Source organism: Schistocerca serialis, chromosome 5 (assembly GCF_023864345.2).
Source record: "Schistocerca serialis cubense isolate TAMUIC-IGC-003099 chromosome 5, iqSchSeri2.2, whole genome shotgun sequence".
Taxonomy (NCBI): domain Eukaryota; kingdom Metazoa; phylum Arthropoda; class Insecta; order Orthoptera; family Acrididae; genus Schistocerca; species Schistocerca serialis.
In genome coordinates, this window is record NC_064642.1 from 343,159,985 (window position 1) to 343,448,342 (window position 288,358).

The 288,358-nt window shown below is 42.6% G+C and overlaps 1 protein-coding gene across 1 annotated transcript; it reads right to left on the minus strand.

Annotated features, from left to right (window-relative positions):
• Positions 1-32,305: 32,305 nt before the first annotated feature.
• On the minus strand, positions 32,306-207,062 carry LOC126481160 (G-protein coupled receptor 52-like). Its single transcript, XM_050104729.1, has 3 exons — positions 206,912-207,062; positions 67,667-68,070; positions 32,306-37,638 (listed from the first exon to the last, which is right to left on the minus strand). Exons 1-3 carry the CDS (start codon positions 207,033-207,035, stop codon positions 37,207-37,209), a joined length of 960 nt encoding a protein of 319 aa, XP_049960686.1. The 5' UTR covers positions 207,036-207,062; the 3' UTR covers positions 32,306-37,206.
• Positions 207,063-288,358: the final 81,296 nt, after the last annotated feature.

Genomic DNA, 288,358 nt, shown 5'->3' on the forward strand with positions numbered 1-288,358 from the left:
TTTGTTGACTGAACCTGCAATGACGCATTATTCAAGGCATTGAAATAATGAAAAAAAACGAGTTTTGTTACCTTCATATATATTGACGAAAAGCACTTTAATCATTACAATATCTCCATTGGAACACCGTCTGCTGTTTAGCCCATCAAACAACTGCATAAAACATGGAACAAGCACTCACTACTACAACATCTCCACAAGCACTCCCTACTACGACCTCTCGACAAGAACTCTTCACTACGACATCTCAGCAAGCACTGCCTACTACGAGTTCTCGACAAGCACTGCCCTCCGCTACTTCTCAATAATCACTGCCAGTGGAGGCGGCCGAACAAAACTCTCTGGCGCGATCTCTGGCGCTGTGGCTCAGTGTAGCCACCTTTCATATGCCCTTCCTCCACGGGCTAGAATTTGATGGTATTTTTGCCAGCATTGGTGGTGAAAATACCACCAAATTCGTCCAAAAAAAAGTACAGACAAAAATAAAGGATAAAATTAATACATAAATATCACATAACTTGATAAAATTTTGGCTTTGCACTGACCTTTCAATAACCTAACATATAAAATACAGTAAGCAATACAAATTCTTTCATACATGTGATTTTACATAATAGTTTACACAATACACAAAAAATCAGTTTATACAAATGTTCACATAAAATGCTTTTAATTATCCAAAAAAAAGCAAGTAGTTGATAGTTCCAGCAGCAGCACCCAGCAATGGTCAAAAGGTGCAAACACCAACAAGTGACATCATTTTAGTAAAAGCAGTTCCATTAGTAGCACCCAGCAATGTTGAACAGATACGCACAGCAACAAGTCACATTATTTCAGTAGAAACAGTCCACCAGTGGCACCCAGTAATGTTGAGCAGGCGCAGACACCAACAAGTGACATCTTCTCAGTTGAAGCAATTCCATTAGTGGCATCCAGCAATGTTGAGTAGGTGCAGACACAAACAAGTGACATTATGTCAGTAGAAGCGGTTCCATTAGTGGCACCCAGCAATGTTGAACAAGTGCAGGTACCAACAAGTGACATTATGTCAATCGAAACAGTTTCATCAGTGGCACCCAGCAATGTTGAGCAGGTGCAGACAACAGTCCATAATATTCACTATCACTAATCACACTGTTCATCAGAGTTTATAAGCAGACATTAAACATGTCCTAGTGGCACCAATCATGTAGAAAAAGTACAAGTAACAGTCCATAATATTCACTTTCACTGATCACACAGTTCATCAGCAGAAATTAAACATTTCTAAGTGGCATGCATTATGTTGAACAAGTGCAGGTAACAGTCCATAATATTCACCATCACTAATCAGACAGTTCAGGCATGAACAATGGTTTGAATGCACACACAATTGCTTTTACAAAATTATTCTCAATGCTCTTACACTAAACATACAAATTATAACAAACACACAAATGATGTCAGATAATTGTCATATTAACTAATACAATACACAAATATCAGTAAACCTATAATATTTATGGGTGTCAGTGCAAGCCACAACAAACAAGTAAAATAATATTTAGGAGATAGGTTGGGACCAATTTGGGATTGTGAAAGGAAAACACACAAAACACACTCACTCATCTTTCATCCACATTAAGTACTACTGTGTAATTGAATAGTGTTAACTGTGTAAATGCAATTCTGTCAAAGGTTTGATGTTCGACATGTGTATCAAGTAGTAGTGGCAGCAATGTATAACAGTCAATAATAGTTAGTCAACGTCATAGTCATCATGTCAAGACCAATGTTTGCCAAGCCAAATCAAAATGTGCCAGTGTGCCAAGATATGCAAATACTTCCTCCCTCCAAAAAAAAGTATATACTGCTTAGTGATTTAACAAAGTGTGTGTATAGACTATCTTCCTTCTACTTGAGTGTTCTAGTCTACCAACTTCATCTTCCTTGTTCCATAAAACCAACAAAAAAAATATGCTCCTCACTTACTTTACCTCTTATCCACCAAAACTCCAATAATCATCAGCATCACATAATCTCAATACTTCAATAATACCTCTTACGTCGATACATATAAACCTTCATCAATATCATTTACCTTACCTCTTGTCCACCAAAACTCCAATAATCATCAACTTCACACAATCTCAATACCTCAATAATACCTCTTCAATACGTCGATACATATAAACCTTATTACCAATATCATTTCACTTCAATAACAACTCTTTCCTCTAGTCAGTCTCCTCGAACAAGTACAGATAAAATTCTAGTGCAAACTTCAGTTCATCATCCCAGACCGAGCGAGGTGGCGCAGTGGTTAGACACTGGACTCGCATTCGGGAGGACGACGGTTCAATCCCGCGTCCGGCCATCCTGATTTAGGTTTTCCGTGATTTCCCTAAATCGCTCCAGGCAAATGCCGGGATGGTTCCTTTCAAAGGGCACGGCCGACTTCCTTCCCCGTCCTTCCCTAATCCGATGAGACCGATGACCTCGCTGTCTGGTCTCCTTCCTCAAACCAACCAACCAACCATCATCCCATACAATCCGAAGACACAATGTCCACACACAACCTCTGTGTAGTCCACCTGAGCCAAATCTTCTACTCATTATGAATTATAAAATACATTTTGATTACCTTGTCCATCATAAAACAAAAGAAATGCATACATGACCTCTAACAGCCTTTAGTTCGAATAACTCTCAGTAATTAAGTACGATTACGTAGTGTGAAAGCAAACATGTGGCAGAAGCAAACATGTGGAGTATTTTTTGTGTCAAGTGTCACTTGCTATTTCAATTGCTCACGAAAATGCAGTGTAATAACTGTCAATGGTCTAACCCTCGTGTTGGTATGTCATGTCGTTAGCTTCCTTCCTATTAGCATAAATTTATACAGCTTCCATAAAACCTCCAGCTCATGTGACTTCTATGAATTTTCTTGTACTAATGTCGTTTATGTCGAATTATAGCAGTTCATTTCCCTATCTTAAAAATATAAGGCACTGAGCGCAAGCAAAACATGCAATAGCGAGTAAATATACCAGTAGAGAACAGAATGTCAACAAATGGATGCAGCACAATTCTTACAACGAGGCTCTGCGAAGCGAACAATCTATAATTAATACCATAGTGTGACCTAAACTCTATGTTCGTACACTGTACATCAGCATTGCTATATTCTAAATTGAAGAGTAGTTATGACAACAAAACAGAAACGTGTAAATGTGCAATCCATACGCACAGCAGCAAACATATATCTTACGTAATAAACAGGTCATTAGCATCATATCAGCATAAGCAAATAAATGTTAATAAGTAATCTTAATAAGTACACATAAAGGCGCAAGCAGATAAATCACAAAGTGTAACCTACATACGTAATCATAGTCAGCACAATTAATCAGGTGACAATTATAATTTAAATAAATAAGCACAGCAGGCACATAATAAAAAAATAATGTGACATCAGTGTACAAGCATAGCAGCCAAGCGATGCATAATATACACAAGTAACAACCCTGTTCATTAATCAATCATTGTCAAAATCAGATAACACAAAGTATAAATCACGTAATCGCGAGCAGCAAATTACGTCTAAAGTACGTACCTAAGTGGAAATATGTTACCTGAAAAATAAACTCAATTAATAGTTACCTTTTTAGTTTATTAGTTTCTTCTTCGAAATTACATTCTTCCTGAAAATTTCTCGATAGCAAGTCCTCTTAACGTCGGACACACACAGAATTTACCTGAAGGTCTTAAAGATTTTATACAACCGTATCCTGAAAAATACTGAACGTTAATAACATAATTTATCAAGTCACTATAGCTTTATACTGAATTTAATCAGAGAAATTAGACTGTGTATTTGTTTACGACTGTCAGTGCATTCGCACTGAGCGCTCGATCAGCTGTAGGCGCGTGACGTAGGAAGTAATTGTTTGCGGTCAACGACTGCCTTGTGCGGGGCGCAGACTTGACTGTTGCTTTGAGTATGTGCCGCCGCCAAAACACAGCGTGGTATCCTTGTATTCTCTGCATGTTTACATGTAGCTGTTAGTTTCTCTAAAGTATGTCATTCCACAAAAATTTTAACGTTAGATATATGATGTATTCCCTTAGAGCGCCGAGATTTAAGAGTTTCTACTTCGACAGTGTTATCATGAATAATTTTGCGAACCCTATATGGACCGTTATAAAGCAGAAAAAAATTTGCGACACAAGCCTTTTCCTTTGTGAGACAAACGATGAGACTTAATTAACACCTTTTGACCAACTGACAAGATTTTTAAACGACCAGGATGTATAGCTGATTTCTCTCTTCTAGCAGCCGCAGATGCAATATTTTGCAGAGCCAGGTTGACAACTTCAGAATGCCGCAGTTTCCGTGTAGGCGGAAAAGAAACGATTTCAGAAATGCGATTTGTCGGTACTTTATTTTTTAATATCAGTGAAGGTGGTAAAGAAGTTGAGTCATTAGGAAGTTCATTCAGAATGTTTTGAAAAATATGAAGATACTGATCCCACGTTCTGTGATTCTGATGACAATAAAGACGACACAATTTATTGATTTCCTTCATCCATCTCTCTGAAGCATTAGATTGAGGGTGGAAAAGTGAAATGAAAATTGGTTTAATCTTACGACACCGTAGAGTACGAAGCCAAATTTTAGAACGAAACTGGTATCCATTATCTGATATAACCTTATCAACATGACCCACTTCTTTAAGAAAATGTTTGATGAAAGGATTAGATACTGAACGAGCTGTTGCTTTGCGTAAAGGTGTAAAACACACATAATTTGATGTCAATTCCACCGCTATCAAAATGTACGCAAAACCATTAGTAGAACGAACCACTGGACCGAACAAATCGACTGCAGCCATCTCCTTTAATTTCTCTGGAATGATAGGAAACAACGGTGCTCTGTGAGAAATAGTTGGCGGCTTAGCCTTTTGACATAATTTGCATTTGGCAAGAACAGGTCGAATACGTTTTTCCATATTACTGAAGTAGCAATTTTCTCGTGATTTATGAAAGCATTTTCTGGGACCAAAGTGTGCATAACTGAAATGTGTGTACCAAATCAATTTATTGACCCACTCATCAGGAATACAAACTAACCAAACAGAGTTGTCAACCGATTTTCGTTTAAAAACAACTTTCCAGATAGTTCGCAAAAACGAGGTGTGGCCAAATCGTCCAATCTAACAAAGCATCTAAGAAAATTACAGACACCGAGGAAACTACGAACATCACGTTTTGTGGTAGGAACAGCATAATTACGAATAGCGTCTAGTTTCTGTGGATCAGGAAGAATACCTTCTGTAGAAATAATGTGACCGAGAAATTTCGCCTGAGAACGACCAAATTCAGATTTTTCTAAGTTCACAGTAATGCCAACTCTTGCAAAGATACGTAATAATGAATCCAAAATTTTGTTGTGCTCACTCCAACAATGTTTAGCAATAAGAATATCGTCAACATATGAAGTAATATTGTCACGAAGATAAACAGGTAAAATTTCGTTTAAACTACGAATGAATGCTGCTGAAGATACAGTATAAAGTCCAAACGGCAATTTCCGAAATCTGTTTTGGGTAAATTAGTCATATCCGGTTATTCTTTAGCGATTCTCTAGATAGATTGATAGTCGAAGAGTTGTTTTGACAGATGCAAAGAATAGTAAAAGAGTAGGCAGCGGTGCAGAAAACTAAAAGGGAAATAGCACCACTACAGCTCGGGCCCTATGCACACTACGGCACATATTCACTTAGTGTAGTGGATCCCCTGAGGACTTTAATAGCCGCACATAATTTCCAGTTTGTGACTTGGTGGCCAATTTGGTGGAAGTGCGTACATAAATTGAACTAACCATGAACATGGATGTATGTCATTCTTAGAATTGCGAAAGATCTTAAATTTCAGAACAGTTAAGAAGTGTTTATAGTCAAAGTTTTCTCCTCGTGGCGACAAAGACCTACCGCGTCTGTCCCAGTCCGAATGTCGATTATTGTCAAGTTCGCGCGCCTGGCGCTCTCTTGTTGCATCCCGCAAATGAAATAAATTATGTTCTTCAAAGCCCTCTGCTATCTGTGATTCTAAATTTCTTCTGTTGTCTTTTTCAACGATTTCACCTTCAATTTGTTTGACTTGCTTTCGTAATGCCTGAAATTCCCTTTTGACGCGTTCATTAAATTTTCCTTGATTTTCAACATGCTTATTTACGTTCTGGTACTCTTCGGTTTCTGCAAATGGCAATGGTGCTGTATCATCTGAATCTCTGTCCCCATTTAAACTAAGACTTGTCAGTTTATCTGAAATCTCCTCAACTCTTTCCGATAAGGCACCTAATTGTTCTTTCTGTTTATTTACGTCTTCTGTAAATGTCGCGACTCGGGTTTCAGTATTGACACATTTAGTAGTTAACTGTTCATACTGTTGTGTTAGGTTATTTAATCTGTCATTTGGTACGGATTCCTCGATTCTCTCAAATATTTCTTCCTTATCGTTTGCACGTTGTAAATTTAACTCTGAAAATTTCTGTACTATCACGCGATCTCTTTCTTCCTGTTCTCTATCCTGTTCCCTTTATCTAATCTCTACTGCAACTAATCTGTTATTGTGAGAATTCAAAATCGGTTGTACTTCTTCTCTGATTTCTTTCTTTAACTCATCTTTCATATTTTTGAAACATGTCCCTATTCGTGAGTCTAACCGTGTTTCCATTGTTCCCATCTCAGCTCTGATTGTTCCTATTTGTGAATCCAACCGTGTTTCCATTGTTCCCATATCATTTTTTAGTTCAGATCTCAAAGTTGCCATCTCTGTTTTAAATTTAGATCCCAACTGGGATTCCATTGTTCCCATATCAATTTTAATTTCAGATCGTAAGTGTGATCCCAGTGAGTCTAACTGTGATCCCAAGTTTAATATTGCACCCATCAACTGCTCCGTATGAACTAGTTCAAAATTCCTTTCGCCCCTAACATTTCCCACAAAACCAGCTTCCTTAGTCATGGCTATAAGGCTATCTATGTTTGATACTATTACAGAATCTTCTGTCGTTAATCTCGGATTCTGAAAATTTTTTGATTCAGAAAAATTTTGAAATGGTTCCGGACTATTTTCCCGACTTATTAAATTGTTTTCCACTTCATTATTCATCATACTGTTCTCCTGTGTTGGCGAGTTCGCCATGTCCACAATTTCGTCATTCTGACTATCCATCATTTTTGCCTTTTTAATCGATCGCGTAATCATTTACAAAACATACAAAACTCGTCACTGTACGAAAATTACGCACAATGACTCTTTATCCCCAACAATACCATTCACATGAAATGTTTCCCACTAACACGATTAATCGAACAATTGAAATAATTGCACTAAATTGTCAAACCCATAGACAAGACAACAGAAATTAAATTTTGCAAAATACCATTAGAAGAATCCCAATTACCAAATCTACACATGCAATATAGACTACAATTACTAAACTACAAATTACTACAACAATACTACTGTCTACTATTTTTACAATCAGAAGAATTCCGAGGGACGATCCGAAACAGCGGTCGCCACGTGCATGGGGGCTTAATTAAATAAATATGAAATGCAAATACTTTTTTAATTTTTTTAAATGGTATGTCCGATTACGTTGTCTCGTAAACGGTTGGCCCTAGTTTTAGTACGCAATCTGACTGCATAGAATAACGACAAAGAATGAAAGAAATTTTTCGTTAACACAATTAATTAATTAAGTCCCCAGCAACTATAAAACCTACGAAACCAAAACACAAGTGTAATTGTTCTGTGTGTGGAAGTGTGATTCAGCGTACACATCTGGCACGGTTCTTCTTCAATAAGACAAGAAATTTTAAATACCATTCATACAGAAGTAATTAAAAAAATAGAAATACTATAATTGCGCAAGAAAACCAGAATTACACTCTAATACAAGAACACAAGCCAGATGCTTTGTTGACTGAACCTGTAATGACGCATTATTCAAGACATTGAAATAATGAAAAAAAACGAGTTTTGTTACCTTCATATATATTGACGAAAAGCACTCTAATCATTGCAATATCTCCATTGGAACACCGTCTGCTCTCTAGCCCATCAAACAACTGCATAAAACATGGAACAAGAACTCACTACTACAGCATCTCCACAAGCACTCCCTACTACGACCTCTCGACAAGAACTCTTCACTACGACATCTCAGCAAGCACTGCCTACTACGAGTTCTCGACAAGCACTGCCCTCCGCTACTTCTCAATAATCACTGCCAGTGGAGGCGGCCGAACAAAACTCTCTGGCGCGATCTCTGGCGCTGTGGCTCAGTGTAGCCACCTTTCACTTCTCCCCGATGTTATTCAGTCTGTATACTGAGCAAGCAGTAAAGGAAACAAAAGAAAAATTCGGAGTAGGTATTAAGATCTGTGGAGAAGAAGTAAAAACTATAACGTTCGCCGATGACATTGTAATTCTGTCAGAGATAGCAAAGGACTTGGAAGAGCAGTTGAACGGAATGGACAGTGTCTTGAAATGAGGGTATAAGATGAACATCAACAAAAGGAAAACGAGGATAATGGAATGTAGTCAAGTTAACTCGGGTGATGCTGAGGGAATTAGATTAAGGAATGAGACATTTAAAGTAGTAAACGATTTCTGCCATTTGGGGAGCAAAATAACTGATGATGGTCGAAGTAGAGAGGATATAAAATGTCGACTGGCAATGGCAAGGAAAGCGTTTCTGAAGAAGAGGAATTTGTTAACATCGCGTATGGATTTAAGTGTCAGGAAGTCGTTCCTGAGAGTATTTGAATTAAGTGTAGCCATGTATGGAAGTGAAACATGGACGATAAATAGTTCGCACAAGAAGAGAATAGAAGCTTTCGAAATGTGGTGCTACAGAAGAATGCCAAAGATTAGACGGGTAGATCACATAACGAATGAGGCGTTATTGAGAGAATTGGGGAGAAGAGAAGTTTGTGACACAACTTGACTAGAAGAAGGGATCGGCTGGTAGGACACGTTCTGAGGCTTTAAGGGATCACCAATTTACTATTGGAGGGCAGCGTGGAGGGTAAAAATCGTAGAGGGAGACCAATAGGTGAATACACTAAACAGATTTAGAAGGATGTAGGCTGCAGTACGTACTTGGGGATGAAGCAGCTTGCACAGGATGGAGTAGCATGGAGAGCTGCATCAAACCAGTCTCAGGACTGAAGACCACAACAACAACAGTGAACAAAGGCAGTGACTTGGAAGTATCTCAAATAGCCAAAGAAAGCGACAACAAATCAGAAACGATGAGATCATCATGTACCAAATGGGAAGATACATCAATAGTAACGATACAGCGTTGCGGATTTTCTGTTTTCCCTTACCGAAAAGCGAACCAACTGTGGATCATCCAGAAGTACATTTGGAGAATGTACAGAGAGTTTACTTCACAAAAGACACCGCCAGAAAATTTCCGAGCAAGCCACCTCAGAAAACAACATTAACAGCTTTTAACGAAATGTGCCAAACGGATCCATTCACGAAAACATTACTATATGTCGACGTCCCTACCTATTACATGTGGAACAAAATAAGAAAAATCTTTCAACGACAAAAACAAGGAATTCCAGTAGAAGGAACTGGCACTTTAGGCCGAGTATACACGATACATCCGAACAACATCGAATGTTTCTGTTTCCGGATGTTATTACACGAAATACGGGTATCAACAAGTTTCACAGATCTCGAGAATGTTGACGGTTACTTATGCCTGCCGTACAGAGAAGCATGCCAACGCCTAGGGCTGCTGGAAAACGACAACCACTGGGAATTAACAATACTAGAAGCCTCACTCGCTCCCTCAGCTGATCAAATGAGAGACTTATTCACCATAGTTTTGTGAATATGTAAACCATCTGTCCAAAACAGTTATGCGAGTCCTTCAAAGTGCTGTACCAAATCCTATAAGCTCATGCTGAACTGACCGTCTAATTCAACGACATCTTCAGTGAAACATTCATTCGTCTAGAAGATAAATGTTTAGCAAGAAACAACCACACCTTAATACAACTTGTGATGGAAGCACCACAGAAAGATGCTGTGAGTGGGCTAAACTTCGAAATTACAAAGGAAAAAAGCTACAGCATCAACCTACTACTTCTTCAGTACATTGCTCACAACAAACCTCTCCTCAATGACAATCAAAAGGAAATTTACGACGTTATCCTTGACCGGACCGACAACAACACTGCCAGAATTTTTTTCTTGGACGCACCAGACGGCACTGGTAAACGTTTCTAATAAATCAATTGCTGACGGAAATACGTGGTAAGCAACACATCGCACTTGCACTGGCATCATCCTACACTGCAACCGCACTTACGGTAAGAAGACGAACTGCCCATTCTGCTCTACAACTATCGTTGAATATAGCCGAAAAAAAATTCGTGATGTAAAATCTCAAGAGCATCTGGACGGAGTGAAGTTCTAAAGCAACTAAAATTATCTTCTTGAACGAGTGCGCAATGGCACATAAAAAAATCACTGATAGCTATGGACACAACGTTATAAGAGTTGCGAGGAAACTCTGAAGTGATGGGAGGAGCTCGACTCATACTCTCAGAAGATTTTTCGATAAACCCTCCAGTTTTCCCCAAGTCAACGCCACGAGACGAGTTCAGTGTATACTTAAAAAAGAAATCACATCTCTGACCACACATACAAAAACTTCGACTAACAAACAATATTAGAATTGGACTGTCGGAAGACGAAACAGCAGCACATTTTGTTTAACAACTTTTACAAATAGGCGAAGGTATATATTTTGCTGACCAGGCGACCAGACTTGTTAAACTCAACACTGATTTCTGCAACACAGCTGCTGCTGAAAATGCATTCATCGGCCAAATTATCCAAACATCGTTCATAACTATACCAATCCGGGCTGGCAATTAAAAATAATATTCTCGACGATATCAACTTTAACAGTCAAAAGAAAACTTTTGGTGATGAGAACATATACAAATCGATCAACACGACGGTAAATGTTGAAGAAAGTGTGAACTTCCCTACAGAATTTCTAAGCTCTTTCCAAGTACCAGGAATGCCATTACACTGCCTTCGACTTATAATTGGATCTCCGATCATATACTCAGAAATCTCAACTCACCAAAACTACGTAATGGGACAAACATAATCGTCAAACAACTATCGAATAACGTCATCGAAGCCGAACTTATGACAGGAAAGTACAAAGAACACACACTATTTATCCGCCGAATACTACTGATCTCTTCTGAACTGCCATTCTAATTTAAAAGATTGCAATCACCAATCAAATTAGTCTACTACTTTATAATTAACAAAGCACAAGGACAAATTTTAAAATATTACTGCATCAACCTCAAAAGTCTCCCTCTCTCAAGATCAACTATAAGTACCTGCTTTCGAGAAGAAATTCTAAAAACCACTGATAACCAAATGAAAAATGTTGCTTATAAAAAGGAATTGTAAATAGGTAGAATATGCCTTTAAAAAGTTTTTTTGCCTCTTATACTTTAAAGTTTATCATTTTATTCCAACTATCACACAATCTCACATAAACTCTCTGAGCAAAGCTAGGAGTCCCAGCTAGGATACTTATAATGTATTTCATAGTTAAAGTATTTTTGTTTGAATTTTTGCTTTTCCGTACTCTCTGTAGTGTATTACAAAGACAAAGACAAAATGTACTTGTAATTAGGCAGTATAGAGACACGTGAACTGTAATGATGATGAGGTACAACATATTTTGACATAAACATTAGTGGAGTAGTAAAACAGAGAAAGGGATGAAATTTGCTGCCTAGGCCGTATAGCATTTGAAACATTAAGTAAGATTTTGTGTGTGTGTGCGTGGGGTGGGGGGGGGGGGGGGGGAGGGGAGTTAGATTAAGAAAACTGATTGATAAATAATCGAATCCCGTGATCTTGCAGTGTTATTGGCTAAGTCTGCTATTATCAAATTTTTCACCATCTGTCATTTTAATTTTTAAATTCACCATCATCTTTAAATTTTAAATTCACCACCATGTGTCATCTTTGATTTGTAAAATTTCCTGCCATCTGCCATTTTTAATTTTTAAATTTACGATCATCTTTAGTTTTTAAATTTCTAGTCAATCACCGAACTGATGGTGTCATGAGATCAAAGTCATTGGTGATGTCATATGCAGCGCATGTGTCAAGCAAATTGATGACGTCATGCGTTCAAAGCCAGTGACCTAATGTATCGCCATAATGGGTCAACAGAGTTAAAAAAGGCCTGGAGACACCGTAGCATACCCGCTTAAACGAAACATAGCATATACTGCCACACTACCCACCATCGTAACGATACGCCTAGTATTTTCTACTAAGTACCCTTATAAACCATTTACTAATATAGTCTATCATTTAAGCTGACTTCACTGGCAATATTTTGGCCCAAACTTCAGGAAGTAGCTTCATGAGATCAATTATATTTACTATATGAATCCTTTTAATGCAGAATCATGAGATATTACACTAGTGTCTTCAGATTTATTGGATTGTTGTATAGGAAGTACACTGTAGGATTCATATCACTACGCTTAGTATCATTATCTTATTGGATAAAATTATTTTATTCTACGTCTATGCTACAGCACATCGATACTCACCCGAGCATAACACAGGTACTAATTTGTCAAACAATACCGCACTCCTAGACGCTAACGAGTCCGTATATGTAGCCAGTGTTGGATATAGAGTCGTTTGTGTGCAACAGTGCGGTTTTGGCCGACAGATTAGTAGCTGCATTGCGATGTAGATTTCTTTTCTTTTTTCTCGAGAGTGTGCTATAATCATTTGTTCGACGAAGTCAACTTTACAGCTTTGTCTGACCCATGAATTTCGAGCATGTGTATTATTAAACGATTAACCTGCGGCACTGTCACCCAGACCAAAGAGCAAGCTTCCACGAGCAACAAAAATTTTATTTTGAATATTTTTTAAAATTATTGACCAAATTAAAAAAAAAATTAAAATGCTGCTATAATCTCTCCCTTAAGAGGTGTGATTTTATGTTGAAGTTTTAACATAGTATGACAAGTGCTACAATTATAAACTGTGTATTTGTCTTGAGGTAGCGTAATGTAGGGGACCAAACTTCCCAGAAAATAACCATCCAGTGTTTGAGAGTGAGAGCACTTAGCGACTTCCAACAAACTTTACACGTAATTTCAAATCATTAAGAAAGTTTATATCAGAGACAATTCCACAATTCGATGCATGTCAAAATGGTTATCACTTAGTACATTTCCGCTGGTAATGGAATAAAACTTCAGTGTTGATTTATTATTTCTTTAATACTAACGCATTTTGCTGACAGTATCTACATACATCACTGAAAATACTTGCGAAACTACACTCCTGGAAATGGAAAAAAGAACACATTGACACCGGTGTGTCAGACCCACCATACTTGCTCCGGACACTGCGAGAGGGCTGTACAAGCAATGATCACACGCATGGCACAGCGGACACACCAGGAACCGCGGTGTTGGCCGTCGAATGGCGCTAGCTGCGCAGCATTTGTGCACCGCCGCCGTCAGTGTCAGCCAGTTTGCCGTGGCATACGGAGCTCCATCGCAGTCTTTAACACTGGTAGCATGCCGCGACAGCGTGGACATGAACCGTATGTGCAGTTGACGGACTTTGAGCGAGGGCGTATAGTGGGCATGCGGGAGGCCGGGTGGACGTACCGCCGAATTGGTCAACACGTGGGGCGTGAGGTCTCCACAGTACATCGATGTTGTCGCCAGTGGTCGGCGGAAGGTGCACGTGCCCGTCGACCTGGGGCCGGACCGCAGCGACGCACGGATGCACGCCAAGACCGTAGGATCCTACGCAGTGCCGTAGGGGACCGCATCGCCACTTCCCAGCAAATTAGGGGCACTGTTGCTCCTGGGGTATCGGCGAGGACCATTCGCAACCGTCTCCATGAAGCTGGGCTACGGTCCCGCACACCGTTAGGCCGTCTTCCGCTCACGCCCCAACATCGTGCAGCCCGCCTCCAGTGGTGTCGCGACAGGCGTGAATGGAGGGACGAATGGAGACGTGTCGTCTTCAGCGATGAGAGTCGCTTCTGCCTTGGTGCCAATGATGGTCGTATGCGTGTTTGGCGCCGTGCAGGTGAGCGCCACAATCAGGACTGCATACGACCGAGGCACACAGGGCCAACACCCGGCATCATGGTGTGGGGAGCGATCTCCTACACTGGCCGTATACCACTGGTGATCGTCGAGGGGACACTGAATAGTGCACGGTACATCCAAACCGTCATCGAACCCATCGTTCTACCATCCCTAGACCAGCAAGGGAACTTGCTGTTCCAACAGGACAATGCACGCCCGCATGTATCCCGTGCCACCCAACGTGCTCTAGAAGGTGTAAGTCAACTACCCTGGCCAGCAAGATCTCCGGATCTGTCCCCCATTGAGCATGTTTGGGACTGGATGAAGCGTCGTCTCACGCGGTCTGCACGTCCAGCACGAACGCTGGTCCAACTGAGGCGCCAGGTGGAAATGGCATGGCAAGCCGTTCCACAGGACTACATCCAGCATCTCTACGATCGTCTCCATGGGAGAATAGCAGCCTGCATTGCTGCGAAAGGTGGATATACACTGTACTAGTGCCGACATTGTGCATGCTCTGTTGCCTGTGTCTATGTGCCTGTGGTTCTGTCAGTGTGATCATGTGATGTATCTGACCCCAGGAATGTGTCAATAAAGTTTCCCCTTCCTGGGACAATGAATTCACGGTGTTCTTATTTCAATTTCCAGGAGTGTACGTCACTGTACGACACCTACTTCAGGAGATATAACGTCATCAACATTCACATGCGTGAAAAAGTAGAGTTTGCATAAAACGGAGCCCAAATTACCCACGCTATACTCATCCAGTCGGTAATAATGAGAGCATTTAACGACTTGCAACAACCTTTAAACATAATTTCAAATCTTTTCTAAACGTTTTCTCATTTAATTGTTTATCATCAAACATTTAACACATTGACTCATCTGTAAAGTAATATACGTTTCAAGCTGTTTTACATATGGAAGTTCGATTCTTTATCTAATCAGAGATTTATTGGTTTATTTTAAAAAAAATGGAATTTAAAAAAAGTGTATTTAAAATTTAATTCCTGTTTTCTTTTTTACCAATGTCTTACTTCACACGTACTTATCCCTGTAGTTTTTACAATTCTCTCTGTACATTAACAAAAATTAAAGCATGTGACCTTTAGATTTCATTATAGATAACACCGCATCTGACAATACCAAATGTCAGCAATATTATTGCAGTGTTATTTCTACAGTATAGCTTATTATGCTAACAAGTTAACGGCATTACAGTACTTTTAGCACAGCTGATTTAGTAGTCAAGCTTTACCCATTGAACACCACAGAAAATTTGTTCCTACCATAACCGGATATGAATATGAATTTAAAGGTTCTGTCACTCTGACTATTCAGGTTGAACCATTATCTTATGTTAATTTATTTAGAAACTACACTCTTTAGCATGACTCATCTTAGCTGAGCAAGTTAATTGAAACGCACGCTCTCCTGCTTGCTCATCGCTGATTAGCTGTCATTTTGCAGTCGTGGCTCCACGGTGGAACCGTTGCAAGTTACAGGTATCTGGAAAATTTGTTCGATTAGACGTTCCGAACACTGCTTTGACCTTATATTCAGTTTTCGTGTCCACCCTTTTGTTCTGCCTTTGAATGTCATACTGTTGGGAATAGTTCAGTTAGTATCATTAAGCAGTATCTACATCTTCATCTACATCTACATACACTCCGTAAGCCACTATATAGTGCGTGGCGGAAGGTAGTCGTTTTGCGAGTAGAACGAGGGAAATCAAATGGTTCAAATGGCTCTGAGCACTATGGGACTCAACTTCTGAGGTCATTAGTCCCCTAGAACTTAGAACTAGTTAAACCTAACTAACCTAAGGACATCACACACATCCATGCCCGAGGCAGGATTCGAATCTGCGACCGTAGTGGTCTCACGGTTCAAGACTGCAGCGCCTAGAACCGCACGGCCACTTCGGCCGGCGAGGGAAATCCTACTAATGTTACCTTCATAGTTTATCTTCACAGTCCTTAGACGAAGTGTGCTTTGGAGGCAGCAGAACTGGTCTACAGTTAGCTCAAATGCCGATTCTCTAACTTTTCTAAGTAGTGTTCCTCGAAAATAACGTCGCCTTCCCTCCAGTGACGCCGATTTGAGTTCCACATGGGTCCCCGTAATATTTGCGTGTTGTTCGAACCTACCGGTAACAAAACTAGCAGCCCACCTCTGAATTGCTTAGATGTCTTCCTTTAATTACACCTGGTGTGGATCCCAAACTCTCAAACAGCGCTGCACAGTGAGTCGCTCTAGTGTCATATATGCGGTCTCCTTTAGAGATGAACCATACTTTCCCAAAATTCTCCAATAAATCGAAATCGACTATTCTCCTTCCCTACTGCAGTCCCTCTATGCTGATTCCATTCCATACTGCTTTGCAACGTTATGTCTATACAGGGTGGAAAAAATTGTGTTACGAAATTTTAGCCCTAGATAGCTGATGCCAGTAGGAACCAATATACTAATGTGTGTAGGTCGACAAAGCAAAATTTTTAAACTACGGAAACTTGGCGCCACGTGCTCCGATTGGCTGTGGGATTTCTCTGTTGCTGGATGCTCTAGCGAACGCATGACCGCGAATGGTTTGCCTGCCGGAGATGGCGATGTATCCAAGGCGGCCCGCATGCTCGGTGGTAGCGCGCCAGCCTTCCACTCTGGTGGCCTGGGGGCGAGTCTACCGGAGTCCCGGCATATACATTGTAGTTTCATGATAAGACGTACCGGGAACAAACCCGTCAACAGCTGCTGGTTCGCGTACATTAAATCTTTTACAAACTGTATCGGCCCTGAAAAGGACATTTTTTTGTAGGTAGGGCATTGTTTACTTTAAGCAGGTGCGTCATCTCCGGTAAGCAAAGTATTCGCGGTCGTTGTCCAGAGCATCCAGCAACAGGGCAATCCCGAGGCCAATTGGAGCGCGTGGCGCCAGGATTCTGTAGTTCAAAAATGGTGCCATGTCGACCTACACAACATTAGTAATTTTGGTTCCTGCTGGCATCAGCTATACATGGTCAAAATTTCGTGACACAAATTTTCTCCACCTTGTATATTTAATCGTCCGCCCCAATATCTGACTGGTCAGCGCGGCGGTCTGTCACGCCAAGGGGCCCAGGCTCGATTCCCGGCTGGGTCGGAGATTTTCTCCATTTAAGGGGGGTAGGACGTCAAACGGGCCGACTTGGAGCAAGAGAGGCACCACAGGATATTTTATTTTCTGCTGTCTATACTTTTAAAAATAAATTCATAAAACTTTGTCAGCATGACCAAGAAGGATTCAGGATTCACGCTCATAGCAGTGGAAGTGCAAAAAGATAGCAAAATAATTTTTTTAACGTATGAAATTTCATCATTTTTTCGATTACTGTTGGCTGCATTTGTTGCTATAGGTACATTTTTCTTCACAAGTAAGAGAGATTCTTTGATGAATTTTGCCACAGCATACAATCAATACTTACAGGTGTATGAAACTCTAGAATTTTCCAAATCTATTAAAAACTGTGGCAAAAATTAAGATAATTAACTAGGAAATTTGATGTTTTTCAAAACATAAAGTTTAAAACGTAACAGCTCATTCATTTTTCATAAATTAAACAGATTCTAGAGTTTCAGACACCTGTAAGTATGGTTTGTATGCTGTGAAAAATTCATCGAACAGTCTCTCTTACTTATGAAGAAAAGTGTACCTATAGCAGCAAACGCAGCCAATAGTAAGTGAAAAAATGATGAAATTTCACATTTAAAAAAATTATGTTGTTATGATTTTGAACTTCCCCTGCTACGAGTGTGAATTCTGAATCCTTCCTGGTCATGCTGACAAAGTCTTATGAATTTACTTGTAAAAGTATAGACAGTGGAAATTAAAATGTCCTGTGGTGCCTCTCCTGCTCCAAGTCGGCCCGTTTGACGTCCTACCCCCCTTAAGGACTGGGTGTTGCGTTGTTCTCATTATCATTTCATCAGCATCAGTGGAAGGAAACAGGAAGCCACCACTGTAATCACATCCCTAGACGCTCATGCGGTGGACCTCTCTGACGAGGCTTCCCCCATGACAAGACCTGCCGTAAGGCAGAACAAGAAAACTTTTTTCTTATATTTAATAGATGTGACTGCGTCAAGCAATTCACTACTAACACTGTATCACAAGACTACTCTGCAATTCACAATTAAGTACCTGGCAGAAAGTTCATCGAACCATTGTCAGACTATTTCTCTAACATTCCACTCTCGAACAGTACTCGGGAAAAACCGAACATTTTCATCTTTTCGTGTGAGCTCTGATTTCTTTTAATTTATTACAATGGTCATTTCTGCCTATATAGGCTGACGTCAACAAACTATTTTTACATTAGTAGAATCAAGTTGGTGATTGAAACTTTGTGGAGAGATACTGCCACAATGAAAAACGCCTTTGTTTAAAGGATTGCCACCACAACTCACGTATCATATCCGTGACACTCTCTCCCCTATTTCACAACGTCGCAAAACGTGCTGCCCTTCTTTGAACCTTCTCTATTTCCCCCGACACTGCCATATGATCACAAACAGTGCAGCAGTACTCCAGAAAAGGGCAGACAATAGTAGTGTAGGCAGTCTCTATAGTAGACCAGTTGCATCTTCTAAGTGTTCTGCCAAAAAATCATAGTCTTTCGTTAGCTTTCCTCATAACATTATATGTATGATCATTCCAGTTTCAGTTTTTCGTTTCTGTAATCACTAAGTATTTAATCGAATTCACAGCCTATAGATTTGTGAGATTTATCGTGTAACCTTAATTTAGCGGATTGCAGTTAATACTCATATGGATGACTTCACACTTTTCGCTATTTAGTGTCAATTGACACTTTTCGCACGATACAGATATCTTGTCTAAACCATCTCGCAATTGGTTTTGATCTTCTGATATCTCTATTAGACGCTAAACGACAGCTCTATTTGCAGACAATCTAAGGGGACTGCTCAGACCATCTCTTAATCGGTTCATCTAGAGCAGAAACAGCAGAGGCCGAGCAAAGGATCTATAACGTTTCCTTACGGAATGCCAGATACCACTTCTCGTTTACTCGACGACCTATCGTCAGTTAATATGCACTGTATCCTGCACCTTTTCATTCCATGATAACATGGAGTTGTGCGACATAAACGAAAATTAGTAGGCCTGTGTCTACGTCTGAAAGGTAGTGTCTTTTCAGATTTCTGCGTCAGTTGCGTAAGAGTGGCGCTGTGAGTATATTATTGCGTTGAATAAACGCGGTAACGGTCGTCGGCGTTAGTTACCTTTGAGATTGAATGTGGTGTGTCTATGTTAGTCAAGAATGCTTTTGAGGCGACAAAGACGCCATTAGCAACAGCTCAGTGAGTTTAAACGAGGTCGTGTTATAAGGCTCCGAGAAACTGGACGATCCTTCTCCGATACTGCGGAAAGACTTGGAAGGAATGTAGCTACTGTGCGTAATTGCTGACGGTAGTGGTCAGGAGAATGTACCGTCGCAAGAAGACCGGGCTTCCGGCGGCCACGTGGCACTACCGAGAGGAAAGCTATCGTACGCGTAATATGGTTCTGGAGCATCTGCAGCAGCAATAGGAGCAGCAGTTCGCACCACAGTGAGGCAACGAGCAGTTACAAATCGATTAGCTCAAGGACAGCTCAAGGACACTGACCCAAACCACCGCCCTTTGAGACCTCAGTGGTACCAAGCGAGAGGTAACCGAAGGGCAGAGTGGAGATCTGATTTCTTTTCTGATGAAAGCTGATTCTGTATCGGTGCCAGCTGAGAGCTTGCAACCAAGCGTTTTACATACACTGGATATACACATGGAGCTTTGATCTAGGGTGCTTTTTCGTATGACAGCAGGAGCGCTATCGTGGTTATCCCACGAACCCCGACTGCACATTTGTACGTCAGTCTGGTGTTTCATCCTGTTGTGCTGCCACTCAAAAACATCATTCTAAGGGGTGTTTTCAAAGAAGATAACGCTCACCCAACATGCTCTGCAGAGTGTTGACACGTTGCCTTAGCTCGATCGATTTCTAGATCTGTCTCCAATTGAGTATACATGGGAGTTCATTCGATCATTACTCCAGCGTCATCCACAGGAAGCATTAACAGTCATAACTGACATTCGACACCTGCCTAACACAGTGCATGCACGTTTGCATGCTTGCAATCAACATTTGTCGGTGAAATCGATTATTAATCTATCAGAATTTGACCTTTGCAACGGCTTATCTCGCGCTTGTATTAACCTGTGATTTTACAATGTCATCACTTTAAATATGTAACCTATACAAATGTACTCCAGAAATTTCATTAATAATTTTTTATTTTTGCTTTTCTTTTAAGTCAACATATTTTTATTAAGAGCTCAGTAAATTATCTTCTTACGTGTTTTACATAGTATTACTGATGATATACCTAAAACTGTCCTGTTTATTTTTATGTTTTTCTGACAAAGAATCTATGCTTTTTAATATAAATGTTAGAACGAAATAAAGAAGATAGGCTAATACAGTGGAAAATAAAATACAACTTTACTCGATGGAGAACAATGAAATGCGTTAGTTTGTGAAGACCATCCAACAGGCGACTGTTGGTTTGTCGCGTACAGCAGCTGCAATTGAGACCGCGACAGCAGCGCCGAATTCGTACACGGTATTAAAGTAATGACGTATGTCTATTGTTAGTAGAGGCTGTCTTAAACGAAATTATTCACGAACAATCCCTCTTTTCACAGGAGGAATAACAGGTAATCTACAACACGAGATATTAGTTATACATAAGTAAACTTCAATAGCGAAAAACGTAATTAACTCAAAGAAATGTTTGATACTGCACTGAAGGCCCTATACGAGTATCTTCTAGTTTTATTTACAAATGGTCAATATGGCTACATGTTGTAACAAGACAAATGTCCCATATGGAATTAGTTTCTTGCCAAATCCTGTGAAGCAAGTCTTGATGTATGGTAACAACAGCTTTTGTTAGCTTTTGCAGCAGCTCGTCAACGTTTCCCGCATGCAGAGGAACAGACACTTTGTGTTTAACGTATCACCATATACAGAACATCATAGCGGTTAAATCAGGCGATCATCGTGGCCAGGATACTGTTCCACCACGTCCCGTCCATATCGCGACGTTTCTACAGAGATATGCGACAACTTCACTATTCACACTTCCAGTTTGTAGGGTTTGAACGGCACGTGTTTCCGTAATACCTCCCACACTGTAAGTCAGTAGTAAGTTGGCCCGTCTCGTTGATTTACCCAGACTACGAATGTAATAACTGCCGAACTCGTTTAGTCACTGTGACAGAGGATGCTGGCCAACCTGTCCCGACATTCTACGCTACTGGCCATAACAATTGCTACACTAAGAAGATGACGTGCTACGGACGCGAAATTTCACCGACAGGAAGAAGATGCTGTGATATGCAAATCATTAACATTTCAGAACGTTCAGACAAAGTTGGCGCCGGTGGCGACACCTACAACGTACTGACATGAGGAATGTTTCCAACCGATTTCTCTTACACAAACAGCAGTTGACCGGCGTTGCCTGGAGAAACGTTGTTGTGATGCCTCGTGTAAGGAGGAGAAATGCGTGCCATCGCATTTCCAACTTTGATAAAGGTCGTATTGTAGCCCCAACTTTGATAAAGGTCGGATTGTAGCCAATCGCGATTGCGGCTTATCGCATCGCGACATTGCTGCTCGCGTTGGTCGAGATAAAATGACTGTTCGCAGAATATGGAATCGGTGGGTTTAGGAGGGTAATACGTAACGCCGTGCTGGATCCCAAAGGCCTCGTATCACTAGCAGTCGAGATGACAGGCATCTTACCCGCATGGCTGTAACGGATCGTGCAGCCACGTCTCGATCCCTGAGTCAACAGATGGGGACGTTTGCAAGACAACAACCATCTGCACGAACAGTTCGACGACGTTTGCAGCAGCTAGGACTATCAGCTCGGAGACCATGGCTGCGGTTGCCCTTGAAGCTGCATCACAAACAGGAGCGCCTGCGATGGGGTACTCAACGACGAACCTGGGTGCACGAATGGCAAAAAGTCATTTTTTCGGATAAATCCAAGGTTCTGCTTACAGCATCATGATGGTCGCATCCGTGTTTGGCGACATCGCGGTGAACCCACATTGGAAGCGTGTATTCGTCATCGCCATACCGGCGTATCACCCGGCGTGATGGTATGGGGTGCCATTGGTTACACGCCTCGGTCACCTTTTGTTCCCATTGACGGCACTTTGAACAGTGGACGTTACATATCAGATGTGTTACGACCCGTGGCTCTAGCCTTCATTCGATCCCTGCGAAACCCTACATTTCAGCAGGTTAATGCACGGCTGCATGTTGCAGGTCCTGTACGGACCTTTCTGGATACAGAAAATATTCGACTGCTGCCCTGGCCAGCACATTTCCAAGATCTCTCACCAATTGAAAACGTCTGGTCATTGGTGATCGAGCAACTGGCTCGTCACAATACGCCAGTCACTACTCTTAATGAACTGTGGTGTCGTGTTGAAGCTGTATGGGCAGCTGTACCTGTACACGCCATCCAAGCTCTGTTTGACTCAATGCCCAGGCGTATCAATGCCGTTATTACGGCCAGAGGTGGTTGTTATGGGTACTCATTTCTCAGGATGTATGCACCCAAATTGCGTGAAAATGTAATCACATGTCAGTTCTAGTATAATATATTTGTTCAATGATTACGCGTTTATCATCTGCATTTCTTCTTGGTGTAGCAATTTTAATGGCCAGTAGTTTATGTGATATACAGACAGTTTACCAATTAATAACAGTTTTATTTGAGGTGGTATCTTGCGATATTTAGTCTGAAGTATGTGTGAACTGTAGTTGCGGATTTGGACTCATGAAACCATACACAGCGTTGCGCACACTATCCACCTTTATATGAAGCGATGACAATTGTTGGAATAATTCATTCACGCATGCCACCGAGCGGGAACGTCGGGAACTAAATGTGTTAGGCAGGAATAAAAGCTGATGATATACTGCATACTGTACTGTATTAAATATTTTTGTAAGCTGTTTACCCTTTTCACAACTAGAGGCTACTTTTGTATAACTAATTTATGAACACCCTGTAGTTAAATTCATCATAATTAAATGTCCTTCCAGGTACTGCTACGGTACAGCATCCAGAAATTCTACAAAATATTGACACCAAAACTGCTCAAGATAAACTACTTGTTACAATTGATAATTAATAAAAATAATGACGTACTTGGAGCGAATATAGTAAGACCTAGGAACTTCAGAAAGATTTTGAAATCTTCTGCCAGATTATAGATACGTGGTGGACCTATAGTTGAACCAAGGCTCTTTCCTTCAGGAATCTGCGGGTACATAGTCCGAAACATATTCATCTTGTAGCTACTTAACTAAAACTGCTGATTTTACGAGTGTATTAGCTATAAAGTCACCAGTTTGGCTCATTACAGCCTGCTATCTGCTCTCCCAATGAAGTGATCAAGTGAGCCAATCCAATGCACAAATCACGTTACGTTATTGTAGGGCGTAACACGCTCCGTCTTCATCAGACGCGGTCTAGTGGAAGAAAATTTCTGTGCTGTGGCCAGAGTATATGGCGTCTTCATGATCTATGATAACTAAAATCGTCTGACATCTTTTGCCTACCTACCTTCCGCCTGCAATATTGTGCCACCTCTTCCATCACGCTACACTTGGAAATCTTACTGAAATTTAAACGTGTCACAATCCCTCTCTACTCCTTCCAAACTATGCAAAAACTCTATCATGGTGCTGTGTGTGCAGCACCTCCGGTAACTGAATAGGAGAGATGGTCACAAAGTTTTAATTACCGCTTCGAAGAATAAAGTAATGCTTGCAATTTATTTTTCGTTTGTTTGCCAGTACTTATCTGCGTTCGAAGCTGCAGTGCAGCAATCTATGCTAAGTTCGTGGAAGTGTACGGTAAGAGTTCACCTTCATCTGACATAGTGGCTTGGTGATATTGACGGATCTATTGTGGTCAACGGGTCTGAACGTCGAAGAACCATCTCTCTGTGTGACTAGCGTAGTTAACATGTAGAGTTAACATAGAAAAAGGTGGAGTAGCACTACGTGTAAAAGTTGGACACGAAGTCAATCATGTTGGAACCATTACTTTCTGTTTAGATCAGAACCTAAAAAGATATGCTTGTGATTTGTTGCTGCAAGCTACTTCTCTTACAACTGCAACAGTCAACAAATCTCCTCTAAGAACCTTTCAGCTATTTATGAGAAATCTAAATGCGTTATTGAGCTACCTGTTAGACAAGAAGAAACAATTAGCAGTTTGCGAAGATTTCAGTGTAAATTTCTTCAAAGATAAGGGCGGGAAACGTGATTTGGAATCAGTAGTTGGCTGTTACAGTCTGATTTAATGAAGACCAAACTGTTAATAGAGTATCTGATCATGAGGCACAATTAGTGGAAACAAATGATGTACATAGAAAGTAGTAAAGCTTGATAGTGAGAACAGGGTACAATGTTTTAAGGACAAGCTAAGAAAGGTAGTATGGTATGAGGTACGAATGGAAAGAGATGCTAATGTGCCATTCAGTATATTCCACAGTGAATTTGTTACAATATTTGAAAACATCTTTCCTAAAAATTGTCGTGTAAATACTCTAAACAAATTAAAAAGAAAAATAGGCCATGAGTAACTGAGGAGATTAAAATTTCTTGTAAGAGGTAAAGGGAAATTTATGTAATGACCAGTATAAGTGAAGATCCGACATTACTTGCATTACAAAGGAAAGTACTGTAATATTTTGAGGAAAGTCATTATAATGTACAGAAATATGCACAGTCTGACAGAAATTAATAATGCAGGAAATAAGCTTGAAACTGTATGGGATTTCGTGAACCAGAAGACAGTACAACCAGACAGTGTACAAACCGCTGCAATAATTAGGCTGAATGGTACTGTTGTGACTGATAAGTCACAAGTATTTATAGCAGTCACTTTCTAAATGTAACAGCAAAAACAGGTTTAAATGGTTCAGTTGAAAATGCAAGGTAATATATTAAAAATTTCATTTCACAAAACTTGCCGCAACTGGTTGTAGCACCAGTACCACGCCTAAGGTAACAGAATTACAAAAAATTTTAAAAATCAATGTTCATATGGTGTTGATAGAATTTCAAAAGGAATTCTGAAAAGCTGTTCTCGCTTAGTAAGTAATATCCATAGTGATGTACGTAACCCAGCACTGCAACAGGGAATATTTCCAGATGGGTTTGTCAACATCATTGTAGGAAAAGCGAGAAGAAACGGTTACATAACTATTACATAATTTCCATACTTACGTCTTTTTTCGAAATATTTGGAAAATTATTGTGTTCATATCACATTTAAGCAGAAACAGTTTACTTAGCACATCACAGTATAGATTCCATTGGGCTTGTTCGACTGAGAATTCTATTTATCAAGCTCAATAATGAAATATTCCCATTTAGTATTGTTTGTGATCTTTCCAAGTCGTTTGGTTGTGTACATAATGTTACTCTCTTAGAAAAAAAAGAGTTTTATGATTTTGAAGGCTATACACACAGCTGGTATGAATCACTCTTAACAAACATATAGCAAAAAGTCGTGCTGAATACTTCAAAGGATATCCGAAGGAGATATGATTTTAGTCACTGGGCACAACTCACGAATACAGTCCCATAAGGTTCTATTTAGGGTTCACTCCAGTTCTGCTGTATATGTGTATATGATGTTCCACTTAACGTTCTTCATCCAGAGTTGATTATTTTTGCAGACGATACTAATGTTATAATAAATACCATTAGAGAGAAATGGACAGATTGATAATGACGTTTTTCGTAGAAATGTTAAGTGGTTCTCTGAAAATTGAGTGGACATAAATTTGGAGAAAACATAATCTATTCACTTCTATACAACAAATAGTCATAACAGCAACTGATATAGTACTTGAATGGCAATAAGTAAAGAGGCTAGAATGCTCCAAATATCTGGGTGTACACACTGATGAAAACTTAAACTGGGAGAAGCCTGTTACTGAGCTTCTCAGACAGTTAACTTCAGCTACTTTTGCTCTTCGTGTAACTGCTAGTCTGGGAGTCAAACGAATTAACCTGCTAACATATATTAGATATTTCCACTAAATAATATCTTACGGAGCAACGTTCATAGGTAATTCATCACTTACAAAGACTGTATTGACTGCACAAAGGCGAGCAATAAGAATAGTATTGTGGCCATCACCGGCGGTCGTCATGTAGGTACCTCTTGGAGAAAATAGGCATTTAAACTGGACTACCATAATACATGTGTTAACTAATGAAATTAGTCAAAAGTAATCCATTATAACATGAGAAGACTACTGATGTCCATAACTACAGTTGCCTTTATTACCCCTTATTAAAGCTGCGAGTGGGTCAGAAATAAGTTAAATATGGAATAGCAAAAATTTTTGATCGTTTGCCCCAGTACATAAAATGTCTGACAGTAGCAAAGCAAGCGATAAATCTAACGTAATATCGTTTCTCGTGGACAACTCTTTCTACCCCATGCACGGACTTTAAAAAAATAAAGTAACATAAAATTAAAAAAATTAAAAAGTGGTAGCGTGTAATTACATGACTAGGACTAAAAGTTAGAGTGTCTATTAATGTTAACACTAATCATGTACGCGTACGCGGTAAATTGATTCGTGTCAAATCATTTCGATGAAGGAATCGTTCAAATGATCCATGGGACATTCACTGAAGAGCCAAAGAAACTGGTGCATCTTCCTAATATCGTGTAGGGGGCCCGTGTGCACGCCGCATCACGACGTGGCAAGGATTCGACAAATGTCTGAAGTAGTGCTGGAAGGAACTGACGCCATTAGTCCATAAATCCATAAGAGTTCGAGGGGGTGTAGATCTCTTCTGAACAGCACGTTGCAAGTCATCCCAGATATTCTCAATGATGTTCATGTCTGGAGAGTTTTGTGGCCAGCGGAAGTTTTTAAGTTCAGAAGAATGTTCCTGGAGCCACTCTGCAGCAATTCTGGACGTATGGGGTGTAGCTTGTCCTTCTGGAACTGCCCAAGTCTTTGGAATGCACAATGGACATGAATGGCTGCAGGTGATCAGACAGGATGCTTACGTGCGTGTCACCCGTCAGAGTCTTATCTAGACGTATCAGGGGTCCCATATCACTCCAACTGCACACCCCACACACCATTACAGAGTCTCCACCAACTTGAACAGTCCCCTGCTGAAATGCAGGATCCTTGGACTCTTGAGGTTGTCTCCACACACGCACACGTCCATCCACTCGACACAATTTGAAACGAGAATCGTCCGACCAGACAGCATGATTCCTGTCATCAACAGTCCAATATCGGTGTTGACGGATCCTGTCGGGAGTAAAGCTTTGTGTCGTGCAGTCACCAAGACAACATGAGTAGGCCTTTGGCTCCGAAAGCCCATATCGATGGTGTTTCGTTGAATGGTTCGCACGCTGGCTGACACTTGTTGATGGCCGGCATTGAAATCTGCAGCAATTTGCGGAAGGGTTACACTTCTGCCACGTTTAGTCGTCGTTGGTCCCGTTGTTACAGTATATTTTTTCCAGTCGCAGCGATGTCCGAGATTTAATGTTTTACCCGATTCCTGATATTCAAGGTACACTCGTGAAATTGTCTAAAATACCCAGTTCATCGCTACCTTGGAGATGGGCCGACTAAAACACCGTGTCCAAATTCTCTTAAATCTTGATAACGTGTCATTGTAGCAGCAGTAACCGACCTAACAACTGCGCCAGACACTTGTTATCTTATATAGGCTTTGCGACCGCAACACCGTGTTCTGCCTGCTTACATATATATATCTGTACTTGAATACCCATACCTGTACCAGTTTGTTTGGAACTTCAGTGCACAACCAACTAACAGGTTATGGTGATCGAAGGTCAGTGTCCACAATTGATAGTGGAAATTGTGAAGATCAGTCATGGACCAGCTTTCATAATCCCGCAAGACGTTTTTTGCAAGACAAATGTCCCCACCCGTTGGTTTCCATGACTCCTCATATCCATTGAAAAGCCCCACAAACCGAAGCAGCGACTGGAATGTTGCAGATTTGTCACACCAGTTCTTATGACTTATGCATAATCTCCGTGTGCTGTTTGTCACTCTGACCCAGAGGTAAAGAGGAAAGAAAACAGTGAAAACATGACCTGGCCGGATAGCCGCGAGTGGAGGCCGCGTGGGATTAACCGAGCGGTCAGAGGCGCTACAATCATGGACTGTGCGGCTGGTCCCGGCGGAGGTTCGAGTCCTCCCTCGCACATGGATGTGTGTGTTTGTCGTTAGGATAATTTAGGTTAAGTAATGTGTAAACTTAGGGACTGATGACTTTAGTAGTTAAGTCCCATAAGATTTCACACACGTTTGAACATTAGAACCGCGAGTGTTAACACGCCGCTTCTAGGAATTGGGCGGTCGCGCTGGCCCCAGACCGAATCCGCCCGATGGGTTAAGGACGAGGGCAGGTGTGGCGGCCAACCTGGATGTGCTTTCAGGCCGTTCTCCTCATCCGAGAAGGAGAATGCTGGAGTGTTATCCGAATCCCGTTTCAAATACACAATTCACAAATATTTAGGAAACGTTCGCACACCTTCAAACGCATAACATTACACGCAGTCAGGTAGTGTACACATTTTTGAATACGAAATAACAGTACTTGTATTTTTAAGGGGGTAGGACGTCAAACGGTCGGACTAGGAGCAGGAGAGGCACCACAGGACATTTTAATTTCCCCTATCTATACTTTTACAAATAAATTCATAAGATTTTCTCAGCATGACCAAGAATGATTCAGGATTCACACTCATAGCAATGGAAGTTCAAAAAATAAAAAAGTAAAGTATTTTACCTGTGAAATTTCATCATTTTTTAACTTACTATTTGTTGCATTTGTTGCTGTAGGTAGATTTTTCTTCATAAGTAAGAGAGATCTTTCGATGAATTTTTCAGAGCGTACAAACCATACTTAGAGGTGTATGAAACTATAGAATTTATTTAATTTATAAAAAACGAATGAGCTGTTACATTTTAAACTTCATATTTATAAAAAGCTCAAATTTTATGGCTAATCATCTCAGTTTTTACCACAGATTTGGAAAATTTTAGAGTTTTGCATTAAGGAGTTTGTGCTTAGTAAGCAGTGCAAAATTCATCGAAGAATCTCTCTTATTTATGAAAAAAAAGTCTACCTACAACAACAAATGTAACCAATAGTAAGTGAAAAACGATGAAATTTCAGATGTAAAAAAAAATTATTTTTTTATGTTTTTGAATTTTCAATGTTGTGAGTGTGAATCCTGAATACTTCCTGGTCGTGCAGACAAGGTCTTACGAATTTATTTGTAAAAGTATAGACTGTGGAAATTAAAATATCCTGTATTGCCCTTCCTACTCCAAGCCGGCCCGTTTGATGCCCTACATCCCTTAAGAAGCACGATGTATTGTTCCGAGGGACATGTATGAATGTCCGAAGTAACAAGCACTGCAACGTCTACAGTCGTCAAGAAATACAGAAAATGTACTCGCAACTGCAAATATGAAACCCATCGGCTGTTTATTGGAATGACGAAAATGAAAATTTGTGCCGGACTGGAACTCGAAACTGCATTTTCCACGTCATGCAAGCGGTCGTCCTAACCGCTGCGGCAATAAGTGCACGCGTCACTGTCACACCCAGACTCTCGTATGTCGTCGTCCATGAGTCATAACCTGCACTCGTACGGTACTTATATTCCCGTCCAGGAAGAACATATTTAATCAGAATCTAGGGCCTGTTAGTGGCGAATAAATGTGAAATAGCAGTGCCTGTAGAATTAACAAGTACGTTGCAATGTTCCTGAGTAAGTATGTCCTACGTGGACTATAGTATGCGTAACGTGCGCCGCCCGGTGTGGCCGTGCGTTTCTAAGCGCTTCAGTTTGGAACCGCGTGACCGCTACGGTCGCAGGTTCGAATCCTGCCTCGGGCATGGAAGTGTGTGATGTCCTTAGGTTAGTTAGGTTTAAGTAGTTCTAAGTTCTAGGGGACTGATGACCACAGAAGTTAAGTCCCATAGTGCTCAGAGCCATTTGAATCGTAACGTGCACGTGCAAGTTGTGATACATGGTTAACGACATGTGGAAGTTTGGGCTGGCCGTGATCCGTTCGCGGATAACGGAAGCCGTTAAGGCAACTGGTCGCGTATAGTGGGAAATCCGGGCTTGAGACCCGGTCTAGCACAAATTGTTATTGTTGTCATTTCAATATATAGACATTAGTGACTCATATTCACAGTTGGGAATATGTTTCCCTTCCACAAATTACGTCACAGTGGGTAAAAGCGTGGTGACAGGAAGGGTATCAAATGGTTCAAATGGCTCAGAGCACTATGGAACTTAACATCTGAAGTCATCAGTCCCCTAGAGCTTAGAACTTCTTAAACCTAACTAACCTACGGACATCACACACATCCATGCCCGAGGCAGGATTCGAACCTGCGACCGTGGCGGTCGGAAGGATATCAGGTCACCATCTACAATGTATGTTCGATAACAACCCCATTGACCTCGCGTGAGTACGAAATAATAGGAAGCACAAAAGAAGAATGAGAGATGCAGTGAACACATGTTGATTCATCGCTGCCGAAGAAGACAAAGACTCAGTCATCATCGGGTACGGATTTGCTGAATGTCTTTTGAAACCGGCGTAGGGCGGTGCTCACAGACTGAACTCGTAAGGGCAAACCGTCACTGGAACATACTACCCAGATCTATTGACGTTTCTACGGGAGAACGCCAAGACGAAACGTCGCGGGAACCCATCGAAAGGGCTATTTTTACTCCACAACAGCGCCCCATTCTCGTTCCGCACGGAAGTGTCGCATTGGCTGTCTCTTTCTGTTATCAGATTTTCATTGAATTCTCTCATTTTAAGAAGACCAAAAGAGCTATCTGCTTACATGCTTAAAACATTCAACAGACTAGATCACATACGTATTGCTGTGTTCAAGAAAACCGGTTTCGACGGACTTTGGTGCTATCTTCAGGTCTTAAAAAATCTTTTTGTTATGAAACATGTTCATTTTACTTAGGACTTCACGCCAAGTTGTGATGTGGATAAAAACCAGTACATTATAGAAAGTTTGTCAAACTAAAATATTTGAAAGCCTAAAGCACCATGTGCAAATGACCATTTCCATATATATGTATAGATCGTTCACAGATGCTTGCTACACCACAGAAAAACAGTATACAGTAGCACATCTGTCAACATCTAGTTGGAGATCGTGATTTGCACAAGACGCTTTATGTTTTCTGATATTTTATTACGACAAACTTTTTATATTGCGCTGATTTTTAACCATATGAAAACTTGGGGTGAGATACAACGTAAAATGAACACGTTTCACAACAAAATGATTTTTTAAGACCTGAAGATTACAGCAAATCCCTTCGGAACCGATTGTCCTAAATTCAGAAATATTTATGGGATCTGCGCTGTTGAAGATTTTTATCAGATTTTGCTCACTCTCGTATTCTCTTTACATGGCACCAATTTAGTTCTTACTCTTGCTTCAGATTAACAAACCATTGCTTGGGAGGCATTTACAGAACGACTAGAAGGGTTAACATCGTGACCAGGTTTCAGTATTGCAATTTACATTTTGTTAGAGATGAATAATTAAAACCTTATGACTACCGTTCTTATGATGGACATAGTTGGTTCTGTGCTCCGTGTTGTAACTGGTGATGACATATTTTACCCTAGATTGAGTACGCTGTAGTAATTGAGTGTAAAAAACAATATATCGAAGAGGAACTCAAATCTACATATCGTCTAGTTGTTGCTTTGAGAGTGTCTGTGATGGTCACTGAGTAAGGTGTTGAGAGAGTCCGCCGGACACCATGCGCATGGGGTACACCGTCATATGATCAAAGTCGCATAATCTATGAGATACAGTTAAAGCATAGGAGGGGACATATGTGAAAAGTTTCAGGAAGACACACATTCCCAAATAAAATTATGAGTACAGTGCATTAATGATCTGTTAAACTAAAGGCTTTTATTTCCATCAGACATGTATATACGGCATTTACATCATAAAATATTACAGAAAATCACATAAATGATCAATTTTTATTAAGGTCTGGAAGCTCATATCTTGTCAGTCTGTTGGTCATTGAAAATATGTGTTTCATTTCAAACGTCCTTTGAGAAAATCTCTACTTTCCGTGCTCGTTTCCTAGTCCCTGGGACGCACGAAGGTGTTTATAATTTCAATGCCTAACAGAACGGAGTTTTTGTACACAGCAGGAGCGTTCTGATATGTTGACGAGACTAACTTAGGCACGGATCCGAACACTCGTCGGACAAGTCGTGTGAAGAATTGGCTGCTACTGTTGGGGAGCGAAGAATGCTAGCGGACTATAAAGAAGTAAGCAGTAGTTTCTCAGCTACATCTACCAACTCTTGTACGGAATACTTTTACGCTACATTTAATGAATGGCATTTTTAAGCACTGAGACAGAGAAAATATCCTAAAATATAACCTAATAATTCAAGACTCTAGCTGATGGAGTTTTATGAAGGTAATTTTTTTCTATGAAACAGTACAAACTAACCGAAGTACCTTTTGGTCTGATTGACTAAGTAGTGAACAAAACGAAGCGCGGAAAACGATAATTTTATTGCACTAGCTACGTGTCGCCTGTAATTTTTCACCAAACGTTGTCTCTTATTCTGCTCCAACTTTCGTCTGTCTTCCAGGATGTTTCAAAAGCAGAGAAATTCTGCGGTTCGTGTAACACGCAGACCTTGTGATATCCCTCTCTGAAGAAACAAAATATTTAGGATTTGTTTAGTTAAGCGTTGGTTATGTCATAGGAACATTTCTGTTTGAAAAATGATAATGCCGTGACGTCCTTCCTCAGAGTTGAATTAACTGCTAGTAGAGCATTCATTCGTAAATAAAGATAACTGTATTTCGAGAGAACATTGTTCCAAGTGAAGGTATTTTACAAAATTATCGAGAGATCAGCATCATTACGCAAAGAGCATAAAAGGAAATAGCAAAAGAACATGTTCGTATGTCACTAGTCAAATACTAAAGTAAGAAGTCACAGTGTAAAACAGCAAGAATTAATGATTGTCTTTTAAAGAACAGCATTAGCACCGGTTGAAGGTAAGGAAAAAATCCAGAATAATTTTCTACTTATATATTGATTTTCATGATTAAATGTCGTCCTTAACTATTTGTTTCAGCCGATAAGTGAGTTTGCACACAAAATTATTGCCTTCACAAAGGTTGTTATTGTTTTTACATTACTGTAAGTTTCACCGGAAAGACGGTCAATGTTTCTTACAAGCATACAACCGTAACTGTACGAAAATAACAATCTGGACACAAGTAAAACGTAATTCGAGCATCTTAGTTTCGCAAATGTGATACAAACGTGAAAGACAGGTACCTCCCTTTCAGCAGCAATGTAGTCTATGTCTGTATATTTACTTCTCGTTCACGATAAAATTACAAGAATTTAAAATATCAAGCGCCACTGTAAGTACTTTTTTAAAAATAATTAGCCTTTGATAAAGTGCCAGCAGATAAGATTTTAAAAAGTTTATAAAGTAGGCATTTAAGAATAGTGCGTTATTAAAAATAGAATCTTAGTATTGAGCAAACACCGAAATATGATAGCCATAGGAAAAAGATAAGACGTGTTAAGAGTGGGCGGACAGTTAATGAGATTAAAAACGAGATACAAGCTTCCCATTGTTCTTAACAAGTTAGTTAAATATATCATTATTGCTTTTTGTAAAAACAGGCCGTAAGTAATACTTGTCTGTACAAAGTGAGCTCATTCAGTACGTGCAAGATGTTAAACACAGATTAGCATAATGCGTGTAACAGAACACTGAGTCATACACTATGTCTAACATGGAATAAAATGTCTAAGAATCACAGTTGCAAGTATTAGAGTTATTTTTGTTAAATTATCTCATTATTGCGTAGGATTAAATATTGATTGCTGGTTGTTTTTTGCACAGTTCTATCAGTGTTACGTGTCAGAAACTACAATCCTACAAAGTGACGACACACAGTTTCAGCACTGTCAATAGAAAATGGTTTTAAACTGTAATTTAACTACCATGAATTGAATGAAAGACATTGAATTACAAAATCAGAATGTCTTGGAATGATGAATACATACTCTTTCGTAAAGGGTTAACTTTACAGAGATAGCTACAAAAAAACAGACGAATGTATTTTGATCGACACATATTTTCTTATAAAACCTCCCAACAATTTCTTTGGAAAAAATTATTGTATTTAAAAATCAGCTCACTAATTTTATGCAGTAATATCGAACAACTTCTTAAGACAAAATTGTAGTCTGAACATTCCAGAATGTACAAGACTGTATGATCTTAAATTTACAATTTAATTAAATTGACGTAGATCTCATAAAAATTTCAGGAAATTTCTAAATTACTGAAAGCGCATTACGTTATCAATAAGATGACATTGCACGTGACTGTCGAATTCGATTAGAAAAAAAATCCACCCCTCTTTGTGTAGATGTAATGCGATAAATGTAAGATGTCATATTTCCTTATGGTACAGGGTGATCCAGAAGACGCTTCACTTCGAATAAATAAATTAACTACCTTATGGTAATTTCAGTTTCATGAACGTAAGTTGTTAAACTTAAACAGATATTTGTAACTGGTATAATCTGTGACCAAAACTTATAACCGTTTGAGAACTCATTTCTGTTCTAGAAACATTGTGGCCATTATCTCGCAAGTTGACAGTTTGGATGTTGTAGCATGTGTTACGTACCAAATCACTTTTCGTCAGAACTATTTACTTATTCAACTGTAATTCAAGTTTCCGCAGCAAAGTAGTGAATGTGGAGTCAGTAACTAACGACGGGTGGTGGATTTCAAAAATGCCGAAGGAAACAGGACCAGGAATGGACGCCGTAATTTGCTCATCTGTTGCAAAACATAATTACGGATCTTCATATTCTTATGTTAAACACTGCTGTCTGTGCATAATCTGGCATCTCACTGATTCGACTAACCTAAAATCGTTACCTCGAACACTGTGATGTCAGCCTCTTCCTTGAAATTGTCATTTGTAGGAATAATAGCTGTGTGCATATGCGTGTTCCACTGATTTTATACACAAAATTTCGACGACCCTCCCAAGTTGCGAGCAAGGTTAGTCGTCGAATTATTGTGTATAAAAAGGGATTCAACAACACGGCTGAGCAAGCAGAAATACACCGTTAATCGATGACGACGATGTAAGGATAATATTCTTTCTGTTTACAGTAAGATGATTGACGTTGCAGTTGGCTATAACTGAAGTGGTAAATTTCGATTCGTATTTGTATTTTTTTTTACAGGACGAAACATAAGATTTTATGTTATTTTGATTATTTTCGGGGTAGGTCTACCAATTTTCCTTTACGAATACCATTCGTAGTTTGAAATGAGTTTTGAGTCTCTTCGTCTAGTATGACTTCTGGGAATTTTGACCAAAACTTGGTACGAGCTTCATAACTCGCAATTCGAATACTGATTACTTCAATGTGCTGCGGCTTTTGAATCACCTTGTGTACATAATTCTTCAGTATTGCTTAATCTCTGTGCAGTCTGGTATGTTAAACCAATGTTGTTATCTTCTGCAGATCTATGCACGGATGTGTCATCTTTCAAGAAAATATTATCTGCAGTCATGAAAAAATACCGGATAGTCACCAAAGCATTGTAAATAATGGTTGTCCAATCAGGTCAACTTCACCAGTCACACAAATCTAGTGCTGCGTTACCCATGGGGTGCACATTCAGTACGGATGAATAAATACATCGAACCAGTGGACAGGAACCTATAAAGATTAACGTGTTCTGCATACAGTAATTATTCCACGTAGGACCTCGTGTGATGAAGTCGCGTTATAACTTTGGAGTCTGAGATGTCGAATTTTGACATTAGAATCTTGGGATAATTTATGACCTGAGATACTGATGGTAAGTAATATATGTGAGACGCCGAGGTATCAGTATTCTGAAAATTCAGAAAGAAAAAGACGTTGGCACAGATTATTATTATAACAGGAGGCCTCGTTTAGTATGACAAATAATTATGACATGGCTTTCGTTAGGCCAGTTGCTGAAAAATAGGCTTATAATGGTGGCATGAATTGTACTTCACAAAACTTACACAAAAGACGTGTATAAACTGTTTTAAGCAGTATCAACAATCACAGTAGTTTTACTGCATTGGTTTTATATTTTTAACAAAAACTATAATAAATTGCGACATATGACGTAATACCATAATTTCCATACTAGTAGGAGTGCGAGCAGTGACTTATGTCTGTGAATACCAGACATTAACAAAATAATAGGCCGAAATAGAGAGTGTAGAAATGGATAACATCTTAATTAGGAAAGAAAAATGTTAGAATAGAAGGAAATTATATAATATGGGAAATAATAAGGATATGTGGAAAAAATTACTGAAACCACAAAAGACATTACCATAATAAAAAAGAAAACATGGGAAATCAGCAGTGGATGACTCAACAAAGCAGGATTCCACCAGGAAAAAATACGTTATGCTTTAACATTTTATGCAGATAGTGGTGTCAAGGCCGTGGTCTCCGTTTCACTAGCTTTATACGCCGCTTTCGCCGAATATTTTCTGTCACGAGTGTATTTTAGGTTGTATACGGATTAAGCTTTGTGGGGGTGCAAAGAAAGTGGAATTCCAGTTTATTTTTCTTATTTGGAGGTTTATCACAGCTTCTGGTTAGCAAAGTCTGGTAGACAAGTGACTTGTCGTAAAAAGCGCGAGGGATCGCGGGTGGGATGGTGTTCAGCGTTGGTGATGTCGAGTGGTGTGTGCAGGGTTGCCGCGGCAGCAGGCGCCTCAGTCGTCTTCCTCCATGCTGATGAGCTCGCTCTGCAGCCGGCCCTTGTAGCGGCGGCACAGCTTGATGCAGACGATGCGCGCAGCCAGCCGGAACTGCGGACTCAGCGTCACCAGGATGACCGACTTGAAGAACGAGTTGAGGATGCCCAGCCATACGATGCCGAAGTGCAGGTACGGGATCTGGAACTTGGTGTTGGCGAAGTACTCGTACAGCTTGACGGCGGCGTACGGCGTCCACGAGACCCAGAAGGAGACGACCAGCACGAACGACATGACGTGGTTGGGGTTGGACAGGTTCTCGGACAGCGCCGACGCATACTCCTTGTCGTGCATGGGTGCGCCGCTACGCAGGCGGCTCATCATCGTGAAGATGTACGAGTAGGCGTACACTATCGTGATCAGGCTCGGCCCCAGCACCAGGAACGCCACCTGTGGTGCAGAGAGTCACGGCTCAGTCACTACCAGGTAGAGGCTTCCCGAAAACATAAGACGCTAGTGGTACTAATGCAGCAGCTGATACTTTAGGTTTAATGAAGAACACGATTCACAATGTGAAATGGTATGTAAGTATGGTGCTGTCTATCATTGATGTTAAACATTTTGCACATGAAACATCAAATGCATTATCACCTAGCGTACAAAATGATGTATTTATCAGTAATACTTTCAAATGTGCATTATTATCATTTCTTACAGTTCTGAACATGACTGTTATTCAGCAACCGTATATTAGTTTAAATATAACATTAAACACCCATCCGGTTGGACGTAAACGTAAGTTTCGACACCTACTAGTGGCGTGTTCATTTGAATGAACAGTTGCTAAACCGTATAAAATAATACATACAAAATCAGGTTGGTTGTGGGATTAAAGGGACCAGACTACAAATCAGGTATAACAAAAAAACACATTAATCAAGGTGATAATTTTTCGTCACGCACAAAGGTTACTTACGTAAAATTACATAGTTAAGTAGCAATAGCCAGCATTTTTAGCAGCTGCTCTCAGTTCAAAAGTAAAACAAAACGTTGTAGCCTTTACCACGTGTACTCAGCTGGGAACAACATCAGACCAATCGGCGTTGTTGCTTACACTGCCGCCACGACAACATACGAGCTGCGCCGCCTATCTGGTGTGGACAGTAACGCGTGCCCTTTTGAAACATTATAGCAAAAATAATTGAAAAAACGATAGTTAACTAAAAAAACAAAATATAAAGAGATATTAGTGTCTTTTTGAAATTATACAGAAGTGAAGCAGATTAAGTATCATAGTGGCATCTGTTAGATTTTACAGAAATTACTATTACGTAAAGGGCAGAGAGAGAAAGAAATTTCATTTTAAGAACAGCTGTAAGATGCAGAATGAATTTGCATGAACGTAACTTTAGCAGCACATAGCTATGAGATTAGAAGCAAATAATGCTTCGAAATCAGAAGCAGGAAAAATATACACTCATGCTCATAAATTAAGGATAATGCTGATACATGGTGAAACAACGCTCTGGTGGAGGGTTTGCGGGCTTAAATCAGAAAATATAGGTTCGAAACCAGAAGCAGGAAAAATATACACTCATGCTCATAAATTAAGGATAATGCTGATACATGGTGAAACAACGTTCTGGTGGAGGGTTTGTGGGTTTAAATCACCTCGGGGTATTACCATGCTGTGCATTTGACCTGCGGTCGTCGCACCGTGACGCTGGCAGCAGTCAACCTACGCAGAGGTGTGTTGGTGCATGTCAGAGTACGGTGCAGCGAGTAAGTGTGCAGACGTGCTCAGATGTGCTAATGGTGACTGCGTGCTGAAAATGGCTCAAAGAACACATATTGATGGCGTTATGAGGTGTAGAATATTAGGGCGACTGGAGGCTGGTCAGACACAGCACGGGCCCTCCTTGTGCCACAAAGTGTGATCTCAAGATTATGGCAACGATTCCAGCAGACAGGAAACGTGTTCAGGCGCTACAGTACTAGACGTCCACGGTGTACAGCACCACAAGAAGACCGATATCTCACCATCAGTGCCCGCAGATGGCCACAGAGTACTGCAGGTAGCCTTGCTCGGGAACCTACCACAGCCACTGGAACAGTTGTCTCCAGACACACAGTCGACTGAATAGACGACTGAACAGACATGGTTTATTCGCCCGGAGGCCTGCAAGGTTCATATCACTGACTCTGGTCACAGGAGAGCCCGTAAAGCATGGTGTCAAGAACAAAGTACATGGTCATTGGAACAGTGGTCCCAGGTTATGTTCATGGACGAGTCCAGGTATCACTGAACAGTGATTTAGGTATCACTGAACAGTGATTCTCGCCGGGTTTTCATCTGGCATGAACCAGATACCAACCCCTTAATGTCCTTGAAAGGGACTTGTAAGGAGGTCGCGGTTTGATGGCATGCGGTGGGATTATGATTGGTGCACTTACACCCCTGCATGTCTTTGACAGAGAAACTGTGAAAGGTCAGGTGTATCGGGACGTCATTTTGCACCACTGTGTCCGTTTTTTTCAGGGATGCAGTGGGTCCCACCTTCCTCCATATGGATGATAACGCACGGCCCCACCGGGCTGCCATCGTGGAGGAGTGCCTTGAAACAGAAGATATCAGGCGAATGGAGTGGCCTGCCTGTTCTCCAGACCTAAACCCCATCGATGTACGTCTGGGGTGCTCTCGGTCGACGTATTGCTGCAAGTCTTCAAACCCCTCGACACTTCAAGAGCTCCGACAGGCACTGGTGCAAGAATGGGCGGCTATATCTCAGTAGCTGTTCGACCAACTAATCCAGAGTATGCCAACCCGTTGTGCGGGCTGTGTACGTGTCCATGGTGATCATATCCCATACTGATGTCGGGGTACATGCGCAGGAAACAGTGGTGTTTTGTAGCACATGTGTTTCGGGACGGTTTTGTCAACTTATCACCAATACCGTGGACATACAGATCTGTGTCGTGTGTGTTCACTATGTGCCTATGCTATTAGGGCCAGTTTTGTATAGTGCCACGTTGTGTGGCACCACACTCTGCACTTATCCTTAATTTATGAGCATGAGTGTAGTAAAAAATAAAGGAATCAAACTTCAGCGAGCAGTGGATTGAAATCATCGGAAAATTTTTTTGTGACGTTGTTGTAACTGTTCATTGAGGACGCGGTCATCGTTCTTAGAAATATGTTTGAAAATCTCTAGCTCTTCGAGTACATTGAGCCTATGACCTTCCCTTTCTCTACACAGAATGGAAATTTCTTCAATGTGTTCAACGTGTCTGGAAATTAGCAGCTGATCAGCAAAAGTGGAATTGTGTACATCAGTGCCTCCTTTCGCCAATAAATGTTCTTTGTACCTGGCACTAATAGATCTTCCAGTTTGTCCTGCATAATAAACGGGACACGTATCACAAGTGATTTTATAAACTCCTGAATTATGTATCGGATCAACTGTGAAACTGAGATTGTGGATGAGACTTTTTTGTAAGTTGCTGTTCGTGGAAAAGACAACTTCGAATCCAAATTTCTTAATCAGAAGACGACGAATTTTATACAAAAGAGGGTCTGAAAATGGAACCGAGAAAACATTTTTATACTCGCTACTGTCTGGAATAGCACTCCTGCCTAAAGTGGTCACTTTAGCGTCAGTTTGAACTTTGAAGATTTTGTCAACTAACGTGGGATCGTAGCCAAGATTGACTGTAATAGTTTTTATTGTGTTCATCTCTTTATTAAGCTTGTCAGGTTACGAAGGTACGGAGACTGCACGATGAATGGCTGAATGGAAAAATGCTTTCTTATGGGTATGAGGATGCACTGAACTAGTGGGCACAATTTGATCTGTAGCAGAGGTTTTACGAAAAATACTGAAGGAAAGCTTGTCGTCGTCAATAGCAATACTGAGGTCCAAGTAATGTTTTGTAAAATTGCAGTACAGAATATTTCAGGATAAATAATGAGAATATATAGATTTTTAATAATATGTGTGCTATGAACACAAGACTACATCAATCTGTTCAACATTAAACCTTGATTCTTAGCAAATATTAACTGCAAAAGGGATTTTGAAATTAGAACTTAAATCACAACCCTGTATTAAATGTTTACGAAACTTATTTATTCCATTTCCGATCTGAAAATGTATTTCTACCTAAATTCTATTTATGTAAAACGAAAAACCGTATTTTACAGCGATAGATTCTGTATACAATCTCTCACCGTTCTAAAAATTTTAACTGTAGCACTAATAACGTTTCTCTTTAAAACAATAAAATATATAACGATTATTATTGCACATTAAACAGAAAACGCCGACAAGCTTTAGTAACATGTTCCTTATACCAAAACAAGAAAAGAAGTCTAATAAACACGATCTCTAAAACGCCTACCTTAAGAGGTATGAGCACTTATTCATCTTAGATACTGTAAACAAATCTCTTCCACTGTAAGCTCTTTCCTTTTCGTATCTTGTAAGTGGTAGTATGAAACAAAACAAGAAAAAAAAGTCCTATACACATGGGGTCTAAAATCGGTACTTTAAGTGCTGTGAGCACTTGTTCATCTTCGCTAGTGCGAAACACACTTCTTCTACTGAACGAGTACTCATCCTCTTAAGGTATGTGTTTTAGAGCACATGTTTGCCAAACATTTATTCTAGTTTTGGTGTAAGAAAACTGCCCCTAAAACTTGTCGGTGTGTTTTGGGACACCCTGTATATATCCAGCAGAACTGACTGCTAAATAGAGAGAGAGAGAGAGTAGTACTAGCTCAGTTATAGTAGTTGTTGTTTGCGATATGACTCAGACACTACTAAATGGTGAATTCGATTATCAGATGTATGAGATTCGTTAGTGTACAAGACGTTGTGTAGTACTGTATCGTATTGCATTGAACTGGGGACCTAGAAACGACGGAGAGGCTTCGTCCACGCCGTAGCCCTCAGTGGTTCACAAACCCACAACAGGCTGCAGAAGTCCACTCACCCCACCGCCGCCCCACACCGAACCCAGGGTTATTGCGGGGTTCGGCCACCAGCAGACCCCCGGGAACGTCTCACACCAGACGAGTGTAACCCCAAATGTTTGCGTGGTAGAGTAAGTATGGTGCACGCGTACGTGGAGACAGTGTTTGCGCAGCAATCGCCGACATAGCGTAACAGATCCGGAATAAGCGGAACCAGCCCGCATTCGCCGAAGCAAATGGAAACCGCCCTAAGGACCATCCACAGACTGGCCGGTACATCGGCCCTCGACGCTAATCCGCCGGGCGAAATTGAAGCGTCACCCATCCACCAGTGTCAGCCCAGTTTGCAGGTGAATATAAGTTTAATTTAGTTTTCTTTATGTATTTTTTTTGTAATATTTGTAATGGGTGTGAATTGCCTAAGGTTTTTGTATTTATTTTTTATGTTTCATGTACGGAGAGGGCGGCGCAACGAACGGAGACAGCATCTTCGCTGCCGGGACTAGAGAGAAAATTGCTGGCCACTATACGTCGCGGGTCGACAGCCAAAGAGCAACAGAAGATTCTGAAACCGATTTGTTGCGTCGTGCTTCTAAAAATTGAATATGCATAATTTGTAATGTTTTGCACAACAATGACGTCATAGAGAGTTTAATCTCATTGAAAATGTTAGTCCTATCCTGTCAAGGCTCAGGTTCACGTCTGTATGTAGGAAGATAATAAACTAGTGGATGCTACTAAAGTTGAAATACGTGTTCCGAGGATTTATTTATGAAGAATTATGTGAATGAATCAATAATATATTTGACAAGATTATTGAATTTTGACAGCGTTCATCGCGACTTTGAAACTCAAAAACTTATTCAATGTGGTTCTAATATCGATTAAATCAGATAACGTGTATCAATATAATTTCTGAGGAGAAACAAACGACATCTAAAATTGAAAAAGTTTACGCAAACCAATTGGCCCGAGTGACGTAATTCTGCGCATACGACTCAAATGATGTTTTACAGTTTCGTTCAAGAACCATTCTGAGTCAATTTAAAAAGAATATAAATAATTTTGAAGTGGGTTGTAACTGGCGTAGGTGGCGAAGTCTACACATGGTCATATGTCGAAAGAAAATCATTTATAAGAAACTTACGTCGTTACACTACACCGTGGCGACCTTAAAAACAGGACTTGTGTGCAAGTAAGACACACAGGAACTAAACAATTAAAACATAAAGAGTCCTTCGGAAGTCAACGCGAGTTTGGTGGAGCCTTCACCAGCCAGCGGCGACTTCGCGGGTGTGGGCATCTGACGGAGCGCAGCCAAGCAGTACGGTCATGCAGTTATTCCACGAGAAGGCGCATCTGCTGGGCAGCAGCTGAACGCTGCAAACCCCGACAGCCTTTTTCTCCCTAAACTAACAGGCCCAGTACGTCAGCTGGAGGGGGGGGGGGGGGGGGCGTTCCTCCGGCTGGTATTAGAGGTGTTGCTGAGGGCTTCGCCTGTCTACGGTGCGGCCGGGCGTGGTTGCAGCCAGTGACGTCTCCGGTGTTCGACTCAGCGTCCTGCCGGTTGCGGAAGCGGGATCGCAGCATCTCAGCGGCTGCATCGACGGTTGTTACTTCTGCAACCCATAGCAGTACACTGATCATCGAGAACTATAAACTAAAATATTAGTGTCCGGTGAGTCTGTTTTAAGTTGGAAGTGGAGTGTTGTACATAGGGAGTGTGCTTTTAATAGGATTGTTGATTACAAGTCTGCGTGTGTAACTAGTTAATATCTTACAATAATGTCGGGAAGTGAAATGTCAGACGAAGAGCAATCCATGTCCGATAGGAGCATGAGATCCCTTTTTAGGGCGATCGCTAAACTGAAACAATCTAACGAAGAATCTAGTGATAGATTAGAAGAGGAATTAAAACAGTCTAACGAAGAATCTACTGCTAGATTAAAACAGTCTAACGAAGAATCTACGGCTAGATTAAAAGAGGAACTTAATAGGGAGCTAACAAAATCGACAGACAGGTTACAGGAACATCTTAATGAAACCAGTCGAGAATTGATAAAATAGAGGCTTCTAAAGTTGAAATGCAGGAAAAACTAGTAGGACTTAGTAATAAGATTGCTGATAATTGTAAAAGGTTAGAAGAACATATCCAGGAATCGCGCGAGGAAAAAGCTCGCATGCGAAATGATATTACTGACTTAACCAAGAGACTAGATAATGTCAATGTCTTAGTTGTAAATGAAATAGAGAAAAATAACGATAAGTTACGAGATGAATTTTCTATGCAAACAGAAACTGTTCGTAGAGAATTATTAGAATCTATTAAAGAGGTTTCTACGAAACCTGTAGAGATTTCTTCAATAGATAATGTAGAATTAGATATATTAACTCATCGAGTAGAAAAAGATCATATCGAAATAGAAAACATGAAATTTTTAATTACTGAAATATGTAGTAACCTTGAAACTGCCAAAGATAATAACATTGACGAAGGTACAGAGCGTTCACATCGTGAACACAGTGAAGAATAGATATTAGCTAACCGCGTATTCAATACAGAAATGAGAATACACGAAATTACTAAACGGTTATCGGAATTAGATAATAATGAAAACAATTCAAGTAGTAGAAGTAATAACGTAATCAGAGACAACAGTCGCATCGTGTTTGCTAGCTCGGATGACAACAATACGAATAAAGAAATCATGGCAAGCAAATCCGATGCAACTCCGTCTCTGCAATCTAAACAAAGTCCAACTATGTCTCTCGCAGAATGTTGGGATGATATAACGACAAATTCAAATGTAGCAAGTCGATTTCCTGTATTCAAACCCGGAGGCGAACTTCACCCTATAATCTTTATAAAAGCTTTTGAAACTTCATTATCTCCTAAATGGAGTAATGAAAAACGGATTCAATTTGTAATAGGACAGTTAGAAGCAGAAGCTGCGGAATGGGCATTACTGCATAGAACTGAATTTAGGGACTGGGATGATTTTGTTAAGCAGTTTAAACAAAATTATTGGTCAAGAGGAAAACAACAACACTTAACTTTAGAGTTGTTAGACCCTCCTCCATATTCTAAATGGTGGGGAGGTTATAGGAATTATTTTGAATGGCATTTAAACTGTGCTAAATTAATTGAAGAACCAATTATTGAAAGTCATCTACTACGAGTCCTAATTAGTAGATTACCGTATTATGTAAAGGAAAGAAAAATGTTATTTTACGAATTGTCCAGCCGAACAGGAAAAGGAAGATCTTGTGTTAGTACGATCTCATCCTAAAAGTTCGAAGATCAATAAGGAATATAGAAAATTCTTCTTTACCTTTGAAGGTCCATATGTTGTACATAAGATTGTACATCCCAAAGCGTTACTTCTTATGGAACCTTCATCAGGTTTAATTAAAGGATTATATAGTGTTGATCAAATGAAACCCTTCATTCCCAAATAAGTTAATATTTAGTATATGTTACATACGGAAGAGCGTTCATAGTTTATTCATGTGAAGTTTTTCGTGATAGTTACGTGTTATTTTAAAGAAATAACAGAAAGTTTAAACAAGTGATCTACAATAATCTACCGTTACTTCAAAAGGAGAAAGGTAACTAAAAGGGGATTTATATGGAAGAAATTTTGTTATTAGGTCAGAAGGAATTTTGTATATTTCTATATTTACTCGGATAGTAGGAACCAAAGGGGATAGTTAATAATTTTAGGGACCATGGGCGTCCAGAGCTATATGGCTCACGAGAAAATAGCAGAGTGCCTTTAATAGAGATTTGTAATAGTGTTAATATAGAACACACCAAACGGGGCTCTCTCGCTTGGTTCTCCTAAATAAATTGCCATTGCCCAACAGGGTGTCCGGAGGTAAAGAAAGCCGTGCCGAGATTCTCAAGAAAGTTTTGCTTGATTTCTTCTTGACCTCAGGCATAAATAGGGCAATAGGGAAAAGAATGACGTAAAGTAAATAGTACTATTAGTTATTGTGAGAAACTTATTAGTAATATACATTTTTGGAAAGAATAACTCTAGTAAATGAATAAAACTGAAACTAATCTATCACTGTCCTAATGTAACAACGTTAAAGAACGTACTAAATTAGTATTTACTAGCAACTATTAAATGAAAAGGAGTAATCTCCATATATTCGGTTATGAATTACCATAATAGCACAATTAAGAGTAAATGACAAATAGTCACAACAATATCGTAGTAAAAGGATTAAATCTGTCTAAGAGCAAGAACTCCAGATTACGTAAAATGTGAGGAAAATGTATTAACGTTTAAATATTGTATATAGAAAAAGTTTTATTTTCGGTTAAAACCTGACAAACTGAGCTTGTGGGCGGGGTATGTAGTGGGACGCGAAATTGAAGCGTCACCCATCCACCAGTGTCAGCCCAGTTTGCAGGTGAATATAAGTTTAGTTTTGTTAATGTATTTTTTTTGTAATATTTATAATGGGTGTGAATTGTCTAAAGTTTTTGTATTTATTTTTTATGTTTCATGTACGGAGATGGCGGCGCAACGAACGGAGACAGCATCTTCGCTGCCGGGACCAGAGAGAAAATTGCTGGCCACTATACGTCGCGGGTCGACAGCCAAAGAGCAACAGAAGATTCTGAAACCGATTTGTTGCGTCGTGCTTCTAAAAATTGAATATGCATAATTTGTAATGTTTTGCACAACAATGACGTCATAGAGAGTTTAATCTCATTGAAAATGTTAGTCCTATCTTGTCAAGGCTCAGGTTCACGTCTGTATGTAGGAAGATAATAAACTAGTGGATGCTACTAAAGTTGAAATACGTGTTCCGAGGATTTATTTATGAAGAATTATGTGAATGAATCAATAATATATTTGACAAGATTATTGAATTTTGACAGCGTTCATCGCGACTTTGAAACTCAAAAACTTATTCAATGTGGTTCTAATATCGATTAAATCAGATAACGTGTATCAATATAATTTCTGAGGAGAAACAAACGACATCTAAAATTGAAAAAGTTTACGCAAACCAATTGGCCCGAGTGACGTAATTCTGCGCATACGACTCAAATGATGTTTTACAGTTTCGTTCAAGAACCATTCTGAGACAATTTAAAAAGAATATAAATAATTTTGAAGTGGGTTGTAACTGACGTAGGTGACGAAGTCTACACATGGTCACATGTCGAAAGAAAATCATTTATAAGAAACTTACGTCGTTACACTACAGGATTCGTGGCGGGGACGGGCACACCTTCCCCTCCCGGAAAGCAGTGCGTTAGACTGCACGACTAACCCGGCGGGCAGACGTTGTGTTAACTGTGACCGAACGTTTATAATAAGTTACTAAGTGAAACGATGTTTAATGGTCAAGGCTATAAACATACAACAAAGCAGGACCTTGTCTTTCATCAACCAAAGCTAATAACAGCTAAGAATTCACGTTATTCTAAGATCATCATTCGATATTTGCCTCCTAATGATGTATATTGGTTCATTTTACCTATAAAACCACTCACAAATTATTTTAAAGTCAAACCCTCATGTTAAGGACGGTCGTGAATTTTAGTATCGCTTTATAATCAAATGGTAACCGTTACGACACACGACACGTGATGTGTAATTCTGCAGTACTGCAACAAAGCATCTCGGTACTGAAGAAAGTCGACCTAGAAATGAACTGCTACAGTCGTATTGGATTTGGAACAGCAAGTGCTAGCCATATCTATTGCTTTTCCTGACTCGTCCTCCTTCACCCACCCGTAATATGGCGGTTTCTCCTGACAGGGAACACTATAATACAAAGTAACCGGACAGGTGATGTATTTGAACTTGAGTCCACAATTTCCAAGAAATGTCTAAGTGATTCCAACTTAGCTGCGACGGTCAAATTTTAAAAAATGGTTCAAATGGCTCTGAGCACTATGGGACTCAACTGCTGAGGTCATTAGTCCCCTAGAACTTAGAACTAGTTAAACCTAACTAACCTAAGGACATCACAAACATCCATGCCCGAGGCAGGATTCGAACCTGCGACCGTAGCGGTCTTGCGGTTCCAGACTGCAGCGCCTTTAACCGCACGGCCACTTCGGCCGGCGTCAAATTTTAGTTTATTTTCTGTACCTATATACAGTTTCGACCATACGCCATTTTAAGTGCCTACATACATTTGTTGACAATACGATGAAAAATTCTGCAATGGAAAATGTTGCCACTCTGTTCTCTGGCTTGTTGTTATTTCAATCTCTTGCCCACGAGAGCGAGGGTGCTCTGGCAGCGATTAATTGCAACTCTGCGACCGTGAGCATTTATAAGATACAAAGACACAGCTTCTATAAATTAAAAATGTAAAACATGTACATTGATTTAAAGTTGCTAAATCAGGCTTTGATAAACGGTAGAATTTAAGTAAACTAGGGTGATAGTTCTTTTTAAACACAGCCAATTAATAACATGGAATTTACAGGAAATAATCAATAGGTGAAGCAGGATTGCAGAGCGGCGGAAGGAGATGAAGAGGAGCTCTGTCATGGAGCCGAAGTGAAATGTTCCGTCGAAGCCGGAAGGATGGGTAAATCTGGGAACGTACGTATGTGTACTTGCAGCACTACAGTAACGTTGCTCTCCTGCACTTGTATATGAATCGTGTTTATACCGTTGTACTTCTGAGTGCTGCTGTCACATGTATATTAGAAATTGTACAAGGACCACCAACAGTATGGCAGCACGCGACGATGTTAAAATCACATATGCAGGGTGGTCAGAAATAGTCTCGAAAGTTTGTAAGGATGTTACATAGTTGGTTGCACTCAGAAATAATTATAATGGAAAGAATTCGATACGATGCGCCTGTTTCAAGTTAATTAACATTGAAGTTAACCAATCAGGCCACTGTGCGAGAAAATTCCGGAAGCAAACTATGGGCAGTCTCGTGCGCTATCATTTACGCCATGAGTACAACTGACACTAATTGTATCTGGCGGACCGTTGCAATTTTCGCTCACAGTGGCCTGATTGGCTAACGTCAATGCTATTTAACTAGGGGATGGGGCAACGAATCGAATTTTTTTCTTAACAGTTATTTTGCAACACAGCCTACTTTGCAACACCTTGACAGGCTCTTCCGACTGATGCTGACCATCCTGTATTATTAAACCACATAACCACACATGACGTGCGGGCTGCAATTTAAACGCTTTCAAAGGCTCTGAGCACTATGGGACTTAACATCTATGGTCATCAGTCCCCTATAACTTAGAACAACTTAAACCTAACTAACCTAAGGACATCACACAACACCCAGCCATCACGAGGCAGAGAAAATCCCTGACCCCGCCGGGAATCGAACCCGGGACGCTTTCAAGAGATCAACGTAACAACATTTGTCAGCGCAGATTTTGATGATCATACAGTGAACACATGTAGGTAGTAAATATGACCTAAAGTTGTAATTGTAGGATAGTATAAAAAAAGAGATAGCTACAGGCAGAATGGAATCATTAAGAAAAAATAAAAGCATATGAGTGACAAACCAAATATTCATACTCACACAAGTGACTGAAATGATGAAGGATCATCGTATGAAAGTATATTGCCTATTCAAACTACGAGAGAGCCAGTCATAATGTCAGCACGGAAAGAAAATGGAAGACTATGGAATAAATAGGAGTACTCGTGAAACTGACCAGACGTATTTGGGGTTTTGATGAGAAAACTAAACCAATGAGTGAAAATATTATGACCACCCGTTTAACAGCGTATTGGTACACTTATGGAAGGCAGTACAGGAGGGAGTCAGGGTAACATGAATTCGAGAAGTCCATGATAGGTTCTTTGGGGTATGTGTCTTGATATATCTACCCCCAGGTCTCGTAATTCACCTAAATAACACTCCTGCGGTTTGTGAGCGTTACGATGTAATCCGAGAGAGTCCAAAATGTGCTACATCGGGTTCAGATAAGGCGAAATCAATGACCAAGACGTCAACGTGACTTTTGTATCATGCTGCTCTAACCACTGTAGTCACAGTCTGGTTTTGTGACTGGAGTAATAATCCTGCTCTAAGAAGCAATCGCCTTCGGGGAAGACATCAGCCGGCCGGAGTGGCCGAGCGGTTCTAGGCGCTACAATCTGGAGCCGCGCGACCGTTGCGGTCGCAGGTTCGAATCCTGCCTCGGGCATGGATGTGTGTGCTGTCCTTAGGTTAGTTAGGTTTAAGTAGTTCTAAGTTCTAGGGTACTGATGACCTCAGAAATTAAGTCCCATAGTGTTCAGAGCCATTTTTTGGAAGACATCAGACATGAAGGGATGTAGACGGCCTCTAAGAATGTTAACATAATCCACAGGTCCCAGGGAAGCTCACGTATACGTACATAACAGAAGAATACTGCTCGTGTTGTCCTGTGTCCGCGGAGAGGGAGATGTTTCAGGCAACGTGGATGAGGCGTATCCAGTCACTACCACGGACATGACGTAACAAGAAATGTGATTCGTTCGATTAGCAGATATGTTGCCATCGATACACGGCCCTGTCTCGATGATTCTGTGCCCAGTGCAATCGTAACTGACGATGAAGGTCCGCGATATGAGAATAATTAGCGATTGTTTGTTGTGGAGTCCCATATTAACGGTGTGCGCTGAACGGTGTGTTCCGAAACACTTGTGCCTATACCAGTACTGTGCTCTATTGTCGTATCTGTCACAAATTGCCGCCTTTACAAAGCAGATAAGCTTCCGTACGCTACTTCTTGTAATTAAGCCTGGACGTCCAACAGCTTGTCGCCTAGTTAAGTTCCACCGTCCATCAATCACTTTCCACAGATGTTCAAATGACTCAAATGGTTCAAATGGCTCTGAGCACTATGGACTTAACGTCTGAGGTCATCAGTCCCATAGAACTGGGAACTACTTAAACCTAACTAACCTAAGGACATCACACACATCCATCCCCGAGGCAGGATTCGAACCTGCGACCGTAGCGGTCGCGCGGTTCCAGACTGAAGCGCCTAGAACCGCTCGGCCACAACGGCCGGCTACAAATGCTCACTCCAGTTGCACACGAACAAGCGATGAGTTTCGCCGTTTCGATATGTTGATTCCCTACACATTGTTCAAGTCGCTCATGTCAGTGGATTTCCCCTCTTTTGTCTCGTGTCGTCAATACAACGATTTGCTATTCGTCTCTGCTCTGTCTACGTTCTTTATTTACAGCGCTACCAAGTAGCTTCTATATCGCAATGCCCTATGGTCATAATGGTATGACTCATCAGGGTAAATGAATAAGGGCCAGCCGGAGTGGACGTGCGGTTCTAGGCGCTACAGTTTGGAACTGAGCGACCGCTACGGTCGCAGGTTCGAATCCTGCCTCAGGAATGGATGTGTGTGATGTCCGTAGGTTAGTTAGGTTTAATTAGTTCTAAGTTCTAGGTGACTGATGACCTCAGAAGTTAAGTCGCTTAGTGTTCAGAGCCTTTTGAACCCTTCTTTGTAAAAGGAATCACTATCGGCTTCGTGGTTCATGGCGAAGTAATTCTTAAGCGATGAAATTAGTGAAACTTTCAAGTTCTTCTTTCGTGAAAATGTTATGTGTGTGGACCCATTACTCGCATTGTGGAAAAGCATTTCTATGCGCAGTTGCCTGAGGTGCAGATCAGACCCGCTGCTACCAGTACTGTAAGTCTGATGGAACTCAAGACGGAAAAATGTTGAAATGTGTGTGAAATCTTATGGGACTTAACTGCTAAAGTTATCAGTCCCTAAGCTTACACACTACTTAGCCTAAATTATCCTAAGGACAAACACACACACCCATGCCAAAGGGAGGACTCGAACCTCCGCCGGGACCAGCCGTACAGTCCATGACTGCGGCGCCCTAGACCGTTCGGCTAATCCCACGATGCCAAGACGGGAAGGGGAGTTGGTTTAGGTTCTATGGAATTCGCTGGAACAATTACTCTTTTGAGATCTCACTTTTCGTCGTGGTGGTTAAGAATCAGTCCCTTGAGATCCCATTCATTTGTGCAAGGTTATCGTCTTCCCTGGGAACTAAATTCACTTTCAGCACGATAAAGTGCCTTGTCAGTAGCTGAAAGAGACACCATGTGGCTCAGAGAGAACATTAATACCTATATCCCATATCCTTAACCCAACTGAACGTCTGTGGAACATCAATCGTCGGATGCCTGCCCCCGTTATGCGAAAATTCTCCCTTGTATGCTACAGCAGCTGTGGGAATAATTACAGATACTTCGGTTCTGCATACTTCTGGAGACCTAGAAAAAATAGACACCTTCACCCCATCTAGCCGATGAGAGTCTAGAAATGAATATTGGTCGAAGGGAATATGTGGCACTTCTAGCAGGCTGACGTAATAACGTACCTCGCCAATGTGTACGTGATAAGCAAAATAAAATCTCACTTTTTAACGTAGTACCGTCTCCCGTCGTAACATGCGCGTCCGAAAATTGTACGTTAGGAACATAACTTCTTGTGTCCTTGGTTATTTTTGGCATACTGTGGTACACGCACTAGTCATCAATAACTTTGTGGATAAAGTTCTTAGCTAAACGATCGCACTACACGGTTCACGTACTTCGTCACTACTGACACGAGAGGAGCGTAGGTTTGTACTTGTGAAATATAATAGGCAATGCGATTAGTTCACATTTATGTACTAAAACAAACAAACTCTTTAACGAATTTGTTAATTAAATTGTGGTTAAATTTTGGAATGAGATTAAGTGTGACTAACAAATGAATCTTCTATCAGACAAAGACGGTTTATCGCACGCAGATGTATTATCCCAAAAATTCTCAGCATAATCTGGACGCTACAGACTACCCATTTTTAAGGACTTACAGATTACGTTTTCTATAAATCAAAGATCATAGTTCCCTCCCAATGTCCTTGTTCATGTATGTTGTCTATTCGGCGACTGAAAAATTGCTAATACTTCTGCATTTCTCCTACAAATGGTAGTCATTGGAGAAACTTTGCTAATCTGATGTTTGCGCTTCACAACAATGGCGGGTACAAAAACTGAAAGCGTGATGCAACCAGTGAAACTGACTCTGAACTGTGCAAGAGGAACAGGCTACATGACAGACCCAGTTTTCGCCTCGGACCAAACATTGACAACTTGCGTGGGGAAGGTACTGCGTGAGATACGAATGAACGAATTTTTCCATATAGGCAGCAGAATCCTAGTAGGATTTCCACCCTTAAGTTCCTCATGATTTTAATGTTGTGTAGTTGTGTTACAGCAGTTCAGCAGCTATAGCATCTCCAGAATGAGATTTTCACTCCGCAGCGGAGTGTGCGCTGATATGAAACTTCCTGACAGATTAAAACTGTGTGCCGGATCGAGACTCGAACTCGGGACCTTTGCCTTTCGCGGGCACGAGCTCTACCAACAGAGCTGCCCAAGCACGACTCACGCCCGTCCTGACAGCTTTACTTCTGCCAGTACCTCGTCTCGTACCCGAGTTCGAGTCTCAATCCGGTACACGGTTTTAATGTCAGGAAGTTTCATATCAGTGCACACTCAGCTGCAGAGTGAAAATTTAATTCTGTAAACATCCCCCAGGCTGTGGCTAAACCATGTCTCCGCAATATCCTTTCTTCCAGGAGTGCTAGTTCTTCAAGTTTCGCAGGAGAGCTTCTGTGAAGTTTGGAAGGTAGGAGTCGAGGTACTGGAAGAAGTAAAGCTGTGAGGACGGGGCGTGAGCCGTGCTTGGGTAGCTCAGATGTTATAGCACTTGCCCGCGAAAGGTCCCGAGTTCGAGTCTCGATCCGACACACAGTTTTATTCTGTCAGGAAGTTTCAGCTATAGCATCTGTTATACGTAACTGCGTACCGTAATAAAAGAAGGGAAGGGACCATTTACGTCTGTAGGGATAACTATGAATGAATAAAAATGGTAGTATCGTTACTCGAAGTAAATCAAACACTGGAGAACCTATTTCATCCTATTCCTATACTTCAGTAACGCCACTAGCGATTAACCATAAATGTTGGTAGAACTCGATAGGAAAAAATGTTGACCAGTTTACTCTGAAAGGGCGATTCATTATACCAATTTATAATTATATCTTAGATTTTTGTATTACTGTTACTGCCTTTCTCGATGTCGACGATTTATCACACTGATTTGAAATTAATTACACAGGTCATTCGTCTTCCATAAACAGGGTCATTGAAATTGGACATTAAGCCAACACCGAACTGGCAATAAAATAAACAGTTATACACTACTGTTTTGTCCAATATATTATTGAAATTGCTCTTTCAATGACCATAGATCTCCACCTGTCTCCTACGGCTAAGTGAACGAAAATGACGGACAGAGGGTTCTTACTATCTGAGAGTTTGTTGAGCAGTTACGCAACAAAAAATGCTCTACTACAAGTTTGAAAATATGTACAATTGGAGTTAACGAATATGATAAACAGCTGCTTATTTTGCGCTTCTATTCAATGCTATTCCAGTCGCACAGCAGTATTGGAATTTACAGCGAATTATGTTAAACTGTTGAGGATGACCCTATAAATTATACTGCAGTTAACTTCAGTGCGCCCTTCGCTACTGACCGCAGGCATTCTCCTCCTGAAAGTGGCAGCAATTTTCGTGTCTTCGTGATACCATCAGTGGCAGGATAATGGGAGGGCATTACCTGTAATCCGTGAGTGAAGCGATTCTGACAGCGAACCTCACGTAACGCTGCACCGGGAGAGAGCCAAGAATAAAGTAGCATCACGCTACCAGCCAAGGTTAATTACAGGCTAGCTCTGCTTTCAAATACGTTACCTAGGTATTATTGACAGACTTGCAATAGGAAAGCCGGTCTGTGTAACAGCACGGTGTTACGTGACCATTTGAAGAGAACCATACGCGATAGGTATCACTGCGTCAGCAGCAGTACGTAGGGAAGCTTCAGTTGCCTGAGATGAAGTTTTTGTATCCGGGTTGCGTTGGTCGGTTATCACGTAACATATTTTCAATTTCTGTTAAATGGCGCCACGGTACTGGCAAAACAAAATTACTGAACGTAAGAAATATCACTAGAGAGGTAACGCACAACTAATAGTGCAATTTTTGTGATACGTCTACTGATGTAATCCGCGTTTCAGTTTTTCGTACGTCTTGTTTTTCTTTCTTGCAAGGTACTCCACCCAACAATAGACCGGTTTGCTTACAGTAAACCTTGTAATGAGCGAAGTGGATCAGTAGATAACACATTCAGGAGGTTAGAGATCCAAACCTTCGCCAGAACATCCGCGCCAAGCATTTCCGTGATTTCTCTATGAGCTTGTGGTCCATCTCTAATAACCTCAACGTCAATGTGACGTTAAACCTTGATCTTCTTTCCGTTTCCAGTCTTTGTAAGCTTCTATTATACGTCTCCTGTATTTGTCCGTCGAATGCCAAGACAGCTATCTATTTGTGAATGCTGTACCACATAGGCTGCTATATTATGTTCATCTGATAAACATATACTGACTTGGCAGCAATAAATTGCGTTTCTTCAAATCAAAACTACTCGTCAAAGACTTTTTGGTTAATTGTTTCCATACCTGTTGTGCAATCGTAGAAGCGCTTATAAAAAACTCATCTACCGCTCTTGATAATATTTTTATTGTACCGGTACGTAAGGTTTTCCAGTTTCAAATGCCTTTGAAAATGGATGTACATAGATAACAAGATTGGGCCATATCTGGTATATAAAATGAAGATTCCAACAATTCGTGCTTAACATTCTTCAGTTTTCCAATTTCCGAAACATATTTGTGGACAAGTGCATTGTCTTACTTTTTTTTTATTTCGTGATCAAAACCTGTAAGTATCTGTTTTTTATTTAGTTACTCATGAAGACTTGAGTTCTATTTGACGGTTATAAATTTACTCATTAAGATCAATCTCGTTAGCATTCTGGGAGACACTGACCATTGTCTTTCCTGGAAACGAAATTTAATGCGAGGCCTCAATTGGTGCTTTGTCCTTGGTCTGAAGAGGAGGATCCATGTCTCCTACGTCAGCAGCTCGTGGTATAGTGGCTATCGTTTCTGCCTCCGGATCCCGGCCGCGTTCGGGATTTTTCTCTGCCAGGGGACTGAGTCTTTGTGTTGTCCTCATCATTTCATCATCACCATCATCATTCGTGCAATGACTATATTGGACTGTGTAAAAAATTTGACTGTGTAACAATTGGGACATTGTAAGGGCCGTGATGACCACGCATTTGATCGCCCCCAAACCAGACATCATGTCTCATCTATAATGTAAATGTCGCACAGAATCGGTTGGATTCTTTTCTGAATAGTGAACTTCCCTCAACTTTTAACAAATGGGGCTCCCTTCACTCACAAAAACTACTAATACCTAACGTAAAAGAGACGGTGATTGCCCTTCTGATCGGTTTATGGAGTGAGCCGTTTTTAATATATCGTTCATCAATGGACATCCAGTACTGTACTGTGCTCTTTCTCTGTCATTCTATCTTTCGATTTCCTTCATGAGGATAATATTCGAGAGCAAATACATCCACCTTTAACCTCAACCACCTATTGCTACTGCAAATAAAGGGGCAGATATCTTACTAGCGTTCGTCGGCTTAGGATCAGTTTCCATTTATGACGGTTCGTCTAAGGCAAAGAATTTTGTAAGCGTCACGGAATGACATTTTCTCCTGTTTAAGTTAAGATCACAATACGGCTACTTTAAAGAGCGTCAGGAAAATGGCGTTCATGAAGATTTTTTATGCCGGTATTTAACAACAGAGCAAAACCAAAATATTATTGTAACAAACTGCTTTACTATGGTACTTACTAAACGTGGCACTGCCATGCTATTATTATTCAGCAACTATCGTGTATTTATATAAAAAATCTTTTGTACCTGATTATATGTGTGACATCGCTCTATTTTCTCTCGCTTTCGTTCCTTACACTTTCAGGCACACATTAATAACGTTTGCGTTATACGCTTCTCTTTCCCCGTATACCACATGCGTTACTTTAGGATGCCCCGAACTTTACACATATAAATGTGTAATCTTCTCCCTCATTTTCCTTTTTATTTCTAGTAGTTGCTGATATGCCACGATTATAGGTCATTATGTCGACCTTGGGTGGTTCATATTTCGTATAAGCTTTATTTTTATACCCTAACTTATGTAACCTTCTTCTTCTTCCATTATAAGGAGAGGGTATTGCCAAAAGAATCTGGCAAAACAGTTATTTCCATCCGTACACTGGTCGTTCTATACCCATCCTTTAGCTTTTCAAAAAATGTAATACTCGCCAAGGCAGGAACTCAGGTGGCACTCTTTTGATGTGATCAGACCTTCCTTTTTATTTTGGTGTTGCCTAATCGCTTACGTCATTGTTGTTTTTACATCTAGTTGTTGTCTCATGTCTTTACTCCACATTCTGTCTCTCAACGTTAGTCCAAGAAGTGACCTCAGAGACCTCGTCTCAGCTGTTTCGATTCTTCGTTCCTCTCCTTTTCTTAGAGTTCAGTTTTTACCACCATTCTTAAGAGCAGGCCTAACCACCACGGTATGTAGTCTTAGTATTATCTTTTTTCTCATAGTTCTGCCAAGATACCTCCTTATACAACCATTTATAGCATTATAGTTCTGTATATTTTGAACAATTAGTTTTGTGTCTTGACATCTCTGCCCTCTATTATTTTATTGTTTATCACATTTTTGTCCTTCTTACGAGTTTCCTCTTCGAGAGCCATTAGTTGTGCTTCATTTACAGATTCTGTAAGTCAGTAAATTCAGTTTAAACACAGATTCTAGTAATGCTCTTCACTGTTTACTAGGAGAGCCAGGTCGTCTGCAAATAAACTGTACCTTTTTTATGTAGAACACTTTGATATCTATTGGACTTCACTTCGTTAAACATAAAATTAGCCACTGTTGATTATAGAAATCACTGTGATACGCTCCCTTACCTTGTATGAAGTTACAAGTACTTAGGAACTGTATATCCTAAGATCTGTCTGTAGACTGTTTGGCAGACAGTTTTAAACTTCCCCGCGCATACAGAGCGGTCAGAAACAGTCTGGAAAGCTTGTAAGGGTGTTGCAGGGTAGGTTGTGCTGAGGAACAATCGTTAAGAAAAAATTTCGATATGGTGCGCCGTTTCCGAGTTAATTAGCACTGAAGTTAGCCAATCAGGCCATTGTGCGTGAGAATTCAAGCGGACCGCCATAAACGGTGTCGCCAAATGTGTACTTTGGTTTCATAAAACCGAATAAGATAACGATACAAAATTTGGACATTAGACGGTAATAAAGATCGAAGTCGAGCCAAAGTTTGTGCAGTCTCGTTCGCTATCATCTGCGCTATGAGAACAACTGACATTAATTGTGTCTGGCAGCAGACAGTTGTTTGTCATAAAACATAAGAAATTTGCAAACACTCAAATACATAACTTGTATCATTAATTCAGTAATACGTAATGCTGGAAAAATACGTTTCTGGCAATTGGTTCCTTAATTTTATTCATAATAATCAATGATTTTATGTAAGCTGCAATTGACATACATGATTTAAATAATAAAACACTGCATCAGTTACTTTTTTCATGCATAACGCAACGCGTTCCAAGAATTTATACTCTTTATCAAGTTCAAACATTGTACTAATGTTTTATGTGACGTTTACATATGTGTTGTTCTGTCTCTCTTTCCCTGCAGTCGTCTCTTCGCGGCGTTACTGTAACTGGAAAATCTGGAAATATAAACCCTATGATTTTTAAGATGCTGATGTTAGAATATCGTAAAACATTTGTAGGATACTTCGATTTCACATAAACAAACAGCGTGTGCTGTTATGAAGCTTCCTGGCAGATCAAAACTGTGTGTCGGATCGGGACTCGAACGCACTATTTTCAAGTTTCGTGGACAAATGGTCTACCAACACAGCATGACTTACGATCCGTCTTAACAGTTTTACTTCCGCCAGTACCTCATTTCCTACCTTCCAGGCATCACAGTTCTCCCGTGTAACTTACGAGAGTAGCACTCTCGGAATAATAGACATTGCGGAGACATTGCTTAGCCACAGCCTGTGGGATTGTTTCCAGAATGTTAGATTGTGGTTAAGGCATATCCTTGCAATATCCATTCTTCCAGGAATGCTAGTCTCGCACGTTGCACGGAATTACTGCCAAGTTTGGAAGATAGGAGACGAGATACTGGCGGAAGCAAAGTTGTGAGTAAGGGTTGCGAGCCGTGTTCGGGTAGCTCAGTTTCCAGAGACTTTGTCCACCGAAGGCAAAGATCGTGGGTTCGGGTCCGTGTCCGGCACAGGAAGTATCATATCAGAGCACAATCCGCTGCAGAGTGAAAATTCATTCTGGCAGTGTGAATGATGTTTTGCGTATGTTTGACTATCTGCACTACGAAAGACACACTGTACACGGTAGCAGAAAATGAAAATAAGCGTACGGCATTGTGGGCCGGGAGTCCCCCATTTGGAGAAGTTTGACCGCCGAGGGCAAGTACTTATTGCATTCGACGCCACACTGGGCGACTGGTACGTCGTAGATGGGGATGAAATGATGATGAGGACAACACAACACCCAGTCCCTGAGCGGAGAAAATCTCCTGCCTCAGCTGGGAATCGAATCCGGGTCCCTTGGCCTGGAATTCCGCTGCGCTAACTACTCAGCTAACGGGGCTGGACTAGCAAAATTAGAAAAAGGCGATGACATGGCAAGAGAGGCAGAACAACACACATGGAAACATCATATAAAATGTAGACGTACACATTTGCACTTGATAATGATAATAAATTCATCGAAACGCATGGTACTGTACATTGAAAAAAGTAGCCTTTTTTATTATATAAACCATACTGGTTCCTTATTCGAACACAGTGAGTTGTAGATCCTTTATCTTCTTTTGCCCCTACTGTTTTGAAAAACCCTGCAAACGCACACATCTCGCAGTCAATCCAGATACAGAGATTTAGCACGTCGCCGTTAATTTCTTACTACAGTTTGTTACATTTATCTCTGCTTTCGTTATTCTTAACTTGAAGTTTGTCGTACACAGATTCTACGGTTCTAAATTTCCTTACTTGCTACGAGTAGTATTGCATCATCAGCCCTGTTATCCTACTATCTTACACTTTATGTTTTAAATTTTATTTTACCGTCGTGATTGGTAGTGAGCTCTAACATACTACAGCGAAACAATCAGACTGAATTGTTTGTCAACAGATAACGCGTACCCCCTTCTGGAGCACAGAACTGAGGTTACAGCCTAAAATGGCGATGATGGTGACACTATTAGAGAAGTGGCTCAAATTCAGCGAAAGAAGGAAATGCTGAAGGAATCTGAGGTAGTATATTCAGAGAGTCATTGTTGTCACCAATCTCATACCATATAAGACTATCGATTTTATGTGTACAGACTGAAGCGGCTAAGGAGAACTTGTAGAAAGGCCGGGAATCGACGCCGGGTCTCCTACTTATTAGGCAGGTGCCCTAGACACTAAGCCGCCTGCAAGAATTACCATGGCACGTCTCCCCTCTCGATCCAGTTGTGCGAACCACTGTGTCAAGGTGACTTACGGCCTAGTGCATCTGTCGAGTAAGCAAGCGACCTAGGTTCGATTCCGGGCTTTGATACAGGATTTCACTCGCCGCTTCTGTTTATGTACACAAAATCACATCTGTGTGAGATTAGTAATTGTGTCACTTCATTTTTATGACTATACAACCTATATTTGCAAGGACATACTGCAACATTTGAAGGGTTAAAAAAGCCAGTAAAATGATTTTAAGATATGGACTAGTGTGTGTTGAACCAAGCAACATGAACACTGATCTCTAACACTTCGCGTTTATTTCAAATCGATGTTTGAAGTTAACGAATGAAAAGGTTGCAGAAGTACGAATCCCTGAAGAAAGAATGTCGAATAGCAAAAATTACGAACAGTGCAATAAATAATTATTTGTCAAAGAAGCTAAGCATTTACATGAGATAATATATGTTAATTCTTACAGTTCGCGTGACCGCTACGGTCGCAGGTTCGAATCCTGCCTCGGGCATGGATGTGTGTGATGTCCTTAGGTTAGTTATGTTTAAGTAGTTCTAAGTTCTAGGGGACTGATGACCTCAGTAGTTAAGTCCCATGGTGCTCAGAGCCATTTGAACCAATACTTACATTTCTCACAGAGTCAAACTACCCAAAATAAAAGTTAGTGTGAGGTACGTAGGTCTTCCTCTATTCGTACCGCGCGAGGTAGCGCAATGGTAAGCACGATGGACTCGTATTCGTGAGGATGAAGGTGCAAACTCGCGTCCGGTCATCCTAATATAGGTTTTCCTTGAGATCACTACATCGCTTAAGACCAATACTGGGACCCGCTCCGGATGATCGTCTTGGCGAAGGCATGTTAAACACTAATGTTCCTGCCTTCTTCCCTTATTCGTCATCGAAGGTTCATATGGAGTTTCAGTGAAGTGGTTAAAATACAGCAGAATGCAACGGCATATACACTTCACTTGGGCCAACATGCGGACGTGCTACATAATTCTGGGTGCACCTAGAATACAACAGTCAATTACCAAAAGCCACCGTGATCGCATTATCAAATAATAAAACGTCGTAACCGGGATTGACTTAACGTAGTTCGGTATCTCGGTGTAGAAGTTCGTTTTAGATAACAAAGTGAGGAAAAACGATATAATATCGATCACATAATTTTGTAACGTGGCCTGCAGTTTGTCACCGAGTGCGAAAATATAATTTCCATTATACGGTATTCTTGCTGTAGTGCCTTGTTATTTCATACTTATTAGATTAGTTAACCTTCAGTCATTGATTGTGTGCAGATATAGTGCTCTACAGTTAGATGACCTCGATGGGTCGCGGGAAAGACACTTTCGTACTTAAAATAATTGTAACAGGTTTCATTTGCCCAAGATGGAACAACTCTTATTAGGAATCGTAAATAATCACCTTCCCTTCTTCTGACAGCGTAAACAACCATTTTGTATTATTTCTTACGCGAAGTTTGTTTTAGGGTCACCTTAATTAAAGGAACTAATGAACTATATTGCAACCTACCGATAGAGTGAAAGTTTCCTCGTCATCTGTGGGATTCGGTAGTTTTTGGAACAGATATGTTGTTTGAAACCAGGTGAAGGAAGAAATAGAGTGAATAGAGTGTCATGTGTGACTGGAAACGACACACAGTTTACTAACGGAATAAGTAAATAAATAGATGAAAACCATTTACTGAAATGACATGTCCCTAAGGAGCTTTTTGGCTGTAAAATTTTCTGCTGTGAAAAATAAGAACCGGTCTCTCTCCCTTGAGACTACAAAGCCACGTTTCAAAAATTCTACTCAGTATTACTAAAGATACATTACGAGTAAAAGGTAAGATTACCCAAATAATAGGAGAAAATCAGTTTGGAATTAAGAAGGAAAAAGGAACCCGGTAAACTATCATGCCATTACGAATGATTTTTGAAAGAAGAGCCGAGATGAACAGGAAGACGTATGTGTGCCGCGTTCATTGGTCCAGGCAATCCGCTTGATGTAGTGGATTGGACGATACTGCTTGAATAACTGAATAACTTGGAATGAATTGGAGAGATAGAAGGTTAATCCTCAACCCATACAAAAATCAGAGTACAGAAATAGATGTCAATGGCATTAAGGAGGAGGCTAGAATAATAAGAGACGTACGATAAGGCTGTGCTATCTCTCCGTATTCATTTTATTTATTTATAGAATGTGCGATATTAATCATGCAAAGCGGCACCACGGGGATCAAAATTGACGACAAATAAATGGATTGTTCTCGGCTTGCTGACGTATCCACAAAACGTTTGGTATGGTGCCTTCGACAACCACAAACTGAAAAAACGAGATTAAGATAATGGTGAGAAATAAATCGAACAGACTGTTGAAAGCAAATACCAATACAACAAATACAATGCAAATTCAACATTCCTTGGCCAGTTCTTGGGTATTGCTCCTCAGTCTTGAATCCATAGCAGGTAGTATTATAGAAGAGACAGAGAAGATCGAGAAGGGGAGCAGCGCGTTTCGTTACAGGTTCATTTAGTAACCGCGAGAAGCCACGGAGATGCTCACTCAACTCCAGTGGTAGACTCCGCAAGAGAGCCGTTCTGTGTCGCGGTATGGTTCAATGTAAAAATTCCGAGAGCGTACGTTCCTAGATGATTCAATCAGTGCGTTGCTTCCTCCTATGTACATCTCGCGAGAAGAATATGAAAATAAAATTAGAGAGATTTGAGCTTAACGGAGGCCTAAAAGCAATCGTTCTTCCGCGAACATTTTCTCTGGTACCTTCCATCACACACCATAAGGTGGCTTGCCGGGCGTAGATTTAAATGTAAATGAAATCTGGTACTTGGGGAATACAATAACAGATGGCAACAGAAGTACATGAAGCGCCAAAGAAACTGGTATAGGCATGCATATTCAATTACAGAGATATGTAGACAGGTAGAATACGGCGCTGCGGTCGGCAACGCCTATATAAGGCAATAAGGGTCTCACGCAGTTGTTAGATCGGCTACTGCTGCTACAACGGCAGGTTATCAAGATTTAAGTGAGTTTGAATGTGGTGTTATAGTCTGCGCGCGAGCGACGGGACACAGCATCTCCGACGTAGTGATGAAACGGGGATCTTCCCGTACAAACAGGAATCCAGCGAAACATCAAATCTGCCTGCAGCCGGAAAAAAATCCTGCAAGAATGGAACCAACGACGATTGACGACAATCGTTCAACGTGACCGAAGTGCAACCGTTCCGTAAATTGCTGCAAATTTCAATGCTGGGCCATCAAAAAGTGTGAGCTTGCGAACCATTCAGAGATACATCATCGATATGGGCTTTCGGAACCGAAGGCCCAGTTGTGTACTCTTGATGATTCTACCACACAAAGCTTTACGCCTCGTCTTGGCTTGCCAACACCGACATTGGACTGTAGATGACTGGAAACATGTTGCCTGGTCGGACGAGTCTCGTTTCAAATTGTATCGAGCGGATGGACGTGGACGGGTACGGAGGCAACCTCATGAATCCATTGACCCTACATGTCAACAGGGGAATCTTCCGGCTAGTGGCTTCAGGCTGGTGGAGGCTATGTAATGGTATGGGGCGCGTGCAGATGGAGTGATATGGGACACAGGATACGTCTAGATACGACTCTGACAGGTGACACGTACGCAAGCATCCTGTCTGATCACCTGCATCCATTCATGTCCATTGTGGGTTCCAAGGGACTTTGACAATTGCGTCGGAGGTACTGTGTTCCATAGCTCGTTCGCCGACGTTCAGACTCACTTAAATCTTGATGACCTGCCAGTATAGCAGCAATGACCGATCTAACAACTGCGCCAGACATTTGTTGTCTTCTATAGGCGTTGTCGACCGCAGCGCCGTAATCTGCCAGTTTACAAATTTGGGATGCCTTGCAACGTGCTTTTCACAAGAGATGTCTACGCCCTCGTACTGTTACTGATTTATGGAAGCCCTCCAGGATTCATGGCGTCAATTCTCTCGAGCACTAATTGAGACATTGGTCGAGTCCAGGCCACGTCATGCTGCTGCACTTCTACATGCTCGAGCGGGCCCTGCACGATATTAGGCAGGTGTACCAACTTCTTCTGCGTATAATGAATATTAGAAGAAGAACTACAATTTCCAAAGAAGTTTTCCGGAATAAGAATAATTTCTTAAAGTACAACTACCTTAATACAGAAACAAGGAATTCGTCAAGACATGTATTTGGAACATTTTATGCAGAGACCCGCAGAGTTTGGACTCTGGGGAAACAAGAAAAGAAAAACATAGAAGAAATAAAGATGTGGATTTAGAGAAGGATGAAGAACACATCCCAGACCAAACGAAAGATGTGAACACATCCCAAAAGAACTTAAAGAGAAAAGGGTAATGATTAATTAGATACAGAGAAGGAAATTAACTGGACACCTAAATCGATATATTGGGTAGGTACATAAGTTCGTAGCGTTTTTTCACAAGTTCAATAAACACAACAGGCACACGTAAAATAAATTCCAGTCATCAATAATATTTTGTGCTTCACAATCTACAACAGTCATCCAAAGCTGGGGTAACTTTTCGATTCCGCGGATGTGGAAGCCAAGTGGTTTTTGAGGCGAAGAATTTGTCGGGCCGTGTTCGGGCCACATTTTAATCTGGAAGTGCCGGCCGTGGTGGTCTCGCGGTTCTAGGCCCGCAGTCAGGAACCGTGCGACTGCTACGGTCGCAGGTTCGAATCCTGCCTCGGGCATGGATGTGTGTGATGTCCTTAGGTTAGTTAGGTTTAAGTAGTTCTAAGTTCTAGGGGACTGATGACCACAGCAGTTGAGTCCCATAGTGCTCAGAGCCATTTGAACCATTTAATCTGGAAGGTTGTTCAATAGAGAGCGGAAAAAGAGAAATCTGAGGGCGCAAGATCAGGTGAATAAGGAGGGTGCTGAATGACTTCCCAGCCCAACTCCTGTAGCGTGCTTTTTATGAGTGTAGCAGAATTCAAGCGGACGTTATCGTGGAGTAGCGTCACTTCACGCAATGTTTCTGGTCGTTCTTGGACTACGTCTGCAATACGACTCAGTTGCTGACAATCAATGTCTGCAGTGATGGTTACTCCTTGGGGAAGCAATACGTAGTACACCACACCGTCGTTGTTCCACCAGATGCGTAGCATTACCTTTTGTGGATTCGCGCAGTTCTTTGCACGGAGAGTTGCTGCTTTGTTTGGGCTCAGCCGTTACTTCCTTTTCTTTTCCTTATGGTAGTATAAAGGCACCATTTCTAGTCACCAGTAACGATGCAGGATAGGAATGGTCGGTACTGTTCAAGACCCAACTGATGACGAGGAAGCAGAGATGCACATATGGCCACCTGCTGATTCTTGTGATTTTGGCTAGGCCTGCGGTACTCATAAACTCGATTTTTGAACGTTCCTAATTGCATACATATGTGTTACAATGGTGGAATGACCACAGTTCATCACACTTGCCAGTTGTTGAGTATCATATTGTATTGTATTGTATGTTAACCGGGGGTCTAGAAACGACGGAGAAGCTCCGTTCCCGCCGCTGCTGCAGTGGTCCACAACTCCACCACGGCTACCACAGTCCACTTCACCCCTCCACTGCCCCACACCGAACCACTCTTTCAGGGTTATTGTGCGGTTCGCCCCCGGTGGACTTTCCCCCCCCCCCCCCCCCCCATCCAACCCAGGGAACGGATCATACCAGACGAGTGTAACCTCTATGTTTGCGTGGTAGAGTAATGGTGGTATACGCGTAAATGGAGAACTTGTTTGCGTAGCAATCGCCCACATAGTGTAGCTGAGGCGGAATAAGGGGAACCAGCCCGAATTCGCCGAGGCAGATGGAAAACCGCCTAAAAAACATCCACAGACTGCCTGACTTACCGGACCTCGACAAAGTTCGCAGTGCGGATTCCTGCCGGGGATCAGGCGCTGCTTCCCAAGTCGGAAAGCCGTGCGATAGACTGCACGGATAACCGGGCTGGCAGTCGTTGAGTGTATGTCGAGGATCATTGTATTCAGACGACCTTCATCAAACCCCGATGGTCTTCCCGTAATTGAAGAGTCGCTAATGTCAAAAATATTCTCCTTAAAACGAGAAAAGCACTTTCTTGCTGTGCTCCGTCAAATGGCATTATCCCCACATACCACGAAAATTCTGGCTGCTTCCGCTTCTGTCAACCCTGTATTGAACTGAAAAGAATAAGTATGAAATCTTCCGATTTCTCCACATGGCACTCCATTTTCTAGCGTACACAGCTCTACTCGCTACCTTGAAATGACAAAATGACAATGCGTAAACTGAAACAGCAACAGTGACCCAGAAAGAAAAATGAAACTGTTGCAAACGGTATACCAAATGGTTCAAAAGGCTCTGAGCACTATGCGACTTAACTTCTGAGGTCATCAGTCGCCTAGAACTTAGAACTACTTAAACCTAACTAACCTAAGGACATCGCACACATCCGTGCCCGAGGCAGGATTCGAACCTGCGACCATAGCGGTCACGCGGTTCCAGACTAAAGCGCCTAGAACCGCGAGGCCACACCGGACAGCTAAACGGAATACCAACATACAAATAAAATGCTTACCACCTTATGCACCAACTTAATAACAACTTCATAAGAAGACTTCTTATAAAGAAAAATACCGGGGGAAAAATCAAGAGGCAGGCTCAGAAAACGCGTTTACAGAGCTTTATCAGCTGAATGAAATGCAGTAACTAAAACTATATGGTAAGGGTGGTGAGAGACAGAGGAGTATGGCTACGTCAACAGGGCGTTGCTCTAAGTCAGGTGACGATCTTTCCGTACACGAGTGAGATTTACAACATTCTCTTTGCTGTTTATGCGTGTCTTACATTTCAGAGCTTTCTTTCTGTGTGTCCCTTTTAAGAGACTATAGTCGGCGGCGAAACTGACCGTGACAGAGTACGCGGCCATGTTGCCCCAGTCGAGCATGCAGACGTAGGCGTCGCGGTCGAAGCTGGGCTTGTTGAAGCCGAGCAGCGGCGGGCAGCAGAGCATGGCGGCCGACACCCAGGTGAAGACCATCCAGCAGCGGCAGTGCGTGTGCTTCTGCACGGTGTCGTAGCGCAGCGGCCGCTGCACGGCCAGGTAGCGGTCCACGCTCATCCACATGAAGGTGAAGACGCTGACGCTCCACAGCGTCACCTCCACGTAGCCCACCAGCCGGCACACCAGGTCGCCGTACACCCACTGCTGCACCATGGCCGCGTACACCGACAGCGGCACCACCAGCAGCCCCAGCAGCAGGTCTGCCACCGCCAGCGACAGCAGGTAGATGTTGATCACCTCCGCTGGGCCTGCGGAACACACGGTACAGCTCAGTCTACACTTGTCTACAAGGAGAGGGTGAAGCGAACTCAAACTTCACAGGTTTGTTAGGGCTATGTGCATTCGCGGGTTGAGAGGCTATGTACTATCTGTTTACGACGCCGTGACCGAAGGCTGGAACAGATGAAGTCTCTAGAAGTCGGTCGACTTCGGGCAAAGAGTACATTGTGGCATCTGGTGTTAAACTTGGGGATCTCAGAATACAGTAGCTCAGTGTACACATTACATTGGCCATTACAAAGTGCCTGTCGAGCCGTGACTTGCCAGAACAATAAGAACGTTGATTTTATCCATACTGGATGAGAGGTCGTGGTTGCGAATGTCAATGCTAAAAAAATGTATCGTTTAAACCACTTGTTTATAGTGTAAAACACTAAGATTGACGCGTTTCGGAAGTCAAGCTTCCATCATCAGAATAACAAAATGTAAAAGAACCTGTCAAAACTCGCTAAAATGGAACATGCACCAGGCACAATAAAATTGATAATAAAAACATCGTGGCTACTTCTCTTGTTGCAGCCGTATCTTCCAAGGTGCATCTCCACATAGTCGTCAATATAAAAACCTCTACAATGGTGTCGCCTATGGTGTTCAATATCTAACCACATGGGTCTCTCCTCTATCGTAGTAAACCGCCCGTGCGTCTTCGTTAATACCATACACCACGTAGCCAAACACGACACGACACGACACGCGAGTCAGCCGGCCGAAGTGACCGAGCGGTTCTAGGCGCTACAATCTGGAACCACGCGACCGTATTAATTATAATGGTTTTTGCGTTTTGCCTTGATTGAGAGGACATTTGTCTGTTACTGAATATCTGTTGTTATTCAGACACTTGTTGTTAGATCTTATAGTATTGCTCTTATACGTTTTCTAAGACTGATTTGACATAAAATAAAATGTTGTTAAATAAAAGTTTTAAATTTTTTATAGCTCATTGCCTAATACGGTCATACTACTTCCTGTTAACAAGACTGGAGTGTAATCTCTGTGCTGAAACACTGTTTCTTAGCATAATCAATGTCTGTGTCACACAGACACTAAAATATGACTTTCTGCCTTGGTTGAAACTACTCTTGAGTAACTGACCAGGTTACGAGGAGACTGAAAATTCCACCTTTCCTTTTAATGTCATACGTCTCTAAGCTCTGCTAAAACATACTTGCACTCTCTCTTACTTAGGCATGTCAAAGAAAAATGATTTTCAGGCAAATGCTTTACCGAACGACTGTTTACTGCATAATACTTTCAGTTTCGAACGGATTATACGCTGTAATCAGACAGGTCAAAACTTCACGGTCGCGAGATCCGAACCCCCTCCATTCCTTTCCATGTTATGGAATTAGCGTAATTTACTGTACTTTGCAACATCCTGTAGTGCGTTTTATCAGCTTTGAGACTTAACGTTGCGTCGAAAACTTTCTTACGATGTCGCAGTTACATAAAGAAATTTTACCGAAGAGCATACCTGGATGCTCCACTAACCAAATATGGTTCCACAAGGTATTAAATGTCGCTGCTTCTGATTTAAAATAATGTTATTTGCGACTGAAGGAAATTATATGCATACTGACGTGAAGGGGTTATTGAAGGAAGTCGTTCTTCTACGTAGGCTACTCTCTTTTTTTTCTTTTCAAATAAACAATAATTTCGAGCCCTTGCGGCATTTTCAGGCTACCTCTTTTACTTGCCTCACAGTTAAGAATCGTAACCATATTTGATTTTCTTTCTGTGTTAGTATTTTGTTATATTCTCATTTGTTGTTGATTAATACTGTCAATAATAGTAGTTACTTCCCTTGTAGAGCAAGTTTGTGATAATTGTAGTCAGTTTTTAACATCTTCTTATTGTAGTAGCGGAACTTAGATAAATTGTTTTCTTGTTTCAATAATTGTAAAATTTTACCATGAGTAAGAGGTGTGGGCTTTGCCGTAGGTTCGTGAGTAGTGGATTGCGGTGTGAGACTTGTTTGAAGTATTTTCACTGGGGGGAATGCAGTGGGGAAGCCAGTGGGCACTCTGGTGAGATCCTCTCCTGGAACTGCAGGTTATGTAGCAAGAGTAAGTTGATAGAGGAGCAGGAGCGTAAGATCTGTGTCCTTCAGGTGCAGTTGAAAAACGCACAGGAGGAGCTAGATAGGATGAGGAGGGAGAAGGGGGTTGGGGAATGGGAGCTGGCTGTTGGCAAGAGATCTGCTAGGAGAAGGAGATTTTCAGATAGTTTTACTATTGGTGTTTGTAATAGATATGACCAACTGTCAGAGTCTAGTGGAGAGGAATCTCTAGTAGCTGTAGATGTAGGAAGTATGCAGCAGACCTCAGCAGTTACGGTGGCTAGGACAGTTGCAAAGTCTAAGAGAAAGAAGAAGGTTCTGCTGTTAGGTAGTTCTCATGGTAGAGGTGTAGGCCAGCAGTTGCAGGAAGTTTTGGGGAGTGAGTACCAGGTCACCAGCATTGTGAAGCCTAATGCAGGATTGGCTCAGGTGACTTTTAACATAGGGGGGTTATGTAGGGATTTTACTAAAGAGGATCAGGTAGTGATTGTGGGTGGGGCTGGTAATAGTATTGATAGGGATGGGGAGTATGACATAGATGGTGACCTGGAAAAGATAGCCACTCAGACTGGCAACACGAATGTGCATTTCGTGGAACTGTTTCAGCGTCACGATCGGCCTCATCTTAATACAGCCGTCAGGCGTAATAACATGAGACTTGGGGGTGCGCTGATGACAGAAGGCATGAGTCACATTTCAGTGGTGTCGGTGGAGTCTATCAGTAGAACGGGTTTCACTAGACATGGCCTGCACCTCAACAGGTATGGGAAGGGGAGGTTGGCAAAACTTATAGGTGACAGCATAGGTGGGGGTGGTGGGATCACTCATGGGAAAATTCCGGTAGTTGTGGGTGTTAGAGCTGTACCTTTTTTAGATTGAAGTCAGCTGATAGGTATTCCTGCTTAAGGGAAGTCTCTCTAACAAAGAAACCACTTTCTACAAAGCTTGGGTATCCGATTAATGAGGGAATTAGTATATTTCATCAAAATATACAAGGTATTAGAGATAAAGTTAGTGAACTGCTTATAGATGTTGACTCTGAAATTATTGGTATATCTGAACACTTCTTAAATAAGGAGATAATTCAGAGGCTTCCTTTACCAGGATACAGGTTGGCTGGCAGCTTTTCTAGGAGCTCTTTGCGGTGTGGGGGAGTAGCCATGTATGTGAAAAACGGTATCCCATTTGAGTCAATTGATGTTTCAAAGTACTGCACTGAAAAGGTGTTTGAATGTTGTGCAGGTGTGGTTAAATTTAGTGGAGCTAAACGTCTTACTGTTGTTATTTATAGATCCCCAGACTCCGATTTCACAACATTTTTGCTAAAGCTAGAGGATGTTCTTGGTTCACTTTATAGGAAATACAAAAAGTTAGTTATATGTGGTGACTTCAATATTAATTGTATAAGTGATTGTGCAAGGAAAAGGATGCTGGTAGACCTCCTTAATTCGTATAATCTTATGCAAACCGTATTCTTTCCAACGAGAGTGCAAGGGAACAGTAGAACAACCATAGACAATATTTTTGTTCATTCGTCATTATTAGAAGGGCATTCTGTTAGCAAAAAGGTGAATGGCCTTTCAGATCATGATGCACAAATTTTAAGTCTAAAAGATTTTTGTGCTGCAACACTTGTTAAATATAGTTACCAACTTTTTAGGGAAGCTGATCCAGTTGCTGTACAGACTTTTGTAAACCTTATCAAGGAACAAGAGTGGCAAGATGTTTATAGTGCTGATACAGTAGACGATAAATATAATGCTTTCCTCAAGACTTTTCTCGTGCTCTTTGAAAGTTGCTTTCCGTTAGAACGTTCAAAACAGGGTACTAGCACAAACTGGCAGCCTGGGTGGCTGACTAAAGGGATAAGAATATCTTGTAGAACAAAGTGGCAATTATATCAAAACGTTAGAAACAGTCAAAATCTAAATGCAGCAGCCCATTACAAACAGTATTGTAAGGTGCTTAAAAAAGTTATTAGGAAGGCAAAAAGTATGTGGTATGCAGATAGAATAGCTAAGTCTCAGGATAAAATTAAAACCATATGGTCAGTCGTAAAGGAAGTGGCTGGTCTGCAGAGACAGGTCGAGAATATAGAATCAGTGCGTAGTGGGGATGTCCGTGTTACTGATAAGTCGCATATATGTACAGTAGTTAATAATCACTTTCTGAATATAGCAGGTGAACTAAATAGAAACCTAGTCCCAACAGGGAATCATATAGCGCTCTTAGAAAAAAGTGTTCCGAGACTGTTACCTGAAATGCTCCTCCATGATACTGACAAGAGGGAGATTGAGTTAATAATTAAATCAATAAAGACCAAGAACTCTCATGGATATGACGGGGTATCTAGCAGAATACTGAAGTATTGTTCCACGTATGTTAGCTCAGTACTTAGCCATATCTGTAACTTTTCCTTTAGGAGTGGTCGGTTTCCTGACCGATTAAAGTACTCGGTAGTGAAGCCACTTTATAAAAAGGGAGACAGGGATAATGTTGACAATTATAGACCTATTTCTATGCCATCGGTGTTTGCTGAAGTTATCGAGAGGGTTGTATATACAAGGTTACTGCAGCATTTAAATTCACACAATTTGCTGTCAAATGTACAGTTTGGTTTTAGAAATGGCTTAACAACTGAAAATGCTATAGTCTCTTTTCTCTGTGAGGTTTTGGACGGATTAAATAAAAGGTTGCGAACGTTAGGTGTTTTCTTTGATTTAACGAAGGCTTTTGACTGTGTTGACCACAAAATATTACTGCAGAAGTTGGAACATTATGGAGTAAGGGGAGTAGCTTACAATTGGTTCGCCTCCTACTTTAAGAACAGAAAGCAGAAGGTAATCCTCCGCAATATTGAGAGTGGTAATGATGTTCAGTCCCAATGGGGCACTGTTAAATGGGGCGTTCCCCAAGGGTCGGTGCTGGGGCCACTGCTGTTCCTTATTTATGTAAATGATATGCCTTCTAGTATTACAGGTGATTCAAAAATATTTCTGTTTGCTGATGACACCACCTTGGTAGTGAAGGATCTTGTGTGTAATATTGAAACATTATCAAATAATGTAGTTCATGATATAAGTTCGTGGCTTGTGGAAAATAATTTGATGCTAAATCACAGTAAGACTCAGTTTTTACAGTTTCTAACCCACAATTCAACAAGAACTGACAATTTAATTAGACAGAATGGGCATGTTATAAGCGAGACGGAACAGTTCAAGTTCCTAGGCGTACGGATAGATAGTAAGCTGTTGTGGAAAGCCCATGTTCAGGATCTTGTTCAGAAACTAAATGCCGCTTTATTTACCATTAGAACAGTATCTGAAATAAGTGACATTTCAACACGAAAAGTAGTATACTTCGCATATTTTCGTACGCTTATGTCATATGGTATTATTTTTTGGGGTAATTCTTCTGATTCAAAAAGGGTATTTTTTGCTCAAAAACGGGCTGTTCGAGCTATGTATGGTGTAAGTTCGAAAACCTCTTGTCGACCCCTACTCAATAGTCTGGGAATTTTGACATTGCCCTCACAGTATGTATTTTCTTTAATATCGTTTGTTGTTAGCAATATTAGCTTATTCCCAAGAGTTAGCAGCTTTCACTCAGTTAATACTAGGCAGAAATCAAATCTGCATGTGGAATGGACTTCCTTGACTCTTGTGCAGAAAGGAGTGCAGTATTCTGTTGCATCCATTTTCAATAAGCTACCATAAGAACTCAAAAATCTTAGCAGTAGCCCAAACACTTTTAAGTCTAAACTGAAGAGTTTCCTCATGGCTCACTCCTTCTATTCTGTCGAGGAGCTCCTGGAAGAGATAAAAAATTAAGCAAATTCCAGTGTTACATTCTTGATTTTCTTTATTTAAACTAACGACTTGTCGCCTGAATATGTTTCTTATATTTAATTTTATCTGTTTCTATAATCGTGTTATAATTTCACGTATTGACTCGTTCCATGACCATGGAGACTTCTCCTAAATGTGGTCCCACAGAACAATAAATAAATAAATAAAATAAATAAATATAACATTATATATCATTCCTCCCGTCTGTGTGAAAGAAATAATATCTGAATATGCGATCTTTATGTAGGATTTACCACTGTGCCAACGTACAACACATTAAAATACATTAGCGTAACATTTACAGTGGAAATATACAGGGTGTTACAAAAAGGTACGGCCAAACTTTCAGGAAACATTCCTCACACAAATAAAGAAAAGATGTTATGTGGATATGTGTCCGGAAACGCTTAATTTCCATGTTAGAGCTCATTTTAGTTTCTTCAGTATGTACTGTACTGCCTCGATTCACCGACAGTTGGCTCAATTGAAGGAAGGTAATGTTGACTTCGGTGCTTGTGTTGACATGCGACTCATTGCTGTACAGTACTAGCATCAAGCACATCAGTACGTAGCATCAACAGGTTAGCGTTCATCACGAACGTGGTTTTGGAGTCAGTGCAATGTTTACAAATGCGGAGTTGGCAGATGCCCATTTGATGTATGGATTAGCACAGGGCAATAGCCGTGGCGCGGTACGTTTGTATCGAGACAGATATCCAGAACGAAGGTGTCCCGACAGGAAGACGTTCGAAGCAATTGATCGGCGTCTTAGGGAGCACGGAACTTTCCAGCCTATGACTCGCGACAGGGGAAGACCTAGAACGACGAGGACACCTGCAATGGACGAGGCAATTCTTCGTGCAGTTGACGATAACCGTAATGTCAGCGTCAGAGAAGTCGCTGCTGTACAAGGTAACGTTGACCACGTCACTGTATGGAGAGTGCTATGGGAGAACCAGTTGTTTCCGTACAATGTACAGCGTGTGCAGGCACTATCAGTAGCTGTTTGGCCTCCACGGGTACACTTCTTCGAATGGTTCATCCAACAATGTGTCAATCCTCATTTCAGTGCAAATGTTCCCTTTACAGATGAGGCTTCATTCCAACGTGATCAAATTGTAAATTTTCACAATCAACGTGTTTGGGCTAACGAGAATCCGCACGCAATTGTGCAATCACGTCATCAACACAGATTTTCTGTGAAAGTTTGGGCAGGCATTGTTGGTGATGTCTTGATTGGGCCCCATGTTCATGATTTCATACGGGATACTCTACCTGTGCTGCTAGAACATGTGCCTTTACAACTACGACACAACATGTGGTTCAAGCACGATGGAGCTCCTGCCCATTTCAGTCGAAGTGTTCGTACGCTTCTCAACAACAGATTCGGTGACCGTTGGATTTGTACAGGCGGACCAATTCCATGGCCTCCACGCTCTCCTGACCTCAACCCTCTTTACTTTCATTTATGGGGGCATTTGAAAGCTCTTGTCTACGGAACCCCGGTACCATATGTAGAGACTCTTCGTGCTCGTATTGTGGACGGCTGTGATACAGTACGCCCTTCTCCAGGGCTGCATCAGCGCATCAGGGATTCCATGCGACGGAGGGTGGATGCATGTATCCTCGCTAACGGAGGACATTTTGAATATTTCCTGTAACAATGTGTTTGAAGTCACGCTGGTACGCTCTGTTGCTGTGCGTTTCCGTTCCATGATTAATGTGATTTGAAGAGAAGTAATAAAATGAGCTCTAACATGGAAAGTAAGCGTTTGCGGACACATGTCCACATAACATATTTTCTTTCTTTGTGTGTGAGGAATGTTTCCTGAAAGTTTGGCCGTACATTTTTGTAACACCCTGTATGTGGGGTGTTGAGTGTCTTAAAATGAAATACAGTGCTGTTAAATTCGTTGACGTGCACTCCATTTGATCTCAAGACCTTAGCCAGACAACGAGGTGCTGTAAAGGGTGAAATTCTGTTTGTTCTAGAGCCAGAACTTGAGGAGCATCCAGTAATTACGCAGCTCAAACAACAGTAGCACGTGTCTAGGCTTGTTTACCGGAACTTTCCCAACTAGAGAATACCCTACACGGAAGCATAGGAAGTAGTGACCTTGAAAAGGAAGAACTATCTTACTATAACAACCCTGGGGATCGCAGCATCGACCTTGTTACTTAAGTAACGCATCTTCTGACATTTCCGTTGGTAGAAAAGCATGTGTGGCAAGTGTTTTTTGCCATTGCATATTAGAAAACTGTAAACAGTTCTTAGTTTTAGGAGTAAATGGAGCCTTTATTCATGTAATAAAGTAATATATATGCTGGGAGTGAAACCAGAACAAGATAGATTTTTCCAAAGAGGATGCTGACATAATGTGTTTGTTAATCCCAGCTGCAGCTCACGTGAACGTCCGGAGCATATGCTGGTTATTTAAGAAAATTAAATATTTCTGAAACGTAATTTACTCATCTCTTTGACTAGTGCTAGATGGGCGGCAAGAAAAACCAACTGCGAACACTTTCAAACGGACGGGCGATGACTAAGTTCCACTACAAGTTTCATTTTATCGGTACCATGATGAAACAATCAATCCTGATGGATGAAAACAATGTAGCTGTTATTTACTCTGCATGCTAATGATTTTGTACGTGGGACTAAGAACTTAGTAAACGAATATTCGTCGCATTCTTCGCCACGTGAGAAAGTATTATCTCTTCACATATATACTAAAATGTCACTGAACTAGTACGGATGAGGCAGACGACAACACTGAAAAAGAAATGTAGAGAGACAGTTAATTTCGTCGGAGTTTTTACTGGGAATTGTAGCTGCAAACTCCATGAACCGTTAATCGGATTGCGGACAAAATAAAAACTGCGGGGAAACAAATGGAATGCCGAGCTACTGATATGGCTCTCTGAGCAAAACTTGTGTCCCGTATAGTTTGATAAAAGAATTAACCATGTCGCTACAACGCAGAGATCGGCGAATTAGCGATTCTCTTTCTTTTTCTTTCTATAGCCCATGTTACTGTCACGTAAGGATATAAATAATAACCATCGTTAGTAGTACATCTTTAACAGCTTATACTACTGTGATGGTAATAGTTTAGCATGTAGTTAATGTCGACATCATTGAGTTGAAGCGTTGTCTCAAACATACAAGGATAAATCCAACTGAAAGTGTGCAATTATGGTGTTGTAAGTGAGGAAAAGATGAGGATTTGGATTCAGTCCACCTTAACATTCTTCCAGTGTATCGATCTCAGTTACATGTCGCGAAATAACCCGTTTTCTCATTGCTCTTTATCAGGCTGGCGGTGTTACTTTCACCTTCATACACCATACACACCAGAACTATGTAACACTTGCTTCCTTAATCACCTTATTGCTGAGCAAAGGAATGATCTGTCTAAAAATATGAATAGTTTTCACCACGCCATTAACATTATCGTATGAGATAGCGCAATGCGTAAAGGACAAAACGCGCAGTTGGGAATGTGTGTGTATTATATTTTGAACCAGGGACCTAGAAACTACGGAGAGGCTTCGTCCCCGCCGTAGCCCTCAGTAGTTCACAAGCCCACAACAGGCTACAGCAGTCCACTCACCCACCGCCGCCCCACACCGAACCCAGAGTTATTATGCGGTTCAGCCACCAGTGAAGTCCCTCCACCCCCCCCCCCCCCCAAATGTTTGCGTGGTAGAATAATCAATTCCTCCAGCAGAAGTGGATGAGTTAAAGATCTGGATTGAAACCGTCGTAGAATGGGAAATTACGTTTCCGTACATGCGTTCCTATTCAAAATATTATGTACGCAATGCTCCCTACATGTCTTAGAAATCTGTAACGGGAATTTCCGGACACCTCGTATACACAGCACTAAGTTGAAACAGTTGCCTTACATACACCCCTTACATATCCCACACGCTACTACGAGAATTAATATCACAAGTTAAATCTTTTTACGACGTGCTCACATTAAAAAGCTATATCTCAGAGCAGGGCTGTATCTGGTGTTTTGAAGAACACGACAGCTGTCAAGGACAACTGAAACAAGTGGCATTTATAAATCATTTACCGAACGACCTACCTTGTAGGACTATTGGTATATTTGGACTATTTCAAATTCTGATTGAGACTTGGTCGTTCCGTTGCTCACACACCGTGACAACAATTTCTGACCACAGGCTCGTCATTGTAAATAATGAACCACGGCCTACCAGTGATACGAGGTATCAAGGATCGACATTTGGTGCCGTGCATTGAAACAAAAGGACAGTGACCTCTCCGCGTTTACCGTCTGCCCCTACTTCATCCTTCAACAGCGCAGTACCGTGGAATACTATGTGTGGGGACGATTGATCGAAGGAGTGTGTTTGCAAAGTGACGACTGTGTGCGCCGTTCTCCGCTTGTCGCAAAGCGGCGCGTTTGCCCTGGGTCTGCCGCCATGTCCATTCGGCCGCTAATCAATGGTGGACTATTCCTCTAATGTGGGCGCGTGTTTGGCACTGTCCCAGAGCATTTGAATGTCGCGAATATGACCGTCTATCATAAAATTCTATTCGATAAATGATTTAGAGGGAAATTCAATTTATAAATTATACTACACGGCAGCGAAAACGCTGTATAGTGCCTAGTCAGATCACCCCGCTACAGTCTGCTCTCGTGCAGAGGTGGAGTTGGAGCCTTTTGGTAGAGATAAAGCAGCAGCTGTGGCGAAGAGCGTTGCTACGTGGCTCTGCTGCTTCCACTCAGCCGCGTTTGTGCACGGAGCCGACGACAATGAGACACATTGTAAGATACAACTACTGTTACTCTGTCTCTGGGATGAGTTGAAAATATGAGGTGACAAATAACCATATCAGATGTTCAGTACAGTGTACTTTTTATTTATTCATTTTATTTCGACAGTAGTATCGGGAATGTATCTATTTTCTTTAGCATATGCGTTACAGATGACAAAATACATCGTACAGTACGTTTATCTCAAACATTCCCCTAATTTAGTTTCAAGGAATAGAAAAAGAAAGAGATATCATTCAGTCACAATGAAATATCTTACACAAAATCTCAGAATTAAAATCGAGCACGAAAAACATAGATCCGGATTGCGTCCACAATAATCCGGTAATCTATACCACTACAACGTTATACCTGTATTCGAAACCCGGAATCCGGATCAGGCACACGGTACCCGTTGCATCGTAAGAGCAATAAAAAATCGATTTTCATTATTTTGAGTAATTATTGACCCAGTTTAAAAATTTAAAATGCTGCTATAATCTACTAATTAACAGGTATAAGCCAGCCGAGGTGGCCGTTCGGTTCTAGGCGCTACAGTCTGGAACCGCGCGACAGATACGGTCGCAGGTTCGAATCCTGCTTCGGGAATGGATGTGTGTGATGTCCTTAGGTTAGTTAGGTTTAAGTAGTTCTAACAGACTGATGACCTTAGAAGTTAAGTCTCAGAGTGCTCAGAGCCATCTGAGCTATTTTAACAGGTATAATCGTATGTTAAAAGTTTAACACAGTTAGACTAATATTACGGATGGAACTGAGTTTTTCTTGAGGCAGCTTAACTGAAGGCGAACAAATACACGGACTTCTTTCATGCTGTTTTTCAGAATGATAGCACTTAGCAACTTCCTACAAACTTTACACATAATTTCTAATATCTACCAAACACTTTCATGTAGACAACCAACATAAAATGATGAAAAGAAAAGAGCTGAACACTTACGACATATTCGCTGTTCACGCAGTGAAATTTGAGCGTCAGGTGCACTGAAGCGCCAAAGTATAAGCATGCATTTTCCAATATAGAGATATGTAGAAAGGTAGAATACGGCGCTGCGGTCAGCAACGCGTATATAAGACAACAAGTATCTGGCGCAGTTGTTAGATAGGTTATTGCTGCTACAATGGCAGGTTATTAAGATTTAAGCTAGTTCGAACGTGGTTTTATAGTCGACGCACGAGCGATATGACACAGAATCTCCGAGGTAGCGATGAAGTGGTGATTCTCCCGTACGACCATTTCACGAGTGTACCGTGAATATCAGGAATCCGGTAACACATAAAATCTCTGACATCGCTGCGGCCGGAGAAAGATCCTGTAAGAATCGGACCCATGACGACTGAAGAGAATCTTTTGCCGTGACAGAGGTGCAACCCTTCCACAAACTGTTGCAGATTTCTTTGCTGGGCCATCAATAAGTATTAGCGTGCGAACCACTCAACGGAACATAATCGATATGGGCTTTCAGTGCTGAAGGCCCTCTGTTGTACCCTTGATGACTGCATGACACAAAGCTTCATGCCTCGCCTGGAGCCGTCAATACCGACACTGGATTGTTGATGACTGGAAACTGTTGCCTTGTTGGACGAGTCTCGTTTGAAATTGCACCACGTGGATGGACGTGTACGGGTGTGGCGACAACCTTGTGAATCCACGGACTCTGCATGTCAGCAGAGGACTTTTCAAGCTGGTGGAGGCTATGTAAAAGTACAGGGCATCTGCAGTTGAACTTATATGGGATACCTGATACGTCTTTATACGACTCTGACAGATGAATCGTACGTAAGCATCCTGTCTGATCACCTGAATCCATTCATGTCCATTGTACACTCCTATGGAATTGTGCAATTCCAGCAGGTCAATGCGACACCCCACACGTCAAGAATTGCTACAGAGTGTCTCCAGGAACACTCTTCTGAATTTAAACAATCCCTTTGGCCACCATACTCCCCGGACATGAACATTACTGAGCGTATCTGGGATGCCTTGCAACGTGCTGTTCCACTCCCTAGTACTGTTACGGATTTATGGACAGCCCTGCAGGATTTATGGATTCCCTTCAGCCCTACTTCAGATATTATTCGAGTCCATGCCACGTCGTGCTGCGGCATTCTGCGTGCTGGTGGGGGTCCTACACGATATTAGGCGGGCGTACTAGTTTCTTCGTCTCTTCAGTGTATATCGTCTTAGTTTATTACTTCTTTACTAATAACTGTATTCGCAACACAGTTAGCAGACAGTTTCCACGCGTGTACCACTGAAAGTACCTGCAAAACTACATCACTGTACCATAATGCAGGAGATATGACGTCATAAACATCGAAATGCATGAGAAATTAGATTTTGCTTAAAACGGAGCGCTAATTATCCGCTTTATATTCATCCAGTGTTTTCAAGGACTTTACAGCTTTAAACAAACTTTAAGCATAATTTCAAACCTTTTCTAAGCTTTTCCTCACTTACATGATTAAAGGCCAATATTCAACATTCTGACTCAGTAGCCGGCCGGTGTGGACGAGCGGTTCTATGCGCTTCAGTCTGGAACCGCGTGACCGCTACGGTTGCAGGTTCGAATCCTGCCTCCGGCATGGATGTGTGTGATGTCCTTAGGTTAGTTAGGTTTAAGTAGTTCTAAGTTCTAGGGGACCGATGACCTCAGATGTTAAGTCCCATAGTGCTCAGAGCCATTTGAACCATTGACTCAGTAGCCAAGTTTGAAGCTGTTTTATACACGGGAGTTTCATTGTTAAAATATTCTGGGGTAATTGGTGCTATCTTTTTGGCGTGTAGTTCTATAGCCTCTGAAAGCTAAAAAGGTATTAATTCGTAGTTGTCTTCGCGTCCGTGGCAGTAATGTCTCTTACAGTTATTAGTGAAGTTGTTAATGAAGGATTTTTAACGATTCATCCATCTTTTTAATCAGTGTTTCAGATTAGAACCTACGAATTAATTTCAAGATAAGAAGCAAGTTCTGTTAACAAAACACGAACAACTTGGATTCAGTATTAAGACATCCGTGATTTGATATGCGTTTACCGTATTTCTATTATATGAGAGCCGAAACAGACTTCTATAGGTAAAATTCCTTGCATATGTTTCAAATATTTTATTGTGCAGTTGAGGTAATCTTTATTCAATTTTTCTTTAAATTATTAAGTATTGCTGGATTTGTTCCACGGGTGGCTGACTGAAAATCGGTGGGTCACGGAACTTTTTCTGCCAGTTAGTATCATTTTGACTGCTGCCAATTTTTTACGTGTTTAAAAATCCAAAATTCTGTCTTAGTTTGGATTCAACGTTTACTCGTGGATCACTTTAGAGGCGAATTTCCGATTTGGAGGGGCATATAGTATGCCGCGTCACGTTTCGTAGAAATCTTTATACCGCAAGAAACAGGTTTTGAGCTGACAGCTATTTCATTAAGATTTTTTATTTTATTGCTGAAGGCAAACATAACAGATGAAATATCCCGGTAACTGCACCTATTTTTCAGATGTTGTGTTTACTTCCACTCATCATGGGTAAGCACAATTTCTCTCGATTTCCTTGTTGTCTAAACTGCACCTAAGGTGACGACATCTTCAGTATATCATGAGCTGCACTAGAACTGTTTTATTTGCCAAAACCGGTTTTTGGGTATATAACCCATCATCAGTAACAGACCATGCAGTTCTATAGGAATAACATGCTTGTCAGTTAATACGACAGGACCTGAAATATGTCCTGTAACATAGTACACAGTTTATCATGTATGTTATTGCTGTCAAATTTTAGGCAGTAACAATTCTTGTTCATGCTTGACGTAACTGCCATATAGAGTAAGTATGAATTCGACAGCAATAATGCATATGACAAACTGCGTAGTGTGTGACAGGACATATTTCAGATTCTATCGCATTGACTGGCAAGCTCGTCATTGCTATGGAAGTGCATGATGTGCCACTGATGATGGATTATAAACCCGAAAACCGATTTTGGAAAATAAAACAACGCTAGTGCATCTCATAGAGTGTGTGTGTGTATTGTGAATTCAACAGAAGCCCTCAGTGGTCCACAACCCCACAACAGGCTGCAGCAGTCCACCCACCCCACCGCCGCCCCACACCGAACCCAGGGTTATTGCGCGGCTCGGCCCCCAGTGCACCGCTCTGGAACGATTCATACCAGACGAGTGTGATTCCAAATGTTTGCGAGGTAGAGTAATTATGGTGAACGCGTACGAGGAGACAATGTCTGCGCAGCAATCACAGACATAGTGTAACTGAGTCGGAATAAGGGGAACCAGACAGCATTCGACGAGGCAAATGGAAAACCGCCTTAAAAACCATCCACAGGCTGGCCGGCACACCGGGCTTCGACATAATCCGCTGGGCGGATTCGTGCCGGGGACCGACCCGCCTTCCCGCTCGGGAAGCAGCGCTTTAGACCTCGCGTCTAGCTGGGAGGGCTTCTCATAACGTACTGTAGACTCCTTTAAAAAATATCTGAAATCTGTGGAGCACCGAACATTCTATATTTTTACTTAGACGTGTCTCTGCATTTAGAACAGAATGAGGCGGGTAGTGGTAGAACCCTTGACTTGTACACTACCGGTCATTAAAATTGCTACACCACGAAGATGACGTGATACAGACGCGAAATTTAACCGACAGGAAGACGATGATGTGATATGCAAATGATTAGCTGTTCAGACCATTCACACAAGGTTGGCGACGATGGCGACACCTACAACATGCTGAGTTGAGGAAAGTTTCCAACCGATTTCTCATACACAAACAGCAGTTGACCGTCGTTGCCTGGTGAAACGTTGTTGTGGTGCTTCGTGTAAGGAGGAGAAATGCGTACCTTCACGTTTCCGACTTTGATTCAAAAATGGTTCAAATGGCTCTGAGCACTATGCGACTTAACTTCTGAGGCCATCAGTCGCCTAGAACTTAGAACTAATTAAACCTAACTAACCTAAGGACATCACACACATCCATACCAGAGGCAGGATTCGAACCTGCGACCGTAGCGGTCGCTCGGCTCCAGACTGCAGGGCCTAGAACCGCACGGCCGCCCCGGCCGGCTTCTGACTTTGATAAAGGTCGGATTGTAGCCTATCGCGATTGCGGTTTATCGTATCGCGACATTGCTCCTCGCGTTGGTCGAGATCCAATGACTGTTAGCAGAATATGGAATCGGTGGGTGCAGGAGGGTAATACGGAACGCCGTGCTGGATCCCAACGGCCTCGTATCACTAGCAGTCGAGATGACAGGCATCTTATCCGCATGGCTGTAACGGATCGTGGTGCCACGTCTCGATCCATGAGTCAACAGATGAGGACGTCTGCATGACAACAACCACCTGCACGAACAGTTCGACGACGTTTGCAGCAGCATGGAATATCACCTCGGAGACAATGGCTGCGGTTACCCTTGACGCTGCATCACAGACAGGAGCGCCTGCGATGGGGTACTCAACGACGAACTTGGGTGCGCGAATGGTAAAACGTCCTTTTTTCGCATGAATCCAGGTTCTGTTTACAGCATCACGATGATCGCATCCGTGTTTGGCGACATCGCGGTGAACGCACATTGGAAGCGTGTATTCAGTAATCACCATACTGGCGTATCACTCGGCGTGATGGTATAGGGTACCATTGGTTACACGTCTCGGTCACCTCTTGTTCGCATTGACGGCACTTTGAACAGTGGACATTACATTTCAGAGGTGTTACGACCCGTAGCTCTACTGTTCATTTGATCCCTGGGAAACCCTACATTTCAGCAGGATAATGCACGACCGCATGTTGCAGGCCCTGTACGGGCCTTTCTGGATACAGAAAATGTTCGACTGCTGTCCTGGCCAGCACATTCTCCAGATCTCCCACCAATTGAAAACGTCTGGTCAATGGTGGCCGAGCAACTGGCTCGTCACAATACGCCAGTCACTACTCTTGATGAAATGTGGTATCGTTTTGATGCTGCATCGGCAGCTGTACCTGTACACGCCATCCGAGCTCTGTTTGATTCAATGCCCAGGCGTATCAAGGCCGTTATTACGGCCAGAGGTGGTTGTTCTGGGTGCTGATTTCTCAGGATCCATGCACCCAGATTGCGTGAAAATATAATCACATGGCATTTCTAGTATAATATATTTGTCCAATGAATACCCGTTTATCATCTACATTTCTTCTTGGTGTAGCAATTTTAATGGCCAGTAGCGTATTTTGGAGGTCCGCCGTTCAGTTCCCGTGCGGTCTATTTATGTTTTCCGTAGTTTCCGTGTATTAACGATGCGGTTAATTCGTAAAACACAAGCCCGATTTTGATCGCCGTTCTTCCGCATTTGATCTTTTTCTCTATCTCTAATATCCTTTTTTGTCGACACGATGTTAACCGTAAACTTTCTCCTTCGTTGCCTCTAGAGAGCTGTGTTGTGAGCTCCCTGATCGGTAACAATCATCTCTTTCTTTGCAACTGGCGAACATTTGTGAATGCGCAACATACTGGCTTTTCACTTTTAATAAAACAATCACGTTCTATTTTCCGTTTCTTCTGGTCTTCAGTATAACTTTCGACTTTTGTGGCACGAATCAAGGTACACATTTCACCTGAACTCAGACGAGAGATCCCGTCCAAACAGCAGTAGTGCTGTTTGTGTTATTTATTGGCCGACAAATTAAACATTACAGGGAAGTATTGCTTACAAATATTTTATCTGGTACTAGCTCACCATAGGAACTGCACTCCTCACTTTACTACAATTACTCACAGAGACATTTGAGGCTATACTCATACTAACGAGCCAAAACTTAACGATCACTGGTGTTAGTCCAATGACGAGGTGAGGTCGTATGAGTAGGGCCTCATATCGGGTAGACCGTTCGCCGGATGCAAGGCTTTCGATTTGACGCCACTTCGACGACTTGCGCGTCGATCGGGATGAGATGATGATGATTAGGACGATACAACACCCAGTCCCTGAGCGGAGAAAATCTCCGGCCCAGCAGGGAATTGAACCCGGGTCCTTAGCATTGACATTCTGGTGCGCTGACCACTCAGCTACCGGGGCGGACGTTAGTCCAAGGAACTAGCAATTCTAGCGACTCTTGGAAATTTTCCAGAAGAGGGGCTCTGATACCTACGCACGTCTCAGGCAAATCCCGTAAGTTACTAGCCGGTGGTTTGTCGGCGCATAGCTGCAACCCGACAGTGTCCCAGACATGTTCCATTGGGTTCAAATCAAGATAAGACACCACTATGAGTTCACCATCATGCTTCTCAAACAACTTTAGCAAGATTCTTTCCTTGTGACACAGGAAGGTGCCGTCTCTATCGGAGAAGACATTTCTCATGAAAGGGTGCAAGTGGTCCGCAATAATGTTCACTTAGTCCACAGCTGTTGTGGTGTCTTCGATTACTACACAGGTCCCACGGAACTCCATGTGATTGTCAACGATGGAATAATACTGGTCGCAGCGATCTGCATTCGTAGTGCGGTATCCGTTACGGGTAGCCGTTCACCTGGATGACGACCACCGACCTAGCGGAACAAGAAACGTGATTCATTAAGCCAGATGAGGCGATTCCATTTATCCACGGTCGGACATCTATGATCCCCTACTCATTACCACCCTATTTACCGACAGAAACACGTAGTGATCGTGTGCCCACCAACTCCATGTTTAGTAGTGTACGCTGTACTGTGTCCTACGTAAAACTACCGCTTGCTGCATGGTATTCTGTCGACAGATCTACCACAGATCGCCTCCTTTCCTGCTGTATACAGAGGTCAATCCTCCGAACTCCACGTCCTGTGATGAACCATGGACGTCCAACACCTTGTCGCCTACTCGTGGTTTCACCCTTGAACCAGTATCCATAGATATTCATGAAAATAACAGCCCTCCAACACCTGCGCAGCTTCCTAAATACTCGGCTCCAGAAACCGTACCAGAACAACTTTCCTTTGCCGAAATCGATGATAGTGAATTTTCTCATTTCTGGTCCCGTCCTCGTTAAAATGATTTTCCTATTCGTCTCTTCATCTCTTATACGCATACATCAAAAAAAGTTATGCATCATCTCGGTTCCGAGAGTTCCGGAACCCGTACAGGAAATTGGAATAGAGATCAACATAATTTTCGCCCTTTTTATTGGTCATGAGAACCACACATTGCATGTTGTACCACCATACACCGAGACCTTCAGAAGTGGTGGTGCAGATTGCTGTACACACCGGTAGCCTTAATATCCAGTAGCACGTCCTCTTGCATTGATGTATGCCTGTATTCGTCTACATCTACATCTACATTTATACTCCGCAAGCCACCCAAAGGTGTGTGGCGGAGGGCATTTTACGTGCCACTGTCATTACCTCCCTTTCCTGTTCCAGTCGCGTATGGTTCGCGGGAAGAACGACTGTCTGAAAGCCTCCGTGCGCGCTCTAATCTCTCTAATTTTACATTCGTGGTAGTCGACGACGGTCTTCGGCAATAGGTTTTCCGGAAGGCAGTTGACTCTGGCGGTGAGGTTTTTCTCCAAATCGAGTTGAAATACATTCTGGAGATGGTGACCTGTGAAAAGTGCCTAAACGGTCTCAGGGTGTTCCATGTATCGGGCACATAGTACAAATCCATATTCACACTAGTAGTATATGCGTGAAAGTAGCTGTATCTATTATGGTTTTACTACTAAATCGCTGAAACGATTTTGATAAAATTTGGCTTGGAATTAGCTTAATCGCTGAGGGAGAACGTACGCTAGTTTAAAAAGCGTGTAGTACATCTTTATTGATTTGAAGGACCGAAAATGAAATACGGATCTACAATTACTCCTTGTAAAAGATGTTTACTGCTTGACTTTCGAACTTTATCATAGTTGTGAAAATGCTTTTGTTGTTTGACGTGTTCTACATAACACGATTCAACGAAATGAATGCAATCCTTTATACAATTCTCCACGAGTTTAATCCCTGCCAATCCACTGGACCCACATCCACGAAATTTGGCGTGTGATATCTTGAACCCTCTTGAAGAAGATAGGCCAATTTTCAAAGTGTGTTGTACAAGCTATTTATTGATTTAGAAGGAAATATATTTACTCGTTAAAAAAGCTATCTTTCACTTTTGAACTTTATCGTATTTGTGAAAATGCTTTAATTGGCTGGTATGTTCTACGCAGTATGACTGAACGTAATCAATACAATTCTTCCATACTACTACCAGTATTATGAATTGCGAAAGTAAGTATTCTGTCACATTTCCATCAGTCTACCGCTAAACCGATTCCGATGGTATTTGGTAAGGAGATAGTTTGAAACCTGAGGAAGACCATAGGCAGCTTTAGAAAATTGTATCTTTTTGGGTATAACTAAATTTTTAAATATGATGTACGTGAGTAGCATGCAGACTACAATGGCGCTATGGTCGGCGACTATTAGTATCAATAGATTATTCCGTGACAGCGAAAATCAAATGTTATTGTGCGCGTGGCTTATGATATTGATTAAGGTCCTACAAAATCTGACACAGCTCGAGAGTTTTGGTGGAGATACAACAATAAAATCAGAGGGTACACCCGAGAACCATATTTAAAATTATTATTATAAGCCTCGCAAACGTAAGTCTGATGTAGCGCCTAGTTTTAAGCGAGCTCAAGCTGCGGAAGTTACCCGAATCCAGCACACGTCAGAGCAATCTCGCTTCCGTCGGAACTTGGATGCAGAACGTCAGGCAGCCTTAACAGCTACAGAGTCATTAGAAAGTCGTAAGTCGGTCGCATTTAAGACGCTGAGCGTGACGCCTGTCTTATAGCTTCCAACACCCTTGATGAGTCACAATGACAGCGTCATTTAAGAAACAGAGGGTCATACTTTTACATGTGGAAAGGGGGAGGCTTTTGATGATGCTGCATTTGGTTATGATGTATTAACTGACTATGTTCATCATACATCAGTCATCATAGGTCATAGGGGGATGGATCAAAAATTTTGGCGCCAGAATGCCTAAAAAAAAGGCAAGGAGAAACGGTTGGTATGTGTTTCTCTGGTGGAAAAATCTCACATCCTGAAAAAAAAAAAAAAAACAGAAAAAACCTTATCTACTCCAGAAATGTAGCGACCCGAGGCATTTTTAAATTTAATTAGAAAATATGATACATGCTTTCAGATTCGACATACAGTAATACAACAGAAACATATACATTATGTACCTACGTACCGCCACTGCAAACATTTTTTTACGTACGTCTCTACATCACTGTATACAGATACATTTCGTAAAATTGCCACCTTACTTTCTTAGCATCACTCGTAGCAAGGCTACTGATATTCGAACGAAGCAGCGGGTAACAGTTAGTTTTATTAATGTATGTAAATGTTGTACCTGTGTATGTCTGATTATTTTAGTGCTACGCCAGAGAAATAAATACCATGTTATCTCAGAGGAACAGGCAGATAGTCAACTGAAGGGTGATAGTGTGGGGAGGAACGTGTAATGGCCCCTATTTGACAGATTAGTTCTTCGATTGGTCGTGAGAGAAGAACGAAAAGTTTTGGTACAGGACACTAATAATTAATTATCGGCGTGTAATGTAGTGTGGAATGAAGGAAGAGAGCTGAAGGACACTGCTGTTTGAGAGAGTAGCGTAGTAATGTTTGATGGTAAAAATCGCAACAGGCACTTAAAGGTGCACCAAGAGACACCAAGAATTAATTACTGCTGTTGAAAGACATGTAAACTGAGAGCAGAGTGTCTAAGTCGAATGTTAATGTCTAAAAGGAATTATGACAGACCAAGTATACGATTTGCTACATTCACTGCCTGACAAAACAAATGAAGCGTCTAGAAGAAATGGGTGGATGTCAGTGTAACTTTGTACTCGTACTCGCCGTTAGTGGGTACGTAAATGATCAGTGTTGCAATTCTCTGTGGCTGTTAGAACAGTCACAGAAGTGCATTATATTTGTTTGAGCTTAGTGTTAATACCAGATCTTGTGGAGTATGTAAGGAGCGCGAACAGCGTCAGATTAGTGATCGCTGTGAAGGACACGAATGTGCTGGGCACAAGTCGCGCAGAATACGGTGGCCGATGCGCTGTGATCAGTTTTCGTCCAAAGCGCTGGGCTAGCTCATTTGCTTCTTCAGAAAGGGAGGCCGACAAGAGTTTGCGACCTTTCGGCCTGTCGGCTATGACGGACACGACGCGCATGTCCTGCAATCATTCTCAAACGATTTTACAGACGCTATTCGGTAAAAAAATTCATTTTTGCTTTACTTGTAGTTTTATATGTCAGGTCCATTATGATGTGCCCATCATTTCGTTAATGATCATAATTATTGTCATAGTTACACGGAAGTAAGACAATGTCCGAAATCTGAAAAAGTTTGCAATTAAAAATAGGGGTCGCTATTATTTAGTTCAAATGGTTCAAATGGCTCTGGGCGCTATGGAACTTAACAGCTGAGGTCATCAGTCCCCTAGCACTTAGAACTACCTAAACCTAAATAACCTAAGGACATCACACACATCCATGCCCGAGGCAGGATTAGAACCTGCGACCGTAGCAGCAGCGCGGTTCCGGACTGAAGCGTCTAGAACCGCTCGGTCACAGCGGCCGGCCAGGGACGGCATTACCATTCACAGTCTTCATACGTCACTACGTAGATACTGTTTACTTGCATACGTCCTTGATAACAGTAGAATCGAACAAATAAGACTTGAATTACGTATGCACTGAAAGTCTAAAAAACATTAATATCTTTAACCAATACAAAAAATTAAAGACTTCCCTTTTACATTTAACGGAAAAAATTGTTTTATAATCATTCTCTCTAAGCGAAATTATTACAGCAGTTTTTATATTAACTTAATGGACCGGCAACGCAAGTGTCCAACAGTTGCAATCGATAATCACCAAAACCGACTATATTCGTATAACTGTCTGTCCATGGGATGATCTAAAAGTAAAATAGAGATCTAAAGTTAAGAACAGAGTAGGATTAGAGGTAAATTTACAGAAAGATAATTTGAATGGAGCCCATACAAGTGTGTTTGGCGCTATTTCTGTTTGTGTTGAGTTATAATGTCGCACTTCATCGCGTAGCCCTGGAATCATTTAGTTCAGAAGCGAGAAGGGGGTCTTCGATGTAATGGCTGCCACCAAAGAATCATTCATATGTCTTCGCATGAAGCTGCCGAAGCCCTCTGGTGAGAAAAAACCTGAAACGCATGTAGGACTGGCACCGTTCGACGGAATCCGAGCATTGGGTTAGCAGCCACGTGAGAGTACTGCCAATGATTATTGCAGAGCTCTTTTTCGTTGAGGAGTCATTCTTCGTACTTGAAATAAGACTGGTAATCTGAGATACGCTGTGGCTATAAGGGGGCTGTGTATTTATTATAGTTGCGTAACTTCATTTTCTTTTCGTTTGACATAGTATTCTCTTTTAAAATATTTGTGTGTGTGTGTTTCTCCACGCGGTAGCGCAACAAATGTGTTGAGTACATTCTTAAATAAAAGCACTTCAAATGCAATACGGGAGTTCTGGGATACATCCATCTGATTTCCCAATCGCTATATTCCTTGCCGGTCGTTGCTTATTTTCATGTTTCTGCAAGGAAAATTATTACCTTGCATCTTATCTTGGAAGGGTTGACAAGTGCTTTAACTGCAGATTTATTGTTTTATAGTGCATTAATTACCATGAATAACATATTTGGCCCAGTAACATTAAAACAGGCGTGGAACCGAAAACTAGCCAGTCACTACTTAGGTCTGCTAATTTATTTTGTTACCCTTCAATGGTTCTCGGCGTTTTGATGTCCACATATAGAAGCTATACATTAAGCTTTGTCACTCAAAACATATAGGATCTTTGTACTCCTATCAACACTTGCCTGTTTTTCTTCTTTTTCATATGCGCTGCTGTCGAAATGTTCACACTACGCATTGTAAACACAATTTGCGTTGTATAACAAGTAAGGCGATAGCTGTAAATACGTATCGGTAACAGCGTCATACAAATGTACGATGGTTATTCGGAAAGTAAGGCCGACCGGTCTTGAAATGGAAATCCAGTGAAATTAAAAACTATTTTATGTGCAACAGTTTGCTACACTTTCCAGGTACTTCTCTACATAGTCACCACTCCGACTTAGATATTTGTCGTGGCGTTGCGCCAACTTTCGAATATCCTCGTCATCTTCTTCGAATATCCTTTTCGCTACTTCTCTACGTTAGTCTGCATTTCGTTGTCTGTGTCAAGACGTTATCTACATAGCTAGCGGTTCATGTGAGTGGAGGGAGCCAAGCCTGGGTTGTGTGGTGAGAGGTCAAACACATCCTGTCGAAAAGGCTACAAGGACGTCCTCATTGGCCCAGCAGTGTGCGTCGAGAACTGCCGCGAAGCAGGAAATGCATGACAGATACGTTATGTGGGGGTGCATTAAATCAGGTGAATCTCGCAGCGGGCACCAATTCTTGGCGTAATCATCTTAACGTGCGCATTGTCTGTTCAGAACTGAAAAGAGTGACGTGACGTGATCGCAAGGTATACCAAAGAAACTTACCAACACATCTGTGCAAAGCTTCATCGGATTTTCACTGTCGTCTCCTTTTCGCGACCTATTGGACCTTACTTCCCGAATAGCCCTCGTATTTGAGTTGATGTAAAATACTGACTGAGTATAAAGTTCTCTCGTATTCAGTATCAGCTAAATACATTTTTTGCCTGCATTAGTGTGTATGTTAAGGCAATTTCTTGTTCTGTTTAGACTAAATTATAGCGAGAGAGTTTAGTGAAATTACTGGTTCTTTTGATCCCCATACAAATGATGCATTACTCTGAACATCTTTGTGGTAGTTTCATGGTCGATTTTCCCGCGATTCACTGATTATCTAGAAATTCGGTGATAATTTATATTATGGTGACATCTACATTCAACAACTTAATTAATGTCGTGAATCGGTTATTATGAATTGGTAAAACACGTGCATTCTATTAATATGTGCTCAGTAATGCTCTTTTGACGTAACAACATCAAAGGCTCGAGCGTAAATTCTGCTGGAAAGCCTCAGCTTTCACAAATGTCAGCGTAATTATACAGCTCTCTCTGCGTCAGTGCTGTGGACGGCCCGGCCGCTGCCTTTGATGTCTGCCTGGTGGTACCGCCAAGGCAAAAATCCTGCGATTAAATATAATTGGGTCAAGGCAGACTGGAAACTGTGACACAAGTCCGTTTAGATATTCTCCTTAATCTGTGGCGTCACGGATTCCTAACGTCGATATAAGTGCCTCTTTAATGAGGTCTGTAGTTGACTGAAACTGTAATCCTTTGACCGTCAACCTACTAGGAGAAAGATTCCATCGGTATGAAATAGTTGCCCGGCTGGTGCATAAGACTACTGTGTTTTCCATTTGAAACAGTAGCCCTGTTGCTAAGGGCAATTTTGTGATGGGAAAAGCTGTGCCAATAACTTACGAAAGTAAAGAGCTGCTCTGGAGTAGTATTTCGCGAAAACTTTAGACAGAGGAGAAGCAAAGGAGAATGAGAAGCGAAGAACGAAGACGAAAACGCTACAGAAGTTTAGGTCATGTCCGGATTTGTGTGCTGAGAAACGATTTTGCCATATATTTTGGTTCCAACCGTAGTAGAATTCTATGACGTCTGATGCGTTGGCAACATGCCTATCAATGCCCCCTCCAGTGAGCGTCAATTAATTGTGGACTTCGATCGAAGCAGACCTGTTAGCACAATCTGAAAAACACTTGAATCTATTGCGTGAAATAAGAGCTCCTGCGGCAGTTCACGGCAGTTTAAGGTGAACTTAATGTTATTAGCGGCGATTTAGTTATATTAGTACGTAATTGTATTCGTATACGGATACGGCACTATAGCTCATTTTTACCACATTTGACATTTCGACAAGGACTTACTCGGAGTGTTGCCATTATTTGGCGCAACTATGTACTTTGATCTATGACAAGGCTTCGAAAGACTGAGCTGATAATACCACCAGTGGTTCGAAACCGAAGGCCAATTTCGTACTGAAACATCGGATAAGCGCGAACAGGTCTCGCGCTCTTTGAGTTCTGTACAAACCTAATTGTATACATAATTATAGATTATATATAATTATAGATAATAATAATTTCGTTAGGATCAGTGGAGCAAGTCTTGCTCTTGGACGCCACTTCGGCGACTTGCGTGTCCCTAATCTACCCCAGTAATCTAACTGGGGAAAAGGGCCTACAGTTTAAGTGTATAATCTTAACCATGGTGTTTCCGGCGACTCCTCACAGCATTGTGTGGTGGAGGCTAGGTTAAAAAAGAAGCATCTGATCAAACACGCCGAGCTACCATGCCGTCACCGCTAGATAAAGAGTCCCGACATCTACGTAGGTAGTTCATCTACACGTTTTGATGAGTGAATTTGAGAGTATCAGAATGTTACATAAATGGCAGTATCTTCTTATTGCATCAACTTAGAGGCTTAAATTATTTACACGGCAAAGGGACCATAGAATTGTATATTCGACATAAATTTCAACTTATTATCTCTAACCGTTCCTGAGAAAAGGGTGTCTTAACAGTCGGCCAGACAGACAATGAGACAACAAGTGACAAAAAAAAGTATGGCCAGGTACGAGAAGGACCCGGGCACTGAGGGTTCCGAAAAAAAATTTAATGCAGAGTCTCGCGGTGATAACATTGAATAAAATGTTCTCGGGTTTCCAACCGCGTCAATTGCTTAAAACTACACAAGCTTTCGGCCAAGCACTCCTTGGCCATTGTCAAGTGGTTTTAAGCAACTGCTGCGGTTGGAAACCCGAGAGCATTTTATTCAAATATAATTATGTTTATAGAAAGTTCGCCCATTCCAGGAATCGAGGATCTCGATAGTTTTGTTGTTACCGGTACTGGTAACGACTAAATATCGTTCTCAGGGATTCCAAGACTTTCGTGAATGTTTTAATTTCAACTCTGAAGTCGGGTAACATATGAGAAAAGAAATAGTTTTTCGTGAGCTGTAATTACAAATTAAAAATTTTCTGATTTTTTGTTACCTGCGCTGTGAAACCTTTGTTTGTTGCCAAATTTCATGATTCTACGTCAAGGAGAAGTACTCAACGGGTTTTAATGAGTGAGATGGCGAGTATTAAATATGGTCGTATCTTCTGATTGTCCTGACTTAGGAGCTTAACATTTTTACAGCACCAAATAACTAGAGACCCCACTATGTGATATAAATTTCAGCTTTATATGTCCACCCGTTAGTGAGGAAAGGTGGTTCTTAACAGACGGTCGGACGGACAGCTAGGTAGACAGACGGATAGAAAGTTGGTCCTACTAGGGTTCCCTTTTTACCAGTTGAGGTATGCACCCTTAATAATTGTGTGATATAATCACAAATTAACAATTTTCATATTTTTCCTTCACTTGGGCTGTGAAACTTTGCTTCTAGACAAATTTTATGATTCTAGGTTAACGAGAAATACCCTATAGGTTTTAATGAGTGAGTTTGCGAGCATCAAACTATGAGACACAAATGGCCGTATCTTCTGATTGTATTGACTTAGTAGCTTAATCTATTTACAACGGTAAGAGACCATAGAAGTTAATAGTGACATAAATTTTAATTCGATACCTCTACGTGATCGTGAGCAAAAGGGGTCTTAACAGTCTCACAGAGAGGTGGACAACAAAGTGATCGCCCAACGGTTCCGTTTCTACGGACTGAGGTGCGAAATCCTGGAAATGACTCGTGATAAAGACTGGTTCGAAAGTTGTTGTTGCGGTGTTCAGTCCGAAGACTGGTTTGATGACACAGCCCACGCTAGTTTATCCTGTTCACGACAATTACTGCATGACTACACACAACCTACATTCATTTGAACCTGCTTAGTATAGTGAAGCATTGGTCTCCCCTTGCAAATACCTCGCCCCTCTCCCTCCCATGTCACCACAAACGTCTCATCATTACCAAACGCATGATTACTTAATCCCTCGTGATGTATCCTATCAATCGATCCCTTTTTTTAATCAACTTGTGCGATAAATTTCGTTTTTCCTTCAGGTCGATTACGTTTGTCTTTATTAGTTATCCCGTCTACCGATCTAATGTTCAAAATTCTGTTGTAGCACCATATTTGAAAAACTTCTATTTTCTTCTCGTCTGAACTGTGTACTGTCGATGTTCACTATCGTACAAGGCTACACTCCAGAGAATAGCCCCTCCCCCCCAAAAAAAGAGATTTCCTAACACTTACATTTATACTACAGGTTAAGAAATTTCTGCTTTCCAGAAATATTTTTCTAATTTTTATCAGTACGCATTATAGGTCCTACGTGCTTCGGTCATCATCAGTTATTTTGGACTGCATTCTATTACATTTATTTTAATTTTGATGATTATTTAATAAAATATTTCAAGGCACTACCAGGTCCGTTCAACTGTTCTTTCAAGTTCCTTGCTGTCTCTTACAGAATGCAGTTTGGGCGGTAAAGCTCAAAGTTTTCATTTCTTCGACTTGAACTTTAATTCAGTTTTCAGATTTGACGTGGTGTCCTGTACTCGATAGACGTATTGAATAATGTTGGGGATAGCCTACAACACGGTCTCTTACCAAGGCACTACCAGGTCCGTTCAACTGTTCTTTCAAGTTCCTTGCTGTCTCTTACAGAATGCAGTTTGGGCGGTAAAGCTCAAAGTTTTCATTTCTTCGACTTGAACTTTAATTCAGTTTTCAGATTTGACGTGGTGTCCTGTACTCGATAGACGTATTGAATAATGTTGGGGATAGCCTACAACACGGTCTCACTTCCATCTCAACTACCACTTTTCTTTCATGTCCGTCAACTTTTGCAACAGCTGTCAGGCTTCTGCAGGTGTAGTAGATAACCTTTCAGTCCCTGTGCTTTATCCCTGCTACCGTCAGAATTGTATAGGATATATTTCATTTAATAGTGTCAATAGCTCTCGCTAAACCTGCCTGCCAAGAACGGTCATAGGGTCAATATCGCACCGCGTTTCTCTGGAACCACACGTGTTCGTCACTGAGGGCAGCTTCTACCTCTTTTTCCACTCTTTTGTAAATTATTAATGTCAATATTTTGCAACCATGTCTTATTAGACTATAGAAAACATGTATAGCAGCATAATATGGCCGCCGTCAGTTCCCGTTGTCCATCTTACCAAGAATGTGTTGAGAATGAGTGTGGTAGCATCAAATCCGATCAGTTGTGAGGTCCATCCTTGATCTCACTTCCAAATCTAAATCTGAATTCACTACAGCGTTGACCCGGAAACACCTGGAATTCTAGAGAAAGGCCGAGAAAACCTCGTCACTGCATCGTTAGCGCTCGTGGGTTCACACGCTCGACGAAATCGCCAGTCAGGATATTGGGTCTGTCAGTGTCCCTTTTTCCCGAAAATTTGAGCATCTTCGTGACACTATTGCCTCAGTATTTCATCACTCATTGCTGTAGGCCCTTACGTTTCATGGTAAATACGGAGAATTCTAGGAGCATTATGTGTTTTTGTGTTAAGAATTCGTACTGATGACTGAATTTGACAGCTGATAGGAATTTTTTTTGTTCATTTTGACGCACTGTATATACATCTAATCAGAGTGTTAGACATACTGGGTTTTCCAGGAGGAAAGGCCAGTATTCAAGAACTTGACAGGAAGGATCATTCGAATCAAAAACGCCTAGTAAACATTATCTCTAAAATGCATACTTTAAGTGCTATGTGTACTTCATCTTCGATACTGTGAAACAAATTTCTTCTAATGCAAGCACTTCGTTTTCTATGTTTTGGGAGGAGGTAGTATGGACAAAAACGAGAAAAAATTGTCTAGTAAACATGCACTCCAATATGCATACCTTAAGAGCTATGTGTTGCGACAGACAGATGTTGAAAATTAGGTGGACTGATAAGGTGACGAATGAAGAGGTTCTGTGCAGAATCGGAGAGGAAAGCAACGTGTGGAAAACACTGACCAAGAGAAGAGTCAAGATGATAGGACATCTGTTAAGACATCAGTGAACGACTTCCATGGTAGTAGAGGGGGCTGCAGAGGGCAAAAACTGTAGAGGGAAACAGAGATTTGAATACATCTAGCGAATAATTGAGGACATAGGTTGCAAGTGCTACTCTGAGATGAAGAGGTCGGCACAGGAGGGGAATTCGTGGCGGGCCGCATCAAACCAGTTAGAAGACTTTAAATGTGATCATTTTGGGTTAGGCTTTACCGTGACTGTTATTGACATTAAACGAAACAACAAGTTTACTGTTACCAGTCACTGTTTATTTATCTTCACGACGCGTTTCACAAGTTTAAACCTCCATCATCAGGTGGATGTACATTTGTTAGTATGACATTTGAGTGTGTGTTGTGTTAAGATTTTTTGGAGGAACTTATGGCACTGCTTAGTGAAGAAACAAGTTCCTCCAAATAATCGTAACACAACACACACACAAATGTCACCCTAACAAATGTAAATCCACCTGATGATGGAGGTTTAAACCTTTGAAACGCGTTGTGGAGATAAATAAACAGTGACTGGTAACAGTAAACTTGTTGTTTCATTTAAAGTCAGAATATTGGTGACTCAAAAGGAAAAGAAAAGAGCTATTACAACTTGTTGAGCAGGAGCGATGTGTTTCACAGTACCAAAGATGAATAGACGCTCATCGCTCGTAAGCTATTCAGTTTAGAGGCCATGTTCGGCCTGTTTTTTTTTCTTGTTTTGGGCCGTACTACCATCTGCTTATTAGGCCTGAATGGAGTTCAAAATTTGCTAACGTTTCAGTAAATTCAATATGACTTTTCATGACTAGGTGGACAGGCAAGTTGCACTAAATTACTTATTCTCTTTCCAGCACGACCACGCATTCACTTGTTTAATCTGAAGTTATGTTAATAGGTCAGGAAGTTGATTTGCACGAATTCCGTTTCCCTGTCAAACAGTCTTTGCCAACCGTAACACTGCTTATTATAACTTATAAATAAAAAGTTTTGCAGCCGAAGTGGCATGATGAAGTATTTTTATTTCCTCAGTGATCGGTGTCGACAGAGTCTAGTTGTCATCTTCGGATGTTCTGGAAATAATATTACTGTGCTTGAATCGTACATAAATAGCAAGAGCGTACTCTATTTATAAAATAAAGGAGAGAAGAACAAACTCACAACAGACGGACAACCACCAGGACGTAAAATTGAAGTACTTCGGTGTGTTATAATGAAGGACCTAAATTATGTTACTATCATAATATCGAGATGAGCGATAGCCGAGTAAGTGTTCAACAATAAGATGAAATTGCTGTTTGGGTCGCTAAATAACAATCAAAGGAAATGATTGACCAACTACTATATGTGGAACATTGTTTTATATGTATGCAAACCTATATTTTACAAAAAGACGAGGAATGAAGGCTGGTGACACTGAAAATGTGGTTATGGAAGAGATTCGAAGCTGATGGTTGGGAAGATGGAAGGGGGATGACGAGACATTCAGGAACAGAAGCCTCTTTGAGCCCATAAGTAAAAGGAAGAAAACACGGCTAAACCACACCTTAAGAAGCCATTGTTTCCTCCAGAAAGCAACTGAAGGGAAGGCAAAGGGAACGAGAAGGGATGGAGGAAGAAGAATACACCAACTAGTGACAGTCTCGAAGAAGAAAGTGATAACGTGGAACCGAAGTGGAAAATGAAAGATAGGCATGGGTGGATAAGTACCTTTCATGGACTTGCACAACAATTACTGGTGATTACCTGATTATGTTACAACCATGTGGCCCTATGATCCATGTCGCAGTATTACCAGGAATGTCTACATAATAAACGAGTCTTAAGTATTTAATAGTTTACATTCTACTCTTTCATCACACTCGCAGTGCCTGCAGTTACCTGTAAAATAAAGTTTCTTTTTCTATTTAATCATTTGCGCGTTTGATACAAATCATGTGTGATACACGCAAGTAAACAGCGCAGGCCACGTCAGCAGAAGTAATAGTGGTAATATCTATACCTACAACGTATACGAGTTTCAAAACACACACACACACACACACACACACACACACACACACATACACAGGAGGAGAGAGAGAGGCAGAGAGAGAGAGATGGGCAGCTGGGTTCGGCGAAAGGAGAGCTAAATTCCTTTTTGATGAGACTTCGTAAAAGAGAGTTATTTTTGTTCTGCAGAACCTTTACGTCCGAAGCTGTATTTGATGATCTGACGAGGATTTGATGCCGGTTTATGAAGCGAATGAAATTCTCGTTAAAGCTGCATTCACAGAAATTCAGCACCTCCGGGAAAGGTCTGCGATTAGAGGGTATCACGTCGTACTGACCTGAATACGCATAAATGCTCTCAGGTCTCGTAATTATATACATTTCATTGAAAAATGAGAATTGTGATGTGATTCAATAAAAGGCGAATGCATTAACATTCTAGGGATTGCTCCCGTCCGACATGTTGAAATCTAAGCTGAAATTTTCTCACAGGTGGAATATACCGAAAGAAATACGAAGTCAGAACTTTAGTAACTAAGGTGCACTGCAAGTTATTAAAAAATGTTAAAGTTACGTTTTCTGCACGAAGAACGGCTTGTCACAGTGGTTTGTATAGCCCTTCTTGCCTGGTGTGCAAATCGGTGAATAAGCAGACACAGCCGTGACAAGAGAACATAGCGCGAAGTCCGAAATGCACATACGCTAATTTTATGCACTTGAACCATAACAAAAATATCTTAAATCATTAACTGTGTGAATAACGTGCAGTTCATATTGTCAGCTAAATTGGTGCTAATCTTATTGTTACACAAGTGACTAGCAGAGGAAAGAAATTCAAGGCAGCGTATAATGTTACACTACAGAAACGTCCATCAATCGAGACTTTAGTACGTCGACATGAAATATTTTAAAACAATTTCTGTCTCACAGTTCTTACGATAATTTTTGAGTAATGTTTATTGTATTAACATTTAAAGAGTTGCTTGATTATTTCCAGTAGTTGTCACCAAAATGGGAAGCGCCTATTGGTTGAAGAAAACAAACATTTCCTTACACCAGGCACACGTGATAAAAGAATGCTTAATACATTTATGAATTCACAGTAATTACTAGTTTCATTTAGACAGAAACTGGATGGGTAAGAAATGGTTGTGACCTTTGTCCTGCATACAGCGGTGCGTAGCAGGCACACTTGTTCAAATTCTTAAAACCTGGTGATGCAAGCCCACAGTGTACAAATGACTAGTTTAACAATACTATTCCGCTGATAAACGTGAAATGACATAGAGATATCACAAATTATACTGTCCAAAAATTTTCTGAAAAATGCAGAGTCAAAAAATTTCCTTATCAACAGGCTGAATCTTTTCGTCGTTCTCCTAAAGACAGATGGATTATTTGCTGTAACTGGTAAGAAGAAATTCTGGATGGAATATAGAAAATTAATCTCTTCCCTAAGCCATATTTTGCTACGTCGATTACAAGATGTTTACAACCAAGCAGTAGTATTTTTTTTAATTTTTGGTCCTAATTTGCCTTGAGGTTCCTAAAGAATGTATAAAGCTGCGGAAACAGCAGTTACTGGCATTGTTGTATGAGAATGTGTTACAGCATTCGTCGACTGCACAAGCGACTTAGTCTTTCTATTGCTGGAATGATAAAGTGTGGTTTCCACGCAGTTCTCACAAGAAACATGATTGATTGGCATACACTGCAGTTTGTGGGATAACAAGAAGCAGAAACAATATTTTATTTAGCAACCAAGTGCAATTAAAGTACGTGAATTGCAAATTTTCGTGTGGACTACATTATTATTAGTGAACTGTTCACACCACCAACTTTTCAGTCTGATTCGACGGAGACACTTGTATCGAGGCTAACTGTGCAGATAAAAACGGATAAACTACAGTATCTGCATTTTGTAACAACGTTAGAGTACTGTGAAAGCACTGCACACAAATCCGTTCTCTACTAACAGATGGAAAAAGGCTGTAGATATTTCAATATAACGTGAAGAGTGGCGGCTATGTCACAATACCATCAAATACGCTAGAAGCTACCTTCCCTTTGACAACGCCTCTCCACGAAAAAAGACGTACTGAGAACTGTTCGCTGTCACACGTCTGATCGGATATTCCTTAAAAAGTATGACGTTCAGTAGAAGCGGTGCGGAATCGCATAAAATGCTTTTTAGGCATAAAGAAACATGATATCAGTCTTACCTCTGCTATTGCCTTGTACATCTCAAAAATGGTCAAGACATGTAGGTGTGCCACGACCTGTGCCTATGCAACCAACAGTTGTTTGGTCTACAGAAAAATCATCAAACGCGACCACAATACATATTCTATAATAATCCTGATAATAACAGAAAAGAAAACTGGGGAGCTTTTAGATGGCGATCAGTTCGTCTCTAGAAACGATTAAGCCCACAAACAGGCAGTTTTGACATTGCACTTGATAATGCAAGCAAGATATAAGAAAACTCAGGTACTTTCATAGTATTTGTAAGCCTAGAAAAGGCGTTCGAAAATATAAAATGGTCCAAGATTTTCGAAATTCTGAGAAAAACTGCAACAAGCTATAGGGAAAGACAGATAATGCACAAAGTGTTAAAGACCTTGGAGAGAACAATAAATATGGAAGACAAAGAACGAACTGCTAGATTAAAGGAGTTAGAGAGATGCAGTCTTTCGCCTCTGGTGCTCAGTCTGTACATTGAAGAAGCAGTGACGGAAACAGAGATTCAAGAATTGGGATGAAATTCAGAGTGTAAGGATGTCAGTGATAGCATTAACCGGTGACATTGCTATTCTCAGTAAATGTGAAGACCTGTTGAATGGTATGAATGGTTTGATGAGTAAAGAATATGGGTGAAGGTTAAAGCCAAGAAAGTCGAGACTAATGAGGAATACCAGAATTCAGATTATGTATAATCTTTACATTAAAATTGAGAAGTACGAAGCAGACGAAGCTAAGCAATTGTTCCTTCGAAGGAAAATAACACATGGCGAACAAAGCAAGGAGGACATAAAAAGCAGATTAACGCAGGAAAGGAAGGCACTCCTGGCTAAAAGAATGCCAGGATCAAACACAGACCTTGATCTGAGGAAGAAATTTCTTAGAATGAAGCTTGGAGCACAGCATTAACGCAATGAACCATGGTCTGTGGGAACAATGGGAAAGAAGAGAATCGAAGCGTTTGAAGTTTGGTACTGTATAAGCAGTGCTGTATAAGAATGTACAAAGTTATGTGGTTTGAAAATACGAGGGCTGTCCAGAAAGTAAGTTACGATTGATCGCGAAGTGAAAATCACAGTGAAAATCAGAAATGTTTGATTTGTAACAATTAGCTACACCTTTCAGCTACTTCTCTACGTAGTCGCCGTTCTGACTCAGACATTCGTCGTAGCGTTGGACCAACTTTCCAATACCCTCATCATAGAAGGCAGCCGCCAGTGCTTTCCGCCAATTCTCTACGCTGGCCTAAAGCTCGTTGTCTGTGCCAAACTGTTGTCTTCATAGCCAGCGGTTCGTTTGAGCAGAGATGAAACTCAGTGGGAGACAATTATGGGCTGTATTGTGGGTAACCAAACGTTTCCAATTGAAACGATGCAGGAACATCTTCATTGCCCCTGCAGAATGAGTCTGAGAATTGCCTTGAAGAAGAAACCGCACGACAGTTATGTAATGTTGGTTGCATAGCTTCAGGGGAAAGTTCTGACCAGGCCGTCGTACTTGGCGGGAGACACTATTTTCTATAACATTTTCACGCGCTCACTAAGAGGTCAGGAACGAAAAGAGCGATATAATTCTACCTAGAGTCATACTAGAGACACTGCCCAACACATCTTTGCAAAGCTTTATCGGATTCTCATAGTCGTTTCAATTTCGCGACCGATCCTAACTTACTTTCTGGACAGCCCTCGTATCAGAAATAAGACGAGGAATGAGGAGGCTCTCCACAGAATCGACGAAGTAAGTAAGATGTGGAAAACACAGACAAGAAGAAGGGACACGATGACCGATATGTCTTATGATACCGTGAAATAACTTCCGCTCTAGACGGTAAAAACTGTAGGGGAAGATTGTAATACAGCTTAATCTATGATTTGCATGCACCTACCTGTGCTGTCATTTGTCTGCGCGTGCGCAGTTCCCAGATACTCTGTCCCAAGTACTTCACTGCATTATTACATTTGAGTGAGTGAAGGAGCAGACGTTTTTAGTGACCAGTTGAATGCAAAAAAAATTGTGCTCACGAAAAAACAGCGAGTGTTTATTGTTGAGTGTTACGCGAAGTCCAGTTCTTGGAAAACGTGTACGGAACTCTCTGAACAAGAGTTTAATACTTTGCCTTCCGGACGTCTCGTACAAATTGATTCGCTTGGCGCCGGCAGCGTTAATTCGGATTACTTGGTTTATCGCTGGCCGTTCTTGACATTATCAGGAGATTATATATTTTTCAATGTTACTAATCTCATCGTTAGTTCTCTTAAGTTCCCCTACTTTCATGAAATTTCTAAGATATACAAAATTTCTTTATTTCGAATATTTGTTTATTTAAACTTTTTGGAAAAATAATCAATACGACTTGCATTTTGAAAAGCCGGTCGGCATTATCCGGTTTATTGTTGTTGTCGGAAAAATGTAAAAATGATAATATTTGTCTGAATCGGTTGTGGGACATCGTTTTGCGAAATATAGGTGCCTATCAACGGATTCGTTGACCAATAATCGTCAATGCTTTCTTTTTTTACAATTTCCATAAGGATAGCAAGGCGAAGCCATTTTCTATGTTCGGGACCGTAGCGTCGACAAATTTGGCATTTTTTAAATCTAGTTTCCTTCTATTGCAATTTTGACTGTAGTATTTGTTGGTTTCGTTGCTAATGTATTTAAATAGATCGTTCGCAATATATAATTCGACGATATCCTATGGGAAATATGTTTGGACCCGGGGATCCTTCAAATTTATTATTGGTCCTCGCTAAATCAAAGTCTTCAAAAAATGGTTCAAATGGCTCTGAGCACTATTGGACTTAAATGCTCAAGTCATCCGTCCCCTAGAACTTAGAGCTACTGAAACCTAACTAATCTAAGGACATCACACACATCCATGCCCGAGGCAGGATTCGAACCGGCGACCGTAGCGGTCGCGCGGTTCCAGACTGTAGCACCTAGAACCGCTCGGCCAACCCGGCCGGCAATCAAAGTCTGACAATTATCTACTGCCTTCTACGTCTGATTCATCCGAATCAGTTGGCAACTGTAGCGTTCGCCAAATTCTTCTTCGACGTGTTTCACTATCTTCCGACGATTCTGCTTCACTTTCATTTTTTTCGATATTCAATGTCTTCTTCCCAATCGGCCTAGTCGTCCGCGCATTCGTCGTAAATAATCGTGTCATCTCTGTCGTCTGCCATGATGAAAGGGTACAAGTACTTATAAAAACAAAAAACTTGTTGACGTGTGTAATTTATTGTTACCTAAACAAAACACTAACTAAATGCAAAAGATACTAAGGTGCTGTCGCCGGCCACTGCACGATAGTATGGTGACGACACCACTATGGTGTTACCGGCCGTTGACCTCTATTTCGGGCATGACACCACTGTAGTGTCGCCGGATGCATTGTGTTAATGCTGTAAATGCTTTGGTAAAACCTCCAGCAAGAACTGGCCGTAGAACATAGTGTCAAAATGGCAAGATACTGGATCCGTAGCGAGCAAGAACTGTAGTTATCCCAAAAGAGTTGGAGCACCACAAAATATTGCTCAATTGAATGGAATCCCGAAATGATGTTCGACGATATCTCAACGCCGTTAAACTTTGCAAATGGAAATTAAGTGAGTGTCGTGTCGAAAAATTATCGTAAGGGAGCAGCTCCTGTATCTTTAGAAGGACTGTTTTTGTGCATAAATTAAAAAGTGCTGACTCCTGTCGTTAGTTTCTGAGGGAAGTGGAATCAGGCCTTTTGGATCCTCAGTTTTTCACTTCTTCAGCTAAGGCCTAGTTCACCCTGTAAAGGTATGTGAACTCACAGAACATGCGCCTTTTCGCATTAGAAAATCCCGATCAGTATTTTAAAGAGGCGTTGCATAATCTCAAGTTGGTAACATGATTGTTCCACCAAACTGTTCATGCTAACCAGTACGCCCGGAAACTGTTAATTCCATATGTAGATCAACTCATAGCAAAAGAACGACTGTGTGGGTATTTTCAGCATGACGGAACAATAGCACAACCGTTCTGACGACATCCACACGAGTTCTTGAGGTTGTAAGTTAACGCGCATGGGTAGGAAAACAGACCGGTAATGTACGGATACAGCATTAGCAGTGTCCTGCCCGACGCAGTCACGTCTTTTAAATACCTGAGCGTGACGTTACAAAGCGATATGAAATGGAGCGAGCGTGTGAGGGTTGTGGTAGGGAAGGCGAATTGTGGACTACGGTTTATAGGGAGCATTTTAGGACAGTGTGGCTCATATGTAAAGGCGACCGCATATAGGACGCTAGTGTAACCTACTCTTGAGTAAGCCTACTGCTCGAGTATTCGGGATCCGCGCCAAATCGGATGAATGGAAACCATTGAAACAATTCAGAGTCCAGCTGCCAGATGTTTTACTGGTAGGGTCGAATAACACGCAAGTGTTACGGAGATGCTTCGGAAATTCAAACGGGAATCCCTGGAGGGAAGGGGCCGTTCTTTTCGGGTAACACTACTGAGAAAGCTTAGTGAATCAGCATCTGACGCAGACTCTAGAACAATCATATTGCTGGCAAAATGCAGTTCGCATTAGGATCACGAAGATATGAAAAATTAGGGCTTATACGAAGCCATACAAACAGATGTTTTTTTTTTCTCGCCCTCTCTGCAAATGAAACGTAGTAGGAAACGACTTGTAGTGGTCGAAGGTATCCTCCGTTAAGCACTACACTGTGACTTGCAAAGTATGTATGTAGATGTAAAAGTGGACAGTGAGCAGCGGCACTGAAATCTCCTGGTCACCTCCATCACCTGCTCTCTCTCCCCTTGATTATCACCTTAGGAACATATTGTTGGATGAGGTGTACTCAGATTATCCTCACACGCTGCAAGAGCTACAATAGAACACTGAAAACGGTGCTGTTGTTATCTCTCGGGCAGAGGTGCTACACGCCACTAAGAATTTGATAAATAAAGCATAGCGCTGCATCAGCGTCAGTGGTGGCCATTCGCAGCATCTTCTGTCATGTTCACTAACAAGGGGAAATCCCACACCAGTCTTATTGTAAATATTTTCCAGGTGAGTTCTCTTATTCCCACTCTACAGAACCTAAGGAACATCAGATCAGGTTCTGTTGCCTTCCCTCTGTTGCGCGACTTCTACTGTTCCCCAATTTCACGCTTATCTTTTTGTAACTATCATCTTCGCGTCTATGTGTTGGGGGCAAATTTAGGTTTTGCAGCTGAATGTATCAATCTACTGTCTCAGTGAAAGTCGGTTCAAAAAAGGTATTCACACATAATCATCATGTGGTTTTGCAGTTCTTCTTGTTATGTCCGTGCTTGCTACGAAATGGGAAGAGGAATTCCGCCTTACGCAAGACATTTTTTTCTGTTTTGGTTCACCCAGACATGTATCAGCAAATTTTGTGCTATCTTCAGTGGCTTCTTTTTTTATTTTTTAACTTGCATGGTACGGTTGAACATCAAACCATGAGAAGTAGTAGCTTGTGCAGCAGAAAAGCTACCAAATTAAATATTCAACAGTAAAGTGTAACTTAAAAAATAAGAAAGGAACCCACCGAAGATAGCACAAAATCTGCTGAAACACGTTTGGGTGAAACAAAACAGAAAAAAAGGTGTCTAGCATAAGGCGGAATTCCTCTTCCCACCCCGTATTCACACAAATTAAGATGTTCAAAGTGATGTTCATCCCACTTGAAGACAGACACGAGTTTAGGTCAAATTGGTGAACTTTTCGGTGTGTTTGAAGGAAACCACGAGTGCTTTTCATAGTATCGTCCAGAGATTGCAGTTCCCTTTTCATAGTATCGTCCAGAGATTGCAGTGCTACACCGAAGCCGGCAGCGCACATCGATACCACAGACATTATCGACACGTAGCTGCAATCCGCAGTGCTGAATGGGAGAATCTGAAGAAGAAACCCCTCACTCTCAACACAGCAGCGCCCTGTCACGGTGGTCAATATAGAGCCGAACTTGGAAGCACTCTGCCCAGTTGGTGACCTCATCTGAAGCAGACAGCATAAAAAAAGAGAAATGGCTCTGAGCAGTATGGGACTTAACTTCTGAGGTCATCAATTCCCTAGAACTTAGAACTACTTAAACTTACCTAACCCAAGGACATCACACACATCCATGCCGGAGGCAGGATTCGAACCAGCGACCGTAGCGGTCGCGCGGTTCCAGAATGTAGCACCTAGAACCGCTCGACCACCCCGGCCGGCTGTCAGCATCACCGAGCAGGTCTAAAGTGTTACTCAAGTCTAAGATGGAAATGTACGTTTGTAAATGTTGAACAGATTGTTAATCAGTGCATCCAGTGGTCCTTTAATAACCAGTGACAGTTATAAGTTATCATGCACTCCTGTGGCAAATAATTGTATCAAGTTATGTTAATCTTCTCATTCATTCATGTAACGAAGTAAACTAATTTTTCTTGTAGTACGATGAGCTGTTTCCCAGAGCAATCAAAGAACCCACAGTTATGGCCAGACGGTTTTAATTTCGTCTGGCCGTAACACTTTTCCTGAATACCGCAGTATGATGGCTACTAAAAATGACTAGACGTAAGCCGTGGAGGCGAGTTATATATAATGCGCGGCGCTGAAGCTTTTGTTTATTCAGCGGCCGCTGAAGTCTGCAGAGGGCTGGGTCTCAAGGTAGTAAGCGGGTCGCCTGAATCTTTCAGCGATATCGACGCGCCATTGGCGCCCCCCTCACAAGCGTAACGGCAACGTTTTAAGGCTGACGGACTCCGCTTTCTGGAAACTTTGAAGGATGGAAAATCGAGCTACCAGACTATCAAACTGGGTGAAAAATGGTAGCTGCCGTTTTCAGTAAACGCACCGAGGGATTCAGTCGTTAAACGTCTTTGCTTCGGGTTATGAGGAATCTACCAGGAAACGTGGTTACGAAATGACGTTTCCACAAAACTGGCAATGTCTTTTTATCTGGCGAAAATATCTGCAATTTGACTCTGGCGTGTCTGTTTCTAATCACACTGACGTACAAAAACATTTACACTGCTGCCCATTTAAACTGCAACACCACGAACGCGGCATGCAGCGAACATCAAATAGGAATGAAGTATACTACGTGCTTGGATATGCAAAGTACTTGCATTACAGCGCAACTGTGCAAAGTAGGCAGGAGTAATGCAGTCTACATTCTTTATGTACGGAAACATCACGTGCCATGTCTCTCATTAAGAAATCGCATTTGAATTTTGGTTGTTTCTGAGAACAACATACTCGTATTATCTCTCTCGTTTAAGAAGATTTAGTGATAGCATCGTTGACTACTACTCGAAAGGTCGTGGGTTTCGGGTTTGAACGCATAAAAATCATCAGTAGCGAATAAAAATTGTCAGCAATAGCGACAGAAGACTTCTGTCATATCAATTCATCCCCCTTCTTCCAACAGCCTCGTCAAAGAAGGCGGAAGAGAAGACGGAGCTACAGGGCACCCTCTTGACCTTGGTGCTGGGGGGGGGGGGGGGGATAGGAGGAAACGTCCCTTAAAAAGCTGAAGAATCAGCAGAGATCAGCGGCATGAGGATGAAGCAGGTAATGGAATTCACTACGTTAAATTCACGAAATGTGTATCCACATGATATGTGGCCTGTAATCGAAAAAAAGGTGTCATGGTGATCTCTCTATTGGCAAATGATGCCGGATTATTCTCGCATTCGGATCCCTTGGAGGGGACCACTGAGGATGAGCGATCATCAAAAAAGGATGGAATTAACAACGACGAGATAACGTTCTACGAGTCAGAGAATGGAATGTCAGAAATCTGAAAATAGTAGAATAGCTAGAAAATCTGGAAAGCAAAAGGCAGAGTTTCAGTCTCGATCTAGTGAGGGATGTTATGAATAGGAAAATAGTGGAGAGTGAGGTACTGTGAACTGTCCAGTGATTGGTTCAATCTCGTCAGATTCGACGTCAAACCAATGCCGCAGTTCAGGTACACATACCCCCGTCGCAAGCAGAAGATGAAGACATAGAGAAAGGATATGATCATACTGAAGGTGTAATACAGTAATAATGGGGGATAAGAAGCTATTGCGTGATAGTGAATCGAAGAAAGGGTTACAGGAAATAAGGATTTGTCTGTTCAAAATGGTTCAAATGGCTCTGAGCACTATGGGACTTAACAGCTATGGTCATCAGTCCCCTAGAACTTAGAACTACTTAAACCTAACTAACCTAAGGACAGCACACAACACCCAGCCATCACGAGGCAGAGAAAATCCCTGACCCCGCCGGGAATCGAACCCGGGAACCCGGGCGTGGGAAGCGAGAACGCTACCGCACCACCACGAGATGCGGGCGTTTGTCTGTAGGAATGACAGACGAGAAAGATTATTTGATTTCTGTAATAACTTTCGATGGCAATAGCGAATGCTCTGTTCACGAATGACACCGCAGACTTCCAGCTGGATTACAACATGGTCAGAAAGAGATTCCAGAACCCGGAGTTGGGTTGCAAGGCTCACACAGGAGCATATGTAGACTCTGTAAACAGTTTAGTAACTATGAAGAGTAGCCTGAGGTTTGACAGAATCGTCCGGAACAAACAGTGTCCAAGGAAGACGGGCAATAGAGCACTGAGGAATGATGAGACGTGTTTGAAGTTCTCTAAGGCTGTAGATGCAGTGGTAAGGAATACCAGTTGAAGAGAAATACACATCTCTGAAAAAGGCAATCATAGATGTTGAACAGACAAACGTAGGTACAAGTAAGGTAACTGCGAAGAAACCTTGCGTAATGGAAGATGTTCTTCAACTGATCGACGAAAGAAGAGAATACAAAAATGTACTGGGGAAGACAGGAATATAGCAATATGGATCCCTTAGGAATGAAATAAATAGGATATGCAGTGGAAGCAAGGTGAAGACTGACTTTTCACAGAGAAAAGTCAAAACAACCTTCGTTGAAATTGAAAAAGTGCAATGTTAAATGCAAAGGACAGAGCAGACAGGTGGAAGGAGTGTATTGAGTGACTCCATGATGGCGACGACTTATGCGATGGCCTAATAGAAGAAGTAATTCGAGTTCATTTGGAAGACATACGGGATCCAGTATTAGAGTCAGAATATAAAATACTTCTAGAAGTCTTGAGATCGAAAAAGGCAGAAAGGATAGATAACATTACACCGGAATTCCTAAAATCACTGGAGGAAGAGCCAGCCATTCGGCTCTTCTAGTTGGTGTGTAGCGTCTATGTGACTGGCGACGTACCGTCACACCTTCGAAAAAATATCATCCACACAATTCCAAAGGTAGCAAGACCAGATAAGTGCGAGAACAATCAGCTTAACTGCTCTTAAATCCTATCTGCTGACTGAAATACACTCCTGGAAATGGAAAAAAGAACACATTGACACCGGTGTGTCAGACCCACCATACTTGCTCCGGACACTGCGAGAGGGCTTTACAAGCAATGATCACACGCACGGCACAGCGGACACACCAGGAACCGCGGTGTTGGCCGTCGAATGGCGCTAGCTGCGCAGCATTTGTGCACCGCCGCCGTCAGTGTCAGCCAGTTTGCCGTGGCATACGGAGCTCCATCGCAGTCTTTAACACTGGTAGCATGCCGCGACAGCGTGGACGTGAACCGTATGTGCAGTTGACGGACTTTGAGCGAGGGCGTATAGTGGGCATGCGGGAGGCCGGGTGGACGTACCACCGAATTGCTCAACACGTGGGGCGTGAGGTCTCCACAGTACATCGATGTTGTCGCCAGTGGTTGGCGGAAGGTGCACGTGTCCGTCGACCTGGGACCGGACCGCAGCGACGCACGGATGCACGCCAAGACCGTAGGATCCTACGCAGTGCCGTAGGGGACCGCACCGCCACTTCCCAGCAAATTAGTCAACTACCCTGGCGAGCAAGATCTCCGGATCTGTCCCCCATTGAGCATGTTTGGGACTGGATGAAGCGTCGTCTCACGCGGTCTGCACGTCCAGCACGAACGCTGGTCCAACTGAGGCGCCAGGTGGAAATGGCATGGCAAGCCGTTCCACAGGACTACATCCAGCATCTCTACGATCGTCTCCATGGGAGAATAGCAGCCTGCATTGCTGCGAAAGGTGGATATACACTGTACTAGTGCCGACATTGTGCATGCTCTGTTGCCTGTGTCTATGTGCCTGTGGTTCTGTCAGTGTGATCATGTGATGTATCTGACCCCAGGAATGTGTCAATATAGTTTCCTCTTCCTGGGACAATGAATTCACGGTGTTCTTATTTCAATTTCCAGGAGTGTATTTATGATATGTCAGATGGTAAGCAGCTATTATTCAGCAAAGGTAGAGGCACCTGTGAGAAATTTCTGACCTTGGGCTCGATAGTTGAAGGAGACTGGCCAAAAGTCAAGAAGCGCCCATAGGATTTGTCGACCTAGACAAAGCGTTAAAAATGTAAAATGATGCAAGATGTTCGAAAATCTGAGGAAAATAGTACTTTATAGGGAAAGGCGGATAAAATACAATACGTGCAAGAACCAAGAGGGAGCAGTAAGACTATAAGACAAAAAGAATGAAATCTGCATCTACATCTACATGGTTACACTGCAATCCACACTTAAGTGCCTGGCAGAGGATTCATCGAACCATTTTCATACTACTTCTCCACCATTCCACTCTCGACTGGCACGTGGGAAAAAGGAACACCTAAATCTTCCCGTTCGAGCTCTGATATCTCTTATTTTATTATGATGATCATTTCTTTCTACAAAGGTGGGTGTCAACAAAATATTTTCGCATTAGGAAGAGAAAGTTGGTGATTGAAATTTCGTAAATAGATCTCGCCGCAAAGAAAACCGCCTTTGTTTCAGTGACTGCCAACCCCAACTCGCATATCAGTGATACTCTCACCCCTATTGCTCGATAGCACGAAACGAGCTGCCCTTTTTTGCACTTTTTCAATATCCTCCGTTAATCCTCACTGCATTTAGCGACTCTCTCCGTTTTTATGATCTGCTGGCTGCAAAGCGGCATCGGCTGTCACAAGAGAAACTGTCAGTTCTTACATACAGCGGCAGAGGTTGCTAATTATCTATGAGTCGCGTTTATGGACCTATTTCTAATGTAACGATAATTACCTGTGGATCGGGTTTCTACGTCTACTGGTAATACAATGTCCTAAAGAAATGTGCTGGACCTGAAAGTAATACGCGACATAAATGGTACTTATCAATAAAACCAGTGGCAAGAGGATATGCTGGAAACCTAATATACATTTCGTTTGAATATTTTAATTCTGATATTTCAATATTTTTGTAAAAATCAAATGTAATATCTTTCTTGAAATTAGATAATCTCGTTCATATAAGATTCTCGGAGAGAAAGGGTGTAAGACAGAGATGCAGTCTCTTGCCCCAACTGTTCAATCTGTGCGTGGAAGAAGCAATAATGGAAATTAAAATTCGGAAAAAGAGGATATCAATTCACAGATGAAATTTCTGTCATCACTGAAAGTGAAGAAGAAATACACGATCTGATGAGTGCAGTGAACAACATAATGAGTGCAGCATATAGATTGAGAGTTAATAGGAATAAGGTGAAAGTAATGAGAAGAAGTAAAAAACGAAAATAGCGAGGATCTTAACATCAAAACTGGAGACCACAAATGTAAGGAATTATGCTAGCTCGGAAGCAAAATATCCCATGACGGTCGAAGTAAAGAGAACATAGAAAGCAGAGTGCACAGTCAAAAAGGCCATCCCAGGACAAGAGACGTCTATTGGTGTAAAACGTAGGCCTTAATTTTAGGAAGAAAATTCTGGAAACGTACGTTTGAAACACGATTGGCGAAGTAAGGAACAAATGGGAAACACTCAGAAGTACATGGGAGAGGATGATAGCACATGTGTTAAGACATCAACCAACAAAATGAAATGAAATGATCGTATAGCATTGTTGGGTGGGAGGCCCCATCCGGGGAAGTTCGGTCGCCCGAGTGCAAGTCTTATTTCAGTCAACGCCACATTGGGCGACTTGCTTGCAGGTAATGAGAATGAAATGATGATGAGAACAACGCAACACCCAGTCCACGAACGGGGAAAATCTCCAACCCGGCCGAGAGTCAAATCCGGGCCCGCTGCATGGGAGACAAGCACCTTACCACTCGGCTAAGCAGGCGGACATTAACGAATGAACTCCATGGTACGAGAGGCAATTGTAGAGGGTAAAAACTGTAGGGGAAGACACAAATTGGAACATATCCGATGTCTAGTAACATTTATCTAAAAGCAACGGTGTTAGGGTAATGGCCTATCGGAAGGGCCGTTAATCGTTTAGCGACATTTCGGGTTGCGTTCATCGGGTTGGCATCACCGAAATCTGGATATTGACGAATTCGAGAGGGTCGCACTCCACATCAAGTAGGTCCCCAACAGCCTCACGCAACTAACGCCTGAGAGGACAGACATATCGTTCTCTAGACCGTGCAGTATGATAGTCACGTCGAATATCGTGAGTCAGGAGAAGCGTTTGTTTGAAGCCGGACAAATATCGACGTGAACAGTGCATCGACATCTGAGGCATTACGGGCTGACAGCGCGGAGGCTGTTATTGCAGCTGCTGTAGCAGACAGAGCCGTGGTCGTACACTGAAATGACAAAAGTCATGGGACTGCGATGTGCACATATGCAGATGACGGTAGTAGCGCGCACACAAGGTTTTAAAGGTCACTGCATTGACGCAGCTGTCGTTTGTGCTCCGGTGATAATAGGAAGAGGTTTCCGGCGTGATTATGTGAGTATGGCCACACAACGAGAATAAACGGACTCTGAACACGGAACGGTATTTAGAGCTAGACGCATGGGACACTCCATTTCGGAAATCGTTGGGGGTTTCAATATTCCGAGATCCACCGTGTCAAGAGTGTGCTGAGAATACCAAATTTCAGGCATTATACCGCTCACCACGGACAATGCCGTGGCCGACGGCCTACCCATAAACGACGGAAATCAGCGGCATTTGCGTAGAGCTGTCAGTGCTAACAGACAAGCAACATTGCTTGAAAGAACTGCAGAAATCAATGTGGGAAGTTCGACTAACGTATCAGTTATGACAGTGCGGCGTAATATGGCGATAACTGCCAATGGCAGCAGACGACCGACGCGAGTGCTTTTTGCTAACAGCACGACACTGCCTGCAGCGCCCCTCTTGCATCTGTGAACATATCCGTTGGACACAAGACGACTGGAAAAGTGGGATAGTCAGCTGAGAACCGCTTCCGTTTGGTAAGTGCTGGTGGCAGGGTTAGAGTGAGGCACAGACTCCACGAAGTCATGGACGCAAGTTGCCAACAAGGCACTGTGTAAGCTGGTGGTAGCTTCATAATGGCGTGGGCCGTGTTTACATCTAACTGACTGGCTCCTTGGTCCAATTGCATCAATAATTGACTCGAAACGGTTATGTTCGGGTATTTGAAGGCCATTTGCAACCGTAAGCACCTCGTGGTCTAATGGTTAGCGTTGTTGCCCCTTGGTCACGGGGTCTCAGGTTGGATTCCTGGCTGGGTCGGGGATTTTCTCCTGTTGAGGACTGGGTGTTTGTGTTGTCCTCATCGTTTCAGTGTCGTTCAGGATATGGTGAGATTGGACAGGGCAGAGACTGGGAATTTGTACGGGTGCTGATAGCCATGCCGGTAAGTGGCCCTCAAAACTAAATGTCATCAGCATCATTTGCAGCCGTTCATGGGCTTTTTACGGATAACAGAGCGCCATGTTACCACTCCACAATTGTTCTCATGTCTTTGAAGAACATTCTGGACAATTCCAGAGAATGACTTGGCTCTCCAGATCGACCGACACGAATCCCATCAAACATTTTTGGGACTTGATCAAGAGGTCAGTTCGTACACAACATCCTGCATCGGCAACACTTTCGAAGTTATGGACCGTTATAAGAGGCAGCATGGCTCCAACATATCTGCAGGGGCTTCCAACGATTTGTTGAGCCCATGCCCCGTCGAGTCGCACTACAACGGGCAAAAGACCTCTGACACGATGTTGCGAGGTATGAATTTTGTCACCTCAGTGTAGTGTACTACTTGACACAAGATTGGCCTTGTTTTACCAGTACTCTTTCTCACTAATGTTGTAACATTAACACTTTATGGCCATTTAAATAAATGTTAACGTGTTGTTATTATTATTGTATTATTATTGTTGTATTATGTATGCTTTTTCTTTATCGAATGTAAACCAATTCAGGATTAGTCCTGATGACCTGTTACGATCTCAGCATCTCCCCCTCGGTCTTCCTTTATATGAGGCTTACTTTAGGTCTTTAGAGTATGAAAATTTTTACTAGGATAGGTTACCACCCGTATCGCAGAACCACCAATTTGGAGGATGAGACACTGAATGTAATTATGAAATATGTAATGTAATTAAGAGGTATATAGGCCAGGCACTGAATGTAATTAAGGGATATGTTTCTTGTATAATTAAAATATAATGCGAATTTGCTATTTCCCTGGTTCATGCACACGGAATCGATAGTCAGAATTATAACGGGCAGGAAAGAGAAGGTGGAAGGAAGTCCCTCTATTTATGGGAGGTATTTACCTGCCAAAGGAAAAGTTGGGACAGCTCGAAGTCAGCGCGTCAAGACCAATTCAGACAATCAATAGCTAACGGCGGCATTTTGTACATCCAGAAGTGGAAATTCAGACAAAATCCTCCTTTTCAAATTGTTATAAAAGGGTATTGTGATGTGGCATAATCTGGAATTCTCTTAGGCAGGGGTAGTGAACCTTTTTTAGTTACCACCTACTTTTGCTTCTGTCTTAAAAGTAAAATTTTCTAACCGCACACAAGTTCCACAGTAATGGTAACTTATGAAGTAAGGATGTAACGTTTATTTATAAAATTTATGGAGCGACTTACCGCAAGTTAAAGCATATTATAATAATTACTAAAGAAGTGTTCTGCTAATAATTTTCTGATGTGCAGCCGGATGCTGTCGATATTCTACCACGATATTTCTGCCAGAGATATTCGGCCATCTTCAAGTGCGTGGGCAACAACTGAAGAGTCTTGTTTTTTTTTTTTTTTTACTTTTATTGTGTTTCAATGCCCCATCTGGGGCGGGCTGGCAGCAGCATATGCGCTGCTCTTCAGCCGAAAGACAGTAATTATAGAAAGAAGAAATTAAAATAACAGAATGGAATGAGTCTTGGTGCAATCACTATGTTTATGCCGAATCTCGCCCATACGAAATGTGCTGGCGTGTTTCGACGCATGCGTCAGGTGATGACATGCGCGGGACAGCCGAGTTGTTGTGTGTGTGCTGCCCTCGGTAGTGGAAGTGAGAGATGATCTAATCACTGAGTATCGAACGATCCCGTCGATTCCGCTGTGACTGGATAATTTTAATTAGGGGATTCCAATTTTTATCCAGCTGAAAGCCATTATCACGATTTATAAGGTTATCGGCAAGACTTATTTCCACCGATTCTTTGATTACTGAATCCCCAAAAACTGGAAATTGGACGTAAAATTTTTGCTCTGTTGTATTTCATTGAGTGTCCCAAGGAAACACATTGCTCTGCTACTAATGATTTTAACAGTTGCCGAAGACGGGCGTATCTTTCGTGTTCTGTACAACGTTCCTGGACAGTTCGTCTCCTCCGGCCTGTGTATGGAGCACCACACTCACGGCATTTAGTAGACGCCCGCTTTTTGAGTTTTAAATCGTGTTTAACGGATCCAACGAGGGCCAAAATAACCTTGGTTTATTTTTTCCTAAGCAATCTGTCTATTTTAGAAGACACAATCCCGGAATGTTAAAGCAACGTGAGCAACGTAATTGATTTATAGTCGTCGTCAGACTCCTCAGTGCGTTGCTTCTTGTTATTATATTTGCGCATGGCCTTCCTTATTTGGCGTGAAGTGTAGCCATTATGTGTAAAAGCCTTCTCCAAGTGTTCTAATTGCGCGTAGAAGTTTTCATCGCCCGATACTGCAAGCGCCCTATGTATGAAGGTGCTGATAACACGGTCGGTTTGTACGGGGTTATGGCAACTAGGCGCCTTGAGGCAGAGATCTGTGTGCGTGGGTTTTTCTACACACAGAATGTCGCAATGACCCATGCATCTTCCGTCCACCAGCGAAGAGTTTGTCCGTGGTTGGATCCGTTAAAGATGAGTTACAATTGAAAGAAAAAGAAACGGGCATTTACAAAATTCCCTGTAGATGTTCTGCTGCATATACAGGCCAGACGACATGAACTGTCCAGGAACGTTATACAGAATACGAAAGATACGCACGTCTTCGGCAACTGTTAAAATCAGCATTAGCAGAACACAGTTTCCACGGGACACTCATTGGAATACAGCATAACAGAAATTTTAGCTACAGTTTTCAGTTTTCTGGGATTCATTAATCAAAGAGTCGGACGAAATACGTCTTGCCGATAATCATATAAATCGTGATAACGGCTTTCAACTGGATAAAAATTGGAATCCGGTAATTATAATAGTCCAGTCACAGCGGAATCGACGGGATTGTTCGATACTCAATGATTAGATCATCTCTCACTTCCATCACCGAGGGCAGCACGCACAACGCGGCTGTCCCTCCATCACCTGACGCATGCGCCGAAAGACACATATCGCAAGGGCGAGATCCAGCATAATTACCGTGGATGCGCCAAGGCTCTTCAGAGTTGTCTTCTCATCAGATGATGGCCGGACGTCTCTTGGACGAAATATTGTGGCAGAATTTCGACGGGATCAGGCTGAACACCCGATAATTGTTAGAAAAAGAAATACGCCGGAAAAATTTTTGGAGTTACAACTAACAAATGCTTTATGTTCACATTTTATGTAGATCTAATGGCAATATTTTTAAAATCCATACCGCCTACCCCCCACCATGAAAGCCGAAACGCTCACTAGTGGGCGGTAAGGACCAAATAGTCTACCACTCCAAGGTAATCGAGCAATTCGTATGAAAAGCCGCGATTGCGTAATACTTCCTAGTACTGTCGTCACAGCAGATCATCAGCTCGAAACCTCGTGGCAATGAAGAGTTCACTTAATCTCGTATCAGTCATTTCATTGCAGTGCGGCAAAACGATTGTGAAATTCAATGTAGACCTGTAACGAGAACATTACCGACATGTGACTTATTTGTCTAACGGCCATGTTCCAGATACCGAAACTTTGAGTATCCATAAATGTGAAGTTTAGGTTTCTGCTAACATCAATACAGTCATTGCATAACGATATGCACACATACAGTTGGCGGTGATATCGCGTACACAAGAGATTAAAGATTAAAGGGCAGTGCACTGCAGAGCCTTCGTTTGTTCTCAGGTGATTCACGCGAAAAAGTTTCCGAAGTGATTATAGCCGCACGGTGGAAAGTAACGGACTTCGAAAGCGGAATGTTGGTTGCAGCGACACGCATGGGACATTCCATTTTGGAAACTGTTTTGGAATTCATTATTCCAAGACTCACAGTGGTGAGAATACGAAATTTCAGGCATTACCTCTCACCACGGACAACGCAGTGGCCGTAAGCTTTCACTTGGCGATCGAGAGCAGCGGCGTTTGCGTAGAGTTGCCAGTGGTAATAGACAAGCAACGCTGTGTGGAACAACCATAGAAATCAATGTGAGACGTACGGCTAACGTATTCGTTAGGACAGTGCCGCGAAATTAGGCGTTAATGGGCTATGGCAGCAGACAATCGATGTGAGTGCCTTTGCTAATAGCACGGCAGCGCCTGCAGCGCCGTTCCTGGGCTCGTGACCATATCGGTTGGACCCTAGACGGCTGACAAAACGTGGTCTGGTCAGATGAGTCTGATTTCAGTTGGTAAAGGCTGATGTCGGGATTCGAATATGATGCAGGCCCCAAGAAGCCACGGACATAAGGTGTCATTGGTGTGGGCTGTATTTACGTTAAATTTACTGACTCCTCTTCACCAACCTAACCGATAATAGACTGGAAATGGTTATGTTCGGACACTTGTAGAACAGTTGCAGCCATTCACGCACTTCATGTTTCCAATGAACGATGGAATTGATATGGATGACAATGCAACATGTCACCGGGACACAATTGTTCGTGACTGGTTGGAAGAAAAATCTGGGCAATTCGAGCGAATGATTTAGTCGACCAGATCGCCGGACATGAATCCCATCAAACATATATGGGACTTAATCGAGAGTCAGTTCGTGCACAAAATATTGCACCGGCAACACTTTCGCAATATGCACAGCTACATAGGCGTCATGGCTCAATATTTCTGCAGGAGACTTCCAACCATGTGTTGAGTTCATGCCACGTCGAGTTGCTGTACTACGACGGGCAAAAGGAGGTCCGTCAAGATATTAAGAGGCATCCCATGATTTTTGTAGCTTCAGTGTGTTTGAAGTATTCGTGGACGTGTGTCAACTTTTCAAATCAGTTTCGGGGATACTGGAGTTTGTAAACAGTTCAACGTTATCTAAACATCAAATCTGTGCAGAAAACAGCTCGTTTAAATTCTCATATTGGTCCAAAATTTCTTTTGCCAAATTAAGGCTACGAAGTTTAACATACACTCCTGGAAATTGAAATAAGAACACCGTGAATTCATTGTCCCAGGAAGGGGAAACTTTATTGACACATTCCTGGGGTCAGATACATCACATGATCACACTGACAGAACCACAGGCACATAGACACAGGCAACAGAGCATGCACAATGTCGGCACTAGTACAGTGTATATCCAACTTTCGCAGCAATGCAGGCTGCTATTCTCCCATGGAGACGATCGTAGAGATGCTGGATGTAGTCCTTTGGAACGGCTTGCCATGCCATTTCCACCTGGCGCCTCAATTGGACCAGCGTTCGTGCTGGACGTGCAGACCGCGTGAGACGACGCTTCATCCAGTCCCAAACATGCTCAATGGGGGACAGATCCGGAGATCTTGCTGGCCAGGATAGTTGACATACACCTTCTAGAGCACGTTGGGTGGCACGGGATACATGCGGACGTGCATTGTCCTGTTGGAACAGCAAGTTCCCTTGCCGGTCTAGGAATGGTAGAACGATGGGTTCGATGACGGTTTGGATGTACCGTGCACTATTCAGTGTCCCCTCGACGATCGCCAGTGGTGTACGGCCAGTGTAGGAGATCGCTCCCCACACCATGATGCCGGGTGTTGGCCCTGTGTGCCTCGGTCGTATGCAGTCCTGACTGTGGCGCTCACCTGCACGGCGGCAAACACACATACGACCATCATTGGCACCAAGGCAGAAGCGACTCTCATCGCTGAAGACGACACGTCTCCATTCGTCCCTCCATCCACGCCTGTCGCGACACCACTGGAGGCGGGCTGCACGATGTTGGGGCGTGAGCGGAAGACGGCCTAACGGTGTGCGGGACCGTAGCCCAGCTTCATGGAGACGGTTGCGAATGGTCCTCGCCGATACCCCAGGAGCAACAGTGTCCCTAATTTGCTGGGAAGTGGCGGTGCGGTCCCCTACGGCACTGCGTAGGATCCTACGGTCTTGGCGTGCATCCGTGCGTCGCTGCGGTCCGGTCCCGGGTCGACAAGGCACGTGCACCTTCCGCCGACCACTGGCGACAACATCGATGTACTGTGGAGACCTCACGCCCCACGTGTTGAGCAATTCGGCGGTACGTCCACCCGGCCTCCCGCATGCCCACTATACGCCCTCGCTCAAAGTCCGTCAACTGCACATACGGTTCACGTCCACGCTGTCGCGGCATGCTACCAGTGTTAAAGACTGCGATGGAGCTCCGTATGCCACGGCAAACTGGCTGACACTGACGGCGGCGGTGCACAAATGCTGCGCAGCTAGCGCCATTCGACGGCCAACACCGCGGTTCCTGGTGTGTCCGCTGTGCCGTGCGTGTGATCATTGCTTGTACAGCCCTCTCGCAGTGTCCGGAGCAAGTATGGTGGGTCTGACACACCGGTGTCAATGTGTTCTTTTTTCCATTTCCAGGAGTGTGTATACAATGTGTTTCTCTGTATAGGAAATTCTACTGAAAGTATTGTTGAATGATATAACAGTGTGAAAATGCTACTAAAAGTATTGTTGAATGTTATCACAGAGCTAGGGTAGCCACATTGTAGAAACTGTTTTGATCAGTGATTGATTTATTCTCATTAAAGACATATTATGTTTATGAAGCTAGACGTTTGGTATGCGCTACGCTATGGAATGTTTTAATTCTCTGACCGTACTTAACAGCTGGGTATTTTATAGAAGGTTTGAGTGACTGGTGTTGGTAACATTTTCTCGCCTAATTCTGATGTTACGTGTTCGTATTTTATTTCTGAATTCTGAGTGTAAAGTAAAAAAAAAATATTATTACATACTATACCTATTGATTAATGATCATTGGTTCTAACCCCGTTTACAGCTTTCTTCTCTCTCTTTTAACACAATGCTCTGTTTGGAAACGAAGTTAACAGTCCGATTGCTTTAATCCTTGATCCTGGAAACAGGCAACACTTATCAGTTTGCATTTAGCAAAATGGGTGTTATAGGCTCTCTTCAACTTCAAGTTGGTTCTGTGTCGAGCATCACAGTTGGCGTATTCGTGTGCCGTGTCTCAGAAGTGAACTAACTGTGGCAGAGTAGATTCGTCATCGAGAACGGTTCCAGCACCTGGCGTGATGGAGTAGGGTGCCATAGGGTTCTAACACGATCACTGCGTCTTCCCATAGTCGATAATTTGGACATTTAGCGTTACATTTTGGACGGCCGGTGACTGTGCCCTATTTACAAGGTCTCCACTACGTTGCCTTTCAATGGAAAGTTGCGCACTGCTCGTGCTGCTCTGACTTATATCGTTTCAAAGGGGTTGGTCTCTTGCGCTGGCCATCACGTTCTCTAGATTTCTCAGGCATTCAAAACGCCTGACTATTGGATACCAAGAGACTCGCTCACCAACATTCGACAGTCACTACGTTTCATGAACGCTACAACAGAGCTGACGCCACCAGGTATGATGTCATAGAATGGAGACCGACTGAATGACCAACCAGGCTGTGTTGCTGTCAGGTATAGCAGTTATGTGCGCTCAATTTCACCCCCTATATAGCCCAAAACCATCTACAAATGTAATCTGGTTTTCTTCCTGCTATACGACAAACGCCCAATAGCTAAAATACTGTTTTTCGCTATAGTGACTGATGCTGAAGTTTTAACGGCCAGCGGTCGACTACAAGGAGTACTTGGTGGTGACAACAATAATAGTTTACAGCACTGATTGTCACGGGTTGGATTAAAATACAGTTTTGTTTTACACTCGATACTAATGTATCGTTTTCATTGTGTAGCAATTTTCAAGTAATTTTTACAATACATATCGGGTATAACATCAGCGAAATACAAAATATTGAAAAAAAATTGCTTTTTTAGTCGAAAAGAGTACTTAGATAGCATAATCTATTATACGGACATAAATGAATTGCCGTCGAAGCGTTCGACAAATCACATAATAGTAAAAAAACATAGTAGGTTGTCCTAATATGCAATAAAATTAAACTTCAGTGCAATTGAAAATGGTTACCGTACAGTAAGGGGAAACATTGTATAATATAACATTTCACTACATTCCCGGACTTTCTAGTTACTGACATGAAACTAAGAATTTTCGAAACAGATTTGACGTACCATGTGTAAGGGCGCACTGGACTGCACTGGCTGTCCGAGGAGGAATGATCAATTCTCGGTGATGTGACTGGAACGATCGTTCGAAGCAATAAGTGTAGGACTCTAAACCGCATACGTTAAGAGCTACGAGCACCTCTTCGTATTAGATACCGTGAAATGAATCTCATCTATTGCAAGTTATCTGCTTTCTCTGTTTTGATATAAGGTACTACGGACCAAAAGAAGTAAAAGTTGTCTAGTAGATATGGGATCCAAAATCTGTACCTTAAGTGCTATGAGCATGCGTTTAGTAGGAAAGATGTGTTCCACAGTAGCGAAGATGAACCAATGCTCGTGACTCTTAAGGTATGCACTTTAAAACCTGTGTTTACTGAACACTTTTTCTTCTTTTGCTCCAAACTATGACCTCTCAAAATACGGAAAACGAGACTGCAGTAGAAGATATATGCTTCACAGTATGGAAGAAGCGTGCGGTTCTAGGCTACGGTCGCAAGTTCGAATCCTGCCTCGGGCATGGGTGTGTTTGTGTGTGATGTCCTTAGGTTAGTTAGGTTTAACTAGTTCTAAGTTCTAGGGGACTAATGACCTCAGCAGTTGAGTCCCATAGTGCTCAGAGCCATTTGAACCATTTTAAGTTCTAGGGGACTGACGACCTCAGATGTTAAATACCATAGTGCTCAGAGCCAGTATGGAAGAAGAAGAGCAGTTCATTGCTCTTAAGGTAAATACTTCAGAGCCCACCTTTACTAGGTTTTTTGATTCGAATGGTCGTTCATATCGAGTTCCTGAAAATTGACTATTCCTGGGATGCTCTGTATACAGAGACGCTTCATGTCAAACCGATCAGAGATAAACACCAGACACAAGATATGCTGAGTGTCGGTCTAGGTAATGTGATAAAGTGGTTTATTTTGCGATATTCTTCCTTACTGTACCCCAGCTTGATGATTTCTTTAGTTTCGTCTGATTTGTACATTAATCACGCTCAGAGTCTCAATTTATTTGCCTGTCAATTCCCCTTTACGAGATGATTATCTTAAGCGCTGGACTATTCCGTTGAGTTTGTGTAGTTGACATGAAGCAGATAAGTTACTTTGCATCATTTTTCTAGTCACTACCTGTTTTATTTCTCTAATACAAACCCTTTTGTGAGTGCACGTAAAGACAGTATTGACCCTGCCGAGTGACCTCGTTTTTACTGGCGAGGGCTGTATATTCCATTGGCTGCGTTTGAAAACGCTTCGTTTAAGCGGCATCGATCGCGTCAGAATCCCATTTTCACTGCGGTTTCTCTGCTCCCGGGACAATACTGAATGCGGTGCTGTGAAGCGCGATACGCACAAACATGACAGGTCTACTGCGCAGCAGCGTTGAACGTGTTACCTGCTTACACTGGTGGCCAGGCGTTCTAGCAAAAATTGCAACGACTTAATAACACACCAGAGACGCATACGTTCTCTTTGAAAAGTCGTTTTTGCGGAAATGAAGGAATGCCTCTGATTTACAAACCGTAGTGTTCTGTAGAATCTCTGTCTTCTGTAGTGGCCGAATGTTTGTAGATTCGCAGCTGCAGTCATATAAATTAATGATTTGCGTGACACTTGGCGTGGGTTAGCTTTAGTTATGTTATTTTGACCGCGTTGACCAAGATAATATCAAAAACGGAACGACATTATAGAGCGTTGGAAAAGTCATTTGGCTGGTATCCATTACAGACCTTTTCGTCAACTGTGATTCGCGATTCGTTTGTCTATCCTACAGGTCAGGGGAGAACCGTATTACATGTAAGGAAATGTAATCTGCAGAAATGAGGAAATGGAGATAACAGACAGATCATAGATTTAAGTTATTTTTCACATTTTTGTTCACTTTCCCTTCCTTACGAGTAATAAATTGTAATTAATAAAGAGGGAATGTGCGTAAGATGATAAAGTATCAGAGCAAAGAACTGCAAGTTAAACAGAGGCATGACGCAGAATACGTGATAATGTGCTTAAATTGTTTCTTTTGTAGTAGTATAAATATGACGAAACGATAAAGAATCATTCACTTCTCCGCAAGCAATTCCTACTGAGAAAGCTGTTCTTGTTGTTCGTCGTCGATTCATGTGCGTGTACTCAAACTGAAAAATGTACACTACTGGCCTTTAAAATTGCTACACCAAGAAGAAATGCAGATGACGGGTATTCATTGGACACATATATTATACTACAACTGACATGTGATTACATTTTCACGCAATTTGGGTGCATAGATCCTGAGAAATTAGTACCCGGAACAACCACCTCTGGCCGTTATAACGGCCTTGATACACCTGGGCATTGAATCAAACAGAGCTTAGATGGCGTGTCCAGGTACAACTGCCCATGCAGCTTCAACACGATACCACAGTTCATCAAGAGTAGTGACTGGCGTATTGTGACGAGCCAGCTGCCCGGCCACCATTGACCAGACGTATTCAATTGGTGAGAGATCTGGAGAATGTGCTGGCCAGAGCAGCAGTCGAACATTTTCTATATCCAGAAAGGCGCGTACAGGACCTGCAACATACGGTCGTGCATTATCCTGCTGAAATGTAGGGTTTCTCAGGGATCAAATGGAGGGTAGAGCTACGGGTCGTAACACATCTTAAATGAAACGTCCACTGTTCAAAGTGCCGTCAATGCGAACAAGAGGTGATCGAGACGTGTAACCAATGGCACCCCATACCGTAACGCCGGGTGATACGCCAGTATGGCGATGACGAATACACGCCTCCAATGTGCGTTCACCGCGATGTCGCCAAGAACGCATGCGACCATCATGCTGTAAACAGAACCTGGATTCATCCGAAAAAATGACGTTTTGCCATTCGTGCACCCAGGTTCGCCGTTGAGTACACCATCGCAGCCTCTCCTGTCTGTGATGCAGCGTCAAGGGTAACCGCAGCCACAGCCTCCGAGCTGATAGTCCATGCTGCTGCAAACGTCGTCGAACTGTCCGTGAAGATGGTTGTTGTCTTGCAGACGTCCCTATCTGTTGACTCATGGATCAAGACGTGGCTGCATGATCCGTTACAACCATGCGGATAAGATGCTTGTCATCTCGACTGCTAGTGATACGAGGCCGTTGGGATCCAGCACGGCGTTCCGTATTACCCTCCTGAACCCCCAGATTCCATATTCTGCTAACAGTCATTGGATGTCAACCAACGCGAGCAGCAATGTCGCGATACGATAAACCGCAATCGCGATAGGCTACAATCCGACCTTTATCAAAGTCTGAAACGTGTTGGGACGCATTTCTCCTCCTCTCACGAGGAATCACAAGAGCGTTTCACCAGGCAGTACCGGCCAACGTTGTGTGAATGCTCTGAAAAGCTAATCATTTGCATATCACAGCATCTTCTTCCTATTGGTTAAATTTCTCGTCTGTAGCACGTCATCTTCGTGGTGTAGCAATTTTCATGGCCAGTAGTGTAACTTCAAAAGAGAGTGTTAATTAGAGTCGTTTGCATTATTTAGATAACCTGATTCACATTCCATACTCAAATAATTAGTAGAAGTGGCCTTCAGTATTGTAACGCAATATATCGTGGGAGAAATTTTGGGTTGCCTTCACCGACAATTAGTGAGTCCATTGTACCTGCAAAATGAAATATGCATCTTTACCACATTACATTAAAGAAATCCGATAGTTTTTCTGTAGGCGACATGGCGATTAATTATTTCGTAATTTGAAAGGAATCCCACTCGAACTTTTTTTTGGCGTGGACCTGTTACGCAAAAAAGACAATAACTTTCATAATGCAACGTAAGAAAATATAATTGGAAAGCTTTAAATAGTATTCAGGTTCCAAACTAATATTTTTACACCATCAATGATTATAATATACAGAGATCATAGTTATACTCAAAAGAGTTAAAATATTTACAGTCTCCCAACATTTCAAAATACTTGAGTAATAATAACAGTATTTTTTATTTTTATTTTATTTGGTTATAATGCTCAGAGTGGATAGCTACGGTCAAGAACGTAAACAGTTCACAAGCGCCAACTCAACGTTTGACTTAAGTGGTTTAGTTTTAAGATATTTTATTGTTAGTTTAGTTTTATGTAGTTTCTTTCCTTGCTGATGCGATCTTCATTCCGAAGACTAATTTGAATACCTCTCCACGCTAATCTATACTGAGCAACATTCTTCATCTCTGAATAACTGCTGCAACCTACATCCGCCAGAAAATACTTATTTTATTCAAGCTTAGGCCTCTCTTTAAAACTGTGCCCCCTACACTTATCATCCATAATCATATCCTTTACGATGTATCCAATCCCTTGATTTAGTCAAGTCGCGCCACAGATTTCTTTTTTTCTCAATTCGAGTCAGCACTTCCTCATTAGTTATTCAATCCATCTATCTCGTCTTAAGCATTCTTCTGTAGCGCCATATTTCGGCAGCTACTATTCAGTTTCTGTCTATCGTTCACATTTTACTTGCGTACTAAGTTACACTCCACTACACCTTGATAAAAGACTTTTAACACTTGAATTTATATTATATGCCACTAATTTCCTTTTTCTTTAAAATAGTTTTCTTGCTATTATTTATCTGCTTTTCATACCTCCTATACGTTCTCCAACATCAAGTATTTTTCCGCTCGAATAGCAGAACTCATTTACTTTCTTTTAGTGTTTCATTTCCTAATCTAATTCCTTCAGCCTTGCCTGGTACATTTCGACTGCATTCCTACCTTTGATTTGCTTTTGTTGAGTACACCTTGTAATATGTTCCATTTCACTCGGCAGCTCTTCCAGATTCAACCATTTAGCTATTTTACTGCTTAAGTGTTTACGCGTTTTACCGGTTTACGGCTTTAACGGTTTATACACGCAATTACCCGATTACTTTCTAAGGGAGATAACATGTCACTTTCATATTTAGCTGTGACTGGCTGCCGAGGGGGAGGTGAGGGAGAAATAGGATACAAAGCACAATGTGGCTAGTTCCTCCATCTTGTGTTTTTATTTATTTTAGTTATTCATATATTTCGTTACAGGCCAATTAAAGACCACGTCAAGATAATCTTTTATTTCTTTTTTCCTTCATCCTCTACCAAAAATTTTTCATTTCCTCAGAATGAGCTGTCACTCATTTGTCCATTTGACATCAGTTTTTTTCTGTTTACCTTCTTGAAATCCTTTGAATTTCTTGACTTCTTGTCTGAAGAGTTACCTCTGTTGAGTAAGGTATCGTGTGCAGTCTACATTTTTTCTCAGTTCTTTTCAGCCATGACTATCCACCAATTTCCTGATTTGGAAGAATCGTTAGAGCTTCTTTGTTAATCTCTCTTCCTTCATTGACTCTAGATGTCCATAGAATGTTACACGTCTTTTTCTGATCTCATCTGTTATGTTAGGGCAGAGTGGTTTTCAAACCCAGTTGCGGTCTTTGTTATTGTTTGGAACTAATCATTTTCGTAAGATTCTTCTTTACATCTTTTCCAAGTATTCTAATGCCATTTTGTATCCAGGTAAAATCAGTGATTCTGACCTACAGAGAACTTCTGGTTTTACAACTCCTTGATTTAATGTCTTTAGAAAAACATTTTTACTGTACAAATTTCTCACTTTCGTGTATGCCATTTTCATTTTTTATATTCTGATTTTAAAAGCTTCTTTTTCACTTTTATGTTTAAATTTCTACTGAGATATTTTCTGGAAAAAATCTTCCGGGTGACGAGATCAGGTGTTATCAATAAGAGACGACCACCACTTGTGGGATTGAGGCGTTGACGACGTAACGTATACCGAGCCAATATGACGCGCGAATTGAACAACATCCCGACAAAGGACTTTTGTGACAGTATTCACAGTGTTGTACGAATTTTCTGTGCGTTGTACTCGTGTGGAGAGGACACTATGTAGAACAATGCTTAAGCATTAAAACCACCATCTTAATTTTTCTCTACTTCTGCTTAAGTCTCGAAAGTTTTTTAACGAATGGCGTAAAACTGCATGCGAACTCTATGTATTCAGCTTGGCAATGCAATCTTAACGCTGCGTGTACAGATCGCATGTGACATGATAGGTTTGCGATATTGTGACTAAGTGTTAATTGTTTTACCGTAAGTTTCAGATGAGATTGTATTGTGAAAACCTATTCACAGATTGTCTTCATGACTTTAGGTCGATAGTTAAGGGCGCATGACCATTTCGGTGAAAATATTGGTCTAAATATTGATAAGTCATTGATTATATGTTCTCTAAATAGGTTTTTTCTGATATTCTAAAATGATCACTATAAATTGGAAAGTCTGGCGTAGAAGAAATAAACTTAAACGGTGATTTTAATAAAAGACTTGTGATGCGATGAGCGTTTTAATCACTTAAGAGAAATTGTCGCGTAATTTCTGATTCTGTGAAGTACTCGTAGCTACTATGACACCAAAAAAAACTTAAGGGTTACAGAACTGTTAGAAACTTATCACCAATATTGTTTTCCTGTTCCGTAGTATCATGTGATGTGATTTCTACTTTTATTGTTAGAAACATGTCTCGGATCAGTAGATAGATTTGAATTTAGTAATCTTATTTTTAAAATGCTAAGTCGTACGAAGGGTTTATGCCGAAAGAACATTAAATAGCTAACCGCTTGGCGATGTGTGCTGCACAGAATATGTGCTGGAGGTAGGGTATTGTTCACGAGGGAGCCATATTTCTTTCATGACAATAGTAATTTAGAATTCGAACGTTGGCAGTTGTACAGTACACTGCTAAATTAATGAACAACACGTTTATGTTTCCCCAATAAATAAATGATGGCGTAGCACTGCGTCATGCCTGTGAATCGGCTGCTCACGTGTACATTATTAATTTATTGTTCACTGCTGGCCCCAGTTTATTAACATCTATGATGCGCGCATCCCAACGGTGAAACCATAACCCTTTCTTGTCGCGCTGTGCATACAGGATTTTGGTTATGCCGGACTTCCGAAGTCAGAAAGAGGATTATATCACGAGCACCAAGCTCTTTTTATTTTTCTAAGGGATAAAATATTCGAAGCAACCCTCAGCAGTATTAAAATGAAATATTTCTTACACTATGTAGAACATATAAAGAGACAACGTTTCACGCGAACAGCGAATTAATTCACACAGCCTCGTTGTTCATAAATCTGTGCAATGGATTAACAGTATGTCTACGGAAATCAGCGTTATATCCATTGACTTAGAAATCGCACAAGATTCTTCAATACCAGTCCACTAATTAATGTTAACTTTATTCACGCTGCTTCTTAGCTGTCACCTCAAGCGTAAACGCTGATATTTGTTCAGCATAAAGACTGGCAGAAAAGCTGTGTCAAACTGATCCTGTCTTCTCCTTCTTGTCAAAGCGGGCTTTTGGTTCCATGAATCTGTCTTACCCTCTTTCCCAACGCAGTGTCACATTTCTTTCTGTCTTCCACGTTACATTGACGGCGGTGTTACTAAGGTCATCCGGTAAGTGAGGAAAGCTCCTGCGACAAAGCACTGCAAGTTTCAATTGTTTCCGAACATACACTGTTGTTGTTGTTGTTGTGGTCTTCAGTCCTGAGACTGGTTTGATGCAGCTCTCCATGCTGTTCTATCCTATGCAAACTTTTTCATCTCCGAGTAACTCCTGTAACCTACATCTTCTGAATCTACTTCGAGTATTCATCTCTTGGTGTCCTGTACGATTTTTGTCCTCCAAGCGTCCCTCCATTACTAAATTGGTGATCCCTTGATGCCTCAGAACTTGTCCTATTACCCGATCCCTTCTTCTAGTCAAGTTGTGCCACAAATTCCTCTTCTCCCCAATTTTGTTCTGCAACTCCTCATTAGCTGCGTGATTTACCCATCTAATCTTCAGCATTCTTCTGTAACACCAGGATTCGAAAGCTTCTAGTCTCTTCTTATCCAAACTATTTATCGTCCATGTTTCACTTCCATACATGGCTACACTTCACACAAATACTTTCAGAAAGGACTTCCTGAAACTTAAATCTACGCTCGATGTTAACAAATTTCTATTCTTCAGAAACGCTTTCCTTGCCGTAGACAGTCTACATTTTATTTCCTTTTTACTTCGACCATAATCAGTTATTCCCCCCCCCCCCTCCCGCCAACAAAAAGCAAAACTCATCTACTACTTTAAATGACTCATTTCCTAGTCTAATTCCCTCAGCATCACCAGATTTAGTTCGACTGCACTCCGTTATCCTCGTTTTACTCTTGTTCAAATGGTTCAAATGGCTCTGAGCGCTATGGGACTTAACATCTTAGGTCATCAGTCCCCTAGAACTTAGAACTACTTAAACCTAACTAACCTAAGGACATCGCACACATCCATGTCAGAGGCAGGATTCGAACCTGCGACCGTAGCGGGATTGCGGTTCCAGACTGAAGCGCCTAGAACCGCTCGGCCACTCTGGCCGGCTTACTCTTGTTGATGTTCATCTTATATCCTCCTTTCATGACACTGTCCATTCTGTTCAACTGCTCTTCCAACTCCTTTGATGTCTGAGACAGACTTACTATAGCATTGGCAAACGTCAAAGTTTTTATTTCTTCTCCATGGTTTTTAATTCCAACTTCAAATTTGTCTTTTGTTTCCTTTACTGCTTGCTCAATATACAGATTGAATAACATCGTAGATAGGATACAACACTGTCTTATTCCCTTCTCAACCACTGCTCCTTTTCATGCCTCTCGACTCTGGTGTCTGTAAAAATTGTAAATAACCTTTCGCTATCTGTATTTTACCCCTGCCATATTCATAATTTGAAAGAGAGTATTCCAGCGAACAGTGTCAAAAGCTTTCTGTAAGTCTACAAATGCTAGAAACGTAGGTTTGCCTTTCCTTAATCTATCTTCCAAGATACGTTGTAGGGTCAGTATTGCCTCACGTGTTCCAATATTTCTACGGAATCCAAACTGATCTTCCCCGAGGTCGGCTTCTATCAGTTTCTAAATTCGTCGGTAAAGAATTCGTGTTATTATTTCGCAGCTGTGACTTATTAAACTGATAGTTCGATAGTGATCACACCTGTCAACACCTGCTTTCTTTGGGATTGGAATTATTTTGTTCTCCTTGAAGTCTGAGGGTATTTCACCTGTCTCATACATCTTGCTCACCAGATAGTAGAGTCTTGTCATGGCTGGCTCTCCTAAGGCTATCAGTAGCTCTAATGGAATGTTGTCTACTCCCGAGGTCTTATTTCGACTTAGGTTTTTCAGTGTTCTGTCAAATTCTTTACTCAGTATCATATCCCTCATTTCATCTTCATCTACGTCCTCTTCAATTTTCATAACATTGCCCTCAAGTACATCACCCTTGTATAGACCCTCTATATACTCTTTCCACCGTTCTGCTTTCCTTCTTTCCTTAGGACTGGTTTTCCATCTGAGCTCTCGATATTCATACAAGTGGTTTCTCCAAAGGCCTCTTTAATTTTCCTGTAGGCAATATCAATCTTACCCCTAGTGATATAAGCCCCTAAATCCTTACATTTGTCCTGTAGCCATCTTTGCTTAGCTATTTTGCACCTCATGTCGATCTCGTTTTTGAAACGTTTGTGTTCCTTTTCACCTGCTTCATTCACTGTAGTTTTATATTTTCTCGATGCATTAATTAAATTCAATATCCCTTCTGTTACTCAAGCCGTCGTCGTTTTACTTACTTGATCCACTGCTGCCTTATCTATTTCATCTCTCAGTAGCAGTAACTGATAAAAAGTATTCGGACAACAAATAGTAGATATTAACATGGCGTGTATCCGCCCTTTGTCTATATAACGTCTGGATATCTGCTGCATACAGTTTCAACGAAGTGTCTGCATATCTGTGGGGGAATAGTATCCCATTCTTCCTCACGAGCCGAAACCAGAGTAGGTAGTGATGTTGCACGCTGGGATCTGGAGCGAAATCGACGTTCTAACTCATCCAAAAGATGTTCCATTGCTACGAGTTGGAACTTTGTACAGGCCAGTTCAATTCCGGAATGTTATTGCTCACAACCATTGACTCACAGATGGTGCTTTATGACAGAGTAGATTGCCATGTTTGTGCAAGCAGTCAGTGTCTCCAAACACTGCTCCTCTTCTGTACGCAGTAAACATTGTTGTGAAATGTATTCACATCCTTCCGCGTGTATTATTTTTAAGCGCAATGAGGGAACCATATTCTGACCACGACAAACCCTTCCATTCTGCAAGACAACTTTCTCCCAACTTCGCTGTTGGCACTATACATGATGGGACGTAAAGGGTCTTCAGATGTTCTCTAAAGTCAAACTCTTCCGCGACTCCAAATCTCTCTTTTCAAGTCATCCCCTGCCAAGTGGCGTCGCTCTAATTCACCACCTCGAGCGTCGCTTTGCATTGACTACAAAAGTGTGTGGCTTATGAGGAGATGCTCGGCCATAGAAAGTCATTATTTTCAAATTCCAAAGCACAGTTGCTGCGGTAGCTGAACTGCCGATAGCGCTTTGGAGCTCAGGAGGAATATCTTTCGCTGATTCCACATGATTTTTTTACAACTGAGCTCTGCAAACTCGCCGTTCCCTGTCCGTCAGTACACGTGTTCGGCCTGGTCTTGATTTAGCTGCTGTTGTTTCTTCGCGTTTGCACTTCACAAAAATGTCTCCAAAAGTCGACTTGCGCAGCTTCGGGAGGGTTTACTGTCCCTGATGTATTTGCTATTCAAAAAAGCAATTTTCAAATGCGTGTGAAATCTTATGGGACTTAACTGCTAAGGTCATCAGTCCCTAAGTTTACACACTACTTAATCTAAATTATCCTAAGGACAAGCACACACACCCACGCCCGAGGGAGGACTCGAACCTCCGCTGGAACCAGCCGCACAGCCCATGACTGCAGCTCCTTGCTATTCAGGTGACATCCGGTGATTTTTCCACTTTCAAAGTCACTGAGCTCTGCCCCTACTGCTTCTCTACTGATAACACAGTACTCCCTACCTCCTTTTCTCCCGGCCGGTCCACCACTCGTGACGTCTAGTGGTCAATTCTGGATTACATAGGAGTATCCATATACTTAGGCAATGATCTCGTGTCAGTGGATTTGCAATTATTCCGTTCAGTCCTATCTCCTGGAGGAAGATGTTAAAGATGATTGCAGACCGCACGGGCGTTATCGACATGAAAGACGAAATTTTGACTGTAGACTGAACAACAGATTGGAACATTCATGCCTCGATACTGCAAGTCCTGTAGCAGTGAGAGGCATCTTCTAACCGTACATGATACTAACCCATACTTCACCTCCCTGGTTAATGCGTAGAACTTTAGGATTGAAGCGTGCATTAATACGTGGCGGCCTGCGCACTTATCTAACACCAGCATCATGTGTCACACGAATCTTACACTCCTCGCTGAAGAGAGGTGGGCACCATAGATGCACGACCCAGTCCAGATGTTCCTTTAGCCACCGAGTTCGTGCACTGTAATGCAGAGAGGGTTGCTGTTCTTCGTAAAGGATGCCAAGAGACCAAGAACATTATATAGAGATGGTTACGTACTGTCGACAAAACCTTCCTAGATACCTGGGTGAAGACTGTGGGCAAATCTGTTACATCTTCTGATCGCTATAATTTGTGGGTACCACTTATCAGTTATTGTTGTCGACCGCGGCCAACAACTGGAAGGCCAATATTCGGCGTTTTGTGTCTCACGATAACGGCTGCATATTCATATGGCGTCACTGTAGTGTACTCCAATTTACTTACGTACTGAGTATGCTACTTGCTGTAATACAGGGTCCGACAGAAAGACTTTCCATATTTGGAGAGACCGCTGTGTGAGCTATGGTCGGAATACACATGTGGAGGAGGGATCGATCGATACCGGTATACCTACCATTTTAAATAGGTGCAAAGGCTGGGCTAGGTAAGTATTGCACTTTTATTGTGGAGGAGTATACTCATGTATATCTTCAAGTTTTCCCGGCGTATTGATTGGTCCATCATATTTCGGGCTTGCAGCCGGATCTCGTTGACATCTTGGCACGATATTTCGGCTAACAAACATGCAGCCATCTTCAGGTGAGTACGAGACTGAAGATTACTGGCGCGGCGGCGCCTGCGCAGCGGAGAAGGCTAATACCGCGCCCCCTATCTAATTTGGCGCGCTCTGCAGCAGAAGCGGGCCGCGCATGCGTAGTGGTGTACCTACATTTGCGCTATCTGTCGTAAAGCGCCTTCGCGCAGCTGAGGCGCGGTAGTCGAAAGTATAAAATCCATATCGTGCCAAGATGTCAACGTGATCCGGCTGCAAGCCCGAAATATGATGGACGAGTATACTCATAATGGTGGTTCTGTGATTACTGCTCAGCTAGCATTTCGTATTCCGTTCGAGCTTCTCTGATTTGATTACGTTCCTAGTGGAAAAGGTGCTCGAGTTTGGGTAGCATACTTTAGAGCATCAGGTTCTGCACTGAAAAGAAAGTCTACTGGTCGAGCTCGGACTGTCGGATGCCTGAAAATGTGGCGCGTGTGAGAACTTCTGCCCAGAAATCTCCAAAGCATTCAACACTTAACCATGCAGCTGCGCTGGGATTGTCTGATAGGTGTGTAAGAAGAATACTGCACAGAGATCTTCGCACGCACTCATACTAAGTGGTGTTTACCCAAGAATGAAGTGAGAGAGATTTAGAAACTCGCATAGCTGTGTGAGGAAATTTTTCAGAGCATTCTCCCTGGCGCTGTTTTGATTTCTTCCGACGAGGCCCACTTCCACTTGTCAGGTACTGTAAATAAACATAATTTCCGCTACTGGTTAGCAGAAAACCTCAGAAACTTCGCCAGCGACCGATTCTCGGCCATCGTGCGACAGTTTTTAGCGCCTTTGCTGAATCTGGTGTTGACCTCCGCTTTTTTTCGAAGAAGATAGCGTAAAGATAACAGTTAACTCAAGTCGACACTGTCAAACGATAGAAACCTTCCTCCAACGTAAGTTAAACCAGTTAAACCAGTCTGGTTCCAAGAAGACGGAGCCACAGCTCATACATCTTGGCGTCCTCCAAAAATTTGGAGAGAGTTGTTTCCTAGACGTCTTCTCTCTAAGCGATGAGACATCGCCTGGTCGCCTAAGTCACACGATTTATCCGTTTGTAATGTTTTTCACTGAGGACACTTAAAGGCTCAAGTGAACTCACATCGCCCCACAACCCTGACGCCACCTAATGAGGCAATCACCCAGGAAGCGGCTGCTATTTCACCGAAGAAAGATGGGCAGCTTCCGAGAATGGCTCCGTCAAAGTGTTAACAATGGAGGACGCTATTTACCGGAGATAATTTAAAAAACCTTCTAATTTAAAATGACATATTCACAAATAAAAGTGTTTTTTCTGTACCGTTGTTCGTCTGTTTGTAATTACTTTTTGAAATACGGGAGGTCGTTTTGCCATGTCCTATATAACGACGCGCACACGAGTTTGAAACGACTCTTCGATGGACGTCGACGCAATGAGAAACATACGCAAGTTGTAGTGTAGGTTTTGTGGCCGAAAACACAGCACGCTCAACTGAGCTGCACACACAATGCAACTTTCCGTTGACCTTGATTACACAGTTAACTGCAGGAAGTGTAACGAGAATTAGGTTGCCAATAAAAACATCTATTCATTTGTGCTGTGAATTTGTGCTCATGTTCAGAAAAAACAAAACACCTTGAACGACTGGACAGGACATATACATTAGTATGTTCTGTAGAAATGATTAGCATTTGAACCATGTCGCCCGCGGGTTAAAGTTCAACATCGGTATCGGGTCGCTATACCACCTGCCGGTAAAACGTGCCTGAGGCTCTCGTTGCTATAAATCGAAGCTAATGGACCAGTGTGACTCTAACAGCTGTGGAGGATGCCTGGAAGACATATGCGGGAACCGTACCGACAAATTAGTTTGAAAGAGGCCGCATGATTGGCGTGAGATAATGTGATCCATCCATCCGAGAAATTGCTGCTCGTGTGGAACGAAATGTTTCGGCAGTGGAGCGGGTGTGTGAGGAATGGTTCACGGGAGCCCATAAAACACGATGAGGTGGGTCAGGTCGCTCCACCCAGAGCAGCCCCCGAGAAAATCGACACCTCATTTAAATTGCATTGCAGGACATATGTGCCTCCTCATCATCTCTGGCGCATCACTTTACAGCGTAATACATCGTACACTATCAGGAGTGATAGTCCGTCGCCTTTTATTATAGCATGGGTTACGTTCGCGTCATCCACTACTCCGCTTACCTTTGACGAATGTGCAGAAACCGGTTAGATAACAGTGGTGTATGGAACGACGTCACTGGGGACAGGAATGGCATCAGACAGTGTTCGTTGAAAATGGTGGCTGCATTTTGGTTGGCCGCAGTCAGAGGGAGCGACATCACAGTGACTGCATTCGCATAAGACACAATGCCTTATGGTGTGGAGTGCTATTGGGTACAACCGCAGATCACAGTTGGTGCGTGTCCTGGGCACTGTGACAAGTGTAATCTATGTGAATGACATCCTGTAGACCTGGAACCCGTAGCCATACCTTTTCTGCAGAACACCCAAGACGCCATTTTTCAGCAAGACAATGCACGACCACATGTCGCTGCACGTACACCTGCCTTCTAGGTGTCACAGGATGTCAGCCTTTTGCCCTGTCCCCTCGGATCACCAGACTTTTTGTCAATCGAAAATGACGGGTGCAGCGGTATGACACAATGCTAACCACCACAGATGAACTTTGGAGCCGGGTGAATGCAGCATGAATGGCTACACAACAGGACACCATTCGCGCCTTATACGCGTCGATGCCATCACGCATGGGACAAGTTGTCATGGGCTATGGCAGACCCTGTGCCTACTCGGCAACAATACACATGCTGAACCGAGGTGACTGAAATGCTGATCATTTATGCAGAAGATACTAATACACATGTCCTGCGAGTATGGACGTCTTATCTCTAGTCCTTCAAGATATTCTGTTTCTTTTCTGAACATGACTGTAGTTCGTGGTACATCTGTCTGGTGGAGAGCAAGTGCTGTTCCTGATTCCGTGCATACGCTAATTAGAGTCATCCGTGCAGTCCTGTGGTTGCTCAAGGAAGCAATTAGTTGGTGGAGAGCCAAGAACAGGACGTCTCCTCCAAGCTGACACGCCAAGGAGCTGTCTACGGGATCTCACTGATGGTCAGCACGGCGCGGTGCCGCTGTGTGGACGTGAACAACCCAGTGGAGCAATTGATGTCTTTCACCGAGGACGGCGATTCCAGCTGAGATGTAGACAGGGGCTTTCAGATTGGAATTAGCAGCACCAACTGCATGTTTTTGAGGTCGAGTGATGTAACATAATGTACAGCGAAGTGCACAAGGCATGCGTTAAGTGTATCTGATGGCCAATAATATTACACGCCAGAGGTCCGTTAGCACACTGCGGTGAGTTATGGTGGCTGTGCAGTGGTAGACTGGGCATCCAGATCTTTTTTCTAAGAGCGGGAACCAGACTGATTTTGTTAACTGTAAGCCGGTAAGTATTGCTCATTTTGTATGTAGCATGTACACTATGTGATCAAAAGTATCCGGACACCAGCCTGAAAATGACTTTAAATGGTCGTGGTGCCCTCCATTGGTAATGCTGGAATTCAGTATGGTGTTGTCCCACCCTTAGCCTTGACGACAACTTCCACTCTCGCAGGTGCTGAAAGGTTTCTTGGGGAATGGCAGCCCATTCTTTGCAGAGTGCTGCACCGAGGAGAGGTAGCGATGTCGGTGGGTGAGGCCTGGCATTAAGTCGGCGTTCCGAAACATCTCAAAGGCGTTCTATAGGATTCAGGTCAGGATTCCGTGCAGGCCAGTCCATTACAGGGATGGTAGTGTGGTGTAACCACTCCGCCACATGCTCTGCATTATGAACAGGTGTTTTATCGTGTTGAAAGATGCAGTCGCCATCCCCGAATTGCTCATCAACAGTGAGAAGCAATAAGGTGCTAAAAACATCAATGTAGGCCTGTGCTGTGATAGTTCCACACAAAACAACAAGGGGTGCAAGCTCCCTTCATGAAAAACGTGGCCACACCATAACACCACCTTCTCAGAATTTTATGGTTGGCACTACACACGCTGGCAGATGACGTTCACCGGGCATTATTCACACCCACACCCTGCCCTCGGAAAGCCATATCGTGCACCATGATGCGCCACTCCACACGACGTTTTACGCTCCTTACACCAAGCGAGGTGTCGTTTGGCATTTACCGATGTGACGTGTGGCTTATGAGGAGCCGCTCGACCGTGAAATTCAAGTTTTGTCACCTCCCTCCTAACTGTCATAGTACTTGCAGGGGATCCTGATACAGTTGGGAACTACAGTGTGATGGTCTGGATAGATGTGTGCCTATTACACGTTACGACCCTCTTCAACTGTCGGCGGTCTCTGTCAGTCAACAGACAAGGTCGGCCTGTACGCTTTTGTGCTGTGCGTGTCCCTTCACGTTTCCACTTCGCTATCACATCGGAAACAGTGGACCGAGGGGTGTTTAGGAGTGTGGAAATCTCGCGTACAGACGTATGACGCATGTGACACCCAATCACCTGACCACGTTCGAAGTCCGTGAATTCCGCAGATCGCCCTGTTCTGCTCTCACAAGATATCTAATGACTACTGAGGTTGCTGATATGAAGTACCTGGTAGGTGGTAGCACAATAAACCTAATATGAAAAACGTAAGTTTCTGGGGTGTCTGGATACTTTAGTTCACATAGTGTACATACAGAAGTCGATTTTGTCATTATTACGCTGTGTGCGTGACAGATTTTGTTTATGCTATTGTTTCGCAAATTATCAGTATTTTTTTTATTTTACCCCTTGTGAGTTATCTGTTATTTATGCCATATTGCACAGGAAATTTAGCATAGGTGATTAGAGTAGGTAGCCCGGTAGATGGTTGACAGTAGGTTGCGTTAGTGACTCCTTGGTGATGGGAGTGGCCATAGATCTACAGGGTGTCGCACGGTTGCCGTCGGCGGGGTTAAGTGGAGCTCTGGTAGATGAATTGCCAATACTCTCCTATTGTTTGATCTTAGGTCTGTAAGCATACCTACGTCGCCTGTGCTTATGCCTTTATCTACTCTCTGGTATTGCCCATGCCCATCTTAACCTCTTACTGTATACTTGGGTTCTTGGTACAGTAACTTTAATTAAAACTACGACCCGACTTCTGTTTTCTTTAGCAAACATTTGTGGTAGTTAACCACCTGCAAAACTTTATTGTTATAGTTGTTAATCCTCACTCACATAATTGGCGCGAACTTGTGTTCACGATACGTTACAGACTTTTGTAGCGTGCAACTTTAACTCTAGAACTTCAGTAATTGTGCAACAGCTCTCAAATGAACAGATTTTACTCGCTATTATTCCTCAGAGTGCTGAGCTGATGACCAATATTTATGCTTAAAGGTCACGAACACAATTTACCAATTAATTTAACCATCAAAATTATGACAATTAAACAGACACTTTTCTCTTCGCTGCCTAAATTGACGCTAATAGTCATTTCGAACTTTATCCACAATGATACAGCTCATTTTATACATTTTGTTCACGATATCAGCGACAACTCCTCAGCAGCGTCCGCACTTTCAGCCAGCTCTCATAATGGTGTCCCAGCGTGGAGGACTTACGGAGACAACGTCACCTTGTTTGAACTGCCCGGGGGGAAACCTCTCCTATTGGCTGTAGCCACCGGTCGTTCTGTACTCTCGACTCACTCAGTATTTTCCGAGACCCTGATTGGCTTTCCCAGAGATTATTCATTAAAAAGGCCTACTGCACTCTATCTTTGGCTAGCCCCTCACCTTTCTACACCACATCACAATATAACATCACGCAGTCATACACTCATGGAAGAGTGACACAGATGGGTTCATTCTCATATCCAAAGACCATATTTCATTATTTGAAAAATAGAAAAATTCTTGTTATGTCACAAAATACCACGACAGTCAATCTACTGAAACTCTAATGTCACTGGCATGCAAATGTTTTAAATGGAACATTCTAACAACACCGCTTCAGCGTCCCAGAAGGTAGGCCTATGTTACAAATTCAGTGTCATACAACCCGAACCGTAATTAGCTTAGAGAAACCAATCAAAGTTTGTCTACGTCACCAACTCAAAAAGTATTTTTATGTAAGGTAATTTATAAATATTTTGCCTTTCCAGATGACAAGAGCAATATAACCGAAAAGAGGTTTTTTTCTTTGTTGTTGCACGGTGGCAGGAAGCGAATAATGGAGTCTGTACGGGGAAAGGCACACTGTGCAACTTGGTTTATTGAGACGACAGCCAAGTTCAGAATAGTTTCAAGACACGATGTGCGAAGCGACCACCCGCTCGGCCAGCTATGAGAAAATGGCACGTGAACTGCATGGAAACGGGAGCGTGGTTTTGAAGCACCATGGAGGCAGGACAAGGAGAAGTGACAAAACTACTGAGAGGGTTCAGCAGGTTTCCCAGCAGTGATCATAAAAGTCCATTCCTCGTAGGATAGTGCGCCGTGTACTCCGAAAGCATCTTCATCTGTCTCCGTACGGCTGTCAATTTTTTCGGCAAATCAGACCTGTTGACAAGTTAGTGATTTGAAGACAGCTTTTGAGATAGTTGACGTTGTCAGAACGGATATGGACAAACTTCAAATATCGATTAGATAATGTATGTGCCGCAGGGGTAGCGCTTGCGGAATTTAATTAAATGACCGGAATAAAACTCTCTGAGTTAGTGCATCAGTTAATCTTCACCCTTTACTTTTTTATCGAAGTTAATTCCGAGTGATATAAGTTTGCTGTAATGTGCCTTTCGGAGCACACTGTATATTTAGTTGAGTGCTAATGTACGAAGCCTTGATTAAATCGTAGAGTTATCTTCTAATTGATTGTCCTGCGGTTAATTGTTCAATTAACTTTTTTCTAATTTTATTCGGCTATAGACAGAGGCTACATATTGCGAACTATTATTGGAAACTATCATTGACCCGGTTTTCGCTGCTGAGGAGGAGTGTATTTGAATCTTGTTTTAATTCTGCTAAATGAATTTTATCTCGTTATTCTCTTTTTAAGCCCTGCCTCCAAAACGTGGTTTGGTTTGAAAATTTTGTTATCATTTCTCTATTCCCAAGAGGCATATTTTATGTTTAACAAATTCTATCCGAAACTGAGACGACGCCTGCAGAGCGCTAAGGCCGAACGCCACTCCACCCAAATCCTAAATAACAAAAGCTATGAGTGTGATGGAAAATATTTTTTGAGCAGATTAAATACCACCAACTGTGATGAGAAAGCCTCAGCAATCAGTGTATCTGTTAACTGTGGATGAGTGCAATTGTTTGTTTAGGTGAGGGCGATGAGAAAAGAGAAAGGAGCTGGCGAAACCTGTTGTTGGCACGCATCCTTTTCCTGCCGAAAGACACCAGGGTGACCGCCTAGCTTCAAGCGTCATATGTGCTTACTTTATAAGATACTGAGGAGAAGCGCGAATGCCGATCCAAGCCACCGAGCACAGTGTCTTGTGACTGCGAACCTTACTTCAACCAGTTCTCTACCGTATGTCCATTAAATATTGGCGATGAGAATATCTTACACCAACAGGTTTCGATCCGGGCACCTCCAGGGCATGCGCCACCGCACAGGTGTTGATGAGATTCCTCGGCTATGGATACTGGTCGCATTAGGTATGCTGCCTCTTACGTCACTTTTAGATAGAAGGCAAGTACGTTAAACGGCAATCTCCATTCTTACCTCACCATTAAAGAAGGTAACTCCGAAACACATTGGACGTTCTTACTTCGGAGAATGTAGGATTTCCTGACGCAGCGTATGGTAATTCAGACAATTCTGTTCTTCAACGATTTATTAGTTTCTGGCAGAAACAACAACGTTAATTTGTAATTATTTATGTGATAAAAGTCTTTGTATGAGGATGAGCTACAAAGCAACTCTTCAGAATTTTTTCTGTGAAAATTCTGCAAGCTTCTGAAAAACAGCAAACATTATTAGCATTCTACATCTTTATTCTTCAGGTCTACCTGTTTATTTCTGAACAGTCACCCAATGAGAGACCAGTTTGGTGATACGTTACTTCAGAATGACTTTTTTGGCGTAGCCACGACGTGACCTCTGCTTCCACAGCTTCATTACTATCAAAGTGAAGTTCTCGGAGGTGTTCTTCAAGCTTTGGAATCACGTATAAACTGGGAGGGACGAAGTCGGTACTGTGTGGAGTGGACAGTGAACCCAAGGCGTCGGATTATTGCAGATGTCGCAGCGCCCGTGTGTGGTCCGGCGTTGTCATGCTGAAGGAGAGGATGATCCACGTGTGGACGAACTCTTCAGATTTCTGAGCTGTTTCTTACACACCGCCATGTTACACGCTGCAATTCGGATCCCTCTAGAGGTAATGTCGACCAAGTAATATGCATGATATGTAATACTTCAAGCGATGTTGAGAACAGAATAAAATGTTCGGGCGTGTTAACTTTCAGCAGGCCATCAAACGCGTAATTTGTGTATAGAGTACAGTATGTTATCCGGAGTCGTCTACTGTGGGCCGTTAAACGTGCAACACCAGGAAGGACATCATCTGACGAAATTTATTGTGTATGCACAGTATGGTAGGAAGAACACACAACAATATTAGTAGGTGATCTGGGGATTTATGGGTGCGAAATTAGGTTCAAAAAATGGTGCAAACGGCTCTGAGCACTATGGGACTTAACATCTGAGGTCATCAGTCCCCTAGAACTTAGAACTACCTAAACCTAACTAACCTAAGGACATCACACACATCCATGTCCGAGGCAGGATTCGAACCTGCGACCGTAGCGGTAGCGCGGTTCCAGACTGAAGCGCCTAGAACCGCTCGGCCACACCGACCGGTGCGAAATTAGGTAAAAAACAAAATCCCAACTCTTGCAACAATAACCGTTCCACCCCGGTTGGGCACCGAGTCGAGCTGAGCTTGGATGACTCATACAACTTTCGATGCTACTCAAAGTAGGTGACAGAATTCATCATTCGCAGCGGTTAGCTATTGTGGCTTGCCAATGTCTCGGCAATCCACGACCAGATGGGTGAGAGAAATGATGAGCATACCGGCCAGGGCAGCAGCTAGACACCCGTTCTATCGAGGTAGATCAAGGCAGAATGGGTGTTGCGTTACATTGTTGAAAGGTAACGCCACAGAGACCTCGCTGATAAATCAAAGCTACCAGCCTTTGTTAGTCGGAAATATAATTCCTACGGTCCTAGATATCGGCTATGCGGTGACTGTGTTGTGTATCCCATGGTACACCATGCCATCAGAATAGATGCTGGGCACTTAACACGATCACGAATGCAATCTGACAACGTTCTATCTGGATCTCTCAGATACAGATGTGTCTATCCTGCTGCAGTACTCAGAACTTGGACTACTGTGAAAAGGTGATAGACTACATCGTCCAGTGTTGTCTTTGGGTGCCCCACTATTGGCGCTCCGATTTTTGCTGCAGCGTCAAGGAAAGACGCAACAATTGCCGGCGTGCTGACGGTCCGTATGCTTCATAGGTCGTCGCACTATTTGTGTGGATATCTTGCTGAGAACAAGCCCATTCCAAATTCAAGTTGCGTGACTTGGCTGTAGGCCTAGGATCTTGAGTGAACAAAACACTGTCTGAACAAAAGTATCTGGATACCCCTATGGAATGCGGAATTGATCTCCATATGATTCGAGAAGTGGTCTCAACAGTATAAAAGAAGACTAGGGGTATTGTATTATCAGTAGAGACGCAGTAACAGCAGAATGGGTCAGTCAAGAGAGCTCAGGGACTTCAAAATTTGGCTAGTCATTGGGAGTCACCTGAGTAAGGTCCGCCCTCGGTAGCTGAGTGGTCAGTGCGACAGAATGTTAATCCTAAGGGCCCGGGTTCGATTCCCGGCTGGGTCGGAAATTTTTTCCGCTCAGGGACTGGGTGTTGCGTTGTCCTAATCATCATCATTTCATCCCCATCGACGCGCAAGTCGCCGAAGTGGCGTCAATCGAAAGACTTGCATCTGGCGAACGGTCTGCCCGACTGAAGGCCCTAGTCATACGACATTCACATTTACGTGAGTAAGAGATACATCAGGGAAACAGCACCTCTCCACAGTGAGACTTATGGTGAGATGACTGTTAAGTGGAAACGCGAAGGACAGCGAAAGTACACTAGGTAGACCTTAAGCTCTGATGGACAGCGACCAACGAGCATTGAGGAGTGTGGTTGTAAGAAATCGCATAAAATGAGCGGAAGGAATCACTCACGGGTTCCGAAGTGCTACCAGTAGAGTTTCTTGCAGAATGAGCAATGCCTATGGAGTTCAAATGGATGAAGTGCAATGGCCGTGCAGCACCTCTTGCGCCACGCTTTTCTGTGCTGAGCGAAGCTTCAAGTGGTGTAAAGAGCGACACCACTGGATAGTGGACGAGTGATTAGACTGATGAACGACACCATTGGACAGCGGATGACTTGCGGTATACCGTGTGGTGATACGATGAAAGGATTTGGGTTTTGAGAATGCCCGGAAATCATTATCTGCCGTCTACATCTACGTCCACATCTACATAACTACTCTGGAAATCACTGTTAAGTGCCCGACAGAGGGCCCACCAAACCATCTTCACTAATCCTCTATTATTCCAATCTCGAACAGCGCGCGGAATTAACGAACAGCTATATCTTTCCGTGCGAGCTCCGATTTTCCTTATTTTATTATGATTATCGCTTCTCCCTATGTATGTCGCTGTCAACAAAATATTTTCCAGTTCGGTGGAGAAAATTGGTGATTGAAATTTCGTGAGAAGTTTCCGTGGCAACGAGAAATGTCTTTGTTTTAATGATATCCACCACGAATCCTATATCATGTCGGTCACACTCTCTCCCCTACTTCTCGATAATAGAAAACGTGCTGCCCATCTTTGAACTTTCTGGATGTATTTCGTTAATCCTGTCTGGTAAGGATCCCACATTGCGCAGCATTACTCCAATAGAGGACGGACAGGCGTGGTGTAGGCAGTCTCTTTAGTGGATCTGTTGCATCTTGTAAGTATTCTGCCAGTACAACGCAGTCTTTCGTGTGTATTCCCCACAACGTTTTTTATTTGTTCTTTCTTGTCTGTTGTCAACAGTCATGTACAGGTAAGCGTTTTTTGTCGTTAGGGTATGGTGCCTTTATTATGCTTCAGTGAACGCTAAATTCATAATGATATGAACACATGTTTCAACACTGTGTACTGCGTTCAGTAGAGGAACACTCCAGAGACAGTGATGCTTTGTGTCAGCAAGACAGTGCACCCTGTCTTGAATCAGCATCGGTGGGGAAATTGTTTGTAGACAACAACATTCATGAAATGGACTGGTATGCCCATAGTTCCGACCTGACCTCTATGGAATATCTTTAGCTTGAGCTAGAACGTAGACTTCGCTGTGGACGACAATATTCATGAAATGGACAGGCATGTCCATAGTCGCGACTTGAACTACATAGAACATCTTTGGGATGAGTTAGAACGTCGACTTCGCTGCAGACCCCACCCTCCAGTATCATCACCTTCTCTAGTTCCGGTTCTTGCGAAAGAACGGACAGTCGCTTCTCCACAGAGATTCTGGCACCTCGTCGAAAGTATCTCCAGCCAGAGCTAAAAACATCAGAAAGTCGTAATGTGCACTAATAGGTGTCCGGGTGGTTTTGATCAAATAGTGTATGCCAGTGCTATTGAGTACAAGTTTTGTGTGCCCTCTGAGATCCTGTATGGTGTTGAATACGACCCTCATAAACCTATAGATTCCATATCCCCATGTCAGTGGTGGGACTGCAGAACGATAAACCAATGTCGATAGGCCACGATCACGCTGCCGTCGAATTCCGACATGTGCTGGTACACATTTCTGCTTCTTACAGGAGACATAATTCTGTTTTCTCATTCAAGTGCGGTATCTTACTGAGAAACCTACTACGTAATACTTACGTGTGCACAAAATGTAAATGGCATTACATCTATTTACTTCGTGCGATTACACTGAAACGCTAATCAATTGGATATCCAAGTATGTAGTACACTTCACGATAGTCTGGCGTTTGTGGCAAGCCGTCTTAAGGGGCTCCGGAACGCCCTATACTTGCAATGTTAAAATAACGCTTATAAATTACATCTTTCCTCACAAAGTATTTGAGGTAGGAAGTTGAACTTTTTACAGATTATTTATTGGAATATGGGCTACAACTTAACACAGGGATTTTACAAAATTTTAGTTCAGTTATTAAAGATGATTTTTTTTCAATTGTAATGAAAATTCACAACATTTTTTGCAATTTTTTTATTTATATATTCAAAAATATACAGTTTTTTGGAAAAAGGCTGTGTTAAATTATGCAGAAGGTACTGTGTAACATTTACTGAAAGTTTGAAACAAATATGGTTGGAAGATCCTTAGAAAACATGTAATTAGTATGAGAAAATAAAAGTTTTGGGAATAGAGCGACAAAGATTGGATTAACTTTTTAGTGCATTCCAGGTCCATAGGATGGATTATCTTCATCCTCTGCAAACTCCTCCTCCAGCTTCCTCTTGTTCCTCCTCCTGTTTACTCTTGCTTGTATTTCTAGACTCTTTACAGCCCTGTCTGCAGCCCGAAGGCGTTCCTTGTCTAAAGCAAGCATCGCTCGTTGTTGTGTTCGTAGATTTTGCTACCATTTTCTTCAGTTGCAGTTACTGCAACACTGTTCCAAAAGGTGGTCATGTATGAACACTTATCACATTTCAGTTGTATTTCACTAGCAAGTCCTACGTGCTTTATTATGGAGAGTTCCAGACCAACTTCACTACAATGAATACATCTTACACAGTTTGAAAAAATTCCTTTGAGGACCAACATATCAAATATTTCATTCAGATCCGATTCGCCCATAAAACATTCATAGTTTTCACTCATTGAACCAAGCTTCTTCTGTGAAGTATTTTCTTTCCCACTTTGACTGCTATGGGCAGGTGTACTTGAGAGGTTAGGTTCACTCACTTGGTTATCGTCTTTATTGTTTACAGTAATAACCCATACCTTTGGCTTTCCAACCTTTCTCCTTTTCTTAAAAGCCTTCAGAGCATGTCTAATAACTTTACTTTTACTCATTATTATACTTCAACAAAACAGAGACTCAAGAAACAGAATTAATTACGAATATTTTCGAGATAACGACAGAGTAAATAAACATGAAACAATCGACAATCACACCAGCGATATATATTGAACCATCACAAGTTAGCCACAACACATACTTTATCTCACATCACTAAAATGTACCTGATGAACACGGACGTTAATAATAACACCATTTGACAGCAGTATAACAGCGCCACAGTGGGTCACGCCCATGTAGAACACATTTCAAAAAAAAATTAAAAATAGTTGTAGTCTTCGGAATTGAATAAATTATATATCTATTAAAAGGTAATAGTCTGCAGCTTCAGAAAACGCAAAAAAGTAAAAATTGAACTTTTCATGATTTTGAGCCTTTCCGGAGCCCCTTAATGGTATTTAGTTTTAATGAGTTGCAGCACGGACAGTGTAGTTTCTACTGAGCGAATTGCGTAAGGCAGACGTTCTGAGGTGTTTGAGCGTGCGAATGGCCCTACTGGTTGGCAGACGAGCTTCCGGGAGTCCTCCCACATGGGCCGGCACCGCTTGGCGGCAGATCAATATGTGAGCGGGCCCTCTTAGCCCTGCTCTGTGGTTCGCGAGTGAGAATGAGAGTCCTCGTTTGCCGGGTATTGGCCAGACGCATCTGGCCGCCTCCCAATTGATCGACCAGAGGCCTCAGTCGTGAAAGGCTTTCCTGCTCCCGTCCTTGATCAGACTGCTTTGAAACGGCTGGGTGAGACGAGGGTTGCGAAACTGAAAGCTGACGTGGCGACAGTCGTAAGAACTCTGAGTACTTTGGGTTTTACTGGACAAGAGAGGTGTAGATAGATTTTGTGAAAACAAAAGTTCGCACAAGTACTAGCCATCCCTTCTTGCTTTAGTGATTCCGAATACTCTCGACCTCTTATATCTACCGGTGACTCATCAGTCGTTTATTTTTTCTAAAGGAGCAAAATGGCCGTATGGAATTGTGGGTGGCGAGACCTTGAGAGGTAGGTTCAGCCTCCTAACCAGAAATTGTTTCCTTACCTCAATGTCTGTGTGTGAGTGTGAGTCGTGTCTTCGGTGTATCTGTTGAGAGTGCGTATCTGTAATGAATGTATGTAGTGTGGTGTCATGTTTCTGTCATAGTGGGGATAGAATGGAGTGATTGAAGCCGCTATATTGCCGATGTAGCTCTGTAGCTCCAATGGCCCGCCTACCTTAACAGGTGGATCATTGTCCACAGTGTCGCACGTCATCATTCTGAGGCGATGTAGTGAGGTTTAGAATTTAATCCAGTACACTGGAACAATGTTTGTTGCACAGACACTTCACACTATCATATCTCTTCCGTTTGTCTGCCACATATTGGTGGTGAACGTTTCTGCCACAAACAAGATTCGGAAGTTACCTCCTGCTCGAGCACCACTCACAGGTGTGCGTTAGCGACCATGTCTACGGAGGCAGCTCTCATCTGCTGTGTTAACATCGTACAGGGTACTTGATGGTAGCAAGATTAATGTACAGCCGTATGACACTGTTGACTGGTTGAATACTGAGATGGAATGCAATTCATCTAGGCGCTGCTGCCGTATCTACACAGTACAGGAGCTTTGAGGGCATGTAACAGTAGCTGTCACCTGATCTGTGTGAGCTGTCGAAAGGATATGTCGTGATGCCTAGTTTCGGAAAGACACAAGAGTGTGTGTTACACCTGTGTGATGGTGAAGCAAATACGATTTTTACAATGTTCTGGCGTTACAAGGACCTATAACTACAGTAACTTTGGACCAATGACAGACACACAGTCAACTCTGACTCAAGACGGATACTAAGGAGACTAGTAGAACCTACCCCTTCCTAAAGTATACTGAGAAAGGCTGGGGATCGAGCATACAGAGCTTACGACGTCAGTCTTTGCCACTTTTCTGTCGCTGAATGTGCTATTTCTATATGGTGTGTACCTTCTGATGCGAACCACGTTGATGCTGCCATCATTCAAACGGTATTCCTGTATTCCTATTTATTCTTCTTTTTCCTGGCTTTATCTCGTGTATTTCCGGGGTCAGTATGTAAATCTGGGTTTGACAATGTTAATGGTAGTGGGTGGCTGGATAGTTTTCTGTCGTCGCTCCTTCGACCCTCCAGGACGGAATTTGTTTATCCCATCTGTGTGAACTAGTCTATTGTTATTTCACGTGAAAATGTGAGAATGTTTACTAAATGTTTGCAAATCGTCTAACTGAAACGGAGCGCGGAAACCAGTGCGGTCTTCACCTATCTGGATGTGGAAAACCGCCTCAACACCACATCCAAGATGACTGGCACACCAGCCCTCGTAGTAATCAGCTGGGCGCAATCGACTCGGAGCCGGCGCTCCTCCCTGAATGCCCAAAATGTTGTGCTAACGCGCATCGATGCTCGGGCAGATGAAATGGCGTGTCTGTTTGAATGTCTGAAACCAACCATCCAACACGTCCACACCTATTCCGGCTAGTATAGCACCGCCCAATACAATGACGGTAGTTACTGTTAAGAGGAAAAGGAAGAAACAAAAGACGGAAGGCTTCTACTTATATGTTGATCTATTTCATTAAGGTTACACAACAAATAATTTCGAAGGACAAATCCACTGAAAGGAAACGAAAAGGTGTAGGAAGAGATGAGGATTTAATATTTTTAGAGGCAAAATATGTGTTCTCGTCACCATACACAATTTTCTATACGTAAAAGTTTTGACGGACGTGACACTGTAAACTCCCAGTACAAGGTGAACCTAAAGGGATGGGAGATCCCACGTGACGGAGAAAACTTTATATACTCTGGTGGAGAACAACAGTAGTCTTAACATCTCTTGACGTTTATGTGAATACGACAACCTACAGAAAAGAAAACGCACTGATAGCACTAATAACGTTCATAATGTTGCCAGATACTACGTTAGTATTTTGTAATGTAGATACGACAAATAATTATCATTGGTTCTTAGTTTCACGTATCTAAATCGAAAGCTTTTCTTTCTTTGCTGGGGGAACAGCTTTTGTCCCTGTAGTGCTGCATGTTACGTGTAACTAATTTTAGACTATATCGTTGTGTCGGTGCTGTGGTCGACCGCGAGCCTGCGAAATCTGAAGCCATCGTGTAGGTTACACCTGTTGAATACACCGATTCTAATGCAGAGCATGAGGTTCAAATGGTTCTGAGCACTATGGGACTTAACATCTGTGGTCATCAGTCCCCTAGAACTTAGAACTACTTAAACCTAACTAACCTAAGGACATCACACACATCCATGCCCGAGGCAGGATTCGAACCTACGACCGTAGCGGTCGCGCGGTTCCAGACTGAAGCGCCTAGAACCGCTTGGGCACACCGACCGGCAGAGCAAAAGGTCTCTGTTCGGTAGACAATACCGAAATCATTATATGAGACGCTGTTGGGATCCAGTATGATGCTACGGCACACCAATCTGATGATAAAGGACTGTACGTGCAATTTCTCTTGCACTTGTGAGCAAATTACCGATGGCAAATATTTACGTCGTCTCCAGAACACGAACCAGTTACTTCCAGATTGAATTCCAATGCGTTACCAAGATTAAGGAAAGGCAAACCTACGTTTCTAGCATTTGTAGACTTAGAGAAAGCTTTTGACAATGTTGACTGGAATACTCTCTTTCAAATTCTAAAGGTGGCAGGGGTAAAATACAGGGAGCGAAAGGCTATTTACAATTTGTACAGAAACCAGATGGCAGTTATAAGAGTCGAGGGACATGAAAGGGAAGCAGTGGTTGGGAAGGGAGTAAGACAGGGTTGTAGCCTCTCCCCGATGTTGTTCAATCTGTATATTGAGCAAGCAGTAAAGGAAACAAAAGAAAAATTTGGAGTAGGTATTAAAATTCATGGAGAAGAAATAAAAACTTTGAGGTTCGCCGATGACATTGTAATTCTGTCAGAGACAGCAAAGGACTTGGAAGAGCAGTTGAATGGAATGGACAGTATCTTGAAAGGAGGATATAAGATGAACATCAACAAAAGCAAAACAAGGATAATGGAATGTAGTCTAATTAAGTCGGGTGATGCTGAGGGAATTAGATTAGGAAATGAGGCACTTAAAGTAGTAAAGGAGTTTTGCTATTTGGGGAGCAAAATAACTGATGATGGTCGAAGTAGAGAGGATATAAAATGTAGGCTGGCAATGGCAAGTAAAGCGTTTCTGAAGAAGAGAAATTTGTTAACATCCAGTATTGATTTACGTGTCAGGAAGTCATTTCTGAAAGTATTCGTATGGAGTGTAGCCATGTATGGAAGTGAAACATGGACGGTAAATAGTTTGGACAAGAAGAGAATAGAAGCTTTCGAAATGTGGTGCTACAGAAGAATGCTGAAGATTAGATGGGTAGATCACGTAACTAATGAGGAAGTATTGAATAGGATTGGGGAGAAGAGAAGTTTGTGGCACAACTTGACCAGAAGAAGGGATCGGTTGGTAGGACATGTTCTGAGGCATCAAGGGATCACCAATTTAGTATTGGAGGGCAGCGTGGAGGGTAAAAATCGTAGAGGGAGACCAAGAGATGAACACACTAAGCAGATTCAGAAGGATGTAGGTTGCAGTAGGTACTGGGAGATGAAAAAGCTTGCACAGGATAGAGTAGCATGGAGAGCTGCATCAAACCAGTCTCAGGACTGAAGACCACAACAACAACAACAACCATTCGCTATCGACCTCGACCGCAGAAGCGGATTTCATATTGGTGACATAATGATCTCGTTAATTGCAACCAAATCTGTTCTAGTAGTGGTGTAAAAGAGTTAATAGCAACACGATAAAAGAACGTTGTTAAAATATATGTTTGTTGATCTTGTTGTCAGCATCCGAATATTTAGGTTAATCGTACGTAGGTCTATCTGTGCCTTGACAACAAAGAGAAATTTGAAGCACACTTATTTTTGACTAAGGCAAGGGTGTTTCAAAATAATGTAAAAAAGAGATATTGTGAGGAATGTCTAGTGAGAAGTTCTAGGACAGTAAATGATGTCTACAAACCTCATGCAACGGCGGTTTTATTCATCAAAGTCATAGCAACTAGTGCCTAGCGCCAGGAAATCTTAGTCACCTCGACAGATATATTTGAGTAGTGTTATTTGTGAAACGTCAACAGTCTGACTATGGCTTAGTTGCAATACAGTGCTTGGAGACGTCTGCAGTATGTTAGACATCTTGTAAGTAGTGCGTATATCAAAAATACACAGTTATCATGCATCCGTTTTAGAGGAGCCTTTTCGGTAACAAGGCTGATAATTTTGCTAATTTCCAGTTAGACCAACTAATTACCAGCTTTCTGTGTAACCTTCTAAGTAATTGTGTTTTATCACATTTCAGTATATTCGTACTTTTTCACCCTTTTTCACCAACGAAATTTTTCGAATTCCTGAAATCTATATTTGCAATTACTAAGCTCGATCGATTGTGACAATGTTCTGTAGTCAAGATAGCAATACGTGTTACAGAATACTGTAGAATATTGATAGATTGCATTTTCATACAGAAGAACCGATGGAAAAAAACCATGTTGACAGCTTTTTCCCGGGCGGAGAGGTGGGAGAGCCGGCCGCTGTGGCCGAGCGGTTCTAGGCGCTTCAGTCCGGAACCGCGCTGCTGCTACGGTCGCAGGTTCGAATCCTGCCTCGGGCGTGGATGTGTGTGATGTCCTTAGGTTAGTTAGGTTTAAGTAGTTCTACGTTCTAGGGGACTGATGACCTCAGATGTTAAGTTCCATAGTGCTCAGAGCCATTTGAACCATCTGAATTTGAAGTGGGAGATATTGACTGCCACAGTAATAATGCCCTGTAGTTTCTTTTATGCGGATTCATCACGCACTATTCTTGTCATTTCTGGAAGTAATGCAATTAACGGGCAGTAGGGTTTTCGGATCATATAAGAATCTCTTTTATAGTTTCATATGTTTTCGATGGTTCCATCAGGTTTTACATATAACATGGCATATTATATACGTTGTAACGGGTATAAGTGCAGATGTTTTTGTATGTGGTACCTTAATATGTACACACATCAGTGTGCTGGTTGTGTTTTGTTTGCGTTTAAGTCTTCCCACAAACATCTCACAAACCTTACGAACTAATATATTCTGCGTGGTCGTTGCTCCACTAAGTAGACTACACTTTTCAGTGTAGACTAACCGTTATGCGTCGATGCATTGACACTACAACACCTTACTTGCTGCCCAGGGGTTAATAAGCTTTAATGGCTTGTGATTGTCATATATACCTAAAAACACAGGACTCGTAATGGCTAAATTATTAGTCTGCAAATGACGTAAATACTGATGTAATGTTCAATATGCCGTCCTCTGCCACCACCTGTTACATCCTTCGCCATGTTTATTTCTATCATAGGATGTTCAGTGTAAATTATGTAGAATATGGGGATGTCCTCTGCCATTTTGTGATTGTCATGAAAATGTTGTACAGTCGCACATTAGTAATATTGAAGATAAAGGTCATCCTACTACCTGAAGAAATTTATGTTAATAAAAGAGTAAGTCAGGTGGTAAACTATCCCCAGCACCTTGTATTGCGATTATTTACATGTATGATATACTCACTGCCCATTAAAATTGCAACACTAGGAAGAATAGCAAATAACGAAATTCTGAATATTGTGTATGTAGATTGTGGTAGGAAGAACACATAATTAAATTTGTCTGTGATTTGTGGATATACAAGATATTTAGTACATAGAGATACTACCCTTGGCAGCAACAATGGTTCTAACGCGGCTGACCATTGTGACGAACTGAGCTTGGAAGACAGATACTGGTACGACACTCCACGTTGCTTATCACTTATAAGATGGTGAAAGATGGCTTACCTGTCTGTTCGCAACCCATGACCAGATATTTTCAGTGGTTGAGAGATGTAGAGAACGTGACGGCTATGGTAACAGTCGAAGATCCTGTTTATTGAGGCATGTCACGACAGCAGGGGTAACATGTAGTGTTGAACTATACTACTGAAAGTTTTGTTGAAAGATAACATTACATAACCTCGAAGATAGGGCACTGTTATTGGCCTTAACATATCACAAATCCAAATTACGGACACCGACACTGCAAACAAGCTGTGATCGTGTTGTGTACTCAGTGCCTACCCACCTACATCACGGCAAGTGTTGGGCTGAATGACATTGACCTATGTAGTCTGCCTCCACACATGGATACGTCCATAGTGATGTTATACGCAGAATCGGGACTCGATTGAAAAGTGGACGTGGTGCCAATCCTGAGTCCAATGCCGTCGTCGGGCACACCTCTGTTTGCGTTGTCTCTTCCACAACGTCAAGGGAAGATGCAACATTGGTTCCCGTGCTGACAGTCAGTGGTGCTTAAGACATCGTCTTAGTGTCTTAAAGATGCTTGTATTGCTGCAAACAAGCTCATATTGTGTCTCACGCTACGTGACGTGGTTGTACCATTCTGCACGGCCGAGAGAATAATGTGTATGCCTTCTACGCTCGTAGGTCGCTGATCGCACTCGGCCGTTGAGATCCTGCGTGCCGTTGAGTATGGCTCCCCTGAACTCCTCTACTTCATGTTCGCACGATAATGGTGGGATCCCGAGCAACACGATTAGCGTTACAGCGGAAGGATGAACCAGAGTCTCATTAGGCCGTGATCTACTGTTGTCGAATTTCGAATCGTTGTGGTTAATCACCGTCTTACTAACTGTTAATATTAAAATTTGATATCTGATTGAAAGACCTGAAGCGTAATCGTTGTTTAAACATGGTGTTTGTTTTAACTTTACAGAACTAAATATCTCGAAAACGACGCATCGTACGAAAAAAGTGGTTTATGAGAAAAGTTAATTATAGTAAAGCTGCCTGTGCTACAACTGGCCACCTCCTAACCACCCCTCCTGCGTGAGCGGGCTCAACTTCGTTTTATCAAATGGAAGCCCCCCATTTTTATTGCATATTCGTTTTCTACGCCACAAATTACCTACGGTTTACTCAAAGTATTGTTTTCCATTCGTGGTAGATGGCGCTCTAATCGACAAAAATCAAGTGTGCCTGTTTTCGCAGTTAACAACCGAGGCATTTGACTCTACATTTCATTTACCAGTAGTATGTACATGTAAACCTTTGTGTTCTAACTGTAGATAATGATGTTTAAACGGTACTCGAGTCTTCCGAATGTGATCGTGCTCTATAAATATATGGCTTGACATTGATATTTCTGATGAATAAGCTTCTCCTACGGTAAAGTAGTGTTCTATTGCCCACGGGGTTGATTGTGGTGAGTCCCCAAACCATCTGAATGCTTGATTTCGGTGGCTGGTCTCGATCCCCACCATCACTGATTTTGGTGCTTGTTCCCATCCAACCGTCGTAACTCTCGCGTTGGCCGCTACGTGGCTACCGGCGGAATGCAAACCACAACCACTGTATTAAGGAAACAATGTCCATGAAGTGATGGTTACAGGCGCACCTTTCATGGATACTCACCGAAATGAAGTATCCCAACACACTGGACTCGCATCCGACACGACGATGGGTCAAACTCGCGTCCAGCCATCCTGATTTAGGCTTTCCGTGATTTCCCTAAATCGTTCAGGCAAATGCCGGGATGGTCCCTTTGAAAGAGTATGGTCAACTCCCTTCCCCATCCTTCCCTAATCCGATAGGACCGATGACCTCGCTGATAGGGTTCCCTCTCCCAAATCAATCAACAAACTAACCATCCCAATTCTGAGAAGCAAGGGCACTCACTTACATCAAGAATCAATATGGGAACGGAAAATCACAAATATTACGTCTACGTCGTTGTTCCTGGATCAGGTCAAACTTAGTTTCTAACCAGACACTGAAATGGCTTACTATACTGTACGGTAGAATCAGATTTCCAATACTAGAGTAAATTTCGAAGATTAAAATCAAACGTTAGAACATTGAGGTTTATGTTTACTTACTACCAATAAATGAAATGTAGTATCAGATGCTTCAGGTCTTAATCGTAAAAACAGCCATTGTTACTATTTGTCTATCACAGCGCCATCTGCAACGAACGGAAAAGGAATACTAAGTAAACGGTACGTATTTTTTGGCGTGGAATTCGAATATGCAATAAAATGGGTCTTCCCGTTTTAAAATACAAATTGACTCCGCCCATGGAGGAGGGGCGGCTAGAAGGTGGCCAATTCTAGCACTGACAAATGTCCCCTTTACTAATATTTATTTTTCACCCAGAACATTTGTCGTTTTTGAGATAGTTAATTGCTCAAGTTAAAACAAAAACTCTGTATGCATTACGTAGATGGTGCTATCCCTCTTTGCTTTGTTAGACTGTGTTGAAATGCTCAACATTTATGCGCTGAAGTGAAAAAGAAACTGGTATACCTGCCTAATATCGTGTAGGGCCCCTACGAATACGCAGAAGTGTAGCAGCATGACCTGACATTGACTCGATTAAGGTCTGTAGTGCTGGAGGGAACTGACACTATGAATCTTGCAGTGCTGTCCATAAATCAGTTAGCGGACAAGCAGGTGGAGATCACTTTTCAACAGTACGTTGCAAGGCATGCCAGATATGCTTCATAATGTTCATGCCTCGGCAGTTTTGTGGCCATCGGAATTGTTTCAACTCAGAAGAGTGTTCCTGAAGCCTTTCTGTAGCAATTCTGAACGTGTGGGGTGTCGCATTATCCTGCTAGAACAGCACAAGTCCGTTGGATTGCATGATAGACATGAATGGATGCAGGTGATCAGACAGGATGCTTACGTACGTGTGACCTGTCAGAGCCACTTCTAGACGTATCAACGGTCCCAAAACACTTCACCTCCACATGTGTTACACCACTAAAGAGCCTCCACGACCTTGAACAGTCCCCTGCTGACATGCAGGGTCCATAAATTCACGAGGTTGCCCCATACTCGTGCACGTCCATTCTCTCCATACAATTTGGAACGAGACTCGTCCAAGCAGGCCTTCAGCTCCGATTGCTCATATCGCTGATGTTTCGTCAAATCGTTCGCACGCTTACAGCTGTTGATGGCCCAGTATTGAAGTCTGCAGCAGTTTGCGGAAAGGTTGCACTTCTGTCACACTGAACAATTGCCTTCAGTCGTCGTTAGTCCCGTTCTTGCAGGATCTTTTTCCGGCTGCAGCGATGTCGGATATTTGACGTTTTACCGGATTCCTGAGATTCACGGCACACTCGTGAAATGGTCGTACGGGGAAATTCCCACTTTACCGCTACCCCGCAGATGCTGTGTCCGTCGCTCGTGCGTCGACTGTAACACCACGTTCAAACTCACTTAAATCTTGATACCCTGCCATTGTAACAGCAGTAACTGATCTAACAACTGCGCAGCGCCGTATTCGGCCTGTTGACATATCTCTGTATTTGAAAACGTATGCCTTTGCCAGTTTCTTTGGCGCTTCAGTGCATACAGAAGTATGTAACGAATGTTAGGCCTGTGTGATGTTCGTTCCACTCCCCTTTCATGACATTGCAATTTTAATGGCCAGTAATATATTTAGGTAATAGCCGCTCTGAACAAGCCAAGGAAAATAGTGCGCTTAAACACTATGGCTTTCAGAGATATGAGTATTATCTTCAACGAATAAGATAACCTCTGCACAAAACACATGTTCCAAAGAAAATTCTACATTCGAACCACTTGCCATTTACAATCTCAAAAACAACCTCTGCATCCCGCATGTGCTTCCACACCCTCCATTACCACAGGAAAACTAGCTATACGGATAAGCTAAAATCTCAGGAAAGAAAACAATGACGTCTAGGTTAATCAGCGACTGATGTAAAAGTATAAGTCGGATTTACAAAGTGGGAAGGACAGGAGCAAGACTGGTCCATAGAGCAACGGCAGCCATGGGCCCCTTGGCCCGGAGCAGGCGACGGGGCACCCCATCCATCCCTCAAGCTGCTGACGAGCCTAATGTACCGTACATCACGCAGAGGAGTATAAATCACCTTCAGAGGCAAAAGTTAAAACCAAACCAGCTGCTTTCGCGTCGTCCTCTGGCACTAAACGTAGCGTGTTAGCAAGTTTAAGGTTTTGCCATAAGGTTGCCAAATTAAGGCATTCCAGTAGGATGTGGGCCACAATGAGACACACTCACTATGAGGTGGATCCTCACGTCCGAGGATGTGGTCGTACGTCATTCAAATGTGGTCAATGCAAAGCCGACAGAGGACAGTAGATTCCCTGCAGGAAGCATGAAGGAAATACTGGCACATGGTCGTCGTCTCCTTTGTGACTCATGTTTTATTCGGTGAAACAAGCACATACCAATCTGTACTGCGAGCCTCCTCAGCATGCTGGTAGCCAAATTGGCAAACCAGTCAGTACGTTCTTTCCCTGAGATCATCAGGGGTCCATGCAATGACGACTGACCGTCCTGATCAATGGCTCTGAGCACTATGGGACTCAACTGCTGTGGTCATCAGTCCCCCTAGAACTTAGAACTACTTAAACCTAACTAACGTAAGGACATCACACACACCCATGCCCGAGGCAGGATTCGAACCTGCGACCGTAGCAGCAGCGCGGCTCTGGACTGGAGCGCCTAGAACCGCACGGCCACCGCGGCCGGCCGACCGTCCTGAAGTAGTTTGTGTAATGGGATGTTATTATGGACGGTGCGGAAGAGCCGTTCTCTGCTAGAGTTGGGTGGAGATGGAGAGGATGTAGACAGCGAATCTGTTGGCAAAACTCTTTATGCGTATTCAAATACAGAGATATGTAAACAGGCACAATACGCCGCTGAGGTCGGTAAAGCATAGACAACATGTGTCTGGCGCAACTGTTAGATCGGTTGCTGCTGCTACAATGACAGGTTATTAAGAATTAAGTGAGTCTGAACGTGGTGTTACAGTCGGAGCACGAGCGATGGGACACAGCGTCTCCGAGGTACAGATGACGTGAGGATTTTTCCGTACGACTGTTTCACGAATGTACTGTGAATACCAGGAATCCGGTAATAAAACATCAACTCTCCGACATCGCTGCGGCCGGAAAAGGATCCTGCAAAACGGGACCAACGATGACTGAAGAGAATCGTTCAGCATGACAGAAGTGCAACCCTTCCGCATATTGCTGCAGATTTCAATGCTGGGCCATCATTAAGTGTCAGCGTGTGAACCATTCAACGAAACATCATCGGTACGGGCTTTCGGAACCAAAGGCCCACTCGTGTACCCTTGATGACTGCACGACACAAGGCATTACGCCTCTCCTGGACCCGTCAACACCGACCATCGTCTGTTGATGACTGGAAACATGTTTCCTGGTCTCGTTTCAAATCGTATCGAGCAGACGGACGTGTACGGGTGTGGAGGCAGCCTCATGAACCCATGGACCCTGCTTGCAGCATGAGACTGTTCAAGCTTGTGAAGGCTCTGTAACTGTGTGGGGCGTCTTTAGTTGGAGTGATATAGGACCACTGGCACGTCTAGATACGACTCTGACAGGTGACACGTACGTAAGAATTCTGTCTCATCATCTACATCCATTCATGTCCATTGCGCATTCCCACGGACTTGGGCAACTCCAGCAACATAATGCGACACCCCACACAGACAGAATTGCTACAGAGTGGCTCCAGGAACACTTTTATGATTTAAACACTTCCACTGGCCACAAAACTCCCCAAAAATGAACATTGCTAAGCATCTGGGATGCCTTGAAACGTGCTGTTCAGAAGAGGTCTCAAGCCTCTGGTACTCTTACGGATTTATGGACAGCCCTACAGGATTCATGTTGTCAGTTCCCTCTAGCAAGACTTCAGACAATAGTAGAGTCCATGCCACGTCTTGTTGCGGCACTTCTGCGCGCTCGCGGAGCCCTTACACGATGTTAGGCAGGTGTACCAGTTTCTCTGGCTCGTTAGTGTAAATGAAGAACGCGGATCTACCGCGCAGGCAAGTCGTGCGACAAAATCGCCTGTATGCAAGTAAGGAGCAGCTCTGCCGATGACGTTGGGCTGGACCTGGAGAACCGGCCGCTGTGACCGAGCGGTTCTAGGCGTTCCAGTCTGGAACCGCGCTGCTGCAACGGCCGCAGGTTCGAATCCTGCCTCGGGCATGGATGTGTGTGATGTCCTTAGGTTAGTTAGGTTCAAGTAGTTCTAAGTCTAGGGGACTGATGACCTCAGATGTTTAGTCCGATAGTGCTTAGAGCCATTTGATTTTGGACCTGAAAATTGAAATACCGCGGCCTAGTAAAAAGTTTGTGAAAGAGTCCTGTTTCTGTATTGGCTGAAGACCTCTGAGGCGGAGGCTAATGACTGGGTTCCGGTTGTTGTTAATGCAGCAGTCAGACAAAGAGTCAGGTCGTTGGCACGCAGGCACGGCGGTGCGAAAATGTTGGCGTCTGCTGAGTTACGAGCTATAGCTGTAAAATAGCAGGACCGGCATGTGCCAAAGGTCAACGACCAAAAGCTGTGAAGCATGAAGCCTCGTCAGTCGAATTCGGCGTCTCTGCTTTCTGTAGAGAAATCAGGGAGGCCGTGGCCTTTGTTTTTGTAAGAGCTGTTATTTTGTTTGGCCAGAAAAATGATATTTCCGAAAGGGGGCAAAAACTTGATATTGTCCCCCACCTCGAGCGTTGGAGATAGGACGTCAAACATTAAAAAAAAAAGCTTTCTCAAAAATATTTTCATTGTGAAGCGCACATCTTTGTGAATTTTGATGTGTAAAACGTATACATTCGAGGAAATGTAAGACACATTATTTGTCCTTTAAGTGTGCCAAAGTGCAGTGCCACGCCTCTCCACACAAAATTCTTTTGTCGCACATCGCTGTATTTCACTCTGTGGAATTCAAATGGGTATATTTTGTAATGGAAAGCATCAAACCTATATTCAGGACAGTGGAAATTAGAATGTCCTTTGGTGCCGCTCGTGCTCCCAGTCGGCCGGTTTGATATCCTACCCCGTTAAAAAAAGTCTTAGTTATTACCGGTTGGGATTTTTTATAACTGGGAGAATAAGAACTCTTCAGAGAATTTTCATCTGTTATTGCCTGTCTGCTAACAACTTTCTCTTCTGTGTTACGTAAAATTAAATATAGGAAATATAAATACAGTGAAGACAAGAGACGAGGAAGACAGCACACATTTCTTCAATCCTTAAGTCCGAGCATTTTTTTTTTTTGTTCTCTCTAAACTTGCTGCAGCTTTATACGGAGTGCTTACCTTTTCGCAAAAGAATCATTACTTCGTCAAAGTTCGTTAAACATTTTGCTACATGAAAAATCAAAATGACATTGTCTAACGCTGAAAAAGCTGTTAATACGAATAGTACCCAAGACTGATGTGGTTTCTCGATTTGATTGTGTCTATTTTGTCACTGTCTGCTAGATAAAACGAAGTAGCCTTTCTAATACTGCAGCAACTGTAACACACCGCAAATAAGCGAGACTGTTTTGGCACAATTGATTATTATTATCCACCTCATTTACATAAATAACACGACGGAATATAACTCATGTAGTACCAATATCAAATGTCAATTGGGTCTGCTACAAGCAAAAAGTTTTGCGTTAGGAAGTAGTTTCACATTTCATTCATACGGTCTAGGTTTCCATGCATGAGATCGAGAAGTAGTAGTACAAAATTTTTATATAAATCTGAAATTGTAATATTCGTCCATATAATCTGTGTGATGTCCCCATTTCTTCTTTTTCCTCGTTCTAACAAACAATTCCGACATCACTAATTCTGTAATTACTCCTGCCATTGTCAAAACTTATTCTCCAGTTAACTTCACTAACCCTGCCAGAATCACCGGTTCAGTTATCCCACTTTTATTATCTGGTTAGGCATTATTGTGTGTTCGTACAATACGTTTGCCGAGCTATTCCGAGAATAAAATTTAAGCGGCTGCTAACCAGGGACTGTACATATGGTCCATTGTGTTGTTGCTATCTGGCAAAAAGCTTGTGTTAAAATTTAATTTTCTAGGATACACCAGGAAGATAATATAAATTCTTTCTCACCTGTTATTCCTGTGAGTTGTTTATTTCCACTCCAGTAGTCTGAATCTATGGATTTCGTTAATAATTATAACAACGCTGATCATTCGCTCACAAAATCAACCCCATAAACGAACAGCGATTGGCATTCATTCGTTCGAGTTTATTCGGCTTAGCTCATATACCTCCGTTTCCTTTTGATTATGGGGAAGTTTTTTATTTCTAGATGCGACGGGGATTCTTGGATCAGAGACATAACGTACACTATGCACGGATTCAAAACCCATTTTGTGATTCGTTCAGAAAGCAAATCAGAATGTGCTCAAAAATGTTGAAAATGTAATAGAGATGCGTTTCAAAATAATATGAATAATCGATAGACCAACGAACGCTGGATGCTGGATGCTTTGTAAAACAAGGTTTTCTTCTTCAAGCATATGACTTTGACGACCCATAACATTGCCGCCAGGGGCAGATACCCCGGTTTGCCGCCCCCCCCCCCCCACCCCATCCCGCTCACAGGTTTAGATCCGGGCCTGTTTACGAGTGGTTCGAGCGTCTTCAAGATGGCCGAGAGGACGATGTAAATGACTCACTACCGGAACACGCGTCAATATCAAAAACAGATGTGTTTTAGTGTGTGGTGAAACTCTAGGAAAAGACAAAGAACGCGTAAGCCAAATTTTGCATGACCAACTTAACATAAAAAAGCGTGACTGCAACTTGTGGCGAAAATTCTCGCGTTAGAGCAAAAAGAAGCTCGTCAAATTGTCTACACTGGCACTTCGAATACCACTGAAAATGATTGTAATTTCTTTGAAAGAGTTATAACGTATGACGAATCGTGGTTTTCACTTATAATCCAGACACTATGCACCAATCCATGCATTGGAAGGACCCAATTTCACCGAAAGCGATAAAAGATCGAATGAGCAAATCAAGATTCAAAGCAATGGTGATTTTTGTTTTTATTCATGGAACTGTGTATCTTCACTGGGTTCCTCAAGGTCAAACTATTATTCGGTATTAATAACTTGAGATTCTTGCTCAACACCGTGACAAAAGGAGAAAAAATGTCCCGAACTGTGGAAGAAAGTCATACGTGCTGCATCAAGACAACGCACTGACTAATGCCCACTGTCTGTTAAGAGTTTCTAGAGAGGTACAGCATCCTAGTCTTAGAACAACCATTCTATTCGCCTGGCCTAGCATCATGTGATTTTTACCTGTTCAAATCTGCGTTAAAAGGAACAACATTTCAGTCCGTTGAAGCAGTGAAATGAAAGTTCAGAGGAAGACTTCCAACATTGTTTCTGTTAATTGAAAATTCGCATGGGGCGTTGTGGGGATGGAGGAGGGAAGTATATTGAGGGTGAAAACAAGTAAATATGCATGTTTTTGAAACAAAATTTTTTACTGGAGTAATCTCATTATCAATATCGGCAAGTGCTTTGCCCGGTCGGCAGACTGTGGCTGCGATATGCTTACGGTTCTGGGCTGCTTTTCAGGCTGCTAGAAATTTAAGCCGCCATATATACTATATTTTGACAGTATTGTACGTCGTTACAAACATTAAATCATAGGTGCGTGATACATAAAGGGTACAGAAGGGAAAACTGGATGTTATGACAAATATGTGAAGTTACATTGCTTTTAATAGATTCCTATTACATTTAATAGAATTTTGTCGATATTTTGGTATGTAAATATTGTCCATAATACATTGTCATATGTAAGTAGCATGGATGATGTATGCTGTCTGTGAGTCATATAGAACTGCCCTGATGAAATATACCCTCTTTACTTTATGAATGTTGACCCAGAAAAGTAATATCATGGCGAAATCTGACTATCCTTTGCAAATAACTTGACACAGACTCACACACTGAGCCCTAAGGTAAAAACCGGACCTCTGAAATACTTATCGTTTTGTATTGAGTAACCTTCAATCACAGAAACGAAGACATGATCCTATAAATATTTCCTTTGTTACACCATACAGGAATAACAATTCAAGGAACATGCTTGGCTGTTGTCTGTAATTCAGAACACTTTTTAATAAAGAAGCTGAGAACATAGTCAACTGTCAATTATCGTCACTGCACTATGTATACATGAGTAGCCTCAAGGTTCTTCTAAGATAACCTTAATAAAAATGTACATTTATACTCTTCCTAATGCGGAAACGACGTACAAAGAAATGTAAAGATTTCGTAGCACTCGATAGTTACTGAAAACCAAGTAATACAACTGGTTTATAGGAATCACCAAGACTGAGCACGGATAAGAACCTCTCTTCCCAAAATGGGTCGCCAAACTCACACTTCCAGAACAATGTTATGTTGTTTTTCAACCCAGGTGCATACAGAAATGTCACTCAAAATCCACATCTTAACTTCACATGTTCAAACTCAGCCTGCATTCGGACATCACCCTCCTTTGTTCTCGGTATAATTCAGAGCAGCCATTTTTTTTATCACGCAGTAACATACACAAGATGTGAACCAGTCGAAAGCCTGCACAGAACAGAGTAGAAAGAAAAACCTTTGTTCACCTTTAAATGTGCAAGCTGTATTGTCTCCAAAGTTTCCTTCAGTCCTTATTGATGCCGTATTCCTGGACTTCAGGAAGGCATTTGATACGGTTCCGCACTTACGTTTAGTGAAAAAAATACGAGCTTACGGAATATCGGACCAGGTTTGTGATTGGATTCAGGATTTCCTAGAAGAAAGAACACAACATGTCATTCTTAACGGTTCAAAATCTGCAGATGTAGAGGTAATTTCGGGAGTACCGCAGGGAAGCGTGATAGGACCTTTATTGTTTACAATATACATAAATGACTTAGTTGACAACATCGGTAGCTCCGTGAGGCTATTTGCAGATGACACGGTTGTCTACAAGAAAGTAGCAACATCAGAAGACTCGTACGTACTCCAGGAGGACCTGCAGAGGATTAATGCATGGTGCGACAGCTGGCAGCTTTCCCTAAACGTAGATAAATGTAATATAATGCGCATACATAGGGGCAGAAATCCATTCCAGTACGATTATGCCATAGGTGGTAAATCATTGGAAGCGGTAACGACCGTAAAATACTTAGGAGTTACTATCCGGAACGATCTGAAGTGGAATGATCACATAAAACAAATAGTGGGAAAAGCAGGCGCCAGGTTGAGATTCATAGGAAGAATTCTAAGAAAATGTGACTCATCGACGAAAGAAGTAGCTTACAAAACGCTTGTTCGTCCGATTCTTGAGTATTGCTCATCAGTATTGGACCCTTACCAGGTTGGATTAATAGAAGAGATAGACATGATCCAGCGAAAAGCAGCGCGATTCGTCATGGGGACATTTAGTCAGCGAGAGAGCGTTACGGAGATGCTGAACAAGCTCCAGTGGCGGACACTTCAAGACAGGCGTTACGCAATACGGAGAGGTTTATTATCGAAATTACGAGAGAGCACATTCCGGGAAGAGATGGGCAACATATTACTACCGCCCACATATATCTCGCGTAATGATCACAACGAAAAGATCCGAGAAATTAGAGCAAATACGGAGACTTACAAGCAGTCGTTCTTCCCACGCACAATTCGTGAATGGAACAGGGAAGGGGGGATCAGATAGTGGTACAATAAGTACCCTCCGCCACACACCGTAAGGTGGCTCGCGGAGTATAGATGTAGATGTAGATGTATTGGCTGAGCCAGTGTTCGTCACAAAGACCGTAGTTGAGACAAATCAGAGTGGCAGAAGCACGAGTGACTACACAGATAATAGGTTAGTGGAGACAGATCACAGCAAAGACTGCTCGCGAGTAACTGACATGTGAAACATGAGACTTCATAGTTGACAGACAACGTTTATCATGAAATATGAAATGTTTATGCATAAAGAGCAGTTGTATTAGTGAACAGGTGTTGCTAGGTGACAGGTAGGGAAGTGAGAACGTGCTTGGGCCGAAACATATCCTAAATTGCTACCAGATAACACGTATGGTGAAGCTGGTGGTATTAGAGTCAAGTGTCTTTTCAAAAACGTCCTAATTTCACGTATACTTAATTCTGTACCTACCATCGGGGCTCAGAGGCCCGTCCTTTAATACCTCCTCTATCGATAATTATACATTGCATTTTAATGAAATCTTATGACTTTTCCTAATTTTTCAAGTAAGTCATAATTTTCGAAAAAATGATAAAAATTTACCTATGGGTTTGAGTTAAGGTGTTGGTGTCCTCCCGTAGGGGACTCGCGGTACCGTGCGGTTGGCAGCAATTTTTCAGCAGCCAGATGTCTACGCAGCGTCCGTTACGTCTGCCAATTTTGACGCACGCTCTTATTCTTTCCGCATTCAACAGTCCTCCTTGCGATAAGCATATGTTCATTTTCGTGCATTATTTCATAGCAGCTGTCAGTCCTACAAACTACGGAGAAGAGGACTATCAGATGAGGAGATAATGGAATTGTTCGGAGCAGTCTTCTAATTCTGAAAATCCATGTGAATCTTCCAGTGATAATGATACTGAGGAAGATGACGCTGAAAACTCAGAAATACACGAATATGACGAATCCCTTTAAGTAGATGGAGAAGAACAACTTAATGCAAATTCTGTTGACTTATTGTTTTCTGGTAATGGGAATAAAATACGATCTAGTGCTCCTCATGCTGGAATATCTGGTAGGCGAAGCAAAAAGGATGCACTGAAAGAAGACCAGGTACCTACAAATCATTCTATTAGGAACTTTGATAGTGACGAATTTTGTTTTATGTTGTCTTCTCGTACCCCTCATTGACAAAGTGTGTGTGTGGACTAACAGGGAAGGTGGAATCGCTTACGTGGACTGGGTGGCTATAGACATACAATGAAATGAAAAGGTTTCTTGGTGCTCTGATGACTGTGGATGAACAGTTGGTTACATTTAGACAATAATCCCATCAAAACCTGGTAGATAAGGAATACAGTTCTGGGCAATTTGTGACAGTGTAACAAGCTACTGATGGAAGATGACAGTGTATTTGGGGAAGGAGGAAGAAACCAGATCAATGCGACATGGAAAGAATGTTGTGAAAAGCATGGTGACTGAACTTGAAAAGTCTGGACGTAATATCACCTGTGATAATTTTTGTACATATTTCGATTTAGCTTATTATTTGTTGTCCAAATATCTGATTCTAATCGGTACTATCAAAAAACCAAAGAGTAATTGCCTTCTAATTTCATTACATCTAAAGGACGTGAAGTATATTCTACATTATTTGGTTTTCAACCAGGTGTTATGTTCAGAAAAAAATTTGCTACCGTTCTCAGATCTTTCTTATGACCAACCAACGGTGTCATCATCACACGCAAAGAAGCCTGAAATTGTTATGACGTACAATGCCACAAAAGGCGGCGTTGACACAGTGGACAAAAAGACGCGATATTAGAGTGTGAAAAGAAAAAGTAGGTGTTGGCCATTGGTGGTTTTCATTAACGTGGTCGATGCAAGTGTAATGACTGCGTACATAATTTGCATGATGCTGGATACCAATAAAAATGGTTCGTCGAACTTTCATCAGTTTGGGAAAGCAACTAGCAGGGGTAAGAAAGTCAATGAATTCATTAGTAGCACCGAAACCAGAAAGGGCAGTGAAACCATCAGCTATGAAAAAGAGAAGTTGTGAATATAGTGTAGAGACGAAAGACAGAAAAAATCAAATTACATGTATTATGTGCACAAAACCTGCATGCTCGGAACATTCTACTGTTGCCTATACACATAGCACAAATTTACAGTAAGATTAAAATTCACCTGTAGAAGTATAAACATTATGTGTTTTTGAATGGAAACTTTAAGTAAATAAAATTATTTTAAACCTATTTACACCTCAAAAGTCATTCACGTCATAAGTAGTCAAAATGGCGTCAATTTCTGTCAATTTAAACAACACGGGACTGGTTCGTCCGACTGATAGGAAACGTTATACAGATTTTCTGGTAAGCGGAGGGTTGAACCATTACTGCTGAATGTCAGAACTGTTCTCCTAAAAGACCGTGGGGCCACTTCCTTCCCCAACTTTCACCGTCGATTGCTTCATCTCTTATTCTCTCCATGCCGACGAGACAGACTCTCACGTCGCGGACTGCCGTGTGCGGGTAGATATTTTTCTGGCGGAATGCCTGGAGAGTAAAGCTACGGATATGATGCCGGTCCGTCTTCATTTCCGTTTCGCCTCAGTCGTGGCTCTTCTGTAGCAACAAAGGGAAACGGCATAACTTAGTCGACAGAAACTTGTGCGGCAGCAAACAGGAACTTTCTTTACGTCGTTTTGGTTCGTTAGGCACAAACAGGGAGCGTCATCCTTCGCCTATGGGAACATTTGCGGATGCAGACTACGTGAAACAAAGAGAGGAACACTACTTAAAACAGTTGCGATGGGACGGGTCCATATCTCACTACTCTTTAAACTACGAGACTACCTTCCTGGATAGGTTTCAGGTTGTCTGTCACTTCACTCTGCGATGGTAGATACTGGTTTAGCGGATAAAAGCAGCTTAGCCGACAAAAGCAGCGTTGATGAAAATTTGACTGCTTACCACGCAAAGGCCACATAACTCCAGTCCATGGGCAGTAGCTGAAAGTTAGTTAAACTAAAGAGAGTTCGGGATTCTTGCATGACTCGTCTGAAAAAAATTCTAAAATTTCCTTTAAGTTACTTTACTGTCTTTAAAACAAGGAAAATGGCTATCAACCTCATATTTATTATCACGCCAATTATGGAATGTTCCTGACTGTCTGTGTTACAAGTTCACACCCAAAAGCAGATAGAAGACATTTACTTCGACCAGATATTTTGAACGTCCTAATCAATCACTGACCCCCGATTACTTGCGAGTTAACATATTCAGTGGCTCAGTAGGCTTCTTGTAAAGAAGTGCTCGCCATAATGTTTCGCAATCCTAAAAAAACCACTCACAAAGCTCAAACTTTCACAAAATACTCAATACTTTAGTCGCATTTCGCCAATGACACGAGAACCGATCAAACGCGCGAATTTCTTCATCAGCGCTGTTTAACATAGGTGTTTACCAGAAGACGGCTCCAGAGGAACTATCTCGACTCATAGAGCTGAGGCACAAAGCCCTACTCAAACGCGCGGGAAATCTTGCCCTCGCTATTGACCAGCACATTAAGCAGCTAATCAGATCATTTCGAGCACTTGGTATTTCTAATGTCAGCCAATCAGATTACCACAAGTAATTTGGACTAGAAATCTCGTAATTCAAAACTAAATAAAATTTAATGGAAACAAGATACAATTCCTTTCCACAAAATAAATTACTAATAACTTTAATACTCAATGCCCCGTCTAGCTGCCTTTTACAAAATCAAGCTCACTGGGACATACGTCACAAATTCCCCTACTATGCAACTTTCTCCCGCTTACATTAACCTAGTTTTAATAAAATATCACATTCTCACATTACGTATATCCTCCATTAACTCTCTCGGTCTCTCCAAAACACGCACACAATTAAAACACGGTGAAATAATAAGTTTCCAATGTCCTATGAATTACGTCAGAAATCTGTGGTAATGAAACTAAACAAATTCCAGAAAATTAGATTATGTCAACATATCCTCTTCGTTGTAGTTTCAGTTGACACTATAGATGAATGCAATGCAGTCCCTAACTCAGTTTCGGAATGCCAGCACGGTTACTATATATTTTAAGTAAAAATTAGTACTTCCGAAAACAGTGAATTTATTGGTTTGAAATTTTAACAGTATGGTTGTATTTGTATGGAGTATGGCCATGTATGGAAGTGAAACATGGACGATAAATAGTTTAGACAAGAAGAGAATAGAAGCTTTCGAAATGTGGTGCTACAGAAGAATGCTGAAGATTTGATGGGTAGATCACATAACTAATGAGGAGGTATTGAATAGAATTGGGTAGAAGAGGAGTTTGTGGCACAACTTGACTAGAAGAAGGGATCGGTTGGTAGGGCATGTTCTGAGGCACCAAGGGATCACCAATTTGGTTCTGGAGGGCAGAGTGGAGGGTAAAAGTCGTAGAGGGAGACCAAGAGATGAATACACTAAGCAGATTCAGAAGGGTGTAGGCTGCAGTAGGTACTGGGAGATGAAGAAGCTTGCACAGGATAGAGTAGCATGGAGAGCTGCATCAAACCAGTCTCAGGACTGAAGACCACAACAACAACAACGGTTGTGTTATCCATAGAATTTGGTTTACTAAGTATGAAAAAGATCTATTAATATTTAGTGGCACTTCTTCAGATTCGTGGAGAGTATGTGTAACGTATTCACGCAGCGCTAGAGAAGTACACGGCTCGCTCTCGGCCCAGTAGGCAGCGTCAGCTGTGCCAGTGTGGAAAACCAAAATCTGCTCTCCTCCCGGGTCCACTGCATGCTGCGCTTGCAATGCAAGATGACAGCTCGTAATAATTTACTACGTTACACAGTGAAGTGCTACTTAGTCTAAAACTGACATGGTGTGAACGTGGCTGTGTACAGTTAATGTAGGTTAATTCTTACAAAGAAGAAGACAGCAACCAGCCACTATTAATAATGCTGTTTATTTAAGTAAATAGCGCCGTAACCGGTTTCGAACTGGCAAGTTCATCATCAGACGGCTGTTCACATGATTTGCAAGATAGACTTTACACAATAGTTTTCGATTTTTATTCTTCTACTGTGGCGAAATATTCTTGGTGTGTTGGTGCCCTACGGTAGAAAACAGTGTTAAAAGCGGCTTTTGTGAAAATAACTAACCCCAAAACGATGAAATACAGAGTAAATAAATATGTGAGGCTAACCTATCTTGCAAATCATGTGAACAGCCGTCTGATTATGAACTTTCCAGTTCAAAACCGGTTACGGCGCTATTTACCTAAATAAATAGCAGTATTAATCGTGGCTGGTTGCTGTCTTCTTTGTAAGAATTCACCTACACAGTGAAGCGCTAAGGCATTTGTTTAAACTACGTTGGACTCTTAGGAATAGGAGTAAATTGTTTCAACGTGTATTCTTTCAATGGAACACATTTTTAGGAGATAGGCTGTGAGTAAACGAAACATACGTCAGGATATACTGTCGGAAAAATGTTTTTTAGAGAGAAGAGAACCGTCTAAGCTGTTCTACACAGCCGGCCGGAGTGGCCGTGCGGTTCTAGGTGCTACAGTCTGGAGCCGAGCGACCACTTCGGTCGCAGGTTCGAATCCTGCCTCGGGAATGGATGTATTTGATGTTCTTAGTTTACTTAGGTTTAATTAGTTCTAAGTTCTAGGCGACTGATGGCCTCAGTAGTTAAGTCGCATAGTGCTCAGAGCCATTTAAACCATTTTTTTTTTGTTCTACACAGTGTGGAATCGTTAATGTCTGTCAGGAGCCAGCTCAAATCTTTATTTGCTAAACACAGGGCTTCATGAAAGATCTTGAATTGCTGCGAGTTGCTTATGCTGAGCTGGACCTGACCGGGACGTTCTATGTTTTTCACTCTCATATCGCGCAAATTTCGCACATTGAAATCATCCCCACTCGCCCTTTCCTGAAAACTTGTGCTATTACAGTGAGACGTATTCCGAAAGTCTTGAGGAACAAATTAAGGTTAGGAAACAACGTTGGGAAATGACATTCAACTACACTCTAAAGCGTTATTTTACTGGGACTATTGCGTATCACTAGGCTACCCTGTGGACAGGTGTCATGACAATTCGTACGCTAACGGATCGATGGTGTAAATTCTCACGATGCCCCTGACAACATTCGTGACATTAGGTAGCGGCGAACGCGTTCACCTATATTACAATACTGGAATAGCTCACTAACAGCAGTGACGGAAAAGGCGTCACCATACAAACTTACGTTTGCTGAAAAAAGAGTGTGTTAGTAGGATTGATCCCTACAACGTCGACACTCGGTAACGGAACTGGATGACACTGCAGGTCATCGGATCCTAGCATCACGGGATCCTTTGCATATGCATGCATGTCCAATGGAACTTTGCATCATAAGCAGAATAACACAGGTTCTGTAATATAGAATTTAACCGCCGACACTGGGCAAGTGACTTTCAAGTACGTTTCACCTGTGCGGGAACATACATAATGGATATATGAGTACAAGTCGTAGATGTATGGTTGACGACATATGGAGGCTTGTGTCTGGCCGTGAGTCGTGCACGGATAGCCAAATCTTAAGGTGACCACCCACGATAAGCGGGAATCTGGGTTCGAGTCCCGATCCGGCACAAATTCCATTGTCATCATTCCATCCTACAGCTGGTGGTTGTCCTTATTCGCAATTGCGAATTCATGGAACGTATTTCATTACAGCTGTAGTCGCCGCAGTGCATGTTACTTCGGACATGCGTGCATGTCCAAAGGAACTTTGCATCGTAATTAGAATAAGAATGGCACTGCAATATCGTCGTATCATCAGTTTGTTCCGTAAGGCACCCTCCACGTCCCCACGAAGTTTGTCGCAATCTTTTTTGTCACACCACGTATATAAAATACTAGGTTGCAAAAATAAAGAGTAAACCGGAGCTCCACAAACCCCCGGATAGCCGTGCGCGTTGAAGCGCCGCTTTCGGGACGGAGAGATACTCCGACCGTGGATCGAATTCGACACACGTGTTGACGAGGATCTGTCTTCTGGCCAGCCTGAATGTGGTTTTTATGGGGTTTCCTACATCCCACTAGATGAATATAGGGCTGGTATCCAAGTCCTGTCTCAGTTACACGATTCACAAACATTTCAAAGAGTTTCGGCCGCTTTCACATGAATAACACCACAAGGAGACAGCTGGGATTAGCGTCTTCCGTCCGGGGAAGTAAAGAAGCAACAGGAAGGACATTCGTCCCCTTTCTCCTCAAAAATAAGCATGTCAAATACGATAGTAACAATGGCAACCCTGCGCCGATGTAGGAGAAAGGTTCAAGAAAGAGAAAGAAGAAAGAACCAAAACTCAACCGATTAATTTTCCGAAATGGTAGTATGGGCCAAAGCAAGAAATAAAGTCTAATAAACATGGCCTCTAAAGCGCATACCTTACGAGATACTGTGCAACACGCTCCTTCGATTGCAAACTCTTCGCTTTCTGTGTATTGGGAGGAGGTAATATGGACCGAAACAAGAGAAAAAATTTCTGTAAACATGGGCTCTGAAATGTGTATGTTTAGCTCTATCAGCAATTGCCCACACTCAGGGCCTGATTTCATTTGTATGGGCAGGAGAGATTTAGAAGGCTTAACTACGCTTGAATATGGAATGCAAGGTAAAATTCACAAGCATACCTCAAAATCAATTGCAGGATTAGGTTCGTGACTGTTAGTCCGAGTTTGCAATAATCCCACGTTTTGCTTGTCAGTTAAAGAAGCCTCCTTACCCTCCAAATAATAATAATTATTCTACACTTCTAATTAATAAACCAATGCTGTGGTTATTAAATGCTAATGCAACTCTGAAATTGAAATAATTTGTTAATCTGGCACTCAGCCATAATTGATACCTATGTCATTGTTATTGCCACTGTCTATTATTGATTTCTGAAGTTTTAAGTAAACTTAATTTTTGAAATCCCTTCTCACAAGTTATATTAGTAACTAACAGGGCCCAAACAAACTCCTTTTTATTAAAATCATTCTTAGTAACAATAAGCTTTAGCCGTTGCTGCGGCATGCTGCTGTGAATTGCTGTAAACCACTTGGAAAAAGGCAGTAATCTAAAGAGGTGAGTTCAAAACTTAGGGCCAAAACAGAGAAACTGAGACACCACAGCATGTCATGTACTCTAATCCAGTAAATTTAGTTGCACAAGTCAGATTCTGTATCACTAGTAAATTCATATTCAGAAAAGCAGTCAGATAGCTTAGGTATTCATTGTTACAGGGTCATTTGTTTCTGTCGCTTTTCATATTCAAATACGCAGTCAGATTGCTTATCCAAATGATCTACAAAAATAAAAAAAAATCGAGAGACGTCAGTTCATGGAAGCGAAGTGGCCATGCAGCACAATCAAAAGCGAAGATACAATTGTATGGCACCTCACTCCTTTGATGTGACGCTTCTTGTTATCCCTCCTGCTCTGACCTATTTCGATAAAGAGGTTACCCTGACCAGATCTTCCTCCATTTCTCTCACCATTGGAAACATCTCGTCATCAGTTGCTCAGAGACTGGAGAGACTGTCTTGTCACCACTGGGCAGTTACAACGCTTTATGTATTTTAGGTGTCCATATAAACCTAAAAATGGTAATACATCTGCGTAATTGGAAAATTACCACACTAGTTGCGACTTGTCATCGGCTGGATAAAGTACCTGTGGTAGTTATCCAGTCACGCGGATAATCAGCCGCACCCTATACAGGGTGATTCAGCTGTCCCTACCGATGTCATTTTATGCAACCCGCAATTGTGAATCTGGTCATCAAAAACCATGCACGAAATCTTCATGTTCTCTCGCTGTCTACGTGCAAATTACTAGTCCTACAGAAAAAATTAACAGGACTTTTTTATAGGAAATTTAATGCAGTTAAATTCTGTACTGGGATATGATTTCACTGGAAGCCCGGTTTTCGAGTTATTCAAGAAAAAGGTACAAGAGTTACCCTCAAACCAACCTCTGCTCCCACACTCGTGCATCCCCAGTCACAATTTTTATTATGTTGCTCATGGCATTCCCTCCTGCCGCTGTACAAAAATTTCCGAGTACACTAACTACTCCCGATATTCGACATTTCTTTGTCTCTATTGTTTTGGCTGATACGCCACCAGCATAGTCTACAATTTAGTTAATATTATTAATTTAAGCATGACCGTGGTGGTAATGAAAGAAAAAAGCTTTTGCAACAAAACATTACGCTGAAAATAATTACACTGACAGTTAGACTCAAACTGAACCCTTACAAGCACGGTAGTTTCTTAGTCAAAAGCCCTGACAAATACGACGATGTAATTGCTTATTTTATACTGTTAAAATTCAAAAAAACTGTTAAGTAAAATTTACACAGATATCACTTTTACAATGTGTAACTGCTCGACTTAGACGGTGGCGTAATAAGGCAAGTCAACGAAGACCAAAAGATGTTCGAATGTTGGAATTATTTCGTGCAGTCGCAAAGTTTAGTATTCGTACAGTGGTAGGAGGGAGTGCCATGAACAACGTGGAAGCTGAGTGTGAGAGAGGCGGTGCGTTTGAAGGTCACTTTTATATGTTTTCCTTGAATAACTCGAAAACTACGGCGTCTATCAAGAACGTATCCCAGTGCAAAGTATAACTGCATTAAATTTATTACAAAAAGGTCCTGTTCATTTTTTTCAGTGGGACTGATAGTCTGCATGTAGTTATTGACAGAATATGAAAACGTCGAGTGTGGTTGTTGAAGGCCAGATGTAACATTGCAGGTTGCATGAAACGATATTGGTAGGAGAAACTGAACCACCCTGTATAGGCTCTCATTGCGATGGGTTCGATATGTCCCCTCCGATATTAGTGGTTCGATTAAAAGACATATCGAATTTGGCGAATTCTACGACGAGAACCTGCGAAACTGTGCTCAGAATAGCCCAAGACCTTGCGTCAAATTGTATTAGGCTATATTTCAGCCTGCAGAGATGATATAAGAATATCATTTCACTTCTCAACAATAATGTGCCATTAGACGTCAAGCTGTAGTCGAACAATGTAAGTAATGACGCTGCATCTGCAGATGACGGATGCATGAACGAGTCATTAACAGTACGTTGTAGAGGGTTTCACGGTATTACACATCCCATAAGCGAATCCACACCACTGCATGTTAACAGACTGGGTGAAACAATATCTTACGCAAAAGAAAATGTAGAACAGGAAGCAGAACACCAGTCTTCCAACTCTGAATTACTGGAATTGTTAAAAATGTATGGCTTCTAAAATGACGACTGAAACATTACCATTGCTGTCCTACAATCTAATCTCACAAGTCAGATGAAAATTGGAGACCAATATAAATAAGAAAATATCTGATTAAGGAAAAAATCTTTCAGACAAAACAGAAACTAATTTATATAAACTGAGTGGGTGGTTGTAATTAAAGAGAAGCTACTCACAGAGGCACATTTTGAGCTGTAAGTATCGTATGGCAGCGAAACTTGGTAGATAATTTAACCCATCAATGCAGAATCGAATAACGCTGGAATGTATTTATTCCAACATTGGCCACCAGGTGCAAATCTGGAACCGTGAATGTTTGCATATGTAATGGACTGGAAACTGTATGTAGACAGAAAAAAGTCAAACAAGTGAGGAAGCTATAATGTTGTTTTTATTACCAACAGCCGCTTACATAATTTGTTCAATATGAGCACCCGAGACGTCGCGGCGAAATGCTGCACAGCGCCAGGCTTGCACGTGGTGGCTAAAATATGAACTAATTGTCTTCCAGCGTAAATCGGTTCTGCATTAACGGATTAGAACAGTTAAGGTATTGTGATACTAAAAACTATTAAGAAAATTTAACTCATTCATTGAGGAATAACATGAATTTACAAGATGGGACGCAGTGTGATGAAACGAAGACGCAGACTTTATTGAAAACAGCTAACAAATAATTTCCACAGTTCGTATATACTTTATAAATAATTTATGAGCATTTTATGATTTGATAATTTGAGCGAATATCTATCCCACGTTGCACTCTGAATCAAAGAAATGCTACCTTATGTAAGGGTAAATTTCCTTGAAGCTATCCTTATAGGATAAATCAAAGACATACAGGTCATATATAATGTAACAGCTTTATTACTCACTCACAGTACAAAAATCACAAAAGTTTTTGAAAAAAAAAATTATGTAGCAATGTATCGATATTAACCTCCAGACAGTGTTGTGAATCTTTGGTGCCATCTAAATGAAGGTGTATTACTATGTATTAAATAGTTATTGTAGTATGATAACAGATAATGTAGTAAATATTATTGGAAATGACTGAATACTCCTTGTGAAAGTATTTTTTTAAATTCACTTTTCGAACATTGAATCTTGCAAGGCGTGGTTCCACAAGGGGTTTACTGCGTCTCTTGTTTGGGTGGCCTTCCGGCGCCTTCCATTTCGGAAATCGTTATCGTATTCGATATTCCGAGATCCATAATGTAAAGAACGTGCACAGAGTAGGAAATTTCAGGCTTACTTCTCTTCACGGACAACGGAGTGGCCGATCACATCACTTAACGACCGAGAAGAGCGGGGTTTGTATAGAGTTGTCAGTGTTAATAGACAAGCAACAATGGGCGAAATAACCGCAGAAATCAATGTGGGACGTAAGGCGAACGTATCCTTTAGAACGAAGCGCCGAAATTTGGAGTTAATGGGTTATGGCAGTAAACGAGCGACGAGAGTGCTTATATCGCCAGCAGTGCCTTTCCTGGCCTCGTGACCACATTAGTTGGACCCTAGACTACTGGAAAACCGTGGCGTAGTCATATAAGTCCCGATTTCAGTTGGTAAGAGCTGATCGTAGGGTTCAAGTGTGACGCAGATCTCACGAAGCCATGGACCGATGTCGTCAACAAGGAGCTTTGCAAGCTGGCGGTGGCTCGATAATGGTATGGCCTGTGTTTACGTGAAATAGACTGGGTCCTCTGTTCCTAATGAACCGGTCGTTGACTGGATATGGTTACGTTCGGGTACTTGAGGACCGTTTGCAGCCCATTCGTGGACTTCATGTTCCCAAATAACTATAGAATCTTTATGGATGACGGTGCGCCATGTCATTGGGACACAGTTGTTCGCGATTGATTTGAAGAACGTCCTGGTCCCCCAGACCACTCGGCATGAATTTCATCTAACGTATGCCGGCCGAAGTGGCCGTGCGGTTAAAGGCGCTGCAGTCAGGAACCGCAAGACCGCTACGGTCGCAGGTTCGAATCCTGCCTCGGGCATGGATGTTTGTGATGTCCTTAGGTTAGTTAGGTTTAACTAGTTCTAAGTTCTAGGGGACTAATGACCTCAGCAGTTGAGTCCCATAGTGCTCAGAGCCATTTTTCATCTAACGTTTATGAGGCAGGATCGGGAGATCCGTTAGTGCAAAAAATCCTGTAGTTGCAACACTTCCCCAAATATTCCGGGCTGTAATGGAACTGAGAGTTTGGTGTCACTGGCCGGGATGCCCCTGGCGGGACAGGTCCGGCCGCCTTGGTGCAGGTCTCATTTCATTCGACGCCACATTGGGCGATCTGCGGGCCGGATGGGGATGAAATGATGATGATGACAGCACAACACCCATCCCAGATCCAGCCGGTAATCGAACCCGGGCCCGTAGGACGGCAATCCGTCACACTGACCACTCAGCTATCGGGGCGGACTTTCAGGATTGTAGAGGCAGCATGACTCAATATATCTGAAGGGGATTTCCGAGTACTTGTGAGACTATGCCTCGTAAAGTTGCTGCACTACGCCTGGAATAAGGAGGTCCGACACTATATTCTACATCTACATCTATATCTACATTTATACTCCGCAAGCCACCCAACGGTGTGTGGCGGAGGGCACTTTACGTGCCACTGTCATTACCTCCCTTTTCTGTTCGAGTCGCGTATGGTTCGCGTGAAGAACGACTGCCCGAAAGCCTCCGTGCGCGCTCAAATCTCTCTAATTTTACATTCGCGATCTCCTCGGGAGGTATAAGTAGGGGGAAGCAATATATTCGATACCTCATCCAGAAACGCACCCTCTCGAAACCTGGACAGCAAGCTACACCGCGATGCAGAGCACCTCCCTTGCAGAGTCTGCCACTTGAGTTTGTTAAACATCTCCGTAACGCTTTCACCCTTACCAAATAACCCTGTGACGAAACGCGCCGCTCTAATTTGGATCTTCCCTACCTCCTCCGTCAACCCGATCTGGTACGGATCCCACACTGATGATCAATACTCAAGTATAGGTCGAAAAAGTGTTTAGTAAGCCACCTCCTTTGTTGATGGACTACATTTTCCAAGGACTCTCCCAATGAATCTCAACCTGGTACCCGCCTTACCAACAATTAATTTTATATGATCATTCCACTTCAAATCGTTCCGCACGCATACTCCCAGATATTTTATGGAAGTAACTGCTACCAGTGTTTGTTCCACTTTCATGTAATCATACAATAAAGGATCCTTCTTTCTATATATTCGCAATACATTACATTTGTCCATGTTAAGGGTCAGTTGCCACTCCCTGCACCAAGTGCCTATCCGCTGCAGACCTTCCTGCATTTCGCTGTAATTTTCTAATGCTGCAACTTCTCTGTATGCTACAGCATCATCCGCGATAAGCCGCATGGAACTTCCGAAACTATCTACTTGGTCATTTATATATATTGTGTAAAGCAATGGTCCCATAACACTCCCTTGTGGCACGCCAGAGGTTACTTTAACGTCTGTAGACGTCTCTCCATTGAGAACAACATGCTGTGTTCTGTTTGCTAAAAACTCTTCAATCCAGCCACACAGCTGGTCTGATATTCCGTAGGCTCTTACTTTGTTTATCAGGTGACAGTGCGGAACTGTATCGAACGCCTTCCGGAAGTCAAGGAAAGTAGCATCTACCTGGGAGCCTGTATCTAATATATTCTGGGTCTCATGAACAAATAAAGCGAGTTAGGTATCACACGATCGCTGTTTCCGGAATCCATGTTGATTCCTACAGAGTAGATTCTGTGTTTCCAGAAACGACATGATACGCGATCAAAAAACATGTTCTAAAATTCTACAACAGATCGACGTCAGAGATATAGGTCTATATTTTTGCGCATCTGCTCGACGACTCTTCTTGGAGACTGGGACTACCTGTGCTATTTTCCAGTCATTTGGAACCTTCCGTTCCTCTAGAGACTTGCGGTACACGGCTGTTAGAGTGTTAGAGGGGGGGGGGGGGGGGGGGGGCAAGTTCTTTCGCGTACTCTGTGTATTAAGTGGTATCCAATGACTTTTGTTATTTCAGTGTGCATAGAGAGGCCGTCGCTGAAATTTATGGTTTGCAGATTGTAAGATTTGCCCGCCATAGTAGTTGTTCAAGTATGTGAGCCATAGCTGCAGTACGAATAACGGCTTCTGCAGGTACATTGGCGAGCCCTGTTTATCTACTTGGTCACAGAAGCGAATATTAGATACAAATTTGTTTTCTATCACAGTTTTCGACGACGCAGCAACTTCAAAGGCAAAAACTTTAGTGTAAGAAATTCTCTGACAAGTGTATACGGATATTGCCGTTAAACTCTGCTCAAATTTTCAGAAAATAGTGTTTCATATTCTCAATAGCTTCTGACATACAATTGTTTAAAGACAGGTTTTATTCCTCATTTCCATGTCGTATATTACTTGTTCTGTATCACATGTACGATTCCAAATATCACATCAGAATCTTACGAATTGTTTGGCAGTTGTCGAAGTTCGTAAAGATTTCAATAGCTCAAGAAACTGTTATTTCCTATGAACCAATGGATGTAGTTATCTTATGCTAATGATAGGTAAATTTGCTTGTAATACCTTTACAATTTCTTAATAATTATTTTCAATAATTATTCTGTCTGATTGTTTTAAAAACATAGTCCTCATAATGCAACATATAGAGTGAGAATTATTAAACTATATGAAATAAAATCATCATAACTTCTGAACGGTTTGCATTAGGACGTTCAAACTGCACGTTTGACCGCGGGGCATGATGGGAATTAGTATGTGCACGCGCACGCGCCTTGTTGTTGTAGGCCATTTGTACGTGAAAACGTCACGGTACAGAGCTCAAAATGGTTCAAATGGCTCTGAGCACTATGGGACTTAACTGCTGAGGTCATCAGTCCCCTAGAACTTAGAACTACTTAAACCTAACTAACCTAAGGACGTCACACACATCCATGCCCGAGGCAGGATTCGAACCCGCGACCGTAGTGGTCTCGCGGTTCCAGACTGTAGTGCCTAGAACCGCTCGGCCACTGCGGCACGGTACAGAGAGTCTGAGCCTATAGTCCTTGTGAAGGCTTATTATGCGAGCAATAACAACCCAACTGCGGCTCAAAGGAAGTTTGTAACCGATCTCAAGCTGAAGACAACCGATCCAAGTGTGCTAAAAATCAAGAATTTGATTCGCAAGTTTGAGAGAATTGGTAGTGGCCGTAATGATAGTGTTGGCAGCGTCGGTCGTCCAAACAGGCTGAAAATGCCTGAAAACATCGAGAAGACAGGCACTGTGTTTCAAAACAGCGCAAGGAAATTGACCAGATGAGCTGCAAAACGCGTGGGAACTAACCGGGAGACACTGCGACAAATTGTTGTTGAAGACCTGCATCTCTTCCCTACAAAATACGAACCCATCAGGTATTAAGCTCCAAGTCCGTGGAACAGCGGGTGTGTTTCGCCACACTATCGTCCACATAATTGCCGGACAGGACTTTGATAGGAATGTGGTTTGGTTTAGCGGCGAAGCCCACTTTCATTTGGATTGGTTCGTCAATAAGAAAACTGGCGAATTTAGGGGACTGAGAATCCGCATTTCGCGATCAAGAAGTCTCTTCACCCTTAACAGGTGACTGTGTGCTGTGAAATTTCTTGTCATGGAATAATCTGTGCGATATTCCTTGATGGCACGGTGACTACTGAACGGTAAGTGAAGGATTTGGAACACGATTTCATCACTCTTATCCAAAGTGACCCGGATTTTGACAAGACGTGGTTCATGCAGGATGGAGCTTGACCCCATCGAAGCAGGAGAGTGTTTGATGTCCTGGAGGAGCACTATTGGTACCCCTTCTGGCTCCGGAGTACCCAGATGTCACTGGGATGGGCCTCGATTGGCCGCCATATTCTCAGGATGTGAACACATGTGACTCCTTTCTGTGAGGCTATAGTAAAGAGAAGGTGTACAGCAACAAACCCAAACCTTTGTGGAGCTGAAAACACCCATTCAGGAAGTCATCGGCAGTATCGATGTTCCGACACTACGGCGGGTCATACAGAATTTAGCTATTCGTATCCGCCACATCATCACCAATGATGGCGGGCGTATCGAACATGTCATAACCTATATACAATAGCTGTAGTGACATTTACGTGGTGAATGAAGTGTGAGCACGCTGTAGTTTGATACTAATTTACTTTTTTCTCATTTAGTTCAATTATTGGCACCCATTAAGAACTATACAGCTTAGATCCATCTTGTTTCCAAGTTTGATGAAAGATATTTGATTTCATAATCTTTAAGTAAATCTGAGATAAATTAAATTTTGATCCTTATGAGCTCACGGCCGTTCTTCTTAGTTTAACATTTATTTCGGAGGAATTGTCTTACCGTAAGTCAATAACATTTCTCAACCGATCTTCTAACAAAACTACTGTTGTGTTGGTGAATATATCCAACATGTACGAAAAATAGCTAACGCAGACAGTAAAGTGAAATATTTGTGAGTGTTGTATATTAGATCGATTCCCATATGCATCTTAAATATGGAAAGAAGCAGTTAATTGTCTTAAAAATAAAAATAAAAAAATCAGTTTGAATCATATACGATCAGAGTTATTCAAAATTATCATTGGTGATATGTTTGTGTATTATAAGACAAAAGCCTTTGCTCAGTTGGATAAAATAGGGCTGTAAGCTTTGTAACCGTTCGTGGCGAGAATAAATTTTTACGTTACGCTGCTCAGCCAAGGTCACACAATGAGTTTGCTTGAACTGCCGAACAGTCGGCAGTTTCTGAGAGTAACCACTATAAGAATGATATAAATCGAATCGACAAAAAGTAACTAAGTCACACACGCGTCTTTACGTAATAATAAAGCAACCACTGTTACGGAAGTATTAAGTTTGATTACATGTGCTTCGCCGCATCTAAGAATAGGTAATTGAGGACACGTGAAATTAGAGTGCTCGTTGTAAGTTCTTCGTTTAAGTTAACAATTTCGTTGGACGACGTAGAAATCAACATCCAGCTTCTATTCAGTAATCTGGGCTTGCAAGTTGATTATATCATTCCTTTTCCACTCATTAAATAGTATCTTGCGTCAAATGGAACTGCGTGTTCCAGAGACCTATTCATGTCTTAAACATCAATTATGTATATATACAGACTTAAGTGACGAATTAATACTTATATCACAACAGCTAGGATTCGAACCCGTGTCTCCTACTCACTAGACAGATGAGTTAACCATTACATTTATCGGAAGTGCGCCAGCGTGGCGTAGCGATTAGCGAATCTGCCTAGCGAGCAGCAGGCCCGGTTTCTAATTCCAGCCTTGGTTCAAATTTTCATTCGTCGTTTCCGTCGTATGTACTTAATATCATTTGCATTAATACAAATGGGTGCTGGCTTTTTTCTCGTCTTTTGTATGTGGATGATCATGTAGCATAATGTGGTCTGTTCAAGAGCACTTGCAATTGAGACATGACACTTTCTATTCTTCCTGAAAAATGTGTATTAATTATATTCATAAAATTTGGGATGCTTACGGAGTTATTTTTTACACTTCTAGTGTTTATTGAAAGCTTTACGTGTGTTAACTTAACAACTGTGTTCTCGTAGGAACTAAGTTTCGGTTTTAGTATATATCAAGCATAGAGAGAATAAATTACCCCGGGCTTCCATCTCCACCCAGGTCGAAAGCCACCCTCTTACCTATCGCCATCCTGACGACATCATCCATGCCTCGTCCTTCCTTCAGAAGGTAATTACTGACGTTGTGGAGGCCCATGTTCCTACTAAAACCATCCAACCACACCGTCCCACTCTCCCTCCACGGGATGTCCTCCTCCTCTCCACCCAGGTCGAAAGCCACCCTCTTACCTATCGCCATCCTGACGACATCATCCACGCCTCGTCCTTCCTTCAGAAGGTAATTACTGACGCTGTGGAGGCCCATGTTCCTACTAAAACCATCCAACCACACCGTCCCACTCTCCCTCCGCGGGATGTCCTCCTCCTCCGTGAACCCCGCCGCCTCTATCGCTCTTTCCTGCGCACTCGTGACAGGGATACACTCCAACGCCACTGGCAAATACAGCGACACGTACGGAACCTTATTACAGCAACGAAACGCCGCGACTGGCGCCAGACCTGCACGCGACTCAACGCCACCCTCCCTATCAACTCCTCCAAGTACTGGTCCGCCTTCCATCGTCTTACTGGTTCCCTTTCCGCTCCCCACTACCCCCTTCTCCATAACGATCGCCCCCTTCCTGACAACCTCAGTAAGGCCAACCACTTCGCTTCCCACCTTTCTGAGGTCTTCTCCATCCCCGATGATCCCCACTTTGATTATTCTCTTTTCCCCACAGTCATGGAACGAGCCGATACCTCGGTCGCTCCACTTGCTCCTAGTCTCCAGTACTTGGGGCAGTTGCCCCCCTCCGACGTAAACACTCCCATCACAGCCCAAGACATTAAACTTATCCTCTGGTCCAAACGCAACACGGCCCCTGGTCACGACTGTGTCACCTACTGTCACCTATGCGAAAGCCCCTATTCCTTCCTGACTGTCCTCGCCCATCTCTATAATGTCGTCCTCTCTACTGGCTTCTACCCTGACCTGTGGAAGACCTCCCACGTCCTCTTATTCCTCAAACCCAACAAACCCCTTCTGCCGCCTCTTCCTATCGTCCCATCTGCCTCACCTCCGTCTTCAGTAAGGCCTTTGAATCCATCCTCTCCCACAGCATCCATCAGCACCTTGCTCAACACCACCTCCTCCCCATTACCTAGTGTGGCTTCTGACCCTCCTTCTCTGCTGTTGACCAACTCCTCAACCTTGTTCACCTTCTGTCCCTCCAGCTCAACTCCCGTCGCTCCGCCATTTTTGTTTCCCTTGCCCTCCAAAACGCCTATGACCGTGTATGGCATCCCAGTCTCCTCTTTAAACTCCAAACCTACGCCCTGCCTATCAATTTTGTCCGTCTGGTCGCTTCCTACCTCTCGCACCGTCCTTCCTATGTCACCCTCCACAACACCAACTCCCGTATCTTTTATCCCACGGCTGGCGTCCCCCAGGGTTCTGTCCTCTCCCCTCTCCTTTATCTCTTGTATGCAGCTGATATGCCCAAGCCACCCCCACCAGTCCACCTTCTCCAGTATGCTGATGACACCGCCTTCCTGGCTCTCTATCCTACCCTTCAACGGTCTCAACGTACCCTCCAAACCCACCTTAACCAGTTCACCACTTGGTGTAACCAGTGGTTCCTCCGTCTCAACCCCTCCAAAACCCAGGCAATCATCACTCGCTTCTTTCGCCTCCATGATTTCTACCTCACCCTTTATGGTCGTCCTATCCAACTCACCCCCACCCTGAAATACCTTGGCCTCACCCTTGACCAACACCTCACCTGGACCCCTCATCTCCTGACCATCCAGCAGAAAGCCCATTCCCGCCTCCGCCTGCTGAAACTCCTGTCTGGCCGGACATGGGGATTGCATCCTTCTACCATCCTCCACACCTACAAATCCCTCATCCGTCCTATCCTCTGTTATGCCAGTGTCGCCTGGATCTCCGCCTCCACCCGCTTTTACAAGGCCCTCCAAATCCTTGAACACCATGCACTCCGCCTTGCCTTCCGTATCCGCCTTCCTTCCCCAACATGGCTCCTGTATGAACTGATCCCCTTCCCCCACCTCCTCCTGTTCCTCCAACATCTCTGCATCCTTTACATTGTTCGCAGGCTTGATCACCCCCACCCTCTGGTTTCCTCCTTCCTCTCCACCCCCTGCCCATTGCCGCGCCTCTATCGCTGTATCCCTCCCTCTCTCCACCTCCACACCCTCCATCTCCTTCATCAGGGCAATTTCCAACGCCTCCACCTCCCGGATGACGAACTACGCCATGACATCTACCCTTCCTTCCAACTATAACCTGGCCTTATTCACACCCCCCCCCCCCCCACCTCCCCAGGGGCCCCTTTTCCTCTTTCCTCCTTCTCCCAGAGCGGATTTTCCTCCGTCCCCCCTTCCCCTGAGACCCTGCACCCCATACTTGCCTCTTTCCTTCCCACATCCCTCCCTACCTGGCCCTCTTACGCGCGCCCCCCGCTCACCTCCCCCATCTCTTCTCCTCCCTCCCTTCTTCAGGTCTCCCTCATCTCCTAGCGTCTGGCAGATCCTCTGTATTGATCATCATCAGTGTGCCACATCAGTGTTGTGTTTAGTGCTGTTTCTCGTGTGCATCTAGAGGTGTGATTTTAATTGTGTACTGCCTTGAGGTTCGCCGTCAGTGTTACTGTTATGTGCTATGCCATCCGTCGCTACCTTTATGCTCCTGTCGTACTGTGCCTTGTGTTCCTTTAACCGTCGCAGTGTGTGGCTTTTTGTGTGTGCTACTTTTAAACAGTTTTTTATCTCCATTTTACAGTCACCCCGTTTTTTGTCTGTTGCCTTCCATGATGTTCCCCCTTTTATATATCTATGTTCACCTTATTCTCTCCTTTGCTGTTTTTAAATGTCTTCTATTGTTTTGTTCTATGTCTTTCGGCTGAAGAGCAGCGCCTATGCTGCTGCCAGCCTGCCCCGATGAGGAATTGAAATACAATAAAAAAAAATAAATAAATAAATTACCTTCAGCAGTTGTGGCATTTTCTTATGTTTGAACGAAATTTTCCCGTAGTCAGTTAAGTTCGCTTTCCGGTGGAACATCAAGGCCACGTGGTTCCATCGACGGAGACTTTAATATTTTGTTACAACACCAACTGAAACCATTTCAGTTTCTCAGGCATTGTAGGCTATAGAATGAAGAAATACTTGCCCTGGACGAATTATAACTGTAAAGTGTAATTATGGTTCAAATGGCTCTGAGCACTATGGGACTTAACATCTGAGGTCATCAGTCCCCTAGGATTCGAACCTGCGACCGTAGTAGTCGCGCGGTTCCGGACTGAAGCGCCTAGAGCCGCATGGAAAGAGTAATTAACAGACACAGGTAGGGAGTAGCAACAAGAGATATGTTGTAAGGATTGTGGTTTCAATTTTGTCTTTTCCTTTGCGCTACGAGAAAGTTCCTTGTCACTAAGAGATCTAAAAGGAAATTAATCTACATCTACATCTACATCTGCATGATTACTCTGCGGTTCACATTTAAGTGCCTGCCAGAGGGTTCACCAAACCGCCTTCAAGCTGTTTCTCTATCGTTCGACTCTCGAACCGCGCGCGGGAAGCACGAACACTTAAATCTTACCGTGCGAGCTCTGATTTCATCTACTTTATTATGATGAGTATTCCTCCCTATGTAGGTGGGCGCCAGTAAAATAATGTCAGACGCTAAGGAGAGAGTTAGTGATTGAAACTTCATCAGAAGATACTGCCGCAACGAAAAATACCTTTGTTTTAACGATTGCCACCCCAGTTCTCGTGTCATATCCGCGACGCTCTCTCCACTATTTCGCAACAGTACAAAACCTGACCTTGTTTAAACTTTCTCGATGGTCTCCTTCGATCCTATCTGATGCGGACCCCACACTTCACAGCAATACTCCAGAAGAGAAAGTACAAGCGTAGTATAGGCAGTCTCTTTAGTAGACCTGTTGCATTTTCTAAGTGTTGTGCCTATAAATTTTAGTCATTGGTTTGCTTCACCCTTAGCGTTATGTATATGACCATTCCATCTTAAGCTATTCGTAATTGTAATCCCCAAGTATTTTGTAGAATTTACAGAGCTTAGATTTTCATGATTTATTGTGTCACCGAAATTGTGCGGAGTTCTTTTGGTACTCATGTGGATGACAACATTTTTTGATGATTTATCGTGTCACCGAAATTGTGCGGAGTTCTTTTGGTACTCATGTGGATGACAACATTTTTTGTTATTTTGAGTCAACTGGCACTTTTCGCACCCTACAGATATCTAGCCTAGAAGGTTCTGCAATTTGTTTTGATCGTCTGATGACTTTACAAGACGCTAAATGATATCATCGTCTACAAACAATCTGAGTGCTACTTAGATTATCTCCTATGCCGTTGATATAATTCGTGACTAGCAGAGGGCGTACAACTCTTCCTCGGGGAACAGACAGATATTACTTCTATTTTACTCAATGACTTTTTGTCAGTTACTCAGAACTGTGACCTTTCTGAGAGGAAATCATAAATCCAGTCGGAGAGATGAGTCGATACTCCACAGGCATACAATTTGATCAGAAGTCACTTCTGAGGAACAATGTCGGAAACCTTCCGAAAATATAAAAATATGGAATCAATCTGACATCCCCTGTCGATAGTGCTCATTACTTCATGAGAATAAGAATGATATTGTTTGCATTCGTGTTGGCTGTTTGTCAATAACTCCTTTTTTTTTCGAGGTAATTCATAATGTTCGAACACAGTATATGTCACAAAACCCTACTACAAATCGACTTTAGCGATATGGGTCTGCAATACAGCAGGTTACTCTTATTCTCTTTCTTGTGTATTGGCGTGACTTGTGAAAATTTACAGTCTTTAAGTTCGGATCACTCAACGGGCCATCGGCTGTTTATGATTACTAAATAGGGAGCTATCGTATCAGCGTACTCTGAGAGGATCCTGAATGGTGTAGAATCGGGACCGGACGTCTTGCCTTTATTAAGTGATTTAAGCTGCTTTGTTACACCGAGGATATCTACTTCGAAGTTACTCATGTTGGCAGTTGTTCTAGGCAAGAATTTTGGAATATTTACTGCGTCTTCTATAGTAAAGGGACTTCGAATAACCGTATGTAGTAACCCTGCTTTAATGGCACTGCCATCAGTAACATCATCATCGCTATCGCGCAGTGAATGTATTGATTATATCTTTCCGCTGGTGTACTTCACATACGACCAGAATATCTTGGGATTTTCTGGCAGATTTCTAGACCGAGTTTCGTTGTCGAAAGTATTAAAAGCATCTCGTATTGAAGTTCGCGTTACATTTCGAGATTCCATAAAACTTCGCCAGTTGCGAGACATGTGCGTTCCTTTAAATTTAGCGTGCTTTTTGTCGTTGCTTCTGCAACAGTGTTCTGACCTATTTAGTGTACCGTGGGGGATGAGTAAATCTCTTATTAATTTATTTGATACATGTCTCTCAATAACTGTCGATACTCTTTCTTTGCATTTAAGGGGGGTAGGACGTCATACGGGCCGACTTGGAGCAGGAGAGGCATCACAGGACATTTTAATTTCTAGTGTCTGTAATTTTACAAATAAATTCGTAAAACTTTGTCAGCAACACCAGGAAGGATTCAGGATTCACACTCGTTGCAGTGGAAGTTCGAAGACATAACAAAATAATTTTTTTTTACGTGCGAAATTTCATCATATTTTCACTTACTAATGGCTGTATTTGTTGCTATAGGTACACTTTTCTTCATAAGTTAGAGAGATTCTTCGATGAATTTTGCACAGCATACATACCATAGTCAAAGGTGTATGAACCTCTAGAATTTATTAAATTTATGAAAAAACGAATGAACTGTTATATTTTAAACTTCATGTTTAGAAAAAACACAAATTTTATAGTTAGTTACCTCAATTTTTACCACAGTTTTTAATAGATTTGGAAAATTCTAGAGTTTCATACACCTTTAAGTATGGTTTGTATGGTTTGCAAAATTTATCGAAGAATCTCTCTTACTTATGAAGAAAAGTGTACCTGTAACAACAAATACTGCCACTAGTAAGTGAAAAAAATGATGAAATTTCACATGTAAAAAAAAAAAATCATTTCGTTACGTTTTCGAACTTCCACTCCTATGAGTGTGAATTCTGAATACTTCCTGGTCATGCTGACAAAGTTTTATGAATTTATTTGTAAAAGTATAGACAGTGGAAATTAAAATGTCCTGTGATGCCTCTCCTGCTGCAAGTCGGCCCGTTTCACGTCCTACCCCCCTTAAACCACATCTGGTCTAAGCTTACATACTCAGTTTGGAAGGCGAGGAGACTGTCTTCCAGGACGGCCTCAGGATATTCGGATTGCATTTGTTCACTTACGGATTAGTTTTTATAGGACGAGAAATATTTCAGCGCATTGAAAACTGGTGTAATAGTCTTATCAACTCACGGGCTAACGTTAAAGCAGTGACAGGCTTTCAAAGTGGTGGAGGGCTTCCGGCGATAAGGCACTGGACGCGTCTGGAGCTCGGTGTGACGTGGGAGCAAGGTGGGTGGTGCCCCAGTGCCTGGGCCAGCAGGTGGGCTGGGACAGGAGTAGGCAGGGGAAGCAGCCGCGGGCAGCCCGGGCTCATTACGGCCGCAATTAGTGGCACCGGACACGCAGGCCTCCTCCCCGCTGCCCCGCCAGCGTTTCCCTCCGCTGGCGGCTGTCTGTCTGCCGCCACTGCGCTTTCTACGTGTTTCCTATTGGCGCCTTGACATTTCGTAATGAGCACCAATATATCTGTTCCTGGAATATTACTCTACTGGCCATTAAAATTGCTACACCGAGAAGAAATGCAGATGATAAACGGGTATTCATTGGAAAAAATATATTATACTAGAACTGACATGCGATTACATTTTCGCGCAATGTGGGTGCGTAGATCCTGAGAAATCAGTACCCAGAACAACCACCTCTGGCCGTAATAACGGCCTTGATACGCCTGGGCATTGAGTCAAACAGAGCTTGGATGGCGTGTACAAGTACACCTGCCCATGCATCTTCAACACGATACCACAGCTCATCGAGAGTACTGACTGGCGTACTGAACCATGGACCTTGCCGTTGGTGGGGAGGCTTGCGTTCCTCAGCGATACAGATGGCCGTACCGTAGGTGCAACCACAACGGAGGGGTATCTGTTGAGAGGCCAGACAAACGTGTGGTTCCTGAAGAGGGGCAGCAGCCTCTTCAGTAGTTGCAGGGTCAACAGTCTGGATGATTGACTGATCTGGCCATGTAACATTAACCAAAACGGCTTTGCTGTGCTGGTACTGCGAACGGCTGAGAGCAAGGGGAAACTACAGCCGTAATTTTTTCCGAGGGCATGCAGCTTTACTGTATGGTTAAATGATGATGGCGTCCTCTTGGGTAAAATATTCCGGAGGTAAAATAGTCCCCCATTCGGATCTCCGGGCGGGGACTACTCAAGAGAACGTCGTTATCAGGAGAAAGAAAACTGGCGTTCTACGGATCGGAGCGTGGAATGTCAGATCACTTAATCGGGCAGGTAGGTTAGAAAATTTAAAAAGGGAAATGGATAGGTTAAAGTTAGATATAGTGGGAGTAAGTGAAGTTCGGTGGCAGGAGGAACAAGACTTTTGGTCAGGTGATTACAGGGTTATAAATACAAAATCAAATAGGGGTAATGCAGGAGTAGGTTTAATAATGAATAAAAAAATAGGAGTGCGGGTAAGCTACTACAAACAGCATAGTGAACGCATTATTGTGGCCAAGATAGACACAAAGCCAATGCCTACTACAGTAGTACAAGTTTATATGCCAACTAGCTCTGCAGATGATGAAGAAATAGATGAAATGTATGACGAGATAAAAGAAATTATTCAGGTAGTGAAGAGAGACGAAAATTTAATAGTCATGGGTGACTGGAATTCGTCAGTAGGAAAAGGGAGAGAAGGAAACATAGTAGGTGAATATGGATTGGAGGGAAGAAATGAAAGAGGAAGCCGCCTTGTGGAATTTTGCACAGAGCATAACTTAATCATAGCTAACACTTGGTTCAAGAATCATAAGGGAAGGTTGTATACCTGGAAGAATCCTGGAGATACTAAAAGGTATCAGATAGATTATATAATGGTAAGACAGAGATTTAGGAACCAGGTTTTAAATTGTAAGACATTTCCGGGGGCAGATGTGGATTCTGACCACAATCTATTGGTTATGAACTGCAGATTGAAACTGAAGAAACTGCAAAAAGGTGGGAATTTAAGGAGATGGGACCTGGATAAACTGAAAGAACCAGAGGTTGTAGAGAGTTTGAGGGAGAGCATAAGGGAACAATTGACAGGAATGGGGGAAAGAAATACAGTAGAAGAAGAATGGGTAGCTCTGAGGGATGAAGTAGTGAAGGCAGCAGACGATCAAGTAGGTAAAAAGACGAGGGCTAATAAAAATCCTTGGGTAACAGAAGAAATATTGAATTTAATTGATGAAAGGAGGAAATATAAAAATGCAGTAAATGAAGCAGGCAAAAAGGAATACAAACGTCTCAAAAATGAGATCGACAGGAAGTGCAAAATGGCTAAGCAGGGATGGCTAGAGGACAAATGTAAGGATGTAGATGCTTGTCTCACTAGGGGTAAGATAGATACTGCCTACAGGAAAATTAGAGAGACCTTTGGAGAGAAGAGAACCACTTGTATGAATATCAAGAGCTCAGATGGCAACCCAGTTCCAAGCAAAGAAGGGAAAGCAGAAAGGTGGAAGGAGTATATAGAGGGTTTATAAAAGGGCGATGTACTTGAGGACAATATTATGGAAATGGAAGAGGATGTAGATGAAGACGAAATGGGAGATAAGATACTGCGTGAAGAGTTTGACAGAGCATTGAAAGACCTGAGTCGAAACAAGTCCCCGGGAATAGACAACATTCAATTAGAACTACTGATGGCCTTGGGAGAGCCAGTCATGACAAAACTCTACCATCTGGTGAGCAAGATGTGTGAGACAGGCGAAATACCCTCAGACTTCAAGAAGAATATAATAATTCCAATCACAAAGAAAGCAGGTGTTGACAGATGTGAAAATTACCGAACTATCAGTTTAATAAGTCACAGCTGCAAAATACTAACGCGAATTATTTACAGACGAATGAAAAATCTGGTAGAAGCCGACCTCGGGGAAGATCAGTTTGGATTCCGCAGAAATGTTGGAACACGTGAGGCAATACTAACCTTACGACTTATCTTAGAAGAAAGATTAAGAAAAGGCAAACCTACGTTTCTAGCATTTGTAGACTTAGAGAAAGCTTTTGGCAATGTTAACTATAATACTCTCTTTCAAATTCTGAAGGTGGCAGGGGTAAAATACAGGGAGCGAAAGGCTATTTACAATTTGTACAGAAACCAGATGGCAGTTATAAGAGTCGAGGGGCATGAAAGGGAAGCAGTGGTTGGGAAAGGAGTGAGACAGGGTTGTAGCCTGTCCCCGATGTTATTCAATCTGTATATTGAGCAAGCAGTAAAGGAAACAAAAGAAAAATTCGGAGTAGGTATTAAAATTCATGGAGAAGAAGTAAAAACTTTGTGGTTCGCCGATGACATTGTAATTCTGTCAGAGACAGCAAAGGACTTGGAAGAGTAGTTGAACGGAATGGACAGTGTCTTGAAAGGAGGATATAAGATGAACATCAACAAAAGCAAAACAAGGATAATAGAATGTAGTCAAATTAAATCGGGTGATGCTGAGGGAATTAGATTAGGAAATGAGACACTTAAAGTAGTAAAGGAATTTTGCTACTTAGGGAGTAAAATAACTGATGATGATCGAAGTAGAGAGGATATAAAATGTAGACTGGCAATGGCAAGGAAATCGTTTCTGAAGAAGAGAAATTTGTTAACATCGAGTATAGATTTAAGGGTCAGGAAGTCGTTTCTGAAAATATTTGTATGGAGTGTAGCCATGTATGGAAGTGAAACATGGACGATAACTAGTTTGGACAAGAAGAGAATAGAAGCTTTCGAAATGTGGTGCTACAGAAGAATGCTGAAGATAAGGTGGGTAGATCACGTAACTAATGAGGAGGTATTGAATAGGATTGGGGAGAAGAGAAGTTTGTGGCACAACTTGACAAGAAGAAGGGATCGGTTGGTAGGACATGTTTTGAGGCATCAAGGGATCACAAATTTAGCATTGGAGGGCAGCGTGGAGGGTAAAAATCGTAGAGGGAGACCAAGAGATGAATACACTAAGCAGATTCAGAAGGATGTAGGTTGCAGTAGGTACTGGGAGATGAAAAAGCTTGCACAGGATAGAGTAGCATGGAGAGCTGCATCAAACCAGTCTCAGGACTGAAGACCACAACAACAACAACTGTGACGAGCCAGTTCCTCGGCCACCATTGACCAGACGTTTTCAGTTGGTGAGAGATCTGGAGAATGTGCCGGACGGGACAGCAGTCGAACATTTTCTGTACCCAGAAAGGCCCTTACAGGACCTGCAACATGCGGTCGTGCATTATCCTGCTGAAATGTAGGGTTTCGCAGGGATCGAATGAAGGGTAGAGGCACGAGTCGTAACACATCTGAAATGTAACGTCCACTGTTCAAAGTGCCGTCAATGCGAACAAGAGGTGACCGAGACGTGTGCCCAATGGCACCCCATACCATCACGCCGGCTGATAAGCCAGTATGGCGATGATGAATACACGCTTCCAACGTGCGTTCACCGCGATGTCGCCAAACACGGATGCGATTATCATGATGCTGTAAACAGAACCTGGATTCATCCGAAAAAATGACGTTTTGCCTTTCGTGCATCCAGGTTCGTCGTTGAGTACACCATCGCAGGTGCTCCTGTCTGTGACGCAGCGTAAATGGTAACCGCAGCCATGGTATTCGACTTGATAGTCCATGCTGCTGCAAACGTCGTCGAATTGTTCGTGCAGATGGTTGTTGTCTTGCAAACCTCCCCATCTGGTGATTCAGGGATCGAGACGTGGTAGCACGATCCGTTACAGCCATGCGAATAAGATGCCTGTCATCCCGACTGCTAGTGATACGATGTCGTTGGGATCCACCACGGCGTTCCGTATTACCCTCCTGAACCGACTGATTCCATATTCTGCTAACAGTAATTGGATCTCGACCAACGCGAGCAACAATGTCGCGATACGATAAACCGCAATCGCGATAGAATACAATCCGACCTTTATCAAAGTCGGAAACGTGATGTTACGTATTTTTCCTCTTTACACGAAGCATCACAACAACGTTTCACCAGACAACGCCTGTCAACTGCTGTTTGTGTAAGAGAAATCGGTTGGAAACCTTACTCATGTCAGCACGTTGTAGGTGTTCCCACCGGCGCCAAGCTTGTGTGAATGCTCTGAGAAGCTAATCATTTGCATAACGCATTATCTTCTTCCTGTCGGTTAAATTTCGGGTCTGTAGCACGTCATCTTCGTGGTATAGCAATTTTAATGACCAGTAGTGTACTTTTTGATGATTGAAATTATAATTCGATATTTTTCAGGAAAAAACTGAAGAATGAAAGTGTGAAAAGTTCTAAGGACCAAACATCACACTTATCAGGCGAATCAAGTAACAGTTATCTCTTTCTGTATGTAACATACCTGTATCCGAAAAACTGAGAACGTATTCTGGTATCATAGAAATACGTTGCTTACCACATCACTGCAAAAATATACTCTAAGAAAAAAAAAGGAGCGACGCACCACGAGAGAATTATCCGAATAGGACGGAAACCGGAAGATGTCATGTGCATGTGCAAACACATGATAACTACTTCAGAAAAACTGAATAATTTATTCAACAATAACAGCAACGAAAGTTATGCAACACAATAATTCGCTGGTCTACCTCTGGCAATGAAATCATTTACCAGCTCAGCATTGATTGATAGAGTTGTTGGATGTCCTCACTGGGATTATCGTGCAAAATTCTATCCGATTGGCGCATTAGATCGTCAGAATTCCGAGTTGGAAACCCTGGCTATAATGCCCGAAACGTTCTCAGGGGAGAGAGCCGGCGATCTTGCTCTCCTTGGTAGGGTTTGGCAAACACGAGGAAAATCAGTGGAAACGCTCGCCATATGTGGGCGGTCATTATCTTCCTGAAATGGAAGTCCGCGGTTGCTTGCCATGAAAGGTAACGAGACAGGGCGCAGAATATCGCAGGTGTACCGTTGTCTGTAAGGTTGTCGCGGATGACGGAGTCCTACTATGAAAATAAATGGCGCCTCATACCATCGCACCTGGTTGTCAGACCGTGTGGTGGGAGACAGTCACATTGGTATCCCATTGTAGTCCGGGGAGCACCTTACACGTCATCGCTGCCCATTGAGGTTTAGTTTGAAACGCAAATTCTCACTTAAGACAATTCTACTACAGTCCATGCGGTTCCAGGCAGGAGGCAGGAAGCGAAAGTTTATCTTCAACTTGTACAGAAAAGAGAATGCAGTTATGAGCCAAAGGAGGCAATATTTAAAAAGGGAGTGAGATAGAGCTGTAACCTTTCCCCAGTGTTATTCTATTTGTACATTGAGGTACCAGTCTCCGTGATAGAGGTCCCTAGGGCACGTCTGGGCTGCAGCGGTAGATCCAAAAGCGCGCCTGTTCGACTCTTTGTGGTGGATGAAAGTTTCACAGCATATGGCCGGTAAGGGGATGAGAGATGGTGGGTTAATGTTATTGATCACCAGTCTTTTCTCCAATGTCCTGGATTAAATTCCCGGCGTCTCTGTAGCGTCTCATGAAGTAGAGTTATGTGAGAGTGTTGATGGCGAATCGCCCGTCGGATGGGGACATTCAGCTTGGCGGGTCGCTTGGTGTTGTTCCAGAGGAATAGGCTTTGCGCCGGCACTCTTTTCCTTCTCGCATCATCTCTCAACACAAACACAGCACTGCACTAAACACACACACCATTACAGTCACCTACAATTGCAGATACACTTATACACACAGCTCTCATACTCCACGGACGGTAGAAGAAACTTATTCAATTAGACGACTTAATCTGACCCTTAGGGGTCTCACAGCGATTAACGCCTTACGACTTTACTTTACTTTTTACGCTGTGTGAGCTGTACAGGACACCAAAAACAAATTAGGAAAAGGAGCTAACATTCAGGGAGATGATTGTTCAAACGGCTCTAAGGACTATGGGACTTAACATCTGAGGTCATCGGTCTCCTAGATTTAGAACTACGTAAACCTAACTAACTTCAGGACATCACACACATCCATGCCCGAGGCAGGATTCGAACCTGCGACCGTAGCAGCCGCGTGGTTCCAGACTGAAGCGCCTAAAACCGCTCGGCCATAGAGGCTGGTCAGGGAGATGAAAATATATTTGTCGATGACATTGCAAATCTGTCAGAGATGGTAAAAGACATAGGAGGAATGGGTAGTGTCTTGAAAAGAAATTATAATATGAATATCAAAAAAAGTAAAATAAGGCTAATGAAACGTAGTCGAATTAAATTTGGTGATACTGATGCTACCACATTAGTAAATGAGACACTGGAAGTAGTGCTGCAGATGAAATCTGCTATTTTGGCAGCAATATGTCTGATGATGGCAGAAGTAGAAAAGACGTTAATGTTGACTGGCAGCAGCGTGAAAAACGTTTGTGTGAAAGAGATATATGGTAAACTCGATTGTAAATTTAAATGTTAGGAATTCTTTCCTGGCAGTAATTGTTCAGACTATAGTCTTGTACAACGTAGGCGATAAACATTTCAGACGAGAATAAAAGCTGTTTTGAAACGTGGTGCTACACAACAATGATAAAGACTAAATGTGTACGTCGAGTAACTAATGAAGGGGTACAACGTGACTAGAAGACGGGATCGATTGACAGTACACATACTGAGGCATCAAGGAATTGTCAGTTTTGTGATGGAGGAAAGTGGAAGGTGCTGGTCGGTGTGGAGATGGTAAAAATTGAGGAGGGAAAGGGAGGTCAAGCCTTTAATACAGTAAGGAAGTTTGTAGGTTGCTGTTATTTATGCAGTAATGAAGACGCACAGAGCAGAACAGAGTGGCTATCAGCATCAAACCAGCCTTTGGAGTGAAGACAACAACAACACTAACTGATATAGTTTCTAATTCTTTTTCTGATTAAAACGATGCATAGAGCCGGCTGCAGTGGCCGAGCGGTTCTAGTCGCTACAGTCTGGAACAGCACGACCACTACGGTAGCAGATTCGAATCCTGCCTCGGTCATGGATGTGTGTGATGTCCTTAGGTTAGTTAGGTTTAAGTAGTTCTAAGTTCTAGGGGACTGATGACCTCAGCAGTTAAGTCCCATAGTGCTCAGAGCCGTTTGAACCATTTTTGATACATAGTAAGATGAAATATGTCCACTTCCCATAATATTGCTTCTAATGTAAGTGCTATTTTTCTAAAACATTTTTGGAAAATGACTATCAACAGCCGCCTAATAATGTATAAAACGCATGATTGAATATGAGAGCCGGCCGGTGTGGCCGTGCGGTTCTAGGCGCATCAGTCTGGAACCGCGTGACCGCTACGGTCGCAGGTTCGAATCCTGCCTCGGGCATGGATGTGTGTGATGTCCGTAGGTTAGTTAGGTTTAAGTAGTTCTAAGTTCTAGGGGACTGATGACCACAGATGTTAAGTCCCATAGTGCTCAGAGCCATTTGAACCAATATCAGATGTTTTTATTTTAATGCAAAATATCAACCGGTTTCAGTCGTGGACCATCTTCACGGATAATGGTTAAAATGGTTAAGCCACCGCATTACATATGTCTTTATGTAAGTAATGTTTAGAGCATGTCATGACTTTCAATACACGACACAGCGCTTTTAAAAGCAAGCATACGAATGCTATTTGTACACAGAGCAGTATTGAAGAGAAGATCAGGACTTCTAAAAGTTCTGTGTTGTATATTGATATTCATGATATGCTCTATACATTACTTACATAACGACGTATGTAATGCGGTGGCTTAAACCATTTTAACCCTTATCCGTGGCAATGGTCCAAGACCGAAACCGGTTCATATTTGTGTAGATAGGAAAGATGCAAATTCTTATCCAAATTTTATTTTTCATATTCCTTATTATTAATTGAATATTTCCGGGACTGTTGATAACAGCTGTGTACAAAGTTGACGCATTAACGTTTTGTTCAAAGAAATACTAAAAAATAACAATGTAGAAAAAAAAATCATTGCACTTCAAAATATTCCCACACTAATTTACACACCTTAATTGAATGCCCTCTATTTCTTCTTTCTAAAGATTACGTTTCCTCTTCTAAAAAATTTGTGTTTCAAAAGATTGTTTTATTCAAATTTATTGTCGTCATCATAATCCTGGAATATTCTAATCTTAAAATATAGTCCTTTCAAAAATCCATTGTCGTAGTTTTGTTGTTCTAATTTTTTTTAGTCCAAAATATGTGTACTTTCAGCAATAGGATGTTAGTTAAGGAAATATCTCAAATTAAATATTTGAACTTCTAGAAAAATCTTGGCTGGCCTTTGTAAATACCAGTGAACCTTGAAACTTTCGCTTCATTAAATAGAACCATTATTTATTCCAATTTAAGGATATTTAAGCAATTATTAATCAGAATATCTTAACAGTCAATGTGTATATGTATTGTACCCTTCTCCTGTAGTTTTCGTTACTATTGAAGACGTTTTAGCTGTGTAAGATATCATTTCGTAGAAATAGAAGTACGCGCGTTTCCAAATAGGCGTCGTGCACAATGCCGCTCAGCCTGTATGTATTTACGTATTACGTAAAGTCGAAATAGACTGCCTAGTGTTGTCATTAATTAATATTAAGGAAGTCAGTCGTGGAAACTGAAATCAAGAAACATATATTGTGCCTTTACCTACTGTCGTAGTGCGAAATTCTTATTACGGATGGCACCACACGTTGCTTCTTCAGGAGATATATGCCTGTGATATAACCATCTGTAAGCATAACGTCCGGCGTGGTAAATTTTTAAAGAAACTCTTTTTTACTTACTACCAATATAAAAGAATTTTGGTTACGGTCACGTAAGTACCAGTAAGTTAGGGCTAAAACATTATATACGTCCATATATTTGAACTAGACAAACAAAGAAATCATTATAACGTTACTCTTTTCTGTAAGAATTTACCGTAATTTGCATCTCAAAACGTGTTCAATTCCTGCAGTAGTTCCTAATCCCCTGCAATATTTGTTAGTGACACGACGACTATGTTAACATTACAGCCGGTGGATATCAGATTAGCAAACCGACCTCTAGTAACCAAGTTTGCAGGTTGAAACGTATCTGAAGTCGGTGGCTGTACCATTTTCAGAGTCAGATATCAAAAATACGCCAGATTGTACAAACATACCGTCTCCAAATGAGTCTTGTTGTACATAGCGTGAACTCTAAAACCACAGACAATACTTTCTGAGTATTTTGGTGTATGATACCAATGATCTACAGTGTTTTATTACAGAATAATTGAATTTATATTTCCTGTCCTCATTTACCTTTGTGTGCGTATTAGGCTGAAAATATCCGCAGAACAGTGCCAATTTCGAAGTATTTGCTGTATATCTTTTCTAAAAAATAAAAGCTTGTTGCACTCGCTTACGATAGCTGCTACTGACGACAGTAAAGGCTACTTTACTGGTTATATAGGTTCATACCGTATTTTACGACTGTAATAAAACTCTTGTTAAGACCAAATGCGTTTCGCTTTATTTTAAAGCACCTTCAGTGGTTGCTGCAAAAGTATACAGTCGCAAGAGACGGTATTAACTTACAGAACTTGCACGACTGCAACTGAGGAAAACGGAGGCCCTAAAGCAAAGTAGGTAACGCATACTCACTTTAATCTTTAGATTCACGTTAACAGACTACACACCAGTAGGGCTAGTTTGCAATGGCACCCGTCGCAGCTCACATAGACTCCATGAGCAGCTCTTCCACTGCAGCCAGCGAACCCGTATATGTGCTGCATAAAGGATAACTTTTTATCAATAGGACACCCTTTAATCAGTGGCATAATGAAATACTGGTCAAACACTAAAAAGTTTAACTATTCCTCTAGTAATAGAAGAACGCCACTGACAACGAAATCTTTTGAATGGTGAATGTCTTATGAAAATAAAATACAGAAATACGATGTCTTACCGGTATTCCAAGCACCATACAGCTACCAAGAAGAAAATGTACTAATCTTTGATAAATTGATGACTGAAATCGGTGTTTTGCTCAATACTGTTTTCCTGATTCTGAGGGATGGATCCAAGCCCGTCGATAGCGATGAAGTAGGATATGCAATATACAACACTACACAAAATTATCAAGCCTTAATTCTCTACATAAGGATGCAACAATCTATTACGCAGAAGCCATTGCAATTAGAGAAGGAGTAAAGTACGGCAGATCTTGCAGACGAAGCAGTATGATGATATTAACAGATTCTCTCAGGGCACTAAAGAATCTTAAAAAACAAAAATGCAATAAAAGAGAGTCGCCTATAATTATAAACACTATTACAGAAGTTGTTACAAATTGGGAAAGAGAAACAGTAACAAATTTCTTGTGGATTCCAGGGAACAGTGCTGTCTTTCATAATGAAATAGTAGACAACTTACCGAAGCTAGTGGTGAAATTAGATGAAATCCTAAATGCGAAATGCTGAGCTTAATCAAAGAAAAAGCGACAAACGACTGGCAAATGCAATGGGATTCGTCCAAGGTGTCAAAAGGAGTACAGTATGGCCAGCTGAAGCCTAAAATAGCGTTATCCCCTTGTTTTATTGATAGGAATAGGATCAAACGTTTCATAACGACAATTACGACCATGCTCTTAAATCGTAGAAAATTCCTAACCCATCCGTTCAGAATAGGATTGAAAGAATCTCAGTTATGTGATGTGTGCAATGAAGGAGAAGACGTGACTCATCTACTGTAATCGTATGCCAGATGCAAGACACAACGGCGCATTGGTTAACGGAAAGGTTCCTCTTCCAACGACGGCTGCAGGGTAGTTTCAACCCAAGTAGTTTGAAATAAGATGTGTAGCTACTTAAATAAGTGTGACCGAGCTATATACGCACACTGTGTACTTGATGTGTGGATTTTTGTATGTTGTGTTTTCTTTTTATTGCTGTGGTGTAATCAGCTTATGAATAGTTTATAGTTACGGCATGTATAAATCACTTATTGCTACCCTAAATATCTTTGTAAATAACAATTAACAAATTGTATAGTAGAATAACCATTAAGAAAGGTACTTTGTAAATGTGATTGATGGCTTATGGCGGTGGCTAAATGCCAATAATAATAAAAATAAATGTTTATCAGTAAACCTAGCTACACAGCTGTCCGTAACATTTATCATACAACTAGCACTTCCGGGGGAACGTATCTGGGACAGATACGAGCGGCACTGAATGCAAGCTTGACAGCGAAGCGTAAAGTGGGCATTACCGTTGTCAACGGCAAGCACCGAATGTTTGTTTCTACGTAAGGCACAACATGTATAATGCTATGGCACTGACACCGGCACAAGGATAACAGTGATCAAAGATTACAAAAGTTTATTGACGAAGGAAAAAAACTGCATACTCCGACGATAATAACAAAATCACAATTACAACGTGTCAGAGGTATGAAGACTTGATAGTATTGTGATCCCAGAGTCTGATGCAGTAACACAATTAGGATCTTATTAGATCAATAAAATTGCATGGAAAATGTTCTAAGTCCGTTGAAGCTGTCCTGAATAACACCAACATAGGAACAGAACAATTTTTCCTGGATACTGTCTGACTGGACCACGGGAGACAGCGGCGAATGCTGAATACAGCAGCGTCAATCCCTACGATGGACTTCGAAAGCGTTCTAAGACGGTGCGGAGAGTAGCACCCGCCTGGAGGCTGGGAGAGACTCCCGAAGCCGGATGAACTGATCTTGGCACTTCTGGTGCCGACCTTTATAGCGGCACAGTTTTCTGGTCACGTGCGTTGGAGACGTGAATAGGTCCCCTGGAAGGGTCGGCATCTGCTAGTGCAGGTACCTCCGCCTGGTGTCCGTTCGTCACTGCGATAGGGCGACTTCGTGACGCTGAGGGGTCCAGGGGCAATGTAGGCTGCACGGGTGCCTGAGGTGCCCGAAGAATTGCCGATCGCTAGTGTGGAGATTTCCAGTATAATACATACAACTAAAATTTGCGTTGTTGAGCACACATTTTCAGTGTGTTGCACATATAAAGATAAATCGTAAAAATTCAAACTAAATACAGTTACTCTGTAGCATACCACCGAAGACCATGTGCTCGTTACACCAAAATATCCCTGAACATCCTCCGAAACTTTGTCGGTGGATTTCGGATTCAAACTGTACTTACATCTCTCTCAAGCAACATCATCGATTAGCGTGTGGGTGACCATAAAAAAGGACAAATCAGGAATGTTAGTTTTCTTAATCTAACTTACAGTCTCAACTGGTAGGAACTATAGTTATGGTGGATATTATTCAGCGAGGTAAACAAAAATGGTTCTAATGGCACTGAGCACTATGGGACTTAAAAACTGAGGTCATCAGTCCCCTAGAACTTAGAACTACTTAAACCCAACCGACCTAAGGACATCACACACATCCATGCCCGAGGCAGGATTCGAACCTGCGACCGTAGCAGTCACGTGTTTCCGGACTGCAGCGCCTAGAACCGCGTGGCCACCGCGGTCGGCCGAGGTAAACAAAGTAAGATTAACAAAGGGTGAAAGGTGACTGTATACTGCGCAACGTTTCATTTACCTCGTTTATCGATTAGCAAAGGGTTGTTTGTCGGTGTGGCGATCACATGGATATGGCTTTGTCATACCTCTGCTGCTGAGATCGATTGTCATAGCACGGAAAAACATCTTAGTAAAGCTCGAACTACACGTGAATTTGGAGGTCGCCGCGGATCTTCCGTTCTCCAAGCGGAGATAATTGCACAGGGCACAGCGGTTGCCCGCGACGTATCAGAAGGGTCGGGCGTGGAACGCAGAATACGGTCAGCTCACTGAAAGCTATGTGCAGGAAATCGGCTCGCATCTATCTCAAAAGCCACTATGTTCTTGATCGAAGATGAGCGCATTTACAATCAGGCGACAGTTAACTCATTTGAGTGTGAACTTATTTCGGTTTGTTCGATTTACTTTCAAAGTAAAGCTACTTCTTGCCAGTAAGAGTGGTTATGAAGTTGGCTTGTTAGGTTAATTAACTCAGTATTTTCCCCAGCGTAGAAGATTTACGCGCTAGTAATGAAGATCACTTGCCTGTGCCTTCAGCACACATCAGGCACTTAGTCCGTTGCAACAGTCAATTTCCTATAGCTCCTGTTAATTTCGCTGTATATATATAAATTAGCTGAAGGATAACATTTTACGCGACCTTGGTCAAACTTTCTCTGACGATTTCCTGAAAGAGGCTTATAAAAGTATAAAAGTATGAGGCGACTATAAATGATTCATTTGTTTTCAGAGATCCATATTTTCTAAAATATTACGTGCACTGCTAAGACTGATGAGTGAATAGAACAGTGAACCCACTGAACTTGCATTGTGCCCACCAGTTGGGCTGATTCTCAGCGATAAAGGAACCTCAATTTATCGGGAGAGGTCAATCGCCCTAATGTGTGAGGGTGAGGCACTGAAAATCCTCATGAAATTGTGGTGCATGAACGTTAATTTTATATGTACAGTGTCACAGATGAAGATGTATAGTTCCTTATTTTCTTCTGTGAGAGGACTGTGATGGGTACCTCTTACTTTTATATATCACAGTTCTTGTTGTTTCCACAACTGACTGCTGATTACTAGAATTTCATCTTCAAACAAGACCGGGCACCCACTCACTGGAACATCGATGTTCGTCACCAACTACATGACGTATTTTCACAGCGCTGGAATTGCTGTAGTGGTGTAGGTAATGTGACTCTCTTCCCTAAGGCCCCTGGACGCCTTGTGACTTTTTTCTTCTGGTGTACATGAAGCATCGTGTTTACGTACTCCCACTGCCAACAACACTGGAATAGGTCAGAGAACGCACCTGTGCTACTGTGATCACCTGTGACAGGATGCTTCTACGTAAGGTATGGAACAAACTTGTCTATGACTTGTACATGTGTCGTGCAAGCAGAGGCGCACTCATAGAACATTTGTAGAGAGTAAAGTGCAAACTTGGTCAGTTTATGCTTCTATCCACGCATCAGTCATATTTGTACATGTAATACTTTGAAAAATACATAGCACTGAAAACCAATGAATCATTAACAGCAGCCCTATATAAGAGTAACATACAGACAGTATGCCAGGATTTCGTATAAGCTCAATAACAGCAACCAGTGTTCTAGAGTATAGCGTGCACTTGCCTCTGAAGTTGAGGAAGGTGGCTATGATGATGAGGTTAGCCATGATGATGGCGACGCAAGCCATGAAAATGATGACGGTGATGACGAGCGCCTCGAGGGTGGAGGGGTGCGGCAGCTCGGCCATGACGGCGACGGTGGCGTTGAGCTCGGTGGCGGCGGTAACGGGGGCGGCCGCCCCCACCCCCGCGCCCGCCGCGGCCACCAGGCCCTCGGCGGCGGCGGCCGCGGCAGCGGCGGCGGCGGAGGCGGCGGTCGACGCGAGGGTGGCGGCGCTGCTGCTGCCGACGACGCCGACGGTGCTCGTCGCGTCATCGGTGGGCCGCCACCCCTCCGTCGCCGTCACCGGCCACTCCGTTCCTGTCCATACATCCTCCTGCAACATCAACACCTGCTACTAGGACTCGAGCAAGATAACGTGGCACCGGAGCAAAATCACATTCTTGTCGTGAGTGTTGAGTGATTCCATCCCATTGTTTTGCAAGTGTGGCCGCCTCGTTGGCTGTAGCCTGACGATCTGTTCCCTTACTATCTGTTTACAACAGGGTGTTCCACAATTCATTTTACACACTTCCAAAGATTGTAGACCAGACTTAGTAGATCTAACTTTACAAAGGAACCTACGGCCAGAAACGTCGTCAAAAGACGTTACAGAGGGTCAGAATCGTAGGCGTCGGCGCCTGCAATTGTAGAAATATTTACAGGATGATTCCGTGGTGATTTTGCAAACTTTCGAAGATGATGGAGAAGGATAAATGTATTAATTTGAGATACAGTTTCCTGTAGCGGAAACGAGCAAGATGAAAGTTATTAGTGAAAACCGTTCTTATACCTCTGACAGTGGAATAAATGCACCTGTACTGCTTTTGCAAAGATTTTACGGTAGGTAACTTTCATAGGTGGTAGTATGCTTCAAAACCAGAAAAAATGTCCATGAAATGTGTATCTTAAGAGCTACGAGCACTCGTTCATACAGGAGATGTGTTCGACACTAATGAAGATGGAAAACTGCTCATAGATGCTCAGGTCTGCATTCTGAGGTAATGTTTATTGAACATTATTTCTTATATTGGTCCATACTAGCAACTCTGCAAGTTGCATACCCTACTTGCTTAGCAACAACAGTACCGGTGTGTGTATTGCATATTGTGTATTGAACCGTGGACGTAGAAACGACGGAGAGGCTTCGTCCAGCCGTAGCCCTCAGTGGTCCACAGCCCCACAAAAGACCACACCAGTCCCCCACCCCACTGGAGCCCCACACCGAACCAAGAGCTACTGTGCGGTTCGGCCCCCACTGTACCCTCCCGGCAACGTCTCATATCAGACGAGTGTAGCACCAAATGTTTGTGTGTTAGAATAATTATGGTGCACACGTACGTGGAGACAGTGTTTGTCCAACAACCGCCGACATACAGAAACTGAGGCGGAATAAGGGGAACCAGCCCCCATTCGCTGAGGCAGATGGAAAACCGCTTTAGAAACCATCCACAGGCTGGCCGGGACACCGAACCTCGAAACAAACAATTCGGGCGGATTCGTGCCGGAGACCGGCAAGCATTCCCGCTCGGGAAGCAGCGCGCTAGACCGCGCGGCTAGCCGGGCAGTTTACATACAGTACCGGTACACGTATTCCACTGTCAGAGGTATCGGAACGGTTTCCATTTTTAATTTCCGACTCGATCGTTTCCGAACCAGGGGCACATACCTCAAAGTGATAAATTTATCCTTCTCCATCGTCACTGAAAGTTTGTAACATCATCATCAAATCGCCCTGCATATACAATCATTTACAGGCGCCGGTGTCTGGAAATTTGACGCTCTGTAGCGTTGTTGGATGACGTTTCAGCTTCGTGTGTAAAACTTGACCTTCTAATTCCACTCTACAACGTTTGCAAGCGTGTAACATGAATTGTGAAACATCCTGTATATACACCAAAAATAGTGTTTCATCACCCGATATATTGTGCAGGTTGAGTTTCTATTGTGACTGTTCCTGTACCTATCGTAAGGTCATCCCTGTAGTTGTATGCGTGCTGACTGGGTGTTGTGTGATGTCCTTAGGTTAGTTAGGTTTAAGTAGTTCTAAGTTCTAGGGGACTGATGACCATAGATGTTAAGTCCCATAGTGCTCAGAGCCATTTGAACCACTTGTAGTTGTATGTAAACATACACACAGTTATCATGAGCGCTACGTACAAGTGGAACGCCGGCCGGTGTGGCCGAGCGGTTCTAGGCGCTTCAGTCTGGAACCGCGCGACCGCTACGGTCGCAGGTTCGAATCCTGCCTCGGACATGGATGTGTGTGATGTCCTTGGGTTAGTTAGGTTTAAGTAGTTGTAAGTTCTAGGGGACTGATGACCTCAGTTGTTAAGTCCCATAGTGCTCAGAGCCATTTGAGCAGACACGAAATCGGTTCCAGTTAACAGGTAATGTTGAGTCTTCAACACCGCACGGGCCGCTCACATCCAACAAGTGGACAGGATGATAGATATCTATGACTTTTGAGTCAAAGGAGCCGTGGGAAGTGCTCCAGAATTGAATTCGATATAGAAAAGGCTATAGGACGTCTTTTATCGAAGTAGTCTGTTAGGAGACGATTGCATGATGCGCATCTCCGTTCCCAACGATCATGGTGAGCACCACGTCATTCACAACATCAAGGGGTCCGTTAGAGATGGCCAAGAAATAATATAGAATGGACGCCGCTGGATTATCATAAGGTGTTGTTTGTAGATGTAATTCGAGTCTGTTTGTACCCTAATAGTTGCAGACAATGTGTCTGGAGACAACCCGGTAATACTGAACGGCTCTAAAACTGTTTTGCACATGTACAACAAGATGGTGATGGATTGACTTTCCGGGATATCATTACATGGGTTCGCCATACACGTCTCGTGATTGTTGAGGGCGATTTCACTTCTCTAAGTTACAAGGGTCAAGATTTCTCAATCAATAGCGGGACCACATCGCCAAAATTTTGTGAGAATTTCATATTAATGGACGTTAACTCCTCTGTTTAACGTGCTGTTCTCGTGAGCACATTCCTTCAATTGCTAGGATCACCAGAATGGAGTGGTCTGCATTTTCTGCGGACATAAACCTAATTGAACATGTGTGGGATCGATTGAAACGAACTGATTTTGGACGTCGGCAACGATCACGTGCTCTACGCGATGTAACGACCGAATCATGAAAAATCATGAAAGATTGGCTGTAAAAGAAAAATGACCTAGGTGTGAACATTACCTGTAAGCCTTGTAACTTAGGTGGAGACGTACAGCACAAGCTGCTTTAGTCAGTCCATTAAGAGGTCACACGCGCTGGGTAACCGCTAATTTCAAGCTCGTTGACTACGAATTGAATGTAAAAACCGACACATTCGCTTACCATCTGCAAGCAAACAGCCCTAAACGCTGCATATATGAAGGCTGCCAAACGTCAAGCAAGGAAAGAGTTTGGTGGAATTCGGGAGCTGCAGTGAACGGCGGGATCCGAGGATAAACGAGCCTACAGCTGGTACTATGTAATTGCGCATCAGATCCAGTTAACAGTTTTGTTTAAGGACTTGGAAAAGCTTGCCCTTCGTACATCTGGACTAGCCTTACTGATTTCTATTGGCCATGTCTATGTGTCTCTTTCACAGTGACGAGTACTTTAGCCTAAATTTTTTACCGAAACAACAGAATCTGCCACTTCCAAGGTTCGTGGTCAGTAGTGCCCTATGTTACTGCGTCTTAAGAAAGTTATAGGTCGGAATACCATTAGTTCTAGTAAGCTCGCCTATGTTTTTGTGAACCCATGTCTGTACTCTTCTACATGTTCATTGCTAACCTGTGAAGAAGCAATGAAATGCAGAACAATAAGCCAATCTACATTCTCATTTCGCTATCATCACCGTAACTGCCTGCTTTAGCCTGACATACAAGTCTTTCTGTACTATCTCCAATCACAGATACTAAAAAATCCCAGTTTGAACCCGTTGCCGTTTCACTCCTGCACACACCCGCTCGTGTACCAAAAGACAGATGATCTCAAAATCGTACGTCCCTTCCGATTCGAGACTGACCTTAAGTATGTCGCGACCCATGACAGGTTACGATATGTGAAACTGGTGCGAGATGTGGGGTATTGACATCGATTTCTGAATGAGTAACTTTACAAAGAAGTAAGGTGTCTTAGAATACGGAAGATATGTTTATCCCTTAGGAGAATTAGCAAGCTCCTTCTTAGGAGGCACCGGCTTGGGCTTCCAAGGTATACGAGGTAAAGTGCACAGGCAGAGCAGTGCTTTTTAGTATGCAGCAGGAGCGAGGCAAGAAGAAGTCGGAAATAAGTCAACGTCCTGTGTTGAATAATTAAGAAACCGCAGCGAGCAGCCTGCAGCAGTAAACAACAGAGGGCGCCTTCGCATCAGTTATGATAATCGAGGTCGGGGCACCGATATTAGAGTCAGTTGCACCTGAGTGCTGACCGCACCGAATTCCAACCTTACGCTGCATGACGTTAGCACAGCACTGCCTGCGATAAATGTGGCGAGTGGATCACAGCGTCGTATGGAAGGTCTACAGCTGCGAGAAAGGACGAAAAAAATAATAATTTGAATATGAAAGGCAGCGAGGGACACGCTCAGCACATAGTCTTGTCTGGGGCATTTAAGCTAACTCCGAGAAATTTTGACGGAAATAAAAATGAAGTTGGGGAATTCGTGGAGAGCTGTGACGTAGCGTTCGAACTAACGTCAAGCCATAGGCATAATATCTTACTAAAGTTAGTTAAGAATTGTGTGTGCATCTCCAAGTAAATTACTCGTAGGTGTTTTGATGGCAACTTGAGCAGATGCGAAAAGTATTTTGCTGGCGATCTGTGAGTCAGAATGGAAATGGATTACCACGCTTATTTATTGATCTCTGGTAGATAGAAATGGGCTAAAAGCATTTCAGAAAGGGTGAGTCGCGTTGACAGTCCGCAACACCAACTTCTGGAAGCCATCCAGGTAGTGATTAAGGCATCAGACGTTCCAGGTACCTATGCTCTGATGGAGAAGCTAGCACGAGCAGTTTTCACACAAGGAGTGGAAGACGCGGGGATTGAAACAGTCGTGAACCAAGAAGAGAACATTCAACCTTAGCCGCGCGGAGTGGATGGCCGCGCGGTTAGAGGCGCCATGTCATGGATTGTGCGACCGCTCCCGCCGGAGGTTCTAGTCCTCCCTTGGGCATGGCTGTGTGTGTTGTTCTTAGCATAAGTTAGTTTAAGTAGTGTGTAAGTCTAGGTACCGATGACCACAGCAGTTTCGTCGCTTATGAATTCACACACACACACACAGTGGCCGAGCGGTTCTAGGCGCTACAGTCTGGAACCGCGCGACCGCTACGGTCGCAGGTTCGAATCCTGCCTCGGGCATGGATGTGTGTGATGTCCTTAGGTTACTTAGGTTTAAGTAGTTCTAAGTTCTAGGGGACTGATGACCACTGCAGTTAAGTCCCATAGTGCTCAGAGCCATTTGAACCACACACACACACACACACACACATTTAACGTTAGCGCAAGCAGAAGACCAAACGTTAACAGAAGAAGAATTCATGAACTCTTGCAAACAAAAGTTCTGTGAGTCCAGGTGCCCGACAAATAACTGTTTTAGATGTAAGGGAGGAGACCAGCATGCGAGGAAATCCACTATGGAGGAACACATCGAGAAAATAGACGCCATGCAACCGATTTGTAGTGTAGGAGAGAAACGGTATCTCCATTCTCCACCACCTCCGAGAAGGAAGAGGAAACTATGCGTAGGTCATCACAGGGAAAGTGGATGCCAGCGACTGACGAGGTGTAATTTCGATCTTCTAGGGCATCGAGGGCCATGTAATCAGGCAAGATCAGTGAGATGTTACGTTCGTCAAGAACCAGGGCACTTAGCCCGACAGTATAATGTCGATGCGAAGCTAGCAAATGCGAAGTTTCGGAAACCAGAAACCAGGAAATGAAAGAACGGCAAAGTTGTACTCAGTAGACTGCAAGAGCAGAAATGATTTTGTCAATATAAGACGTGCTCAGGGAATGGTGAGAACTAAGATTCACTGCACATAGTGTCGATCAGGTGAGCGTAATAAAGGAATCAGCGTTGAACGATGTGGTGGGCTGCAACGCTGACGAACGAATAAAACTTAAAGGAATCATTAAGGAAGTGATAGAGACGCTCAATGTCGCTATGTTAACGTTGACGATAGATGGCGACGTATATGTGGAGAGAGATGTCCCGAATGATGGAATTTTAGGGATTGACTTCTGCGAGAGTGTAAGAATATCCATAGATTACGCAACGATGACGCTGTGGGTCAAGGGCAGATCGGTACGGTTACGGACGAAACAAGATCCCTGCCGTCGGATCTTGCGGACTGAGACAGAACTGCGCCGAGATAAATGGGTCGCGAGGGCAAATGCGACACCAGAGGTATCAGCAGCGCCGAAAGAGGAGAGATAAATCCAAAGCGAAGATGCAGAAGAAATAAAATGCGATAGGACGCCGCATCTAAGAGAAACAAGGGACAGAGATGACCATCAGACGGAAGGGTAAGTGAATCTCTGTGATGTTATACGAATAGACCATGAGAAGAATACATTTTAGGGATTAAAGTGCAGAACGCAGATCGGATCGAAGGAATGGTGGAAAAGCAGCAGTTGCAAACGGGAATGGATTTGCCTGCTGCCTTGGTGGTTGCGCAGAGAAACGAGTATTTTGAATGCTACACAAGAAGTAGTCATATTGGAATGTCTCAAAGTGAAGACGGAAACAATACCTGGTATAGGAGAAGACGAGGAACGCCGCATGCGTAGCATAGTTTCAGTGAACCAAGACACACGGTCGCGAATTAAGAGACTAAAAGAAATTGTGCAGGGGATCAGTCAAGCAAAGAAGGAAGGGCTTCGATTATTGAATTGCGTATTGCGTATCATGATGTATTTCACCAGCCCAGGGATAGGTTAACGTACACTGAGACGGTGAAGCATCAAATTAAGCTGAAACCAGAAGCCCAAGGAAATTTGATAAACATCCGCTCGTATCGACTGCCAGAGGCGCGTATGCAAGCCCTCCGAAACGAGATAGGCACGATATTAACGGAGTATATCGCTACGTCAAGCGCAGGTGGGTGGAAGTTTCCGTTGTTGATGATTCCGAAGAGGATAGATGCCTCAGGGAAACGAAAGTAGAGAGTAGTTGCGGACTACTGGGTATTAACTGACATCTGTATTAACATTATGTCATCTTTATCGCGTATTGATGAGATTTTAGACAGCTTTTCAAAAGCCAAGCAATTCACTACTTTAGGCAGTGCAAAGGGTTACCACCAGATTCTGTTGAACGAGGATGATAGAGTGAAAACAGCTTTCTCTTCTCCAGAAGGGCACTACGAACACCAAAGGTAACCAATAGTTATAATGTGGAGACACTTTTCAGAGACCTACGAACATAGTACAAACTGGATTTCAGGGGCACAAGATGTTCGTTAACTTAGATGATGTGGTCGTGTTCAGAACTATGTTAGAAGAGCATACTGCCAGACATGAAGAAGCGTTTGAGAGATTTCAGTTGCACCATTTAAAAGTGCAGGTTGACAAGTGTGAATTCCTACAGTAAGAGGTAACTTCCTTAGGTAATGTAATTACGACGGAAGGATTAAAAGGTGACTCACGGAAGGTGAGCGTGATAAAATTGTATCCAAGATTCAGTACCACAAAGCAATTTAAGTGCTTCCTAGGGATTGTGTCAATTTATCATCGTTTTATGAAGGTCTTCAAACGGATAGCGAACTGTTATATGAATTACTGAATAGAGGAGCAAACTAGCAGTGGTCGAATTAGCAGGCAGCAGCTTTCCAGGAACTGAAAGAGAAAAATAATGAGCCCCTGATCATGCAGTATCCTGATTTTACGAAGCAGTTCATAACTACAAGGGACGCTTTCAAGCATTTGATTGGTGTCTTAATCGAGTCAAGAGAAGTAGGATAGGATTTACTAGTAGCTTTTGCACGCAGAACGCTGAACTGCGCTGAGAGAGGATATGGTATGTTCAAGTGCGAGTTTTTAGCCATAGTATGGCCAATGAAGCACTACCGACTTTACATGTGTGGAAGAAAATTCACTGTATGTGATAATCACAAGGTCTTGACATGGCTGGCGCTTGTAACCGATCTGTCGTCAAGATTTACGAAATTAAGCAATAAACCGCAGAATAAGATTTTGAAATAACAAACAAAAAGAGATCACAAAAGACAGTAGCAGATGGATAGTCACACATAGCGGAAGATCCAGGTATTTTCATTACGAATGTGGAATAGATGGACGAGGAAGAACAAGACGACCAGCAAAAAGTGATCAGTGAAGATGAGATGAGAACTATTCTGAAGCTATTTCACAACTCTCAGCCGCACACACGACCATATCAAAAGATATAGATCATGGAGAAATAGAATAAAGACATATAAGAATACCTTAGCTGTTACGATAGATCTCAAAAGAACAAGGTTGTTGTTGTTGTGGTCTTCAGTCCTGAGACTGGTTTGATGCAGGTCTCCATGCTACTCTATCCTGTGCAAGCTTCTTCATCTCTCAATACGTACTGCAGCCTACATCCTTCTGAATCTGTTTACTGTATTCATCTCTTGGTCTCCCTCTACGATTTTTACGCTCCACGCTGCCCTCCAATACTAAATTGGTGATCCCTTGATGCCTCAAAACATGTCCTACCAACCGATCCCTTCTTCTTGTCAAGTTGTGCCACAAACTCCTCTTCTCCCCAATCCTATTCAATACCTCCTCATTAGTTACGTGATCTACCCACCTTATCTTCAGCATTCTTCTGTAGCACCACATTTCAAAGCCTTCTATTCTCTTCTTGTCCAAACTATTTATCATCCATGTTTCACTTCCATACATGGCTACACTCCATACAAATACTTTCAGAAACGAATTCCTGACATTTAAATCTATACTCGATGTTAACAAATTTTTCTTCTTTAGAAACCCTTTCCTTGTTATTGCCAGTCTACATTTTATATCCTATATACTTCGACCATCATCAGTTACTTTGCTCCCTAAATAGCAAAACTCCTTTATCACTTTAAGTGTCTCATTTCCTAATCTAATTTCCTCAGCATCGCCCGACATAATTCGACTACATTGCATTATCCTCGTTTTGCTTTTGTTGATATTCACCTTATATCCTCCCTTCAAGACACTGTCCGTTCCGTCCAACTGCTCTTCCAAGTCTTTTGCTGTCTCTGACAGAATTACAATGTCATCGGTGAACCTCAAAGTTTTTATTTCTTCTCCATGGATTTTAATACCTACTCCGAATTTTTCTTTTGTTTCCTTTACTGCTTCCTCAATATACAGATTGAATAACATCGGGGAGAGGCAACAACCCTGTCTCACTCCCTTCCCAACCACTGCATCCCTTTCATGTCCCTCGACTCTTATAACTGCCATCTGGTTTCTGTACAAATTGTAAATAGCCTTTCGCTCCCTGTATTTTACCCCTGCCACCTTCAGAATTTGAAAGAGATTATTCCAGTCGACATTGTCAAAAGCTTTCTCCAAGTCTACAAATGCTAGAAACGTAGGTTTGCCTTTTCTTAATCTAGCTTCTAACATAAGTAGTAGGGTCAGTATTGCCTCACGTGTTCCCATATTTCTACGGAATCCAAACTGATCATCCCCGAGGTCGGCTTCTACCAGTTTTTCCATTCGTCTGTACAGAATTCGCGTTAGTATTTTGCAGCCGTGACTTATTAAACTGATAGTTCTGTAATTTTCACATCTGTCGACGCCTGCTTTCTTTGGGATTGGAATTATTATATTCTTCTTGGAGTCTGAGGGTATTTCGCCTGTCTCATACATTTTGCTCACAAGATGGTAGAGTTTTGTCATGACTGGCTCTCCCAAGGCTGTCAGTAGTTCTAATGGAATGTTGTCTACTCCCAGGGCCTTGTTTCGCCTTAGGTCTTTCAGTGCTCTATCAAATTCTTCATGCAGTATCACATCTCCCATTTCATCTTCATCTACATCCCATTCCATTTCCATAATATTGTCCTCAAGAACATCGCCCTTGTATAGTCCCTCTATATACTCCTTCCACGTTTCTGCTTTCCCTTCTTTGCTTAGAACTGGGTTTCCATCTGAGCTCTTGATATTCATACAAGTGGTTTTCTTTTCTCCAAAGGTCTCTTTAATTTTCCTGTAGGCAGTATCTATCTTACCCCTAGTGAAGTAAGCCTCTACATCCTCACATTTGTCCTCTAGCCATGCCTGCTTAGCCATTTTGCACTTCCTGTCGATCTTATTTTTGAGAAGTTTGTATTCCTTTTTTCCTGCTTCTTTTACTGCATTTTTATATTTTCTCCTTTCATCAATTAAATTCAGTATTTCTTCTGTCACCCAAGGACTTCTAGTAGCCCTCGTCTTTTTACCTACATGATCCTCTGCTGCCTTCACCACTTCCTCAAAGCTATTCATTCTTCTTCTACTGTATTTCTTTCCCCCATTCTTGTCAATTGTTCCTTTATGCTCTTCCTGAAACTCTCTACAGCCTCTGGTTCTTTCAGTTTGTCCAGGTCCCATCTTCTCAAATTCCCACCTTTTTGGTTATGCAGAATCAAATGAAGATGCCCCTGTTGCTGACCGAACTATCCAACCAGATATTCGCTCGTTGTGATACCATCATAGTAGGACCACTTCAGATTACAGAGATACATGCTGACGTTTCAGGACGTCCTCATGAAATGGGCTGTAGCAGAACCTATAGCACAAAAGGATGCTGCCACTGTAGCATGAGTTTTAGTACAGAGAATAATTTGCAGCTATGGAATACTGCCATTGTTATTGAGCGACCGAGGAACAAATTTCCTAAACATCTTAAAGTGCAAATGTATACCTAATATCGAGAAGATTCACTCTGGTGCGTACCAACCGCAAACAAATGCAGTACACGAAAGTACACATTGAACGCAAACAGAATACCCATTACGTGGAAACGAAGCATGAAACCTCGGATGAATGGATGCATTTCACTATTTTTGTATAAAACATCACTCCGATTCATCAACAAGATTCACTCTATTTGGCATATTTTCCAGGAGAATATGCAAAATTCCCAGGATCGTACTGCAGGATCCGGTCGAAGTACAAGAACGAGGACTATATAACGTAACTAATGGAATACATGCGTCAGATGCATCAGATGGCAAGGAATTTTAATAAGGAATGTAAGGATAAGAACGAGAAATGTCACGATCGCACTTGAAACCCCAAGGAATTCAAGGCAGGAGGCAAGGCATTATTATACGACGAAAGTGTGAGAAGAGGGCGGTCAAGGAAGTTAACAACCCCGTGGAAGAGGACATTCTTATGGACCAAATGAATACTCCAGTTAACGAATAAGAAGTTCATAACACTACCTGCGAACAGATTAAAGCAGTTCATTTAACTTCAGACGGGTGAGGTTACGAAAAAATGGAATTCATTTGTTTTGAGATATAAAGGAGAAATAATGGGCTAAATTCTGCCTTATAACTGACTGAAGAGGATCTTACGTATGGGAAGTCAAAAGACATACGTGAGGAAGACATTGTGATCAGTCCTCGAAGACTGGCCGATCCCTAGTCACTTTGCCTCTATTAACCTGGTCCTGGCAGCAGTAGCAAGCAAATGGCATAGGGTAGGGTATGCGTGAATTAAAAAATGAGTTAGGGTTACACAAAGGAGTAGCAGAGACTGAGAGATCCAGATGAAAAACCCGCATTGCCGTTTATGTTAGCGAACACCACCATCCTCATAACCATAGGAATAAATGCTTAGACATCTCAAAAGCAGCATACAGTGCAGGAAGTGGAAAGAACAGAAGTGTTATGATCGTTTGCATGTGAATTTTAGTCCAGTTTTTTGGAAAATCTCACAAGTAGTGTACCCCCTAAGTGAAGTTATTCCTAAACCCAGTGCCTCGTCATCGGGTACACAAGACTGTATGTGAAGATGGGAGAATATGTGGCTACTCATTGCAAATGAATAGATACATATGACTCAGAGATATTTTTTGTTTTCTCTGCAATGAATTTTTAAATAAAATTTTGATGCAAAACGTTTGTTGATATGTATACTTAGCATGCTAAGTATACATGGCATCTCAGTCCCCACAATGAGGCTGCCTGGGGCATTCCGAGCAACATCACTTGAAACTCTGTATGTGCCCTAGGGAATCTAGCTGACAGATTTCAAATCAGAAGTCAGGCCACATCGTATTGGTTCAAGATGGGAAGACCATAACAGGGCAGGAATAAGAGACAAACGCCACTGAAAGTGATGGGGGTTAGATAGTTGGCAGCGGAAATCGGACAGCTGTGACAAGACTCAGAGTTTATACCATTTTCCCCAACATCGGGGAACGGTTAGGAATGAGATACATTGATCCCAGTAAAGGGATGCTCTACTTGCTGCTTACTGGAACATGGTGTAACTCAATGCATTTACACGCAGTAAATGTACTTGTGGGGATAGAGGTCCCTTAGAGCACACACACGAGGAGTCATAGACTGCGATTAGAGAAGAAACAGCCTGGAAATAAATGGATAGTATGGTAGTCTCGATCTCCAAGACCAGACCTTCAGAACACGAATGAGACCACGGACCCAACACGCAATCAACATGATAGGTACGTCATAGCGAAACTAATCCAAGCAACAATACTGACGATGATGACAATGTCGCTCTTGAGTAAATCGCCTAAGACATAAGCCGCAACAGATTATTTAATATACTGGAGTCACGTAAAACCTCAAAAGGAGACGTAGGTATGAAGACTAGTCACAAAACGAAATAGATGTCGGTTCATGGCTCGATGTCTTTCCGGCGTATCCCTCCGCCAAACCTCCCCCCCCCCCCCCCCACCATTCCCCCCACTTCTCACCCTTTCCACATCCTTCTGCCACTAGAACTAGGTGGTCGGAATCTACAACTCCTATTATTTTAAAGCTTCCAGCGATTTCAAGAAATAATTTGTAAGTTTCTAGCTTTCAAGTACATATAGTTTATATTTTACGCTTTGTTTCATTACTAAAAAAAAAAACTGCTGAAGAGAAAAAACATTTAAGTAGTCCATGTTTCTCTTGACAGGATATTCACAACCGTTTTCAATGCTATTCGTGATTGACAACATGCGCATACAGTTGCACTAAATTTTATTTTCCAATAAAGTGAGAGCCCAAACAGATGTCAAGACAACAATTCCGTCATCAGGTGCATCTGACAAATTACGGCTAAATGTGACGACTGTACATATTACCAAACTTTAAGAAAATCAATTTCGTAATGCTACTACAAGTTTTATTGGTTTTCTTAGACTTTGACAATACGTATAGTCTTCAGATTTGGCCGTAATTTTTCAGATGTACCTGAAGATCGGACTGTTATCCTGAAAGCTGATCCTGCCTTCTTTTATTGTAAATAAAATTTAGTACTGCTCTGTGGCGATTGCATCAAACTTGAATGATTCAAATGTCCCGTCTCAACGTCGCGGTGCACGGACATTGTTGCGCTAGACCCGTGAACAGAGAGGTCGAGAAACTCATAAATGAGGACTATTTAGGGTTTGTTGCCCGGCGTAGCAGCTAAGGTGGATATTGTTGTGGCGTAACAAGCTAGTTACGCCACACTGAGAAGGGAGCCGAAAGGCACGCGTGCACACACGCCGACTGGCGTCAAGTCTGGAACAGAATACGTTATGACTGCTATAAAGAAAATACGTAGCTTTGGAATATACTTAACTTTTAATCTTTGTTGGTTTACGACGTTCTTCTTGAGACATTTATACGATAACTCTCAAACTAGGTAAGGCTAATGGCGCCTTGCTAGGTCGTAGCCATGGACTCAGCAGAAGGCTATTCTAACTGTCTCTCGGCAAATGAGAGGAAGGCTTCGTCCGTATTGTCGCTAAGAATGTCGTCCGTACAACTGGGGCGAGTGCTCGTCCGTATCTCGAGACCTGCCTTGTGGTGGCGCTCGGTCTGCGATCACACAGTGGCGACACGCGGGTCCGACATGTACTAAATGGACCGCGGCCGATTTAAGCTACCACCTAGCAAGTGTGGTGTCTGGCGGTGACACCACAGATATACGACCCGTCATACTCCATAAGGCAACGGGCCTAATGTAAGCAGCAAGTAAAAAATTAAATGTCTTTGCACACCATAGGGAAAGTCCTTTATAATTAGGCACGTTTGATTATACGCAATGCCATTAAATTTTTGTCTGAAGAAACAGAAACGAATAATTAAAAATCACTTTAAACACTGTGTTAGTGATTGTTCCAGGAACAGCTAGCTGTTCCAGTCGTTCGATAAGGACAAGAAAAAACAAGGGGGAAAACATAGCAGAACTGCTTCCCAAGGCTTCTTTACTACAGAACGACGCAGAAGAAGGAGGAGAAAATTTGGTTTTTCGGTTATATTACTGAACAGGTTATCATGGCGTTGGCGTGTCATTTGCACGTGACACATTTTCTTCATTTTACAGTATCTGGAGAGTGCATCATCAGTATCTTGGACAGTGACACTGTCCACTACTGAACTTCTCCCACCTTTTTTTTTTTTTTGGTTTATGGTATTTCCTTTTGGCAGGGTGTGATCGATCTTGTTTTGCCTTTGTTGATCCTTGTTTATGTGACTATTTATTTCTCGGAACCATAGCAAGGAACTCATAATTTTGGATGGCTATGTTTGTGGAATTATTGGTATTATTGATATGAAATGTTAGTAGGATCGTTTGATCACTCTCTAGCTACAGCTTACAAGGTATATGAGATGTATGTCGAACTGCATCTCCTCTGCCATGAGAAATTTTCTCAGAATGGAGCCCCCAACAATCACCATTGTCCCGTCCGCTGTTATACGTCTTAATACTAATGGACCAAGCTGATTTGTGAGCACTCGACTTCAGTTGAAATCACAATTCTAATATTTGCCCCGATTTAAGGGATTGGCAGCATGTATGTGCTCGCATCATCACTGATCTTCCCACTTCAGCACATCGATGTGTTCATATGGGCAGATCATCGTTTCTTCCACTATCGAGCTCTTCGAAGCAGAAATGTCATTGAACTAGAACCAAGAGATGAGTGCATCCGGTTTTTCTTTGTTTGTGATAGTGGTCATCCAATGCACTGACCGAAGGCAGGTACCACGTGGCAGGGAAACTGAAGAGCTGGTCTGTGAGGCAGCACCATCGTGTTTATTCTCTAAAGGCGGGGAGGGGACGAAGTAACAGCGTGCACTCCAGTGTTCATACACATGGAGAACTGTTGCGGGGCTACACGTCTATACATCAATTCTGTGCGTAGCTCAATGATTGCACATAGCCTAACACTTTTGTTTGACTGTAAGGTGGACAAGTCATTTTGATTTTTGTATGTTATCGAAGTGCACGTCAGAGAGAGCAGGTTACGTTACTTTTAAACAATCTTTGGTCTTGTTGTGGCACACTCTGTGCAATCTGATACATTCTTAGTTGAAGTGTGGTAGGTATTTAGTAGTTCTGTGTTAACTTGTGATTGTATCTGTTCGATGAAGAAAGATTTATTGGAAAGCACAGCAAGGATGAATATGGTGTACATACTGAAACGGGAGAAGAATATCAATCCTGAATTATTTTTTTGAAGAGAAGAAGTCTGAGATAAGACTGCAGCACTGCGCAGGTAGTCGGAATGATTATTGTCACCTGGTTAACTCTGTTCACTTGCTCAGAACTGAGAGGAAGTCCACTGCCTCTTCTCTTAGTGACGCATTAGCATACCACATGATTAAGATTTTGGTTATTATAGAAATTCTCTGTTAAAAGTGTATCGTTTTTAAATCATTGTTTACTTTGTTAAGTATAGAATTGTTCATACCAATCTTATGAGTGAAGATCACGCGAAATTTTACTCTGTCTATTTGAGTACGTACTTCAATCTAAAATTGATGTCTTGGTATATCATGTCATAGGAGTACTTACTCTCCTAATCCCACTGTTTAAAGAATGTTTATCCCTACGCATTACCACACGGCACCATGTGGAATGTAACAATTTGAATATTATTTGGAAATTTTATTTAAATATAGAAATCTAGCCGAGCCGCTGAAAGCCTGCTGTTTCTTTTGTGCTTTCGAGAAATCTGCAACAATGTCGTCAAGACGCGAGGTAAACTGAAATTTTCATTAGGGATGTGTAATTGTTTCATATCGGTTGCCCATTTAATTTAAAGACAAGTTGTATTCAGACCAGCTACAGAACAATTCAAGTTAGGTTTTCTTTAGTGAAAGGTCAGCATACGAGTTTAAGTAGGATAACGGTTTGGGGGTACATAGTTTTAGTAATACGTAGACTTTTAATAGAATGGGAGGTAAATTTGGGCTAAATTTCTTACGGAAAACCATAATGGGGAATTTACATGAGAACAAACTTTGGACAATATCACTTTGATAGCATTTATTCGTAACGTAATGTGTATGTATCTACTTACTGGTTTAATTCTGATGCTAAATTATCCAATTAAATCTAATGAATGGAGGGCGTTCAGTTTTGCTTTACAGTTTATTTTTCCCCCTTTTCCATTGTAAATCATTGACTCATCATTACAGCTCCAAGTATGTAGAAATTTGGTGGAGCAATCATTAGAAATGTAATCCCCGCACAGTGCTGCCCATTTCCCCAACCGCTGTCGTTACGTGAATGGACAGTACGGAGTGTGATAATCAAGGACAAAGCTGGACGATATAAACACTGCGGATATTCACAGGTGATTGGTGGCAGTGTGTGGAAAGTGTACATCTTCTCGAAAATATGCTTTTGCAAAATGACAACGCTCGTCCCCATAGAAGAAAAAAAATCTCAGCTTTCACTGCTGAAATGGGGTTCCGGGTGTTTCCACACCCACCATATTCTCCTGACTTGGTCCCTTTAACTTATGTAGGCCCTCCTGGAGGCAAGTTTTTGGAGTCTGTCGCACCCATCGCGAGACAGCTGCTCGCAGTTTCTGGAAGTCGGCGAAACGGTGATCGCACATAGCTTTCTCCGTAGCCCCGAATAGGTGGTAATCAGAAGGGGCCAAGTCAGGGGAGTACGGTGGCTATGCGCAACTTCAGCGATGATAGCCGAGGTGTTGTGACTCGTATGGGGACGAGCGTCGACGTGTTGAAAGAGTACATCTTCGTGACGGTGAGCACTCTCCACACACCGCCACCAAATGCCTTTGGATATTTGCAGCGTTTACACCCTCTTTCCACAGTAATCACGTCGTCCAGAGCTGTCGTTGATGATCACACACAACGCTGTCCGCTCACATAATGGCAGCAGTTGGGAAAATCGGCTTTACTGTGCAAGGATTATACTTCTACAGACATAAAAAAAGTTTTGCATCACCACGGTACCGAGGGTTCCGGAACCTGCACAGAAAATTGGAAGAGAGATCAACGTAAACATTATTTCCGCCCTTTATACTGCTCATGAGAACTACACATTGCATGTTGTACCACCATACAGCGAGACCTTCAGAGCTGGTGGTCCAGATTGCTGTACAAACCGGTACCTCTAATATCCAGTAGCACGTCCTCTTGCTTTGATGCATGCCTGTATTCGTCGTGGCATACTATCCACAAGTTCGTCAATGCACAGTTGGTCCTGATTGTCCCACTTCTCAACGGCGATTCGGCGTAGATCCCTCAGAGTGGTCGGTGGGTCACGTCGTCCATAAACAGCCCTTTTCAATCTAACCCAGACATGTTCGATAGAGTTCATTTCTGGAGAACATGCTGACTAGTCTAGCCGAGCGATACCGTTATCCTGAAGGGAGTCATTCACAAGATGTACATGACGGGAGCGCGAACTGTCGTACATGAAGACGAATTCCTCTCCAATGTGGTGCCGATATGGTTGCACTATCGGTCGAAGGGTGGCATTTATGTTTCGTACAGCCGTTAACGGCGCTTTCCATGACCTCCAGCGACGTACGTCGGCCCCACATACGCCACTCCAAAACAGCAAGAAACTTCCACCTTGCTGCTCTCGCTGGACAGGGTGTCTAAGGCGTTCAGCGTGATCGGGTTGTCTCCAAACATGTCTCCAACGATTGTCTGGTTGAAGGCATATGCGATACTCAGCGGTGAAGAGAACGTGATGTCAATCCTGAGCGGCCCATTGGGCATGTTTTTAGGCCCATCTGTACCGCGCTGCTTGGTGTCGTGGTTGCAAAGGTGGACCTCGCCATGGACGTCGGGGGTGAAGCTGCGCATCATGCATCCTAATGCGCGCAGTTTAAGCCGTAACACGACGTTCTGTGGCTGCGCGGAAAGTATTATTCAACATGGTGGCGTTGCTGTCAGGGTTCCCCGGAGTCATAATCCATAGGTAGCGGTCATCCAGTGCAGTAGTAGCCCATGAGCAGCCTGATTGAGGCATGTCATCGACAGTTCCTGTCTCTCTGTATCTCCTCCATGTCCGAACAACATCGCTTTGGTTCGCTCTGATACCCCTGGACACTTCCGTTGTTGAGAGCCCTTCTGGCACAAAGGAACAAAGCGAACGCGATCTAACCGCGTTTTTGACCTTCTAGGCATGGTTGAACTACAGACAACACGAGCCGTGTACCTCAGCAACTGACTGGAACTGATCGGCTGTCGGACCCCTTCTGTCTAATAGGCGATACTCATGCGTGGTTGTTTACACCTTTCGACGGGTTTAGTGACATCTCTGAACAGTCAAATGTACTGTGTCTGTGATACAATATCCACAGTCAACGACTATCTTCAGGGGTTCTGGGAACCGGGTGATGCAAAACTTTTTTTTGATGTGCGTGGTTACGGTTCTGCTAGCTACGGTTAGACCATAGGACTACGTACTTCTAATTGTAATAACGGACCGACAGGTGCACCATGAATCATTGGAAAAAAGTTAAGTGTAAATCTATATTGAACATCCCACTTTGTTGCCTCTTTCAAATTGTCATCTCGTTCGCTTATATATTCAGGAATCTTCGATATTAAAACCAATAGAGACAAACATTTTTCGCAGAGCTTCGATTTCAGTCCCGAAGTAAAGTTCTGGGCGACAAAAGGTGTGAAGTCTTAGCAGAGTTGGTATTTCCATATATTGTTCACAATATCGCAAATTCGGTTTTAATAATGCAGTTTCCCGTATGGCCAATGGAATATTCACTGTATGGACTTCGCGCTCTATTTTCTATTCCTTATGGTAGGTCCTTCGATTGTAGCCAAAGAGCTCTACAAAACTATTAGATATGTGCTAAAATAGTGTTTTGTTTTATCTTCTACTACTATTCGGCGCCACAGATTACCCCAAAGTCGTAAACACAACACATAAAAGTATTAACTCACAAAATCCACATGATGATGGAGGTTTAAATCTTTTAATAGCGTAGGGAAATAAAATAAATTGTGACTGGCATCAGTGAACATGTTGTATCAATAGAATGTAAAATAGTGCAAGATGTTCAAAATTCTCAGGAAAATAGGTGTATGGTATAGGGAATGACGGGGAATATACCATATGTACAAGAAATAAGAGGGAAAAATGAGAGTCTGAACGAAGTACACGGATAAGAAAGAGTGTAAAACATGAATGTAGTTTTTTGCCCTTACTATTCAATCTGTTCATTGAAGAAGTAATGATGGGAGTAAAAGAAAGTTTCAGGACTGGGATTAAATTTCATGGTGAAAGTATATAAATGTTAAGGTTCACTGATGACATTGGTATCCTCACTAAAAGTGAAGAAGAATTACAGGACCAGTTCAGTGGAATGAGCAGTCTAATAAGTAACTATATACCGTGGACTGAGAGTAAATTGAAGAAGAACGATAGTGATGAATTTGGTCATAAACGTAACGTTAAAGTGAGGAACAATGAAGCAGACAATGGTAAGAAACTCTGCTACCTCGGAAGCCAAACACCACATGACGAACGATTCATGGAGGCCACAAAAAGAGGGCTACCACAGGCAAAGAATGCATTCCTGGCCAAGAAAAGTATACTAGTGGTAAAAACATTGGCGTTAATTTGAGGAAGAAGTTTCAAATATAGTAGGTTCGGAGTACAGCTTGTAAGAAAGCGAATCATGGACAGGAATAGAAGAAAATCAAGGCATCTGAGATGTAGTCTGCACAAGGGTGGATAGGTAAGACATGAACTGAGCAGGTTCTTAACCGAGTCGGGAAGCAGAGGAGCATATGGAAAACACTCATAATAAGAAGGGTTTGTATGATAAAACATGTATGAAGACATCAAGGAAAAAGTGCCATTGTACATGACGGAGATGCAGAGAGTAAAAATTTTTCTTGGAAGACCGAGATTGGAATCTATCCAATGAATAGTTGCGGATGTTGTCATAAGTGCTATTCTGAAGTGAAAAGAGTGACAAAGGGGATGAATCCAGGTTCTTATGGAACTCCATAATAGCGGCGATTTCCTTGTGCACTCTCTCAACAGACAGCTTACGTATCATTAACACTCCTCCCCTCCTTTCACCACGTTCCTGCCATTCTTTATACGAGGGGCGTACAATAAATAACGAAATACGTTTTTTCTGAAAACAGGTTGATTTTATACAGAATTCATATACACTATATTATTCCCCGCTCCTTTGGCTACAAACCCCAATGTCTCAACATAATATTCATTCAATTCGATGGCCTTTCGCCACCTTACCAGGAGGGCCAATATGCCCACATGGTACCACTCTACTGGTCGACGTCGAAGCCAACGTCTTGCTTCATCAATAACCTCCCGACCATCCATATACTGCTTCCCGCGGAGTACGTTCTTCATTGGGCCAAACAGATAGAAACTCTTTATGATCTTTTGTTAGGCGGTGAGGTACCCAGCGGACACACACTTATGAGAATCCCAACAGGTGGATGAGTATGTCAGGACTACCGACAGAGACGTACAGCTGTGAAGGAAAGTGTTTGTGATCCGTCGATACCTCGAATGACAGTGTCGGGGTGTTCCATCGTTGCAAGAGTCACCGCTATGTGCGTCCGGCTTCTTGACTTTGGACAGATTTGCTTTACCTTGTTGCGATACTAACAGACGCAGCACTCAACGACGCACAGTGCTTTTGTAACTGCCAGTTCCTCTTAGACATTCTCCAAGGATCTATGAGTATCTGCGCTGCTTTGGTTTTTTGCCAAAAGAAACTCCGAGACAGCTCTCTGCATGGATCACACCTCCGTCACACACACAATTTGTTACGTAAAACGCCTCCACCTGTTGAAACTTCGTGAAACTACAGCGGCTGAAGGCGGAGTGTTCCACAATGTGCCTGACACAACAAATTCCGCATTTTGTGAACCGGAATTGGCCCAGAAAAAGGTTGTGTTGCATTACATATTGAACGCCCAACGTATTTGAATGTGAATTAATCTGTACATCTTGCGCCAGCTACAAAAAACCTCACACTAATGTACATCTACATCTACGTGATTACTCTGCTATTCACAATAAAGTGCCTGGCAGAGGGTTCAATGAACCACCTTCATGCTGTCTCTCTACCGTTCCATTCTCGAACGGCACGCGGGAAAAACGATCAATTAAATGTTTCCATGCGAGTCCTGATTTCTCTTATTTTATCGTGATGATCATCTCTCCCTATGTACGTGGGTGCCAGCAAAATGTTTTCGCAATCGGAGGAGAAAACCGGTGATTGAAATTTCATGAGAAGATCCCGTCGCAACGAAAAACGCCTTTGTTTTAATGATTGCCACTCCAATTCACGTATCACGTCTGTGACACTATCTCCTCTATTTCGCGATAATACAAAACGAGCTGCCCTTCTTTGTACTTTTTCGATGTCATCCGTCAGTGCCACCTGATGCGGATCCCACACCGCACAGCAATACTCCAGAATAGGGCGGACAAGCATAGTGTAAGCAGTCTCTTTGGTAGACCTGTTGCACCTTCTAAGTTCAAAAATGGTTCAAATGGCTCTGAGCACTATTCGACTTAACTTCTGAGGTCATCAGTCGCCTAGAACTTAGAACTAATTAAACCTTACTAACCTAAGGACATCGCACACATCCATGCCCTAGTGAGCATTTGAACCTGCGACCGTAGCGGTTGCTCGGTTCCAGACTGTAGCGCCTAGAACCGCACGGCCACTCCGGCCGGCGCACCATCTAAGCGTTCTGCCAATGAATTGCAGTCTTTGGTTTGCTCGACCCATAATATTATCTATGTGATCGTTCCAATTTAGGTTATTTGTAATTTTAATCCCTAAGTATTTAGTTGAATTTACAGCCCTCACATTTGTGTGACTTATCGCGTTCTCGCAATTTAGCTGATTTCTTTTAGTACTCATGTGAATAACTTTGCACTTTTCTTTATTCAGTGTCAGTTGCCACCATACAGATATCTTATCTAAATCATTTTGCAAGTCGTTTTGATCATCTGATGACTTTACAAGACGGTAAATGACAGCATCATCTGCAAACAATGTGAGACGGCTACTCAGATTGTGTCCTATGTCGTTAATATAGATCAGGAACAATAGAGGGCCTATAACACTTCATTGGGGAACGCCGGATATTACTTCTGTTTTATTCGGTAAATTTCCGTCTATTACTACGAACTGTGACCTTTCTGACAGGAAATCACGAATCCAGTCGCACAACTGAGGCGATACTCCGTAGGCATGCAGTTTGATTAGATGACGCTTGTGAGGAACGGTGTCGAAAGCCCTCTGGAAATCTAAAAATATGAGATCAATTTGACATCCACTGTCGATAGCACTTATTACTTCATGAGTATAAAGAGCTGAAGTGTTATGCCATAAGAAAAGTGAGAGATGTTGTTATATCAACATGATGCCGGAAAGTATTGCTGGGAAAGAATTAGCGCTGGAAGTAGTCAGTAAAATATCTGTTTCCGTTTACTGTTCAGTTATGTATCCCACCCTGGAGTAATGATGAATTTAAATTAGCCAGAAAAAGTCAGATAAATTAAGGATGAAAATGCTGCTGTAACCACGAACTATAGTAGTCGACAGTAGCTTAAAAGTATCAACAAAATGCTACTCTTGAATGGTCACATGGGAGTCAGTGGACTATAGTGACGCTACCGACGATCGAATAGTTGTAAGAAATTCAGTGGACTGAAATAACTGGGCATAGAGGAGAACAGCATTCGAAGCATGACGCATTGGCCCAAGACGTCACAGCCCGGCAAAGATAACTTGCAGGTGGGCAGTCTGATCGATACGGCGTCGTGAATTCGTAATGCGCTGGCGGCTGGCGGCTGGCAGCTGGCGGGCAGTGACCTGGTTCTGCCCTTCCGGCTTCTGCCGTCCGCCGTCAAGAAAGCCACGCGTTCCTGCTGTTGTGATGCACGCTCGCCTAGCGAGGCCTACGTGCCGACAGCTCATTAATGGAGACGTCCTTTTTGTATAAACAGCTTCGGGACTACCAAGAAGAGTATTTTGGATGGTAGATGTGATACACTACGATCGTATTGGATTGCAGTAAGTGGCAATCCATAATGCACACTCCTAGTCGAGCTCACAGAGTTAACATGCTACGTCTTTGATCTAACAAAGGCTGTGTTTTCCGTGTCTAACAGTATCAAATTCTTGCACTAACTGATTCAGAGAAAATATTTGTTTGTAAAACCAAAACAGCTACAGTGTCGACTTAAGAGATAACTGGGCTATATCAAATACCTTAATTATGTCTCAAATGTCTTCCTTTATAATGTATGGACAATAATTTCCGCTTAAGAAAGGATGTGTATAGTTAGCATTTCTATGAAATTAGTTAGAGTATAGTGCACCTTATGCCTGACATGATACAATGTCGTCAGCTGAGAATTTTTGACAGCAGAATATTGCGATTTTTGCTACTATGCAACGTTTGTGTTATGCGTTTCTTTAAAATATATAAATATATATGGCAACAGAAACTTCACCGTAAGGTTGAGATGAACACCACGATTCTTCGTTACACTTGGTCCTTGACATTTCCTTGCCTTCATTCGGTCTCCGGAAGCGTTCATGCAGCCAGTTTCGTGTGAAATCCGAAGTCACAGAAACATACTACCCACCTATTCCCAAACATCCGACATCCATGGAAGTAATTTTTAAAGTTTGTAGATGCCGAATTCTGACACGACGTTTAGTCAATGGAAGGATATATTTTATTTTTTAGCGCTGACAGGACCTTCGAAGAGGACTTCAACGACATAGCATGTGTAGAATTTGATCAAATTGTTATAAGACAGCAATGCAGCACGCCAGGGTCTCGACGTTGGGAGAAAAGTTTCAAGAACGTCTACCCTACAGTACCAAACGTAAAGAAAGACCTAACTCTGGTAGGTTCGTGTTATTAATATTATGGCTGACATGCGAAGCGTCACCGTCCGAGTTGAAATCTTCAAATTTTCAACTTTTGGTTTTTTCATTTATCTTAAAATACAGAATTTACCCTTACCAAATATATATAATTGACTTATTTTTTATGTATTCGTTCACTTAAAACTAAACAAAGTGTGGATGTGACCATTTCCCAAGACCCTGAACAGTTGAAGAAGGTGATATTCGTCAATTATTCAGGAGATGGGGGTTCAAAAGCTTTCAAAGCATTTGAGAAAGAGAAGCCACATGCAGAAAGTGTAACTATCAGTAAACTGCAGTGCATAAGGTCATGTACAAAAGAGAATGGGTACGAGGCTGCAACGATTGGAAACTGCACACAAGGGAAAGAAATTGTAAGATGGCAGAGGATTAGATGGTAAGAACAGACTCACAGAATTTATCATAGAAAAATCCAAAATTACTGTGGCATGGTCATCAGGCAAAATGTTAGTAGCATAGAAGATATGAGAAAAGCTATATTTCAACTCTCTTCCACAGGCGATAAATCTGTACAAGGCCTGTGCGCTCCAGGAAGTGATCCATGGCGCAAATACTTACACAACAGAGAACAGAAGAGTGTTGAGAAATTTATTCGTAGCTAGCTGTACCTTTTGCCATAGTGGATGTCCTGAAACAAACTTTCAGAGGTTTGTGCGGTATAAAATCATTGAAGAATTGTCTTCACTCCAGTACCCAGAATCCTAACGAGTCCATCAACAGCGTAATCTGGAACAGAATTCCTAGGACAGTGTTTGTGTCAATTACTTCACTGTATTTTGGTGTCGATGCAGTGGCAACGTTCAATGAATGAACTGTTTCAAGATCAGAAGTCCTGAAAAGACTGCTACAAACTGTTGGTCGTTTGACAGAGAAACAAATGTTAACTTTAGATCAAGAAAGAGACAGGGCTTCAGTGGGAGCTATTGGAGACCTTGAAACAAGGGGAAGACAACGCCGAAGAACAGGAAAAAGGACACTGCAAGATGAGATCTAAGAGGATGCAGACAGCTTATCTTTTTGAGCTTCAATGTACTGACAGCTTTAATAGCTGATTCCGCACGTTGTATTTTCTAAGAATAAAGTGTATTTTTTCGTCACATATACTGTCCAGAATTTGTTCAAAATTTCGAGGTACACTAAACTAAGTATCTTGCATAATTTAACACAGGGGTCTTCCTATTTTGTAAATCTCAAAAGTGTTAGAACCTTAAGTACACATAAAAATGTTGACGGTTTCTTATTTAGACGTCCACTTTTTGCAAGAATAATTACCATCTTAAAACTGGTCAATATTTTCAGAAAGGTGTATTTCTGTTAAAATGGTTAGAAATGCGTAACCTACAAGCCATATCTTTAAAAAAATTTTACTCCAACCTAATTTGTCATAAAAGATTCCATTTATATGAATAAATTTTACATTATTTAAGACACGGATTACCAACCTGCTCGGACTCCTTAAGTGACCAACATGTTGAGATTCCGCGTTGATACATGCTGCACTGACGCAATGGAATGTTTTACGCCGAGAATACCTTGTCCGATCGCAACCAAACTGCTCCTCCAGTATTCCATGCCTGTGAGATGTGTCGATTAAAAATTCATCCTTGTGAGAGCTTATTTTCTGTTGAAAAACCGCCGTTTCTAGAGACGGCGAATGGTGGTACAGATGAAGAATGATGTGAGTACATGATGGCCGTGGAGCCTTTATTATGTTGCTGGAGCTTATGAGTTGGAGATCGCAACACAGCGCGCCCAGAGTAAGTTCAGCTTACCGCCATCTATCGGAGTTTGTGGGAGGTCGAATCTGTACATGGTGGCAGCCAGTCAAGGAATACTTTAGGGGGTTGGTTTAAAAAAAATTGTTTCAAAGGCCCAATCAAGTCTTTACAAGTTTACTCCTAGAGAAACTTACGCTGTGCCTATGTGTCAGAAATTGCCTATATTTCAAAACTGAGGCAGTTCTGTCCAGTTACAGCTGCTGACAAGTGACGCCCTGAGTTCTCTGCTGAAACTGGTTTTAGCCAATAGCGTGCGTGGTATACAAGTCACGTGTGTGGACGCTGGAGTGTCCTGTGGTACGGAACATAGTTGCCGCTCTCTCTTGTAATCCAGACCTCGAGCAGAACCGACGTCTTTTCGGAAGGCAGAGCCTCTGCCTCTGCCTTCCGAAAAGACGTCTGTTCTGCCACCAACATAAGTTAACGTATACCTCTACTCCTTCCGTTGCCCATTTGAATTAGTTGTTCGACCTCATGGATTGGCCTAAACCTGGTAATTTCCAGCCCTAGGTGCACCCCTTGTATGTCGTACACTGAAATATATTCTTTTTGTTGTACCTAATTTCCTGTTCTGTCATTTAACAGCAGCCCTGTATCATCACTCTCAAGTCTTGACCGTTCGACCTCCTGCACACTGTCGTCACGACGCATATGTAACAACGTTCTGCCTCACTTCCCTGACCATATGCAGTGCAATCATTGGCATGTGGGACATGAGAGGACGAAACCGTCAAGGCGCCCAGACGACTGGCTGAAGTACAATGGCTGCGAAACGACCGATGACGAGATGGATTCGGGATAGCTGCGAGGCAAGAACAGCAGGCACGGGTTCTTGTAGAAGGACTACATAGCACACAACGAGGGGTCGTAGGATTGCCCGAATGGCTCTTACGAATGGATGGATGACAATCACTAAAATTCGGGCTGAGGTTATAAAAAAAAATGGCTCTGAGCACTATGTGACTTAACATCTGAGGTCATCAGTCCCCTAGATCTTAGAACTACTTAAACCTAATTAACCTAAGTACATCACACACATCCATGTCCGAGGCATGATTCGAACCTGCGACCGTAGCGGTCACGCGGTTCCAGACTGAAGCACCTAGAGCCGCTCGGCCACTCCGCCCGGCGCTGAGGTTCCAGACAGAGTACAACTCCTCGTACCGATGGAAACATATTGTTGGAAACTGGGTTTAAATCTTGAATTATCATGCGTTGTTTAATTCTGACACGCTACCACAAACAGTGGCGTAGTGTACATCCCTAGACAACTTCTGTTTATGTTGATCAGTTGGACTCCCAACGTGACCGTAGACGACCTGTTGAAAGGGCACTGGAATGAGCGGTTCTCAAGACCCATACCCCTCCAGCTGCAGGAATAACGGCGTGGGAAGCTATTGCTTATGACAACGGGACTGATTTGGTAATGTATGCGGCAAAATGGGAAATCCTGTTTTCACACATCAGCAGAGTGCCAAATGGCATATTCCAGGATAATGCAAGACCCCATGCTGAAGTTCACATGACAAACGCGTTGAAAAATGTGTAGATCCTCAACTGACCAACTCGGTTGCCTGATTTGTCACCAGTGGTGAAGGCTGGGACGCGATGGATTGAGATATACTTTCATACCAGCTTCCAGCCATCAATTTTCATGAGCTGATGCAGAGGTTATTTGACTGCTTACACACGATTGAAAAAGTCTATTCGTGAGGAGCGGTCAGATCTTACACTGATGTTATTGACAGATATCAGTTCTGAATCGAATGAAAGTTGAACACTCGTTCCGTGATGACCGTCTCCATATGACTCGATAAATATCGGACTAGTGCTTCACGAGTTAACACTTTCCCTTCCCGTAAGTACAGAATCGATTACGTACGAATCCAAGCACTTTAACATCGTGCATTGCCATATGACATGTCAATGGCCATTCCGAGGAAGCCAGCACGGTAGCTCAGCGTGTTCGGCGAGAGGGTTAGCTCCCACCTGTAATAAAAAAACTGAGACAATAGATCAACGATGCGACGAAAAATAAAGAACAAAATCGTATTTAAAAAATCGATACACCGGTTACCTTCGGATCACGGAAGGTAAGCACCGTTGGGCGTCCCCAGTACTTGGATGGGTGACCGTCCAGGTACGATACAAGCTCTTAACATTTTAATTATTTTTGAATACATTATGGGAGTGACAGTGATTAATGTGTTACAAATATTTACTATTGAAAACAGTCTTGATCACAATTTATTTATTACGGTGACCGGTTACGACCACTACTGTGGTCATCTTCAGACCAGAAGGAGGTTCTTAGTCATTGGTCTGAAGATGACCACAGTAGTGGTCGAAACCGGTCACCGTAATAAATAAATTGTGATCAAGACTGTTTTCGATAGTAAATATTGTTAACATTTTGCTCTACGCCTTTATGGTAAAGGGAACAGAAGGAGTGGTGGCTTGGAGTGCCTGATTACCAGTCATGGCACCAAGGGTCCTGGATTCAACTCCAAATCTCACCATAATCTCTCGTGAAGTAAGGGCATGTGACACTATTGATGGACATCCGTGCGTCTGGTGGGGATGTTAACCTCTGCCGCCCCTTGGGTGCTCTTCGAGAGGAGTAGGCTATATGCCGGCACCGAGTTTCACCCTGTTCCCCTTTGTTATCATCTCCAACTCTAACATGACACTACGCTACACACACCCATCATACTCGCCCACCCTTAACAGATACACATAGGTACACATTTTTCATACTTCGCGAAGCAAAGGTGCCCATAGTCGCGAAGGATAGGAAAAACTTTTCCAGTTAGGTGGCTAAACCTGACCTTCAGGGTCTCCCAACCATTCAAGGCATACGACTTCTTTACCATACGACAAATTTCTTTGCAGTGAAAAATAATCGTTTAGCGGTTTGAGAGGGCTTCACTTGTGAAATACAGAACGATACTTTCTGAACTAGCACTGGAAACGAATTTTAAAACTCCTACTTCCCACAGTTCACCCTATTTGCTTGTGAATGGTGTAGTGTAGAATATGTGCTGAGTTCTGTCAAAGGATTACATATTCATTACCGGTAAGATGCTGCAATCCATTCCTGGTTCGACGAGGTGGATCGTTATTGCTCGTCTTCGATCGTCAGCATATTGTGCAGAAGACCAAATGTTGTTAATAGATGTATGGGAGGTTTCCTCGCGTGCAGGCAGAATACTGTCAACAGGTCTTACTGCATAAAACTGTACCGTGGAGAGCTCTCAAGCGAGAGACACTGAAGGACCGAATTACTGTACAGAAAGAAGTCAGCTGCAAGCATCATCATTGATAGACTTCAGATTTAGTTCGCTGCTTCACATTCCGCAAGTGCACGCACAGGAATTCAGCATTTCACATTAATGACTTTGAAACAGGGCTCATAGAACCACTTTCAGACCATTTCTCGACCGTTCTACTCTCGAATAGCATGTGAGAAAAATGAACACGTAAATCTTTCCGTGGGACCTGTGACTTTCCTTATTTGATTTCGACAGTCATTTCTTTCTGCGTAAGTGAGTTTCAATAAATATTTTGGGATTCGGAGGAGGAAGCTGATGATTGAAATATTGCGAAAAAATCTCACCGCAAACAAAGACGCCTTTGTTTTAATGATTGCAACCCCAACTCGCTTATAATATTCGTGACCTCTCTCCCCTATTTTGCGATAATACGAAACAAGCTATCCATCTTTGAACTGTTTACACGTCCTCCGTCAATCCTGTCTGGTAAGCATCCCAGTGCGCTCTTCAACCAATGCTATTTATGCGGTTTACGACGTTCAATTGGTACATCTCTTTTGCACTTCATCAACCATTTTAAACCATGAAACAGTTCTCCTTACTATCTTTGAGTAAGGGTGATTCTGGGGATAGAAACAGCAAAAGCCACAGAAAATTGCAGACGTTACGTCTGACCAAAAAATTTCTGCCGTGTGGAGGCCCCCGAATCGAAACAAAAGTGCAGAGAAAGAAACTGTCCAGGACTATTCTGTTGAAGCGTGTCTCGTAGGTGATCAGTGGACTGCAGGTACTACGTATGATTGACAGATTTCTGCAGAAGTTAAAGAGCAGAAGAAGCGAAATTTCTAGTGAATGTGATCTACAGCACATTGTTCGCCTTGTTTTCCAGGAGATTTCAATGTTTCGCGCTCTTATCGGTACATGTTCCTCACATGGAGAAATAAACGTTTTCGTATACTGTTAGGTAGCAGAGCACACAGCAACTACTGAAATGTGGAAGAAAACGAACAGCGAGTGGTTTTTATAGCCGGTATTGCACACCATATGATCTTTTGCGCTTTCGCCTTTTTGTAGATTCATGGGGGCATGGACAGCCTCTTGATACTACATTCCGTTTGGTGGGATAAGTTACATGGCAGCTGGGAGCGCAGTTGCCAGATTTCAACAATGGAGTAAAAAAGGCTGTCGCAGTACCTAGAACTGCGTTAACAATGAGGCGTTGCCGCGGAAACGTAAAGAAAATCGTGTTACGTGACTGGTGGTTGCAGACACACAAAGCAGCAGCGTAGGAAGTTCAGTAATTCCTCATGAGTCATGAAACCATTAAAGTTCAACTGAAGCATAGCAGCAATTCAATGGTGAGTTTTCTTTTCCTTTCTAGTTTGTAGGGAAGCAATAGGTCACTCTACCATGTGATTCCAATTCTCAGCTTTGAATCGCAATGTTATGTGTGACGTCATGAGTTTACGATGAAGGAGAATGTAAGTTACTGTTTATTAAACGTTACTTGTGATTGTCTGGTGTGAACTACGGTTCTAATTTACGTTGCGTATGCATCTTTATTTCTGTGGTATATACGTCTGTTCTCAAATCATATTTCATGGTAGGTAAGTTTCATCGGATGAAGTGCATCCAATTTGCGGATTTTCGTTGGACGATGTTTTGGTCGTAGCCAGTCAGGTGATAATTTAGATTAGCCAGTGAGAATCACTCAGTCTTATAATTTTAGTTTACGAATTCCACAGATGTTGGGCTGTTTTTTTCCCAAATGTGTCACGGTTTACGGGGATGTGTTTATGTTGGGATCTAATGACACAGTTTAAATTGGTGCCAGTGAAACGATTATTAGTCACATGTATACTTTTGCTTATCACAAATATGTCTCAATTTCCGAGTGTGTGGTAGGCAGACACCTAAGAGCATAGGTCAAATTATTGCAACTGAAACAAAGTATCGGATAACTTCGCTTCCGAAGCAAAGGAAATTTCGAAGAGAATCTTATTAGCTATCTACATACTACTCATCACCATTCGTCATGTTGACTTTCGATCATTCATCTCGTGAACTGCTACTAAAATCAGCACGCAACGGAAAATCCGCCGTTACCGTAAGTGCACTTTAACCTTGTGATCCGTGGACGTAGTTGTCTTTTTAGTTTTCGTACTGGTATTATAAGTTGTGTTATATAGCTCAAGTTGTCGATATCACGTTTGGGTGTTTTCGTCTTTTTCTTTACGTGTATTGTGTGTTTTCTTTTACGATTTCTTCTTTTGGTTTGGTATCACAGTCTCTAGCTGAGTAACTGAAATTGTCGATACCGCGTTCCGTTATTTTTCGTGATGTTTTCGCTTTTCTGAGGTTTTCACGTTAGATGTTAGTTTTGCCCCACCCATAAGCCCAATTTCTTGCTATTTTCTAAATTTATTTTTGACGTTATCCTCGTTTCTATAATTCTGCGATTATATTTCGTCTCCACTGAAAGTAACGAGTAGTGATCTTTTTTTTTTAAAAAAAAAAAAATATCTTGTGTGCGTTTCATCTTTCGGTCTGGTATAATGTCAGTGGTCAAATCTAACAGTGATAGGTGGCATCGTACGCTAGATTTTATACGGAACAAGTTTAATCGACAGAGAAGCAAGTAAACTCTTTTCTCAAATCGATACAAAGAGATCTGAACCGTTTTGTTGCTCGCATACTCAGCATTAATGTGTATTCATTCTTTTGTATCGGGAACTTATTTAATCTAAGACAATTTAAATTTTGAGTCACGATCCACTGAAAATGTAGAAAATAAACGTCTCCTGGCGTTTAACAGAGTAATATCCAGTCTAACGCCGTTGCTATGGTTAGTAGAGTGTATCATGGAAACACGTGTTTCACTTAATCGCTTATAGATACGTCATCAATATCCATACCATAACGGGCCACAAAGTTAATTGATTCATATGTAAATCTACACATAGCAAATTGTTCGCATTAAGCAGACAACTACACATCTGATTTCATAAGATGTGTAATAATACAATGTATCTGCCATATACGGAACACATAAAGTGCGCTGCAAATATTCATCAGCCACTTCACAAAAAGATACACACGGATCAGTTTTAGTCATGTAAGGAACGTGTAGATTGTTAACAAAAAGGAACAATTCACCTAAAGATAAGACACTTTTTTTTAGGTGTAGAACAAGATAAGTAACTGCTACCACATACACTAGTATCGTCCAGCTCATTATTTCACATTTCTCGAGTCTGACAACTGCATTCACTCCGATCCTCGCGCCGCGCCATGTAGTGATCTATTGGCTGCTGTAGATCGCCGTCTTTTGGCCGTTGATCGTTGGCGACACTGCGAACGGATAAGTGCAAAGTAACGTGCGAACTAGGTCGCTAAACGCATATTGAGTATGAAGCTTATAGGAGTCATGAACAAAATGTCCACCATGTCATCTAAGTAACCTGACTGTAAGGCTTATTATGCGAGCAGCGTCACACGCAGTGCAATTTTAGACAAACGATCATACAGCTATCACTGCACACCCTGTATTCGGAGGTAATTACTCATCAAAAGTATGCAGCAATCGTCACTAGCCAGCTAGCGAGTGTGGTAAAAAGTAACAGCCTCGTGTAAGTTACGCAGCGAGCCAATCGGTGTACTCAATATGAAAGGCGGAATACTTTCTGATACCGCTGAAGAAAGATCTAATTCCGCTATACTCTGAGTAAACATTCATTTTGTGAATCTTCACACTATTTTTATACTCGTATGTCAAATCTGCGGATCACAAGAGATATACGTCAGGAGTAAAACCAGGTAGAGAGAGACAGTTGCATATGGTAACTTTGGAATTCAGCCGTCTATCAAATCATTTTGTAGTTCTATGATGCTATCACGCTGAATGTCAAATTAAGGAAAATTTGAGCAAGCAAAGGAGATATTATTAGGCCACACAGCTCTACTCTGATCCTAATGAAATGAATATAGATTGTTAAAATTTTCAGACCTAAGTTCGGTCATAAATTCTTCTTACGTGGATGCATTTGTCTCAAAAACTTTCTGAAATTCTTATGTTTTCTGAATTAACAGTGTTTGTGCGATCGATGCAGTAAGTCGCTTCTTAAAGCTTCATAAAGGAAGTTGTAGGGTCATTAGAAAAGGTAAAAATAAATGCCTGTTATGTAACACAAATGTCACTGGCACAACGTGCAACGTGTAGGGTTTCTTGAATGGCTTGATGCTGGACTTCTTTTAAACTAAAGTGCACAGTTGTTTTGATGGTTTCGTGTCGGCTCACTCCTATGGATTTCTTCTCGCGGGTGGAAGCGTTTAATGTACGAGACACCAACAGACACTCTACAAGAATTGGATGCCTTTTTGACTGAAACTACATCCATGATTCATGAAACACCTCCTTATTATGAGCGTGATAGACAGTCATCAGCACGCAGGCGCCAGTTGTTCATTGATGTAAACGGACGATATTTTAAATAACATCTCTAAAACAATATTCATCACATGGCATGTTGAAGACCTTACCTCAAACGTCACTTGCGTCAAAACATTCAGGATCCCTAGCGGGGAAACGTTGCACCTGTGACTTTTTGTCACATAAAAAAGTATTTCTTTTTATCTTCTCTATAAATCTAGATTATGTAGTTCTTCTTACACCCTGTATACCGGCCTATTTTAAGACATCAGATGTTAAGCCGACTTGCTGTCGAGTACTGCAGGGAAGCCCATACCGCCGTAATGAACACTCGTTGTCTTTGTGCAGCTTCATCATCCCTTCCGTTTCCAAACGAGCTCACCTCAGCTTACTACGTCTGACCTGCCCCACGGATGTCTGGCTTCTCGTCTTGCGTCGTTTAAGCTCTGTCCCTTTTCGCGGGCTTCATTCAGCTGACAGGTAAAGTGACATTACCATTCCAAAAGAGTATGCACCGGTCTGAAATACGAATTGTCAGCAAGTTTCATTTAATATCTTATTAAGACAAATGTCTTTCGTTTTCTAGCAATTTGCATACGAACATTGAATGACTGCGATTTCAGAATTATAAGTTCGTGAGGAGACAGCTTTCGTGGTATAGCACGATAATTATTATTTTTAATTAGAACTTGATGGTTTCAGAACGCCAGAAACTTGTCTGAAACTTTATACGATGCAGGAACTATTCGGAAAATAGTCCACCTTGGCTGCAGTTCTGGAAGCTTATATTCGTCGCATTGTTTGCATCACTTCAGTGATGACCGAGGCACCTGAAAGCACATCAGCAGACGAGACTCAGTTTGGTGACAGAGAAGGGGTAGGGTGTATGTTATAGCAACATTTTGCCTTTTCTGACACTTTGTATCACAACTTCCAATCCCCCAGTTTCCCTTGATGTTTGTTTCAAATGGTTAGAAACACTTCATATTCTGTTCAGTACTATGTTTATATTTTATCTGTAACATGTAGAGTATCTCGATAACCATGATGTCAAAGTGAAATTGATTGTTACGGCTCCAAATCTAAGTAATCTGATAAAAGCTGATACAGCAGGAAATGAATATGTAACTTTTTACTGACGCAAACAATTTCCAACATACAGCACAAATCTTTCCAAACCAAAGACCACCATTCTCAATTCATGTCGAATGGAACAACAAGTTTATCTCAATTCATGTCAAATGGAACACCAAGTTTATCTTTGTCAGTTAATGTCTATTTATTTCCACAACGCGCTTCGAAGATTTAAACCTTCATCATTTGGTTGATTTACATGGATTAATACGACATGCACGTGTTGTGTTACGACTTTGGAGTAACCTGTAACACTGTCTTCAGTCGTCACAAGGTCCGTTCCCTGTCATGTTGTAACACATACATAATGCATTTTTAAGGTCTAAACCTTAATCATTAGGAGTAAACAGGTCCGCTCAGTGTTCAAAAAACGTGAAGTATGCGATACAACACGACAAGGAAAGGAGCCCGTGACGACTGGAGACAGTGCCACAGGTTAGACGTAACACAATACGTACATGTCGCATTCATCCACATAAACACGACTGATGACGGACTTTTAAGCCTTCGAAACGCTTTGTAGTGAATAAATAATCAGTGACTAGTAACAGTTAACTTGTTGTTTCCTTCGATATCAGCAACTTGTCACGGTGAAGCCTAACCAAAATGTTCGTATTTAAACATAATTCAGCATTACGAAGAATTGATTTTTTTTTCTTTTGACGGGGCATCCACAACTGTGATTCATCGTCCCAGAATACAACAATGAGTGTATCTGGTGTTTGGACGTTAATGGACGTTAATGCTGTTGTACTGAAATCACTTCCTCTCGCTGACGACAAGAGAATATAGTGGCCGACAACTGTGGCTTTACTTGCTGAATGAAAGCCATTCAAACGAGGTGGGAGCAAAGAAGCTTGAAATAGTTGATTTTGTACAATTCCAGCCTACAGGTTGATAGAAGGTCAGAAATTCGTGGTTGTATTGTGAGACGGAAGTGGCTCGAGGATACGCACGTGTACAGACATGTCGGGCTCGGTGGTCTAGCGATAAAGCACATGCCTGGAAACGGAGAGTCGCGGAATCAGATCCCTGTTAGGTCACGGATATTTTCAGTTGCTGTTAATCCAACCTTCACATCTTGCTAAAGCAGACTCCTGGAACGACACGCGGTTCGGATTCCTCGTTAAAAAGGAGGTTCTCTTTCCTCGGTTAGATGACTGAGGTAGGTGACAGACACACAAATCACTGAAACGGCTGGCAGTTTAAACACTTGCACCATGCCATTGGGCCACAGGAATTATTATTTATTATTTTTATTATTATTATTGTAATCAAAACATGGCTATGACAGCATTTGAAAAAGTACCAGGGTTGAAAGAGACATCATCCGAGAACAATACAGACTGTAGGAATTTCGAAACTGCGTGGAGTACTGGTTAATCCACTGGTGTAACTGAGCTCTGAGCTCGAAAGTATTTCTTTCACACATTGCTCATTATAGGGGTGTAAGTGCTGAAATACCAGAGCATGCTTTGAACTGTGCGCTTAGTGGATAGATTTACGGCTTCTTATTGATGAATGTTCTCTTAGACGATTCAGCCTTATCACCTCGTGTTCTACTGTGCGAACAACTGTGTACTGAGAAGATTTTCCGGCTCTGTTTGGCTCTAGCAACTCTTCCTATCAAAGGTAAACAATGTCTCCGAGTCAGGATGACGCACCTACCGAAATGTTGCTCTCTACATTCGACGGGATTTCCAGGTACTACGTCCTGTAAAGGTAAACTGTGATGAACTGCATCCTAGACTCACCACAGACGACTGCGTACCAGTCACACAATTCAGGTCTTTGCGGTCGGTATTTGCATGCTTGTCGACATTTATCATACGGACATTAGATCGTGCTTTGAGAGAGTTTCTGTGCCTAACGCATGACCTAATGCTTGAGATATCATCAGCGGCTGTAAGGACTCTATTTGGCTTCAACAACTATTTCTATCCAAGGTAAACAATACCTCCGAGTCAAGATGACGCACTTACCGAAATGTTGCTCTCTACATTCGACGGGATCTCCATGTACTGCATCCTGTAAAGGTAAACTCTGATGAACTGTGCCTTAGACACACCACAGATGATTTCGTATCATTCATACAACACGGGTCTTTGCGGTCGGTATTTGCATGCTTGTCGACATTTATCACACGGACATTGGACCGTGCTTTGTGGCAGTTTCTGTGCCTAACGCATCACCTTGTATTGCTGGAAATACCATCAGCAGCTGTAAGGACTTACCATTATTAAACTTAAACAAGCTCAGCAAGCCAAACTGCTCATATGTGTGAACGCAACAGTCGGGTCATGACGTCATCAGATCGCTTCCTATGATCACACTACGGAGCCGTCATGTGTTATGGAGGTTGCAGCGTCGGAAAACTGGCACAGTTTGCTGTATGACTCTTAGCAGCAGTGTCGCATCGCCCAAGTGATACAGCTCTTCACGATGCTGCGTGCGGAGCACGCACAGGGAGTGCAAAAAACTAGGGAAACACCTCTGGAAGCGCATATTTGAACATAACTACAGATGGCATCCAAAGCTGCAAGTTGCGCTGTTATATATGACAACAACGGCAACTGTACTGTATCTTCAATACATTGCAAGTGTCACTCGTGGTCAGGACAGCGTGCTCTGTAGTACTGACTACATTATGTCGGAGCTAAGTGATATCGAACGTGGGCAAATTGTTGGTACTCGTAAGGTGGGCGCTTCCGTAAACAAGGTAGCCGAGGCGTTTGGCGTTTCAATGGGCACCGCACCGAATATTTATACGCCATACAGAGAAAGAGGAAAAACATCGTCTTAGAAGTTGCAATGCGGACGAAAGTGCGTGTCGAATGATCTTGACGGACCGTCTTTGAAGATGACTGTAACGTAAAATAAGAGGACGGCAGCTGCAAAAGTCACTGCAGGACTGAATGTCGCACTCATGAACCCGGTCAACACCAGAACACCACGATGGGTGCTCCAAAGACAAAGAATTTTCAAAATCACTCATCAGTAATACTAATGCCCGTAATGGGAAAATGTGTTGCCAACGCCAAAAAAACTGCCCTCTGGAGAAATGGACGGATGTCATTTGGTCGGTTGAGTCTTGTTTCATGGCTGAGTTTCGGTGACTATTTGGGGAGCTGTATCGTGGCCTTCCATGGGGCCATGGTTATTCTGCAAGGTCGCACAACTGCCAAGCATTATGCGACCATTTTGTCTGGTCAGCTCCCTCCTATGGTAAAATGTTTGTTCCCCAACAGCGATGCTGCATTCCAAGCCGACTGGGGGCACTTCACAAAGTTCGCGTCATTAAGAACTGGGTTTATGAGCACTATGATGAAGTGTAGCATCTCCCCTGGGCACCATAGTCACCAATTCTATTGAGTCTACTTTGGAGAGAAGGGTGTGTGATCACTATCCTCCCCCATCACTGTTGCCTCCACGTGCCTCTGTTTTGCAGGAAGAGAGGAGTAAGATTCCGTTGAAAACCATACAGGACATGTATTTATCCATTTAGAGACGGGTGAAAGGTGTTTCCAATGCCAACAGGTTCCTTACTTCGTATTGAGCATGGTAATGTGTTGTGTTTTTGGGGTTTCGTTATATTTGTCCATCTGCTGTAAGTACGAGGGGTCTTCAATAAGAAATGGAAGACGTTTTCTTTCTCGGCCAATTTCGGTTTGAAAAAATACAGAATTTGCTGTGGGACATCGTGGAGTATTCCAGCTTCAGCCTCTATAGTTTCAGGGCGTTCCGAAAACTCACTGCTCTATGCGTAGCTTTCAATATGGCGTCTGTAACGGAGATGCGTTCCAACTAGAGAGCTGTCATTTAGTTCCTTTTGGCGGAAAGCCAGACCATCTCAGATATTCATATGGCATAGTAGAATTTCCACGGAGATCAGGAAGTGAACAAAAAACCACATGCTGTTGGACGACTCGTCTGTCATCATCGCCACAACATGGTGCAAATCTGTCCGATCCCCCGCGTGGCGGCCGGCGGCACACCTCTGTGACTCCTGCAGTGTTGGAAAGTCCAGATATTCTCATTCGAAGGTATCGACAGATCATAATCAGACACGTCGCTGCATAAACGGACGTCTCTGTTGGTAATGCTGACACACTAATCCACCAGTTGGTACACTCAAATGTGGGTTCCGCTGGGTTTCTCGTCACCTAACAGAAGAATACAAACAGCTATGTGGGATGAACTGTGCGGAATTGCTTGCGCCTCACGGGGCTGATGGTGACAATTTTTGTGGAGCATCCTCATAGGCAATGAAGCACGGGTCCATAATTTCGAATCGGAAACAAAACAGCAATCCATGTAGTGGTGCTACGCCATCTCTCCTCCGAAAAAAAAGTTTAAAGCCGTATCCTCAGCTTGTAAATTAATGGCGACCGTCTTCTAGTAGTCTGAAGGGTTATTCTACTTGATGTCCTCCCTCATGGTGCAACGATCACCTCTCAAATCTATTGTTCTGCCCTCAGGGAAATGAAGAAACGATTTCTGCGTGTTCGTCGCCACAAAAATGCGAACGAACTTTTCGTTATCCTTGACAACGCAAGGCTCCACAGAAGTCTCTCCTTATCTTTGACAACGCAAGGTTACATACGAGTCTGCGCGCCTGAGTAGAGCTCAAAAAATACACTGAACTGTTGTTCCTCATCCATCCTGCAGCTCGGATCTCGGATCAGCCTGTTTGGCCCAATGAAGGAAGCACTTCGTGGAAAGCAGCGGCAAGATATCGGCTCCGACGTCAACCAGTGGAGTGCTACCACGCGGGCATGCAGGTCGTCCCAGTAAGGTGGTGTAAGGCCGTCGCGCTGAACGGAGATTGTGTTGGAAAATAGGGTTTTGTAGTCAAAAGAGTGGACAGTACCATGATGTACTGGAATCCTGAATAAAATCAACCTGTTTATAAATAATTCAAAAGCCAAGATCGCTAAAAAAATTGTTTATTAGATGACCAGTTTCAACACACTAAAGGTGTCATCCATCATCGGATCTGTGAAGATATAACATGACAGGTTTGAGGGAGGGCTTACATGAGTTACACTATATACATTAGTATTAGTACAGCACCACGTACCTGGATGTAGCTTAACATGCATAAATTATTTGGATATAACAATACATAGGGCAGAACATTTGATATAAAATCACTGCCGCACAAATAAAAATTAAAAGAACAACTGCACTCATGGTCATTCTATTTCATCAGATAATACGGTGTGATGCCGACCGTAGTTAGTCGAGTTGAGGCTATGTATCAAGTAGTTTTATCTTCTGACTTCGATTTTATACACTCCTGGAAATGGAAAAAAGAACACATTGACACCGGTGTGTCATACCCACCATACTTGCTCCGGACACTGCGAGAGGGCTGTACAAGCAATGATCACACGCACGGCACAGCGGACACACCAGGAACCGCGGTGTTGGCCGTCGAATGGCGCTAGCTGCGCAGCATTTGTGCACCGCCGCCGTCAGTGTCAGCCAGTTTGCCGTGGCATACGGAGCTCCATCGCAGTCTTTAACACTGGTAGCATGCCGCGACAGCGTGGACGTGAACCGTATGTGCAGTTGACGGACTTTGAGCGAGGGCGTATAGTGGGCATGTTGTCGCCAGTGGTCGGCGGAAGGTGCACGTGCCCGTCGACCTGGGACCGGACCGCAGCGACGCACGGATGCACGCCAAGACCGTAGGATCCTACGCAGTGCCGTAGGGGACCGCACCGCCACTTCCCAGCAAATTAGGGACACTGTTCCTCCTGGGGTATCGGCGAGGACCATTCGCAACCGTCTCCATGAAGCTGGGCTACGGTCCCTCACACCGTTAGGCCGTCTTCCGCTCACGCCCCAACATCGTGCAGCCCGCCTACAGTGGTGTCGCGACAGGCGTGAATGGAGGGACGAATGTAGACGTGTCGTCTTCAGCGATGAGAGTCGCTTCTGCCTTGGTGCCAATGATGGTCGTATGCGTGTTTGGCGCCGTGCAGGTGAGCGCCACAATCAGGACTGCATACGACCGAGGCACACAGGGCCAACATCCGGCATCATGGTGTGGGGAGCGATCTCCTACACTGGCTGTACACCACTGGTGATCGTCGAGGGGACACTGAATAGTGCACGGTACATCCAAACCGTCATCGAACCCATCGTTCTACCATTCCTAGACCGGCAAGGGAACTTGCTGTTCCAACAGGACAATGCACGTCCGCATGTATCCCGTGCCACCCAACGTGCTCTAGAAGGTGTAAGTCAACTACCCTGGCCAGCAAGATCTCCGGATCTGTCCCCCATTGAGCATGTTTGGGACTGGATGAAGCGTCGTCTCACGCGGTCTGCACGTCCAGCACGAACGCTGGTCCAACTGAGGCGCCAGGTGGAAATGGCATGGCAAGCCGTTCCACAGGACTACATCCAGCATCTCTACGATCGTCTCCATGGGAGAATAGCAGCCTGCATTGCTGCGAAAGGTGGATATACACTGTACTAGTGCCGACATTGTGCATGCTCTGTTGCCTGTGTCTATGTGCCTGTGGTTCTGTCAGTGTGATCATGTGATGTATCTGACCCCAGGAATGTGTCAATAAAGTTTCCCCTTCCTGGGACAATGAACTCACGGTGTTCTTATTTGAATTTCCAGGAGTGTATATTTGATGAAATAGAATGACTATTAGAACAGTTGATTTTTTAATTTTTATTTCCGCGATAGTGATTTTACATCAGCTGGTCTGCCTCATGTATCGTTATATCCAAATGATTTATGCATGTTAAGCTACATACAGGTCTGTGGTGCTGAACTAATAGTAATATATATAGTGTAACTCATGTAAGCCCTCCGTCAAACCTGTCATGCTATATCTTCACAGATCCGACGATGGCACCTTTAGTGTGTTGAAACCGGTCATCTAGTAAACAGTGTTTAAGCGATCTTGGCTTTTGAATTACTTGTACAACAGAGCGATCGCCCCACAACACACTATGTGTTCACTGCAGAAAAGCAACCTGTTTGCTTTATTTGCATTATTTGTGGAACCCTTCGTAGATATTGGAGAGTTGTAACGGAAATTCCTTCTTTAGCTAAAGAGTGAGGGCATGGAGGTGATATTGAATCATTTACTTCCTGCTTTGTCATCGAGATTGTTCTCGCGATGTCAGAGATACGCTGAAGAGCCAAAGAAACTAATACTTCTGCCTAATATCGTGTAGCATGCGGAAGTGCCGCAACACGACATTGCATGAACTCGAAAAATGTCTTGAAAAGTACTGGAGGGAATTAACATCATGAATCCTGCAGGGCTGTCAATAAATCGGGAAGATTACAAGGAGGTCGAGATCTCTTCTGGACAGTACCTTGCAGGGAATCTCATATATGCTCAATAATGTTCATGTCTGGGAAGCTTGGTGGCCGGCTGAAGTGTTTAAACTCGGAAGAGCGTTCCTAGAGCCACTGTGTAGCAATTCTGGACGTGTGGGGTGTCGCGTTGTCCTACTCCAATTGCTCGAGTCCGTCGGAATGTACAATGGACCTGAATGGATGCAGGTGATGAGACAGGATGCTTACGTACGTGTCACCTGTAAGAGTCGTATCATTCCAACTGCACACGTCCCACACCATTACAGAGCCTCAACCAGCTTGAACAGGCCCCTGCAGATATGCAGGTTCGATGGATTCATGAGGTTGTCTCCAGGCTCGTACATGTCCGTCCGCCCGATACAATCTGAAACGAGACTCGTCCTACCAGGCTTCATGTTTCCAGTCAACAACAGTTCAATGTCGGTGTTGACGGGCCTAGGTGAGGCGTAAAGCTTTGTGTCGTGCACTCATTAAAGTTACATGCGTGGGCCTACGGCTCCGAAAGCCGATATCAATGATGCTTCATTGAACGGTTTACACGCGGACACTTGTTGATGGCCCAGCACTGAAATCTGCAACAATTTAGGAAAGAGTTGCACTTCTGTCACGTTGAACAATTCTCTCAAGGTCGTCGTTAGTCCAGTTCGTGCAGGACATTTTTCCGGCCGCAGTGATATCGGAGATTTGATGTTTTACCGGATTCCTGATATTCATGGTACACTCATGAAATGGTCATAAGGGAAAATCCCCACTTCATTGCTTTCCCGGATATGCTGTGCCCCATCGCACGCATGGCGACTGTAACACCACGTTCAAACTCACTTGATAACCTGCCATTGTAACAGCAGTATTGTATTGTATTGTATGTTAACCGAGGACCTTGAAACGACGGAGAGGCTCCGTCTCCGCCGCAGTCTCAGTGGTCCACAACCCCACGACGACTACCGCAGTCCACTTCACACTTACGCCGCCCCATATAGAACCCAGGGTTATTGTGCGGTTCGGCCCCCGGTAGACCCCTCAGGGAACGTCTCACACCAGACGAGTGCAACCGCTGTATTTGCATGGTAGAGTAGTTGTAGTGTACGCTTACGTGGAGAACCTGTTTGCGCAGCAATCGCCGACATAGTATAGCTGAGGCGGAATAAGGGGAAGCAGCCCGTATTCGCCGTGGCAGATGGAAAACCGCCTAAAAACCATCAACAGACTGGCCGGCTCAACGGAACTCGACACAAGTCTGCCGGGCGGTTTCCTGCCGGGGACCAGACGCTCCTTCCCACCCGAAAAGCCGTGCTTTAGACTGCACCCCCAACCGGGCGGGATTGTAACAGCAGTACAACTGCGGCGGACACTTGTTGTCTTACATAGACGCACCCGACCACATCGCCGTATTCTGCCTGTTTACATACCTCTGCATTTGAAAACGCATGCCTATACCTGTGTAGATACTCCCACAGCACAGAAAGGAGCAGGAAGTGGCGACTAGGAAACGGGCAGCTGTCTCACGAACGCGCTTGTGTCGGCTGCTCGGAGTCCGTGTTCGCGGCTGTGGAGGCGACCTCTTCAGGGAAAGCGGCGAACGGGTTGCGCAGGTCGGCCCTCGAAGGCTGCCCGTTCCCGTGGTGGCCCCTGCCTGTTGAGCCGTCGTCGGCGAGGACGGCGCGCTGCCCGGGCAGAGGGGCCGAGCGCTCTCGGCGGTATCGATCCCGCGGCTCTGAGCCGGCCCGAGCTGCGCTGAGCGCGCGGCTGCAGCGCGTGGCGCGGAGTGCCGGCCACCTGATGAGCGCGGCCTGACCTGCCCATTCAGCCGCGCCCGGGTCCGCGGACTCCACTCCGCACGACACTGCGCCAAACGCCACACTCCGGCAGCGCGTTTCACAGTGGCGGCAAGTGTGGTTTAAAACACAATCCTGTCTCCACCTGGGCTCTTTTACGATCAGTCATTTACCTCAGACGACTAGCCGATTTCGTGCATCTGCCATTTCCAGTTGCTTAGGCTGCTGTCGCAATGCCACTGACGCCACTGTATTACGCCGACTACCGACAGTGACCGAAGACCGCCGATCAAATGAGTTAGCCACTACGCACGCGATTACAACACAGCCGACATCATCGGCCGAGCGTATAGACTTCGGACCCCAATCGGTGAAATTCTGATCGGCTTGTGTGATCTTGGACTTTCCCGGCGAAGCAACTGTGAGGACTGTTGTTGAGTGTCCAGTTGGGTGCAGTGATTTTCGTTTAACACGATGTTTCCACAGCTTACCTTTTCGTCATCTTCAGGTGATGCCTGAAGAATGAGCGATTTGCTACATCGGCCTCCTTTATAGCGGGTGATCAAAAAGTCAATATAAATTTGAAAACTTTATAAACCGCGGAATAATGTAGATAGAGAGGTAAAAATTGACACACATGCTTGGAATGACATGGGGTTTTATTAGAAGAAAAAAAAACCAAGTTCACAAAATGTCCGTTTGAAAGATCTCTTGCGCGCGTCGTTTGGTGATGATCGTGTGCTCAGCCGCCACTTTAGTCATGCTTGGCGTCCCAGGTCCCCAGACCTCAGTCCGTGCGATTATTCGCTTTGGGGTTACCTGAAGTCGCAAGTGTATCGTGATCCATCGACATCTCTCGGGATGCTGAAAGACAGCATCCGACGCCAATGCCTCACCATAACTCCGGACATGCTTTGCAGTGCTGTTCACAACATTATTCCTCGACTACAGCTATTGCTGAGGAATGATGGTGGACATATTGAGCATTTCCTGTAAAGAACATCTTTGCTTTGTCTTACTTTGTTATGCTAATTATTGCTATTCTGATCAGATGAAGCTCCATCTGTCGGACATTTTTTGAACTTTTGTATTTTTTTGGTTCTAATAAAACCCCATGTCATTCCAAGCATGTGTGTCAATTTTTACCTCTCTATCTACATTATTCCGTGATTTATTCAGTTTTCAAATTTATACTGACTTTTTGATCACCCGGTACTCTTATCGCCCCTTACCCCTTCCTTGACTCCAAGCCACATGCCACGACGGTTGCACTGGAGATAGCGACGGTGCCGATTGAAACTGGGCGTGAACCCTGGTCCCTCAGTACTCCAGTGGCCTGCACTTTTTTTCAAGAAAAACAGATACAGTGAGAGACAATTCCAACGTGCTTTCAGGCAGAAAGAGCAAGCCCAGCTGACAGGTAAACGTCGAGGATGAAAAGACAATGTCCTGTCTCCCATACTCTGACAAAAGTATCGAACAAAATGCGCTTTCCGTCCACCTCCGAAATCGCGTACCCTTTTAGGTACGGGCAAACACGGTTTGCGGATCCGTAAACCAGGCGTTTACCGTATTCCAGTCAAATGTGATAAGCCATATACTGGTGAGATTGCAATGACAAGCGAAGAAAGATGGAAGAAATACAGAAGAGGTCAGAGAAGTGGATGGGAAGACCTAAGGAAGAATTGTACGGAACATAAAAATATCCAGTGAAATTAGACTCAAAAGGGGAAGGTTTGCAGGACATGTAGTTAGGATGAGTATGGACAGAATGAGGAAGAGAGTGTGGGACACAACAGGGAGGACAAGGGGAAAGACTGGAACCAAGTGGATTGTTGAACTTCGGAAGGACTGGTTGGAACTGGGGATCAAGGTCGAAGGAAAGGAAAATTGAAGGAACAAATATACACCGACCAATATGCCGGAGATCAATGACAGAGAAGAACACAGGAAAAGATTAGAGTGTCACTAGTGGAGCCGACAGGAGAAACGGACACTGAAGATCTCGGAAGAAGAGCGGGAGAGAAGAATAGAAAGAATGAAGAGGTTCTGGGAAAAGAAGAGGAAAATGCAGTCCACGAATAGGCTACCCGTGGTCCTACAGAGGCTGTAACGCAAGAAGAAGAAGAAGAAGAAGAATAAGATACACCGAACTTATGCAAACAACAAAAATTCGGTTGCAGAGCACTGCATGACCACAGACCTCGTCGTTTTGGGACCGTGTTCTGAAGGAGGCTATTGAAATACGAGTGGTTGACGGGCTGATAAACTGAGACACTTTCACTGTCAGCAGAGCTTTTGATCCACCACTCAGGCACCTAAAACAAAAGATTCGACCCAGAGCGACTTTCGATCTCGACGCGGGCCACAGGAATGCTGAGGGATCAGAGTTGGCGTCTAGCTTCCAGCAGCGTCGTCCCACCTGCCACCCCACCAGTTATGGAATGGGCCCGTCAGTGGAGGAAGGGGTGGGGGCGAGAAGAGTATGAAGAGGCAGGATGAAGCAAAGACGATCATTCTACAAGTATCACCTGAAGATAACGATAAGGTAAGCTGTCGATAAATCGTGTTGCGAAAACGGCTGCACTCGGCTGGACACCCCACAGCAGTACAATCCAATCAGTTTGTTTTCTTCAGTTGAATTGGCCAACGTTCTCACACACGAAATGTGCAGTGTAAGAAACTGATAAGTGTAGTCCAAGAAAGAAGTGTGTGGCATCCTAAAGATGAAAAATATCGTAATCAAGACGCAGATCGGAATCTATGAACTGGAATCGCAGCTTCATTGGAAACCACTGGTAGTCAAAATCCTTATCGAAAATTTTAGGTGTAGATTAAAACCTCAAATAATAATTTGTTCAAATCAGAAGGGTGACATACTGTAATGCAACTTTTTGACCGTGTTTGGGGGGGCATCATCTCTCTATTTATTGTTACTATTATACCCAGCATTTAAGGAAGATGAAATCAACTTCTTATTTTTTGGATCAGTGCCGTGCCGTTGTGTTTATTTCCGGCTTGCAAAGTTGTCTAAGACAATGGAACCTCATCCACCTAATCTTCAGATTCGTACAAATCGTACCTGAAAAGCAATTTTACTGCCACGAACACCATACGTAATTACTCTAACTGCCAGCCATATTTTTGGTACTGTTTACATGTATACATCCTGGTAAATTTTGCTTTAGAGATGTCATCCTTTACAAATATACACTGAAGAGTCAAAGAAATTGATACACCTGCCTAATATCGTGTAGGGTCCCCGCGAGCATACGTAAATGACCAACACGACGTGGCATGGATTCGACTAATGTCTGAAGTAGTGTTGGAGGGAATTGACACCATGAATCCTGCAGGGCTCTCCATAAATCCGCAAGGGGGTGGAGATCTCACCTCAACAGCACGTTGCAAGGCATCCCACTTATGCTAAATAATGTTCATATTTCGAAGGTCTGATGGCCAGAGGAAGTTTTTAAACACAGAAGAGTGTTCCTAAAGCCACTAGGTACCAATTCTGAACGTGTGGGGTGTCGCAATGTCCTGCTGAAATTGCCCAACTCCTTCGGAACCCACAATGGATATGAAGGGTGCAGGTGATTAGAAAGGATGCTTACGCGTGTCAGAGTCGTTTCTAGACGTATTGTGGTCCCATATCTCTCCAACTGCACACTCTCCACACCATTACAGAGCCTCCTCCAGATTGAACAGTCCACTGCTGACATGCAGGGTCCATGGATTCATGTGGTTGTCTCCAAACCCGTACACGTCCATCCGCTCGATACAATTTGAAACGAGACTCGTCCGATCAGGCAATATGTTTCCAGTCATCAACGGTCAAATGTCGGTGTTGACGGGTCGAGGCTAGGCATAAAGCTTTGTGTCATGCAGTCATCAAGAGTACACGTGTGGGCCTTCGGCTCCGAAATCCCATATCGATGATGTTTCGTAGAATGGTTCGCACGCTGACACTTGTTGGTGGTCCGACATTGAAATCTGCAACAATTTGCGGAAGGGTTACCCTTCTGTCACGATGGACGGTTCTCTTCAGCAATCGTTGCTCCCGTTCTTTTAGGATCCTTTTCCGACTGCAGCGATGTCGGAGGTTTGTTGTTCTACTGGATTCGTGATATTCACGGTACACTCGAGAAATGGTCGTGCGGGAAAATCCTAAAGGCATCGCTACCTCGGAGATGCTGGGTCCCATCGCTCTATCAGACTCACTTAAATCTTGATGAACTGCCATTTTGATAGCAGTAACCGATCTAACAACTGCGCCAGACACTTGTTGTCTTATATACGCGTTGCCGGCCGCAGTGCCGTATTCTTCCTGTTTACTATCTCTGTATTTGAAGTTCGCATGTCTATACCAGGTTTTTTGATGCTTCAGTGTATTTACATTAACAAAATATTTTTAAATGATAATTCTACAAACAATTTTATTCCTACAAATTCGTCAATGGACGCATAGTATTGTTTACTTATACTTAAGATGGGTTAGCAGTTTCTTGCCAATGTTAAATCGCTAGAAGAATTAATGCACCGTTACTACGAAATCTCTCAAGAATAGTAACTTTGAAGTTCCAGATTTCTTCAGTTTTGATACTAAGAAGTTCATTAACAATTTCTGCAATAATAAACTAAGAAACCTCAACAATTAATCTATGATACAGCAAAACATAAAATTAATTTTAGCAAACACCGTACTACAGCACGTAAATAATTTTAAAGATGGCCCTTAACATTCCTATCATTACGTTCTCACTTAAATTCACATAAACAACGGAAAGGGACACGTCTTGACATTGTTTACTTGTTTAAATAAATTTCACATTTACCTGTTCAGCAGCAACTTTTCAAGCATATTTGCGTACAGGAACATATTCAGGGTCTTTATCTCAGAATTTCAGTTACGTACTTGCTTTAGACTAGCGGTCAATAAATAGCACACTCACCCTGATCGCCGTCCTTTTATAAGAACTCCTTATAATAAAAAGACCGTGCCGTTTCTTTAGATGTGGCTACGCCATCAGCTGTTTTACGAAACTTTAATCAAAAATCGACCACTACCGTAATGTTTGCCTCTGCCGTAGCAGATGTTCCGTAATTTTTTCAAGTGGATAATTTTTACAAGCTGTACTGTGGAGTTTGAATCAAGTATGGAATTTATTAACTTACGGGAATTAAGGATCAGATTCGTGGCCAAATCCATGCAGTACTGTAATAAAAGACTTTTATGGCGACCTAAGTGGTACTAACGCGCTCGCGGTGTAGCGTTTTCCACTATTAATCAAAGTCTTTTGTGGCCCGAGTTTGATCCCAGCCATTGCTTGGCTTTTGGATAAAAGTACACTGGCGACAAACCTAAGGCAACAAAGCGAAATTTGGCAAGGTTGCCTTTATTTTGCTGCAAAACAGTGTCAACCGGTGATAGTAAAGTAGAAACAATGTAAAGAACGCAGAACGAAAACAACTGTAACTTGCATAACGGTAGACAACAATGTTCATCGTTTTCTCCAACTTAACAGATCAGCACACACATTCCGGCAAGTCCTTGCAACACCCGCACGTGAGGCCCCAATATCTCTCCACGATGCCTGACAGCAGATATATCTTGCCTATTCACCCGCACGATTTCATGAAGAGGAGTTCGAGTGGTCAACATAATCCCTGCCCACATCATTAAGGATTCTTCTCGATATAGATCTTTTACCACAGTGTTTGGATTCCGTGTTGATTCCAGAATCGTGTTCCACGTTCCCTGAAGATACGAATGCTTTCTGAATTACTCTACAGACCAAACCGGGACTCATCTGAAAAGAACATTGACCCACTGTTCGGCCGTCCAGATGGCATTTTGGCGACGCCACTCTAGACATTTCGTTGTGTGAAGACGAATCAGATGTAAACATACAGAAGGTGTCCGACAATAAAGGCTACTCTAGCGAAGCGTTGTGTACACCTTTTGTCTCGATGGAGCACGTCCATGGATGCTACAAGGTCAGATGCCAGTTGCCAAGACGGTACAGTTTTGCCCCTACGGCCAAATAACGGTCCTTCTTTTTGATATCACACGTGGTCATCCCTGCCATGGTATTCGGTATATTGTTTCGGTTTCTATAAATTGTTGCCACTCCGAGAAACAACAGAGTGATTCACATTAACCCTTCGGCCCACATCAGTTTGCGACTGTCCTGCTTCCATTCTGCTTTTGGCCTTCCACCGTAAAGAGTCTGGTGGGCGTCTTCTTTGTGCCATACTGCACCGCCTGTGACTGATACACTGTGATTGTGGACGTGGAATTACCTGGCAGACACTACCCCGTTCGATAGACGCCCTGACGTCATCACTGCCATGATTGTCCTTAACCAGAATGCCACCTTCCGTGCAGAACACGATTGTACGAACATCTGTTAACGTTTTGTATGACCATACCGTGCATTAGACCCAAGAAGGGGAAATTTTGGTCACCAGTGTAGTCAGCAATAGCGACTGACGACTGCTGTTATAAAGTATCGCCCTCATTCGTCCATGTCTAAAGAGGTTCCTTGAGGAACTACCCCTAAATGAGGAAGAATCACCAATGTTCAAACGTGTGGGTATACAGAAGGGAAAAGAAATCACTCCACTAGAGAAACATAACGTATATCCACATATAATCCGGCTGTAGCTGAAAATGTATCATGATGATCTCTCCGGAATAATCTGTAGTTCGGATGACCGGGAGGGGACTACCAACGGGAAGCTGAGCATGAGAAACAGATAAAAAAATCAATGAACGTGTAACTATCTGTGAGTCGGTTAGTCGGAACGTGGAATGTCAGAAATCTGAATGTGGAAAGAACATTAAAAAATCTATAAAAGGACCGCAGAGTCTCGCTCTAATAAAGTTGGAAGTATCGAAGTGAAATACAAGGAAAATAAGGATCTGTGGCCAGATAACGGATAGTGTCGGAAATGTCAGAAATTCGATATGAATAGAGCTGAATTCCTTATGAATAGGAAGATAGTATACAGACAGTCAGTGACTATGAACAATTAAGTGGTAGGATTATTGTCATCGCCGGCAGTTGTGGCCGAGTGGTTCCAGGCGCGTCCGTCCGGAACCACGCTGCTGCTACGGTCGCAGTTTCGAATCCTGCCTCGGGCATGGATGTGTGTGCTGTCCTTAGGTCAGTTAGGTTTAAGTAGTTCTAAGTCTAGGGGACTGACGGCCTCAGATGTTAGGGCCCATAGTGCTCAGAGGCATTTGAACCATTTTTGATTATTGTCATCGGAATAGTCAGTAATACGAACCCACAACAAACAGTTCGGTTACGCATGCGAACGTGTAGAAATGGAGAAAGCATGTGAGGATATTGAAAGACTTCATTATGTAAATACTCGTAGAAATGTAAGTCTAATTAACGTCGGTGGCTAAAGTAGGGAAAGAAAGAAGAGGCAAAGTTGGGCAACAAAGCGGACTGGGTAGTGGAAGCGAGAGAGGAGAAAGACTCCGCTTGTTATGCAAAAAAATTCAACAAATAATAGCAAATATACTGTTCAAGAACCACGATGGATGGAGGTACGCTTAAAAAAGATCCGCAAGCACGACAAGATGGACTACGTAATGGCGAACAGAGATTTTAGAATCAGATATTACATTGTAAATCATAACCAGGATTATAAATAGACTCGGATGATATTTTAGAAATGTAGAAGGCCGAAGTTAAAGACAGTAGTGATAATGAATCAGCGTCAGAGGGAGCGTCACACTGAAGTATTGAGGAATGAAGATATGCATCGAAGTTCTGTAAGATGGCAGTTATTGCTATAATGTATACGTCAATATGCAACTCAGATCAAGAGGAATGAGCACCGCTTAACAGGGAAATCGCAGTAATTATACTTACAGATTTAAAGAGTGGCCAGAAATAGTGTGAAAATCTTGTAAGGGTTTTATAGGTTAGGTCGTGCTGAGAAATAATTGTTAAGAAAAAATTCAGTACATTGCTCTGTTTCTGAGTTAATTAGCATCGAAATTAGCCAATCAGGCCGCTGCGTGCACAAAATTCAAGCGGTCCCCCAGAGACTCTTTTCAGACTGTTTCGACCATCCTGTACACAAGTTAAAGGTAACTATGAAGAATCCTTGAGTAAAAGATGAAATTCTTCAGTCGATTGAAGAAAGAAAGAAATTTAGGAATCTCCAAAAAGAACGCAGAGTACTGTAACATAAGTTGCGTAGGAACTAAATCAGTAGGGAATAGAGGGACACTAAATCTAAATGGCTGCAGGAGAAATATGAATGTCTCACAAAGAGAATAGTGGTTGGAAAAGAGTACAAAAACAGTTCCACAGTTGAACGCAGATGAGAGAACAGATAGAGTAAACCGGGCCTCTAAAAAGGGGAGATACTGTCTGCTGACGTGGCAAAATACGATGAGAGATGACATGCAAGAAACAGGGAATGATAAGTGCAAGGACTACCGCAGAATCAAGTTAATAGCGTATGCATCCAGTTTTCCGTCAAGAACAATATGCAGAGAAACGGAAAAGACAATAGAGGTTCGAAAGTTTGATATGTGATGTCAATACAATTCTTTTGGGCTATTGACCGCATTGTTAATATATAAAATTGTCCCACGCTTCGGCAACTATTGCAGCTTAGCACAAAGCCGTGAGGAAGGCCGCTTGCAATAGTGGACGAAACAACGGACAATTTTATATGTTGACAATGTGGTCAACCAGAAGAATTTCATCGACAGTGACAACGTCTGCGGATGCATACGCTTACATTTGATACGTGAGTTACAGAAAAATGCTGAACATTTAAGCGGGCTGATATAACATCGGAAGGATCTCAGCATAATCGTCGAGGAAAGGAATGTATTGAAAACACTGATTAGAAGGATGGAGACGATGATAGAACAAGTGTTAAGGCATCAAATAATAACATCCGTAGTTGTAAATGGAGCCGTACAGGTAGATACTGTAAGAGAAGGCAGAGACTGGAATCGTTCCCACAAGTAATCGTGTGCGTCGTGTGGAAGAACACGTCATCGTAGGAGGAAAACTGTGACAAGCCAACCCGTTAGAAAAATCCAAATACCGTTCAGTTTCACACCCTCGCCCCCCTCCCAGTTAAAACTGTTGGGTTGTTTAGAATAGTATCCGCTTGTGGGTGCAATAACTGAACCTTATCCAATTGAATTCGGTTGGGGGGGGGGGGGGGGGGGGGGGGGTCTTTCTTAAGAGCATTCCTATGCTGTCAGGTACATCTTTAATGAAGGACAGGAAAGGTAACCTTTGATTTCATAGACACCTGTACTTCGCTATTATCTTTTCATAGCTTTCTTAATGCTGCTTTATTACAGAAGACCAATATACACCAAGATGACGAAGGCCATGGGATAGCGATATGCACATTTACAGATGACGGTAGTTTCACATACACAAGACAAACTGAAGTGCCAAAAAAACTGGTATAGTCATACGTATTCAAATACAGACATAGGTAAACATGCAGGATATGGCGCTACGATCGGCAATGCCTATATAAGACAACAATTGTCTGGCGCAGTTGTTAGATCGGTTACTGTTGCCACAATGGCAGGTTATCAAGATTTAAGTGAGTTTGAACGTGGTGTTCTAGCCGGCACACGATCAATGGGACACACCATCCCAGAAATAGCGATGAAGTGGGGATTTTCCCGTACGACCATTTCACGAGTATATCGTGATTATCACAAATCCTGTAAAACATCAAATCTCCGACATCGCTGTGGCCGGAAAAAGATTCTGCAGGAACGGGACCAACGACGCCTGAAGAGAATCGTTCAACGTGACAAAAGGCAACCCTGCACTTGATGACTGCGCGGCACAAAGCCTTCCGCCTCTCCCGGGCCCGTCAACACCGACATTGGACTGTTGATGACTGGAAACATGTTGCCTCGTCGGACGAATCTCGTTTCAAATTGTGTCGAGCGGATGGACATGTACGGGTATGGAGACTACCTCATGAATCAATGGACGCTGCATGTCACCACGGGACTGTTCAAGCTGGTGGAGGCTCTATAATGGTGTGGGACGTGTGCAGTTGGAGTTATATGGGACCCTTGATACGTCTAGATACGACTCTGACAGGTGACACGAACGTAAGCATCCTGTCTGATCACCTGCATCCATCCATGTCCATTATGAATTCCGACGGGCTTTGGCAGCTCCAGCACTTGTCCAGAATTGCTAGAGTGGCTCCAGGAACACTCCTGAGTTTAAACGTTGCTCTGGCCACCAAACTCTCTAGACGTGAACATTATTGAGCATATCCAAGAGCCCTTGTAACGTGCTTTTCAGAAAAGATCTCCACCCTTCCCCTTCCCCCCCCCCCCCCCCCGAACTTTTACAGATTTATGTACAGCCCTGCAGAATTCATGGTGTCATTTCCCTCCAGCACTACTTCAGACATTAGTAGAGTCCACGCCAGGTCGTGTTGCGACACTTCTGCGTGCTCGCGGGGGCCCTGTATGATATTAGGTAGGTGCACCAGTTTCTTTGGTTCTGCGATGTATAAAAGGGCAGTGCATGGAGCTGTCATTTGTACTCAGGTGATTCGTGTGAAGAAGTATCGGACATGGTTATGGCCGCACGACGGAAACTGATAGACTTTGAACGGGGAATGGTAGTTGGAAGTAGGCGCCTTGGACATTCCATTTTCGAATTCCTTTGTGAATTAAATATTCAGAGACTGACAGTGTCAAGAGAGTGCCAAGAATAGCAAATTTCAGTCATTGCCTCTCACTACTTATAACCAAGTGCAGTGGCTTTTGAGTAGAGTTGTCAGTGCTAACAGACAAGCAATTATGTGTGAAGTAACTGCAGAAATAAATGTGAGGCGTACGACAAAGGCATCCGTTAAGACAATGCGGTGAAATCTGGAATTAATGGGCCATGGCAGAAAACGACTGAAGCGAGCGGCTTTGTTAACAGCACAGCATCCCTGCAACTCTGTTCCTGCGTCGTGACTATATCGGGTGGATCCTAGATGACTGGAAAACCTTGGCCTGTCGATTGAATACCGATTTCAGTTGGTAACAAATGATGATAGGTTTCGGGTGTGACGCAGTCTCCACGAAGCCATGGGCCCAAGATATCAACAAGGTACTGTCCAAGCTCTTGGTGGCTCCATAATGGCGTGGACTGTGAGTAAATGGAATCAGCTGGGTCGTCTGGTCCAGCTGAACCGATCATTGACTGGAAAAGGTTATGTTTGGCTACTTAGAGACCAAATGCAGCCATTCGTGGACTTCATGTTCCCAAACAACGATGGAATTTTTCTAGATCCTATGCACCGTGTCACTGGGCCACAATTGTTTGCGACTGATTCCAAGAACCTTCTGGATAATTTTAGCGAATGATGTGGCCACCCATGCCTCCCGATATGAAACTCACCGAACATTTATGGGACACAATCCAGAGATCAGCTCGTGGACAGTATCCTGTACCGGAAACACTTTAGAAAGTATGGACTGCTGTGGAGGTTACATTGTTCAGTATTTCTGCTGGGGACTTGTCGAGTCCGTGCTATTTCGAGTAACTGCACTATGCCGGGCTACTGTAGGCCCGACATCATGTTAGGAGGTATTTCAGGACGCTTTTCACTTCTGTGTACATTCTTCAGCGAAGCATTGGTGAGATATTCCAATTCTGCCTTGATTATCTCCGATTCATAGATGTTTCACGATCGCTCCGCTGGCATTTTTATAACATATCAAGTTTGGAGTGGGTGGTGATTTGAATCCCGGTGTAGGTAACCGTCTGTAAGCGTGGGTTTTCGATGTGTCGTATTACCCAACCTACCATCTTTTTTCTTGAAGACTAGTACATCAAGGAAATTCAACCTGCCGTCTGCTTACTCCTCCATAGTGAACTGAATCTTCGGACAGATCTCATTGGGATTTTCATAAAGCCGACCTAGTTTCTCTCTCCCATGTCTCCACAACACGAATGTGGATATAAGAGTCTAAATAACGGGATGGTACGTCACAGACTTCACTACCAAAACGTGTTAATTTTATTCACAGTTGCACGAACAATGTGAGGCAGCACACGTCATGATGTTGGATGATCGACCTCCCAATGAGTTATTTGTGCAACGCACTGCACAGCTTCAGAAGCATTTAGATGTAGTGGATAATATTTGTGATATTCTCATGTTGAAGAAAGTCAACCAAAACAGAGCCACTCGCTTTCCGGAAGAAGCTACTCTTAACTACGAGTATCTATGAAAATCACATCCTTCTTGTATTATTTTGTCTAACGAAGCGGTGCCATTTGATACTATGGCATTTGGTTTCACCCTCATGCTACTGGAACCATCTTCCATCACCCGTCGCAATGGAACCGTAAAATGGACTTCATTCCAAAACTCTTTTGTAGTCTAAGGTCAATAAGCATGCGACCTAACGGGCACAAATTTTTCTACTGACCAAGCGTTGAAACATTAACTGTAATCCAATATGTCCAATTGCAAGCCTTTTGCGATTTCATCCCGAGTGACAAGTCTACCTTATCTAACTAACTCCTCAATTATTGCCTTGTACACCGTGGAGGTAGCACACATTCGGAAAAATTTGCGTTCACATCTCCGAAGCGTTTCATCCGTCTCCTAACATAACTGCCGCCCATTATACATCTCCATACGCACCTTAATGTCTGAGATGTATTTCAGCAGTATATTCGTCCTTTTTAACAAGTACTCCAACGAAAAACGCAGTAGAAACGAAACATCGACGTCGGCCGCTTTGTAAGTATACCCTCAAGTCACTCGACAGAAGTTAGTAAACTCTAAGTATGTCAATTCACAGTTCGAAGTCTGTAGATTGTGATGACGTGTTTGTGTTTATGCCATGGTTGTAATTGCAGATGGAACAAAGGTTTGCTCATCATTATAAGTACAATATTATAGGGCTGCTGCAGGAAAAAAACACCCTTTACTACGATATTTGTCTACATCACAAAATAGCAGACACAAATCTTCCGTGTATCGACGCCGTATGTGTACCAAAACCTGAAAAGTTGCCCTGGCTCTAACTTATTTTTCTCACTTCCTGCTTGTATTTTGCATAAAATGTCATAATGCACATTTCCGTTAGAAACTGAACTCTGAACGTTGCAACCATAAGCAGGTACTTGTGACGTTTCAGCAACACAGAAAATATCTAGCCGGCCGCTGTGGCCGAGCGGTTCTAGGCGATTCGGGCCGCAACTTCGCTGCTGCTACGGTCGCAGGTTCGAATCCTGCCTTGGGCATGAATGTGTGTGATGTTCTTAGGTTAGTTAGGTTTAAGTAGTTCTAAGTCTAGGGGATTGATGACGTCAGATGTTAAGTCCCATAGTGCTCAGAGCCATTTTTTGAAGAAAATACCTCTAGAATTATAAAACAATGATTTACCAACGGCAACAAATCCGTGGCGGTAGTAGCACTGACAAGTGAACAGTCCTTGCTGATACTTCGCCTTTATTAAATTACAGCACGTGTGTTCTCTTTGCCTTGAGACATAAAAACCAGTGCTTTTGCGACAGTAATCTTCCTGTAGAGTCGACACGCCTCTGTGTAAAACCTGAACAGTATCTCCCTTCTTACGAGAATTCTGAACTGATTTCTATACGGACCCTACTTTCGTTTTATGACATACCAATATCCCCATCCTTCGATGCCTTTCATTCGGTTCTTACACGAGAAAGAACACGGCTATAAAAGCAGCAGAGAGTTGTTTCGCTTGTCACTGTATCGCAGCGAAACGGGGAAGTCCCATTCGTTTTATGTGCGTGACGCACATCTCCTATCACATAACATCCTTTGTTCAAGCAGCTCGCACCTATTATGTAGTCGATTTTCAAATACATAGATTCGCTTTTCGTTACAGGGCGCTGCCTGACTCGAATTCGGCACTTTCTGTCTTGACAACGAAGTATGTTTTCGCCTGTTTGTGGCATGGTGCAAACGATTTCGTTTGGAGATGACGTCAGATTTACAACACTCCAGAGAAGACGTTTGACGATAAAGAGTACTTGAAAGATGGTGTGATGAAAAACAGTGCATGTGTAAAACGACGCCCTAAAGTGAGTGCTATGTTCAGTGAGCTCGGATCTCTGTGATAATTGCGTATGTGAGATTATTTATCCATACATATTATGAAAATGGATGTACATATATATGTACACTTCACAGCAAAAAAAGTGGGCCACTGGAAAGCGCAACCAACAAATTGGAGCAGTGTCGCAGTCCTCTAAATGCCGAAATCCTTTGGAGTACAGTCATTTCACTATACACAATAAGTATCACAAGAGACCACTAGAGAACATTGGTCATTAAGGTACTCAGTCCGGTTGTAAATTAATACTTTTACATAACAAATAATAGAAATCACATTATTAGAGATGAGACAATCCATAACGCTTGTAAATTAAACTTCATTACAATAAGTGACACTTCAGAAGCCTTATCACACTCATTACATGATATGACGAGTTGTTGTTCGTGATCTGAATCTGAACATACTGTTAACCAAACAAAGCTTGCGTGTCTGACCTAGACTCGACTAGGCATCAAAAGACGTAAAATATCGAGGTGTTAATCAGTATCAGTTTACGAAACCGAATGTCTTAACATGGAAATAAATGACGATACGAATAGCGCTGTACCGGGAACACCATTAAGCATATATTGGCCCTGAGAAAGTAACCAGGAAAGGTATGTAATAAAGTGCAACACTAAAGCCTGAAACACCATGAAGTAAAGGTTTGGTAATGGTCATGGAGTAGAATCCAGTACCTATTTGATTCGTTTAGTAAGCACAATGAGAAGGTAGATATTAAATATGTTCAACAACAGCGTCATATTGGAACCTGAAATGACATTACAAATGATTTTTGCCTGATAGGGATTCGAACGCAGCACTATTCGCTATTTCACAGACCACCGTAATACAGGCGAAAGAAAATATACGTTATCCACTATCTTACAGATTCGTTTCATTGACATCGACATCTAGCAGGACATGGGAACAAATACTTTGTTCCAATGTTGTGAGATGACCAGAAATATATTAAATATTGACATCAAACCAGCATGGATGTGGAAAGCATCACTCTTGTAAGACACAGCTGGCACTTCATTTGCACGATGTGCTATGTACGGGGCTCTCAAATTTATTCCGTATTTATACAGCTCCAAAAGTGCTTTTGATATCATTCATCATAAGCGGCCTCAAAATACATTGCTTTCGTATGGACTATCATCTAAGATGCACAACTGGTTTCGTGATTTTCTGTCTGAAAAGTCACAGTTCGCAGTAACTGACGGGATTGTTACATAGTGAAACGGAAGTGATGAGTGTGATTCTGCAAGTAAAGTGATGCAGGCCTTCTGCTATTTCTAATATTCATAAACTATTTAGGGGAAAATCAGAACATTTCTCTTAGATTTGTGGCAGGTAATGCTTCATTGTAGTAAGCTCCTCAAAAGAGCAAATCGAATTGCAAAATGATGTTGAAAATATATCTTCAGAGTGCAAAACGTTACAATTGACCCTAAACAATGAAGTATGTGAGGTGCTCTATGATTACTAAAGATGTTTCATCGATCTTAGAGGAATCGATAAGGCAAACCAATTTGAAGTTTATAGATGTGACGAAAACCCTAGGGGTTACAATATAAACAACTTAACTGGGAAACATCACATGTTGTGGCGATGGTGAGACAAACGTTGTGTTACTGACACAACCCTTTGGAGACCCAAGAAGACTGCTATGGAGACTGCCAGCACCACACAGTTTTTGAACCTCCTCTGGAATACTGCGGGTTGTGGTTGTGGTTGTGGTTGTTACCTGTCGGGATTGACGGAGAACATCTGAAACGTTGAAGGGAGGCAGATGATTTTGTAGTATAGCGAATTAGGGGAGAGATTGCCGCATATCTTTTTCCTTTTTCTTCTTTGAGGTTGGAGGGGAAGGGGTCGGTTGGATGAGTTGGGGAAGCAATGTTAAAACAAACGATTTTTCACTGCGGCACGTTATTTCCACGTCATTTCAACCACCATGTTTTTCCTCCGAATGCAAACAGCTTTTGCTGCCCCCGCCTCACGAAGAATGATATTACAACTGTAATAACATAAGAGAAATTAGAACTCGAACATAAAGATTGCGGTGTACGTTTTCCTCGATCTTCGTACGTGTGTGGAACGGTCGAGAAATGGAAGCTATTCTGTGAAGTCTGTATGAAACACTCAACTGTGAATTATAGAACAATCGTGAATCATTGTGATGTAAACGCAGTGCCTCAGCAGAATGTAATTTCTACCATGCAGCACTTACTCTTTCAGTGACATTTAGTACATTCTGTATGTGCTTAAGATGTGAATACGTGTACACAATTATTTGGCAAGGATGCAACCAAAATTGTTTACTTTTGCAATCCGCTTAGCCGAGATCTAATGCAGAGCGCCTACAAAATAAATAAATAAATAAATAAATAAAAATATAGTGTCCTGCTTCATGTGACTGCTAGCTAGTTGAAATATTTTGTGGTAGCTTCGTTTATTATCAGTGTTGTCTTTCACTTATTTTTATGAAACGTCAGGCCGAGAGCTCCCGGCAGGGATCGAGATGGATGCACAAGCACGGCCACAGCGCGTGCCTCTGCCTCTGCTGCTCCTTTTGACGTAAATATGTTTACCTCCTCTCGTGGTATCAGTACAGCCGTCTGTTGCAACGGCTCACTGGCAGATATCAACTCGAGACAGAGTCTTCACTGTTATTGAAGAAGAACGTCCTCCGTTCCTGTGACACGATGCGCCGAAGACTGAGAGACGCTGGACTGCATGCATGACGACCCGTCGTGAAACAAGAGTTCAGCCGAGACAATGTTTTATACTGGCTGGAATTTGCGGAGCTCCTTCTGAGTGCGTCACGGGGAACTTAGTTTTCACTGACGATAAGGTATTTTCGACCAGTAACGACGGTCGAAGAGTCGTTTACAGGCCGCAAGGGACTCGCGATCGACGCCGATGTGTAACCACGATGAGAAGAAGTGGCCGGCTATCCTTTTGCTGCTGGGAATGGATTTCTGTGAGAGAGTAGGAACTCTTCGCAGCACAGGTGGAACACTCGACAGCGAACAGTACACCCACGTATTGGAAAATGTGATCATTTCGCCAGTGCGAAAGCTGTACTGAGAAGGGGACTTCACATTGCAAGAGGACCGTTCTCCTGTTCACAAGTCTGCATTCGCTCAACAGCAGCTCTCCACGTCGGCGTCAACGTCATGGAGTGGCCGCCACCGGCTACTGATATGAACCCTATGGAAAACATGTTGGCTGAGGTCACCAGCACGTTAACAGAGAACTGGCCACGAAATTAACCAGCTACATGCTTTTTGGGACTGTGTTCTTGAAGCCAGGGAAGAAGACGCTTCCTCAAGGCTATTAAGTTCAAAAGCTTATAGATTCTTCGCAAAGACGCATGGCAGAAGTACAAAATAATGTGGATAAATATTAAGAGTCCTTAAACGTTTTGTTATGTCGTCTTTTTCTTCATTTTTCCTCATTGAGAGCCAGTAGAAGATCACTTGGCAACAGAAAAAATAAAATTTGAGTTAGTTTTCCTTTGAGTTGCCTTTTTAATTGAAGTAAGTTGCTTTTAAATATACAGATTGTTAAATATTCTATTTTTATGTTATTTATATCCTGTCCAGATACTTACAATGTAATGAGATCAGTTGGAGGCTTTAAAACTCTCTCTTGCATCTCTTATTTTATCACCTCAGTTGCCCTCCTACTACACTCTCCCAATACGCTACAAACAAATCTAGCGGTTTCCATTGAAACTATACGTCTCAATTAGTTTCTGCTTTCTTTACTGCCCTCTGTCGCTATCCTCAAAACCTATGAAGCCGTATTCTTTTATACCTCCTTTCCTATATTCGATTCTTCGTTCTGATAACATTACTTCCTTTTCTCTCCCTCCTAAGATAACACGAACTGTGGCATACGTCTAAGTGAGAAATAATTTGCAAGCTTTTCACTTTTTCACTTCTGCTCTCCTATCCATTCATAGATGCCTCCCTCCTTCCTGCCATCCCTCCTTTGACATCTGCTCAAATGGTTAAAATGGCTCTAAGCACTATGGGACTTAACATGTGAGGTCAACAGTCACCTAGACTTAGAACTACTTAAACCTAACTAACCTAAGGACATCACACACATTCTGCCCGAGACAGGATTCGAACCTGCGACAGTAGCAGCAGCGCGGTAACAGAGTAAAGCGCCTAGAACCGCTCGGCAACATCTGCATCCACATCTACATGAACACTCTAAAATTCACAATTAAGTGATGGCTGAGGGTTCTTTGCTCCACTGTGACATTATTTCTCTATCGTTCCACTCTCAGAAACGCCTGAAAATAATGAACAACTAAACGTGCAACCACAGATGCATCTTATCACAATGGTCAAATTTCCTACGTATGTCGGGGCAAACAAAATATCATGGCATTCAGCGAAGGAGGTAGGCGACTGGAATTTAGAAAAAAAAACACCTCGCCGAAATGTAAGACGCCTACGTTTCAATGATTTCTGTCCTAACTCGTCTACCATATCCGCGACACGTTCAGCCTTATTTCGTGATAACACAATATCAGTTGCTCTTCTCTGAACTCTTTCAATGTCTTCCGTCAGTCCTACCTGAAGGAATACTCACAAAGACGTCCGACAAGTGAATCGTAGGCGATCACATTGACTGAAATGTTGCATGCTCTACGTATTCTACCAACAAAACGTGGTCGTTGACTTTCCTTCACCACAATAATTTACATATGACATTTCAAATTTAAGTTGCTCGGGATCGTGGTTCCTAGATATTTAGCTGAATCTACAATTTTTAAATGTGATAGATTTATCTTGTAAGCGAACTTAAACGGAATTGTTTTGATATTCATGTGGAGGACCTCTCAAATTTTATATTTTACTGTCAGTTACCAAGTTCTGCATCGTGAAGATATATTTTCAACATTATTTTGCAATTTCATTTGCTCTTTTGAGGAGTTTACTACACAGCAGCATTACCTGTCACAAATCTATGAGAAATGTTCTGATTGTCTGGTAAATTAAGCGGCCTCCAGTCACATTGTTTTTCTATGGACTATCATCTCAGTTGTCCGACTAAATTCATCATTTCCTGTCTGAAAAGTCACAGTTCACAGTAACTGACAGGATGGCACCTAGTGAAACGGAGGAGATGAGTGTACGTCTGCAAGTAAAGAGCTGTAGGCCTTCCGTTATTTTTAGTATCCAGCAGATAGTACAGTATGAGTACAATTTAAATAAGAGTGAGTGCAATTTATGAGTAGACGTAAGAGCAGCCATAGTGTGACGACGTCATCCAGTTAGCCATTTACGTATATTGTGAAAAGTAATAGTCTTACAACATTCCCTTACGGTATACCCGAAGTTACACTTACGGTTGAAGATTTCTCTCTTTTGACAAGCTGTATTCTGTTTGCTAGAAACTACTTAATCCAAGCACAAAGCTGGTCTGATATTCCGTAAACTTTTATTTTGTTCATTAGGCGCCAGTGCGGATTGCGAAATTTGCAGTAACTCCACAGCGCAGGGACAGATGAGGATTCACTGTACAGTTACTGAAAATTACGCAGTGTTGCTAATTCAGGCGCAGAAAAGTCCGCTGGAGATCACTGGCTGTATATCCAATGCGTCGTGATCACTCGGGCGGTCTGATGGCGCTGAAATTGGTCACACTGGACTCGGCATTTGGAAGGAAGGCGGTTCGAGCCCGCGTCCGCCAATCCTCATTTAGGGTTTCCGTGATATCCCTAAATCGCTTCAGGTAAATGCCAGGATGGTTCCTTTGAAAGGGACGACCGACTTCCTTCCCCATTTTTGCCTAATCCGATGGGACCGATGACTTCGCTGTTTGGATTGGGTTGATTTTGGGGGAAGAGACAAAACTGCGAGTTCATTGGTCTCATCAGATTAGGGAAGGATGGGGAAGGAAGTCGGCCGTACCCTGTCAAAGGAACCATCCCGGCATTTGCCTGAAGCGATTTAGGGAAATCATGGAAAACCTAAATCAGGACGGCCGGACGCGGGATTGAACCGTCGTCCTCCCGAATGCGAGTCTAGTGTGCTAACCACTGCGCCACCTCGCTCGGTCGCTGTTTGGACCTCTCCCCTAAATCAACCAGCCAACCATACCCTCTTCACCTCGAGTAACGTCAAGTAAAGAACGCAGGGCTGTGATATGGTTCCAAGTCAACATAATACATCGATTCACTACTGACTGGAACAGAGATGGATTAGTTGTGGCTATAGTCACGGCTTGCAGAAACTCTGTATCTACCAAGCTTTCTCACACTAACAATGTTATTTTAGTTCGCGAACTAATCATCATGCAAGTTCATCGGGCCTTCACTCGTATTTTAAGTGACCGTGAGACTTTGAAAATATTGGCACGGGCCTGGGTTAGAGCACTGATTCCAATTTTTCTCTGGATTTGAACCCTTAGAGATGACACGAACGACGCGATCCTAACGACTAGTGAAAGGGAATTTGCTAGTTGACACTTATTCGTGTAGGATCAGCAACGACGATATGCACGGGGTTGGAGTCCCAGGCTACCGGTGAAAGACAATAGCGAAAGGTGCTCCTTTCGAATCCCTGCCAGTCAAAATCCATTTGTATCGTCGTTTCAGGGTCCAATATCTCATTGCGCTGAGCTAAAAGTTCATATAGGTATTGGATTCTACTCCCTAACCATCATCACAACTTAACTTCATGGCGTTTCACACTTGTACGTTGCACTTTATTACATACATTTCGTGGTTACTGTCTCAGGAGCAATGCAAGCTTCATGGGGTACCCGGTGCAGGGCGAAGAGTATCGTTATTTATTTCCATGTTAGAACATTCGGCCTTGTATACTGATACTGGTGAACACTTCGATATTTTACGTCTCTTGATGCCTAGTCGAGTCTAGATCAGAAACGAAAGCTTCGTTTGGTTAGGAGAGAGTTCTAATTCACTTCACGAACAACGACTTGTCATGTCATTCAATGTGCAATAAGACTTCTAATGAAGTTTAATTTACGCGTATTAAGGACTGTGAAATGCTAATAACGTGTTTTCTACTATTTGTTGTTTGACGGGAGTGGTTTACTTTTGGACTGACTACTGTAAAGAGGAGCGTTCTCTAGTAGTGTCTTGTGGTATCCACTGTGTGTAGTCAGACGACTTCACTGCAGAAGGTCTAGAGGAACTGCGACACAGCTGTGCTATGTTGGTTGCATACAGTCAGGTGCGACCTACAGATTGGAATTCAGAGGTGGCCCGCTTTTTGTGTTGTCGAGTGTATGTATGTATGTGCGAGGTCTGTTCGGAAAGCAAGGTCCGACCTGTTGCGAAATGAAAACCACAGTGAAAATCACAACTTTTTTATTCTCAACTGTTATCCACACCTTCCATCTAACTCTTTAAATAGTCGCCGCTCAGACTTACACATTTGTCGTACCGTTGTACAAACTTTCCAGTAGCTCGTCGCAGAAAGCAGCCGCCTGTGCTTTCCGCCAATTCTCTACGCTGGTTTGCCTTTCGTTGTTTGTGGCAAAATGTTGTGTATGTAGCCAGCGGTTCATGTGAACAGAGATGAAGAGCGGAGGGAGCTAATTAAGTACTGTATTGTTGATGATCAAACACTTCCCATCGAAAGCGCTGGATGAGCGTCTTCATTGCCCCTTTAGAATGGAGCTGAAAATTGTCTTGAAGAATGAAACGCATGATATTTATGTTAGGTGGGCTGCATGGCTTCAGGCGAAATCTTTCACCAGATCTACATACTTGGCGGGAGACATTGTTGTTTTACGCATTTCTGCGTGATTACTTTTCGCTCTGAGCTGAAAAGAGCGATGTGAAGCTATCGACAGGCACACTAAAGATACTGCCCAACACACGTGTGCCAAGTTTCATCGGTTTTTGCAGTGGTTTCCATTTCGCACTCAATCGGACCTTACTATCCCAATTCGCCTCGAATGTCGTTATGTAATTATGTTCTACATCTCCTACTGAACCACTGGAGCGATTCCAACCAAACGTGGTACACATATCACTTACTGTCTGGAAAGAATCTCTTTGAGGGAAAGAACCACTTCCTATAAAAGGAGTGGGGTAGGGCTTAAAAACAGAGTAGCCACGGTGCTTGAATAACAATGATTTAATCAGCCAATATTTGAAAATGAGAGCACACAGTGATTTCCAACAAACTTTACACGTACTTTAAACCCTTACTAAACTTTTTTTTCGCTGACAACCCCCACAAAATGATGAAAGGGAAAACGTTCACCGTTTAGAACATTTTCGCTGTTCATGTGGTAGAACTGCCGCTTGAAGCATTACATTTCATTTTATTACTTCTTTACTGCTAACTGTACTCGCAACGCGTTTTGTAAGGAGCATTCACATACACCACTGAATGTACCGGTAGAATTATATCATTGTACGACATGCAGTTCAGTAGATATGATTTCATAAATACTGAGATGCGTGAAAAAACTACCGCAACATGAAAGACTTTTGAATTTATTATTTCATTGCTACTAACTCTATTCGCAACGCATTTGGCAGGCATCATCCACATAAGCCGCTGAAATTACTTTCAAAAACATATAATAGTACGAAATTCAGTTTAGGAAGTTTAGGAAGTACGATGTCAAAAATTGAGAAGCGCGAAAAACTATCACATCATACATGATATTTCAATTTATTGCTTCTCTACTTCTAAATCCATTCGCAACACATTTCGCAGATAGTATCCACATATGTTGCTGAATGTACCTACAAAAACATATAATTGTGCAATACTTAGTTCAGGAGATATGACATCAAAAACTGAAGTGCGTGAAAAACTATGTCATCTTGGGTGACATTTTAATTTATTCCATTTTTACTGTTAACTCTGATTACATTTTCCATTTCGTAGACAGTAGCCACATGCACCACCGGATGTAGGTGCAAAATTATATCATTGTCCAGCACATAGTTCAGGAGGTACAACGTCATAAACATTGGCGTGAAGATGAGGGTACAGGACAAAATTCGCCATAGATACAGGAGATACATGCCTACAAATACACTTGAAACATGTTAAATATATGTGAAATTCATCTGCGATGAACGTACGGAGGCGAAAACACTGATAAAATCTGATTTTAAACCCTTTAATGATTTGAACCAAATATGGTTAACATATTAGTTACGATTTGGAAAGCATCGCCAGCCTCCTCTTGATGTGAGCGGGTAAACGTCGAGGAAGAATGGAGGAAGGAGTAGATGGTAGATGGAGAGAGGGGGGAAGGACAAGTGAACGTGGTAGGAGGAACAAATGGACAGAGAGGGTGGGGACAGAAAGAGGGGCAGGAGAAGACGGAAAGACAGTGGGATGGAATGGTGGTGACGGATAAAGAGAGGAGGTATACGAGAAGAACATAGTGACGGTGAAGGAGAAGATGGAATAATAGAAGATTAGAATACACCAATACTCAGCCAATGTCGGTATTCAGCTAGTATAATATTCAGTGACAGTCAAACAACGTTAAGCGTCCAGAAGTCATGGTTGGATGTCAATGTAACTTTGTACACATACACCTCATCAGTGGGTATATAAACGATTAGAGATATGTTTCTGTTGTTTCCTAACATAGTCAGCTTGGAGATAAGAGATCTATGACTGGTAATGGTTATGGGTTCTTAAAATAAATATTTATTGGTCAAGTTTGTAAAAAAATATTTATTATCATTGATAACTAGTTTCGGCTCAAACGGCTAGCAATCTTCAGGTCAAATACGGTGAACACTACTGGGTCTAATCAAGAGGCCGGTAGGAAACACATTCACATCAATGAAATACACGCTTGTGCATATCAGCATTCACAACCCTACATTTTTTACACATACAGCTTGATGACCAGTAATATAAATATCACCCAAATGTGTGAGATCGTCGTAAACATTGTACGTGCAATAGTTTTGTATGAATCGTTATCCACATATGACGAGTGTTTATCACAAAGTAGCGGAGAAATTTGTCCCTGTCACGTAACACCAGTGTAGAACAGAGTAATATATCAGTGACAGAATGCGCAGAACACTGTTATTCACTGGTGCTACGTGACAGGAGTGAATTTATCCGCTAGTAAGTTCTCTTCATAGGTGGATAAAAGTTGATACGATGTTATTATACAATGTTTACGATGATCACACACATTTGGAAGAAACTTGTATTACTTCTCATCGAGCTGAGCATGTGAAAAATCTTGAGTTATGAATAATGTTACGCATACGCTTGTATTTCCTTGATGTCAATGTATTTCCTACCAGCCTCGAGATTAGACATAGTAATGTTTGTCGTATTTGATATGAAGATGTATACTTGTTTTAGCTGAAACTAGTTATCAACTATTTCTCAATCAATTTCACGATCTTGTCCGAAAAGGGATTATAAGAATCCATAATTTTTAAGGGATGCAATTCTTTGTGACAGGCAGAACAACCAGGCCCGGTAGAGAATGTAAGTGGCTTGAACAGCGTCAGATGTTGAATGATCAATGTGAAGGACACAAAGTGTAACATACTCATGTGAGAAAGCACAATGACAGAGGCTGAAAAGACTTCACGGTGGGACTCCGTTTGTCCAGCTAGTCAAATGTTGCATTATCCTACTTCTGTGGGGCATTGGGATGTGACAGTGGCCAGATGTTGGACTGCATGGGAACGTGAGATCAGACATAGTGCTCGTCAAGGTTTCGGTCGATCAAGTCGGATCACAAGGGAGGGTCGCCGTATTGTACACCAGGCACACTGCAGGTTCTTCACATCTTCATCTGCCATACGAGAACAACTAATGGAGTCTCTGCAACATTCCTTGTCTTCCCACAGCAGCCTGACTAGGCAATTACTGTCCCAGCCTGCTCTACCATCAATGACCATTGTCGGCAAGCTTGGAAACTACTGTCGAGAGGTCTCATTCTTCAAACGTTTCCGAAACGCAGGGCGGTGTCACTCCAATGTCGTGGTGTGGGAGTCATGGCGTATGACGACAGATCACGGATAGTGATTGAGGGAAGTCTGATGGCACAATGGTACGTCACGGACATCTCATGAGGCAGTATTGTGACACCATGTTTCAAGAGGACAGTGTTCACGAATAACTATGAACTGTCTATGTGACGGAAAGATCACCCTAGGCCTCTTGGCCAGCGACATCCCCATATCTGTCACCAACACAACGTGTGTGGGACCAGTTGTGACAGACAAATCTGACCCACTACCAGTATCCAGGACGTAAAGGACCTGTTACAGGAATTGATGGTCACGAGAAGCCACACGGCTTTATGACACCCTTTCCAGAACATGCATCCAGGCCAGAGGGGGTACAGTATCGTATCGACAAATGGTCTCAAACTGCCAAGTTCTTTGTAAATTTGACTCGATATTGTAAATAGTGAAATAACACCACATACCCTCGCAAATCGTGTAGGTTCATTTCGTTTTCTCCTCCCATCCTGCATACTCTGCTTTCTTTTGCCACGCACTGCATCTGGGATTTCGGTGCTAAATAAAGAGTTATCCACAGCTGTTGGCATTTTTTGAGTGGCTCCCTGCCTCGGGCATGGATGTTTGTGATGTCCTTAGGTTAGTTAGGTTTAACTAGTTCTAAGTTCTAGGGGACTAATGACCTCAGCAGTTGAGTCCCATAGTGCTCAGAGCCATTTTTTTGAGTGGCTCCTGACCTCCACGGCTACTGTCGAACATCATCATAGCAGACCGAAGCAACAGACCTGTTAACAACGGAGGTGGAAGTGGTCCATTACATGTTATAGCAATAATTAGCCTGCTTGTTGCCAGTATCCCATTCCGTCTCGTCATCACTATCTCTGTCCTAACTTAGATTCCCCGATGAACTTTCCTCGTCATTATCTTTCTGATGCTCTCCTTCTTGAAGTGGTTCTGGTGCTCTTCTTCTACGCATAAACTCCGACCTTTTTTGATCTGGTTCCATACGGTTATCAAATATGTTGCTCCATACTTTCTCATAGTCATCTCTGTTTTCCTTGTTATAGAACTGGCACTGCAACGCTCCTGGTATTCTATCGACTACAGAGTTGAGTAGGGTCCTAGGGTCCATCCTTCGGTATCTTTAATAATCCTATCCAGGTTCAAGTCATGCAGTCCATGCTTCTTTTCTGCTTAATGTAAATGACACTGAAGCACCATCTGCTCAGCTGTCCCTGTTTCTCTGCAATCGCTGAGACAGTTGCCCGTCTCCCTATTCTGTGTAGGTGCACGAGGTAAGGATCATGTCCACTAACGAAGTACTCCCATTAGATTAGTCGGGTTGTCCAGGCACGACCGTGGCATCTTCGAGACTTGGGAAAAAGTTATTCAGACGCCTACCGGTAGTCCTATCGTTCCAGACCAGCTGCCATTCGTCTGTTCTCCATCCCTAGAGAAGGATTTTGCTAACGACATTTATTCCTGCAGTCACTCGCACTAGGTCACGTCAGCAGTAGTACGTTGCTTTCTGTCGTACTCGAACGCCTGAGCGTATACGAGGGTTGATGCATGCGCGCACGAATACGTGTGTGTCTTGCAGGCACGAAATTACCCTCCTCGGCAGTCATGGGGAGTCGCCACCACGCGAAGTTATTTCCAGACACGTAGCGTGACTGCAGCTCTCAGAACCGAGTGCCCTCCGTCACCGCTTTAGCCTGTTATTTCCTCATGACGGATCAGCCATTACCTACTGAAACGGCCGTTTCTCGTTGCTGAAAGCCGGTGTTCTCACTTGCAGAAAGAGAGTCAGATTACTATCTTGACACTTTCGCTTACCTAAGATATATTATTACCATCGGAATGGCCAAAATTCGCCTGGTGGTGACTGACAAGAGAGTACATACAGCCTCGATAAACAGCTGCTAATATATACTTTTAAACCAATTTTACGGGTCAGGAATAAATTCTTCTTCGTATACTCTACGCGCTAGATTGGTCGAATAACGCCCGATACCGAGAAAGTAAATTAATGTAGAAAGTGGCTTGTATCGGTGAAATATTGAGCCCCATTTGTCAGAAATAGGTCCATATTACTTTCAAAACTATTACTTTTGGTATTAAATGATTTTATCACTTAGAAACACTTGAGTAGTTAAGCCTTGTGTCCTAGGGAGACGTATTTCCCTGTCATTCGACTGGATAAGTCGTTACGAATGAAGTATTTGGCGTTAACGAACAGTTACGTAAGGTGGGAAACAAATAAATGCAAAATGGCTGTAGCCTTAAGAGTTAATATCTATCTGCCCATTACTTTTATTAAGTCGGCCATTATGACATTTCTCACTCATTGTTTTGAAGTGTAGTATAAAATCAGTACATAAGAAAACTGTGTGTTGATTCTGTTCGTTCTTGGAAATATTATTCACTCTGGAGACTGTGGTAGATCTAGATATGTTATCTTTAATGACAGGTAGGTTTAAAGCCAATTCATAAAAAATGTGTATTTGGTTCTTGAAGAAACGTGAGTTTGGTGTAATAGAGTGTTTCCAGAAGATAGGTATTAATAAGTAACAGAAAACAGTAGCCTGGTGTGAAGTAAGGGAACGAGCTGGCTTGAGAAATGGGTTTAGCACGATGGCCGACATAAATGTCATTTAAAAAGTGAATAAGAGTTACCACAGTGGGATTAATAGATTTTCGCAAAACTTTTTATTCGATCTCAACAAAATCCGTTCTTTGAGTCCTTGAGAGTCCAGGCATCGATTAAAGTTCCATTGTTATTCGGTATACTATACAGTGTGTTGTTCCAGAATAACATATAAACTCGTTCAAACTGAATCGCTCTTTAATTAAAATAGATAGAAACAGTTTTTGTGGGTAATAATACAGAACACAATGAAAAACATTGTGTGTGTGTGTGTGTGTGTGTGTGTGTGTGTGTGTGTGTGTGTGTTTGTATGTGTGTGTGTATATATGTATGAGCCTTAGGGGCGCTGAATATAGAGGTTATCAGTTCCCATACATATATCAATTGAAACGAATGTGGTTACGAAGTACCACATGCAATAAAAAAATCAAAAGGCAAACTAAGGTAAAAACAAACTCACACTGTCCCGATCTCACCCACGACCACTCGATCAGTCACACGAGCTCACAACATGGAAAACAACGCTACAAATCGAGAGATGTACGAAAACTGTAAATCAAAACACAATTAACTCTAGAAGAAGAACACTAAAAGAGATTCACATCAGTATGTTGCTGGATGATCACTTGTTAAAAACACGGCCACCCTGATAAGAAATTAAACTCTGCACCCAAAATTTCGAAGAACAAGTCGGTCGATTATCAAAATTTTAAAAGTCGTATCACATTAAAAAAAAAATGGTTCAAATGGCTCTAAGCACTATTGGACTTAACATCTGAGGTCATCAGTCCCCTAGAACTTAGAACTACTTAAACCTAACGAACCTAAGGACATCACACACATCCATGCCCGAGGCAGGATTCAAACCTGCGACCGTAGCTGTCGCGTGGTTCCGGACCGAAGCGCCCAGAACCGCTCGGCCACCGCGGCTGGACGTGTCACATTCGTTTGATTGTCAGATAAAATAGACGTAAAATCTGCTAGCAAATGAAATGCCACCCTTTGGCAAGAAAATAAAAGACAGTCTCGTGAAATGTGCTGGACTGTGGTGAGCACGCCACAGGCACACTGCATTTTGGAGGGTCTCGTCCTCGGAGCAAAAAGCCATGCGTTGCTGTGGCCTATACGAAGACGAGTAAGGCGGACCTCATCTTGCCTGCTTGGCTGGAAGGAGCTACAAAACGATTGCGTTGTGTACTTTACGAGACGCAGCTTATTAGCTGTCACTTCTAGCCATTCTTCTTCCCACAGAGCCGGCCGGTGTGGCCGAGCGGTTCTAGGCGCTTCAGTCTGATACCGCGCGACCGCTACGGTCGTAGGTTCGAATCCTGCCTCAGGCATGGACGTGTGTGATGTCCTTAGGTTAGTTAGGTTGAAGTAGTTCTAGGTTCTAGAGGACTGATAACCTCAGATGCTGAGTCCCATAGTGCTCACAGCCATTTGAACTATTTGAATCTTCCCACAGATACAAGACTCTGTACCTCAACAGCGAGGCATGTAAGGGGGGTGGCACACTGAACTAATTGAGGATGGCGCAGACCCCGCCCTTTCGTTCCCCGCAATACACTTGTGCCCTGGCAACCAGCAGAAAGACACCTCCTTTCCCAGCCTTTTTAGAAAGGCATCTTGGATATTCTGGACTGATTTGTCTGTTGAGTACAAACGTTGCAGAGTGTGACGGCACTCAGTGAATCGGAACAAACAAGGAATTTAGCGCTCCAAATACGTCTTATGTGCTCCAGTGCCCGCAAGGTCACGTTTAATTCCACATCAAAGGCAGTAAAGTCTTGAGGCAGTCGGATCTTGAGGATACGAACATAGAAAACAACAGTACAACCAACGGAGTCCCCCTGTTTATACGCATCCCTAAATACTGCTACTGAGATGTGGTCCTCAGTTAAAATGTCATTAAACAATATATTAAAAACATATTCGGACGTGCAGTTTATCCTGTACTGCATTAAATCTGAAATTCCTCTGTGCCTCTGCAGTGACAAGTGGAGCAGGTGGTTACGACGCCTGAGTTGGGGTTGTATTTTCTCCACACCAAGTGACTAAAGTAATCGCTGACAGCACGAAGGATGTTACGAGAATAGCTAGCAGGACAGAGTCAAAAAATTAAGCAATTCTTGCATTTGTTGCACGATTGGAAATAAACATGACGTGATTGGTGGATAAAGGGAAGTGGGTACCAAAATGTTACTGAAAAACGCAGAATGTGAGTTGGGTTCGACGACGTTGGAGAGTTGATTCTGGAACACCACCATCTTCACGGTTAACAATTACAAGAAGCCGAGACAAATTTGAAGTCGACAGGAAGGCACACGATGTGAAGAAGAGACATAGTAAAAGAAAGGGACGTTAAACAGACAATGACAGTGTTGATGCAGTCATTCAGGTTCACAAACAGTCTCCGCAAAAGTTTGGGAGGAAATGTCCTCTTCCAACTGAGATCAGCAAACACAGAATTTCTCAGACTCAATGATGGGGCCCCTACATTACGACACTTCTTTATCCTCCGAACGAGGATGATCGCGATAGGTGAATTAAGTTTTGTGAGTAATTCATCAACAAACGTGAAGGCGATGCATGTTTCCAAGAGCTAATTCTTTGAACAGATTAAGCGACCTTTAACCTTAAGAGAACAACTTTCATTTAGCAATATTACGTTGCAGCATAAGCTCGTTGTGTTTTTCCATAAATTTAATAAACATAACAGATATACGTAACAGAGACTTCAGTTATCAACAATATTATATTCTCCTTCACTGCCTACAACAGTGTGCCAACGCTGGGGTAACTTTTCAATTCCGTTACTGTAGAAATCACGTGGCTTTGGCTAAGATTTAGTTGAGCCGTATTCGCAGCGCATTTTCATGCCGAAAGGAAGTTCCTTGAAGGTTGTTCAATAGACAGAGGAAAAAGTGAAATTCTGCGGGCGCAAGATCAGGTGAAAAAGTTGGTTACGGAAAGACTTCCCAGAAGTTGAGTCCCATAGTGCTCAGAGCCATTGTGGATTAATGTGTACAAATGCTCTTAATCAAAACCGAAAGTCTTCCTGAACGCTGAGAGTTACTATTGTCAAAACGATATTCCTTCAAACAAGAAAACGATTTTCTTGCCGTGCTCTGTCCTGTTGCATTATATACATACATGGCCCCAATATTTCAGGCTGCCTTCACTGTTGTCTCCACTCTACTGAACTCAAACAAAAGAATATTTATGAAATGTTCCAATTTCTCCACTAGGCACTCAATTTTCTAGCTTCTACGGCTTCAGTCACTGTCTCCAAATGACACAATGATAATGTGTAAACTCAAACAGCAACAGTAAACAACAAATAAAATAGAGATTCGATAAATAAAAACACAACAATCGGAATACCAACATGCAAAACCAAAATGCTACGAACTTATGCATTAAACTAAAATGTGTTTTATATATGTACACGACACCAAAAACTTTCATTACTGTCTGCTGTAATTAAAGAGGTAGTCAGATTCAAATACACTCCTGTAAATTGAAATAAGAACACCGTGAATTCATTGTCCCAGGGAGGGGAAACTTTATTGACACATTCCTGGGGTCAGATACATCACATGATCACACTGACAAAACCACAGGCACATAGACACAGGCAACTGAGCATGCACAATGTCGGCACTAGTACAGTGTATATCCACCTTTCGCAGCAATGCAGGCTGCTATTCTCCCATGGAGACGATCGTAGAGATGCTGGATGTAGTCCTGTGGAACGGCTTGCCATGCCATTTCCACCTGGCGCCTCAGTTGGACCAGCGTTCGTGCTGGACGTGCAGACCGCGTGAGCTTCGTCCAGTCCCAAACATGCTCAATGGGGGACAGATCCGGAGATCTTGCTGGCCAGGGTAGTTGACTTACACCTTCTAGAGCACGTTGGGTGGCACGGGATACATACGGACGTGCATTGTCGTGTTGGAACAGCAAGTTCCCTTGCCGGTCTAGGAATGGTAGAACGATGGGTTCGATGACGGTTCGGATGTACCGTGCACTATTCAGTGTCCCCTCGACGATTACCAGTGGTGTACGGCCAGTGTAGGAGATCGCTCCCCACACCATGATGCCGGGTGTTGGCCCTGTGTGCCTCGGTCGTATGCAGTCCTGATTATGGCGCTCACCTGCACGGCGCCAAACACGCATACGACCATCATTGGCACCAAGGCAGAAGCGACTCTCATCGCTGAAGACGACACGTCTCCATTCGTCCCTCCATTCACGCCTGTCGCGACACCACTGGAGGCGGGCTGCACGATGTTGGGGCGTGAGCGGAAGACGGCCTAACGGTGTGCGGGACCGTAGCCCAGCTTCATGGAGACGGTTGCGAATGGTCCTCGCCGATACCCCAGGAGCAACAGTGTCCCTAATTTGCTGGGAAGTGGCGGTGCGGTCCCCTACGGCACTGCGTAGGATCCTACGGTCTTGGCGTGCATCCGTGCGTCTCTGCGGTCCGGTCCCAGGTCGACGGGCACGTGCACCTTCCGCCGACCACTGGCGACAACATCGATGTACTGTGGAGACCTCACGCCCCACGTGTTGAGCAATTCGGCGGTACGTCCACCCGGCCTCCCGCATGCCCACTATACGCCCTCGCTCAAAGTCCGTCAACTGCACATACGGTTCACGTCCACGCTGTCGCGGCATGCTACCAGTGTTAAAGACTGCGATGGAGCTCCGTATGCCACGGCAAACTGGCTGACACTGACGGCGGCGGTGCACAAATGCTGCGCAGCTAGCGCCATTCGACGGCCAACACCGCGGTTCCTGGTGTGTCCGCTGTGCCGTGCGTGTGATCATTGCTTGTACAGCCCTGTCGCAGTGTCCGGAGCAAGTATGGTGGGTCTGACACACCGGTGTCAATGTGTTCTTTTTTCCATTTCCAGGAGTGTAGTTTGTACATTACTTTGGGACACCTTGTCATTTCATTGCTACAGGTTATAACATTGGACCGATGGCCCTAGCAGTCTGGTCCCTTCAATGCCCAAAACCAACCAACCAAACATTATAACACATCAGAATCATGAGAAATTCAGAACTAAAAGGTGAATCACAGGGGAGACCCATATACCTAACACTATTGTTAGCAACCATGGAAGAAGGTCACGTGCCCTAAACTGGGAGAAAGAGTGAGAAAACGTATTAATGGACCATAGAGGGACAAATGGTTCAAATGGCTCTAAGCACTATGGGACTTAACATCTGAGGTCATCAGTCTCCTACACTTAGAACTACTTTAACATTATAACCAGTGGTCTACGGGTAGCGTCTTTGATTCATAATCAAAATGTCTTCGGTCCTAGGTTCGATCCCCGCCACTGTCTAAATTTTGATAAATAATCAGCGTTGGCGGCCGAAGACTTCAGGCATAAGAAGTCAGCCTCATTCTGCCAACGGCCTTGTCAAAGAGGGCGGAGGAGCGGATAGAGGTTCAGGGCATTCTCTTGTCCTAGGGGTGGGAAATTGCCCCTAAAGGCGGAAGAATCAGCAATGATCAACGACATGAGGATGCAGAAGGCAATGGAAACCACTGCATTAAAGACACGTAACGTGTATCCACAGGGCATATGGCCTGTATTTGAAGAAGTGTTATGATGATCTCTTCATCGGTAAAAGATTCCGGAATATTCCCCCATTCGGATCTCCGGGAGGGGACTGCCAAGGGGGAGGTTACCATGAGAAAAAGATTGAATAATCAACGAAAGGATAACGTTCTACGAGTCGGAGCGTGGAATGTCAGAAGCTTGAACGTGGTAGGGAAACTAGAAAATCTGAAAAGGGAAATGCAAAGGCTCAATCTAGATATAGTAGGGGTCAGTGAAGTGAAGTGGAAGGAAGACAAGAATTTCTGGTCAGATGAGTATCGGGTAATATCAACAGCAGCAGAAAATGGTATAACAGGTGTAGGATTCGTTATGAATAGCAAGGTAGGGCAGAGGGTGTGTTACTGTGAACAGTTCAGTGACCGGGTTGTTCTAATCAGAATCGACAGCAGACCAACAGTGTGAGTTTGTTTTTACCTTAGTTTGCCTTTTGATTTTTTTATTCCATGTTCTACTGCGTAACCACATTCGTTTCAATTGATATATGTATGGGAACTGATAACCTCTATATTCAGCGCCCCTAAGGCTCATACATATATACACACACACATACAAACACACACACACACACACACACACACACACACACACACACACACACAACGATAGTTCAGGTACACATGCCGACGTCGCAAGCTGAAGATGAACAGATAGAGAAAGTGTATGAGGATATTGAAAGAGTAATGCAATATGTAATGGGGGACGAAAATCTAATAGTCATGGGCGACTGGAATGCAGTTGTAGGGGAAGGAATAGAAGAAAAAGTTACAGGAGAATATGGGCTTGGGACAAGGAATGAAAGAGGAGAAAGACTAATTGAGTTCTGTAACAAGTTTCAGCTAGTAATAGCGAATACCCTGTTCAAGAATCACAAGAGGAGGAGGTATACTTGGAAAAGGCCGGGAGATACGGGAAGATTTCAATTAGATTACATCATGGTCAGACAGAGATTCCGAAATCAGATACTGGATTGTAAGGCGTACCCAGGAGCAGATATAGACTCATATCACAATATAGTAGTGATGAAGAGTGGGTTGAAGTTCAAGACATTAGTCAGGAAGAATCAATACGCAAAGAAGTGGGATACGGAAGTACTAAGGAATGACGAGATACGTTTGAAGTTCTCTAACGCTATAGATACAGCAATAAGGAATAGCGCAGTAGTCAGTACAGTTGAAGAGGAATGTACATCTCTAAGAAGGGCCATCACAGAAGTTGGGAAGGAAAACATAGGTACAAAAAAGGTAGCTGCGAAGAAACCCTGGGTAACAGAAGAAATACTTCAGTTGATTGATGAAAGGAGGAAGTACAAATATGTTCCGGGAAAATCAGGAATAAAGAAATACAAGTCGTTGAGGAATGAAATAAATAGGAAGTGCAGGGAAGCTAAGACGAAATGGCTGCAGGAAAAATGTGAAGACATCGTGAAAGATACGATTGTCGGAAGGACAGACTCAGCATACAAGAAAGTCAAAACAACCTTTGGTGACATTAAAAGCAACGGTGGTAACATTAAGAGTGCAACGGGAATTCCACTGTTAAATGCAGAGGAGAGAGCAGATAGGTGGAAAGAATACATTGAAAGCCTCTATGAGGGTGAAGATTTGTCTGATGTGATAGAAGAAGAAACAGGAGTCGATTTAGAAGAGATAGGGGATCCAGTATTATAATCGGAATTTAAAAGAGCTTTGGAGGACTTACGGTCAAGTAAGGCAGAAGGGATAGATACCATTCCATCAGAATTTCTAAAATCATTGGGGGAAGTGGCAACAAAACGACTATTCACGTTGGTGTGTAGAATATATGAGTCTGGCGACATACCATCGGACTTTCGGAAAAGCATCATCCACACAATTCCGAAGACGGCAAGAGCTGACAAGTGCGAGAATTATCGCACAATCAGCTTAACGGCTCATGCATCGAAGCTGCTTACAAGAATAATATACAGAAGAATGGAAAAGAAAATTGAGAATGCGCTAGGTGACGATCAGTTTGCTTTAGGAAAAGTAAAGGGACGAGAGAGGCAATTCTGACGTTACGGCTAATAATGGAAGCAAGGCTAAAGAAAAATCAAGACACTTTCATAGGATTTGTCGACCTGGAAAAAGCGTTCGACAATATAAAATGGTGCAAGCTGTTCGAGATTCTGAAAAAAGCAGGGGTAAGCTATAGGGAGAGACGGGTCATATACAATATGTACAACAACCAAGAGGGAATAATAAGAGTGGACGATCAAGAACGAAGTGCTCGTATTAAGAAGGGTGTAAGACAAGGCTGTAGCCTTTCGCCCCTACTCTTTCATCTGCACATCGAGGAAGCAATGATGGAAATAAAAGAAAGGTTCAAGAGTGGAATTAAAATACAAGGTTAAAGGATATCAGTGATACGATTCGCTGATGACATTGCTATCCTGAGTGAAAGTGAAGAAGAATTAAATGATCTGCTGAACGGAATGAACAGTCTTATGAGTACACAGTATGGTTTGAGAGTAAATCGGAGAAAGACGAAGGTAATGAGAAGTAGTAGAAATGAGAACAGCGAGAAACTTAACATCAGGACTGATGGTCACCAAGTCAATGAAGTTAAGGAATTCTGCTACCTAGGCAGTAAAATAACAAATGACGGACGATGCAAGGAGGACATCAAAAGCAGACTCGCTATGGCAAAAAAGGCATTTCTGGCCAAGAGAAGTCTACTAATATCAAATACCGGCCTTAATTTGAGGAAGAAATTTCTGAGGATGTACGTCTGGAGTACAGCATTGTATGGTAGTGAAACATGGACTGTGGGAAAACCGGAACAGAGGAGAATTGAAGCATTTGAGATGTGCTGCTATAGACGAATGTTGAAAATTAGGTGGACTGATAAGGTAAGGAATGAGGACCTTCTATGCAGAATCGGAGAGGAAAGGAATATGTGTAAAACACTGATAAGGAGAAGGGACAGGATGATAGAACATCTGCTAAGACATGAGGGAATGACTTTCATGGTACTAGAGGGAGCTGTGGAGGGCAAAAATTGTAGAGGAAGACAGAGATTGGAATACGTCAAGCAAATAATTGAGGACGTAGGTTGCAAGTGCTACTCTGAGATGAAGAGGTTAGCACAAGAAAGAAATTCGTGGCGGGCCGCATCAAACCAGTCAGTAGACTGATGGAAAAAAAAAAAAAAAAAAAAAAAAAAAAAAAAAAAAAAAAAAGAGAAAAAATAATGCCCGAGGCAGGATTCGAACCTGCGACCGTAGCAGCAGCGCGGTTTCAGATTGAAGTGCTTAGAACTGCTCGGCCACAACGGCCGACATAGAGGGACAACTTTCATTTATCGGATCACATTCTATTATTTGCTACTAGTGAAAATATAGATGTAATGAAGGAACTTAGAACAACACGTTTTAGTGTAGATCTTAAAACCAATTTAAGTAAGATAAAAGGAATATGTAACGTAGATATCGAAAGGGTAATTACGCAAATCAATATGGAAGTGTTTGGTCAGTTGAAAAGCAAAATAAATGCACTTAAATTTGACAATGGTCAGGTGCGATTTCGGTGAAGTAAACAGTTTTTAAAAATGATCTTCCATTGTGTCTGAAAGGAAAAGCTTAGACTCATTGTGTAGGACCAGTTTCAAATTAAGGGTGTGAGGGACAGACTGTTTATGTGAAAACCATGCATCGATAAATGACAAGGCGCTTCCAGCGAATTACTAGGTGAGATAGTAAAGCAGTCAAACAGGTAAGGTAACAGAAAGGAGAGGAAGACTCAATTCTGACTGTACTGAAAATCAAAGGAAAGTGTGCACGACTTATAGCCGGGTGAAATGATGGCAGATGGACCAGAAATGTTTCTTGCCGGATTTCACGACATGCGATACGACCGAGTTGATGTCCTAT

Excerpts from the sequence above, each read along its gene's own strand:
- LOC126481160 (XM_050104729.1), bottom strand. The coding sequence starts at position 207,035 with ATGGCCGAGCTGCCGCACCCCTCCACCCTCGAGGCGCTCGTCATCACC. Across the intron at positions 68,071-206,911 it reads CACCTTCCTCAACTTCAGAG|GCCCAGCGGAGGTGATCAAC; the intron begins GCAAGTGCACGC and ends TGTGTTCCGCAG. Across the intron at positions 37,639-67,666 it reads TGGCCGCGTACTCTGTCACG|GTGGCGTTCCTGGTGCTGGG; the intron begins GTCAGTTTCGCC and ends TCTGCACCACAG.